Below are 274,301 nucleotides of genomic sequence, written 5' to 3'. Positions count from 1 at the left end.
CCAAACATAGTTTTACAAGAAGAACTAGGAACCAGAAGTAAGCGCCGCCGACTCTCTGACTCATTCGACACTGTATAAGACGACTGTGACGTCTCGACAGCAGCACGCGCGTGCGTGTACGGACAACCTCGCATGCACTCATTCATCAAAGTGGCGTTTCTATACCGCGCATCTCTTACAAATTTGCGATGTCGCGCCCACTGTGACGCGCTCGCGTACGCTAAACACCACCTCGAGTTTCCTGTTAGGCAGCTCCAAAAAGTAATGAAGTCCGCATATAATGGTATCAGAAATGAGTGGCTACGTCATGGGAAGGCGATAATGTTGCCGAAAGAGACAATCCGAGAATACGTCCCCGTGCCGTAACCACATGCAAATGCCAGGCCACGATCACACGTACGCTTCTCTCGGGCCGAAATTGCTATTTGAGACGTCTGGCACGTGCTAGTTTCTCACAATTTTGACCACCTGAGGCAGTCCCATCGACTCCGCACGTCGTATCATATGGTGGCACTGTCGGACAGCACCGCGATCTTACTTTTTCGTAGAGCTTGCATCGCGAAATTAGTGCAGGCGACCTTTCTGCCCACACTTCCATCTTTGCTACGCAAACTTCGAGTTGCCACGCGCGCTTATAGAACCGTCCTTACCGCCATTGGGACATAGGAAAGCCATCAGTTTCGTACCGTGCGCAACCTCTTTCCGAAGCAATATAACCATCGCTGTGATTCGAACCAGGAATGTCTGCAGAAACTTTGTTCCAGGACGTTGACCGAACGTTCAGTCTTTCGGTTCCTCCACATACAAAACGAAGAAGCCGAATAGTTGTTCTGGCATCGCCCTTGAAGGAGTAAACGACCTTTACAGTTAAGGACGGATTGCTCCGATATCTTTGTAAACAGGTTCGCTATAGGGAGATTCAGGACGGATACTGTCGCAACTGCGATTGCGCGAAGCGGCGCCTCGTCGCACTTGCTATAGTGCAGCGACCGACGGTGCTTTCAACAGCCTCCGGTTAAACCTGAAACACCTAAGGATCGTGGTCTTCTGTTTTTCGGTCGAGTAGCACCTAAGGATTCTCGGCGCTGTATGAAGAAAATACCGCGGCGCCCTTTGGCACGAAGCGAGTGAAGGTCAACACTCGTCGCACAACATCTGAAACAAAGTGAGACATTTGCACTTAAGTTAGAGGTTCGTTCCACTATTGAGAAGAAAACTAAACCGAGCGAAACCTCGCGAGAGAAGACGAACAGCGCGAAAAGAACAGCGAAAAGAATGTTATTTTTTTTTTCGGCCCGCGAAGCCGTATCGGTGTACGACGCCCCAACAAGGCTGTGTTCGCTCAGACGGCGATATGGCTGCGCAAAAGCTTTCAAGAGTGCTCTGCGAACGCAGTAAAACAATTTCGCAATACGTCCGCCCATATCTTGTTAAAGTTCTTTCTAAGTAATGCTATTCTTTTTATTTCTGAGAACAACGCGACAGGACAAAACCGCACGATTAGGCGGTGATGGTGGTGGGTTCCAGGAGGTATCAGAGGTATCAGATATCAGAAAAGAATTCTCATGTTCTCGTTACATCGCCTCTTTTGCATTTCTCTGTTGGGGCGACGTTTTCATCTGTGGTCTGCCATATATGCACAGAAAGCTACTGAGCGAAGTCTTCAACTCTCGCAAAAACACTTTTTTTTTTTGTCATTCGTGAAACTCTCGACAACCGCTATAGTGGTGGTGCTGGTGGTGAATTTTAACAACAGGCGGGTTTAGCCTGGCGATCAAGGCCGGCAACTGCTCCACCCGAGCGTCTCTTATGCTATCACTGTGGTGTTTCACCACATGTCCATCAGGCCAATCTCTCTTAAGAATGCAATAAGGATACGCGATTTTCTTTTTCGAGTTATAACTGATCCTTCGGGGAACGCAAGCTGTAACAGGCACGCATGTGGAAGGTCCTTTTCTTGATGAATTTGAGGAAAGGGTCCCTTACATCTCGGAATTTCGGGCATTACCAATCGATTGCTGATTGATGATATTTACGTGCACTAAGGGGCGCTGTAGTTGAAGGTTCCGGATTATTTTGGACCATACGGCATTCTGCAACAAGTACGTGATCATTCCGCCTCTGTGCACTAAGTGGCCCCAGTGCACGAAGAATCGAACCGGTCCTTTTGTGCTTATCAACAGTATATTTACAATGCCATGGCAATTAAACCACTGCGTGACATGCGGCTGAGATCACTGACAGCCAAAGCAGTGTTGCTAAAGGCCATAAGAATATATTGGTAGATTCTCTATTTCGAAAATTAGCAGGGATCAGTGTATTTTTCTTTTTTATGCTGGTGAAAAGGTATTTTACACCATTTTTTTTTATGCCAGCACGGATCCAGTTGTTATTGTTAATCCTACGATGCGCCATTGGCAAAGCAGTAACGCAATGCAATAACCTCCGAAATTCTTGCCCCAGGTCTGTCGTTTGAAAAACCGCACGGCGCACAACTACAGTCTTGAATACCAATGACGCCTTCTTCCAGAGTTCAAACCAGCTTTTGAAAGGCCTCAGACGACACCTGGTATCTGAAGTCCTAAGTGTTTAGTGTGTTTTTGACTATGCTTAAGCTGGAAAATAAACATAAAAGGCACATATCACTCGTTGCTGTTGCGCAGTAAAGGTTAATCGCACTACTGGAACTGCCTTTCCAGTAGTCATCTACTAAAAATGTAGTAGTAGAAAGTAACAGGAAAAAATACAAAATTTTCAAAAAGTTGATTTCACAATAATTGTTTTTCTTGAAGGCACCGAAAATCAGTATAATCCGAGGCGTTATTACTGAATCACTGAGCATTTCTGAAAATCAGCAGATATACTGACGAAGCAGTAGCTGTGGCAGCACTGAACCAAAGTCCCGAGGAATAACCGCGAAATTCGGTGATCTCGCACCATTCCCGCGTGAGTATCGAGAGTGGCACTCACAACTGACACATTCACGCAAGAGCAGCTCGTGGACAAGGCTGTCACAAACTTCGCATTGTACTTTCTGAGGGGCAATAGTAACGATTCCGGCGCGCAGCTTCGACAACACTGACTACGAAATTGCGGTCTCTTATCCACAAACCCAAACCGCTACACTTGTGGATGTAGTCGTCTCACAAGCGGCAGATCAGAACACTACGCACTGCCACAGCAGTATGCGATAACAGCGTGGGAACGGCTATTGCCCTGGGTAGTGCCGGAAACGCGAGACAAAAGGACATCGAAAGCGTGTGAAAGTATTCAGATGTGTCCATCTAATGCAAAAGTGTGCATAAATATCTCCGTTTAACTTTCCTCAATGTCTCACTCCTTTGACTCATGCAGCAGTCACTCTTCGAGTCGGTGGCTATAACCGCCTGCCTGACAGCGAGATCAGCAAAGCAGGCGGAAGAGCCCCAGCTTGAAAATTTTGCCTTGCAGCCTGATGCTTGCGTTGTACGGGCTTTTTGATAGGCCTCGTCTTATGTGTAGGATGCAGATTCCATTCTCATCCAAAGAAGCAAAAATAAAACTAAGAACGAATTATTTTGGCTATAACCAGGCCTCGTAGACGAACTTCAGTACGACGCACCTCTCCTCGTGAGTCTTGGTCGACAAAAAAAAAAAATTAATGTTTTGAAGTGGTTTCACATGAAAGGACATGACATGACCATCGATCAGCTGACGAGTTCACGTTATGTCACGTCGCAAGGCGTTTCCCGGAACACCTGAACAGCCAGCAGGCAGGCGTTGTAACCATTCTGGTGCCCCCTTCTTGGCGCAACGGTTTGGTTCCACGTGACTCGAAATGCAGCCGCTTGGTTCCACTTCTCAAACCTGGCAAATCACCGTTAAACTTGTCATCGTACCGCCCCATCGCTCTGGCCAGCTGCATAGGGAAAATAATGGAACGAATGATTTTGACTCGCCTGGAATGGTACCTGGAAAGTTACAACGTGTACCCAGATGCTATGGCTGGCTTCCGGCGTGGGCGCTCATCCATAGATAATGTCATCGATTTGGTTACATTCGTTCAGCATCAAAAACGCCGGAAACGACTCACTGCTGCATTATTCCTAGACATAAAAGGCGCCTATGATAATATAGCACATTATGCCATTATAAATGCTCTTACTGAAGCCGGAATCGGTGGCCGCACTTTTCAGTGGCTGTGCAGTTATCTGACCGACAGGCATTTCTTCGTGATGACCGAGGATGGCGCCACGACTCAACACCAAACGTGCCGTGGAGTACCACAAGGCGGAGTGTTAAGCCCGACGCTTTTCAACCTAGTGCTCGTTGGCCTAGTCCGATCCTTGCCCAACACAGTGCAGGTATCAATATATGCCGACGATATCTGCATTTGGGCGTCTGCCGTAACACGGCTGCAGGTACGAGCACGGCTGCAAAAGGCAGCTACGATAACATCTCTGTATTTGCGAAAACAGAACTTAGAGCTGTCTTCAGAGAAATGCTGCCTTGTTACATTCACTCGGAAGGAAATGAAGCGTTACAGTGTAAAGGTCAATGGGCAAGCAGTAGCAAATGCACGAAAACACCGCTTTTTAGGGGTAATTATTGACCGAGACCTATCATGGAGCCCGCATGTTTCATACCTGAAGAAGAGATTCTTGACAATAATACATCTCCTCAAATTTCTCGGCGGAAAGTCATGGGGCACTTCGGTGCGGTCAATGCTGCAGCTGTATAACGCCTTGTTCCTCGGCTTCGCAAGATACAGCCTCCCTGTGATTGGCAACACCTGCAAAACAAACCTGCGTGTACTCCAGGGACTACAAGCTCAGGCCCTAAGGACGTGTCTCGGTCTTCCGAGGTGTGCGTCTACAGCGGCAACGATCGTCATCGCTCGAGATCACCCAATATCAACGTACTTGGCAACCGACGCTCTCAGGGCGCATATTCGGCACGTTGCCCGATTACCTTCTCACCATCTTGCCGCTCTACCCACAGAAAGGACACACACAACTTTCAGTCGTTTAATTGATGCCAATCGCCCCGCATTGCCATCGAACTACATGCCTGCAGCAAGACCATCCTTACCTTTATGGTGCCTGCACAGACCTGACATACGCCTCACCATCCCAGGAATCATGAAGAAAGCCAACATGTCCTCGTTTGCCCTTAAGCAGGCCACGTTAGAACATTTACATGAGGTGCACAGTGGCCGCGTACACGTTTACATCGACGGTTCAGTTACATCTGCAAGCGCAGCTGCCGCTGTGCTGATACCAAGAAGATCCGTCAAGATACAGCTAAAGACGTCACATGTATCATCAACGACAGCTGCTGAACTCGTAGCCCTGCGTGCGGCTCTTCATTTTATTAAGGAGGAACCATCCCAGGCATGGTCAATCTTCTGTGATTCCAAGGCAGCCCTACAGAGTGTACTCTCAGCACTGCGCCATGGACCACATGAGCAGCTCGCCGCAGAGATCAGAGAAGTCCACCATCGACTAGTTGACGAAGGACACGATATAATATATCAGTGGTTGCCTAGTCACTGTGGCATACATGGCAATGATCGAGCAGACGCAGCTGCCCGATCTGCCCATGACGGCGTCAACTGCGTTGCCATTCCTCTTTCGAGAGCCGACGCAGCGAAAAAACTTGCCACACTTGCGCGTGAACTGACATTAGCCCAGTGGAATTCATCCGATTTCACAAGTGCACGCCTCCATACTCTGGACCCTAATTTACGGCTCCATATTCCGTCCGAGCTTCCACGACGTGGCTGCACCCTTCTTATCCGTCTATGGCTTGGAGTAGCATTTTCAAATGCCTACTCTTTCCTTATCGGAATGGCCAACAGCCCACTGTGTGACTTCTGCGGGTGCAACGAAACGATCGAGCATCTTCTTTGTCAGTGCTCTCGTTTTAACCTACGAAGAACTGTCCTCTCAGCCACCTTAGACAAACTGGACAAGCGCCCAATGACAGAAGACAAGATCCTTGGAACCTGGCCTACGCGAACATCAGCGCGATCCGCTATGAAGGCGCTGCTGCGATACTTGAAAGACACGGGACTTTCTGACAAATTGTGACAGTACACTGTGTGGCGCAGGACTGTACGGTGACACTGCGTAAGACTAGGAATGCCTTTGCGGGTTGCGTGACAGTGCCCACAGAAATAGTTCGTGTGTACGTGCGTGTGTGTGCTTAGGTTTTTTTTTCCCCTTTTTTTATCCTTCTTTCTTTCTTTCTCACCTATTGCATCCCCTTTCCCTTCCCCCAGAACAGGGTAGCCAACCGGAGATAATCTCTGGTTAACCTCCCTGTCTTTCCTTTGCCTTTCTCTCTCTCTCTCTGGTGCCCCCTTTCCCCTCTGTGTCTGTTTCGCGTTCTATACAATGATAACGATGATACTGATGATGATGATAATAATGTAGAGGTGAAATGCAGTCACTGGACTGTTTTGTTTTTCCCCTGTTTGTTCCAGTATAGAAAGTTTCGCAGCCACAAACTCAGCTACACTATGGATTAATCTCTTTTGGAGCAGGGGGAACGCAACGATTTCTCATGTGCTGACAATCGGCTCTCGTTTTTTTTTTTTTTTTTGAATAGCTCTTTTTTCACTTATAGCTCTTATCATGATAGCTTTCTGATATTTCTAAGTTAATGAAACTGACGTGATAGGTTTTTATGAACATAATAAGAATAGATGTTGGCATTGAAATACGGCACCAGCTAATTTCCTTTTCTTCTGAAGAGGTGGTACAGTAACGCACGTAGTTTTGTGCACCGAAATGCACATAGTATGCATAGAAGAAGGAGTAGAGGGATGGTTAGTGCACACACATCGTCATTAAAACACTATATGTACACAATCAAAACAAAGCGGCATCGTTACAAAGAAATGCTTCAAGCAACAATGCGAAATTTTATCTTTACCCGATTTTGTGATTTCGACTTCGTCCTCAATATGCCACCCGATCAGACGAAGTTTTGTTAAACCCTAACGTACTGCCATGAATTAGCGCGTAGCTATACCTCTGCGGTGCGATCTCTATCGCAACAGCAGTGAGCAATGCAGGAAGCCAGCGAGCAGGCTTTGTCTGCTCGAGTGTCTGCAGGGTCGTCGGCACGAGAGTCGCATAATGCTTCTCAGCGGTGGAGAGGCGTGACTCAACCGGCACGTTTGCTCCATAGCGCTGACCTGGCTCCATTGCAGACAATGGTACTGACCTGTTTAGGCCATGCGAAAGTTTTGAAACTGTTCACGTTGCGTCTGGTGTTTCCCGTGCGCTCCTTGTGAAGTGAGAGGACGCCGATCTCGTCGTGCATCTTTGACGGCTGTTTCTTTTTCTGCGGGACTCGGTCGATAGCTATCGGAAAAAAAGATCGAGAGCCGGTTGTCCACACATGAGAAACCATTGCGTTCTCCGTGCTCCGAAAGGGGTTAATCCATAGTGTGGCTGAGTTTGTGGCCGCGCAACTTTCTGTATTGGTAAAGACACGCGGAAATAAAGCAGTCTAGTGACTTCATTTCACATTTATTATCATTATCCGCATAACTGTTACCATTATGCAGAACGGGAAACAGAAACAGATTGGAAAAGGGACACCGGAAGGGTCACAACGCCTGCCTGCTTTCTGTTCGGGTATTCGGGGAAACTCCCTGTGGCGTGACGTAAGGTGAACTCGTCAGCTGATTAGTCGACATGTTATGTCATGTTAAACCACTTCAGAGCATTAATTTTCCTCGTCGACAAAGACTCACGAGTAGATATGCATCGTATTTGCTGTTGAAGTTCGTCTACGAGTACGGATCATACTCAAAATACCACTTTCTTTGTTTTCTTGTTCTTATTTTGGATGATAATTGGAAAGGCAACCTATGCACATCAGACTAAATCTACGAAAAAGTTCCGGGCAATTTCAGCATCACACTGCAAGACTAAAGTTTGAAGATGGGGGTCTTCCGCCTGCTTTGGTCCTCTCGCGGTCAGGTAAGCGGTTATAGTCACCGACTCTTAAGAGCGACTGCTGCAGGAGTTGTAGGGTGAGGCATTGAGGAAAGTTAAAAGGAGAGATTTACGCACACTTTTGCATTATATGAATAGATTTGAATGCTTCCACACGTTATCGATAGCTTTTTGTCTCATGATTTCGGCACCGCCCAGGGCAAGAATAGTTCCCGCGCTGGTGTCGCAAAATGCTTCGGCAATTCCTTTCGGCTTCGTCCGTAAGTCTAGCGGTTTGAGTGGGTTGGTACAGCATGACGTATACGTAGTGCACGATAGACAAGGAGAAAAGAAAAAAGGAGAGGTACCGGGACACATGTAGTACTACATACAGTGCTACGTGGGTCAGCTTTTCCCCCTCTCTCTTTCTTGTTCATGATATATTACGTTATACTAAGAAGTCAGGCTAGACCCGGCAACCGGAGGCCATCGCCCATGATACTGCAATACCGCAGTGCAGTCTTGTTGGTATGCACGCAGGGTATATTTTATACATCCTCTAACAGAGGAACTTATTTTAGAATGCCGAAATCACAAACCATCGCAGCGGAGGGCGGCGTGGGCACTGTTGCACTTTTTAAGGGCAACAGAATTGGACAAGCGAATGCAGCCTGAACAGAGGTTTATAGTGCTGCAAGTGCTACTGTGCTATGTGGTGACGGTATACGGTGACAGTATCTGACTGTGATTGTATGTGTATGCTCCTTTCTTTATTTATCTCTACTTTGCTATCACTCTACCTCCCGCTCCCCTCTCTCCCCAGCGTGGGTAACAAACCGGATCTACCCGTCTGGTTAACCTCCCTGCCTTTCCCCTTTCTTTTGTCTCTCGTTCTAGTATACATGGTAAGTTGGTATGTTTGTACAGGACACACAGGGTGACATGTTTGTTTGAGGCATTGTTGTGCGCCATTCTTCATAATCTCTTGGAGGGTTGAGCAATTTCATTGCCTCACATGGCACATCGCATCGTAGAAGAAGTGTTAAACTTTATTTAAAGTATGGGGCTGTACCTGCCAAAAGCCACGGTCGGAATATGAGGCGCGCCTTATAGCGGCAGACTCCGGGATAATTTTGACACACTGGTGTTTTGGAAGGTGCACCTAAATCTAAGTTCACTAGCGTTTTTGTATTTCACTCCCATCGAAATGCGGCTGCCACTGTCGGGATTGAACCCATGACCTCCAGCAATGCCATAGGCGTCAAGCTACCGCGGCGGACATAGAAGTGTTGATTTGACGTGTGACCGCTTCCGTAGTGTCGCCAGACCCTACGGTGTTTTAGTGCGGATTTGAGTAAGCACGCCTTGCGTCAGTTGTCCGTCAGTTGTCTGCTTCATAAATTTGCATGGTGTTTATTTTTCAGAAAGAGCAGAGCCCTATCGTACCTTCAGTTGGCCCGCAACCGCTGTTTCCTTGCCTTCTCACGTCACCTTTTCCCTCTCCCACCCTGTTCCCCAGTATGGGAACTGAGAGAGTGACAAGGCTGTTATTTCCTCGTTTCGCGACTGCGTCGGTTTTATACTATTCTCTGCCTCCTCTCCTCCTTCTCTCTACAGTTCTATCCACGTCCCCTGTGGACGTGCATGTATGTAGATAGGTAAGCGCTGCAGTTTCTGCAATGCTTTTGAGGTGGGTCACGGATAATTACAACTGCAAAGAGGCGAATGCGGCGACGCCCAGGGAGCTCGACAGGGCATTGTGCCCATGCGATGAAATAGAAAGGTCCAAACAAGTTTCTCGCGTCGACTCTCCTCTCTGCCACGCTACTCCCATGTATATATATATACACACCATCTGAACCCCCTTCCCGACGCGGCGTGCGGGGAAGGCAAAAGCAGCAGCGCAAAAGTCGGAGGAAGAAGGAAGGAAAGCTTTGCTTTAAAATGTGACAAGCGAATGACCAGTTACCAAACAAGTAAACAATGTAACCACCAAGGTTAGCGACGCCGCAGCCAAGGGCACCGAGTCACGACACGACAGACACAAGTCCACTCTGAAGGTCGCCGGTTAAAAACAGCCGAGCGCTCCGGGAAATGGCTCGCCATGCGCAATTATTTAACCTAGAGAGGCAGGAAACGAATTGTGTCCTCATTGTTCTTTCTCGGCACATCGCAACGTTGGGCACCTCTTATGGTAAACAGTCGAAAGGAAAAGAATGCAACTGCATATCACTGGCCCTGTAAACAGAGAAAAAAGCGATACGCATCAGTCGCCGCATCAGGCGCAGGCTGCGTAGCGGTCCTTTGTTTCCAAATGCAGCTCATGAGTACACAAAACTACCTTAGCCGGCGTCAGCGAAGAGGTTGCCGACTAATCTTTTTCTACAACTTCGCGAAGTACCTTCCTGTTATTGTTGTGGTCCAGCTCGGGCACTGTAAAAACTAGTTACAGCTTGATTTACTTAAACAAAACATTCGAAGGGTGGCAGGGAACTCCGGCACGTTTAACTGACTGATCCAGCTTTTGGACGGCTCAGACGACTACCGGCGGTTAGCAAGTTTGGCGCTGCGTTTATACATATATTGTGTCCAATCAAAGCGCAGATGATAAACAAGGTTTTGTGCCTTTCTTTTATTTTTTTGCTCTGCGATAAAGCTTCTTTTTTTCGTCGTCGTCCCTAATAAGTCGGGCGAAACCCGCACCCGAGATATTCTGAGGTGTCTGGGCGAGTGCAAAAGCAACCCTCTGCGCAAACTTGTTGACCACTGCGTTCGGGCAAGTACCCATGTTGAAAGAGTAGCTTGGCATGTCACGAGAGAACGTGTCAAAAATTTTAAAAAATAAGAAGAGAAAATGAATGCTTTGGAAGAAAGAATCAATTCTTAGCGCTTGCGCCTATATAAACACTAAGAAGAGTCCGCGTACAAGTAAGCAGACCAGAGCGTAGGATATACGAGCGCTCTACCGCGAAATGTGCGCGCAAACGCTCAACCACAAGGCATGCACACGAAGGTGTCTTCGCAAGAATGCGTGAAGGAAAGCTTTGGAGAGTATGGCGCAACCTCCAATAGATACGATGCTCTCGGGCGGTGCTTCCCTCGCTACAATATTCGAGACATTGTGCGCCTGCAAACACTATGCTATTGCCGTATGTAGTACTAGTAGCTACAGCGTCGACAAAGGACGTGGAGTAATTTGACCGCGTCGGTCGTTGGCTAAAACACTCTAAACCTGATAAATAAGTCCCGTGTCTGGTCCTTCCGTCCTTTTCTTCTCTTTTTATTATTATTATTATTATTATTATTATTATTATTATTATTATTATTATTATTATTATTATTATTATTATTATTATTATTATTATTATTATTATTATTATTATTATTTGTGAGTCGTTTATCGCTCCATTAGGGCGTTTCAGTAGGCACAACTTCCAACTTTTAGGGAAAGGCCATTCCCGCCCACCCACTAATTTCACGCCCAAAATGTGCGATTGCTGACGTATTCAGAACAGTGAAGACGCCTACAATTACCGACGGCCCACAACTATACACAGCAAGATGTCCGGCTTCTATAGTATACGCACGAAGTTTGGCAGCTCCCGTCTGTACAGCTACGTTTACGTGAAACCGACATACTCGGGTCGCGCTGGTTTGTCGGGTTGAAAGGCTGTCGTCGGATTCATGTGAACGCAAGCGAGTCAGGCCGAGCGATCGTGCAGGCGAGTTTGGTTAATTCGCCCGCAACGTATGGGCTGACTCGCCCAACGCGCTTAACAGGATGCACGAGCTTATGACGGTCCGTACGTGAGAAAAATCCGCTCCACACTACTACTACTACTACTACTACTACTACTACTACTACTACTACTACTACTACTACTACTAGTACTACTACTACTACTACTACTACTACTACCACAATGCTACCTCACCTATACATATACCGTGGCGAGGAAAGCATACGTCGCCTTGAAGAAGACAAATCCACATGTCGAAACGTTGGCTCCTGCTTTCACCTTGTTTTCGTTTTGCTCATCTACTACCACCACTGCCATTTAAGTTACCACCAATCCGTCCTCCTACTCTTCCACCGCTTTTCCAACCGACGGAAGCGGAAGTTCCGCCATGATGTTTCTGCCGGTCTTTCCGCCGCCGCATTTTCCGTGACCGTACCGACGGTTGCACGCGCATAAGATGAAGAGCGGTTGTGATTTTGCTTCAATGAAGCTTTGTCGTGCTCTGATGGCGCTAAAGGTGCGTTGTGTCAGGTAGGGAGAGAGATAGAGGGAGAGAGAGAGAGAGAGCAAGGAAAGGCAGGAGGTCAACCAGACGAGCACCGTGTTTGCTACCCTACACTGGGGGTGGGGGAAATAGAAATAGAAAGAAGAAATGAGAGAGAGAGAGAGAGAGAGCACTGGGTTGTGTGGTGTAAATTTACGCTACGTGCAGGGGATGAATGGACACAGCGGGAAAAGTGAAGATGGTTAGCAGTACGTGCGCGGCATGCAGAAGCATCGAGCGAATAATTTATTTGCTCCATTTGGGGGGGGGGGGGGGCGGCTCAACGACAGCCTACGAATGTACTCACGCTCGGGAAACACTGATGCGCACGGATTGCTCGAGCATGCGTGTTCTCGGCGTGTTGCTGGCGAACACGAAAACCACATGGAAGGCCACGATCGATCGGAGAAACCAGCGCAGAAACTTCCTGCCGGTAATGGCGGAACCGATAATAAGAGATTACGGAACCAGAGCTAAGTGGCGTCGGCGGCTCCTCAAGGATTGGCGACACCTAAAAAAGGAGCTTATGCTGATGAAGGGGCTTTACGCAGAGCTTTAGGGCAGCCGGTGTCTCTTTCTTTGGAGAATGCGTGCTTTCAAATGCTGGTTCCACTGAAGGGCCTAGCCGGAGCCATATCATTGTAAAATTGCGCTTCGGATTTCTGGTGCAGTAGTAGTAGCAGTAATTGGTTGCTTATTTATGTATATATAAGACAGTTAAACACTAACCACTTTAAGAGACTACCGACTCCGTTCCTTAGAACACCATTTTGTGGCGCATAGGGATGTGTTCACCAGGCGCTGATTAGTTGATAGGGCACGGTCCGAGATTTGGACGACAGGGTGGCTCTCGTAACCACTACGTGCACTTTCACTAAACAGCGTGTTGAAAGGGTTCCTTCAACTTCCGCAACCAGCCCAAGCCCGCATGAAAAATAGATCCCTTTAGGTGTCTGTGCCGCCGTAGGTGGCTTTCGCCCGCTCATACCATTAAACGGGCCACGTTGTTAGAGCTCGGAGGTGCCCTCCACTTTTCGCGAACCTGGTGTGCCATCGAACTCTTCCCCTCGCATTCCTGGGTAAATAAATACGTGAGTGCGGAGTCCTACGACGGTTACGGACCAGCCACCTGATTGGCCGTTCGTGATATCACACAGATCCCTAGTCTAGGGGCGCAGAGAAAGTCAGTGGTTTAGATAGAGTAAATCTCGTGTGTTCCTAGTGTTCTCCCTCTTTTTTAATTGTTATTGGTATTTAGGAGATGTTGTATCCTTTAATTGGCGCCAGCTACTCCTTTTCACGTAGGGATTTAAGAAAAGAATAAGTCATAATAAAGGTAAAGAAATCATAACAACATAAATTCCAGTCACACAAGTGCACTAATGTCGCACAATAATTCAAAGTCAACTCCAAATTATAAAAACACGAACTCCAGTTACATAAGTACACTAAGGCTACACTAAAACTGAAAGTCAACTCAGATATACAGCAACATAATGCCCAGTCACAATCTCGTTCTCTTACATGCCAAATGTCAGATCCCAGTTTTATGAGCAAGGACGCCAGGAATTTAATTTTCTTGAAAACGTTCCGACTACTGAAACGGTAGTTGCCCTTCACGGCCAAACATCGCTGCCTTTCGTCACTTGAATTGTTCATAACAGGACTGCAGTTCACCTTTGAGCAAACGACAACTATCCGTCTGGGCCAGAGCTTGGGTTAAGTCCTGGCCACCGTGGCGACAAGATATCATCTTGTCTGCCTCACCGACGTAAGTAAGGCATAATCTCTCGCGAGCTTTAAACAATGGACTGCATTTTTCATCTTTCTTAAAGTCGTGGATTTCCGTGATATGACGCCTAGTGCGCACTTTAAACCGGCTGTCAGAATGTCCCATTTGAGCACGCTTTATCGCGTCAGAAGCATGTGCCGCGAAATAACTCGACTCCTTAGCGCAATTCACATCTTAGGCAAAAAAAAATGGCGAAAGAAATGAACCAGGAACGGCGGGTATTGTTTTTCTGTAGCTCAGTTCTTAACAGGAGACATTGTACAGCCTTGAGATGCTCGGCAGGTCACCTTAGACTAGATAACGAGGAATCATCATCAAATTATGTGTGCAAGGATGGATACAATGGGCAGCGTTCATTCAGAAAGTCTTTAGTTTTTGCTCTTCAAGTTAGATCTGTCGCAGCTGCAGACTGCCTTCTTTATAAGCAAGGGGACTACCAGCATGCAATACCGCTGTCATTCTGACAGAGTTTTCCTGCTCCTACCAGCTACCTCGGATTTCTTCCGTCCCCCTTTCGCCGGGCAAGACAGCCAAACCAGAGTTGACTTGTATGCTGTATCTCCCTTTCTCTCCTTACCCCTCTGGCTTCCTCTCTTTAAAGTGAACAGATATAAATAAATGGTGTTTGCGGGACTGTGAAGTGACGAGATTGCCTTTTTTTGTCTCTTACTCTGGCGCTGGAAATTGTGCTCTTCTCTGCGGTGTGGTACCCCACACTAGCCATTGTTTTCTCTCAAGGCGCATGTACATGTAGTGAAACTGTGTCAACCTTGCTCGCGGGGTTACCCCGAACGCGAGACTTAACTAGGAATGCTACTGACTATAGCGACGGATGTTTGGTTAATTGGCATACTCATTATACGGATTGTATGAATAAATGAATTCTACTTGCTGTCCTTGTACGAGAGAGGAGATTTCTTGCTCTATTTATTTATTTATTTATTTATAGTGATGCGAAAGCATCAACTAGTCCATTGAGTGAAAAGGCCGGTGTCTGTATACCAGTGAAACCACACCTAAATTCCCCATGGCTGCGACGCCACGAACGCGCCTCGACGGAGCAGAGTGGGCGAGAGGGTGTTGCGTGAGGGGAGAGAGAGAGCATCGCCGCGACGCCACGTCACCAGCGCGCCTCCTCGGAGCAGATTCGGCGACTGGACGCCGCGCTGCGGGCCGGGTTGTCGTCGGCGAGGCAGCCGCATGACGCGCACGTGCGGGTGCCGCTGAGTTGCTCTCGGAAGCCGGTGCGCTGATCCTAACCCCCTCTCTCTTCCCCCACTTGGCCTGGCTGCTGCGCGCGCCTGCCGCTGCTCCTTCCTCGGTCTCACGCTGTGCAGGACGTCGGTGGCATGCGGCGTCGGCACCGCAGACTGCTGCTGCTTGCTGGCCCGGGCAGCACTTACCGCTATGGTACGTTACCCGCAGCTCAAAACTCGAAGTAACGCTCAGCGGCGCTCAATTTAACGTTAATGCTTTCGCATTCACGACTCACAAAACGTGCTTAGGTGTCCTCGGATTTTTTTTTTATTTCGACTGCTTTACTATTTTACTATTTATTCCACTCCTTCGTTAAGGTTCTGTTTAATGTTCAACAACAGCGGACGCAGTTCTCAACCAAGCAGATTACTAGCTTAGCCTCAACGCTCGCGTGCAGACTACACAAAATCGTTCTTGCGTATGCCTGAAGATGTTTAGCCTGTGGGTGACAAATCACAGCCAGGTTGCGGTTGTGCTGTTAATTCGCTTTCTTTATTACGTTTGATCGTGTGCTTGTTGTGCGTGTGAGAGAGGCAGCTATCCTAAGTGACGTGATAAACATTACATATACACTCTACAATATAGTATCAATTCCGCGACTGCCAAAGAAGCTATGGTGCGACCTGCGGCTTCCTCGGAAAGGTATTCACAGCCGATAAAGCAAATGATGCTCTCTCTGTGAGATGCGGGCGGGTGACCTTGAAGGCGCACACGCCGCTATAGTGATGAAGTAATGAAGATAGCCCATTGATGCGCACTGCATGAGAAGTGGGGTGGAATGTCGGAAGACGATAAAACCGCTCGGTGGCATGCGTATACAGTTCATGTGGCATTGAAATAAAGAGTCCCGTTTATAATGCATACCTAGCGTTTGCTTACGTTCGAGGCTACGTGTCACCAATTATTGCGTAATGCGGCACTATAGCGGATAAAAAAACATTTCGACGCCCATTCCCCAGTACCGCCCCACAGATTCTCTAAAAGGAAGAGAGAAGGTGCGCCTAAATGCCCCGTCCACGTAGCCACCTTTTTTGGAAACCGTCCCTCTCAGAATATGGCGGCCATGCTACGAATGTACACGGGTACCTTCTTCTCAACAGCGGGACTTGGTGTCCTGTCGGCAGCACCAAGGCGGGTAAATTAGCGGCGACCAATACGAACGCACCAAATCAATATAGAAGCATCGATATCCACGGAATCACAAGTTCAAATATCACTTGTTGATACTTACAACGAGTTGAAGAATCTGACAGCACGCTTTCACCATGTAGGCGTGGAACTAAAGAAATGTTTTATAGTCTTTTTTTTTATCTCGGTGTTGCATCCAACTTATAATGAGCCGATAAGGGGTAATAAATAAATAAATAAATAAATAAATAAATAAATAAATAAATAAATAAATAAATATGGAGTAGCATATTGAATGCAGATCGAGTGTTATCTTTCACATAGCACCCCAACACCGGTACATGCCAGGGAAACAGACCGCTAGCAAGGTTTCATAAACGAACACGGGCAATAAATATTCCGATAATATCGAAAATTGAGATTAAATAGCGGTAACTGCTTTGGGGGCTACGGATCAATTGTGAGCGCATGACATTTTTTTTTAAGCGCGTACCTAAACATGCGTATCACGAAGCGTTTTGCGGATACCCGTGCCCATAGGAATTAATCCACAGCTGCCAGGAATCAAGGAGCCCGTGACCTTCTGATCAGCTGTGCAAGGTCTTAAACACACATCAACCACGGCGGGTGACTAAAACAAGGACGAGCACATCGCAGCCTTCGCATTATAGTACACCCAGATAGCAGTCGGTGATTGGGAAGTTGTCAATCGCACGCATTCTTCTACAAACCTTCAACTCCGGCCTTGCTTGGATCAAGGGCACCCAGCACGGCCGAAGGCAAGAGATGCGTGCTCGCTCATTTTATTTTATTTGTCTACCAGCCTAGTCCCCTCCCCCGTTACGGTTGCACGAATGCGCGGAGGTGGCCGCATTAATCTTGCATATCTGCAATGTTGCTCCACCGCAATGTTTAGTTCACTGTACGGTATCGGTGAACAGCTGTGTAATCGCGTCTCGTCTGGGCGAGCAGAGCAACCTACCTCTGATCCGAGGTCAACTCGGAAGGCGTTCGAAGGACCTCGACTTTGGGCAAGGGACGTGCCCGAAGATTTGATAATCGCTCGAGGCCAAGTCGGTTTCTTAACGGGAGCTATTGGCAAGCAGCGCTTTGGAGCTTTACTCTGCAAAAGCTTTTCGAACCAGTGCATGGCGAATGGGTGGTCCTTTAGGCGTTTTTACCCCGGCTTCCTGTCTTTGACGAGATTCTTAAACTTTAGAGAAACCTTGAGCAACTGATTATTCCTTTAATCTAGGTAAGTTTAGTCACTAAATCGTTTTAATTTAATTTATACAAGAGAGCATGGAGATCCCGAGGTTCAAACTTGAAATTGCTGTTCGCTCTTACTCTGGGAATTAGCTTTCATCTTCAATGGGCGTGTTCTAAAACAGTATTGCAATAATTGTGTCCATAGCGGCATCGACCAGTCATGGGAAGCTTTCTTTAGAAAGAAATGTTTCAACAAACATTGATACGAAATTTGCTGCGAGGCACCATGACGACAAAAGTATTCCATCAATACTATACCATACCAACAATGCACACATGTATGCATGGCTGGCGCTACTGTCCACAACTGATACGGATAAGTCTGTTTAACGCATGAAGACAGCGAAGCCGTATAACGGAGTTCTCACACCTTCCGGGAGCTCTAAGCGTGTGTTGCGACAGCCAGAAATATAACCAAGGCTTTGTAAACACCCCGCTATATTAGGTGCAATTTATTCGCTATACCAGAGTCTACTCGTTGGGTGGCATGTTGAATGCTAATCGAGTGTTGTCTTTCACACAGCACCCCAACATCGGTACATGCCATGGGGAAAGAGACCGCTAGCAAGGTTTCGTAAACGAACACAGATAATAAATATATCGACAATATTGCAAATTCAGAATACATAGCGAGAACTGCGTTTGAGGCTATGGAACAATGTCTGTCTCCAAATGTCTATCCTTTTTTCTTCATGCTTAATCTGAGTTTCACTAAAGCAAGACAAGTACGCAATCACTGAAGCACAAGTGCTAATGACTGCCTGTATTCAAGAGCGCAACTTAAGTTGAAGTACATACTTGACCTAATTAAATGACGCCTGTCGTGAACGCGCCGAAGGAAACGCAATGAGCGTCATTGGCACTTTCACGTCAGGTGGTGGCGGTGGCAAACATTTATTAATTGAGCCTTTTTACAACATTACTTGTGAGGGGGCTCAGGACCACGTAGGGTGTCCAGGAGTTTGTGGCCTTCGGCGACCCTCAGAGCCCATTCCACCAGCCGTGTTTGGTCGGCTGGCTTGGAGCTAGACACCGCGGTCTCCCATCCCTCGACGTCGGTGAGTTGCCAGTCAGAGGGTAGCTGGAGCTCAGTGCATAAGAACATTATGTGATTCTACAAATCGATCTCTGGCGTTATCCAGGTCATTGGACGGCGTGGCTCGGTTGACGGCTACTCGAGCGATAGAATGGGCCACCTCATTGCCTGCATGGCCTGCGTGCGCGGGCACCCAGATGAGCTTAATTGGTCTGAGGGGGGTCTGATGACTGAGAATTTTGCATGCCGGTTCATGAAATCGGCCTTTGGAGTAGTTGCGGATTGCAGTTTTGGAGTCGCTAAGGATAACCTCGGCAGCGGTGCTTGAGATGGCCAGGGCTATGGCAGCCTCCTCCGCCTCTATGGGCGTGGGCGCCTGTATTGTGGCAGCCGTTGTGTAACCAGGTTGATGTGACACTACACTTACGGCATAGGCCGGTTTCTGTGGGTAGCTAGCGGCGTCGACCCACACAGTGAGGTGGTCGTGCTGGTGTTCTTTGTACAGGGCTTTTTCCATGGTCGGCCGGGCGTCACTCAGATCAAGTCAAGTATGGGTTTCAACTTAAGTTGCGTTCTTGAACAAATAGGTGCAGGAACTCGGTTCATAGAGAAAGAAAAAAGTTAAGAGCGGCCACTCCCATACACCCCCAGCGGCCCAATCGAACCTAGCGCGCCTGGCGGTTGATGAGAGCAACTGACCTGCACTTCCTGTTTCGGTTCCGCTGGCGCGAAATTTGGATTACCCCTCGTAACCGACGTTGGGCTGTCGCGGAAGCTTGTCATTTCAGACCACTTTTCGTCACCCAAACGGCAACGCTTTCATTTGTCGCTTTGATTTAGCGATTCACTCTTTTGTCTAGTTCAATATTTGGTGTGAATTGAGGTAGTGACGCCATTTTTATTTCGATTAAGTTGTAACAGATGGAGATAGAGGTAATCATAATTCACTACGGCTTTATCCATCGCGCTTGTCTTCTGTGTTTTGGTACAAGCGCTCATATGTATCAAAGAGACAGAGTTTCCGCAATGTTTTTATTCCAAGTCAAGATAGGCTTCTTCTGGGTTCTGCCATTGTCAAAGCACCACGACACACAGCAGTAGCTGCCGTAGCTTGGACCGCCGGACGGCATGGCATCAGCACGGTCTGAAAATATCAATAAGTGCACGCTTCATTAATTACCAAAAACATATGTACAGGTCATAACTGTACCAGGAAACCGCTTTGAAAGAATAGCGAACCGATGACCAATATAAAACCGCCGACACGTCCTGACCTCTGACCCGTATAACCCGGACTTATAAGGATAAATGTTAATATCCCGTACAGGGGTGTTCAAAAGTTTCCAGGCCGCCATCCTATTTAATCCCATGGAGGGCATCGCGGCCTGTGAAGTTTTAGACACCCCTGTACGTACTCAGTTTAAGGAGTATATTGGTAGGCAAAATAGCAGTTCACATAAGCGTGATGAAGATACATTCGAAACGTCCAAATACGAGGCCTTTGTTCAAATGCGCGCCGCGCCACGCCACGCCTACGCGACAATACGTTGTGCAACGATTTCCGCCAAGAAAAAATGGTAAGGAACCGAAAGTTACTAGAAGGCGCAGTACTTCCCAACACGGCCGCCGCAATAAGTACATGCAGTAGTCATTGGTGACTTTTCCCCACCGTTACTTTTCTGTATAAACAATCCGCGCGGACGCATACACCAGCGTCCGTCCGTGCGCCGTAGATACACACCTCGCTAAAGTACCAAACGCAATAAGCTATGCTCGCTGTTTATGTCACATGCCATTGTTTGCAAGCAATATCGTTAAAATATTCAGGAGCCCTTACTCTCTAAGGGAAACGAGCAAGCAAAACTTGGCTACAGCGTGCCTAACGTCCTGCGTTCTTTATTTAGGTAGCGCCCATCCCCGGAACGCCGTTTTTCGGTCTGAATCAGCGTGGAGTCTTTTATGTTCTTTCCAGCGTTCGTCAGCCTCTAGAACGGGTCAACGAAAAGACCGTCAACCATGACGCGATCATTCAAACGCGGTTTAGGAATTCAATTTTCTCGAAACCGGAATTTTCCTGAAATGTGCAATTCATGATATTGACCTTAAGCGTTGTCCAGCAGATCATTTTTAATCCGCCAACACGAACTATTTCAATGGAACGCCGACACCGCGGTTATCGCAAACAGCGCTGGGCAAGAACGGTTTACCCTCGCAAACCGAGACGCAGCGTCTCGATGGCGTCTGACAAGCTGCGAGTCGCAGTGCAGTGCACAGCCGTGAACCGGTGCAAGTTGATGACAGCTTCGCGTCGTTTGATTATTTTCACGGAACGCAACCAACAAAGATTATGCCGTTCTCGGTGGGGATAGCAAGGAAGTACAGCTAGTACAGCCCTCTTGCTACGCGTTTCTTGAGGGGGCATGCTTTTCGCATTGTTCGCGTCTAGCCGCCTCATATAGAGCCGCAAACTGCTTTTTTTAGCGAACCTAGCTCGTCGCGCTCACAAGTCAATTACTCCAAGCTTCGCTTAAAAATGTGACTCACCTTTCTCACACACAAGAACACCGCCGCAGCCGACGTTCACGAGACGTTCCCGCTGGCACGCCGCTGATGTCGTTGATTTCTTCTCGATGGACGAATGGTGATTGGTGTTGATGGCAGTACGAGTGATGAACAAAAAGCACGGAAGGTGTCTTCGATAAATTCTGTTTTTATGTATCAGAAACACGCCAAATTTGGGTGTATAATTATTATTTTGTAAAGCGATTGAGCAGAATTCATTACAACATTTTCTTTTTTTGCGCCTGCGTCCCCTGGCGTTTGATGAGAGCATTAGTTCGTTACGTAGCCGTGACGTAGTTCCTGAGGCCAGATTTCTCGGAGTGTCCGCTCTTAGTCTTTTTCTTTCTCTATGCTCGGTTTCCCTTGACACTTGGACAGTTAATATATGCGCAGTTCTAACAATGCATCAATTATTATTTATAATCGGACGCCACACGTCGCTGGTGTTACTATAACAAAACTTGACCATAGGATTGTCACCTATGTCTTTATCAGCCGACGATGCCATAAAGTGACTAATAAGAGAAGCCGCCGAATGCTTGCAATGCAGGGGCCTAAGATTTCTCGCTGCGCCGATGACCTTTACATTAACTCCTATTTCTAATAGTCAATCACAGCACACTCGTTTTCCTTTGTGCTCAACACGAAGTTCTTCTGAGAAATGTATTACTCAAAGTCGGTTGCAAGAATGCCAACTTTGAATTGGCTCCACGTTCGCATCCGCACACAGTGTTTACCACGCTACAACACACCAAGGACTTTCTCAACGTATAGTGCCTCGAATATTCCCGACGTGTTGGTCAAACATCTTTGCTGCCAACAACAACAATGTGTCGACTGGTTTGACAGATTTCGGCAACAAAAGAAGCACTCGAACACGTACGGCGCCTACGTCAACACTGCGCTATGCTCTTTTATCTTTCTCATTTCTTTTTACTGAGCAGCTCGCGCCTCGCTTCGGCAGTGAATGATTGGGCAAAAGTGGCACGCTACATTTTTATGCAAAAAAGCGTTTGCAATCAGGAACGATACAGCAGGCGCACGGCGGCATCCTCCTTCGCCATATGGCCTCCGGGAAAAAAAATTCTGGGGTTTTTACGTGCCAGAACCACTTTGTGATTATGAGGCACGCCGTAGGGGAAGACTCCAGAAATTTCGACCACATGGGATTACTTAACGTGCACCTAAATCTAAGTACAGGGGTGTTTGCGCATTTCGCCCCCATCGGAATGCGGCCGCCGTGACCGGGATTCGATCCCGCCACCTCGTGCTCAGCAGCGGCCTCCGGGAACGAACCGCGTGCGGAAGGAGCCGCGGGCTGAAGAACTTGATGTTTTGAGCTGTTATCATGCGGTACGAACCACCACGAGCGCTGCGTCTGATTTTCATCAACGAAACCGCCTCTGCACCACGCTTTATTTACACGTTATCGTTTGTAATAAGCATCGATAATTTGTCTGTCACGCATCCCCGCCGGCGTGCCCCCCTGACGTGCGCAACAGAGCTCAACAGCTTTGTAGGACTCATCGCAGAACATCCTGCGGCGAGTCCCAACGTCCCATCACAGAAATTTTGCGCTGGAGACGAATCAAGGTCAAATAAAGCATACCTGTGGTGCCATTTATGCTTAGCAACAGTTAATTTCCTTTCCCTTTGTCCTCTCGTAGCTTCAACTGTAGTCAAGGAGGGAAGTTGTTGAAGGTCCGAAGTCGGCGCCCCTCGATGATTCGAGTGCACGGTGGCAGCGCGAAGGAAGAGCCGTTGTCCGACGAAGTGACGTTTTATTCAAACGCCGAAGCGTCTGTCCGGGTCCAAGCCCGAAGCTCCGCTCTCTCCCGCACAACCAAACATGACTTTTTAAGCCCTCAGTTGTACAAAGGATTCGCAAACCAGCCAATCACACATGCGAGTTCACATCTTTGTAACCAATAGCACAACCACCTTCGTGCCGCACACAGCCTTGGTGGAAACATTGGCACTCTTTATACTGTGATAACTGTCGCAACTTAGAGACAATTGAGCACATATTACTAGAATGCCCCGCGTACCGCGACGAGAGACAATTTTTTGAGCACCAAATGAACATGATTCGCCACGAACCGTTAACGTTACCAAGCATCTTAGGTCCAATGCCCGGCCCTTCAAAACAGCGACGGGTTTTGGATTTATTGTTCAAATACCTGACAGAAATTGGTCAAATAGAAAAACTTTAAAAATTGCATCCTTCCTACACAAAAGCCTAAATTTACCCGCCATGTCACGTGTGAAAATTAATATCAGGTCCACTCGGACATTTCATATTTATTTTTATCCTTTTTTTTTCTCCCACTCTTTTCTGGAATCTTTTAATCCCATTCCCCATCCCTAGACAGAGTAGCATGCCAGCGGTTATATAGGCGCCGGCAAAATTCTCTGTTCTTCTAATAAAGAGCCCTCTCTCTCTTTAGAACACGCCAGGGGATAGGATTTCTCAAACACACGTGCCACCTCCCTCTCCCCTACGTTGGGCTGCGAGTATCGGCCCCTGATGTCTTCCCTCTTTTCACCTGCAAACGGCCGCCACGCAAGCTGCCGAGAATGTTCCGTGAAATCGCGGATTATTAACTACATATCCGCCGGATAGCGGGCTACCCTGCCAGTAGTGAGAAATCTGTCTCCCGTGCAGTTGTGTGCCGGTTCGCTCGAAATACAAACACCATAATTGGGACCCGATGGCAATAGCACATAAAAGCATTCCTCGGCCGTAGCCGACTAAGTGATAAAGCTACCGCCATTTTCACGGGAATCCTTAGCAGGGGCACGCGGATGCCAAACATCAAACCGGCTGGGCAGCGTCGCGTCGCCCAAATTCCGGGACCGAGATGGTCGACGGGACATTTGGGGAGCGCATGGACATTAGTGGTGGCGGTGACCTCAAGCACCCCCCTTCTTTCATCTTCCCGCTCGTCTCCCCGAACGTCCCCTTCAGCTCGGGCCTTCTACCCTTTTGTTCCGAGCGGGTGTGCAGTGCTAGTGCCTTTTCTACGGTCCAGCCACTAATCCGCTTTCTCTTCACGCGTGAGTGTTGCCCGCGTCCCCTCTTCGCGGAACACATATGCGTGCCTCATTTCCGGTTACTGGCCGATACAGCAGGTGTGGGCTCGTCCTACGCTTTGCTGCAGTCGCCTAAACTGGGCCACAAAATAACAGCGAGATCAAGTCCCGAATCTCAAACTGACTGCAACCATAAGGCGACTTGGAGAAGACAGTAAAGCTACAGAAAAGCGAGTGGTTTCCGGCTATCGTGGCAACTGCATTACGTAAAGCAATCGCTGCCTCTGTTTCCTCTTCACGAATACATGTTAAGAGCAGTGCACAAAGTCCTTGACACAAACCGGAGCTTCCAACCAGCGACGTGAGCACGTTTTTTTTTCTGCTCAGAAGACGGTGGTGTTTGAACGATGATTCTTCCTGCACCAAATTGATGGGGTGCAAATAGAAATTCGACGACTGCGCTAAACAGCTTAGACCAGCAAGAGAAGCGACGGCTGATCCAGCGGGAGCGGCGCGAGCCGATAGGGCCCTGAACTAAGGGCTCCACCCTACCCGAGGAAGTCACCCCACCTCATTAACAATAAGTGTTCTCTCTCTCGTATGATAACCGGAGCTTGCTCCAAAACGATTGCGCGGACGGATATATAAGCGGGCACACCGCGTCATCCTTCTACAGGGTGCCTCTCCCATGCATTGGACCACGTGTTTATAATGCACGTTTGTTGCCCCTCTTTATCCTCCATCATTTTCCCAACCTCGTCTTCCCAGTTCTCGACACGTTGTCCGACATATCTATCTATATATACAGTGAAAATGATTTTCGCAACTTTGCGGTAATCGTTGCTTTGTTGCCCAGCAGTTGCTGTCCCTCATTTGTTGTGTGGCTCGTTGAACAAGCGTACCTAATTGTAACTAATACTTGTCTATACTACTACGTAGCACCATACAGTCTAGGAAAAGGGCGCGTGCGCTTGAATGTCACGTAACTTCAAACTTCCGCTAGCAGAGCTCAAAACATCGTTGATGTGAATGTGCGTCGTATTCCATTTTACTAACAAATAGCGCCACCCAAATTTCGATAGGCCAAGAAATGAACGTTTTCGATCAAACAAGCAGAAAGCAGCTGTGTAAACATCGATTTCAATCTGGGCAAGAAATCGTCAAGCCGTTGAACTTTATTTGTAGTCGTGCCCTGCGATCGCTCTGCATGCGGACACAATATCACACAGACGGAATTCGCGCGCGGACGTAAGAGCAAACATCAGAAACAAACATTTACGAGGTGAAAAAGAAAGATAGGAAGAGAAAGGACACTATGGCATAGTGATGGTCCGGGATACGAGGCAAATAAAGTACGAATCGTGAAGCTTACCCCCCATATAGAGCATCGCACTGAACACGTGCACTGGGTACACACCAATATCTCTTTTCGAATTTCCAGTTTGAAAATGGGCGCGAACCAAATTACATCTTCGGGCCCAATTCTATCGTAAAAAGTTTGAGGAATTCGGAATCCACTTTGTTTTTCCAAACGTCTGTTTTCTTTTTTTGTTTTACTAAAGGGAGGTTGGAGTTTGAAGAAGAAAGGCGTCCTGCTTGTGAGCCAGTGGCAAACTACATAATCCCGCCGGCAACATCTGACGCTCCAAGCGGCCTCAAACAAACAAACAAACAAAGAGGTAGTAATACGCTGCGCGTTGTGTCCCACATGATAAACATGGTAGTCTAATTGCTCTCGCATAAGTTGCATGCATGTGACGCACACATATATTATGTGTACTCACGATGTAGATCGCAGTGCTGTACATCGTCAACCTGCATTTGCATACGATACACTCGCCTCACAGAATGTGTGTACAGTTGGAATAAAATGAAACGCGAACATAACAAAAAGAACATAAGAAAAGAGCGCCCGTTACGTGCGCAGATTTCCAAGTGAGATGTTCAGGCACATCTCAAGCGCTCTTTTTAAAAAAGTGAACATGCTGTCGTACCAAAGCTGTGCGCTGAATTCTTAATCACCCCCAAGTCACAATCGCTTGAAAATGGGCAAAAGGGAAATAGGCATTACTGTGAACTTGTCATTTTAATTTGTGCTGATGATAAATGCCGGCGAGGCTTGCTATATAGGGGCCGCGAAGAGTGAGCAAGCTTATATCAGATTCTAATCCCTTCAGTCAATTTTGCGCGGTACCACCAAAATCTCCTGGTATGCCGTCAACTTCGCCTGCGTGAACTAAGCCACAATTCACGCAACGCTACAGAGCTCCGCGTTACAATATGGTTTGCAATTATTGATAAGCCAAGCGCATTATTGATGCTTCTGAACTCCCATAGGCCGCTAGTTCACAATGAACCAGCTTGTCTTTCTTTTCGTTCTCTTTTTTTTTAAAGCTGAAGCCTGAAACAATTCTCAACTACGTCGATGAGCTCGATTTCGCATCTTTGACCAACATGCCACCTTACAATCGAAATCGTCGAATCGCTGAACACACTTCATCACGTCACTCACCCATCCGCTTCTTTTGGAGACTCGCATCCTGATGGGAGGGCAGCAGTCGTCAAGTCTTTACGCACACCAGCGACAAGAAACGGAAAGCAATTGACGTTCCTCACACGAGATGACCGCGTGCTCCGGCGCACACCAGGCAAAACGCAGACCCGTAGGTATAAATCACGTTCTTTCAGGTCCCGCGTGTGTTGAAGCGCGGGGCGGGCAGGCGATTTGTGTAGAGCGTACGCTCGCGCGCGCGTTTTCCTTTCTCCCTTTTTCGCGCTCTTTTTCACCCGAGACTCGCGGTCACGAACGACGCAGAGGTTCACGAGCTGGCCGGTGGGTCGGTCCTTCCGGGCACTCCGCACACCTAGCCGACTATCCCTTGACGGGCGTTGAGCGCGCGCTTCTTGTGCAGTTTTTTGCCCTAATCGCGATTCCTTTCACCCCCCTTCGTCCTTCTCTCCCTCTTTTCGACCGGCCTTTGAGACACTTGTTACTCTCACGTCCTCGCCTACTCCCCCCCCCCCCCTCGGGTGCCCACTCTCTTTCTCTCTCGTGGCCCCTTCCCTCTCTCTCCGCTGCTCTCACCCTTTCCAGTGAGCCCCGTTCGAGTGGACGGCCTTGACTGCCAGAGTCATTGGAAGCGCATGTCCTCTCCGCACGGTCGCCTACCTTCGGCGACGTCGGAAGGAGCGAACTTGGATTCATTGAGATAGCCGGTGATGCGTATCAGGAAAAGAGGGAGATTGGTATTTTATTTTCGGACTTACGGGCGCGTTTACGCTGCCGCCGACTTGCCTCGACCACCGCGGAGCGAGCGGGGTGCCCGATATCTCAATGGCATCGGGGCTACGCAGTGCCAATTGATATTATTTTTGCGACGCGCCGAGAAGATAAAAGGAGGTATCACCTTGGGTGCTGAGGGTGCTTACGCGTTCGCGCACGCCCGTGTCCTTGTTGTGAGAGACCAAGAGAGTGGTACCGCCTTCTTCCTGCAACGTGTCACACAGTGGGGAAATGAGCTCGCGCTCTCGCGTTTTTTTGCGTGGCGAACCGTTAGGCAATCGGTTACGCAGTTGTCACCGAGCCTGCGCGTTCTGCGCGTAATTTCATTCGGTCGGCCGCGTTCCGGTGGCTTCGACCGTCGCTGAACCACCAGGCCTGGCGTAATAGCGTCTAGACGAGCATTCAGTGTAAGCAAAGCATGTGTTACTAGTGCGTGAAGTTGTGAGCGCCATGCACGGTTTGACGTCGAGAGGAGAAACGTCAGAAAACATGGGACAGCGAAAAAAAGAAAAAAGTGAATCCGTAAGCTATGGTATTAGAGCCAGAGTCTCTCTAACTAGCTTTTAGAGCCACGTGTGAGTAGGTAGTTATGGAAAAGAAAAAAAAAAAGACCACACTATCACACGCAAGACGATGCGGTGATCCTTGTAGACAATAATAATGCCCACGCCATTCGGCAACTTCAGTTCTCGCCGAGTTCCTGTACTTTCTGCACTTCTTCCTGCCTTTCTTAATGAAAATTATAACGCAACATAAGCCACGTACTCAATACATTTACCGAAAGTCACGTACGAAACATATTTGTCCATGCTATGGAAATAGCAAGAGGTTGTTAAAGTGCGGCGACCTATGTAAACGCGCGCAGAGAAAGGAAATCAATAAAACGCCTCATTCAGACAACGCGCCCACAGCTAGACCCACCCAAGGCTAAGGACTTGTAGGCCAATGTCTCGAAGGAATGTTAAAGACGCCTTCGTAACGTGGCAAGCTCGGGCGCCGCCACCCAATTCTTTATTGGAGACACGCGCTTCGAAAACGACATGTCATCCGGTATGGCAAGCGACAGCAGCACCAGAGCACACAGCCAAGTGAGCAGTGGAAGCGAAATGGGAGTCGTGCGATGTACAGAGTGGTCCATGGTTAAAAAGAACGCTTGCGTACACAGCAGATTTTCCTCTCTCGCCGTAGTATAACCGGCTAGGTTTGCAGCATATTACTTGTGGTTCGTAGCTCTGACTCCTTTGAACACACCTGTGAAGTGCAAAGACAGAGCGCACGCTACATTGGTCTCGTCGTGACGCTTTTTATCACTATAGTCACTATTTAAGAGTATCCGAGGTCTCAGGATGTCGAAGTGCGTACTCTGCGCTTGTTTGCGATAGAGATCGCAGGCTGAACATTTCTGAGGCTTTCAGTTCGACGAAGCTCTGTGCGTAACAGCCTTATAGGTCGTTGTCGTTTGAAATGGCCTTTCATTTTCTTTGTGTCTTTAGCGGCCGCTGTCGGCGATGATGGGATGATAAACTAAATAATCGTATAGCGCCTTCTGGCCGGTGCAAGGTTCCTGTGCATTGGACCCGCAAGATATACCGCATAATCTAGATGTCAAAGACATCGAAGCGAGGACGTCTCTGAAATACTAAACTCTACCTTCCCTTCGGTGTTCACTGAGGAGCCCGTAGGCGATCTCCCAGATTGTCCCCACACTGATCACCATGAGGTGCCTGGCATAACACTTGAAGCACGTTCTCCAGCGATCCCTCATGATTGGCATTGTACCTCATGACTGGAAGGTTGGCAAAATAATTCTTATGTACAAAAACGGTCCCAAACCATCGCGACAAAACTATTTCCCCATATCGATTACAAGTGTACCTTCAAAGATAATAGAGCACATAATTTATTCACACATTATGAAATTTCTAATATCTGTAAATTCTCTTCATCCCTGCCAACATGGATTTCTAAAAGATCGCTCGCGCTCTACCCAACTAGCTCTGTTCATCAACAATATCAGCTCCAGCCTAGACGTTAACGTCTAGCCCAGCGAGTTCCAGCCTAGACGTCGACGCACTCTGTTTAGATTTTGAGTAAGCATTTGACAAAGTTGCTCACCAACGCCATCTACTTAAACTCGCACACTTAAACCTTAACTCCCTTGTCGTAAACTGGGTGCGTGACGTCCTTACTTATCGTCAACAGCTTGTGTGGGCAAACAACCGTGCGTCTCGTAACGCACCAGTTGTCTCGATCTGGCGTGCCCCAGGTCACGGTTCTGTATCCCTTGCTTTTCTTAATTTATGCAACCTACCAAGCTCCAAAGTGATGTGCATCACGCCGATAAATGGTGTGACATATGCGGTTGATGTCCCTCAACACAAAGAAAACTGCACTCGTTCCCTTCCGCCGTCGGTCGTCGTATTCCACATGTTACACAATTTAGGGTTCCCAAATATCTTCCCTAAACTCGTATAAATGTCTTGGCATCTGCCTATCTTGTGATCGTACATGGTCGTCTCACATGATTAACATCACAAATGATGCTAACCGCACCCTCGTTTATTTACGTCAGAAATTGCATCGCATCCCGTCCTCTGTGACAATACTTGCTTACCAAACGCTGGTACGACCTAAACTCTAGTACGCCAGCGCAGTCTGGGACCCCCATAAGATTAACCTTTCGAACATTTTGGAATCGGTCCAAAATCACGCTGCAAGGTTAATCTATTCAGACTACTCTTATCTAACTAGCGTCACAGCGCTAAAATCCCGGGCCAACCTTCTCAGCCTTGAATGCTGCCGCAAAATTTCGAGGGTTTCCACTTCTCACACATTTTGTCACTCGTCAATTAACCCCGCCATCATCACTCTTGCTCATCAACTATCGCTTCGCATAAGTCACCAAAAAAACCGTTCATTCCTCACATGGTCATACTATTGAGTATGAGTTCAGTTTTCGCCCAAACGGCAAAAGATTGGAACAAGTTACCCGTAGATGCTGCAAACAACACCAACTCTGATAAATTTAAAGCGGTTCTGGCTGACATTATTAGATAGTTTTAAGCATTGCTTGCTCTCTCCAGGTTTTAAGACGCTGCATTGAAATCTTTATAAGTATACATGAAAGGAATTAACATTTTTTTAATGCGCTAGATATTACACATGTCTACTTTTATTTATTTTACTGCTAGATGTTTTGTATTCACTACTTGTCTGTGTTTGTTATGCATAGTTATTTTTTCACTCGTGTATTTAGTGTTTCTTTCCTGTTATTGAATTGTTTCTATGTACAATTACCCATTCCTCATGTAAAACCCCGCAATAGGGGTATCTTGAGGTAAATAAATACATAAGTAAATAAATAAATAAATAAATAAATAAATAAGCATGTGGATTATGCAGTATATGAGATACCTTGACATGGTATCTTTATTGTATGAGAAAAAACATCGACTCTCCTTCTCTTCATCAAGTCGGCTCTCTCTCTCCTTCCTACTGCCGTCGTCCCAGTGTTAAGCTGAAAACGTATAGGCGTGATCGTTCCTTTGGCCGCACTCGCTTGTGGCGCGATATTTTCATTCCATACTTCTCACAGACCTCGGGTGCCATACATGGGTATGAGTGAGATCTACAAGGGAAGCCCCATATATCATGGTTCGTTGAAAAATAACTGCGGATCAAAGCTTTCCTCTGTTGTGAGGTTAAGGTAGGGAGTTCTCGTCAATATGAGCATCTTCGAGGTTCGGACGCAACTATAATTTAGTGTCGTTTTTATCAGTGGCCTTCTTTATGACAAAGGCATTTAAACAGCCATATCTAAGATATGCTGGAAATTTTTTTACTAATAACTTTCTGCTGGTGCCACATGGTTGGGTTGTAAGTGAGGTTCGCATCGATTTTGTGGACACCACCCATTGTGTTGTTGCAGTCCCCAACCACCTGTGAATGCTACAAGAACTTGCCACTCTCAAAACTAGGTGTACTTGTCAATATACATGTATTTTTGTGACGTCACCTGTCGCGCAAAAACGCATGCGGTGAAGCCATACATGTGTTGGCAAGTTTTAATGTGGACGAGCCCGGCTTGACCTCGGTCGGAGCGGTACAAATTTTGGCGAAAAGCCTGGGTCGTCCTTGGTAGGGAAAGGGCTAGTGGTGACGAAACTATTTATTAACTGAACTTCACAAACCGGTACAGCGCGGCCTAACAAACAAGTCCAACACTACTCAACGAACTTATCTGCGCTTCATGCAAACTTCACTAAGCACCGGTTGATCAACCTTCGCCCCAGCACGCACGTACACTTGGCGCGATGGCCCTATGCAATCTGTCGCTGACTTTTTAAGATTTGGCCAAAATTGCTTCCAGATGCACAGATTATCACGTGACTCTTCAGCTACCGCCATCGATGCAACACAGTCATGCGGCGTCGGTTACCGACCCATTCTAACAATCGGCAATCGACGGTATCTCAACGATCCCGACAGGTTCTAGTGTTACAGGCGACATCTCTTATCTAACGTTCCAAGACTGTCCTAAACAGAATACAAGCATGACCTTACTTTTCCGTCTTCGCTCATTTGATTGTTAGAAGTGTCAGGTTAACCGAGCAATCTACATATATTAATTTTAACAATTTTCAGTTTCTTGGTCTTTTTGGTTAAATATAAGCACGTAACGAATAATTGTTTTACTTCTACAGATAGGGTTGCTTTTGTAGTACGCCCTCTTCGTACATGATGACGGTCGGTACTGGGCGGAACACATGCGTTTGTTGTACTGAGTTCTAGTGTTCCTACACGTTGAAAAAAAAAAAACACGGTTTGAGTCAGTAGGCGAAACAAGCGGGGTAGTTTTTATTTGTAGGATGTGTGTGCTAGGGTCGCGATTAGTCCCCCAAGAGCAGGAGAAGGATTAGGTAGCTAAGCGGGTTGGAAAGCTAGAAAAGGAACTCGAGAGCAAACAGAAGCAGAGGAAAGGCGTGGAGGTAAGCCAGCCAACGTAGAAACGAAGCTGAGGGCCGTCATTCCGCAAAGCAGTAGCGAACGCTCCTATGTGAGCACGGCAACAGGGCAGGGTAACCGAAGCATGAGCAGCCGAAGCCACCACGCCAGAAAACAGTGGCGGACTCGTCAGGGATGGTCACAAAGGGGTTACCATTGTAGTGCCGGCCACGGAAGAGAACAAAGCGAAAGGTGAGGACGATACGGGAGTTGGGGTGGGGGGGAGGGCATCGCGGCCCCAGGTGCAGCTTTCGGCGGCGAGGAGAAGAAAAAGCGCGGGGTTGTCCTTGTTGGGGATTCAAAGAAGCGACAAGTAGAGCTGGTGACAATAGCGAGGGTAGGTGCCAACGAACGAGTCCAGCTTAGCGGGCTTCCGGGGAAACGGATAAAAGTGCCCCTCACCAGGTCTCGCCCTTTTGAGCTGACAAGTGCAGGGCGTACAATGCGCGATAACGATCGTGTGTGCAAAATATAAAATCGCCACGCGCCGCGGAAAGATCTGAAATTTCAAACCGAACCCCGTTTTCCCTTCTCCTCAAGGCCGCCGCACTCCAAGCCGGAGGAGGACGTGCACAGACTGGTGCGCCTACGTACACGTGTTTGCGCTGTGACGTCGCTCGTGGCGACGCGTGACTTCGAGAATTATTCAAGGCAACACCTGTTATTTGTGTAATGCGTCGCTTGAATAGGTGAATTAAAGCTTAGAGTAATAATAAAACACGCAAACTGAATGCCTGCATGTTTTCGGGTTACTTTGCACCGTAGCAAGAGAAGTGTACTTTCGTTCCGTCTGCTTGTTCTCACGTCGTGCAGTCGCGCACGCAGACACCAAAACTATCTCATTTTCTAGCGTGTTCCAGCGCGCGATCGTGCTCTATTATCCGCTTGCGTCTGCCTCAGTGTTCGCGTAGCACCGATTTAAACCTCTAGTCAGGTATCCTCGTGCACAGCCAACACCTTCTACATAGCACAATGCCTGTTCCCTCCGATCCATGACGTCGTGCTACCTGGCCCGACTGCCATAGAATCTAATGGGGATGATGCCGTGTAAGCCACGGGGATTTTGACGTCACCGCTTTCGTCACGCCAGCCTTGGCAATGGAAATTTCGGGCCAGGTAGCCTGACGTCATGGATCGGAGTGAACAGGTCTTGCGCTATCTAGGTGGTGTTGGCTCAGCCCGCGATATCGTGCGCTGCTCGAAATAGGACAATCACAGCAGCTCGCGCACGACGCCGTCAGCGAAAGTGCGCCACGCCGCAAGAAAGCGAGGAAAAAAAACATGAGGGCGGGGCCCGTGACGTATGTGTCACGCGACCCTTGAGCTCAGGTATGAAAGAACGCAGGGAAGTAATTTCGCTTGCGGAGGCCAGACGGGGCTAGTGGAGAGAGCGTCTTTGTTTGTGGTCAAGCTCACCTCCTGAAATCATAGCTCCGGGGGACTGAAATATTTCTATCTCGGCTATTAATGAGCCGATGTGAAAAAAAAGAAGAAAATTTCGACAGAACGCTCCCTAGAAGGCACGTAAAAACTTACAGCTTATAACCAAAGTTTGCTGTGTGGCCTGGTGAGGGGCCTTTCAGGAAAGCGACAACGAAAGCCAAGCAACGCATGTGTGACACAATGGAGGAGAGGCAACCAGTGGTGATAATGGGCGGAGTGATTGACGTACTGCAAGGATGGGCGACAGGGATCGCGAAACAAATAACCAATGGGGTTACTGACCTGCGGTATGTTTCAAAGTGCAAATCGCAGTGTCCATGGTGCCAGAGGTTAAAAGGCAGGGTATACAACTGAAAGGGCAGTGCTTACGGCAAATGGAAATTTGAACGCTAGCTAAGGCAATGAATTGTACGGTCATTGACATCAACCGAGATGTGCACCGAGCAGACCGCGAAGGCGCTTTTGTACGTGACGGGATGCATTTTAGCGATAGTGTAGCAATACCGGTTGGATGTTGATACGAGGCCCGGGCAGTAGCTTTTTTAGGTGGGCCAGAAATACAAACGTAGCTGAATGACGAAGCTATTAGCGTGTGCACCTTGACCGAAACGCATCTACGAGATTTGGAGCAGCCGCCTGTTATTGACAATTTCGTATTGGAGAGGTGCAACAGAACCACAGGGTCAATGAAAGGTGGAGGCGTAGGCATGCTAATTAGTCAAGCTATGAAGTGGCAGAAGGTAAAATAGACATGTAAGAAACATTTATGGATTAGCAGCAGAGGGGAAGGCAGAAAGACGTGCCTTGGAGCAGCTTACCTCTGGACAGGTAGTGATAGCAGAGATCAAAGTAAAGAATTAATGGATTAGATTAGGAGCGATATTAATGAGCTCAAGGAATAGGGCCGGGTGATATTACTGGGAGGCATGAATGCACACATGGAGGATTCAGACGGGTATACTGATTACAACGGTTCTCTAGTGGTGGATTTGTGCGATGAACAGAACCCTAACAGGGAGAATAAGTGTCAAGGACCGGCAACGTGTCAATGCGTAAATAGGCAGTCGCGTATTGATTACGCCTTAGCTTCAGAAACGATCTACAAACGACACGACCAATAATTATAGATGACCATGGAAAAGGAAACCTGAGTAGCGGTCATAAGCGTTTAACTTTAAAATCTGGGGGAGGTACTAACGGAAACCACGAACTATTAGCATTAGAATTTCTAAAATGAATGAAAAGCAAGTAGCTGATATCGCAAAAAAACAGCGAAGATAAGAAAATGGAGATGTTTCGTACAACAGTCTGAAAATATAAGAAACTGCGGTAGACGTTATGCAGCAGGATATAAGACAGAAACAGCAAGAAAATTGTTGGTTTGGAAAGAAGGAACCACGCAAGTGGTGGAACAAGACATAAAGCAAGCTGCAGAAAAGCGTAAGCAGGCGTCTAGGCATCATCGAGAAGCCAAAAAGTTGGGATTATATGATGGAGAGGTGCTCCTTAGATGGTAAAATGCGGAGAAAAGAAAAGGGTAGTGAGTGAGCTTTTGCAAAGAAAATTAAATGCACAAGTGAACCTTCGCAAAACGTTCGCAAACGACTATAAGAGATGAAGACGGTAACGTCTTCGGAGGAGACAATGCGATGCGATACGCCAGAGAAGTTTTTAGAGGCAATGTCGGCACAAAAGAAAGCGCAGTTCAGATCCAAAAACATGCAGCAACAACATAGAAGCCTGCGGGATCAAAATTTAACTTAGAAAACTTTAATGGAAGAAAGCAGAAGGAAATGTCCGTAATCCCGCAGGACTCGACGAAATCACAGCTACTCGAAAACCTCTGTCCAAAGAGCAAGACACTAATGACTAATGCCATTGAGCAAGTGATTGAAACAAAGAAAATTCCGATTGGTCTGCCGCGCGACTGGCGGTTCGAGGCACATTGCGTGTATTCGCGGGCTTCTTTCAAGCTCGAAAAAAAAGAAAGAAACACGTCTATGTAGCCCGTATTGGGAAACAGAAACTGTGTCCGGAGTTTTATATGCGGCTCTGCAACTTTCTCATTGACACTTTATTTTCATCTAATTATAATGTTTGAGAAGTTCAATATTTAATTAACAGTAATTACGTAATTAGACATAATGCAAAAGAAGATGCCTGAGTATCGTCAAACGACGACAAGCGACATTACCTTGGTTCTGTCCAGCTGAATGAGATCTGCATATTATTAAATCTTGGTGCATAATAGTTGGGACACCCTGTATATTGGGCACGGTGTAATATTCATACAAGACAAGCGCTACATATCCAGTGGCACGCAACCAAGCACGCAACCAGTGAACCAAGTTTACGTCAAAGAGGTTCGATAATACTGATGAGTGGCCCATAACCAGTGCAACATATGCAGTAACCCAAGTTTGCGTCAGAAAGGTTCATCGATGAGCATACTCATCGTGTACTATACTATAGTATACTATACTATCATGGTATACTATACTATCATGTCATGAGTACTATAGCATCATTCTGCTATAGTACATGCCTAGGGCCACATAACCAGTAAACCAAGTTGGTCAGACGGTTGGCCTTGAACCCAGTTTTCTCAGCAGAGCATGCATGCACTACCCATTATATCAGACCATGGACTATCCAGTGAGTAGTCCGTGGTCTAATCCAATGCGGTCGGAAGGAAAACGATTGGAGGCACGGCCCGCCTTGGCTTGAGAAGTCGAGCCTCCGGACCTCATGACAATAAAAGTTTTCACACACACACACACACAGGCAGACACCTGAAAGCGCGTGTATCGTATAAGAATACTCATCGCAATAGCATCCTTCTTCATTCGAGGCCATGTAAATCTAATTTCGTAGCAGTAGTTTCGCCAAAAGCCATCGTGCCAGCAGCATGCAGTCTTGCATCACAACGCACTTGTACGTACGGGATCGGTTGTGGTGGGAGGCTGCTACTTGCAGACTTATAAGTTCCTGGAAAACCTGGTTATTTTGCTGCTGCTTCCTGCTGCTGCTGACGGAGCACTTCTGGAAGGTACCAGTTCTTCGAAGAGTCCTTCTTCGGTGAAGCCCTTGCCGACATATACACAAGCGGCATCATGGCGTGTTGTTGAAACTCAGAGCGCTTCATCTTGAAGTCTAAGCTCCGTGACATCTGTGACAGTGAAGCGTGAAGTCGCAGCCTTACTGTCGCTGAAGCTTGACGGTCAAGCTCATCCATCATTCTTTTTTTTTTCCGGCGTTCTGAGCGATGAATTAGCGAAGTTGAAAAATCGTGATGCTTTGAGGCAACTTCATATACTCGATGTCACATTCAACCTCACGTCCTGAAAAATGTAGCCGATTGCGCAAATTTCGGATATAGTCGGCGTTATCGAGATGGTAGCACTCCCTTTCCTATAAGTCGTGTCAATGTAATATTTCAAGACTGACCTTGTTCTTGTTCTCGTTTTTGTTCCCTAGTAAAATGGCGCAACTCACTCTGGGGGACTGGCCATGAATCGGACGGTGAAGAAACAGAATGCAAGCACCATCCTGTTTTTTCTTCTACGTCTCGCTTCATTCCCACTAAATTATTTCTTTTCTTTGGCTCACTACACCTTGTAACGCAGAGAATATAAAGTGAGTTGAAAGAAAACTATTGATTTGTATAATAACTTCTGTGAAAGAACTAGGACTTGAGAGCCTATTCACAAAATAACTACTATAGAGTGGCACTTTTTATTGCACCAATACCAATTACCAGCACTTGAAATCCTTTGTTGCGGCCAAGGGGCAGCTGGGACGGCTTTCTTTTATTTCTTCATTTTCTTTTCCCAATTCTGCTTACGCGTTTCTGAAAACTGTTTAAATCACTGTTTACACTCCAAGGCACTAATTGGAGGAAGAAACGCTTGTTGCATTGGATTTATAAAATTAATCGAAGCAAAATAGAAGCATGCGCATATCCAGTGCAGAGTGCGCGAATTTCTAGCAGGCGGCATGGGCGTACATAATACCCGTGACTCAATAATATTAAAAGTCATGTCTGCATTTTTTTTCAACTACCAAATTATAAGGCTGCATGAACATAATACAACCGCGTATAGTGCTCCGTGCAGGGAAATATGCTTTCGCATAGGGTCTACGTTACTCAAAAGCGTTCGCTTTGTATGTGGAATGCTCCGAAAAAGGAAACCCCGCTTCTTAATTGACACGGTGAGTATCGGTTCCATTCGTTTATTTATTTGCCCACACATAGTAACGCTTGGTGTTTTCGACTCCAAAGAAATCGGGAGACTACGTGTGCATAAAGCTTCTGAAGCACTACAGCAGCACCTTCATTTCTGAACGAAACATGCATTCCGGCACGCGGGTTGTTTCTCCGATTGTTCAAAACCCGTTTTTGTATGACCTGTTTGCAAATCGAACACTATACGCCGGCAATCGCTTGAGTCCTACACCTCTCGACATTTCACCCCTGGGATATGCGCAGCTGTGAATGTCGCTGATTCACAGACTTAGCCTGGATTCTGTTTCCCGCAAGCTCACACAAATTGTAATCGGCAAATGCGCTGATACTCAAACTTCAGGGCGCAGGTTTAGAGACATGCGTTAGGTAACATGCGTGAGACATTTAGTGACATGCGTTACGGCCAGAAGAGACGCAAACAGTATTCCTCGTGTACTTTTTCTCGCAACCTGTGGTGCGAAACTCGAAGAACAACTTTGCAAACTGAATTTGAGGGTCTGAACAGGCACCCTTTGTGCTGAAGCTATAAATTCGGACTGTTGGAGACAGCCAAGTGACAATAAAAAAAGACTTGTTGTGATGTCCAAAGGCTTCTCAGAGTAACATTGAGGAACGTAAAGTGTTTTAGCATATTTGGGCCGTCGTGGTTTGTCAAAAGTACAAATTTTGCTAGGTTGCGTTCTTGGTTTCTTTAGAACGTGACGTACTCCAGATTTATTGATACACAATGACTATAGCTCCGAGCGAATGCCATCCTAAGTCATGTCACCACTAGGTACTAAAGTCCGGAAACTTCGCCGTCCGGTGGTTTCTTTTTGTTTCTTTTTAGATATTTCTTATTCGTGGTGAAGTTTATAGGAGTGGAGTTGTCCAGACTGGGTGCGCTCAGTGCTTCTACCTTTTTCTGGGTAGGCGATTCCTAACGAAACAGACGCAAATATATTCACTCGTCTTTGAAATCCGTCGACTCAGAGCAGCAGCTACCGTCGGTGGAGCGCCTGTCGTGCGGGCTTGTAGGTAAGTACGCTTGTGAGTTGAATTGTGGTGGACGACAGGGAAATAAGATGCAACGAAGTTACCGTCGCATCCAATACCGGACGTTCCCGACGGTGTTGTACGAATCGGTGACTCATATTTGCGGCTGAAGAGTTCCTGTGTTTCGCCCAATTGATGTTTCCCTAAACGAAAAACGAGAAATATTTGAGCCGGGATGTCGTAAGGAAACAGCCCGGATGAGTCTCTCGAGAAGCCGCTGCACGTTTATGTATCCAGATGCTGCGATCTGGTTTTTGCGACTAGAGCGCCGTTGTCTAAATAAAGATTTTTTGTTGGCATGCAGCGTTTGCTTACTAATCACGAGAATAAAGTCTGGAGGCAAAGAGCCAGCGCCTCAGGTGGCCACGAGCTAGAATCAAGATTGGTTGCTACGGCAAAATGAGAACTTTCCCGAATATGTAATCATACAAACATACTAAGCGGTTGCACTTAATTAAGAAAATATACAGTCTTAGCCGGTGCGTCTGGCATGCCTTTAAGTAATTTAAAGAAGTAGCGCATGCGTTGCATCTTTTAAGATGACGCTGTTTTGCGCATCGAAGCACTAAAGTAACAAAAACCAATGCTTTTCGTCGGACACTTTGATAATTAATATCTCGAAACTCCAGAGAATTTGTCCCAACTGGATACGCCATGCAAACTCACCGGATATAATTCGTAGATTGAAATATGTGCTGTAAAATAGATAAATAAAATGTTAGTTAGGGTAACTATGCAAATTATTTAATGAGTCTTTCTGATTTATCGTAATGGACACCTCATCGAGTAATTTAGATCAACATTTGAAATTGTGCTACCTGCCACAGGCAACCTTTATTTTTTTAATTGGAGCTTCTAAAGAAAAAAAAAAACACCCGGTATACAAGAAACATCGATTTCATCGATCTTAAAGAACTTGCCTCGTAACTACATAAAAATTTTTGCAGTATTGCAACGGAAGCTTTTTGTTGTTTTTTGTTTTTTGTCACCATACTTAGCACCGAAGTGCGACTTACATCTCGCCCAAAGCGATGCCGCTCTGTTCGGTGGTCGAGCACTCTGTGTTACTGCAGATCGTCTTGCGATCACAAACAAGCATTCGCTTATTTGATTCCAGCAGCTGTGTCGGGTTGCTTTGCTGCCGGAACGCTGCGCAGCACTTGAGAGCCTTGTCACGCGCAGCGAAGAACGTCACTGTTAATTCTGCGTAATCATCATGTTCTCAAATGTTGTTCCCTCAGCTTAAGAGGGAACGGCAGAGCTAATCCGCCAGAAACTTACATTCCAATTCGAGCGTTAAAAAAAATTCTACGCGGCCTGAGGAACAAGGTGGTGCAACCGCGAGCGTGGACGCCTGCTCCAAGCCATTTAAAATTAAATTATGGGGTTTTACGTGCCAAAACCACTTTCTGATTATGAGGCACACCGTAGTGGAGGACTCCGGAAATTTCGACCACCTGGGGTTCTTTAACGTGCACCTAAATCTAAGTACACGGGTGTTTTCGCATTTCGCCCCCATCGAGATGCGGCCGCAGTGGCCGGGATTCGATCCCGCGACCTTGTGCTCAGCAGCCTAACACCATAGCCTCTGAGCAACCGCGGCGGGTCGCTCCAAGCCCTTTATCAGTGGCGCCAAAGCCCACGGCTTGGTATACAAAAACACTTTTTTTTTCTTGCACGTCGTTTCAACTGTTTAGCTCGGTATATCTGATTTCTTTTCTTTTTTTAATATTACAACTTCATATACAAAATACATATAATTTATGAGGTGTTTAAAAGTTGTCACTGCAAATTTTCATGTCACTGTATCGCTGGAGTGTGCAAGCGTCCACTTGACAATTTGCTTGATGCTTGCCCAGTTTTACCCGCGTATTTCTCGACGTTGCTGTGTTCCGATATGACAAAAGCGCGTGGAAACTAGACAGTGAGGCAAATGCAGCACGAACTGCTCTACTAAGTGCGCTTGCCATCGAACCACGTGCATTTTGTTATATTTCTCGCCGGCCTTGTAAGGAGAGCGTTGACAAAGCAGTGTTCGGCAGCTTCACAGGGAGCAATGAATCACGAATGAAGTAAAAAGAAAGAAAACCTCGTGAGAGACTGTAGGGATGATGACAAGAGAGCAAAACAAAAATATAATAGTGTACATTCTGCTGGACAACTTTTAATGCTTGTGGTAAACATGGAAACATAAGTGTTTTTCTGAAAATGCGATGCCTGCGTACGTTTTTAATCTTTCATGTACCTCTTCTACAAAATATCTCGCCACATCACATGAAAGTTTTATATCTCATAATAAATTATGTTGCGAACAACTTGAATTTGAAGTATTAAAATAATGTTTATGTTATACTGGGTCAAGCAAATTAGAATATTGACCTTCTCGTCTTGTAGGTAACGACAAGTGTCAACAATAATTTTTTTTATTTCCTAAATGACGCATATGTACAAACCAAATTTCATTGGGTTCCGTTTAAAGACAGTAATATGTGCAATAGAGCTGCGTATTTAAATAGTCATTCTGTCAATAATTTGGTGGAAAAATACATTAAAGAGCGAAACTTTATCTAAAGTTTGATAGATAATTACAAAATATATTAGATATTATGCGGCAAAGATTTGCTGAACTTTTAGTTAAAAGACTTCCCCCATTAGGCTCCTAAAATTTCATATTAACAAGTGCAGCAGTGTCTACAATGGAACATTAAGAGTTACTGTTAAAAGTTACGATAATGGAACTTTACCCTACCATCACCTCCTAAAAATAGCGATAGTGGGAGAGAAGGAACCAGGGCAGGCTTACATGACCAGAACCTTTGTAATTGTGTATATCTTTGTATATACGATCATTAATGGCCGCCACTCCAGCCAACCGGACGCCTGACTTCCTAACTACAGGTGAAAGATAGGTGAAAGAACTCATCTCAGTGCGTTTAGCCGAGGGGACGTTACAGATAGACGTGGTAATGTAATGGTAAGTAAGCTGGATTTGCACCTGCGGTGTATAGCGTGCGTGAGATTGATTAAGCCAATCATCCTGCTTTTTTTCAGACGCGGTATCAAGTGGCAATGATTCAACGCATTCGGTTCAGAACTTTTATCGTTCTTTTCGCTAGGGGTGCTGTGTTTATTTAGGCACGTGGTCAAAAACTAAGCTCCTTTGCGCTAGGCATTCCGCACGAATAAAATTTTAAAAGCCTAATTACACCTTCTTTACCCGCATTCGTGCGTTTCGCCTGTAGCTACTCAATCTTGGGCAATCGCTTTCCTTATTTTTAATTTTTGTAGCCTGTTTACATTTCGTATAGAGAGGAAGAATTCTCAGTGTATTCCCTACCCGCCGTGGTTGCTCAGTGGCTACGGTGTTGGGCTGCTGAGCACGAGGTCGCGGGATCGAATCCCGGCCCGGCCGCATTTCGGTGGAGGCGAAAACACCCGTGTACTTGGATTTAGGTGCACGTTAAAGAACCCCAGGTGGTCGAAATTTCCGGAGTCCTCCGCTGCGGCGTGCCTCTTAATCAGAAAGATGTTTTGGCACGTAAAACCCCGCAATTATTTTTTTCGCTGTATGCCCTCTATTTTTGAACGGCCTTGCCTATGCGCTAGTCTCGTGCCCATGGATTTCAGCTCGCCAATTTTGCGATCAACTACATTCGATAACAGAGACTAAAGGCGAGGGCTTTCTGTAAATTTCTGATAGTGCTTCCAGTTTGGTCCAGTCGCATCACTGCCTTAAGCTATCCACAGGTCACTGACTTCTCGACGTATCTTTGTTTTGTTGCTGCTGTTACGCCTTTTTCCTGGCACATTTCCTGCGACAATCTCGAATCCTTGTCATCGAAGTTGTTCAGTGAAAGGTACAGGACTGGTTAAAGTCACAAAATGACCAATCTAAAAAACGAACGGGACCTTTGTTTACGGGATTCGTTATCCAGTGTTGCAACGGTGCAAGGACAAGAAACATACACGTGTGCTTATTTGCAGCGCACCTCTAGCCTGTGAATGTTATTTCGCTTTGATGGAACTAAGGCGCTTTCCTCTCTTTGTTCTCCAAATATATTCTGGCGAATGGCTGAACACACACACACACACACACACAAACACACACACACACAAACACACACACACACGCACGCACACGCACGCACGCACGCACGCACACACACACACACACAAACACACACACAGAGAGAGAGAGAGAGAACAAAAAAGCATGATGAAACGCCTGTTGGCCCCATGCCAGCAAACACGGTATTCTTTGCGATCCACTTGTGGGCTACGGTTACCACAACCGGAACTATATTTCTTTAATAAAAGGATAGATAAATGAGGATATGGTGGTGACAGCCGCTCATTTTACAAGAAGCAGAGAGACTTCATTTCGGTTTATAGCGTACAAACCGAGGAAGAGAGGCACAAGGCGGTACGACGCCTGATTTTCAGTTATGAATGAATGAATGAATGAATGAATGAATGAATGAATGAATGAATGAATGAATGAATGAATGAATGGATGAATGTGTGGCGACTAGTGACCACGTAGACCGGTAAAGTCTCGGGCTCTCGCAGGAGAGGAAAAACCGACACTCCTTCTCTTAGCCTAGCACTCTTTTTAGAGCGCAGCTCTTTGGCGTCCGTTCCTGGGTTTCGCGTCGTCGTCGGCGTTGTCGTCGGCCTCGTAACCAGCTCCGCCCCCCTTTCATCCCCCCAGCGCTAGCAGCGACCGACTGATACCGCTGGATGCCGCTGACGCCGCTAGAGAGTCAAGATAACGTGACTGCATAGAACACCGTCGCCGCCATGCAGAAAGAGGAGGAAAGGGTCCCCCCCCCCCCCCCTGTTCTTGTGTGGCGGATAGGGTGCTCTTCAGTTGCCGACGCGCCGGTTATTTCACGTAGGCCCCGGCACGTCGACGAATACGTGACCACCTTCCCACGGCTAGACCTGGTTCTTAGCGCTGCGGAAGCGAGGGTATCATATTGTTTGTGTCGGCATCGGCGGCGTTGTCCCTGAAACCAACTCCGCAGCTGGGGTTGACTCACTATCGGCGTCAGCGGCATCAGTCAGTCGCTGCTATCTCTTCCCTCCTCCCTTTATCGTGTTGTCCGCTTGCTGCGCGCGCTTCTGCCCCCATTGTTTGCCGCTGGGTGTACACGCCGCCCCCCTCTTCCTGCGAGTCTCCGGTTGTCAAAGCGCCGGCTCGAACTTAATTCCTTTCTTCGCTCCTCCTCCAATGCAACCCCTGTGCGGTGGCAATCAGAGAGCCAGATTGGTGGCGGCGGGTCTGTATATGTGCACCGCCCGAGCCGAAATTGCCGCTGCCGTTCGCCCTGTGCGGTGGCAATCAGAGAGCCAGATCGGTGGCGGCGGATCTGTATATGTGCACCGCCCGAGCCGAAATTGCCGCTGCCGTTCGCCACTGCGAAATTATCTGCCAGTTCTTTCTGAGCCATGAGCGAGACGACCGATGGAAGTCCTCCGTCTGCTGCTGCTGCTGCTGCTGCTGCTGCTAAACGAGCTGCCAGAGCAGAGGCCCAGCGCCGTCGCCGTCAGAATCCAGAGGTGCGTGCCGCCGAAGCAGAAGCTTACCGTCGCCGCCGTCGAGATGATCCAGGAGTACGCGTCGCCGAAGCAGAGGCTAAGCGCCGCCGCCGAGAAGACCCTGCAGTTCGCGCCGCCGAAGCGGAGGCTCATCGCCGCCGTCGAGAGCAACCAGCAGAAGCGCGGCTGAAGCAGAAGCTCATCGCCGCCGCCGAGAAGACCCTGCCGTTCGCACCGCCGAAGCGGAGGCTCATCGCCGCCGTCGAGAGCAACCAGCAGTAAGCGACGCTGAAGCAGAAGCTCATCGCCGTCGCAGAGAAGACTCTACCGTTCGCGCGGCCGAGGCCGAGGCCAAACGCAAACAAAGGCTCGCATTTGCTGCGCTCAAATTTCGCATTAGGAAGTAACGTAATCGTCGGTAAATTTTTATCTCCTTTTCGGAACACTAGCCCGCGCCGGAGTGTGCCAGCCGCTCGTGCCTCGTGTGGACGCGAGCGTCTACGTAATTGTAATGCGACGCCGCTGCTGCTGCCGCTGCAAATGAATGAATGAATGAATTTTCACTTAGGAATGTTACAAAAGTGATTATTACGATAGCAAGGAAGCATATAAGGCTCTGTGAATGATGCGCCACGTTCCATAAGCTCAGAGGCGTTACCAGAGTTCCAGCCTGCCGCGGTCAGAAATGAGGAGGTCGAAACAACTAAGGAAGGGGGCCCCAACATGTGCGCACAAGGATTCAGACACGATGAAGCTGCTGAATATTATCAGTATTTCACGCGGCAATAAAACTTTCTAAAAAACATTTACTGCAGAAATTCTCCAGGGGGACTTGTCAGATAGCGCGTAAGAATTTTTTTCCAGTCGCTTATCCTGCACACGCACGTCTCTGACGTATCCGAGCGCGTCTGGTAATAGGATGGCGATGGTTGCTCGGTTTCCTTTTGTTTTTAATTATTCTTAATTTAGTAAATAAGGTAATCAATAGTAATTATACTGAAGTCACCTTAACTACCCCAAATAATCCTGATTGGGATCGATTAACTTAATGGTAATCAACTGAAATTGGGTTTATTAATCTTAATCACCTGTAATTTATTTTGATTAGTCTTAAATATTGATCTGTCTAATTAGGCTAAATAAAGCTTGCGCACAAGTTAAGGACCGCGCAAAGAGCGATGGAACGAAGAATGCTAGGCATAACATTAAGAGACAGAAAGAGAGCGCTTTGAATCAGAGAGCAAACGGGTATAGCCGATATTCTAATCGACATTAGAAGAAAAAAATGGAGCTGGGCAGGTCATGTAATGCGCAGGTTAGATAACCGTTGGAGCATTAAGGTTACATAACGGGTACCAAGAGAAGGGAAGCGCAATCGAGGGCGGCAAAAGACTAGGTGAGGTGATGAAATTAGGAAATTCGCGGGCGCTAGTTGGAATCGGTTGGTGCAGGACAGGGGTAACTGGAGATCGCAGGGAGAGGCCTTCGTCCTGCAGTGGACATAAAATAGGCTGATGATGATTCTTCTGCTGCTGCTGATGATGATAAATTACTTGTTGCACCAACCGTAGTGTTATGCTTTCTTTCTGCGCCGACTTTATGGTATACCTATTAGTCGTGGCAACTGTACTTTCTGCTTTCTTTTTGCGCTGACTGTTGCAGGTTTTGCGCAACTGTACTGTATGCTTTCCTAAGTAAAACCAAATAAAATATTTTATTATGCTGTCTTACATAGGCGTTTTTCTTTCGGAGACACGTACGGTAGAGCTGTAAGGGTCGACTTTCTTTAAATGCCTAGTCTAACTGTAGACTGTGGTATAAACTTTTTTAAACAGGGTTGAAGTACCTCAGACAGGCTGGCCAACGTTTCGATAGGTGGACCTATCTAGGTGTTCTATAGTAATGGATATCATTAGTCATATATATCCACAAAGCATTGTCGTATATACTCACAGGATCACATCTATACCGATGGAGGGCGTCGTGTCATGCGTCACAGACGCACAGATTTCGAACGGAGTAGGCCTAGCATGCGTTCGCATTATAAAGAAGACGCGAAAATTCTCGGCACTGCCATGCAAGCTTTTCTTGTCAACACAGCCCTTACTGCATAGTTGGTGGGATAAAATGACTTCAGCTATTCTCTTTACCAATAAGACGAAGCTGATTTCCCTCAACCTTACTCGACCCTGACCACCAATTCGGCCATCGTACCGTCATTCGCCATTGCACGGCTGCTCATCATTCACCAACCGCAGCGTCACTACAGTGCTCACCAGTGACTAATTAGTGCTACTGCAGCCGAACACGAAGTCTTGGGTAAAAGAAATTAATTCAGCATGACATTCCAGACTTGCTGCCCGGGTCATCAAGTTTAGTATGTCCAGTATGTTCCATCTTGAGCAGACGCTCACGAGTTACTGAAATTCAATCGAATTGACTTACTGTCGACAAAATAAAAAAAGCTGTCCCACGAATGCGATACTTCCTAATGCAAATTTGAGCGCTGCTTTATGCGTCTTTTTATTTCGCGATACGTTGAGGCAGAGAATTTCAGACAGACCAAAATCACCGCACCAACTGGCAGTGGCTCAGTGTCGTGACCGCCTTCGCAGAGGGAGGGGCAGTATGGGAACGCTGGCATGATGCCGCTCATGAGCGGCATCGGGGCCAGCTGTCGAAGAAGAGGACGACAAACGCGTGAGCAGTGACTATACGCTGACGCCGACTCCGACGCTCAACCCTGGAACGGGCGCCTAAGAGCTGCGCTCTAAAAAGGATTACGGCCGAAATAACCTCAGTGTGACTGTAGACGGTACTACGAATATAGCATGCGAACAACGAAGCGGCAGAGCGTATTACTAAGCGATGTTTATGTCACACGTGTAGTGGTTATTCTGAGGCTTTCATTGCTTCGACTATATGCCACGTACTCTGATATCATCCCACTTGGAAATGGCACTCGCTTGCCACGGCCACCCATGAGCATGGAGGCATGACTCCGACTGTATGGCGCCGACGCGGGAATGATATGATGGGGCGACAAATACTGTGCAACGACGATGGTACGACGATAATGAGATGTTTACTCTGAAATTATGAGAATAGAGTAAGGACACAACATGACGACGGCATCATGAGGACAATGAGATAACGACTATGGCATAACTATGATGGTACGACGACAACCGGATGAAGAAGACGAAGACGCAATGGCGGCGATGGCATGACCACGGCGGCATAATCACAACTGAACGACGACAGCATGATTACGATATGCTGACGAACAGATGCTGCTTTCGGAGACTGGCTTCCAATCTTTTGGTCTGCCTCCCTTCTCTTTTACGCAAGGCAGAAGCTCCGACTTGGTGAGGCCGCATCGAAGTCTAATGGGGCGGAGATACTCCTCGATCACGTCGATCGCCTCCTGCATGACTTCTTCGACTGTGCCCTCGCAGCCGCGGGAGCACTAGATGGTGATGTCGTCGGCGCAGATGATGTGCTTGACGTCCTCGACGCGTGCCTACCTCTCGGAAATACCAATCATGCATATGCTAAACAGGGTGCGGGAGATGACGGCGTCCTGAGAAGTGCCCCGTCCTCCGAGGGGCACATCTTCGGAGCGGAAGTCCCAAAGGCTAAAGTTGGTAAAAGATGCTATTCGCAAAAACAGAAAAAAAATGATTGCAGGTGTAATGATGATGGCGAGTAATAGTAGTCGTAGTAGTTGTAGGTGGTTGTGGAAGTAGTAGTAGTCGTAGTAGTAGTCGTCGTCGTAGTAGTAGTAGTAGCAGTAGTACAAGGAGGAGGAGGATGAGGAAGAGGAGAAGTTTTGTATGTTGCAGGTAATGCAAAAGTTGCTGGCAATAGCCGCCTTCTCGCAGGAACATTTCGATAATGTGTACAAGAATGGGCAGCACGTTCGCGTTCATTCTGGCACTCACATTTTCACTCAAGTATGTGGACTATAACACCCGAATACGACTTATGCGGCAGAGTCGGAAGCCGGTCACATGACATCTGGTAACGCAAGGAAGCACTATAGATGAGTCAGTGGATTTGAACCGAAGCAAAACAGGCGGCGCGCAATCCATGCGACGTCGACCCACACGGCTCACCATTCCCAACTATAGTTCTGTATCACGAAAGAACTTTAGGAGGAGCCGATGCACCTCTCTCCTAAATATCTAGTGTTCTCGCGGGAACAAATGTCACTTGCGATTGAATGTGGCGTCATCTTGCACTTCAGTCCACCTATTACCGCTTTGCGTTCTGCATCAGATTCAGCATACTCTAACGAATAATGGTCGATTTCAGCAAAACTGAACAGCGCAAACACGACGATGGCGCGTTATGTGCTCTCTTGCACCATCACGCTGGTCTTTGCACTGACCCTGTGTGGATTCGATAGACAAGAGCAGCTTCAGTTCTGTGTAGCCAGAGACGGTTGGTGCGGTGGAGACCACAACGAAGGGAAGTGGCTTAAGAAATCTTGCTTCATCCCTCTGAATCACGAGCACCTTTCATTTTGCGGGCCTTATCATCCCGTGATGTTGGTAGGGAAGAGGCAGGCAAATTATTAAATTCAAGAAAATGTGATAGTTATCGCGCGGAGCGGCTTCGATGTTTAGTTTCTTTTGTAGCACGTGAAAATGGCGTCACCCGAAGTAGGAGGTCTTAAGTAGTTTCCGACGCGTGGATGCACAAATATGTAAAAGCTGCACATCTTCAATCAACGCTATCGCGACGGGATCACATGCGGTGTTCTGCACGGAAACGACTCTTGTATCGAAGCCTTCTTGAGGGAGTATTTCTAACGTATATACATGAACGGGAAGCGCGTTCGCATCCATGCTGACCCTGACATGTCACTCAATACTGTAGACTACAACGCGCATGCCACAAAAAATGTGATTTTATGTAGTTAAGGTTAGTCTGCAAGACGTTTATTCAAAAGAGAGAGAGAGAAGAAGAAGAAGAAGAAGGGTTTAGCAGGAAGGATAAAATAGTTTATAGTGCGAGCAGAAAGCAAGCACACTATGCAAAGCGCATAATCCTGTTGTCTACGTCGCTCCTTATGGTAAGAAACTGGGTCACGAGAATCTCCCAAATCCTTAGATATCACCCACGCAGCTCCATCACGATGACGGTTTGCCTTCGTGCGTTGGAATGGGGGCTTCGGAAAGAGTAAATAAAACGTATATGTCGGGCCCTGGTCTTCTGCTGTGACAAAAAAAAAACAAACAAAGCAAACAAAGCATATAAGGGTTATCGCTTTTTCTGCACAGTGACCACTTACGTATACTTCACCAACCACATCAGAAGGAAATACGGGAGAGGGCTTATACCCAATCACGCCGCGCGCATTTACCCTGCGGAGAAAAATAAGACAGCTTGACGCCAAAGCACATTTCTCGGACGTCTAAGCTAGCCGAATTTCCGCGCCTACGTTGCTATACGAGAAAGCCGGAAACATACCACTATAACAGTATATGGCTATTTTGAAGGTCCGAAATGTTAAGCGGAACGTGAAGGTCGTCACAAACATGGGATTCTCCGCTTACTCTGGATCTCTGTTTCAAGGGAAATTTTTTTCCCTGCTTCTTCCTTGCATAAACTTAAGATGGTGCAGCATCAACCTTCTTAGTTTCGCTTTCCATACCCACGGCTCCGCTAGATGTAATGGCACAATCAATCAATCAATCAATCAATCAATCAATCAATCAATCAATCAATCAATCAATCAATCTGAATCAAGTTTATTAACGTAAAAGCATGTTATAATAATATACAGGCGGAAGTTCCAGCGTTAATGACTGTAGTGTGATCTCCTGAGAATGTGCACGTAAGCATCGGAAGATAACTTGTGACATAAAATGTGAAAAAAAGTAAATTATAAGCAGAAGTACTATCAGTTGAGGACCATATTAATGTAAGCAATATGAGCTTAAGATAAATGTCATATCAATGACATCGATCAATTATTAATATGTACAAAAGGGGAGAAAACGTAATACCATACGTTAAAGGAAAAGAAATGATTACGTTCAACTCATTACCATAAATTAAAGTTACAGCATATGCATATTTAAACGTCGAATGAATTATGAAGCACAATAACAAAGTTTACCACAGCAACACAACCAACAAAGCACAACTCAACGGGATAACTTCGAATTCTCTCCTTATATAAGCCACCATCTGGATCTTATACCATTACATCACTGCGTTTATGCTTACAAACGCACTGAACCCATCTATCTTGTTCTCTGCAAGCAATGCGGTGCAGCGCGATGCATTGCCAAAGAAGTGCGATCCGAGTGTGGGAGAAGAGCTAAAGCCTTGGACGGTACACTTCGCGAATGCGGTGATCGTTCCTTTTAATTTTGACTATAACTGCACCAGACCAGTTTGGAGTGGTGTAGCCGCACGCGCAGTAGCATCGCAGGAACGATGCGTACTCGCCGGCGTGTTCGCTGGAATACTTAAGGGCTTTTTTTTTCCAGGAGGTGTGGGTCGATGCATTTCACGGAGTGAAAAGTACAAGAAAGAAAACGACATTTAAAGTGAAACTAACGTGATAGTTGAGTCGAGCTGTATTACTAAACTATCCTTCTACAATAGCAAAAGAAAAGCCTCTCTTTTTCTCAGGAGACACGTGGCAAGACACAAAAGAAGAAAAAAAGAAAGACGGAGGGTGGCGCGTCACCTTGAATTTCCATAAGTGCTCGCCGTGACGTCACAGGCTTTAAGAACGTGTACGTGGGACTAAAGGAATTCACCAGCGTTTTACCATCAGAGCTGCTCGATGTATACTGCTCTCATTGCCACACATGCATGCACAGAACGAGGAAAAAAAGAAAACCTGCCGCATTCCTTGCTGCACGTCTTGCCACGCGCTAGCTATCGCGCTTTGAGACGGTTGGCGCGTGTGTTGTATTGCGCATCAACTGCCTATTGACGCGTGTATTCTCTGCAAACGACAGCGACGATGGGGGCACTAACGGACTCCGTCTAGTGGGTCAGTGAGATTGGAGAGGACGAAAAGACGTGTCTCTGTTCTGTTTGTTTTTGAACAGGTTGTTCTGTTGCTCTTGAAGAACATCTCCCTGTTTTCTGTTCGCGTTGTACCGCGACAATGTGATTTGATCGTGCCGTAGCATGTGCCACTTTCACCCATCCTTCGCTTGTTGAATCCAGCGTTTTGAGACATTGTGTGCTATTGCACACAATGTTGTCTGCTATGTTAGCAGACAACATTCTTGACATCAGGAGTCAGGATTCAAATAACTTTTATGCGAAGCATATTACGAGGGCTCAACCCAGCTCCTCAGGCGCGGCGGTGTCGCCTTCAATACCACGTGACACCGTGACGTCACGACAGAGAAACGGGGCTCCAACTCGCGCCGTCGCTCGCGGCGTGGCGGCTGCGCTTGCCTCTGCTAGCGTAGCTAGCCTCTGCTAGACACTCACGAGGTGAGATGCCTCTTGGAGACAGAGCTGCTCGTTGGAATGAGAAGCGAAGGTTGCGGCGTGCTAGAGAGACTGATTTTCTAGGTGGCTTTGGCTCAACTCTTGCAAGATGGGCTGGGTGGGAATCGAACCAGGGTCTCCGGAGTGTGAGACGGAGACGCTACCACTGAGCCACGAGTACGATGCTTCAAAGCGGTACAAAAGCGCGTCTAGTGAATGCTGTGTTGCCTTAGAAACGAGCTGTTTCTAAGGCGTGCGTCGCTTGCTCAGGCGCACATTTCATTGCCGCGCCGAACGCTGCGTTGCTCGACGCTCACCGCGTCCAATGCGGGGCGCGTAGTCGCTGCGCCGTAGCTCATTGTCTTACACCCCTTGGTGGGTCGACGGGAACGCTGTCGCGTTCCACTCTTGAAGGCGAAGCAGAGTAACGCATGAGTTGTTTCTTCGTCTAGCCGAACCAAATATAGCCAAGCAACAGCAGTTCACCAGGCTAAACAGTGCTTCAACAACTAAAATAAAGGCTAGTATGCTTCGCATCCTGGGCTTAACCTTAGCTAAGCCACAGCCATTTTTTCTTTCTTGAATAAGCATGCCTTATTTAGCTTATTCAACTATTTAACGTGCAGAAAATGGTTGATTTTATTTTCTGGCAGGTAATTTTTCTCATAAATTGTGGTAGAAGTGCTAGTCCCGCCAGCAGGGACCAGTAACTAATGAATTGCTGAATTGAGCAAAGCTTTGGAATTTATATAGGTACCTGTGAAATTAACTAAAATAGATGCGGTGGGTTATATATGAAGAAAGTAATGTTCCAAAAACAAAGCGAAGTGAGAAATGTTGCCAACTTCGACCAAATTTATTTGCAAAATAAGTGCAGAAATATTCCATAAATTTCTTCTGTCCTAGCTCGCTGCACACATCTCTATGTAAGGAATGAGTGCGCAAAATTGAACATCAATATATTAATAAAAAAGCTATCAAAGTTTGTGTGTAACATGAGGTGGAGCAAAAGCTTGTTTTGAGAAAAAATGTAAACAAATCTTCAAACCACGTGAAATATGTCAAAACTACACAGAGGCCTGAAATGCAGTAACATCTCAGATGGAGCCCCCATGATATGCACTAGATGCCTTAGAGTCTGCCTTTGTTCTTGTGGCTGCTCGGCGACAACATGAAATGCAAAAAAAATGTATTTTGAATAATATTTATACGAAAAATGATGCTGATGTTCGGCTTGGCATACGAGGGTATGGGTTGGAAAACTCACTGTAACTCCCAAATTAATGGTGATAGGAGGATCATTTTGTTTGCAACATGTTGCTGAATGTTTGAGCATACTCAAAATGTAAAACACGATAAATCAACATTGCGAAGAAGAATGGACTTTTCAATGTGGCCTACCACCTTAACGCTCGTAATTTTTACGTACGCTATGCAGTAACGTTTTGAAACATTACGACACCCGCGGCTCCCACTGAAGTGCGAATTGTCCCGATGGCTGCGCTCTCGCTATCATTGATTATCAATAAATAGTTAACTTTCATTTTGATTTCGTTTATTTATGTCACCTAAAAATAGAGGAGGTTAAAAAGGAATGCCGCAGAAACTGCTTGAACGTTCCTAACCCCCTTAAGTACAAATAGGCTCTCGATGCCTCTGAACCAACCTGAAAAACTAGTTAATAGCGCCTACCACGTCAAGATCTTGAAATCAGGGGGCGATTCGGGTTTCTGTAGGCCTGACAAGACGCATCGGCATATATAAACGACAGGAAGATTGGTCATGGAGTGTCCTGGAACGAATGAATCCTGGGTTTTTTTTTTTTGCGTGCCAAAACCACGATTTGATAATGAGGCACGGCGTAGTGGAGGAATCCGGATTGATTTTCACCATCAGGTGATCGTCAAACACTTAGACTGGTGACATCCACTTTCATTTCTGTCCAAGTCGCTCGTTGGCTTAAAACCCGTGCAACGAACGCGCGCATCAAGCTGTCAGCAGCTCGATGGCCACGAGCGAACGCGCGGAGCGTTCCGACGCGTTTGCGCCGTCACTCGCACTTTGGAAAGCGAGGCGTAAGGGTAATGTCGTAAACTCTGTCCGCTTTCTCTGCTGTCTTCTGAACGTATATAAGCTATGAAGGGATCCGATTTTCCTGAAGTACTAAAGCGCCAAATAGACGACACAAGAAGAGACACGGACGAGCGCTCTTCTTGCGTCGTCTGTTTGGCGCTTTAGTACTTCAGTAACAAGCACCAACTAGCCCAACAACAAGTTCTGCTGGAGATCCGATTTACTTCGTATGTTACGTGACTGATTCTTCCGCGACCAGCCACGTCGCATAAGACTCATTCGTGCCGGACGGCGCGGCCTCCTGGTACCCGTATACTGTACACACAGAGAGAAATGAATGACGTAGCAGTCTTCGCCCGATTCGGCGCCCGAGTCTCCTGACCACGCGGAGCTTGATGTACCTCAATGTGTGCGTTAGTTTTGAGCCCAACTTAACTCCTGGACCACGAGAACGACGTGACCATCACGCGCAGGTACGTGAATACGAATAAGTCTAGGAGTTCCGCCTGTTGCGCTCTAGGCCATCTTGCGCAACCGTGTCTGTCACTCAAGCATGTGTACTTCGCGTTCTGCGAGTTCCCCCGAGTAATTCATCAAATATCTCTTCGGAAGTTCCCAAAAACGCACTTTGATTTGGCATTTGCGCATGATTACTGCGTTAGCGTAGGCTCTTTGAGCTATTTTATGAATGCACAATGCCTTGAGCTCAAAATATGTAATCTTGTCCTTATTTTTCTTTGTTCAAGGGGATAAATTATTATGCGCTGTAACTCTTCCTTACTTTTCACTTGCGCACGTAGTGCGTGAAAGAGCCTTTTCAGTCGTGTGAAAAATCGTCTCGAGACCTCGTGTTTGGCGTCGTCCGCGGCTTCATCAGGCTATTCGCGTGCGAGTCAACGAGTGTGGCGCGCTGTGGTTTGGATGGCGAAGAAACAATGGCCCAGCCAGTGAGCTGTCTAGTCTGGTGCTTCAGTGGGGATTGCGGCACGGGAAGGCAACGCTCCTAAAGCGTGTAGCAACAGCAAATAAAATAAAATAAAATAAAATAAAAACAAACTAAGCTCGCAGCAATCGCACAGTGGTACGTTTTCGCAGTGAGAACGAGCGTCGTGGAGCGGCAAAGTCTTCGACGAGACGCCCTCGTACTTTACGCACTCTTTTCTTTTTTTTTATGTGCTAGAAAAAAAAGGTCCGGCATTGTCGCAATTTGGCGCGCCTGGGGCTTCTTCTAGACACAATGGTCTCCTTCCGCGCTCGCGGGCGTCCACAGAGGGTGAAGTCATTGCGGCGAAGCCGAAGAAAAGATTTCATTCATTTCCTGGAGCTTGAGAAATCCGGCCGCGAAGCGCTAAATTCGCTCGCGACGACTGGAGACGTACGGTGATGCTCCGCTACTCACGTTCGTTACCCTGCTGTGTTGTTGCCACATATTTTAGAGTTATTTCTCTTTATTCTTGCGCGATTTTTTTCCCCAATACAACTGTTCATTTCCCGCAGGAGCAACTTTTTTTTTCTTTTTTTCTTGAAATGTTCAGTCTGCGTTGCGTGATTCAGTACTCGACGCTCACGATACGGGTTGTGATATGGCTGCTTCGTTTTCACTCGCTAATTGACTCCTTAAGTTTACGCGGAGAAGCCTTGATCGTCTCGTGCCACGTGACGAGATGATCAAAACGCACAACGTGCGTTTTGATCTACTGGCGGTGTAACGAAGCCCACTCCGCATCTTTTTTTTGTTTGTTTGTTTGCTTACTTTTTCTTGCCCATGGACTTTTGGTCTTCTTACGTTTTTTTTTTTTTCGCGCATTGTGATGGAGACCTCGAGTTATGAGCTTGATGTCGTAGCATTCCGAGCCGTCGCCCGTCCCCTAGATATCTCCCAGCTACCTTTTAGTGAAGTAATGTCAATCTCTTCAAGTACACCAAAATACTGTCCCTCTATTTTCCGGTTATTTACCTTATTTAATTTCTCTTTCTCTCTCTTTCTTTCCTCTCTTTCTTTTTCTTTAAGTGCCAGATTCCTATAAAGTGCACGGAGAAATCTCTACCCCCTCCCTTTTTTCTCTGCAACATATCAGTTTGCTGAAGTACACAGAGATATCGGGAACACGCTTTTCTCTGCAAGAACTAATTCTGCTAAAGTCCGCAAATATTGCACAGCATTTTTATCTCTGCAAGATATTATTGTACTAAAGTACGCAGGGATTTCGGCCCCCGCCCACCATTTCTTGTGCAGAATAACCTCATAAAGTACAGTGGCTGGCCACCAAGATTTTTCTTTTTTCTGTAAGACGAAAATCTCCGAATGGTCATAAGCTGAAACCCCTTTCTACGTGTTAATTTTTTGTTTACCTATTTCAATTTGTCTGCTAAATATCGGTCTTGTAAAGTACGCCTGAAGACAGTGATTACCTACGCCCCCCTTTTTTTTCTGCAAGATATTGTTCTTGCAAAACACAGCGGTAAATTGCCCGCTCTCATTTTACTGCATGAAATAAATCACGCAAGGCACATCGATGGCTAAACCACTCCCCCCCCCCTCCCCCCCGCCATTTCCTTTAGAAAATATTATTCTCATAAAGTACACTGCAATGTTGCGTACTCGCCTTTTTCTGTTCATCACCAATCTGAGTACACGGGGCAGCTTACTAGCTCCCGCATCATTCCTAAAGAAAAAAAACCAATAGCACGCTGCCCGCCCCTTCAAGAAAGATGAAACACGCATTTCTGCCCGCTGGAGGAGGAGGAGGAGGAGGAGGAGGAGGAGGAGGAGGAGGAGGAGGAGGAGGAGAGGGAAGTAAACTTTATTGCTCTAGAAAGAGTAATTCAGTGGTCGGGCCGGATGTCTTCCTCTTCTATTGGTTGATGACGATCTCCGGCCCGCATGGTTGGCGCCCCTATTCCAGGGCACCACTGAGCGTGGCTGCTCGTCGGACATGATCCACCAGCCTCCGTTGAAGGCTAGGGTCGCCGCTGGAGAGCACGCTCTCCCACTGCTCCGCACTCGGATTTTCTATTACTTTCAGCGCTGAAAACATTCTCTCCTTTGGGACATCTGCATTGGGTTTTAGCCACAGGAACGTATGCATGGCCGTCTGCGAGTTCCTTTTTGACACAAGGAGAATAACAGGTTAACTGACCGATTTATTGTTTTTGATTATTATGAAATTCGGTATAGGTTGATTAAAATCTTGTTACTTCTAGTTTTATATTCTTTAGGTAGCACGCGCTTTCCTCAAAGGGAAAAAGAAATCTGTCTCTAACATTAGTTTGTCTACTTTATTTTATTGTACAATTTCAACTGTTACCTCACATTCACTTGTTTCGTCAAACTCTATCATCCAGCAAAGAAACACAAGCAAGCAAGAGTGCAAGCAAGCAAGCAAGCAAAGCAAAGCAAAGCAAAGCAAAGCTATGCAAATCAAAGCAAATCAAAGCAAGCAAAGCAAAGGAAGCAAATCAAAGGAAGCAAAACAAAGCAAGCTAAGTAAGCAAACAAGAAAGCATTAAAAGGCAGAGATGTGCCTCATGAAGCAAGAAATTCGGCGTCTGTCCGGCATTAACACCCAATGTTACTGAAACCCACGTGACCAAGTGATGACGTCGAGTTCTCGGCGTTGAACCTGCTGCGACTAGCACTGCGAAACCCCACGGTGAACAGCGACGGCTTTGGACGGACGCCGCGTGGCCCACATTCAAAAATTGACTTGGCCCAATTCGAAAATTCTGTAGACACACGTTCACAACCGACTTGGCCCACTCCTCCAAAAAGTCACTTGGCCCATCCCCAAAATTTGGGTGGTCCACCCTCAAAATTGACGCTGCCCAATCCGAGCACATGACGAAGTGAGAAGCATCGCGCGAAGGAGTCACACTGATTTCGCATTCAGTGCACATAAGAAGACTTAAGCATCTCTGTAGCTTTGACAATGATGATCATGAGGTAACATTTACTGGGCCCGAAATAAATCGGTGGTGCACGCAGGCACCAGAAGGGGTGGTTCCCTAGTTGCGGGACCCATATCAGTCTACGAGTTGGTCGTGCACATGTGTTAGTGCTGTCTACTTGCGCGCTCAAGACGCCGTGTGCGACGTCGTCTTTACTGGCGGGAAGACCCACCACCACCTTGGCCAGAGGGGGTTGGAAGACTGGCTTCTTCGAGAAGGGCGTACGGGATTTCCGGTGAATTTACTACATTTGTTTTCGCGGGCACACACCGACGAAATATTTTGCAAGCACGATGGATAGGCATGCTGCACAGTTCAGGCGTATTTGTTAGCAATGGGCAAACCTGGGGAGAGGATTAAAACGTGCTGTGCAAGATGCACAAGAAGGAAAAAAAAAAAGAGGGAAGGACAGAGCGCAGCAAGTATGCATAACTCAGCATAATTTAAGTATGAACCAACTAGTCGGTATATATATATATATATATATATATATATATATATATATATATATATATATATAGACGGGGTGAGAGAGGCAGGGAGGTTAACCCGAAATGATTATTGTGTGCTGCCCTGCAATGGGGGACACGTAATGGGAAATGAAAAATGGAAAGTTAATAGTGGAGAGAACAAGCAAAGGCAAGACGAAAGAAAATATAGAGGAGGTTGGGAACGTTTATGAGAACTATAGTCTGTCTAATAAGCCGTTCAAACGCAAGAAACTATTATTACTGAGAGGATCTCTAAAAGTTGAGCACGCAAGCGGCTCTAACTTGCAGTCTCTTATTTGCGGGACTATTACCATCTTTCTTCTACCTGCCCTTTACGTTTTATGACCTACATTCCTTCCAATGGGAAGCAACGCCCACGACAACAGCAAATCGAGCGAACAAAGCTATAGATGTACAGAAAGAATGGCGGAGCCGGCTCAATCATATTGGAGCGCGGTGCGTCAGATTGGTCCATTGTTTGTCAGTGATGCGAGCAAGAACGAAACGGAAAAATTGAAACGCCCCTACGCAGTTCGGGCTCAGTTTAACCAGTGGATCCAGCTACACGCACGCGTCACGAACAGCGGTGCGTTGGCGCTGAGCTACGTGTACGTAAGCGCCTGTTCTTTTTTCGCGCGTTTCCGAAGCGCCTTTCAGTGCCTTTCGCAGGGGAGCATCAATCCTACAAACAGGGTGGAAACGCCCAGCGAGTGCCGTTGACGGCTGACACATTGCATGACGGAGCAGCGCCCCGTTTATCAACGCTGTTTCTTGTTCCTCACTTTTTCTAACAGCGCCGTTCGCCCACGCAGTCTCTTCTACGGCTCCATCTTGCCCCTGTCCGCGTGCGCTGAGTCTATTTCTGGCAGCCTCACCCTAGCGATTCGCAGCAAAGAAAAAAAAAATGTTAGCCAAAAGCAAATAACCGAGTCTCAGGCACAATATAGAGCGATTGACAATGCGCCGCCCTTTTCGCGGGCATAAAGGAAACAAAACGAAGGGAGAAGCTTACGGGAGACAATGGTTCCGCTCACTTTTATATAGGCACCACCACGGCCACGCTCGAACGCTATGGGGATAGAGATCCAGCGTGGCCGTGGCAAACGCCGCGAACTTGGAGTTCGCAAGTGCAGCACAGCGGCTTTTCGCGCTGTCCTTGCTGCGCCGCGCCTTTTCCCTTCCGACTGCTGGCCTGCATTTGGCGTTTAGGCACTTGTGACTTGGACCTGCAGATGGCAGGGCAGCGTAGGGACACGTTATTCTAGGCCAACGAACTTTCCGGAATGCATCGGCTTTTGCATGAGTTAACATCCGTATCGGTGGGTGGATGGATGGATGGATGGATGGATGGATGGATGGATGGATGGATGGATGGATGGATGGATGGATGGATGGATGGATGGATGGATGGATGGATGGATGGATGGATGGATGGATGGATGGATGGATGGATGGATGGATGGATGGATGGATGGATGGATGGATGGATGGATGGATGGATGGATGGATGGATGGATGGATGGATGGATGGATGGATGGATGGATGGATGGATGGATGGATGGATGGATGGATGGATGGATGGATGGATGGATGGATGGATGGATGGATGGATGGATGGATGGATGGATGGATGGATGGATGGATGGATGGATGGATGGATGGATGGATGGATGGATGGATGGATGGATGGATGGATGGATGGATGGATGGATGGATGGATGGATGGATGGATGGATGGATGGATGGATGGATGGATGGATGGATGGATGGATGGATGGATGGATGGATGGATGGATGGATGGATGGATGGATGGATGGATGGATGGATGGATGGATGGATGGATGGATGGATGGATGGATGGATGGATGGATGGATGGATGGATGGATGGATGGATGGATGGATGGATGGATGGATGGATGGATGGATGGATGGATGGATGGATGGATGGATGGATGGATGGATGGATGGATGGATGGATGGATGGATGGATGGATGGATGGATGGATGGATGGATGGATGGATGGATGGATGTTATGAGCATTCCCTTTGGAACGGGGCGTTGGGTTGCGCCATCAAGCTCTTGCTATTGTACTGCCTGATGTCGTACCTAGGTTAAAGAAGAAAAGAAAAAAAAAACACGACGTTGAATTCCCATAACCGAATTTTATAACCCCATATTATGAACGTTATTTTTGTACGTCTCCGTTTTTTGTCGTTTAACCCTACTTTTCTTCCACCGTCACCGTCGTCCCCGGAGCGGAGGGCGCCCTCTCCATTGGCTTACCTATTGTGAATGCACACTGAGTGTGGCGTCCCCGAATGTGATCCCTACTAGGAATACAAACCCAGTTTTGCGCTTCCTTCAGACAGCTGGCCATTTGAGCAATAGCAAAACAAATTTACAGGAACGAACGCTGTATCACGTGACCCTGCGTGGCCAATAGCATGTCCATATATTTACGACTGCGAGCGCGAGAAGGGATATGTTTCGCGAACGGCCGGCATTCCACGCGCCACCGTCTCATTAACGGCGCATTCCATTGGTTGGACGAAGATGTATAAGGTGACCAGATAGCTCGCCTTTACGCGGTGATTATGACGTTGACTTCGCCCTGACCATAGGCTTCGCACTGACGATAAGCGACGAAAACAGAACCAAAATAAAGGGATATCACGTGTTTACGTCAGGTGACTTCTTTCTCACTCCGCTATTCGCGCGGGAGCAACTCGACTGCTGTTGGCGTCGACTTACAGCTCCTGTTCTGCTACTGGGTGACACGTTCACACTACTGCTCGCCCATTGAAACGCAGCTACGCATGAGAGAGCACGTTGGGGATGCTTCTGTGCGCTCCTTTTCGCCCACTGGAACGTTACCATGAAGCGTCATGTCCTCGCTCTGAACAGCTTCAGCGAGCAGTCAGAACTTAATTCGGCAGATGTTGCGAAATGATCAAGTGGACAACTGGGAACTATGTACGGGGGCAGCGCTGTGCAGCGAGCTATACATTTGAAGAGTGCGAGCGTGCTCTTCAAAGGCGATGAGAGGCGCTTGCGATACATGCACTTTCCATCTGATTTTTCCGTATCTGCGAGCGAAATTCGGTGTATTCGCTCTGAATGTGGAGCTCTCGCGAGACCACTGTTTCTCCACCGGGAAGATGTTTTATAAAGGTAGCCTGCGAAGAGCAGACCAGCCAAATTTCAATGACGTAAAGGTTCGCCTTATATTCTTCGCAAGATCATGTCAGTTCGAAACTATGGAGGCATCAAAGGAAATCATGCAGTACATCATTGAACAGGAAAGCATCGAAGCTGGGTATATATAGTCGACGTGCTCAGAAACATATATGGCTCGAAACACACCCGGGTCGATCACTATATATATATATATATATATATATATATATATATATATATATATATATATATATATATATATATATATATATATATATATATATATATATATATATATATATCCATTCCACCATGAAGGCTAGAAGTCTGCGTTCGCAGTTGGAAGCTTAAGCGGGTGCAAAACATTTGCCCGCTTTCTTGCGTCTCCCAAATTGATAACTAATACATGCAATGGACAGATGCATAGGCGGCGATTGATAGAGAGCCGCCTCACAGATGTTCCAGGAGCGAAACGCCGCGAACATGTCTCTGAGTCTACACCAATAGACTTTAAAAAAAATGAAGAAGCAGAGGAGGAGGAGGGGGAAGAAGTAGAGGAGGAGGAGGAGGAAGACAAAAACAAAGTTAAAGCCATTGGTCGGGCTTCACGCCCGTCGTATCCGGCGCACGGGCGTTGCTGTCCGCGCAGGCTGGTCGTGAAATCTGCATCGTATAGCGCGGCTGCTCTCTGCCAAATATGATTTTGATTTTTTTTCGCTTCCGCCAGCTTTCCCTTGCGGCCTTTATTTCCTTCATCCAATCTCGCCATCGCCGGTTCCTTCATCACCATGGCCTTTTGGTCCCCGCCCGGCTCAGCTCTTGCACCCGGACGAGCAATGTTCGGCACGTGCTTGGACTTTAGACTGTGCTACGTTGGAAATGTCGTCGCTTCCTGTTCTCTAGCTTATTACAGGTAATCAGTGCGTTATTTTATTATTATTATTATTATTATTATTATTATTATTGTTGTTGTTGTTGTTGTTGTTGTTGTTGTTGTTGTTGTTGTTGTTGTTGTTGTTGTTGTTGTTGTTGTTGTTGTTGTTGTTGTTGTTGTTGTTGTTGTTGTTGTTGTTGTTGTTGTTGTTGTTGTTGTTGTTGTTGTTGTTGTTGTTGTTGTTGTTGTTGTTGTTGTTGTTGGGATATACGTAGTATTAAGGGCTGTCGAGCTATGCAGTCCGACTTATCCCCCTTAAATAATGGTAATTAAACGAGTCCTGCTTAAATTAATCTAAAGCCAGAATTCTGCCATATTCGCGTAATACTGATATTATTGTGTTCCCTTATTCTGTTGAACATGCAGTGTTGGCGAGGCCTGGTGAAATAAGCGATCGCGACGTGTATTTCGAAAGTAGATTAAGCTTGCTCGCTCCCACTAACCGTAAGCAACGCGATGCGCTTACGCGCTGTCGGTTCCATCCGCAGGCTTACAAGAGATTTCTGTATCCCACTTACCTTCCCGTAAATTGTTCATATCCATATGCCTCGCATTGCTTGAATACGCTTCAGTGGTGTGGAATGGCACAAGCAATTCAAAGAGCATATCTATAAAGCGTGTGCAGAAAAAAAAGTGTATGAGTAAATTAGCATTCAGAACGAAACCATTTTAGAATGGAATCGACTGCCTGCTGCCGTAGTTGGTATACTTAATAATGAATACTTTGCAACTGCTCTTTAAACTTCGTTCTTTATTTCCCAGTATATAGTTAATGTAAAGTTCGCTATCGTTACATAGTGCTTTGTTACTTGGTTGTATGATGCCGTTTCTTGCCTAACAAAAATGGGTTGTTGTTCATGCTGTACATTGATATCCTGATGTACCACTCTTTTTCCCTCACGTTTTTTTTATTGTATTGTATAGTACACTGGTGTTTATTGTATGCCAAAAACTGTTTACGTTGCTGTATCTAACTCCCCCCCCCCCCCCCCCACACACACACACACACACTGTAATGCCTATATGGCGCTGTGGGTGTGAGAGTAAATAAATAGACATTGTTTTGTGACCTCAAGCGTCAACACATTATTAAGAATCAATAATCGCCCTACACCTCCGTCACTTAAATGCAGAGGTAGTCGTGAAGAGGAAGGCAGTGCACGATGCCTGTCCAGGGAAGAATTGTGACGAGAGGTGGGTGTACAGAGAAGTACAGCCCATATCAAAATGCATTCACGGTCTCTGCACCGTTTGTGTCAGACTCGCACATACCCGTTTTGGAGGAATGACTTGCCTACGTCGTGGCTTTCCGTCCTTTGTCTGCCAGCTGTTTCGCTGTGTGCATTGCAAATATAAGGCCCACGAAGAGCGTTGCCAATGCAGTTAAGGTGGAAGTCCTCTATGTTACACTGCAGCAACTATGAAGCAGTCGTCAAAGCGGCGCAATAAATGAAAAGTGATAAATTGTACGCTGTTGCAATAAAATAATCATATCGATAACGATAATATAGTGCAGTAGTATAAAGTGGTAACAGTTATTGCGTATCAAGACATATCTATAGTAATTTTTTTCTTTAGCGAGAGCAATGTTTTTTGTTTTCTGAAAGAAAAGGTTAATTTTTCGTACAAGAAATACTGAAAAAAAAGACCAATTATGACTACTATTTTTTTTATTCTCTTTGCTACAGTAATTAAATGCCAGCTTTTTTTTAACTTGTCATTAGAGCTTTCCACATAATGCCTTGGATCTATTTAGAGCACTGAAGCGTGCCTGAATCCCTGACCTATAGGAACAGACCAGTTCCTCGTCTTCAAGCCAGAGCCCAGTCCGGGGCCTAGGGCATCCGGTCCGGGCCCGGCCAGAGTCCACCGAAAATCGCGTTATGCGGTCGCCTGCACGGCCCGCGGCTATCGGGTATACACGCCGGCGCGTGCACTGCTATATTCCGAGACGCGCAGTGCGTTTGGCTGCAATAAACGGGGGAAGCCAAGTGGACGCATACTCCGCTCAATTGACTCTGCAGCGTTCGGCCTCCCACTGCTGGCTCAAACGCCGTGCGTACAAACACCTTAAAGTAGTCCGAGCGTGACGGACAGCGAACTTCCACCTACAAACGCTAGCGATTCCCGTAACGCCGGTGGCGACCCTCCTTGTCACGCCAGCGTTCTGAAGCGCCTGGTAGCTGCCAAGACACTGTTTCTGCAACAGAACATGAATTGTCTCGCGTGCTATGCCACCGCCAACCTGTCGACCACCGCGTATTCTTCGAACGCTATCCGAGGAGCCTTCGGTCCAACGCTGAACCTTATAACTATGCGTTATCAATGTACCGCGTTGCGGGCCAAACGTGGCTAACGTTTCTCTCCTTGTTCCACTAGTATATATATATATATATATATATACATATATATATATATATATATATATATATATATATATATATATATATATATATATATATATATATATATATATATATATATATATATATATATATATATATATATATATATGCGAGGAGAATTAGCCACTGGCATGAGCGAACCAGGTGAAATTCGCGTCACCCCCAAAGTGACACCAAATAGCAAAACTTTCCCGCACACTACAATTCATGTCCCACGCTCCGTGCTGCTATCTGCTGAACTTAGTTGTATGCGAACATGGAAGCTTTTTTTTATACTTTATATAGCAAAAACGCGTGTGCCATCGCGACGTCCGTAATGTGGGTGTTCTCGAGTAGAGTGATTCTAGACTTTTTATCCGTGCCTCTCGATGATCCACTTGTGAAAATGTGCATGAGTGCCCGCAGACGGGAACGTTCTTACTATTACGCGCTAGTTATGCTACTTTCATTTGCAAAAATCCTTCCACAGGTGTATGCCAGCCTGAGCAACTCATAAATGAAAGACTGCGAAGCTGCACGAGCGACTTCTCACACACCTCACAAGTACTAAGCGTATGTTTGGTGGAAGTTGTTGGTATACGACGATAACGCCCTATAGCAGGTGCCTTCACGGTGGCGGCGTTGCCATACAACGCCATCAGCCTTGCAGCGCCGCCAGCCATGCAAACTTCAAGCTGACCTCCAAATCACGCGGAGATGGTTAAACGCGTGCGGGAAGCAACGATTACGAATTACTGGCTCAGAACATTACATGTAGCCTTTCTCTCTGTTTCAGCAGTCCTTTCATTTTCTATTTTTGCTTCAGCTTTTAGTTTCAAGTTGCTTATCCTTTGCTACCCGCCGCAAGTCCATCGAAAGTGCGCACGTGGAAACACACAAATGTCCGGGAATGAACCCTTGGGTACCACTACGCGCTTGAATTCTAACGGTTCCCGTAGAACCGGCGCTTTCGTGTCAGTCCTTGCATTTTCCTCATCAGCAAGACGTATTGCAAGAGAAGCACACAGTCGGTCTTTGACGGACCCGGCAAGTCTCTCCGAAGAGCCCCTGACACCGTTAAACGAACAAGAGAGGCCACACAAGAGCTACAGAAGCCTCCCTAATGAGTGTAAGACGCACTACATAAGAAAAAAGACCATATGCGAGACTCAAGACCAAATCTGAAGTTTGTGTGAAACACAAGATTTTTATTTCTTTTTTTTTCTTTTTTGTCATAAGAGCTTCGTACGAAGTCGAAGCTCCACAACGAGACATGCCTACTTTTCGGTCGATGCGAGAACTAAACCAGAATGAGTATGCTAGAAGTCGCGTATACCCAAGTGTTATGCAGGATGTCCCAACTATCATGCCCCAAGATTTAAAAATATGCAAATTCCACGTAGCTGGACAGAACCAAGGTAATGTTGCTTGCCATCACTTGGAGATACACAGATAACTTTCTTTTGTATTCTGCCTAATTACTCAAATAGTCTTGCTAAATTAACCAACTTCTCAAATATTGTAATTAGGTGAAAGGTATCAATGATAAAATTGTAGAGCAACATGAAAAACTCCCGATACAGCTTTCTGTTGCTCACTACGTGCTACATAAAACTGTTTTTCCGAGCCTGAAAGAAGCCCCCGAATACACGCATGCAGAGTGCCTCAAGCGGCCAGTCGCGCAGCAATTCTGCGTGTATTCGTGGGCTTCTTTCAGGCTCGGGAAAACGCTTTTATGTAGCACGTATTAAGCAACAGAAAGCTGTATCGCTAGTTTTTCATGCTGCTCTACAATTTTCTCATTGATACCTCAAATCTAATCATAACATTTGAGAAGTTGGTTAATTATTTACAACTAATTATGTAACAAGGCAGAATGCAAAAAGTAATGTAAGCATCTCCAAGCGACGGCAAACAACATTATCTTTCTTCTGTCTAGCTACGTGGCATTTGCATATTGTTAAAGCTTGGTGCAGGATGGTTGAGACACCTTGTATACATTTTGAAAGCTGAATACATGGGGCGCTAACAAAAGAAGGTAAAATAAAAAGAAATCGATATTTTAACCAAATAGTCTCAGCCCCCATTGACAGTTTCACTGTAAACTAATTGCTGAGGTTATGGTAATAAGATACTTCAGTCATCCAAAAAAGCGTATTTACTAACGTTTCGGCCGTGCCATGGTCAAAACGTTACTAAAGATGCTTTTTTGTGCGTGTGCCAATTCTTTCCTTCTGGCGCACTGAAACCGGATCCGGAGTAGTTTATATAGTTATCCGTCGATGTCGTGGGTTTTCTTTATCGAGGTCACGCACTCCTCATGGAACGTCGTTCGTTGCCTAATTGGTTCTTCGCTGTCTGGGCAGTGGTGGCTCACAGTTGGTCACGTAGGTACGTATATTGCGTTGCGCTCGTCTGAACTTGAACCGGTTGCCACAAAGCACGTCGTGGTCGTCTGCACCGTGTTTCGCCAATTTTAAACATGAGAAGAGCCGCTGAAAAAAAAATTAATGAAAAATGTTCATAGTCGTAAACATCAAAGAAGATCGAGGAATGTCAGAACAAGCGACCATGGTTGTACAGAGGGATTAGGGAACCTGTATATTGCAACAGCGTTAGTGATATCATTAAGTTTGCCTAGGTGATGTGTGTAGAAAAAAGCGGCTGCTGAACATTTTGAAACGGCATGACATACCGCGCAGTCTGAAAACAGAAACAAAAAACAAGTCATTGCACATCCGTACTGAAGAAATGTGCATGCCTGTTGTCACGTATGCATGAGGCCGCGCTACGCAATTTTCTGTGGTGTGTCACAAGCTTTATAACACCGTGGTGGTGGCTCAGTGGCTATAGTGTTCTGATGAACATGAGGTAGAGGGTTCGAATATCTGTCACGGCAGCCGCATTCCAATGGGGGCTGAATGCAGAAAGATTACAGCATATCCAACGTTTAAACGTTGAGAAATCCACGCTTAGCGAAACTTAGAGAGTTGCTCGGCTCCTCCTGAAGTTCCTCTGTGACACAGGATTGGAAAATGAATGGCGAGCTGTGTGGATCGTCATGATTTCGAAGACAAGCAACGTATTGGGCTCCGTGTCAACTTGTTTTTGAATTGTCAGCTGGACTGCGAAGTGTTTCAGAACGTATCGCGTTTGATAGATGGCGTTCAGGCGGAACTCAATCCTCTTTGACAAAGCGACCAGAGGCTTGCTAACGCACGTGTCACCTAATCTGGCCGTTTTCAAGGCTTCGAGTATTTCTCGGTTAAGCTCGTCCCAGTGACGTTTACTAACCTCACGTCATTGCAACTATACGGTACGCAGCTGTATCCATGGTAACGAATGCCAAGGTAACCACATGTCGTTTTGCGCTGCTTTATTCGCGATTATGTCGTACCAACTCGCTCAAACTTCCACTTCAGCATCCTTTACATCGAGGTTTTCTAATGTTTAGCACTTGTTCTACAAAAAGCAATTGCCAAAGACTTTTCACTGCCTGCTTGCTTTGACATGCCTGCTTGCTTTGACATTTCACCGGTGACATTGACATGTCACCGGTGAAAATGTTACATAGCGACAGTTATGTAGCTGTGGTTAACGAGACAACGACAACATTATTGGTACCTTCACTGTTCTCATTAAAGCGAACGCGGTAATAACAGCTCTGAAACTTCGATGCATTCTTCCGTGCAACAAGGTGATTGCGCAAAAAAAAAGAAACTGAAGAACTTGCGTTTAGTGCAAGCTTTATTATATGAGTGAAAAAAGATGACGTCAGTATACTAAAAAAAATAAAAAGAAGCTGCAATATCTCGTTTATTTTATTTGAGACTGGCTTGTCAAGTCTAAGTGAAATTCGAACACAAAGAAACTAACTAGAGGGTACACTTGCCTATCTGTAGATCATTAAATTCTTAATGTATCTTCGGTGATCAAAATAGTCTTCTTCCGAGGGTTCTTGTATTGTTTGGGAAGCTAACAATTTTATTTGCAGCCATAAAATTTAGTAACGACTTACGTTTCACGTAAGGGCTGCTACATGTCTAACACTTTGTCTGCATGTTGAACACTTTCTGAACCTACATCTTTCGTAATTCACACACACACAAAAATGAGTTTTATTCTGTTCATATTCCACGTACCTGTTTTTGTTGATTCATGGCGTGCTTTCTTTGGTGTTTTTTGCTGTTCAATCATACGTTATTTGTTCGTGGTTATTTCATTAATATTGTACACTTATTTCACTACATAAAACACGTTGTTTATCTTCTACAGTAATTATTATTTTATAGTTATTATAACAAGATTTGCCAATTTCAGGGAATCTTATCACTTACTTTTTTACGGTGTAGGAAATCTTAGCAACAAATCCAGCATATCGCCGCCTTCTCCCGTACGTTATATTGCTGTACGAATGAAGGCTGGTGATCGGTGAAGTAAATCCTTCCAAGTGAGCTTACCAGTTCGCTATCGTACGCGCGCGCCATTCATTTGCAAATTCAACGGGAAAAAAGACACCAAAACTCCAAAGTGAAGCACTCCCCCTCTGGGACCTCTCACTGTGTGCCTTGCCTAACCATGCACTCTATCACACTTGAACTTTAAAATTAATTGCAAAGAAGCGAAACTGACAACTGAAACAAGCGTCAATGTGTGTGTCACACTGATCACACCATCACTCGCGAACAAACAACTGCCAGCACTCGGAAAAATAAACGGCTCAGTCGGATGGCGTATCGCAGAAGAGTCCTCGACGGCGTCTGTCGCTCGGCGGCAGTAAAACGAGATTCCGCTATCCCTGCTGCTGCCGCCTTGAAATAACGCCGCGTTCATTTTTTTAATCAAATGGCGCCGAAGCTCTCAGAAAGTTTCTCATTTGTCCGAGCTCGCTGAAGAGGGCCTTTCTTTCCTTTTCCCCCGCGAACGTTCGTTTGTCTTGGCTACAGAAACAGATGTGCCCGAACTTCTGTCTCGCTGATTTCATTTTTTTTAAAACCTAGCCTGATACTCTATTTAAACATCTTTCATCCACAAGGCTTCGCCGGCGACGGATTTGCCGGCACTGAACTCGAGCTTAGAAAGTAAATGGTGACACCATAGTTTCAGGCTACGTCTCCTCCTGCATGAACTCTGGGAGTTTTGCTGAAATATTTATTTTTTCAGCTCTTAGAGGACCTCCTCTTTGTCTCTGCGTATACGTGTGCTTCGAAATTCAACGTATACGCGTATATTTTATTGTGTTATTAGGTTAGACGTAATTGAACGTACTGCACATTTTCTTAGGAACTTCGGGCTTGGATGGCTGTGCGGACAAAAGGAGCGAAAGCCAGCATAGGAGGCGGCATTGAGCTGTTCGGCAGTCACGTTTTTTACATTATTTGCAAACGGCGCGTAACATCCACGTACTGCTGCAGATTGAGAGTGCAGGATTATTGGGCTGAAGACAAACGTCTGTGGGGTAGCTGACGGTTAGGTTAGCAGACTTATTGTCAGCATACTGATAAGTTAACTGGCTAGTTGCGAGAAGCGAATTCCTGGCGGACAAAGAAGGTCGTTGGGCTCAGTAGGTCGCTCTCTGATTATGCTACATGGTGAGAGCTGCGTGCCGGAAAATACGTCTGGAAATGTAATAAGCAATAAACTACGTGGTTCTGTAACGTCCCGAAACTCTACCGTGGGCTATGAGAGACGGTGTATTGGAGGGGCACGGCCCCAATTTGATTGTGCAGGATACTTTAATGTCCACTCAAAGCACATACACGTGCGCTAACTTTGTTTGCGTGCCCCTACCACAGCACCGACTCAATGCCACCACCACCACCTCTGCCGCCATAATTGCCACTAAAAGTACTACCAGCGCCACCGTTACCCCCGCAACAGGAACAGTACGCAGCAGTACCTTTCGCGAGATGTCTGGAAAAATCACCTGCAGATAAAGGATCGAAATGTAGAAATGTGCAGAAACATACAGACTGAAAAAGACAGCGAGAAAAAGGCGAAAGAAAGAAGAAAAAGTGGGAGCGAAAAATCAGTTTGTTATCCTACACTGGAGAAGTTACATAAAAAGTCGTGCGCCATTCTACTCTGTGAAGGTGGATGACCAACGAAGCTGTTTAGCACACGACGCAGAGGTGACACAGGATTTCGAACAAAGGAACGAACATATTTATTGTCCTGATCAGTGCTCACCGTGACGATAGGTATACACACACATTCTCGTATCACCTCTGTGATTAAGTGCGTTCTTCACGTGAGACAATGAGTGGCTCATATTCTCTTAAGCAATGGTTGATACCACCGTAAATAATAAAAAAAAATAGCGCGGCATCCCCATTACGACGACAGAAGAGAAATTAAACTCTAAGCTGGAATCATGAGCGGCAACGGAGCCAGCTCTGGAAGAAGACGACCACGACGAACGCGCGAGCATAGGCACCAGCGCATTCGAGCGCTGGACAGTCAATGGACCCGGATACCACTATGACGGTGCAACCAACATACGCGGAAATACTAAACCATCACCGAGGCAAAAGGATAATATACCCACCACCCCACTCATCTTTTACACAACACGAAGGAGTCGGATGGCGAAGGCTGCAGACAGGAACATTCTCCAATCTACACATCCTACATAAAATGTTTCCCAATTAATACAGGGACACATGCCCATGGTGTGGGGTCATCCCAACACTATATCACATCACATGGGAGTGCAGAAATAACTTCTCTTTCCACAAAGAAAAAAAACCCAGTGCGGAACAGTGGGAGGGCCTGCTCACCAGCGGCGTGCTCACAGTCCAAAAAGGATTGGTGCAACATTCTCTCACAGTGGCCAGGCTCATCGGTGCTTTGGAATAGGGGCGCCGACCACTCAAGACGACGGAGACTTAGGTAAAACATGAGGACCTTTGTTAGCCGCGGAAAGCTGTAAATAGAGAGTTAAAGTTTTTCCTTCCTTCCTTCCTTCGAGCGGTTGCGCCGAGGCATAGCGCCTAGGGGCGCAAGCGAACCAGCTGTGGAACAAGACGACGATGATCGAGCCATTGCTGATGATGATAGTTTTCTCTCGCCAATGAATGGATCATACCTCTTATGCAATGAGCGGCAACGGAGCTAGCTGTGGAAGGAGACGACGACGAACGCGTAAACAGTGGTACGAGTTGCACCGAAGTGCGTCAACGAGCTATAGTTCGCGGGTTGTTCGGGGACGACGGAAATGCCCTAGCCATATGCAGCTTCGCTGTAAAATTCAAGGCCATTACGGTCTGCGAAGGGGGATGACCAGTGGAGCTGTAAACATCGTGGTAAAGACTTTATTGGCATCACGCAATGTCGCTTAGTAAAGACTGTTACAATAGCTTTGTGGCCGTTATCATATACACTAATCGGCGTACTCGCAACTGCAATAGTTGTAGTAGTAGTAGTAGTAGTAGTAGTAGTAGTAGTAGTAGTAGTAGTAGTAGTAGTAGTAGTAGTAGTAGTAGTAGTAGAAAACTTTCTTTGTTTTTTCGTAATGAAGTTGCTCTAGGGTGGAGCACTCAGTCCAGGTCCCCATTTGCTGCTGCTATTAGGCTGGCTCGGTCAATTAGGTCTCGCTGGTCGTCCAAGGCTGTGCTGGAAAGAGCGGCTTCACACTGGGATCGGGAGGCGTTGGGCATTCTAGGAAGGCCGGGTGGTTTGGAGCACTCCCACCCAGAAGGGTTTGGGTGTCCTCCACTGAAAGTATATTTGTCGGGGTACTGGGTAGGGTAAATGTGTGGCGAAGAGCAAAGCTGGGGAGCGTATTAGTTTGGAGCTGGTGCCAAGCGGCTGCATCTGCACGGTTTAGTTTCACGTGGGGTAAAGGGAACGTCCCACGGTATAGTCTGTAGGGATGCCGTATATGCGTGTATGTAAGTGGTACGTTTCCCACTTTGTCTGGGTTGGACGAGCCTCCCAACGGCGCCCGGAGGACGAGGCTCATTGAACGCGCTCATTGTCAGGAACAGGCGCGTGTCTAGGTGTCCAAACTAGATGAACTAGTGGGATGTGTTGGCTCTTGTGATCGCCAGGCGGGTGTAGCCTGGCGATCAAGGCCGGCAATGGCTCCGCCCATAAATTATCTTATCAAGGGGTTGAGCACTGATGGCAAGGGCTATAGCGCATTCTTCAGCTTCCGTGCCGTTGTCGGTGCGTATTGTGGCTGATAATACTGCTTCGACCCCCACCCCCAGTCGGCCACCGCTACCACTTCAGCTGTAATGTCGGGGTAGCACGCGGCGTCTGTTCAGAAGGTGTCGAGGTCGTTGCCGTATGCTCGGTGCACTGCCGTTGCACGTACTATGAGCCATTGCATTTTTGCTTGCTTACGGGGGTATCAGCCATTGATGATAACAGTTTCCGACGTGCTGTTCTGTAAGTTGTATGCGTGAGTAGAAATAATGTAAGCACCATTCGCTCCAGTTTGCTGAGTGCTTGAAGCCTCAGTCTTACGGGGCTATGAGCAATTGCATTTTTTGCTTGCTTACGGGGTAGGAGTGCTTACAGGGGCATGAACCATTGAGGATGATAGCTTTTGTGTGCGGACATAAAAATTATATGGTACCCTTGCCATATACAGCTCCGCTGTAAAAAGGAAACATAGAGAGACTGAGTACATGCACAATGATCACAGCCGTTCACAACACACGATGACGAACAAAAAAAAGTGCAGCGAAACAACAAGAATTCCAGGCTTCGCCTTATTCTTGGGCAAAGCACGGTTAAAGTCGCAACCTGCGCTGACGACATCTCCGCGTTTATGAGAAATGAATTAAGCTTTCGTTTACTTTGTTGAAATAGTTAGTGAATGCAAGTCGATGAATGACGCCCAATCGGATTTAAATGAAATCAATGCTTTAATTTTTGGCCCTACATGGAAGACCTTCCACCAAAAATTTAAACAGTTCGAAAGGCGAAAATACTAGGCGTTCTTTCCGATCAAGGAATAGTGTCACCGCAAATGTGGGAAGTAGCCTTAAAAATAATGGAGAAAACACTCGAAAACGTAGCAACATCGGATCAATCAATAAACAAAATAGAAATTATCCAAACAAGAGTAAATGCATACGGGCATTCCTTGTAGCAATATTCCCCGGAAAGAGTTAAACCGAATCACAACGTTGGTAAATGCACATTTATGCGAAACCAAACATCTACCTGTAAAAAACGAATTACTTCGTATAAAATAGGGGCAGAGGATGACAAAGCTTGCAAAACCTCGAAATATTCTGGCGTATACTAGCTACTATAAAAACCACATCAAGTATACTCCAAGACAACCATATTCAAGGACGTGACATTGTGGCATACTGGCTAAGCACGCTCCCGAAGTACTTGGACATCAAACAACACAAAGCTTCAGAGATAGAACAACCATCGACCTTCCGCCAAATATAAAAACCATGAAGATCATAATAAAGGGAGAATTCCCTCATATAGACAGACAGCTAAGAAACTCTAGTAACGCAGATAAATTAGACCTTCGCATGGAACAGGAACACGCACGAAGAGAATAAAAAAAATACCCAAGAAATGAAATGGTCAGTCTGGTTTAGAACACAGACGCCGCAAGAACTCAGAGACTTCGAATGAAAAATACGATGGCAAGTTACTCGTTCCAAATAGAAAGAAAGGGAGAGAGAGCCCATATAAGTTCCGCATAACACGAAATGAAAAATGCCCGAACTGCTCCCGAAAAGAAATAGCCAGATACTCATTCTTCGAGTGCAGGTCAGCCCGCCCAGTATGAAGGATGGTGCAATGAACACTTGAAATAAACTGCGACAATACATTACCGACACGAATGAATAATTTTTTTTTCCATTAGTTACGCCTCTCACAATGTTTGTCATTTGAAAAAGAGGAATGTACCAGCAGAAGGTAAAAATCCCAAAAGAGCAGCTTTCCCCGCCATGAAAAAAAAAAAATTGCGCTTTTAGGATTGCCCTTTCTGTCAAACGAACTATAGAAAGACAGGGAAGCGTCCTTTCTGCGACCATGTGCACAAGATCTTTCAAAACAAGGGAAGGTAAACTTGAATCGCCAGTCAGACCATATTGAGCAACATTGAAAGCACACACACACACACACACACACACACACACACACACACATACAACAAAATGCGTAAAGAATAAAAGAAAATGTGATTTGCAAAAAGTTTATTACAAATGTTGTATAACTGTATAATGTTTTATATGATTGCATATGATACAATTGTGTTGACAAAAAGAAATAATTCATTGCATACATATATACAATTACGCACTTATGTAATTGTATGACCCTGTGCACGATTGTGCTTCTTGCATAACATTGATGAACCTTCGGAAATAATAAAGAACAAGCAATTTGTAAACATAATAGAAGATTCGTTAAACTTCTCCTCTGAGCACTGACGTACACTAACACTATAAGGAGAATCGATTTTACTCTGACATGAAGCTGTATATAAGATGATCTTGTAAATTACCACGGCATATCAATGCTTTGACAATTGTCTTCTACAAAGATATTTCTGGCGAAAGTATGCCTTCTCACGCCGTGAGGTAGTTTCTTTTATTTTTTTTCCGTCCACGTAGAACTGCGTATCACAGAAAACTGTCAGGTTGTTCTTCAGGCATTCGAACAAGTACTGTTTGCGATGGAGTTTCAACACGGCTTTCTCGGTGTCTCGAATCGACGCCACGGAGACGCCCTGCCACTCGACATTTCTTTCACGCGTCGCAGCCCCGTCGGCAGCTATAGGAAACGTGAAACCGTGCCCAATTTTCCAGTCGCCTCTTCCATTACTATCGTGTTTGCGGGCGAGTGAGACGTAAAAAATACGTTTCCCTCCCGGCAGCGCTAAAATGTCGCAGGTATAAGATAGAAATGGAGAGATATATAGCGAGCAGCGATTACACGATTATGGCGGAGTGCGATCGCTTTTCGCGCTACTGCGCACAGACACCGGATGCAGCGACACCTAGGCAGTTCCGAAGAAAGCTCCCGAAGGAAGAGATTCGACCGTGGGCAGGCAGTGAATGATAGCGATCGTCCTCAAACGACTGGAACTTCCGACGACATTGACCCGCATTAGATTATCATTTCCCATCTAGCGCCAAGGGATCACCCTTTTTTGTTGTTGTTTTTTTTTCTTGCTGAGATGAAGATGGATGTAGAAATCTGTCAGCTAGTGCCGGCGAATGCTGCTCTTTCTCGCTTGTTATTCGATTAAAGTGAAAAACACGAAACGGTGCGGGTTACTTTTCACCGCCGAATGTATAAAACTTGTCACGAGAAAGTCGAAGCGCAAACAAAGAAGTCCCGTGACAGTCTCGAGCTAACAAGAGAGGGGAAATAATGGAAACGCGCGCGCACAACGTAGTCCTGTATACACAGCGCAGCAACAGCACGGCTGCGCGACTATAGCACAACACTCTCACATGAAAAAGTCAAGATGAAAATTGGACGCTACGAGTTGGTGACGGCTATACTTCTATTTTGTTAGGGATCACGTACAAACAAATCTTTCCTAAGAAGATTACCCGCGGAATTGCGCTCAGCAGGGCACCCGTGGAATTACGCTCAGCAGCGCAACGTGAGGGCGTTATGAGCAAACGCAAAAGAAAGAGGAAAGAGATTCTGTTTACAACCCCTTCCACGCCTGGATCGTATAACGTTGCGCAAACAACGTGCGGCGTCGTTTTGTGACCTTGAACCTCGGCAGTACAGTGCACAACAACAGCGAACCAAACTGCGAAGAGGCCGCAGCTGGTTGCCTCGGCAGCCACGGATGGATGGATGTTATGAGCGTCCCCTTTGGAACGGGGTGGTGGCTTGCGCCACCAAGCTCTTGCTACTATGCTGCCTAATATCCTACCTAGGTTAACCAATGAGAAAAAAAAAACACACTATGAACTACCACGTCCAAATTTTATGATACCTTATTGCGAACTGTGCTTTTGTACGCCACAAAAGCGCGGAAAAGCGCCCCCGCGAACAATTCAAACAGACGCAGTCAACAATGCTTCGTGCGCCGCAAAGTTCAGCGACGCGGCGAAGCCCTTGAGCGCAATCTCTCGAAGGCGTCGTCGTCTCTTCATCGCGCGGCCGTCGCAAGAAGCCCGGCTCGTTCCTCGGGGAACGTATTGGCCTTTCATCGGTCCACCTCGACACATTTATCTCGGCGGGCGTCCAGCAACGCCGTTGTGTTTGGGACCAGCGGGCATCGTCTTTCCCGGAAAGCGAACGACACCCGCCCCGGAGTCATCCACCCAAACGCATGACGCGACGACCCGCAGCTCAGCGATATATATATATATATATATATATATATATATATATATATATATATATATATATATATATATATATATATATATATATATATATATATATATATATATACTGACAGAGGAGACGAACGTGTAGGGTGGGCGCTTTTCAGCGTCGCAGCCGTGCAGCGAAGCTCGGTGGCCTCCTTATGCGGCGAGCACCTCCAAAGTAGGCCCCTGCCACCTTCTCTCCCTCTTCTCCTCTCTGCCCATTTCCTCTCCCGTTCGCCGCACGCTCCGCGTCCGAACATCCGCGACAAAGCGCTATATAGTGCGTTATGCAGAGGGGCCATGTCGCAGAAGAGGACGACATTGTCTCCCGTTTAGGGATCGAAGCGCGAGAGGATGTCAGGTTCTAATTTTGGGGAGAATCGGTCCCCTTCATTACCGCGGGAAAACGCGATGAATATTTTAGGCCTGCGCACTTAGTACATAAGCCCTGCCACCCGCTCTGAACGGCGATGTCACGTTCTCGAATGCGCCTGGAACGTCATACGAGCAGCGCTGAAGATAGGACAATGCTAATGAATGACAAATATATTGAGCAAACCGACTGGCGTGTATTCGAAGATACTGCAGTACAGAGCAAGTATACTACAAGCTACAGATAACAGATGGCCAACTAAAACAACTTAGGGGCTATTTGCGACGTCGTATTCGGGGAGTCTCCGTATTAAATTTGAACCCGTTGGGCTTCTTCACCTCCCACCAGATGCTCGGCTTGATTGGCTGATTGATTTATTGGGTTCTACGTCCCAAATCATCGTGGACTTCTTGAGATATGCTGCAGTGGAGGACTCCGCAATAATGTTTTACCACCTGTGGTTATTTAAGGTGCAACTTCCACTCCCGTCGAAATGCAGCCACCGCTGCCGGTTAATCATACCCGCGAACTAGCGTTCAGCAGCAGAACGCCATGGCCACTGATCCATCACAACAGATGACAGCTACGACGGCTCTATTAGGCACAGGGCCAGCAGCTCCTAGCATATAGTTTCAATATGTTTCAGACGCTTGGCATCGACGCCGGTGCATAGTTGCACACCTGTGTGTTGTCTGCTGCGCTTTGCCCGGTCTTCTGCACTGTTTGTGTAGAATGTTACAAAAAAATCAGTGGCCTCCACTGCGCACGCACTCTGGTCCCTAGGAAACGATATTAAAAGAAAACGTTGATAGACGTCGGTACATCGCACTTCTGGGAGAACAAAACCTGACATTTGTCTAGAGTTGAAGACATGAACGCCGGAAAATAAGCGGAACGTGGCCAACGATCACCACGTTGAAAGGCTCCGGAAGTTTTTCCGAGAGACCGTGCATTGGGACAGAATCTGTAACAAAGAAGATCTAATCGTTTATTTACTTAAAAAAGCGGAATCACATGACCTTTAAAAAACAAGGGAGAACATCTTTAGAAGAAGTTTAAGCCCCTCACGGCATAAAAAAGTTGACAGTCACTTAAGTATCCTTACGCGATTTGAATGCGAAGGCCGTATGACTTAACAATTCTACTTTAACCCACCTTGCTCAAATTTGCACCAACCTTAATCCACCTTGCTCTAATTTGTACCAATCTTAATCCACCATTTTTCACCTTTATCCACTTTAACCCACCTTGCTCTAATTTGTACCAACCTTAGTATACCTTCGTGACCTGCTTTCTTTCTGCAAGGACTGTATGGTATGGCCGACTGTATGGTACTTTTGTTGCGAAAACTGCAGTGGTCTACTTTATTTTTGCACGGACTGCATGGTATAGCCGACTGTATGGTATATTTGTTGCGGCAACTGTGGTTGCCTACTTTCTTTCTGCACGAACTGTATCGCTGACTGCTTCGCCTTAATTCACTGTACTCGACCTATCTTCTGTATTACTACTGACTTGATACAAGACGTAGATGACGTCAGTCTTATGATGATAATTTTCTTACCACTCGTTGCGGACAATGCCGGCTTTTCTGGCTCATGAAGTACAATGCCTGCGCATTAAAGGAAACGCAGTTTCGCATGGAAGGCGAAGCATCGATTCCGATAGCAGATTAGTAGACAGCTGCACAAGGTAAGGATAGTAGTTTTATCGACCATATGAACTTGTAACAAGCAGGATGTCAGCCGTGCACAAGCCAACATAAACACATCTCACTCAATGTCCGTGGAAAATCGCTGCCAAAACGCTGGAGGGAGGAGGGTCGGTAGCAACAGCGACTGAATTTACTTTCGTGCTGCCTCTACCTTCAACGCGAACTAAGCGGCGAAAAGACAGCGCACACGAAGCTATCAGCACTTAGCCCCTATCGCAGATCACTTTCAAAATAAAACCCGCGCCATACGCAGCAGCGTATGGCGCTGTAAAACGCACCCTCCCCCCCCATCCCTCCCCTATCGCCGGTGCCTTACGCGCGACGGAAGATGGCGTGCTTCCTCCCCGCCTTCCTCCATTGCTCGCGCGAGACTGATCCGCCACCGTGGGCTCACCCTCTCACGCTTTCCCTCACACATGCAGCGTGCGGCGCGGGGACGTTGTTATCGCCCTTGGACTTTATGCGAAACATCACGGCGACGGCAACGGAGACATAGACGGCAGAAATGCGCCTGTAGTGTCCGTTTCATTGCTATCGCAATAAAAGACAGAGAAGGAAACCGATTTCGAACAAGCGAACTTACCGCTCCGTTCCTGACGTTACACTGACGTCAACACCATAGTTTCAACGTAGAACAAGATAAATGACGTCCGCAATTGAAGTCTGGCGCTCACTTTTTCTCCTAAGAAAGTATAAATTATCCGCAGAACAAATTGAGAGTGAGTTTTGACGAGTTCAGTAATGTATAAAGTTGGGCAAGTTGGTTACTAACCATCATACCATGTGGGTAAGCAGCGCACTGACCAGTACAAGGCGGAGAGACAGAATACACGACACTGTGTCCCTCTATACACAATGTGTGTCTCCGCTTTGTCCTTGTCGGTTCGTTGCTTCCCCCACATGGTATAATCAGTTTCGAAAAGTTGATCACCCAGTCTAGACTGATGCTCTGTTCTGCCTTCAATTTCACTTTTTTGTTTGCCATGCTTTGTCAGCACAATGTGTCGCACCCTACTCTATATGTTGACTCGATGTTGGCAATTGATGCTTAAACAGTGTAACATCTCCGTTAGTCCTTTCTCTGTAACTCTTATATCTTGCTTTACGTACATCGAGGTTGACGACGGTGATGATGCTCGCATATTTTATGATAATGGTGATGATAATGATGCGTATTTTATTTAGCAGCGTTTGTGCCATCTGTGGTGAAAAGGTTACGCGAGTCAATTGTGGAAATGTCTTACCATGACAACTCGCATTTTTTTTCTCCTGCGCATGACGTCACATCCACCGCCCTCACGGCCGGCGCTTGCTGCCACACTTGCGAAGAGGTGACCGCGTCTTTCGAGAAAAGAAAATCATGCCTAAGCCCTGCCGGCACTCCCTGCTTTTTCCTTCGAAGCCGTTCTGAAGACATTCAGCGTCTCACGTCTCAGCCCTTTACGAGACGTATTCCCTGTAATGAATACCCGCCGTGGTTGCTCAGTGGCTATGGTGTTAGGCTGCTGAGCACGAGGTCGCGGGATCGAATCCCGGCCACGGCGGCCGCATTTCGATGGGGGCGAAATGCGAAAACACCCGTGTACTTAGATTTAGGTGCACGTTAAAGAACCCCAGGTGGTCGAAATTTCCGGAGTCCTCCACTACGGCGTGCCTCATAATCAGAAAAGTGGTTTTGGCACGTAAAACCCCATAATTCAATTCCCTGTAATGAACTCATTAGCGCCCATGCGCACATCTTTCGAAGCCGAAGCAAACGGTGGCTGACCTCGGTTACGTAAACTCGTTCGTGCTGGCCTCACGTCCTTGCGCAAGCGCTCTCGACATTTGCTGAACCACTATGCCCTCCGCAACTGTCCTTGGCGAAATCAACGACGAGCGAAGCAATCAGTGCGTTCCGTACAATACTCGGCATGAGAGCAAGATGTAGCTGCGCCGTGAGGATCCCTTTTGTGCCTCTTGGCTAATCTTTCCTCGTCTTACAAAGCCAGGCGACCCTCAAGTATTAAAGAATAAATATAATGAGTGACTGTTCTGTGATTACTTGATTGTCTGTTTCGAAATTACGACGACCCCGCACACATCTAGGAGATCAGGCCGAAACCGAGAATTTCGTATTCTAAGTACTTCTAACGGAAAAAGTTTTGTATGCAGGATTACTATAGAATCTTCGTATACGCAGATTCTTATGGTCGCTCTGGTTTTGGTCGTTAATGCAAATTTGAAAAGGCGCTGAAGAAATTCCGAATAAGTGAGAACCCTGTCCGTTACGCCAAAGCCGACTTTAAGGTTGCATGATATCTGGCAGAGTCAGTTACGTCGACGTATGGCTTATAGGGGTCAAAAGGACGGACGGCTTGATAAGTTCGCCTTTGACGTGTGCGCGACTTTGTTTCTTGTCGCGTCATTTAAAACAACTTAGTATGTAGCTGCCAACAAAAATCTACGATATTATTCTGAATTGGTCTTGAACTACAACGATGTGCGTGTAAAGCCGTGGCGACTGTTGATGACACTTTACGCATTTCCAAGCGACGGCCGCTCACGTTATACCGGGGCTCGAGGTCGCCAGCTTGCGCTGTGGCGGCAGCCTCTGCCCATTGCGCTTGCGCGAAACTGGGCATTGCGAGCGTCACCGACTGATGCAGCACAACAGAGGACGTTTAGAATGCAAGTCGTCACGTCAAGATCGTGCGCGATGACTTTTATATACGAACAGCACATCGAAAGCTTACGAACCCTGCTGAACTAGGAAAATTTTAATTCTGGGATTTCACGCGCCAGAACCACAATCTAAATATGAGGCGTGCCGTACGTACTAGATGGACTCTGGATTAAATTTGATCGCCTGGGGACTGTGCAATGTGTGCTTAATTCTAGGTACGCAAGCGTCTTTTTTTTTTCCGTTTCGCGTTCACCAAAATGCAGTCGCCTAAGCCGGCATCGAACTCGCGACATCGAGCAAAGCAGCGCAATGCCATTCCCACGAGGCCACCGCTGCGGTTAATTCAGAAAATAAATAAAAACATAGTATACAAGGCTGATCAGGTAATGTTCTAGGAGGTGCTCCACGTAAATGTAGCTTAATACGTTGCGTTCTGCATTCGCTTCCTCAGCGAAACCGGTATCGGAATCGGTCCTAACCGCTTGCACTTAAGCTTCAAACATCGCTTCTTGAAGTTAACGACGTGGTGCCTACGAGAGGTTCCCATGACTAATGCTTCCACACTTGACGCGTTTTTTTTTCTTTTTTCTTTTCGACAACACACCCGTCGTGACGGTAAGAATGGCCTCGGCTCTCATCCTTTGGACCTGATACCGACGCTGTGTGCATCGTGTAGAGAAACTCCTCTGTGCAAATTGCATTCGTTCTCAGAGCAGTATTGATTATTCCAATGATTCACGCATTCCTGCATGGCCGCCCCGTGTCCGGTTCAGTAGCAGATATGACCAGTGGAGGCACTAAAAGAGACCAGCTTTCCTCACCATGTATACAATAGATATTTTCCATCATCATCATCCATCCCAGTACTTTCACTCCCCTTCCCTCTTCCCCAGTGCAGAGTAGCAGACTAGAGCGCACTAGCTCAGGTCGACCTCTCTGTCTTTCCTATCAATAAATCCAATTCAATCAAATTCCATGAAAGCACTTCGTGCGTCGCCCTCATCGACCGCCCTGCACTGCTGAGAGTGCGCGTTTGCAGACTTGCGTGGCGGCACTTGGACAGTGGCGGCAAGTGGTTTGTCTTCTAGCCGTAATGCATACACGACACCTTTAGGTTAGCCAAAACGCCCCTCCTTAATGAAAAGTATAGGCAGGCGCCGTAATTCGAGGTAGCAGTCTTGCTTGCTTGTCACTTGCTCGCGCTCGCTCGCTCGCTCCTCACTTGTGGAGGTTAATCACTACGGGGGATTGGCCTAGAAGCCCGTGGTTAAAGCTTAAAGGGAAAGGGGAGAGAAAAACCTAAACAGACAATTAAATCTGGATTGAGCATAACGTTCATATTAATTAAGATATAGATTTACGTGGGAGATATAGAAATTTTTTTTAAAAATTATACATAAACAGCAAGTTTTAAATTTTTTGGGGTGGTATTAAAATAATTTCGAAGACACAATCAGCGATTTAAGGATCTATCCAGTCGTCAGCCTGCTCCCTGCTTTCTCTTTCTCTCTTTCAATTGTATATTTGTCTTTCAACCAAATAATGAAGAATTACGGCAGAACCATTCTAGGTTGACGTCTTCGTGAGCGATAGCTTGCGTATTAGTTGTATTTTAATCAGCATTAAAACGTGTTCAGTCACAAGACACGGCTTGTCTGACTTTGTAGAAACGCGCCAAATCGCAAAAATACGATGAGAATTGCGTAGCAAATCTCTTGTTGTTGCCAAAGACTGGCTCATCACCACTATAAATTGGCCCAGCAGCTGGATGTCTTACAAAGGGTAGCAAAACCGGACGCTCATTTGGTTGACGTCCTTGCCTTTCGTCTCCTGGCTTTCTCGACTCGTCTTCTCTGTACAAGTGAGTGTGCTTATCAACATTGTAACTGAAATAAAACTTAGCATATCAGAGCACAATATCGGAGACGAACGGGTCCCTTAATTATTCTTCATCACCACTTAAAGATGCGCGCGTTCGCTTTTTATTGCGACAGCAATTATGGACACTTCATGCGCATTTCTGCCATCGCCGTGAGGTTCCGTATAAAGTCCAAGCACGATAACAACGCCGCAGCGCGCCCTACGCTGTCATCATCATCATCATCATCATCAGCCTGGTTACGCCCACTGCAGGGCAAAGGCCTCTCCAATACTTCTCCAACAACCCCGGTCATGTACTAATTGTGGCCATGCCGTCCCTGCAAACTTCTTAATCTCATCCGCCCACCTAACTTTCTGCCGCCCCCTGCTGCGCTTCCCTTCCCTTGGAATCCAGTCCGTAACCCTTAATGACCATCGGTTATCTTCCCTCCTCATTACATGTCCTGCCCATGCCCATTTCTTCTTCTTGATTTCAAATAAGATGTCATTAACTCGCGTTTGTTCCCTCACCCAATCTACGCTGTATGTGCGCTGTGCGCTGTACCCTACGCTGTATGTGCGGGTGAAAGCGTGCTAGAGGAGACGACGATCGCGGCTCAATCTCGCCCGCACGAAAGACAAGAAAGTGGAGAGGAAGCGCGCCGTCTACCGTCGTGCGTGAGTCACCCAACGTTACGAGGTACCGGTGGGAGGGGAGAGAGTGAGGGGGCGGCGTTCTACTCCGGCTGCAATTGGGCACGTGGCGACTGGGCGTGGTCGCGCGGCCGTGTCTTGATAGCGATCTGCGTTGAGGCGGAGTCTAGGTGCGTCGGTGGCTCGTAACTTTGTGCGTGCCGTGCGTTCTCGGCGCTCACTTTGCGTTGAAGCGATAGACAGCACGAATGTCCCTTCGCTCGCTGCTGCTGCCGCATTTCCTCACGTCAACGTATTGACAGCGAGCTTCCGCGGTCATCGAGTGAGATGTGTTCATGTTTGCTTGTACGCGCGTGACACCATGCTTGTTAATTTACTTAGTGTGCCTCCTATGTTTACAAGTTCATACGGCCGATAAACCTACTATCGTATAGTATAGCTATTTTCGTATAGCTATTTTGCTATCGCAATCAATGCTTCGCCTATCGGGCGAAACTGCGACTTTTTATGAGCAAATTGTTGCTATATGGCGCGCCTTGCGCTACAAGTGTCCCAAGCGCTTGCTTTTACTAGTTCATTATGGCTTTTCAGGCGTGCGTTCGCTTGCCTCATGGTTAGACCACCGATCTTCAGTGCGGGGGGGGGGGGGGGGGTAGAGGTGTGAAACCGACCATGGATATATTTATTTATTTATTTATTTATTATTGAGTATATTTTTAGTGACAACTAGAGGCCCCAGTTGTCCGTAAACTGGCAAACCGCACAGCAGTGCGAAGTGCCAAAGAAATACATAGCTTTAATAATAATAATATTAATGATAATAATAATTCGCTGGAAAGGTGCACAGTCTCGGTCAATCATAAAATGCGCGTGTTATCTGCGCCGTGCATAAGGGCAGACGTTCGTGCGTTGCAAGCGTTTCGCGTGTTCTGACTGTGTGCAAAGCATATGGTGCCGGTTGAATAGCGAGCCGCTCGGTGGCTTAATTTCTCAGGTTTAGATTGTTTATTGTTTTATTTGTTCGGCGTCTTTTGTGATTAGGGACGGTTTCAGGAGAACTGATGAGGCAAATTGCAGTCTAGATATTATTTCCCTTGCTTTATTCGCACGTATGACTTTTCTTTTTTCCGAAGCTGTGTATGCTACGCGCACTTTCAACGTCATTCATATTCCTAACACGTTATCTTTATTTTGTTTGCGCTGCAAATCTATGCGCCTACTTTTGAGATGCCGCTATTTCAAGCTACTTACATGTTACTCCTATCATCTGTTTCCTTATGCACCGGTTGCCGTGGGGGAGTTAAAGTAGAGAGCACCTCCACTACGCTATTTCTGAATGCTATGCAGCGTAAAATAAAGTAAATAATTTATACTTCATTTGTGCGTATTCTTTTTATAAATGTCTGGTGAAATACGTCATGCTCATTGGGTCCAGATACATATTACAGCCAGATAACTACTTATATACAGAATATTTATAGTAAGAGATTCAGATTCAAATAGACAGCAAAAGACCACATGCTGGTCCCTCTGCTTTTGTAACAGGTAACGAAGTGTTAGGCGAATTATTATAAGTTGATTTGCTCTAGCGGCGGGAAACTGGTTGGCGGGAAGAGCTGAGATTTTGGTTCTATGTTGCGACTGCAACGAAAAATTGCTAGAAGGAGACTTTAGGAGAAAAAAAAAGAAACCGGCACGCTTCTGGATCTTATGCAAAACAGCACGTGAGCACACACGCGCAATTTGCGCTGCGTCTACCGCGGAACGAAAGTGCCTGATGCGAAAAGCGTGTTGCGCATTGCAGCCTGGCCTGTGCCGCGAGATGAACGAAACCAACATGCCACGACGGTTACTGCGCACGCGTGGAATGAAAGCTTGCTCGCTTCGCAGTTTCATTTGCATTTCTAGCTTTTGTTGTCACTGTTTACTTACGAGGGCCTTTCTCTTTTCCTGTTTCGCTCTGCCGGTGCCTGTTAAGTTTTGTATTTGTTATTGTTGTTGTTTTGATGGTGGTGGTGGTGGTGGTGGTCGTCGTCGTCGTCGTCGTCGTCGTTGTTGTTGTTGCAATGCCTGATACCATGTACTTGCTCTTGCTTTGATAAGGCATCTTTCTTTTCTTTCGTTCTTTTTTTCTTGTCAGGTAATTAAGTTATAAAATTATTATTATTATTATTATTATTATTATTATTATTATTATTATTATTATTATTATTATTATTATTATTATTATTATTATTATTGTTGTTGTTGTTGTTGTTGTTGTTGTTGTTGTTGTTGTTGTTTCTGTTGTTATTGTTATTGTTGTTGTTGTTGTGTGGTGGACCTTGGCCGCGATTATATAAATGATGATGATGACCTGACGGCTCATGGAACCCCATACTACACTTCCTACTTGAGCAATCAACGCTGAGAAAGCTACGCAAGCAGTCCGGTCCCTGAACTCTCACTCCGTGCGCCTCGCAATGCAGTTGTTTTTGATGTGCGGCGCTTTCTGCCGAGTAACTACGTGATACACGTTGCGACTGCAACTTTTGGAAGGTTAGCTCAAAACACGTATTGTTTGTGCGCCACTGTTCTTCCAGCGCATGCGACGTGCTTTGTTTTGGTAGCGAGCGAGCAGACGACCGGTGCCGCTGTGACCGCTGGTCGCAGACACGCACGTCCCTCCGCTCGCTCGGTGGTGTATAAGTTTACGATGCTTTCTACCTAACGGTGGTGTATGGTGTACGACGCTTTCTACCTAACACAGGCGTCGCATTTTGTGACATAACAGTACGAGACGCGATGTTACATCAAACTTACATTATGCATACGTGTAAGATTCTTCAATATGTCACCCGCTATGGTTGCTCAGTGGCTATGGTGTTGGGCTGCTGAGCACGAGGTCGCGGGATTAAATCCCGGCCACGGCGGCCGCATTTCGATGGGGGCGAAATGCGAAAACACCCGTGTACTTAGATTTAGGTGCACGTTAAAGAACCGCAGGTGGTCAAAATTTCCGGAGCCCTCCACTACGGCGTGCCTCATAATCAGAAAGTGGTTTTGGCACGTAAAACCACATAATCTAATCTAATCTCTCTTCAATATGTTATAACACAACTATTTGTGCTATCAAACATGATGCGTGGAGTGAGATAAGTCTCTCTAGCCTTCGTATATAGCATTGCCTACTGTGTGCGAAACAAGATACAGTGCATTTCTTCACTGCAAAACAATTTACATCTTTAAAAGTGAATGCAGGTGTAAAGCGGTATATAACTCACACCCTTACACACTGTGTAAGAGGGTAACGGTGTGAGTTGCATACCGATGATTGCCCCACCTCTTCGTCTCAAGCCAATAAACACTGACGCCAACATAGCTTGTGCTTAATAAATAAAATAAAGAAACGATAAGTCAATGGAAATGAGAGTGGATAAAAAAAAATCTTGCCGCAAGTGGGGAACGATCCCACAACCTTCGCATTTCGCGTGCGATGCTCAACCAATTCCGTCACCGCGGCGCCGTTTTCCCATCCCCTTTCTTGGATATTTATGTTTCCTAGTAGAACCCTGGGAGTGTTAGCCAGCGCCACCACTCACAGACCTTGGCGGCGGACGTGGAACATCCTTTCTGCCGCAGCCGTCGCGACAACGTGATCGTTCCCCACCTGCGGAAAGTTTTTTTTTTTCATCCACTTTCATTCCCATTTATTTATTTATTTATTTATTTATTTATTTATTTATTTATTTATTTATTTATTTATTTATTTATTTATTTATTTATTTATTTGTTTATTTATGGGATGGTCCGGCAAAAAGGCTGGTCGCATATGTACCACGTTGTACATATGCTAAAGTGAACGGTGCGGCGTTCTTCCCTTCTTGAGGGTTTCCTCCGTGTCACATGTGTAACAACCGGCACTGTCGGGCAGAGCGATGCGGCGCCCGTGACAATACGTGAACACAGCGGCGCAGACGTCGATGTTGACGAGCACGAATCGAACCAAGCAGCGGGCCGAATTCCGTGGTCGACGCGGGTGACAGCTTGCTTCGACGTGGTGCTTCCCCGAAGCGCTTCCTTCAACTCGTGTATACAGCAGCGTTGGCCGCGGAGCGTCTCCGTCAGCACCTCGCACATCCGTGCGGCGGGCGCGAACCACTCTGGGGTGACAAGGGAAGCGGCAGCGGGGGCCCCAATTTAATACTTTAAGAGCGCGCACCACGGACTCTGTGGCTTCCTCAGTTGCGGTCAGCGCGGAAGAAAGGGGCTCGCGAAAATTGCTCCGTCATGGTGGTGCTGGTGGTGGTGGTGATGTTGAAGCAGGCGGGGTTAGCCTGGCATACATAGCCGGCAATTGTTCCGCCTGATCCTCCTTCGAGTTGAGATCAGTGGTGTGTCACCAGGTGTCGATGAGCCCCGTGTCTCGCAGGAAGGCTATCAGCAGTCGTTGCGCTCTCTTCCTGAATGCCGCGGGCCCTCCGGGGAAAACAACGTCCTCAAAGGTCCTGTGCGTGAGACCGCTTTTTTGTAGGTTGTCGACCATCGCTTTTCTTTCTGTGTCAAACTGCGGGCATAGCCAAATGAAATTTTCGATGTCGCCAATGTCACCACAGAAAACACAGAGTGGGGAAGCGCGAAGCCCAGTCTTGAATAATCAAGCTGGGGTGAACGAGGAGTCGGTCCTGATGCGGTATAAAAGCGTCGCTTGTTCGCGTGTAAATCCATGAGTCACACAGGGTTCGTGTGGATTCTTGCGCATCTCTCTAAAGTGAAGGCGGATTGCACCCTCAGGGTCTTGAAAAGCTTTTGGAGCTTTCACTTTTGGGACACATGTCAGCGCTAAATTGCTCCGTCATTGCTCCATCAGCGCTAATGATTGCTCCGTCATTACAATAAGGAATGAACAGGCGTTGGTACAAAAGCATAATCTGTTCGTGGGTGACACTGTAAGCTATCCTCACGTCGAGTAAGAGTTGTTGTTTCATGCATCTATGTCGAGCGGCCGACTTCGTCGGCATTTTCAGGGTCGACGATATAGATTTGCCGATGGAGAGAGCACACTTGTTGTGCTCCGGTAATTTGAAGCGCAACGCTGTTTTGTGCACTGCGCAGAAGGCCGAGACATAAGCTGTCGCCTTCCCGAAGCACGAGGCTCTTGAAGATTAATGACAAGAATATAAAGCATGCTGCTAGCCTCAGAACCAAAAGGACGCGCGTTATAGTTCACCTTGAATTGGTCGCGTTTCATCTTATAGTGACAGCGTACTGCGGGCACGGGCATCGGATAAAGCCAACTGCGAGCATCGAGATTTTGGATTTTGTTTCTTTCCACGAATCCCAGCGCACAATTTCGATACGCTGACTTTGATACCTCGATATGTTGATTGCTGCGAAGAAAACCAAAACCTACAGTGGCGTTTCTGATATGCTGGAGTGAAGTTACAACCAATACGAATTAGCCTAATTGATTACTATACAAATTACTTCTAACTCAAATACCGCTTCATCGTTTTTTTTTTTCGTACTAATGCAATCTGAGCGGTCAGAAATAAAGGTGATGAAGTTGTTCCAGTTTTCCTTGACGTGGAATGTGTTTGACTTGGTGCGTGCAACCTTCTTAGCGTTCTTAGCGGTTAATCTTTATAGTGAAACCAACGCTGCATATATATCGGCTTGGGATAGCCGACTCTAGCCAGTTAGTTCTCAGAACACTAGCCATTTCTCACAACTGCTCTGAGATAATAGAAAGCAAGGACCTAAAAAAAAACGTTAACGTGACTTAATTCCATGCCTTCTGGCAAAGGAGCCCGACAGGCACGTCGAAAGTCGCATTGAATGGTGGCCCGTCTCTCTTCGTCCGCTACTTTGCCGCAATTTCCGAGCGCTTTCTCCCTCGTTCTCGTTGGCCGCTGTGTAGCAGCAGGCAGCGCGCCGCGTGCCGACGCAACCCAACGGCACCTTGGCCCGGTATCGATCCCGAGCACACCGCGCAGGCGGCCGCGTCGTCGTCCCGTGTTTTGCGGCACTGACCGCCCGTCTACTTGTTGCCACACTCAAGAGGGGGCGCTGCGAGCCATTCCGCTGCCACCTTCGCTGCTCCGCTTTCCCTCCATTTTCGCTCCAGGGGAAGAGAGCTGCCGAATCCCGGCGATTCTCCCACGCTCGTCCCTTAGCCGGGAAACGCGTCGCAGCGGCGCACTCCTTTCACCGCGGGCGGGTCCCACTTCGAGCACCGATATTTGGGCGCTCGGGAAACTACGCGCCATCTGTCGGTGGGTGCGTGATCTCTAAGGAAGACCTCGCGCCACCTTCGCCGAGAAAGCTCTCGTCTCGAAATCGCGCCGATAGGTGTCACCTGATTGGCAGGAGCGTCTTCCCGAAGAAACCTAGGTTGAGAACGGGTTTGCCGAGCGCTTCTCATCGGAGTCGGCGTCACTGGCGGACTCGAGCTTCGACTGTTCCCCTTTCGCGCCGCCTCCGTTCGCTCCGCCGTCGGGGCCCGGGGTGCCCCGCCGAGGAGAGATAGATTCGAACGCCGCGCTCCCAGGTGTGCGTCGACGAACGCGGGTGGGTGGGCTGCTGCACCTCCGTGTTTTGGCGCGGTGGATGACGACGACTCGGACCCTTCCCGAACCCGCGTCGGACCTCCTCGGCTAAAGTCCGGATGTTCTCGTCGGTGTCGCGGTCTTGCAACAAAGGTACGCTGCATCCTGACGTTGCTCTTTTTCTCTTTTTTTCTTGTTTCGCGCGTTTTCTTTGGTCGCCAAATGCGAGTGTCATCAACGTCATCTTGTCGAATCAGAAAGCAGAGGGGCTGAAACTCAGCTCGGAGTTGGTGATTTGCATACCACTGCAGCGTCGCTTGTACCAAGACTTCCAGATAAGAACTGCAGTAAAAAAGGACGTTTTCGCGCCTTTGATGGAAGTGGGTGTTAGCGTCTTTGCAAGTATGCCTGATTCAGTTAACAGCCAGCTGGCCTCAGGTAAGTAAGGGCATGGTTGAAGTATGTAATATGTGAAAGAAAGAAATTGCTGCTGGCCGCAGTGTAACTGTCTAGCTCAAGCGGCTGACACCTGAGTGTTGGCGAGCAAAAGAGGCAGAATTATGAAATTACATGACAGGTAAGAGAGGACAGATAAAATTATAGAAAAGGCGATAAGAAAAGGAAATTTACATTATGTTTGTGACTAGTCTGCCTCAAAAAGAACACGCAATTTTTTGTGTTCTCTGGTGAACCGTGCATCTATCGTAAAACAATGCCTGAATATTTAAAAAAATAAACTTGCACAGTTCAGGTGTCTTTTCTACTGAGTCTCATATATGAAACTGACGTTTTCAACTGAGCGCATGGTACAATTAAGAGAAAGCATCTTTTTACCAACAAAAAATTTGGACGTTACAAGATTTAAATTTAGGAGAGCACAACTTGGTGTCTCAAGAATCTAGCTTTAGAGGTCAGCTATTTTAGGGCTGCTTTTTCTGTGTCTCACGCCATTCGGCGCAGGAAAAAAAGATTGTGAAATCCGAAAGAGATAGAATGTTCGCACTGAAGATTTTAGCGCACTACCGTATTCAATAGAATCGGGTGAACTGTTAATTCTTTACTTCGTCCGCTAAAGAATTAAACTTAGAGACGCGATCAGAACCACCCCCCTCCCGAGAAATATGCACCCGGAACACAATGTTAGCAGGAGAAAAGCGAGAGCGAAAGCTTTGTTGAAAGAAATTGAACAGCTAGGACAACAGGCGGCCCTTGTAGACGCAGCCTGGGTCAAAGGCAAAGAGGCCTACACCGCCGTGGTGGTCGACAGCCGGGGCGAGGTACGGGACGCCATCACCATCTTCACTAAGGATTCCACGGTGGCGGAGCAAGCCGCGATTGCTCTAGCCATCAGGAACCGTAAATGGTCTTTCATCTATAGCGATTCCAAAGCAGCAATTAAGAGCTTTGACAAAGGCTATGTAGCTGGGACTGCGGCTAAAATTATCGACAAGGTCGAAACTATCAAAACTGAAATCCGATGGTTTCCTGCACATATGGGACAAGTGGACGAGACTCGGCCCAACCTCAACGAGGTGACGAACGACCTGGCACGAGGACTTGCTTGCCGTGCCGGTCAGAACCGAACCGACGCCCACTACCATTCCGGGGAACATAAAGATCACTTACTAACTTACAACGACATAACTAAATATTACTACTTGGGGCGTAGGCAATTCCCTCTGCCACACGTAAAATTGAACAGGGCTCAGGCAGTGACGCTACGTTTACTGCAAACCGGGACGTACCCCACTCCGTATTTCATAAATAAAATTCACCCAGAAAGAGAAATTAGGACAGAATGTAACGTGTGCGATGGCATCATTGACATCAGACACATGCTGGCGGGCTGTCCCGCGACTCTCACCGACCCCGAAGAAAAATGGCTTTACTGGCACAAGTTCATAACAAGCTCTTCATATCAAGATCAGCTACGGGCTGTCCAGAGGGTCCACGATGACGCCATAAGGCTCGGCCTGGCGGTGCCGACGTGGACGCGGCCCGCCTCGGTCTGAAAAGACCGGGCTTCAGGACGCTAATAAAGTTTTGTGAATGAATGAATGAACTGTTAATTCTGTTCATTCATTCATCTATTCTTTATTCTTCCGCCAATTCAGTCTTAACAGCTCATAAAAATTTGCTCTAAACACCACTCAATCATATTAAATTGAGAGCGTGAATTGGTGTTATGATAAACGTAAAATGTTTATCGCAGACTGGTGGGAGAGCGTTTTTATCTTCTGTGACTACTTTTGATCCGGTCGTGGCAAAAATGCTGCAAAAGCGCCGTGTTATTTCTGTGATTTGAGTTCCTGCTCTCCGACCTGGTCAACTTAAACGAGAGCGTTTTCGCCATCGGGCCATTAGCATGTAGGTGATTTCAACAAGGAAATGTCCATTGTAGTCCGGTGCAGTCTTATAAACAATGACCGAAGTGATTCAGCCATTGCTGGAGGCCAGCTCTTTCGTTATCAGTTTCTCCTGGCGAAAGAGTGCGTACAATCCAAATTTTACTCCCAATATACTTCTCTCTCTTTCTTAGTTTCTTTCTGAAACATCCAATTTGTCTGTCTTTCTCTCTCTCTGGGAGCAAAAAAGAAAGAAATGTGCGTACGAGGAAACTTTTTCAAGTTTGGTCATCGGAAGCAGAACAGTAAGAAAAACTTTTTAAAAATACCAAAGACATTAAGCATCATCAAGTGCATTGGTCAAATATTAGTAGCCGCAAACTTACTACTTTTGAGTATATAGTCCTGTAAACCTTTGATAAAAGAATAAAGGCGTTGTGCGAACATTGATGTAATCTTAAGTTGTGTTGACAATCAATTGTGAAAATTTCAGGGTTAACACCACCTTTCGTCACACATGCAAAGGCCATCAGAGCCTGGAAATATTTACGCGTAAAATTCATGGCTGGAAGAACTGCCAGTTCTGTAACATAGATTGCTCTACCCGCCCTATGTTCCCTTAGTGGCTATGGTGTTCCGCTTTTATAAGCACGAGGTCGCGAGATCAATCCCGCCGGCGGCCGCATTTCGATGGGGGCGAAATGCAAAAACACCCCTGTACTTAGATTTAGGTGCACATTAAAGAAGCACAGGTGATCAAAATTGATTCGGAGTCCTTCACTGCGGCGTGCCTCATAATCAGATTGCGGTTATGGCACGTAAAAACCCATAATTTATACTCATACGATAATTTTGTAGATGCGGGCCCCTTAATTTCACATTTGTCAGTGTTCTGCGATGTCGACAACACATGTTAGGAGCTACAATAATCTAACTTACGATATAATGGAAGTCGCAGGTGCGAAATACGTGATAATTACTTCGAATGTGACGTCACCTAATTTCGAAGATATCGCTGCGCGAAGTCACAATATAGCTTTGTTGGCTCAAAAAATAATAATAACTGACGTGCCAGCCTCACGGTAAAAAAAGTTAAAAAAGCTCGTAACTGCAAGCAAAACCTTAGTAACAGCAGTATTTACTACCTCTTATAGACAGTTACCAGCTGGTTACTATAACTTGTTGACAGCTACTGACTAACACTGGAGCCTTGCTAGTGCAGTCGAGGTAAGTTAGTAACGGCTACTACCTAATCTTGCTTGTGATGTATTGGGATGGCAAAACTGCCATTTTGCCGCAAGACTTAAATTATTGTAGTTCTTTTTGTTAATTTAGAATAAAATTTATGTGCTATCTCGTCTTACACATACATCTAACCATTAGGTTATACAAATTTATGACCACAACTTCATTTACTTACGAATATGTAGAAGTGATCATCAGAACGTGTTGTCGCCAAGACTGCGGTAATGTATAAGTCTGCGGTAAGTCAATTCTTTTTTTTTTTCTTGTAGCAGCCCGTTTGTTATGTTGGGCTATGCGTTGCTCCCTTATCGGGTGTTTATTGCCGTGTAGCGTACGTCATTAACCCACAGCTTAATGTTTCCTGTATGACTGTGTGCAAATAAATGTGTAACGATAAAAGAAAATGAACGCGTGAATGCGATCCCGCTTTTTCATTTTACCTGGATATGCTTAGTAGGAGAAACGCAATTGAGTCCCGAAAGTACAGATTACATACTCAAGACAGACACCAGTGAACTTTTGATGATGAAAATCCAGATGCCTTCGTGACAGTTACTAGGTTTTGGAATCAGCGCAGGAGCACCACTACTATATATAGCTGTTACGGCCTTTTCTATAGTTAGTAACTGTTACTGACGCTACCGTTACTAATTGCAGTTATTAACACATTATTAAGATAGGTGACAATGAGTTAATAACCGCGACAACTTCTTTTTCTAAGATTACAATATATTTGGTTCTACGCGAAACATGTCGGAAAATGTTAGCGCTATACGACGTCGAACAGAAAGAAGGAATGCGTACAGTCGACGTTCAATACCAGCTGAAGCTCCACACTGCAATAACTGCTAAAATGCATGGACACTACAAGGACTGCCGAACCACAGCTTGCAGTGTCTCGGAATTTGTTTCTTTCGCAAACGATTACGGATAGCAGCAAAATAACCTGACTCTTTTCTACTGCACCAGCGGTCAAGGAGGGAAGCGTAGATGTCAATACATTGTGATTCGAAGTGATTTCACACAGGCTGACCAGTGTTTCGGCAGGGGAACCTACCTTTCTCGAACGTAATCCTCATCATCCTCTGGCGTCTTTTTCTACCCAGTTGGTGGCTTGGCATCATGCGGTGTCGCTGGTGCCAGGGGCCATCTGCTAAAATAAAATGAAAAGCGAACGAGCGTCGACGCATTGGTATTTGCAAGGAGTATACAGAATACATCAGTATTTATTCCCTTTTTAGGTATAAGATTTGGTGTATCGTCATTGCCAACAGCCTCACCACGTGACGGCATTCCCTTACGTGGGCACTATTCTGGACATGGAAACTATGAAACTCCGCCATGCTAGCGTTTTGAGCCAATGGGGAAGGCAGTAGCAGCCCCGCGAGCCAATCGCCACTGACGAGGCACCGAGCGCGACAATATGACAGACCTTTCCAGTGTCCAGAGGGCGCATGCCGTGTCAGTTTTAAGGGCGTAACTTACTTTTACACTGCAGCGGCGTTTACACGAATGTGACAAGCGTCGCGCGTCCCGTCGCCATTTCTAGCGCATCACGTTCATGTGAACGGCGGCAATGCGCTTGGAACGCGAATCACAGTAGAGGGTATAGCTAGAAACGGGCGAAGTCGTCTCGCGCGTTGCATGTAAGCGCTGGAGTACTTGGGAGCGTACGTATCGAGGGAGTGAGACGGCTCAGCGGCAGAGCTCAGCGAAAGCGAAATGTATATAATATATACACACAAAGAGAGAGAGAGAGAGAGAGAATATTGATGAGGAAGTAACTGAAGCAGCCTGAAAAATCAAAAAGCCAAGAGTAAGAAGAAGCTGCGGTGATGACTTCCGGCGTGGCTGGACTTACTGCTTTGTTACACAAACTTCGTTCGCTTAATCGAGTTGCGCTCAACACGGCACAGCTGCCCCGCGCGAAGAATTCTCTTCACGTTCTGGCTTCCAGTCAGGAGATTGGGCATTACGCTCTCCTTGGGGCGACGCCTGATAGTAGCAGGCCGTGGTCGTTCGTTTTCCTGTCGCTGTCCGCTGTAACAAAGAAATGCAGGAACCAGCGCGCGCGACCAGGGGCTGCGCCGCAAGCGAGAAATCGAAGCAAGACGTTTACGCTACTCGCCCTGCGATGAAAATCAGAGCGAGGTTTTCATGAACATGAGTCCGGTTCCAGGGAAAACAAAACAGTAAAAAAAGACAGCGTGAAAACTGTCGCGGTGTGCGCGTTTGTGTACGCAACATTTTTTTTTTCTTTACCCCGTCCTGCCCAACGGTACGCGGCTAAGAAAGATTTCAGACATTAAAAGGACACTAAAAAGAAACAATAAATCAGTTTATACTGATAACGTATTCTTTCAAAACACCATGTTGTCCTTAATGTTGAGGTGAGTGAGTGAGTGAAACAACTCATCAAAGACAGTCATGTTTGACTTCCACAGAATGAAGCGCTTGGTGAATGAGCACGGCGTATTTTTCTGGCCTTGCGCAAAACGCACTTGTCGTTCCTCCTGAATGCTCACAGTCGTGCGTAATTTGCGGGATGTATTCTTCATTATCGTTAAAAGTACGGTGTGCTAAATTTTACAAACACGGTCTGTCAGAGTTCCGTCGGGTTCTGAACGGGCGTGCTATCAGATAGTTAGACAGTCAGTGCGGTGAAGCCAGCGATCGTGCCTCGAGAAGCCGATGGTGTCGGGTTTTATTGGTCACGTGTTTACGGCTACTAAAATGCTCGAACGGCATGACCCGTACCCGACGGCCGTAAATTACGTGTACGTGCGCTGCCACCATTGTCGAGCCCGGTTCTTATTTCTTTTTCATTCCGCGTTATCCTTTCTTTTTTCGCTAATGTATCACATCCCGTCTCTTTAATTGCCTCATTCGAATCGTTTTTTTTTTCTGTATTTATGTAACGTACGCTTATGAGTTATCTTTTGCGGCATGATAAAAATCAGATGTTGGTGCACAGATGCGGCACCGTCTGCTTCCGGCTTTGTGAAGAAGTAGTGTTTTGCTTTTCTAATCAATAATAATAATAATAATAACCTCTCTCTCTCTCTCTCTCTCTCTCTGTGTGTGTGTGCGTGTGCGTGCGTGTGTGTGTGCGTGCGTGCGCGCGTGCGCGTGTCTGTGTGTGTGTGTGTGTGTTTGTGTGTGTGTGTGTTTGTGTGTGTGTGTGTTTGAACAGATTGAGCCATGCGTTACTCGCATATCCATGCAGCAGCGGCACAACGTGCTCTATATATACATAGAGCACGTCACCTGCTCTATATATACATACGGGTATACATACTGTATACTGTATATATACATACAAAAAATTGAGGTCCAAAAGCGACTAATTATTAAAACTTCACAAATTAAGTTTTAAATAAATTACATTATGGCCCATATTGCAATTTACAAATTCTAGCTTTGGAGTTCGCAAGGCGGATCCACTTGGAACGAATTTTCAAGATCACAACAGTTTCGCGATATAAATTCCCAGACTTTGAGGAGAAATGCATTGGCGTTCCAGTTAATTTGTTAACAAAACGTCATTTCATGCACTGAAGCACACAATTAACTGTAACGTCCATGCATTTCTCCGCAAAGTTCGGGAATCTATGTCTCGAAACTGGTGTCGTCCTGAGAATTCGTTCGAAGTGGATCCGCCTTGCGAAGTCTACTGCTAGAATTTGTAAATTGCAATATCGGTCATAAGATAATTAGCTAAAAAGTTAATTAGTGAATTCCTGTCAATTAATCCATTTTGGATTTCAATTTTTTGTGCAAGTAGTGTCCGCCGCTTGGAGTAGACCGGCTCATAAACTAGAATTGAGCGATATCTGCCACAAGCAACCTTTAAAAAACTTTGAAAGTGTTCGCCGAAACACCCTCTATATAGTCGCTAGGGAACGTCTTACGGGGACGTCGTTTCATCCCCATATGAAATCGGCGAAGCAATATCGCGCACCTACCTGGCGCCCGGCGCCAGCTGAGAAGACAGATCGCGCGATAACCGGTCGCAATGTCGGCAGCAGCTGCTATTCGCTGCAGATGGCGCCCTAATTTCCAACCCTATAGACTCGCGGGACAATGAAGCCATCAGCTAGCCCCGGGACAACGCAATGTTTTTTCTTGCGCAGGCAGTGCAGACGCACCAAAAGCGAAGAGAAATCAATGTAGTTTACCGTTGTGGTACAAACACTTGGCACCGCGAGAAAGCCTGAGAAGTGGCGGGGCGATGGAGAAATGGTTCTTCGTTGAAGGAGGCTGCGTGTAAGCGCTGGTGGAACGACGACAAATATAAAGTAAATAAACGGGTGATAACAGCACGGAGAAAGCTTAGCGTGCTCGGTGATCGCAATGGACGCCTTTCTCGCACCAGCTCTTCCACTTTTCTACCGCTTTCTTCTCCGTCGACAAGGCGACCGCCGCCGCTTTCGAGCATGCCATTTCGCCGCACGCGTCACATTCGTTGAGGCCAAGCTTATATCCTCGACGAGCCGCTTACATCGCTTTGTCTACCATTGCCACTGCGATGGAGTGTAAAATAACAATAAAAAGTGGGCCATATATGTACAGATATATATAAAAGGCAGGAAATAAGAGAATAAGATGTCCGCACTATAATAGAAACAGACAGGAACTGCCTGCCAGCGGTAATTTACGATTACCAATCAAGAAAGTGTGAAATACGTTACATCTCAGGAAGACCCCTGTCATTCGGTTCTTTCAAGTGCTTCTGTGTACTGAAAAACTTTGTTAAAAGCGCGCAGTATCCTGCAAGCTTCCTCGGCTGACTTAATAAGCTTACCTCGCATTTAAGCAGCACGTAAGCTTAGCCGGCGTACAGTACTTTCTATACGAGGTCCTAAAGTAAAGACGGGCGTGAAAGGGTAATGGTGGTTACGATGATGATGAGGAGGCGGAGGGGGAGGAAGACTTTGCAACTCGGACGGTTCTTGTAAACGTGTCCTAAAAATTGATACGCAGAAGGTCACACGCGCATTACTTCTTAGTCCTTTCTGTTGCATTTCTCTCCTTTTGCATTCCTCTTCTTTTTTTTTGGCAATACAGTGTAATGCCCTGCGATAGCGCCGACGAACATCACCGAGCATAAGCCGCATATTGGGTCGACTCCCACCGTTAGAAAACTGGGCTAATGCGCTAGATTACTCCTGCGAGTTCCGCGACCCAATTGAGCTGAATATATAAGGCCATTTAATTCGCATGCTGAACGCGTGGGACTCATATGATCAGCCCCCGTGCTCTGTAGAGAGGCTTAGCGACTGCGCAACCGGGGATATTTTTGCAACAGCAGTCGGTGAACGACGGCTCCATGCTGTCCAATGCGCGTTGTTATTCACAAAGTTCGAGGATTTAGAAGCCTCTATGCAGGACGCTCAGCACACTGCCTGTGTTCGGCGAAGCATCCGCTTATCCGGCGCCTACAGCTTAACGCCACCCACGCTTTTAGCGGCCCCGAGAAAAAACGTCTATATTGAGCGGGATACGCCTTGCCCTGTTTCGTATGAGCTATATGGACTCGAGTACAACAAAACTTATTGTTTCCAACACAAGCCTCTAGATTAGCATGGGCCAACGTCACCCACCGCAGAAAACAGCGGGCCCATGATGCAGCGGAAAGCAAAGCTGCACATTTCGATGTCTGGGAGGTCAGCATCAACACTTCTCATCACACTATCCTACAGGAATTTGGGAGAGGACCCCTCTGTCAGACGATAAACACAAACACATTACTGACACCCCACTCCACGAATTATATTAGCAGGTACGGACTCCCTAACTTGTAAGTACTGCGGAGTTCATCCATCAAATAAGCACAACCTGTGGAAGCGCAAATGCGGTAGCTCGTTCCAGTTTGCACCTGCAAATTTCCTAATTTCATCGCCCCACCTAATCTTCTGCTGTCCTCGATGACTGCACTTCCCTTCCCTTGGCAACCAATCTGTAACTCTAATGGTACATCATTTATCTGCCCTATGCATTACATGGCTTGACCCTTATAATTTTTTTTCCTAATTCCAACTAGAATATCGGCTACCCCCGTTTTCTTTATTATCCACACCACTCTCTTCCTGTCTCCCAACGTTACGCCCAATATGTTTTGTTCTATCGCTCTTTGCGCGGTCCTTAACTTATTCTCAAGCTTCTTTGTTAACTTCCGAGCTTTTGCCTTGTATAGAATGCAATGATTGCACACTTTCTTTTCAACAACAGCGGTAAGCATCGGGTCATGATTTGGTAATGCCCGCCGTAAACGCTCCAACCAATATTAAGTTTATTGTGCTGTAAATTTCCTTCTCATGATCAGGGTCGCCAGTGCCCGTGAGGAGGGAGTGTCCCGCCGCATCTAACTTAAGAAAGACCGCACTTTAAAAATTACCACCCAACAATTGCCGCGGCAGCTGGGAGGAGTTAACCGCTCCCCCGCGAACGTTAGCAAAAATATTGTGGGTGCTTCAGGGGCAGCGCATGAAGAACGTGCTGGGTTAGCCGAAATAATCTGCCAGGAAGCCCGAAGAGAGAGAGAGAGAGAAACAAGCGGTGAAAGGCAGAGAGGTTCACCAGACGACGTGTCCGGTTGACTACTCTGCACGGAGGTATGGGTGAGGGCAGAAAATGTAAGAAAAGAAGAGAATATTTTGAACTAGAGCCTTAGTGCCTATGGGACTAATGTGATTTATCCCTCTCGCCGGCGTCCTGTTTTATACTATATGCTACAATCATGATGGGTGTCGGTGTCGGGACAGTGAAGGGGCGACGTGGATGACTGCTGCGCGCATCAGGGTTTGGTTTAATGGAACAGAATGGAAGGTGAAGGACAATACGCAAGAACGTCGCGCCGAGCAGCACGTCTGCATTCGCGGTTTATGCCACAACAAAGACAACAGGTGACAGGCGTCCTCGTGCAGCGCACTTCGTTTACCTTTCTATAGGCGCGTGTTTTAACGCATATGTCAAAGTTGTATTATATGAAATATAGGTCATCTAACAAAAAAAAAATGTGGGGTTTCAGGTGCCAGAACCCCGACCAAATAATGAGGCACGCCGTAGTGGGGGACTCCGGAATAATTTAGACCACCTGGGGTTCTCTAACGTGCACCTAAATCTAAGCACACTGGGTGTTTTCGCATTTCGCCCCCATCGAAATGCGGCCGTCGTCGCCAGGATTCGATCCCGCGACCTCGTGCTTCGCAGCCTAACGCCGTAGCCACTGAGCAACAACGGCGGGTGACATTGGTCATCTAACGGCCACATTAGGGAGGGTGACGTCAAAATTCTGGCAGGCATATATATCGCTCTAGCGCCTAAGCGAGCACTCAGAGCGGAAATGATGGCGTCGCGTTAACATCGCCGGTGCTGATAGCAAGCGTCGTCGCATCGCTACAAAAAGCGAAGAGGAGCATCGGCGAGGCTTACAAGCAAGACGAGAACGGGTGCGTGTTCTCGGCGCTTAGAGGATTAAGGAGGGCCTCAATGAGACTCACGAAAAGTGTAAATATATATATATATATATATATATATATATATATATATATATATATATATATATATATATCTTTCTCTCTCTCTCTCTCTCTCTCTCTATATATATATATATATATATATATATATATATATATATATATGTGCGTGTGTGTATGTGTGTGTGTGTGTGTGCGTGCGTGCGTGCGTGTGTGTGTGTGCGCGCGCGCGCGCGCGCGTGTGTGTGTGTGTGTGTGTGTGTGTGTGTGTGTATGTGTGTGTGTGTGTGTGTGTGTGTGTGTGTGTGTGTGTGTGTGTGTGTGTGTGTGTGTGTGTGTGTGTGTGTGTGTCGGAAACGTGGCGAGAAGCCCCTCCTGCCATGACACCAAGCGTACAACGAAAAATACGTACCGGCGTTACTATTTACAAGAACTACACCAATTACACCGTGAGTCCTTCGACACTTGCTTTCTCACTTGATGACGAATGATATCGAAGAGCATCGTTGCTTATCTGATGGAATTGATGACGTTCGTGGTTCAAATTAAATGCACCGGAGTAGACACCGTACTCGCTTAAATATACATTAATCCTGGTGCCATGATAGAATATACGGATAAATTGATATTGCGCAGCTCGGTGAATTACACTCTGACTGTGTTGCTGCATACTATGGCAATTTCAGATATAAGAATATGCTTATGATCTTACCAGCCAAAGGATAATTAGAGCACCAGCCAACATTCACAAATTTTTTTCTCGACATTCTGTGCAAGAAGCTTAATTTCATCTCTCTGGTCATGTTTATTGGTTATTCAGTGAGAGCCACTGAACCTGCGGTCGTAATCCTTTGTCGACTTACTTCTACAGTCTTCAACAAACAAACCACTCGAAAGTGCATAGACCAAACCAAGCGAATCAGACGTGTTAGTCGCATTTGAATGCTGAAAGAATATACAGGCCTTATGTCGCCTAGAAGACGTCTATAAACAAGGTGAGTCGACTACAAGAGGTCTGTTATGGACATCTGGTAGACCCTTATACAGACTGCCTTAATCCATCTACAGGCTGCAGCACAAACTTATATTTACTAGGAAATAACAAGCAGAGAGTTAGGAGCACATGCGCAACAAGCAGATACGTTACGAGAGCCGGAAACTTGCATCGGGATTCTGAATGGCGCTTACCTTGAGCACGTGAGCCGGATGCGGTCACGACGCGCCGTCGTCTATGCAGGAAGTGCTTCAAGCAAAGTTCGTACAAGGTCTGCGTTAAGCCACGGCGTACGTTAAGCTTTGCTCGTGTTTGCGACGGTGATGTGGTTACACGGAGTGCATACAGCGCACGGGCAAGGTTACGGCGTCTGCAGGCCCGAGTGTTGTGGATAGTATAGGTACGGAAAGCTTCTGCGCGAGTAGTGCAAGGCGATATCACGCGATCTCGAGATGTAGAGATTCGCGCCGGAAAGATTGTACACGCACTGGGATCGCATCTATTTTTTTACTTATTCGTTTAGAAACCCGCCACATAATTTGCGCGCACTTTTCGCATCTCACTAAATCTTTTCGAGTAGCATAAACGAATGAGAGCGCAGGACACAAAGCAGGACAACTGAAATATGTCACAGCGCTTTCGCTGTGTTCATTGCCACGTTAAAACAATATTTAAATAAAAAAATAAGTCTATCTAGTCTGCGAAGTGCATGTAGCTGTATCTTATAAACTAAGTTTCCTGTACTGTCTCCTCTCTCTGTTTTGCTTTAGGTTAATATATGGATATCCTGAAACGTCTCACGAAATGTTATGCTGATAGACAATATAGCGACTTCTGGTCATCTACATTAAATAGTCTACCAGAATGCACAGACATATGCGAAGGATTCTGGCTAGTAGACGTGGCGCAGCCTCCCTTCACAAGCCAACTCTCAGTGAAGCATTCACTTTTTTTCTCTTCTCTGTCTCCAAAAGTAGGCGCAAAACGTGACTTGACAGTCGGCCTTGCTCGGTGCAGTGTATTTGGTTCCCGGTCGGCTTTAATCGGTGCAAACTTGTTCAGGTGCTTTGCTTGACCACTCTGTGCACATTATTTTTCGATATGCTCGACAACCGCGCGTTCATGTTACCCTTCTGGTCGTTTACGAAGGTAACGCACTTAGATAGAAGAAAGAGGTGATGGGAGACGGAAAACTTGCCGCAACTTTATGACGTGTTGGGCCGACATTATTTTGTTTTGGCTTCCGCGTAGTATCGGGTAACGCTCCTTTCTAGTTTTTCCTTCCTCCGTGTTTAAGAGTCTTTCATAAATTGCGAGATAGCCCTTGCATTACTAGAGAATAATATGCTATCCTTCGTATAGCAATCGCATAGTGAATGCGAATTGAAAATTACGGTGTACCACCCAGTCTGGCTCCTATGAATCGACGCATGTTATTGTTGTTTCAATTATATTCATCTGTTTTTGTGTTTTGTTTTCTAACCGTTTCATGCAATATCTTTTTATCGTTCCGGGCACAATTATCGTGTCACATAAGAGGTTTAGCCGGCGTCACCCTACAGGTATACCAAGATTTTCTTAAATACAAGCAGTAAAGAATAGACGAACATCAAAGAAAAATATATATCTATACTTCTTTTGCGTATGTCGCTTGGAAATGAGCTATCCGCAACAGGATAGCGCAAGTATTGAACAAAAGCAACGACACATTTGTTTTTGCAGTTCATGCGACCGCGTCCAGAAGTGAGACAGGCATGTGCTGAAGTTACCTATATTTATAACCAGTAGAAACGAAGGCAGGATATAAATTCTCGCATCATGATGATTACGAGGAAAGTGTTCAATAACGCGTTGTTGTTCGATTTAAAATATATATGCAATTGTATTTAATGGCAGTACCTATGATGTTCAGCAACACAGTGTACCACTTATCTGTATACAAAAAGACATAAAATGCAACCGCATGTTAAATGCCGGGGCATCTGTTTAATCCCGCTATGCCACAAGTTGTCAGAAGAGGTGAAGGTGCTCACGCTTGCGACTTAGTGACGATTATTAATTGCAAAATTAGGCCACTTTCTCTACAGATTGAACGAGCTGGCTTATACGTGTCGTCTCTCATCGCCCTATGAGCGCACTATCAATCGAAGAACACACGTAAGGGTATTTCCAGGTGCTTTTAACATCTTACAGAAAGGACGTTTTGTGAGGTGTAAGAGCGCTACCAAAAACCTAAGTGTGGATATCGCGTCCCCGCAATAGCAGACTCACCAGGGTGATATGAGGTCTAAACTTGTTTCGCGTATATTGACATCCCCTTTTATGCACAAAAAGAGACGTCGGATCCGCCGCAGCTTTGGTAAAACGCTTCAATCAAACGTTATGCCAAGAGACACACACGAAGCTTGCCATTTCATTTTCAACTACGCGCAAGGGTCTGTTCACGTTCTTTCATCGCGCAAGTTCTGTGTCATTTGGTTCCGTGTTAACGCGCGTTTAACTGATCGTGTTCTACACCGCGTCTTACGCGAATGCTCGTTGCCTGCCCAGCAAGGCGCATTTCCTCGGCTTTGAGAATGCGCTTCTTTCTGTCCTACAACACGCAGGTGCAAAAGCAACACACTCTCAAAATATGGGTACTTACGCGCAACCAGTTACCACCTGACCCACGTGGTCGCATGTGTCACGTGGGTCCCCGGGACGGGTCCTAGTTTCCTCAGTGAGGAAACTGAGGCTGGTGAGAAAATTAGGACTGAAAGCTGTGTTTTACTAAAATAAGTATGCCCCTGGAGGCGCGTGCACTTGTTGCAGCGGGATATTTAGGTATCGTACGTTTGTTATTTTGTTACGTAGTTTCGTAGAGGACAGCGCCGGTCTGTGGTACATCTGTGCGGGTAGCATACAGGGCATCCCAGCTAACGTTAGCTAAGTTCTTAAATATAGAATGTAAAATGTGCGATGACGCAACCAATGGCATCATGTCTGCAGTGACGTACCGCACCAGGAAGATTTTAATCACGATTGAACTATCGATAACTAGATTAGATTAATTAACGAGCTTCCTCAATTACAAAATTGAGGGCGCGAATTTTGATAGAAAAGCAATAATTGTGTTGTGGATTGAATGGGATGAGGAGCGATGATAAAGTTGTTATCACCAAGGAACTGAGGCAGGAGTGCCGTTTATCCCCGCTGCATTTATTATATACATGGTGACGATGGAGATGACGCTAGAAGGAAGTAATATCGGCTTTAATCTCTCATACAAACAGGTGGGCACAGTCGTAGAGCTTCCAGGTTTATTTCATGCGGATGATAATGTGTTGCTAGCTAACAAGCAAAGTGTTTTGCAACGTCTGGCTAATATCTGTGGACAGGAAGGCAACAATTTAGGTTTGAAATTTAGTGTTAGAAAATAAGGTGTTATGGTATTCAATGAGAACAGTGAACAGACAGTGGCAATACAGGGCCAGGAAATACCCCAGGTAACAGAATATAAATGCTTTGGTATATGGATAAACAAAGGCAATAGGTATATGGAAGCACAGGAAAAAACAATAACAGTGAAGGGGAAGAGAAATGCGGCCATAATGAAACACAAAGCCCTATGACTATATTATAGATACGAGAGGCTGCGGGGTATGTGGAAAGGTGTAAGGGTTCTAGGACTTACATTTGGAAATGCGGTTGTTCGCTAGAAGTCAGGAGTGCACTCGGGACTCGATGGCAACCCAAGGTATGTGGGACGCCTCGCATTGGGCGCTCACGGGTAGACTATAAATGAAGCTGTACAGGTTGACATGGGCTGAACAAGTTTTGAAGTAAGGGAAGCTCAGAGTAAGATTGATTTCGAAGAGCAACTGAGGAATAGAGGAATATGAAAGAAAGTAAATGGGTTGCGAGAGTACTCGGGTATTTTCACAGGAAAAACATTGACTCGCAGTGGAGGTAAAGAACATAGAAGCTTACCAGCAAGTATGCGACTGGTATGGTTAGGAACATGGCAGCAAAAAAACGTCAAACGCAAAACCAGAAGCTGACCCAATCTCATGGGTGGCGGCAACGGAAAAGAAACCTGCTATGAGTAACTACCTAAGAGGAAAAAAACGAAATCAGGAAATAAATAATTTATGATAACTCACAGGGAAGCTCCTTAGTTTTCTAAGCGCGATCAGGATGCCTTACAACGCGTAGTTATAAAGCGAGACACACCAAGGAAGCGGACGCATGCGTTTGCAGCGGTAAAGCTAGGGAAACAATGGAACATGTTTTATTAGAATGTGAAGATAGCTACCCAGTTCTCGGTTTGGGCTCCTCTGGTTTCCTTGAAGCCCTTAGGTTCAGGGCCAACAGGGGAAAAGTAAACATGTCCGCAATAGAGATTAGTAAGAAGTGATCATAGATTTGGTGGCAGAAGAGTAGGGAGATCACAGACAATGTTGGCCAGTTCCCAGTAGTGATTCAAAAGTTTGATGTTGGGAATTCCTTGTGTGCATTTTGTTTTTCAGAACGCAGCTTTTAGGCGAGCGTCTGTAACCGAGCGAACGAGCCCAGCGAAGAATGAAAGAGCTAACGCGGAGCACAGCGGGGATGAAAGAGGCGAGGAGGAAAGCGAATGAGGAGGGTTTCGCGAAAGCGTGAGAAGAAAAGCGTCGTGCGGCGACGATGACTACGAGATGGCGCCAGAGCTCGCGCGTAGTTAAGGTCCCTCTATAATTTCCAAGGTAGCGCCATCTGCCGCGCGCGCCACCTAGGAAGTTCCTGTAGCAGACAGCGCCCACGCTAAACAGCGGCGCCGCGGCATTCGTGAAATGAAAAAATATCTGCATACGCGCGGAAATAAAACCTTCTGGTGCCTGACTGTGGCGAAAAACGAAAGAAGGACCCGAACTGCTACATTTAGTCCTTTAATTTCAAATAAGTGCTCCAAGAAAATAGCTCAAGAGAGCGTAATGAGGGCTTGATCGCCTCGATTCCGCGTGTTTACATTTCGTTCGTTTGCGCTCAATCGCCGCGCGAGCCTTGGTAATTGATTACGCTTAATCCCGTATGCTCTGTGAAATCTTTTGCATGTAAGTGTGCTGCGTACACATAGCGGTTGCATTGAACGAAGGAGTCGTGTAAAAATGAAGGCTGACAGTCGCTTGAACCGGAAAACTTTCGACATAACGTCGCTCAAACGTACGATTCTCAACGCGCGCGACCCTCACGGCAAGTAAACAACATCCTGTGTGTTTGTGGAAACGAGTGCGCAGTCTTCTTGTCGCTGAGTGTGTCTGTCGTGTAGCGATTACACGACGACTGCTGTGTCTTGTGGTTCAATGCTACGAGCCAGTGCAACTGTCGTGACATGATGAAGAGGCGGTATGGATCTTGTCAGCGAGTCTCCTCGATCGTGTTCGGGCTGCCAGCGCGATCTGATCTCGCGGCACACCAACATCGAGCGTAGTGTGTGCGCGTGTGTGAATGTGGTTGACTGTTCTCGTGAACCGTGCGACGTCGCCGCGTAAACTCGAATCATGACGCGCATTGTTGTGTTTATCCCTTTTCGCCTCCGTGCACCGCTAAATCCCCGTAAGAATTAGAGGGCCCTTATACGAAACGCACGCGGATTGACCCAGCTATTACTGCACTGTGTTTTGCTGGCAATCCGCGTATCGCTTGTGGCGTTTTTCTTATGTTCATTTGCAGTTGTGTGTTTTTCATCAGTAAAATGACATTGCCGATTACTGAAACATCTTCAAGTGTAAGGGAAACTTGGAAGGAACGAGCTCGCAGCTGTATGTAATGTACTTTGATTTACTGTATTACGCTTTATTATTTGACGGCCAGTAGCTGTGGCTATGCAGTATTCGTTTTTTAAAACAGACTAATGCAGGCACTTAGCAATATATTTATTCACATATGCAGTGCACAAAATACGATTAGGATATTGGAAATTACACTTTGGACATGTTGTAAAGCGCAGTTAACAACGCGCGCACAAACACAGGAAAGTGTAAAAGTAGAATCCGCTGCTGAATTTTATTTTTTATCGCACGTAACGAAATGCGGATATTTGTCAGCTAGTTAATGCGTTTCTGCCCCACTATTTACTTGCATGCTATAGGTCATACTGCACTTGCTAAGTCGACGGGCTCGTAATGCACTAAAATCAGTAGTCTCCACAAACTTCGGCCGTCAAAATTCATGCCCGCGAATGAAATAATACTGCAGCTCTGCACACACAGGTGTATGCTTTCTCTCGCACCTTCGTATCGCTCTACGTTACTTTCCTCGCATAGTCGTGCAGTTACCGACGGTTCAGTCTTTCCGTCCATTTCTATGCAACCAGAATTACCTTCTGGTTAGGTTTTGTTTGCTGCGCGGGATGCAAAATAACTTCTTGTCGTCCTCCGTCTGATCTCGGCACCCATCCGCACAGCAACAAGGCATTTCGGTCCTTCGCATCCTAGGTCATGCAGATCTATTCAGCGGGCTCACAGCGAACTAAAATAAATAATCTCCACAAACTTCGGCCCTCAACATTCATGCACGCGAGTGAAATGCTATCACCGCTCGACACACGCACGTGTATTCTTTCTATGGCACCTTTGTATCGTTGTATGTTACTTGCCTCGCATAGTCGTGCTGTTACCGACGGTTCAAAGTCCGTCAGTGCAATTCTGTGTAACCATACTTTTCGTCTAGTTAGGTTCTGGTTGCCGCGCGCGATGCAAAATAACTTCTTGCCATCCTTCGTCCGGTTTCGGCATCCAACCGCACAGCAATAAGGCATTTCGGACCTCCCGGAACGAAATTATCGCAGCGATGTGCAACGCACAACAGGCGAAACGCACGCTCTTCGCCCGGCGCGCAGGCACTTTCATGGCGGCAAAGGGGCGGAGCAAGGTCACATGTCACCGATCAGCCTATCGCAGGCGTTGTCGGCTGGATCAAAGCCTGGCGGTACTTTTAAATGATTGAGGGACTTTACGCGTAGTCTGGGAGGTTGGTCTGCGGCGGCTGCTGTGAATCGCGCCTACGCGTCACCCACGCGCTGCCTCTCGCGTTCTCCAGATTAGTGAGGCAGTCGTGCCACATTTCGCTCCGCTTGCAACATGCCACACGAGACAAATTGTCCGCGCCAACCAGTATATCGCGGAATGAAAACACGTATAGAGCTGCGCTCAAATTTCTCATTAGGGATTACCATAATCATCAGTGATTATTTTCTTTTTCCAAGAAGATAGGTAGGACATTAGGCAAAATTAGAACAAGAGCATGGTAGCGCAGCCCACCACCCCGCCTCAAAGAGAACGCTCATAGAATTCATTCACCCATCCATCCACGCGGCTATTATATTTCGCGCGTTTTATTTATAACTCAGGAAAAGATAATTACGCGAGACAAAGCAACTGGAAACAACTGAATGGAGTGTTTTAAAACAAAATTATTACTTTTCTATCAATTCGCCCTCAATTCAGTAATACAAATATCGTTAATTAAACGAATGTAATTATGTATAGCTCAATTATGAAAGGAAAATCCTCCTGGTGCGGTACGTCACTGCTGACAGAATACCGTTGGTTGCGTCCTCGTAGATCCTGTTTCATCTTTAAGAGCTTGGTTAGCGTTAGCTGGGACACCGTGCAGATGGGGCTACATAAGCCGATTCGTCTGCCTCTCGACCTACCCCGCGGTAAGCAGACAATCCAAACCCCGAAGGCAAAGAAAGTTTCGAATTAAAATTAATAATATGTTCATCTAAGAAAAAACTTGTTTCATTTCTGTCGGCCACATACCTCACCTTCTTGATTAACCTACGTCAGGTTAGTAGCAGTCACCAGTTTGAAAACTACTCGCCTTGACCAGGACGACTGCAACCAAAGGAACCGACTAGTCGGCCGGCCAAGCAGACTTGGATATGTACATAAATTTTATATATATTTGCTCTGTTTCACATATTCAGCACACAGCCTTAGATATTGATTAGGCGTTTCAGTTCCTTCTGTCCGTCTCTCTTTTTCTCTGAAGGAAGAAAATGAATGCACGAGGAGAGAGAGAGAAACAAAAGGAGCGGGGGAGTCCTAGAATAAAGCAGAAGAAAGGCTCCGCGAAAATTCATTTCTTCGGAGCGATTTGCACCGACGATTCTGATTCGACTCATCCGGTTTCCCAAGGGCCACATTTTGGTACTGCAGTGTTGCTCCTCTGTTTTCCATTAGCAACGAGAGAATCGTAATGTGAAACGGAAGGCGATTCTACTTTACCGGAACGTAATTATGAAAAACAATCTTGCGGTTTGCTCATCCTGGGTGATGGCTTAGCCCTAGAGTAGAGCAAGTGCTTCTATCTACAAAACGCATTGCAAAGATGAACCAAGTACACACAAAAACAGACCCACCGCGAACGCGTTTCGATACGACCGTTTAGCGAAATTGAAGTTCTGGCCTCGGAGACTGTGTCGAATCTCTCTAAGTTTTCCTAAATGTAGGACAAAATTTTTTTGCAAACCACTGGAAAGTAATTGCCCCTCTTTTCAACACTTCGAGCAAAAGGGATTTTCAAGGTCTGATTTAAAAATTTAACTGTGCGCAATTCAGTCGCGAGTTTGCGCCCGTCCATGTCCTTACTCGTCCGTGTCTTTTTTAGCGCAATTCCCTTCTTTAAGTAACTGTGCGCTTTTACTTGCCAATAACACCATACGATATGATGAAGCACATCGTAGTGGGGGACTCCGGATTGACTTCGACCGCCCGGGGTTCTTTAACGTGCGCCAAATGCACAGTACACAGGCGTTTCTGCAGAAAGCGTGTGACAAAACAGGACGTTCGTTTTCAGAACATTCCAAGCTCTGGTTTCAAGTTTCCAAGTTGCTGGTTCTAAGTGCGCCGCTTCCCTCTTATTTAAGGCCGAACAACCAACAAAATCACAAGAAGAAAATGCTTATAGTCCAACAGTTACAGGGCTCTCAAAAACGAAAGCTTTCGTGCGAGAATTTTCGAAATATACACAAAGGATCGTGGAATCACTGCACTTTGTAGCGATCACGTGTACAGTGCGCTGGGATTAGACGGGACTCCGCGTTACTCTCTTCCTTATTTTCTTTTTTGGTTCTCCCCTTAGGCGCTCACGTAGAAAGAATACAACGCGGTTCGCATCCTCCATTAAAGACTCAGCCATGCGTTCCAGCGGTGCATTCGATATTCTAGCAGCGCCGTCGGTTGGGTGCCGCTTGCAGGATGTAAAGAGCCTAGGCTCGAACACGGCCTAGGTTCTTCTTGCTGGCGACAGTGCCAGAGACAAAGGCTAATAGAAGCAGACGACGCGAGCGCTTGTGTCGCCTGATTCTTCGTACTCGTCTGTCGTACTGTTGAATTTATCAGTCGCGGTCAACTGCTTCATGTCGGAATTTTTTACTGAGCTGTCCTTCTCTTTTACCTACGACGACAAGTCTTAGACGCTGCAGCTATGATTATTGTTATACAGAAGGATTTTCGATTAAGGGATGACTAGCGGGGAAGGCGGGATGAAAAGGGGGGTGGGGGGGGGGGGGTGGGGGGGTTGTTGCCGTGCGCGTCGCGTAGTGCGCTTAAGGAGAAAAACGTAAGCCGAGGAGCCGGAGATGTTGCAGGCAATAGTTGCTAGCACGAACGTTACCGATGTCTTGCCCTTACCAAACACCTACCTACCTGGCCGCTCTCAACGGCAAAAATACGTCAGCATTTGCAAGTAGTAGATGCTAACATGTAAAAGCGAAAGGAAGTGCGCCAGGATTATTAATTGTTCCAGCTATCGCGCTGGATGCACTACTGACTGAACAGGACTGATTGGCTGTATAATGTTTTTTTTTTTGTAATGATGAGAATGCTTTCCCTTGATTACAAAGACTCTTATCCTATCTGGGCTTTTTTTAAGCTTACGGAGTACCGGGACAACTGGTGGCAGCAGCATTCGTAGCGGCATATCGAGTTGCTTAGGTAGCTTCCGCTTCAGCCACCGCAGACCAATGAATAATGACGCGTTGTTACTGCAAACTTACTTTATTGCAAGATATCCGTTTAAAGTGATGCAAAACTTCGTGCTTTTGTCTGGACCGTCACTGACGACCTTGCCACTGGCGGTAGCGACGCTGAAAAAACAAATCGTCAGTATGCAAACCTTGTGTTACTTGCGCCTCAGTGACACCTGACAACCGCTGACGACAAAAGACCGCCTCTTAGCCCTTACGGACTCTGCATCGGCCGTTACGATCCACTTCGTACGGAAGCTTAAGCGGCGCTCAAACGAAGCAAAACGCGTCGCCATCCATTAGTAGCTCGATGAAGGCATATTTTGGGAAGCGAAAGTTCGCAGCAAGGAGTCCTCAGATTTCCTTCCGGGAGCTTTTGGGTCGGTCGGACGGGAAAAAAAAGAAGCTCTCGTCATTGTTCAACCATAGTTCAACCAAAACTTGTTAGGAACACTTTTGTCTTGCGAGGGCGTCCTCACCGAACGAAGAAAACGAAGAAGTAGTCGCCGTATACTTCGATGCTACTCGCTGGCCACGCTTCTGTAGCAGTAGCGACATATAAAATAGGTATAAGCTAGACTTGACGGAGGAAGCGTACGTCTGGGGCCTATACTCCGGTTCCACCTATTTAAATACACGCAAAGCGCAGAAATGGTTTTGCAAAACAACGACAGGACCGGTCTGAATAAAATCGTTGCATCTGACGGAGAACGTTACTCTAGCAAGCAGAAGGTTGATTTTGGACATCAACTTTTCTACGAAAATAGCCAGAAATCGGCAAGCTTGAAAAAAAATCGAAGCATACATAAAATCGAAGCATTAAATAGCGGTTCCTAGGCACCAGAAACCTATACCGCCTTTTCTGTAAACTTCATCCGCTATAGATAATCTAAGGTTGACAAATCTGGCATATGAATTTACAGCTTACGTCAATTTGTTACAATGTTTCCGAAGGTTTTGAAAAACTATTTCTGACAAATTACTGGTATATTTAAAAGCGCTGTATAACACATTTTTTGCCCGCATTAAGTGTATTGTTAGGTGCAGTTTAAAAAATTGTGATACAGATTCTTTTTTTTTTATTGCTGAGTTACAGAGTTGGAAACTTGACACTTGGCTTTCCTTAATTTTTCTTCCTTTATTAGTGTTTTTTTTTTTATTTTCAACAGTGTCATTTTTTTTTTTTGGCAGATACTGACGGCATGAAATTACGCTGGCTACTATCATTAAATTCCAACTTCCGTTTTCCTTAAATGCAACGAACAAATCCGTAAAGCGGCTGGCGAGGAAAATCGATTCCCTTTTCTCATGCATTTAGATAGGAGCTGCCGCGCTAAGGCTTCCTCTTAACATTCTTCGTAAATCGCCCACGTCCCGGTGTGCGCACACATTGATCTGTTTTTGCATGCCCGTCGGCCCGCATGCAATCGGCGACGCCTGCAAAGCTACATGCCTCGAACGTTTCAAGTTTAAAGTTTGCCAACATACTAGAGCTTGTTACACGTTTCTTTTCCAAGGTGGATATTAACCTGCTCCTCGCGGAGTCCCCTGTTCGGAACAATTGGCATCGGCGGAGCAGCCGCTCTCCGCATGCGACGAATTCGCTGGAATTGCTTCGAGAAATACGCAATTCGTAGCTTCTTGTTTATTATTACCATTTTAAAATTACCTTCCGAGGTCTCACAGGCCAGAACCGGGGTCTGACGATTTTTCCTTCAATCTTTCGATCTGGCGCGAAAACATTTTTTTTTTTTTCGCAAAGCCCTTGTTTCAGGCGCCACGCGCGGCTCCGTGTTTGCTGATATAATCCTTCGCCTCGCCGTTCTCGAAAGGCTTAATTTCGTCCGAGCAGCGGCGGAACCAAGCAAAACACCGTGGCCCACTTCGTCCTCCCCCCTCCCCCCCCCCCCCCCCCCCGCAAGCACGCCGAACGCTTTCCGCCTCACTGACGTGAACTTTAATGAAGCTCCTCCGCTGTATTTCACGCGTTTCTCGCTTAATTAGCCCGCGCTGGCTCGCAGACTGCCGGCAGTCCAGAACTTTCTTTCGCGCATTACTTGCTGGCTGCCGTGGCACAAATCCAGAGCGCAATTCAAAGCAAGCCGTAAGTATGCGTTTCTTCTGTTGAGAACTTTTGGAACGTCTTCAGCACGACTCCTTTTTTTTCTCTTTGTTCTTGTTTTTTCTTCTTCTAGCCCAATTCCGCAGCAGTCTGAAAGTTGGACATGGCGCGGCTAACGAGGGGCGAAATTTGCGGGGCTCCTCGCTAAAGCCGATATCCCAATCAATTTCTTATCGCTGGCGACCTGACCTCAACTACGCATGCGTGCAAAATAAAGCCGTAATTCGACAGCACCCTCTTCCTTGGTTGTATGGTAGTTTTGACTGGTCCATCCTAGGCGACAGTTTCGTATTGGTACACCGAGCCACGTATACGAGCACTCTGCGAAGCAACTTGAAACAAATATTTTTGATGCAACCGAGCACTTTCTTCATAGCAGTGGCGAGTGGATACTGTGCTGCCCTATTGCTGGAATCACGCATTTTCTACAGTGGCTATCACTACTCGAGAAATTTTCGTCGGCAGGTGGGGTACATTGACGAAAAAACTCTCGAGTAGTGATAGCCACTGTAGAAAATGCGTGATTCCAGCAATAGGGCAGCACAGTATCCACTCGCCACTGCTATGAAGAAAGTGCTCGACTATGCCCTCAGTTTGACACAGAAAGAAAAGTGATGGTGGACAGCCTACAAAAAAGCGGTCTCACGCACAGAACCTTTGAAAACGTTGTTTTCCCCGGAGGGCCCGCGGCATTCAGGAAGAGAGCGCAACGACTGCTGATAGCCTTCCTGCGAGACACGGGGCTCATCGACACCTGGTGACACACCACTGATCTCAACTCGAAGGAGGATCAGGCGGAACAATTGCCGGCTAAGTATGCCAGGCTAACCCCGCCTGCTTCAACATCACCGCCACCACCACCACCACCACCTCGAGAGTTTTTTTTTCTTAACTGTCTGCACCAAGAAAAGTGCAGCTTACCGCGACAGCTTATGGTGCTTCTGAACCTATATTTATTGCGCGATGTGGTCCAAGAAAACTTAAGGTAGCTTATGTGCTCCGTAAGTTCAAACTATAAACCACTTTGTTCTCGTGGATGAACAATTTCCTGATATGTGTGTGTGTGTGTGTGTGTGTGTGTGTGTGTGTGTGTGAGTGTGTGTGTGTGTGTGTGTGTGTGTGTGTGTGTGTGTGTGTGTGTGTGTGTGTGTGTGTGTGTGTGTGTGTGTGTGTGTGTGTGTGTGTGTGTGTGTGTGTGTGTGTGTGTGTGTGTGTGTCCTTTATGTCAGCCCGCGTGCTTTCCATTATCAAAAAGTTGTCCTAAAATAATAGGACGGTCGTTAATTAAAGGGTAATCGCTATCGCAGAACACGGAAAACCAACGCTCGCACGATCACCGAACGCGAGATCCACTTTCGAGTCCCTCGCAAATTCTATAGGGGGCGAACAAATGTGCACATACCACCAAAAATGGTACTTCGTAACGTAAGACCTCCGCGTCGGATCTCCTATTTTTCAGACTTTTCTGTTTGTTTGTATTTTTGCACTCATTAAGACAGGCCAGACAAATGTACACTCTCGCTTTTACTATGACAATGTTTTTGTCTAGGTTTCCCGCCTCCCTCTTACGTGTATGGCTATTCTAACGGCTTCGCCCAGCACCCGTCGTGGCACATCTCGGTTTTATTTTATTTTTCTCTCCCTCTTTTTGAGAGCGTGAGTGACTGGAAAAGAGAGAGAGGGGGGAGAGAGAGAGTCAAACAAGAAGAATAAAAAGAAGACGTGGGGCTCTCCAATTTGGCTAAAACGTTCCCGTTTCGATGGCGCGAACGAAGGCACGCGTAGCAGTCTTGTCACTACACGAAAATCCTTGCGCAGAATTTTTTCTTCTTTTTTTTTCTTCAATTCCCTCTCTGTTTTCTTAGTTCCGGTCCACGTGCCCACTGACGCACGTGACAAAGCGTCCGCCGATGGTGGACCTAAGGCATACATTTTTAAAATGGGGAGAAGAAGACTCCGCGCGGAGGCGTTTATGTTTTGCCAGAGACACACACCGCGCAGAAAAGTGCCTGCGCCGCCAAGTCGCAGGAATGGAATAGCGACCCGGTTTTCTTTCTTTTTTTTTCTCTATCTTTCTTTGGAGGAGGGGGGCGGGGGACACTAGAGTATTAATAATGATAATATAGGCGGTTTCACAAACGAGACCACTGTCTGACCGCCTTGCGATAACTTCTTTGTTTGTTTTTTTCTCTCCTCTTTGTTTCTTTGCCACTGTGTTCGTGTTATCGCTTGAATAAAACAGAAATGTGTAATTGGAGAAACAAATCGGGAATGTGTTCGTTTTCGTGGTGGTGTTCGCTACTATAGACACGTGATCGACATGTTGCAGGATGATTTCAAGGCGGATTAGCCAAGTTTTCGCAGAAGCAGTTCTTCTGTGCAGCACTGCACTGCTGGCAATAGCAGCATTACGGAAGCAAATATCTGAAAAAAAATTGAGCGCCCCTCCGCTACCTGGGAGCGCGAATCCGCCTCGGATTCGCGCTCCCTCACGACGAGCTCGGCACGTCGACGACGAGCCCTTTCGCGAGCGAGTTCCCTGCGGCGTTCATCAAACGCCGCCTGTTCTTCTGCCGAACGCGCGACGCGCGTCCGGCTCCCGCTTCCGTTCCTTCAACGCAGCCTGCTCGTCGGCAGAACGAACCAAACGCGGCCTTGCCGTCTGACTGCCGGACCTGAACTGGCGATGATGATAGTGATCAAAGGAAAGGAAGGACGCTTGATTCTGCAACCCGTGAGGGAGCACGGCGAAGCGTCATCAGGGGGGAGGGAGTGGGAAGTGAAAGATGATAGAGAAAGAGGGAGGATGTGGCCTAATAGACTCCACTATGCGCGACAGGTGAACTGGCGGGAAACGGCGGGCGCGAGGCGAGCGAACACGCGAACACACGCTTTCCTTTCTCCGGAGGGAGGGAACGCCTTTGATTGGTTCGTGCCTTCCGCTGCGTCTACTTCTTCATGCATATAAAACCCAGCTTTAAAGGGCGCGTGTGATTATGGGGCACTATGCCATCACATTACGCTGGCATTCAATGGAAAGAGGATCTGCGTTATTTAGGTGTGCCTCTCTCACAGTATAGAAATAGCAACGCTCACTGGACGGGAGAAGTTGGCAAAATTAAACCTAAAGTGAATTCATGGCGAGGGCGGAATTTGTCAATGTTCATTCGTGCTGAAGTGTGCAACGTGTTCTTGGCTTCGCGTCATATGTATGTGCTGCAAGTACTGCACTGCTCACGACTTCGCCTTCAGGCACTGCATCGCGTATTTGCCACATTTATTTGGAGTTCGAGCTGTGAATCGATGCGGTGCGACTATCTGTTCCTTCCCCTTGAATGTGGTGATCTAGGATTAGTACACCTCTTTGTCAGGCAAATTGTTTCTCGCCTGCTTTTCTTTCGAGACAGTGACCATCCGTTTTGCGTGAAATGTTGCAACTCCGTTTAGTTCATTATGTTCCTAATATAGTAGTGTCATCAAATGCCAAAGATTTCCCACAGGCTCCTTGGGGCTTTCTCAAGGAGGTTGTTGACACATTTCTTTTCTTGAAAGTTAGATTCAGCCTGGAGTACGTGTTGACTGCCAGGCGAAAAGCAATTTCTGCGAGCACTGGTGGACTCTATTTTCCCAGATCCTTTGTATCGTGCACCTTATTTAAGCCGACCTCATCAGAATGTACTTAAGTGTGTCCGAAAAAGGTGTGTACCTCCTGGAGTAACAACATTTTTCTTTAAATTACATTCAGAAACACTCCCTGTTAAAACTTGGTTAAATTCGAGGGGTTGCTTTGTGCCGTGATCAACAAACTGTCGGCTCTGTCCACTTGCCGAAACCATAGATCACTGCTTCATAGACTGTAGGGACGCTGTATTTTTTTTGGGGGGACATTCTCCAGCGGACGCTTAAAAAGGAGATTGACATGACTCCATATTCAATTAGGTTTATGCCGTTTAAGGCTACGGGTGGTCCTCCCTGTGACATGTTCATAGTAAACAAAAATCAAGAGCGTAAGCATTTCACCACAATACCTTGAGGCTGAAACAGCTTTAAAATAATCCTGTGTGTTTAGAAAAAGGTTGTTCAGCAACTACGTTCAAACAAAACAGCCAACGCCTGACGCTCATTTGACCCCAATGCATATTTTCAGTGCTAGCTGAATGCTCCTACTAAACCTCGGAAGTTTCCCTGGTCGTCATGTAGCGTTAACGCAAGTATGCCCCTACACGTAAACACTAACTGTAGCCAGAACCAAAGCACCTATGGTGCACCCTTTCGAAGCACGTATTTTTTAAACTAATATATCCAATTCAAACAACTGAAAGATATAAGATAAGGTTTCAAGATCGCCATTTTCGCATGTTGCACGTTGAAGGGGCGGCTCTAAATTGTCGCAGGTGAATTAGGCTACCGACACACGATGTGATGGCGTTCGGCAATGCCTGGGTACTTTAATTGGCCTTACGTTCGAATAACATAGCTTCCAATGAATGTGATCGCCTTTGTTGTGATCGTTTCACAGTTGGTATTTTGCTCCTACTGACGGCATAAAGGCAGCAGAGGAGGCTCTGAATTTCTCAGTGGTAGTGGCGAAAATTGACGGTCACTTAGGTATTCTTATGCGATTTGAATGCGAAAGCATTAGGACTTGTCTAAGCCGCCACCATAATTAAAACTCCACCTTAATCCACCTTGCTCTAATTCGTACAAACCTTAATCTACTTTGCCCTGATTTGTAGCAACCTTAATTCATTTTAATCTATCTTAATTCAATTTTGGGAGTGGGCTACGGCGTCCGCTCGACGTCGTGGCTGTACACCGCGGGCTTTCGCAGTGCGAGCCACAGCAGGTCCAGCGCCGGCAACGTCACGTCATCACTTGGTCACGCGAGTGTTCCTGCCATCATCGTCAACGCTGGACGCTCGCTGGACTTTCCGCTTTTTGGAGTATATAAGGCTTTCGCCTTAAACGCTAGTTATACGATCACGCGTATTTCAATAAACCCTTAACGTTTTTCCAAACGTTCTTAAAAGATTGCCAACTAAGCCCTATGGAACAATTACAATAACCTATAGGTATATAGAACTCGTTGGCCACGGCGGCCGCATTTCGATGGGGGCGAAATGCGAAAACACCCGTGTACTTTGATTTAGGTGCACGTTAAAGAACCCCAGGTGGTCGAAACTTCCGGAGCCCTCCACTACGGCGTGCCTGATAATCAGAAAGTGGTTTTGGCCCGTAAAACCCCATAATTGTTTATATAGAACTCGTCAGCTGGTGCCGATTTCGCTGTGGAGTTAGAATGTCTGAAAATCGAATTTTACTGTTAAGTACAACAAGGAATCTGCATATAGGAGCTCGACGCATGGAGCATGTTCCCTATTTCAGAACACGTCAAAACCATGTGCCTAAAGTTTACTATAGGACAAAATACTTATTTTTGCTTGACTAACTTGACTGTAAAATATGCGTGACTGGAAACTTTCCGGGGCCGTGAACTCACTGCTGTCACAGCGCAGACAAAAAAGGACCGCATACAACGACTTGAGAAGAAACGATCGTTAAATAATGTTCGCAGATAAATGGACGAAGCGCAAAGCAGCCTTCAATCGCACGCGTGCGAGTAAGCATTCTGTCGAGAACAGGCTAACAAACGCAGGCATTTTTTTTTCACCGTCGCTGTACAGCGATAAAAAAATAAAATGAGGCCAAGGAACGCTCAGTGGTGTCCTGACTACTTAACTAGCATTTGTAGGGTCGCGCGGGGACGGATAAAAATAAGCACGCTCCAGATTTTTGCCGTCTCTTACACGGTGCAGTCCCGTGCCAGATCTCGATTTGGACGAACGGGCAGCCACATCGCGAGGCAATATTCGCCAGGCTCGAACTGCACATGCAACCGCCGAGTTGGCCAGGAGTACGTGCCAAGATGTCCTTGGCAAGCAGCGAACGTATAGGGTGTATGCAGATGACGTCATCCACAGGAGCGCTAGCGGTGTTCGCCATAACTACCAGTACGCGTGAACCGCCCAACATCCTTTTCAAATTGTTTTTCTGGCTTGGCTATCGAGCGGTACATCGTATACGTCAACAAGGCGCTTGAGCGTGTGCGTGCGTGGGTTGAGTGAACCATAAGAATCCCGCTATGAAAACAAAATGCGCTTGTGGCATTGTATCGACCCGCTTGAACTCAAAGATGATAAGCTTCGGCGCGATCTCGGACTACTGCCTCGGTTGGACCTCGCAAGACATCAAGGATTACCTGGTGAATGCAACGAGCTTTGTGACCCGCGAGCAATTGATAGCCTACAGGTCGATGGAAGGTCGCAATTATCTGACGAGAGGTTGGGTGCAGCGACCGTGCGTAAGAGTGCTGGCGTAACATGATCGCCTTCATTACGAAATTTACTGCGTGTGGTTCACTTGCGTCGTTAAAGGAAGCGTCACCGTTTGCGTCACTGAAATAAAAAAAAAAGAAAGAAGAGAAGAAGAAAACGAGAACTAAACATCGATTCCATGCACAGCCTTCGTAATATTTATTTGCGTCAATTCTACTAGTCGTCTTGCCCAAACAATTTCTTTTTACCCTCCCAGATTTGTCAATCCCAATAATTCTGTGAAAACGCACTCACACCACGGCTTCTCGCAAAAGACGGCGAGGTGTTGGCTGCACGCTGCAAGGCAGGCCTTGCAGAGGCATGCTCACACATAGCTGCTGGGCCCTTTTACACTGAGACTGTAGTGGCTAAGAGAGACAGCCAGGTGTCGAAAAGAACCCAATCTGGGCAACATTCCTATCACCGGGCTTCTTTCTTGCGTGGTTGCTGCAGCCAAACACAGCACAGTACACACACAGCACACACAGCACCGGATACGCACGCGCTGTACTTAGACCTGTTCAATAAACAAATACCGACAGTACTGCACACGAAACGCTGAAACGTCCGTGCCTATATTTCAACGGCTGGTTAAGTCCATAAGGCGAAAAGCGGGTCCAAAGCTAGGGACGAGATATTCGCGCGACCGTAAACATGGCGCGGTTGCCTCGGTGACCCTGTCGCCGCCTCGCAGATAGAGCTCAGTGCGCACCCCTCATAGACTAAAATTTGTAACGGTTTCTTTCGCTTCGTGGTATCGTCGATAGCAGCTGCGTATCGGTTTCGGTCATTGCCTTCGTTGACTATCAGGGTGCCCAGACTACCATGCACCCAATTTTAAAATATGCATCTGTCACGTAGCTGGACCAAACCTGGGTAATGCTGTTTGCCGTCGCCTGGAGATACTCAGATTACTTTTTTGCATTCCGCCTAATTACGCAACTAGTCCTAATCAATTAATCATATTCTCAAATATTATAACTAGATGAAACGTGTCAATGAGAAAATTGTAGAGCAGCATGGAATACTCCTGATACAGCTTTCTGATGCTCAATACGGGCTACATAAAAGTGTTTTTCCGAGCATGAAAGAAGTCCGCGAATGCACGCTAAGTGCCTGGAGCGGCCAGTCGTGCGGCAATTTCGCGTTTATTCGCAGGCTTCTTCCACGCTCGGAAAAACACTTTTATGTAGCACATATTGAGCAAAAAAAGTTGTGTCGGGAATTTGTCATGTTGCTCTACAAGTTTCCTTTTTACACTTTTCATCTAACTATAATATTTGAGAAGTTGATCAATTGATTAAGATGATTATCTCATTAGGCATAATGTAAAATATAATCCGCGTATCTCCAAGCAACGGCAAACGAGGATACTTTGATTCTGTCCAGCTACGTGGAACTAGCATATTTTTATATCTTGGTGCCTGGTATAGTTGGGACACCCTGTGTACACTGCCTATGGGTTTGAGCGTCTAGTGCGTTAATCGTTTTTGCCCAGTAGCCTCGCTGAGCGTAATGCCTTCATCTATAGAAGTGCGTCTTGAACTGGATCACACAGAAAAAAGAAAAAGAGAAAGGGAACTGATTCCTCTCACACATTTGTCACTTCTTATTCTAATTCTTCTTTTCTGAGCCTCTCTCTCACTCACTCTCTCTCTCTCTCTCTCTCTCTCTCTGTCCTTACTTCTGTTTGTTTTTTCCCCTGTTTGAGCAGACCTGCTCGGAGCCGATAATCACGCTCAACAGCTGGATGACGTCCCGAGGAGTATGTTTATAGCGAGTTATCGTTGGCGACTCCTCCGGACATAAGGAAAAATATGATCCGAAGATAGGAGTGCGAAACGCTGCCGACTGCGCAAGTGATAGCCTCCCTCTCTTTCTTTTCGCGAGGCGGATCGTCGCGTCGCCGCGGCAATGCTCGTTGCAAGGTTACGGCGGCAGTGCGGTGGCAGTGATCCAGAGTGACTCGCTCCTCAGTGGAGGCCGTACACGTGTGACGTATATAACAGGTCAAGGGCGCAACGCTTGTCCCCGCTTGCTTCACGCAAAGGCCGCTGTTCGGCATATATGTAGGCAAACGAGTGGCAATGGAGAGCTTTGGCGTGTCCGTAAACCGTATTAACCGTTACGGAATGCCGAGTTACCGAAGACGTAAACTACATGCGACAACGTTGGTAGCGACACCTTCTAAGTTTTCGCCCATTTACAATACTTTTGAAACGTTTTCACGTAGTGTGAGTGTTGGCGTGTTGCACGTTGACGATAATGTCGCCTTCGGCGTTTTGCACCATAACTTCAGTAAAATATGGTTTAGGTAAGGGCAGCATTCATTCATTCATTCATTCATTCATTCATTCATTCATTCATTCATTCATTCATTCATTCATTCATTCAAGTAAAGTTATACCAGTGAGCTAAGATGGGTGTAGGTAATTAAGTGGAGGAAAGGATGTCTACCTCCTCAGACTTTGTGTTCTTTCTAACTCTGCATCAGAAAATGTCGGCGTTGTTACTGCCACAGACCTCTCCGGTAACTCTGTATTCCGCAAACTGTAACACGTTTACGGACACTCTTAAACTCTCTAATGCGCAACAGCTCCCTATATGTAACATACGTCATTCTTTTGGGACGAAACTGAAATGCAGCTGGCGAACTACTCACAGGATTGATGTCATGATGGACGCCACGATTGACGCCACAAGAATGACGTCACGCTGGAAGGCCAATATCTCTCTCGATAACGTTTTCCAAAGATTGCCAGAGAACTCTCGCACTGTGATCGTTCGGAAACCACTGGAATGATGGGTGGTTCTACATGAATTTGTCTAACCTTCGTGCTTGAGGCTTCAGACGTTCTTGTGACGTCATTCATTTATTGCATGTTATCTTTCTCAATTTCCTATCAATTATACTTTTTTATACACGTTTGAAAGTCGCTTTCAGCGCACATGCCTAATTATTGCGAATTGTTGCATTTGTAATGCAATATTCTGTAGAATATCATCCGTTTATAAGGTCACAAATCCGTATTTAGCTCGTAAGGACGAACTTTATACAAATCCATGTACTGCTCATCCGTCCCGTGATGACTAAGCCGCCATACTTGGAGCTCCAGTTGACACTAGTGCCAGATTTCCCTCTAGTGATTGGTGTAGAAAACTAAATGACCCCTACAGCCTATTGAAGAATTGAGGTATAATTTAATGTTGTTGTTTTTTCGTCAGTACTATGGCGTTCTTCATGTGAGCATCAGAGTGGGCCAGTTGAGGATGTCAGTTAAGTATAGAGACAACCCATAGAGCACTAGCATTCATATATATGATGCATCAGTCATAGCACGCGCATCTTCCGAGATATATATATATGTGCTGGGTGGGCGTAAATCAATGCCTTCTAGATGGAACAAGACCTGAAGATTTGGAGCGACGACGTCATTGCTGCCACTACAACACTTACGGTGCGGGTCAAGAAACAAGACGGTCCTTCAATGCTTCGAAATTTAGGAGTCCTGAAGACATGCGAGCCTTGCACAACGGGCACACAATACTACAGTGGCCACGATGAAATTGGGATGTTCGCCTCTCAAAACGGTCTCGAGTTGAATCGACTTAACGCTGTCCTCAGAGCATAGCGCTGGACGTCGTAATCAGGACAAAGACAGAAAAGTGTTCGATGGGCTCTTCGTGCCTGTAAGAGTAGCGCGTATACTGTGCTGCCCATTTCAATGAGCAACACACCCTGCATGGCGTCGTTTATTCTGTACATAGGCGCCTCAACACCGGACGTCTCAACACTGGCACGATGAGAAGTGCCGCAAGCGGGGTCGCAGGTGGTGCACGAGACATCGTGCACCACCTGCGATCGCACATCGGTGGTGCACGAGACGAGGTCGAAGGAAAACCGGCAGTGCTTGTGGCTTGAACTCGACCTGCTTCTTCGGCCCAGACCGCTGCATGCGTGTACACAACTGCACAGGAGGGACGCCTGTTTTCTGTGTGCGCACAACGCCAGCAGAGGCAGATGCCCTTGGTCTCTCTGCAGGGCCGACTGGGCGGAGCGCGAGGATGCGTATACACTTGGCTACGTCGCTTTTTGCAGCCAAATTCAGTGCCCGTCTGTCGCGTCTCGGGAGACCTTAATCCTCCGCCCCTCGAGCCACGGCCGGTCTGCGACTCCGCGTGGTTTCCCGTGCTCGAGCGGCCGTATAATTGCCATCGCAATAAAAGACGTCCAGTGGTTGCGTGGGCGGGAGAGAAAGTAATAGGATCAGCGGGGCGAGGAGAAGGCTGAAACAGTTCATCCACCAAACGCCGGGCTTTCTGAGCACAATTTCGCGACCGACGATGCATTAATTAGATGATGCAGCGGTTAGCGCTTTTGCCACTTCAGGACACTGTACGTTTACTAAACTACTCCTACCAAAGAGGATTTCATCGGTCAGCCTGAGACTAAAGGGGCCATGACATTCAGGATAGCGGTCGGCATCTTAAAGAGACGATCGTTGCTGCGACGGTCAACGCGGACAGGACTAGCTTAAGAAGCTTAAGAAAACGTTTAGGACAAGGGCACAGATAGGGGCGCGAGTTGACAGCTTTTGAGGGCGTTAATTACTCCTTCGGGGGGGGAACGCTGCGTTCGCCGAAGAGTGCGGACGTGCCTCACATGCGCTCCGTGATTTTGGGGTCCTTTGACCCGGTTAATCCCATCGGACTACCGAAATTCTGGTCGGAATCGACGTCGGAAGTGAAGAGGACCACGAGGATACCAATTTCAAGCCGGTGGGTCTTTTTTTCGGATTTTATCGGCATTTGAAGTTCCCACGTGGTCGGCAGGGCGTTACGTACGGGGCTCCGCGGCCTTCCCGGCTTCGGCCCGCGGTGAAGACGCATCGGAGCGATGTCCCGAACGAGCAATCCGAGCTACGACCAACCCGTGACCTTAAGACCGACAAGATCTTCGGCTGAATCCCAGGAAAACATGGAAGAAGACTTCCACGACACCATCGAAGTGGCCCACATGCAGCAAGACCGAGACGGCCTCGCTGCAGCAGGGATCCAAGCCCCGGGAAGCAGCACCTCAACGATCCAACGCTCACAAGTAAGCGGAATCGACAGAGAAAAAGAAGACGACTGGATAGTCGCCATGTCGAAGAAACAACGGAAACGCCAAGACGGCGGCGGCAAGCAGCAAGTCTTGGCGGGAAACGGCCTAGATTGCGCGCCTTTTTCAGGGGCGACGAAGAACGCCGCTGGCGCGCCAGCCGCGGCGGAGAAGAAGGAGAGGGAGGGAGCGCCGAGGCGACGCCTGCCTCCGCTCCCCAGAGACGACTTTAAAATCGTCCTCCGGCCGAGAGGACTCGCAGTCAGAGACTTGCACCAACACCACGTGGCGCGGGCGGTAGTCGCGGCTACCGAGCGGGGATGTAAGGAAGAAGACCTGATCATCCGGCTGCGCATTGGATCGAACATCATAATTGTGAGCACCAGCAACGAAGAAGCGGCCAAGAAGATTATGCGCATCAAGCAGCTGAGCTTCGGAGGCAAGAACTACGCCGTAAACGCACACGTGGCGGCGCCGGACGGCACGCTACGCGGGGTGATCCACGGAGTGGATCCGGAGACTTCGCCCGAGGAACTCAAGGCAAGCCTCAGAGTTCGCACGCAAGGCGTGAAGATCCTAACAGCCAGAATGCTCGGGAGATCCAGCACGGCCATCATCACCTTCGACGGCCCCACCCTCCCGAAGCAAGTTCTCTACCACAGCGGAGAATTTTGGTGCTACCCGTACCGGCCCACGAGGCAGGTATGCTACACCTGCGGCCAACAGGGGCACCGAATGGACGTCTGCCCGAATCCGGAGACTAGGGCCTGCAGACAGTGCGGTCTCCAGAACCCGGCGGCAGACCACCCATGCACACCCAAATGCCTGCTGTGTGGCGGCGACCACGTGGCGGGCACGAGAGACTGCAAACAGCGACTCAAGTCGGCGAGCGAGCTGCGGTGGGGCCCCCTGCAGCAGCAACGCCGTAGCCGGGGCCGCAGCCGGGGAAGAACACCAAGATGGTTCCGTGACGAGAGTCAGGAGTCGGGCCGGAGCAGCCGCGGGGGCAGCCGGAACCGGAGCCAGAGCCGGGGATCCGAAAAGGACGAGTCCTTCCCACCCCTGGGCGGCAACGACAAGCAACAGCAGAAGCAGACGCAAGGGCAGAGACAGCAAAAGAAGAAGAGCGGCGGCGTTAAGGTGAGCTGGGGAGACGGCCCTCCCAAATCACTCTTTGCTCCGCACTCGAACACAAACAACACACAAACCGCACGCGAGAAACAGCTAGCGGAGGAAAATACGGCACTTAAACGTGAACTTGAGCAGCTTAGGAAGCAGCTAAGCGAGGTTATCAGAGAACTACGTGAATCGAGGACAGGCTATGCCCCGCCTAGGACTCTGACCCCACCGCCTAGGGCGATGGAGACGGGGCAACAACACCACGAGGGAGGGACCTCCAACGATGACCTTAAAACCTTCATGATGAACATGCAGAGGCAGATGCAAGAGCAGATGCAGCAGTTAAAAAGCGAAATGCAGCAGGGACAACAAAAGTTTGCCCTGTTAGAACAGAATGTCAGGACGCACATCAAGAGCCAAAACACACAGAGAATAACCAATGATGCTAGAGACAGATTACTTAACGAACGCAGGTTCGGCACAGAAACCCCCAACGCAAATAATGGTAACCCATCATGGCAGAACGCCTCCAACAATTAGAGATGTGGCAGTGGAACTGCAGGGGGTACAGGCAAAAACAAGGCCTCCTGCAGCAATTCATCTATGCCAGAGGAACCCCACCAGACGTAATTATGCTACAGGAAACAAACTGCACCCCTACGCTTAGGGGCTACACTTGTCAGGAAAATGGCCGTACGGCAACTCTCATTAGCAAACAAGTAGTAGCCATAGCACATAACGAAATAAAGGACACCCGGATCGAACACGTGATCACGGAGATAATCCCCAAAAAGAAAGCACGATCTAAAAGCACTTATATTATAAACCTATACAGCCCGCCCAGACAGAAAGATGGGGACTTTATTAGGCTCTTTACGGAGGCGAAAAAGTTCGCGGGGAACAACACCCTAGTAATAGCAGGTGATTTCAACGCCAAGAGCCCGAGGTGGGGCTACAATAAAGACGACAAGAAGGGACGTGGCATTTGCGCTGCAGCAGAACAGGCAGAGTGCGAATTGCTAACCGACGAACACCACCCAACTAGACAGGGGAACAGCGTCAGTTCAGACACGTGCCCTGACTTAACCTTCGTAAGGGGCGCCAGACAAGCAGAATGGGAGAACCTGCTCGAGAACCTTGGAAGCGACCACCACATAATAAGGATCAGCACAACCGCAAACAATATCAAGCGGAAAATAGGCAAGGTCCGCCTAACGGACTGGGACGCCTTCAGAGCACACTGCAAGCAGATCAAGGGCGACATTGTATCTGCGGAGGAGTGGAGCCAGCAACTCAGACAGATCCAAGAACTCTATACTAAAGAGGTGGATAGAACCGAACAAACTCCGGAGGTGGACAAGCGGCTCCTCAAGCTATGGGAGGCGAGACGCGGCCTCACCAAGCATTGGAAAAGACAGAAGTTCAATAGGAAGCTAAAGATTAAAATAGCCGAAATAACTAAACAAGCGGAGGAGTATGCAACGCAGCTGGCTAGGCAAGGATGGCAGCAATTCAGCAACGCGCTGAACGGCACCCTCAGCACGGCCAGGACGTGGCAGATCCTCAAGTCCCTCATGGACCCGAGCAAGAACAAATCAGAAAGCGGCAAATCGATTCAGAGGCTGGTGCACCAGTACACGGGCACGGACGAACAGCTACTCGAGGAAGTCCGGGTCAAATGCTACGGCAGAGACCAGGTCGAAAGCTACCAAGAAGAGTACCAGGGCGAAGAGAATCCCACCATGGATCGGCCCATAACGAGAGAGGAAGTCGTCGAGGCGATCAGGTCGGCAACAAAAAACACAGCAGCGGGGGCGGACAGAATCAAGAACTCGCTCATAAGAAACCTCAGCGATGGCGCCATAGATCAGCTCACAGCCTACTTCAACAAGCTCTGGCACGAAGGAAAAGTGCCGGCCGAGTGGAAACACGCGGTAGTGGTAATGATCCCGAAGCCAGGCAAGAAACTCCAGGTCGAGAACCTCAGGCCGATCTCCCTCACGTCGTGCCTGGGCAAGATGTACGAGAAAGTAATCACAAAAAGGATCCAGTCGCACCTAGAGAGGAACCAACTGTACCCAGACAGCATGTACGGGTTCAGAGCCCACCTGTCTACGCAGGACGTACTACTCCAACTCAAGGAGGAAGTACTCGAGAAAATGCCGAGAAGTGGCGAAAACGTTGTCATGGCCCTCGACATAAAGGGAGCCTTCGACAACGTGAGCCACGCCGCCATCATGGAAGGCATCAACAACACCAACTGCGGGGGAAGAACCCACGACTACATCAGGGCCTTCCTGAGCGACAGAACAGCGACCGTGGGACTAGGCGAGCTGAGAAGCGACGTCTTCACCACGCCTTGCAAAGGAACACCCCAAGGCTCCGTGATATCGCCCGTCCTGTTCAATATGGCGATGATCGGGCTAGCAAGACGCCTCAAGGAAATCCCGGGCATCCAACACGCGATGTACGCCGACGACATCACGGTGTGGGTCACCCAAGGATCGTTAGGGGAGAAGCAGGACAGACTACAAGAAGCTGCGACCTGCGTAGAGACCTACGTCAGGGAGAGAGGCCTCAGATGTTCGACGGAGAAGTCGGAAATCATCAGGATCGGAAGAAATCCTACCAAAGCCTCGCTGGAAGTAGTTCTAGAGGGGCAATTGATCCCAGAGCAGAACATGGTACGAATCCTAGGCATGTGGCTGCAGAGCAGCCGAAAATGCAGCCATACCATCAGCCTGCTGAGAAGAGCCGCGGAGCAGGTTGGCAGAATGATCAGTAGAGTCTCTCAGAGAAGGTACGGGATGAAAGAAGAAGATACCCTCAAACTCGTCAACAGCCTAATCGTTAGCAGAGTTATGTACTCCTTGCCCTACCACGCAACAACAAAGGCGGAGCGAGAGCAAGCCGACTGTATTCTCAGGAAGGCATACAAGATTGCTCTACACCTGCCCAGAAACGCATCAAACGAGAAGCTACTCCAACTCGGAATCAGCAATACCTTCGATGAGCTTGCCGAGGCTCAATTGGGGGCACAACTCATCAGACTCAGAGGCTCCTCTACGGGAAGGGCGCTCCTGAGAAGGCTGGGTCGGAACACGTGCGGACTGGTAGACAGATACGCGGACGTACCGGACGACCTTAGAAAGACCTTTAATGTAGGACCCCTGCCTAAAAACATGGATCCTAACCTACACGAGGACAGACGAACAGCAAGGGCCGAGCAGCTAGAAAGGAGGCTAGGCCGGTCAGAGAACACAGTCTATACGGACGCCTCCATGTACGTACATGCAGGGAAGCGCTTAGCCGCTACGGTGGTAGCTAATAGCACAGGAGACATGGCCACATGCGCCTCAGTGGAGGTCGTGGGCATAACGGAGGCCGAGGAAATTGCCGTCGCGCTGGCGGTAGCAGAAGGCTATAGGAAAGGCCGATCCCTAAACATCTTAACAGACTCGAAAGACACGTGTAAAAACTATACGAAGGGCAGAATTAGCGGCATGGCCCTCAGGATAATCAGTGGGGCAGCAGCCTCTGCTGAGCAGACACCCATACAACACATAATCTGGGTCCCAGGCCACGCAGGCGTAGCGGGGAACGAAAGAGCAGACAGCCTAGCTCGAGGGCTTACATACCGAGCAGGCATGTCAGATGTTCTGGAGCTTCAGCTACTAGCATGCGAGGGGGGATACACAGAGACATTACAACTATACAGGGGGACTAGATTCAAGTACCCACCACCACACAAAGCCCTCACGAGGGAGGAAGCAGTCGGCTGGCGTAGGCTACAAACAAACTCCTTCCCCAACTTGTACATCTATAACAAGATGTCACCAACACAATACAGAGCAAACTGCCCCTGGTGCGGCGACACACCCACACTATACCACATCACATGGGAGTGCGAACGAAATAAAGCATTCCACCAACACGAATTCCCGAGTGCGGAGCAATGGGAGAGCCGGCTCACCAGCAGCGAGCTCGCGGCCCAAAGGGCCTTAGTGCGGCACGCTGCTGATGCAGCGCGACTCAGTGGAGCCCTGGACTAGGGGCCCAACCTTGCTGAAGAGAAGCCTCAAGTCGCCGGCGCCAAGAAAGACGACGGAGGCTTCGAATCCGCGAATCTCTTAAACGATCTCATTAAAAGTTTTCTACTACTACTACTCCTTCGGGCACCAAAGCGTCCAGCCGTCATTTACGATCCTATTTTTAAGCCGAAAGCCTTAGGCGTTTCATACCCCCCGTTGGCCTGGAAGACGCGGCGCGTGGTACACAAAGTCGCGTGAGCTCTCCTCGCGCAGACACGCGCTCGTGCCACTGCTCACTCGTTCGTCTTACTCCACAGCTGGCTCCGACGCCGCTCATCCTGCAAAACGAAGAAGGCAAAGTTAATTAAGATAAAGTTAATTCAGGCACTCGAATCCACGGCCTTCGGTGGGAGTCGAACCCTCGAGCTCATGTAGAAGTCGAACCCAAGACCTTTGGTGTTAAGGCGAAGTTAACTAAGGCACAGATAATTAATGTGAAGTTAATTAAGGTACTCTAACACGCTACCATTGGTGTTAATTAGGGCGGATTTAATTAAGGCACGGTTAGTTAAGGTAGCGTCAATTAAGGCACTCGAACCCACGACCTGTGGTTGAAAAAAACAAGGAATAAAAACTAACAACGCAGTCGAATTAAAATCTCACGTAATTTAATAAACATCTCTTGAGCGCGCTGGCTGTTGCTTTCACCCTCTTTGGCGTAAGCTAAAGTGACTGCCAATTTTCCCCTTTGTGTGTGACGCACTGGTACATACACGCATTTCTTAGATCTCAAAGAGGCACTGCGACCAAACACTGCGAGTTTCAATGTTTGGCGGATGTGTCACTGTTTTAAGGTTCGCGATGCATATCGGCCAGCAAACTTAGTCATGGCGTTACTTGCCTGTTCCCTCAGGTCTTGACGCCGAAATAAAATTCCTTGAGAGGCTACTGTCAGATGTTCTTTCTAGCAGCCTTGCGAATTTCATAAAACTCTTTCCTTATTCCACTATACTCTTTTGTCCCTTTCGCCCAAAAAACTTTGTTCCAAGAGTGGATCGAAAGCTTTCTATTTTTTTTTTTACTAGAATTCTTTTCACTAGAATTTCGCTATAAACTTTTCGTTTCCATCGCTATATTCACGACCACAGGGCCTTGAAGGTGACTGACGCTATATGTGGAATTGGAATGCTTATGGTGTACGATATAGTATATTGGCATGGGTTTGCTGCGGCGGGAAAAAAAGTCGCACCAACAATATGCTGAACGTATCCGCAATCGCCGACGTTTTCGGGGCACGGGATATACGTCGAAACATAGCCTCCACCTTGCCAAGCTGATTAACAAAGTTGGCATTTTTGCCTTTTAACTAAAATTTACCTTCGCAAACCCCGTGCTCCAAAAACTTGTTCGGCTGCTGCATGCTTAACCTACGCTAAACGCTGACGCCACTTTTACAGCATCCGTGTTCTTGCACTCCCTGAGGCCACCGCAAAGCTGCACGGTTTGCTGGGTGAGACTGGTCACACTTGTTTAGCACAAAAAGTCAGAAAGTTTTAATAGCGATGAACTATATCGCTGCAGTTACACTTATATGTGAGCATTACCTTGCCACGTATTTTTTTCCATACCTCGGCGAGCGAGGCATTCGTGTTATAATGTTTCTTCTCACAAGGTAGGAAACCGGACACGCATCTGGTTGACCTCCCTCCCTCTCGTTTCTCGCCCATCTCATTTTCTGGCTCTTGCGCTTTCTAGCCTTCGCTGTTTCAGACACAAAGACCCATCGGAACGCGGGTCGGCGCGGTTCTGCTGTCAAAACAAGAGTGGCATTCAATTTATTTCTCAAGTGGCGAAACAGACTTAGGAATCAATTTTCTCTCCCGCTACACAAGAGCAATGTTGCAGGAAAAAGAAAACGAAACCCTCGAATTGAACAAGCGCAGGCACACGGTAGGGTTCAGAACTCAGAACCATCCAAGGAACTTTCCAAACGCGTCGTAAATCTTAACGCTGCGCATGGACATGACCGTGACAAAGGCAGATCAATCAGCCAATCTCTACTTCATTCGCTGAGCACGCTACCGTTTTCCGACTCACTGCGTTTTGTGACACACTGGCGGTGGCAGCGATGGCAAGATTTGTCGCTCGAAAAAAAAAAACGCTGTTTTTGTGGAGCATGTCGCTTGATTAGCCATACCTTACCACCGCAGCTTTGTCACTGCGATGTCTTTTCTTTTTCTTATTTAGAGCCGCCCCTTCTGCAAACAAACCTGCTCTACACACCGCGGGGGGATCAGGCTTCATGCCGTTGCACTCTTGTTACCAAAGGAAGTTACTTGTTATACTAGTAGCAACACAGGTAACCGTAACTTATACAATCGTCCACACTAATAAGCAAAACAAACAATTCTTCACTTCGTCCGCACTTGGCGCTACTTTTTCCTCCTCCTACACCCCTCCCCGCTCGCCCTCTCGCCCCCTCCCCCTCCCCTTGTGCGCGTGAGAAGGCGCCGCCTCACCAAGACAACATCGTCCTCGGCTCACGCTCGCATCTTTTCCCTCGTACTTACAGCATAGATTGCGCGGCCGCCATGTTATCGCATTTGGACTTCTATACGGAATCTCACGGCGACGCCAACGACGACGGCGACGGTATGTCGCCTTAAGTATCCCCATGCTTGCTATCGCAATAAAGGAAACATTCTTAGGTCATGGATGCGATTCCCAGCGGTTGCGGCCGCATTCCAACGGCGGGCCTGAATGCGAGAAAGCTCGTGTACGACTATTTTGGTGCACCTTAAACCACTCCGAAAGGTAAAAGTTATACCGAAGCTCTCCGCTACGCTACCGCTGCGCTCATAACCCGCAGTGTAGTTTCGGTGCGTTAAACCCCGTAATTACTTACTTCATCAAAGGCTCACTCGTTCTTTCATGTATCACTCATACAGCGAGCAGCTCACTCTTTACCGATCTCGGTGATAACTCGCTGCACTTTCTGCTTTTTTTTTTCAACGCTCCGAAACCACTCGTGCCTCGTTGAAAGAAGACGACTTCCTTGCCGAACGTTACAGACTTACCAACTCACGAATATGTTCACATATGCACGGTCCTGATATTGTTACTCCGAAGCTTAGCTTGCTTATATGCGACGGACGGACGCATCGTACGCAAGTTCCATAGCAAACTCGGGACACGCACTGCAAACTAGGGGCGTTGGGATGGCCTCCTTGATTTGTCTGCACACACTGAACTAGTTGCAGTGCCAATTCAGAAAATTCAAGAGCAGTGCAGACACCAGCTTGTTTATTTCCAAATGAATAAAAAGTGAGATCATTCTCTTCTGATCGGCTCGTTTAGCATGTTTGGTTCATCATTGCAATTTTTATGGTCGCAATTTCTTCTCGCTTCGCCACAGCGCTCTCCTAAAGTTTTCTGCTTTGATTCTACTCCTCATGTATTGATAATTGTCTTGCCTTAGGTGTGATGTGTAAACACACACACGCACGCATACAAACAGAGGTCCGCCGTCTTCTTGAATGCGGTCATGTCGTCTTACTTGTCTGCCGCTATAGTTACAGCTTCTCGAAAAGAAACCTACAGCACTAACCATCTGCAGTGGCGCTAATGAGGAAAGCGGAGCAAACCCTTTTCACAAAAGAAGTTCCTTTAGGAAATGAGCGCTGACAGCATGGGCAACGACGAGAAGCAGAACGAGAGACGGAAGCTCGTCAGATGCACGTTACGACGCCTAAATAATTTTCCCTACCTGCCGCTTTGTGAACCAGAAGTTCTCTTGTCTTACAAACAAGCCATTGGCGTTTCGGACAGCAACAACATTTCGCTAAACGCCGATAACACAAAGCTGCAAACTGGCGTCAGTCCATCGTCTGCTCAACGCCCCGTTGCTGCCACTGCCATATTGCTGCACTTTAACTGCACCTCCTATAGGCAAGAAGTGCAAACTGGTCGCGAACTTGCCGAGAATTCGATGTGCACACTCACAAAATAAATAGCACAGTGCAGAGGGCGCTTGCTGCACCTGAAACACAAATGCGAAGGTGATGCACTTTCTCAACTAGTGCACATTGTGCAGAATGTGCAGGGACGGCTCACGTGACGTCACATACGCCATTTTGTATACGAAAATCTGGCGGTCTCGATGGCATCAGTTGATTTCCTTTTCCATTTTTCATTAACAGGTCTTGGCCCTTCGTCATCGACTCGCACGATGACTTGCCCTATTATGACACGGATCTACCATACGGTGGGAAGAATGACGAGAAATTAATATAATTTAATAAAAAGAATTCCCGAAAAAATAAGGTGCCCTCGGGTATAATTTTCCATTGCTTGATTTTGCATCGTAAATTCGTTATCATCTTTCGCGGTTGATAAGTGTTCGTAATCTCACACATTTGATAATTTGCACTCTCGCGAAGCAACTGCGGGTAGTATTTGCAAGGAATCATAAATTTTAGGCAAACAATAAAATAAGAGGAGAACAGCCGCTATACAACACATGGCACCAGGTGCAGTATTTTGCAGCGACCTCTTTCTCTTTCCATTCATAATTTCTTATGATCCACGCCATCAATATCTTTGTGACCGTACTTCGCTATATTCGCGATATTGCTGCGCCTATAATGTGGTAAAGAAAATGACAATAAGATGATATGTCATCATACTTAAACAAAACATTAACGAAGAGGGAGTGTCTAGCGCACAATATTGAAGAGAGTCCTGGTTACAGTTACATCTGATCGGTGCTTTGGCCCCTGGGTTTCTGAAATCGCGACAATGTCAAGCCAACTATATACAGCCAGTAGGCAACTATGCCAGATGAACGTAATTCCATAGTCACTATTTCTAAATGCGTCTGCACGTGTAGTTGGTAGAGAGAACAATGACGGATTAAAGCAGCAGCGTTTATTCTAGTCCGGTTGCTCTAATCCAGTCAGTACGTACCTTTCAAAACACAACAGAGACAACGACGGCGTCAGAGTAAGTGACGAAGGGTGGAAGCAATAGAAAATCAAGTGGTTCATTACCAAATACTGCCCCAACACGTATACATATTAGACCGATTTGTAAAAAACAATCGCGACGCCGAACTTAATATCGGCAGAGTCGGCAGACCAGCATCACCAAACGCCTAACCTAACCTTACCTAACCTCACCTCGCCTAAGCATAACCAAACGGTTGCGTTAATTCAGAGCACGTCGACGCCAAATGGTCGGAGGAAACGCAGGTCGTATATGTTAGAGTGAACCCGACCTTGTACTATATTCTAACGTTACTCGATTCCACAATAACCCGAACTGAGGCACCCGCGCACTCGCAAAGCGCGCACCTACGCACAGAGCTTTCACTGTTGCTTAAGATTGCGGAAAGACACCGAACGTGCGGCTCCTTCCGTTCAACTGCACACGGCGCTCGATCCCCAGCCCCACCAGGATTACAAAAGACCAAACGCGTAATCTATAAGGACATACAAGATTTTCGCGCGGCTATTTTCGCTTCCGAGGACTTCTCAACCGTAGGAGTTATATTTCGCGTAAAGCTTTCGAACGAGCTTTGCCGTTGTGCAATGGAAGCCAAGCATTCGCCTCATTTCGCACGAAATCGCACATGCAGTGCAGTTATTGTGCTGGTGTCATGTGAAGCAGTCTCCTGAAATAGCGACAGCACGGATAGACCACGCACGTGCGACGCTCGGCATCGGCTATTCAGGAGGCAGGTGTTTCGGCTCTTTCTCAATTTCCTGCGTGATTCAGATATGGAGTAAGTTTATGGTGAGCCGGTGTGTGGGTGTACCAACGGAGTGACGTGGGAGGAATGGCGCGAAGCCCCTATTGCGTCCTGTTTAACCCCGTCCTTCTAACTTCGTCTTCACCGCAGTACGCGTTGTGACGGAGCTTCAATGACGTCATCGCAGCGACGTCAGAGATTAGCAAAACCCCTCTTTTTCTTCTCAAGGCTTTGACACTTTCTGTTCAGTCATCTGGAAATAAAGAGGGCTACTTAAGCCACACTGAAATGGTCACGTACGGCGGCTTCGTTGCGCAAATATGTGTAGGTTAGTTGGAATAGAAACTCTTGAGAAACATTAAAGCAGGCACGAAGAGATTGAAATTCGCACGTGTTCTCAGGGTGGCATAAAAGGTGTGCACGTTCAATTACACAAACACGGGCAACAACACAAATTAACAAGAAAACGTTCACGTGCATCTATATATTTGAGTATAATCACACTGCCGAAGCTTGACGGAATGTTGCGAAATTAAATAATGAAGGAAACGGGATAAAAAACGAAAAGGCCAGAACAGCGCTGCATAGATGTGCATGTAGTATGAGGACGCAGCGCACAATTGTAAAATACAGTGTATGCCACAGTAGTGCCATAAGTATAAGCCCAGGAACTGTTCAGGGGGAAGTTCCTCGCTTGCAGTATCGATTTCAATGCTGCGTTGAGGTTGCCTTACTTCTACAGCTTTATTACTATCACTATATTTTTTTAGTCACCGGGCACAACACATCGTAATATAGCCCTAAGTTGACTAATTTCTTCGTTTAACGCTCCACAGCAGCGCTTTCGATACAACATAGGCTGAGCAACAATTTCAGCACTCAAATCTCAGTTTCCAAGCCTCCATTTAAAAAAAAAAAGAAAGTCCGGGTTTTTAGGTACCGGAACCATTCTAGTTGAGTTTTACTGAATAATTTTGACCCCCTAAAATTATTTATTGTGCCCCTAAATCTAAATGCGTACACGACCGCATTTTTTTTCGACCCCACGGAAAGGTGGTCGCCGCGTCCGCGAATCGAACCCGCCATACTTAGTGCCCAGGAATAAAACGCCACAGTCACAGTGGAAGGTGAGATCTTGCTGTTGGGTGCTAGTGGAACGAACATTATTGCGGTGTATCGGTGTTCTTTGCTGGGCTAGTTGGTGAAAAGATGTGATGGGAGCAGTGCAGAAGTTTGGAAGAAAAAAAGGTAGGTGACAGGACAGAGCGCTCTTATTGATTGATTGATTGATTGATTGATTGATTGATTGATTGATTGATTGATTGATTGATTGATTGATTGATTGATTGATTGATTGATTGATTGATTGATTGATTGATTGATTGATTGATTGATTGATTGATTGTGTCGGCAACTACTAAAGTATGCCACTTCTTTTTTATTAGCTGTGAGACATGGGAAGCTTGGACCCAGAAACGATAGGCGTTCCCGAACTTTTAGCTAAAACAGACACTAAAAAAAGCTAATGAAGCCACAAGTCATAAGTCTATAAGGAAACATTAGCGAGGCAAGTTCCCCATAAAGTTAGATTGTTAAATGAAAGAAGCATCATGATTGGTGAAGCGAAACGTTTCAGTTATTTATCAGGTCGCATCCAAGTGCGAGGCAATCAAAACCTACTCCACTATATATATATATATATATATATATATATATATATATATATATATATATATATATATATATATATATATATATATATATATATATATATATATATATATATATATCTGTCATTTATTATAATCTGACGTTCTTGGGAATAAATACGGCAGAAAACTTCTTACTGTTATGTCCCGTGGCCTCGTTTATTTTTTTTTTATTCCAAAAATTTTGGACATGCTTCCTTTATGAATACTACACTGACAAATTCAAAGAATTGAAGTTGCGGAACCGGAGTCTAGAGTGCGTATCCCGCTTCTGAGGTTAGTCAGGCGTCTCCTTGAGTGGATCGCGTGGCCCGAGTCGCTGTCCCCATTGTGCGCCGGGTAAAAAGCGTCCTTTCTTTGTTCGTTTGTCATTTCCTCCCCCCCCCCCTTTCTTGTATTCCACGCTTTTGGTCTAGAGTCGACTGACGACGACAATGACGACAAATACAGAAATAGCCTTAGTCGCTACACGGCTTTGCCCAAATTCACATCCCGGATTTGCATCCGATAGACATTTCGCGGATTGGAAAAACGGCGCCCGAAACGGGCGGAGGCGCTGACGCAGCAGTGTGCTAGGACGAGTCGAAGAAGAAAGAGGAACCCGGGCGCAAGCGAACGCTAAGACGGAAGAACTTGAAAACATGAAATATAAATGAATAAAGACAGTAAGAAAGAAAGATAGAAGCGAAGTAAGCACGATACTCCAGCCCCAAGACGTACGTGCCGGCTTTGTAGTTAAAATACGGCTCGAATTTTTTTATTTTTTTATTATTGAGATGAATATTAGGAGAGGTTGGCGCCTTTATGGTGGCACCGGCTACTCCTTGTCACTTGGCAAAGGAAAACAAGTTTGCGTAAAAAGGGAGAATAGCGACACGAAAGATGGCACTCAGTAGAACTCTGGATGAATAAAAAATATACAGTCCAACAGTATATGAGTCGCAAAGTTCTGTGCATAAGTCCAGTCCACGTACGCATATATAAACTCAGATATTTAGAACAGTCATAACACTCAACACATGTAATGCACTGCAAGTACAGAACAGAATTATACATATTGCATAAAAGTTGCGATCGCCTCAAACCAATTATGAATCACGAACAACGTTTATGTTACTCATTTAGCGCATTCGGATCATCTGATGCCTAATATTTTCCCAAAATGTTGGTCTCCTCTAAAAACTTTTTCAGAGCAAGAAGCGCTCTTTTTTGAAGGCCCGCAGTTGGCCATGGGCCAAGTATTTTTTTAAGAGTGAAAGGTCTTCTGTCTAATATCAACAAATTTGCTTGCAGTACCCTTCTTTGTGGATTGTATTTAGTGCACTCGAGGAGAAGATGATGCACATCTTCGTCTGTATGGCCACAAGAACACTGTGGACTAGAGACACGTTTTATCCTGTACAGGAAGTGTTTAGTGAATGCAGTACCAAGACGCAGGCGGTGTACCAATGTTTCAAATTTTCTGTTGTCTCTTAGATTTCCCGGCATTGTTAAGTTTATACATGGGTCTATAAAGTATAACTCAGAGTTTTTAGTTTGCTGATCAAACCAGGTAGTTTTGCTGAGGCGACAAGAAATCTGTCTCAGGAGCAGACGGACTTCACTACGCAATAGAGGAAGATTGGTTGTCTCCACGTTATTGTGCGCCCGGTTCGCAACTGCGTCCGCTGCAGTATTTCCAGGAATATTGCAGTGCCCAGGTATCCACTGGAATGCAATTACGTGGTTCAGTGCGCTTCCTTTTGTAAGTTCTTTGAGTGTCTCATACAATAGCAAAGTGTTCAAAGAATTTTTCTTATTGCTCTGTAGTAATGTGAGAGCGGTTTGCGAATCGCTAAAGATAACCCATTTTTGCGAATGTTCTTTTGATGCTATGAACCGCAAAGCACACAGGATTGCAAACAGTTCTGCCACGGTGGAAGATGTCTCTCGGGATAATTTAAATGTTTGCTCTAGCGCTAAATGTGGAATGACGAATGCTGAAGTCGAGGAATTTTTATGACACGAACCATCTGTATAAACGTGTATGTACTGGGGATATAAGGAGTAAATTTGGAAGAGTGCCAGTTGTTGGGCGGCTACTATGAACATGTCTCTCTTAGATATAATCCCGTCAACCGATAATTCTATTTTAGGACATGTTAACATCCAGGGAGGGTAACAAACATCCACTTTGCATATTTCAAACCTTGGTAATAATGCTTTATGTTCTCGAACAACATCGTGAATTTTGCTTTTGTTTCTTTCGGTAAGCGCGAGGTTTAATGGATGATTCTCGTGTTGGGTTAAGATGCGATAAATATGTCGGCATGTTTCAACCGTTCGTATGACTGGAAATGGTGGGTGACGAGCTTCAGCAATTACTAAAGAACTCGAGGTAGCCTGCGGCACCCCAAGACACACTCGCAGCCCTCTTGCCAGTAAACGTTGAAGGCGTTCCTCAGAAGATTGCGATAAACCATGGAGAATAGGAGCCGAGTAAGCAATTTTTTGTTTTATGAGTGCGTTATGAACTTGTAGTAGCGAAGAGACTGATCCCCCCCACGTTGTACCTGCTAGTCGCCGAAGTACGTTTATTACTGCATTGGTCTGCTTTTCAATTGCGCGGATGTGTGAAGCCCATGTTAGCTGGCGGTCAAGAATAATTCCAAGAAATTTATGCTCTTTCACGCACATCAAAGTTTGTCCATTAAGCGTAAGTTGGAAATTATTCAGCTGTCGTCTAGTAAAAGGAAGTACGGCTGTCTTTGCGTATGAAAGACTCATGCCTCTTTCTTTTAAAAAGGTGTCGATAATGTCAAGTCCCTCTTGCAGCGTTGTTTGAATGTCTTGTATATGAGATCCAGAGGCCCATATGCAGATGTCATCTGCGTACAGCGAATACTGTAGACCAGACGGGAGCTTTAGTGGCAAGGCTGCCATGACGCAGTTGAATAAAAACGGACTGAGGACACTGCCCTGCGGAACGCCCTGTGTGATGCTGTGATAATTACTCGCGCCTTCGATTGTTTCCATAAATATTTTTCTGTCTTTCAAGAGATTTGATACCCATCGTAGTGCTCGACCGTGTAGGCCAAGCTCTAACATACCAGCAAGGATGTGTATGTGACTTACAGTGTCGAATGCTCTTTGAATGTCTAAAAATACTGCTACTGTCACATTTCCGCAACTTCGTTCATGTTCGACGCATGTGGCAATGTCTAATACTGAATCCATTGTACACCGATTTTGTCGAAAACCGGTCATGTAATTGGAAAACATATTTGTGTGTTCACACCACCACTGCAGTCGACAGTCTATCATCTTCTCCATTAGTTTGGAAAAACAGCTTGTGAGGCTGACGGGTCGGTAGGAGTCAAGACTAAGGGGAGTCTTTCCTGGTTTTAGTACTGGAATTACCCGGGCTAATTTCCATGAATCTGGCAGAGTCTCTCTTATCCAGATGTCATTAAATATCTCCAAAAGAGCCATTCTTCCTACAGGACCTAGGTTCTTTAACATCGTATACGTGACACCATCTGGGCCTGCGGTTGTCTTTGTACGGCATGACGAAAGAGCACATGTCAATTCATTTAGACTAAACTCACAGTCAAGTTGAGGATGTTGTGACATAAAGCACGCACGAACTTTCTGTTCTGCTAGTGTTATCGAACTTGTAAATTGTAGGCAAGTGAACGGAATTCCTGGTCTGGATATAAGTTGGCAGAATTCGTCAGCAACAGATGTTTCCGGAGTGCTTCGAGCTACGGCAAGGGCTCGGAAGGGATGGCTCTGGGTAACTGGCCCAGTAAAAGATCGGACAACTGACCATATTCTGGGAACTGGAGTAAAGGGAGACAACGACGCGCAGTATTCTCGCCACCTTCTCGTACCTAATTTTTGTAAGCGTCTGCGTGAAGTTGACCGAACTTTCTGTGCCATCTCGAAATCTGTGCTCGAAATCATTTAGCAGCGTGAAATTGCGGGCTTCGGAAGTTCGATCGCGAAACCGTGGAGGAGGGTGCATAGGCCGTGAGAGCGCATTATACCTGAAAGGTATAATGCGCTCTCAGCGTGCGAGCGTTCTGGAATTACAGCTTTGCTGTAATGTGTTCGCCGAGTAGGAGATTGAAATGGAATCGTGGAACTATAAGGCCGCTTGCAGTTTCGGCTATACGGCTGTGCCATGGCATTCTGCTCTGTATACACGCTGCTACGTTCACGCCGCCTACATTCTGCTTTCTATATATGTTGCTAGACGTAAACCCTCAAACTACGTGTGTTAGGTATCATGGGCTTGCGAAAATGCTACGAAACATATAGTTTATTCCCCGGTAGAGTGAAAATATAGCAGTGAAGAATAAACCACATTCGCCGTAATCGGCGTCCTCGCCTTCGTTGAAAACATCACAAGCATGAACAAACAATGGGCCGCTTTGATTTTCTTGCAACTGGCGACAAACTTTTGCAAGCTTAGGTCCGCCTGCAGCAAGCAACATCCGTGCTCCTCCACCCACCCCTTTACCTACAGGCGTCCAATAAGTAATGGGATGAACTGCCTTCTCACCTAATGTCAACAACGCCGTTTTGTATTTTCACAAACAATAAACGCTCGCTGTAATATATTTCTAACTCTACCAACGAACCTTTACCCGTTGATCGCGTAACTTGTGTTCTTGTTCTGAAATTTAAACGGGAAAAGTGTAAGTGGTTTGCATCCGTGAACAATATCGGCCTCTCTCTGGAATAATGTTGGGGAGACGCAGAGGCCCCATGCAGTATGGCTTTTGTAGGCGAAGCTTGTTCGGAATTCTTGTATTGTCATCGGGCGCAGCACTCCGGTACTCCGCATTCCGTTAACGATTCCGTATAACGTATTCCGTTATATCGAGATTACGAAACTGTCTTGTCGCCGGAGTATGCAGTAGTTCGCGAGCATACTATTTTATCGGCGACGTGACGGGCCTTTTAAATCGCGGCGTGTCCCTTCCCAGTTGCTGTACCTTGCCTTCCTTTTTTGTAGTTTTTATTTTTATTTTGTTTTACCTCCCGGGGAGTGGACTGCAACGATGCGGCTGCTGGAGCCACCACACAGCCTTTCACCCTTTGTGTCCCTGGCTTCTCTTTCGTAGATGGCCATTTTCTCCCAGAAAACCGGGTAAAAGGCTTTTGCAGAATTTTGCTACTAGCTCGGCACGCATCGGCGATACGAAATGACTTCGCGGTGCTTTCAATGTGAAAAACAAGCCATCACCTTCCACTGCTTGGACACGTGGGCTTTAACTCTCTTCATCTTCTTATTTTGCTTCCCTTTCTTTCCCTTTTTTTTTTGAGTTCGTTCTTTCACCGCTGTCTCGTACGCTACTGTGTTATTCGACGTTAAATTATTACGAGCAAAATGAATGAATAAGTAAATAAACGGGAGGGAAGGTGGCTTACATTTGTGGATTCAGTAATAGGGTAGCGCCATCAGTTGTAGGGCTCGTAAAATTTTAAAACCCGACCGCGTCGTCGTTTGCAAGCGTGCATGGTTGAGCATTTCATTACTATATATATATATATTGCAATCTTCGTTGCCATTTCGCTTGAACGGAAGGATAGAATTTTTTAGTTTCATGAAGTGCGAATACCCCGACAAAATCACTATGCTGAAAAGTTAATGCCGCAGCTATAGCCGCACCGTTACGCCCGCGCGGGTAACAGAACCACGAGGACGGCTTCGACATGTAATAATTCATGTGGAGACATTTGTTGCAGCTAACTTCTTTGCTGTCTTTGGGCTTCACACCAGCGAGAAGAACAGGCATGAATACGAAAGTAGTGATGGAACTGGCTTCAGAACCGTGGAGGTATGCCCATATGCCTTGCGACAAATCCTCCCGACAAAAAAAAAAGAAAAAGAAAAGGAAAAAGTATGAACTAAGCTAAGTTTCAAAAGTAATTTTCCTTTACGTTACTTGGGTCAGAAAGCCTGACTGAAAAAGCAAACAAAACTATAAGAATAAAGGGCAAAAGCTTTTCTTTGAAAGACACACGACCTCTAGCCAACTTCGAACAGTTTTCTGTATGTTTGCAATATTTGCAGAGAATGAAGGAACAGCGCAGGATATATGCATGTAGTTAGCGAGTGATGTGCGTACCGCAGTTCTGTACACTGTGTCTAATATGTTCGAGCTCTGTGTTTTGATTTTAGTGCACGTGTTTTATGGTTTCTAAGTCAAACCTTGCAAAACTTTTCTGCTGCTGCTGCTGCTGCTGCGCTGCCGAATAGCTCATGCACTGCACAGCACTCGTATAAACGAATCGGCTTATACGTAGTGTCATCTGTATACAACCCTTACAGATGTGCCGGAGGCCGGCTCTGTTCTCAACAAATTTACGCAGTGAAAGTACGAACGATACTTGAATATCCTAACTGCAACTAATATGCAACTCGAAGCACGTAATTCCTTTATTAAACCTAAACGTTCTAGGCCTTATTTCCCAGGGTTTTCCGCGACTGCTCGGTTGGCTTGTTGTCGAGTAAACCAGGCCGATCCTTGAGTATAGTGCGACAGTAAACTGCATGGGCCGATTCCGGAGGTTGGCGTGATGAAAGAGTGGGCAGATTCCGGAGACTCTGTATATGTATACAATCTGGGGTAACGTAAACCACGTGGTACTGATTTCCACGTCTTGCTCCTTTGCCGGGCAGGCACGTAATGGCTACATTTAGGACAGCAGTGTTTAGGACGTTTAATTATGCCAACTCTGCGAAAACTTCGCTTCACTTGAGATGAAACACTGTCTATCTATCAGTAGGCGATCGAGCTAGTGTATGTCGAAACTATAGCTCGCCCACTGAGCCCTGTCGACTGGCAGGAACTGATTGAGGGCGCGAGAGAAGGCACTCACCGGCAAGCACACGATCAGACACGCGAACACCCAAGACAAACACCCACACGGCAGGTCAGTGCTCACTACCAACTATTATTTCGCCACAATGGTAACCCAAATATGTAAACGATCACCGCGCATGCTCGCTAGATACGTTATTAAGTAAGACTCCATATACTTCAGTGCGATATGTTATAGCGCACTGATTACAATCGGAACTCTAACAAGCTGACCTCGGAAGGAAGAAGGGAAAGAAAAGGCTCACTGACGGATCGGTTCTTATCCATACTTAAGAGAACCCTCCTAAAACCAAGCGTGCTGTTGCGCTTATGCTTCTGTTGAGAATACGAGTTTCACCTAATCGTGTCTCACCCTCCCTCCCCTCCCCTTCCACACTAAAAACACCTGCAACGAGATGCGCAAATTTGTCTTCTCCTTTTTTTTTTACTTCACTAGTAGTAGTTTACGAAGATTGATTACCAACTGGCCCAGCTACAAGTTCTGGACTGACAGGAACTGCAGCAATGCACGCTTGTTTCTCCGCATCTGCAGGACCCCGGTATTTTTGTCACCGTGGATTACCTTGAATCTATAGGTCCCCTACCGAGGTGTCGAGCAAAAGGCGCTGGTGGTCACTAAAAATATTTATTTCTGGGCTTTTACGTGCCAAAGCCACGATCTAATCTTGAGGGACGCCGTACAGTCGGGGGGAGTCCGGATTAATCTTGATCTTCAATAAAACTTCGGTTGGGGCTAGTTGATTCATAGTATATTTAGGGTGAAAAAGAAATTAAGCGCAGACATCCAGGACAACCCACAAACAAGAGATGAGACAAGCATTAGCGCTGTGCATTTTTTTTTTTTTGAACGTGCACTCAATGCACGGTACACGAGCGATCTTGCATTCCACCGTCAAGGAATGCGGTCGCCGCGGCCGGGATACGAAGCCGCGGCCACTCAGCTCAGCAGTTCAACGCGACAGCCACTGGGCTACCACGACGGGTCTGGTCGGCATTGCGGAGACAGATGCAGAGGAGATGTTCGATATAGACTCCTCGCGCGTGCAACAGGAAGGTGTTGCTTGATTCGCGCAATCACGAATGAACAACGCTTTTTTGTGAACGCCACACCCAACCACAAGCGAAAGGATAATGTAACATCGCAGCATGGCGTGGACGTACTTTTTACGAAAAAATAAGGAAGACAAGTCGCCAATGTCATATCAGTGTGCGCCAGGTCCCACGCACATGTAAGAACACAGCGGGGACGTAGACGAAAGAGAATCGGTTCACCCGCGCAGCTTGACTAGGATTGTTCCGCCTGTTAATAGGGTCACTCGCATGGACTATAAGTATTCATATACGTGGTACTCGTTTATGGCTGGCAGTGGCTGTGGCTGTGGCTCCGGCAAGAAGGCGACAGCAGCCGCATTCTTCGCGACAACGAGGAGACTTGAATGCGCGCGCTCTCTCCTGTGTCACTTCCGAGAACGGTCGTCGTTTGGCCCGGAAGAGATTAGCCGCGTCTGGACTGCGGAAACAGCGCGTAACGAAGAGCTCCGCAACGCTTCCTTCGCTCCGGTTGCAGGAGTCAGCCGAGCGCGCACTATACGATAAGAGGGGCGAACCGGAAACGAGAGTTCGTAGGTCGGAAGCGCTGCGACGATGGAGTGCGCTGCCCAAGTTTAACTGTGTTAGGCTTAAACTACAGCGACTAAGTGGCATAATTAGTGAACGGCTCTGTCCTTTCTTAATTTGCGTACGTAAGAGAATGCTTTCTCTCGCTCTTTCCTGCGCTTTGTGTGTTTTGTGCTTTGGCTGTGCAAGTGTTTGTGCATGCGGGTGTGTGCGTGCGTGCGCGCGTGCGTGCGTGCGTGTGTGTGTGTGTAGGGGGGGGGGGGGGGGAGGGGGCAAGATATTTAACTTGTTTAGAATAACTTCCTGCACTGATTCTGATAAAGTTTGCGTGTGAATGTGTGCATACTACATCCGGTCAAAATACATCAGATGGTTCGTGAAAAATGGTGCGAGATGATTCGAGACAACCTACTGACAATGTAGGAATTAAGCGACGTGCGAATGGTAAGCTCGGTTTCGACCATCCGATAAAGATGGGCTTCTGCAATTCGACAACTGCAATCTAAAGGACGAACGCGTCTTCATGGGAGGAAGCAGCCTAGCATCGATTTCCTCAGACGCGTGTGAATACGAGCACGAATAGGCAAAATTACGAATTTAGTGAATTAAATCGGCGCTTTCTTTCTTTCGTTCCCGTTCGCTGCCTCTCTGCCACAGTATTATAATGCGAACGTGGACATGTCTTTTTTTTTTATTATTTCAAGCCTTTCTTTTGTCCCCGCTCTTAATCTTTCCGTCTTTACTTCCCCTTTTCCCTTCCACTAGTGCAGGGTAGCAAACCGAAGGCTTTAACTCCGTTTAACCACCCTGCCTTTCTCTCACTTGCACCTCTCTCTCTCTCTCTCTCTCTCTCTCTCTCTCTCTCTCTCTCTGTGGACATGGTTCTATCCAGGGCGCTCTGATACATGGTGCTCTTACGTAAAGGGCGCCCGCACGAAACGAAGATGCTTATTCAAGCACATCTCTCTCTCTCTCTCTCTCTCTCTCTCTCTCTCTACCAGTTCAAATTATAGTCAGCAGTGTTTCGCAAGATCTGCTCGCTATAACGGCTCCCATAAAGCAACACATAACCAGTTCCCGAAATGCAGTGCTTTCAGGCGCGACCGTAACTTCACCACATTCGCGGCCGCTCCCCTCACAGGGGCACGTGTTGTTTAACAAAACCATCTTGCTTATGTAATCAACAATTTAGGTATATTTCGAAGACCAGGAAAAAGAGGAAAGGGGTTAACGCTGCCCGCTGTCTGCACGATGATTACCTTTATACCGTACAGTTACGAGCGCACAGTGGTTACCTTGAACCTTTATGGTCTACGGCTTTTGTGCTCAGTCAGAGGAATACCTAATCGTATTCTCGTGGTTAATTACAGCAGCTAACACAACAAATGAGCTGAAATGTGTGCCCGAGAACAAGTGCGCTAGACCGTAACTAAGATTTATGTTAACGTGGTTATAGCCTGGTTTTGATCATCCAACGCAGTGGCTGGCAAATTAGTTCCACAGCCACATTAAGACACATTAAGGTACGCCCCCTTGATGTAGCATGCACTATGTTCACTTTCCTATGCTTCGTCGTGGAAGATCTGTATTTGTGCGTGTGCTGTGGGTGGAAGAAGACGTTCAAGATAATTTGTTGCTCCAGACTCCCACTTTACTCCCGGCAGAAGCAGAAACAACGCTACGAAGTGGGGACGCTGGTCGACGACGAATTGTTACATCGCATTATACGCTTCGACCGCGGCCTGTTATAAGCAACGAAATGAGACCTTGCCATTGTGAAACACTTAATACGGATATGTTTTCGAAGTACTTCAGAGAAAAATATTAAGTCGAGCTAGACTGAAAGGTTAATTAGGCTTCCGTAATAATGAATTCGTCGTTCAAAGCGAGGACATGCAGAGCTTTTGTAATCCAGAAAATGACGAAAATAGAAAATTGGAGTAGCGCAACACTGGTATAGAGGCAGTTCACGTAGAGACTACGTCAAGCCGTACGCTTCGGCGCTGGCGGTTCAAATTTAGGAGCAATAGCAGGACAGTCGGCGACAATTTTCTATGAGCTATAAAGTTATACCGGGCGTTTCTACGAAGACTTTCAGTAATATTCAAGAATAGCCGCTTTGATATAAAAGGATGGTTCCGTCAGAGGCATGACATCAACGGGGGCGGCCATGGGGTGACGGGTGGTACGCGATAATTATTCGCTTATTAACAAAAATATATTATTTGCATTTTAGGCATTAAATTTTAACGGGCTCATCACAATTTGGAAATTGAAGCGAGCTTTCCGTACAAGTCATATCCAAAAGTTGATATGGCTTGCACGGCTGGCTCTCTTCAAGTTCCCAGTTACGGTGAGCCCGCTAATGTTAGATGTTCAAAACGTAATTAATGTACTTTTTGTTAATTGACGACCAATTACCGCTTATCACCTGTCACCCGATGGTCGGCGCGGCTGACGGCATGTCTTCGAAAGAACTCTCCTCTTTTTTTTTCGTTTTTATATGTTATTTAGAAGATGTCGCCTTTAATTGGCGCCGGCCACTCATTTTCACATAGGGATATAAAAAAAGAATAAATCATAATAAAAATTACGAAATTGTAGTAACGCGAATTCCAGTCACATATGTACACTAATGTCACATTATAACTGAAAGCCAATTCAGAAACACAGCAACACAAAGTCACAACACATGTGCACTAAAGTACACAGAATGTCCCGTCTCATAACTATAGACTAAAATCCAAAATCCAGCCTTTCTGAGGCACCTTATCACTGTTTATCACCTTTATACCACAGAGACTAAAATCAGGACACCTAAGAAAGCACGGATTAGATTCATGTGAAGCTACATAAAACCAGGCGTTGAACTGGCCAAAGCCGGTAAAAAAAAAGAAAAAAAAACATTTCCTTTCTTCGCAGAAACCCTCGGTGTAGTGGCACACAGAAAACTATGCTAAACTTGTAGATGAATAATCTATCGATCTAGCTCGACTTATGAATTTTTTACTATCCCTTTAATATTCTTACAGCAACAGTTACACGTGCTTGACGCTCTCCTATCATTTACCTTTCTGTTTTCCCACTTGCAAATACAAACTACATTCCTGTAGTTGCAAGTGTCATGTCCCGTTTCTTGCTCTGTCTTCGTTCCAGTAGCGCAACACAGTCATACAATGTACATTGTAGCGTTTGCGACTGCTTATATATGCTTCTTGTTGGTCTTTTTCACGCAGACCTTTTTCTTTGACCGAAGCGGAGCGGTGGGGAGCGAGCTGTTTTCATTTCATCCTCTTCCTTTGATCTCCGGTTACCCGCTTTGTTGGCCCAGCGCCTGCATGATCCTTCTGCTCAGCTCGATTCGTGGTCTCGACGATAATTTCCGTCACGCCTGAGGGGGAAAGAAGGGAGGGGAGACCGTGGAAGAACTTAGTTGTAAGTGCATGTTAAAGAACCCCAAACTGGCAAAATTAGCACGTGGCTCTCTATCACGGCGTCGCAATTTCGGGCCTATAGGCATTATTGTTTCAGGACCGCTGAACTCCATCAACTATCACACGAAGGCGGCCGCGGTAACTTGAAGCGCATTCAGCACAGCGTTACACCTTCCCCCACCACGTAAGCTTTGCACGCTAGTTCTTCTGCGAGACTCAAAAGTAGCTAGCCGGACGATTATTCTGGTTAACCTCACTGCCCTTCGCCATTTTTTTTTATCTCTTTCTCTGTCCAGTACGGGCCTCCGCTATTGAAAGCACAGATACACCATTTCCCGGTTTGTTGATCGTTCTAGCATATCGGACGGAAATAGTGCACAAAACAAGTTATTCTGCTGAGTTTCGAATAGCAAGCCAACGTGCGATATGCGGTATACATAGCACAAGGTAAAAGGGCACGTGGAGCGAGAGCACAAAACGCTCGAGTGGGCAGGGGGAGGGGGGAGAGAGAGAAAAAGAAAACCGTATAACAACGAAAATAGCTTCTCAGCTGATTAGCTGGAATCCAATGTTCCTGCGTTAAATATTGCTAAACAGACAGCCTTTGTTCATGTACTACTAGCACGAACCTTGTAGCATCAAGAAAACCAGTTCGTAATAAAAAGAAAATGACAGAAAGAAAAAAAAAGGCAACGAAACACTCTCCGAAAAAGATAGGCGTTTAGAACCTCCCATTATAGTTTCTCTGATGCGCACGTATAGGATACGGGTGCCTCCTCGAGCGTTTAAGGAAACCAAGCATGCTGCATGAAACCGAACCCGAGTCTTAAACAATCCCCTCGAGTCAAGACCCCCTAGTTACTCCGAACTATAGTTCCACAGCCTACGCCCCTCAACTTTTTTTCCCCGATAACACGTATCAGTGCAGACTCTGAAAGCATCTTGCCACAACAGGGAATAAACTTCCGCGGAAGAATTCCGGAAGAATGCGCACCCGAGTACTTTCCCGGAAGCGTTGCTCTCCTTTTCCGCACCACAGACGAGCCACGCCCGGCACAGAGAGAACGCAGCTGTGCACTCCGCTATAGCTGAGCGCCTCTCCCTATGCGAGTTTGGTTGAGTTCTTTGACGTTGTAACTGTCAAGTTAATGCGGCCTGCAGGTTGCAATCGGAACAACGAAAAGATCGCTGCTCATCGAGCTTGACCCGAAAACGCGCCTCTTCCGGCAACGTGTGGGAACCGATCACTCAAGAAACTTTGCTGCCCATCTTCTGTCTGCTACCGTTTTGCTCAGCGAAGCTGATAACTGCTAGTCTGTGTAGCTCGAAAGTTTAAGCTGAATACCCCGACGTCGCTCGAAAACTCCGTGCTACCGACGACGACGGCGACAACGACGACAACATGGCCATCGTCGGCCTACTCTCTGCAGCTACACCTTGACCTTGCCTATCGTATGTATCTGTTTTGCTGCTGTATAAGCAGCAAGACGCAGTCTATGGAAACGAACGCATCGGACTCGCATTCAACGAGTAAGGAGAGACACAGAGGACCTTTCTGGAGACAACTGCTAGCCTGCTTCTCTTCCCGTGTGTGTACGTGCGGTATCCACATATATGTTTACATGATAATAATAAGAATAATCACGGTGCAATGTTGTCCAGGAAATATCCTCTTCTGGCATTGTATAGGTCAAACAAAATAATAAGTTCTCACGCCTCCACATGTTTTCTTCCCTTTTTAAAAAAAAGATCTTGTTTAAATCAATTTTTCTGGAGAACTGTAATGCTGATTGCAACTCCTTTTAGTCGGCGATGTCGCCACCCCTCTTAACCAGTGTTGGTAACTTAGTAAGCTTAACGACAACTTTGTCTTCTTGGAGCTTTAGTGGCTTTTTTCAGGGCCCCTTTAGACGCTGTTTCTCAGTGAAGTAAATTGCCGGTATATTGCCCTGGTAAAATTCGTTGAGGGTCTTTGGTTCAGTCCAACGTCTGGCCCTAATATTATCGCAAAGGGGTATACATGTGCGCCTACAATAGCGGCTACTTTTAAGACATGCCGATGAGTTTATTATTGAGCCAACTGAGTCAAAGCTGTTTTTCTAGGCAACACAACATTGTGCGATTTGACATCGTCTTAGAAAACAGGGGGTTGTTTCCGTTTTCCCTTTCCAACCATCAATTAGGCATCATAGGAGGCAATTTAAAGCTATAGTTTAGTAACAAGTAATGAGGCAGACGTATAACGACTAAAACATTAAACATTTCAATTCCTTTGCAGCACTTAGCTACGTTTGGGTGGATGTGTCATTTTCCCTTTATAAATTACTTCTTTCTCTCCATCTCGTAGATTGCGCAGAACTATTACGTCAAACTCTTGCCTTTGCTTCCAGTTGTCGATAAGTTCGACTTCGCCCTGCTATCTTCTAGCCGCGTGGTTAGCTCAGATGGTAGAGTGGCTGCCCCGGAAAGGCGGTGGTCCCGGGTTCGAGTCCCGGACCAGGACGAATTTTTCTCCAACTGCGAGGCTTTTCTTTCGAGGAACCCGTACCGGTTTCCTTTGTAGCACTTAGCTACGTTTAGGTGGGTGTGTCATTTTCCCTTTATAAGTTACTGAAATCGTCACCATCACTTACCAACTTTTCGCTAAGAACGGACTGTTTTAGACGCGGCTTGCAGGCAAGTTTTGAGCTTGCTTGCTCAAAAATATAGTTACAAACATTTATCTGAACATCTCACATAGCTATGTGCCAGACTATATCTTTTGCTCAATCCCATCAAACTATAGCATACTCTCCGCAAATTTCGGTTTCATTCAGCGCACAATAGCTCGCAAGGCTTGAACGCGCCCCTGGCAATCTCCGCATCCCGCCTCCTTTCACGTCCACGTCATGTGGAAGCAGCAGCAGAGACATCAGTTCGGCTAACTGTGCTTATACACGAATTCAATGGGAAAACAGAGTTTCGTTTGTTCGAATACTCCGTATCGCGCCGAGGCAGCGGGTGCTCTCGCGACTGCCATTGTTTGGATTTCGTTGACCTCCCCGCTCGTCTACCTGCGCCCTCGCTTTTGCAGTGGGTCGGCGTCGTTGCATAGCGACCGCGGTTTATAACCACTTTACAATTGTCGTATTCGCATTGTGCTTCCTTTTCTCTCTCTCCCTCCCTCCCTTCCTCCCATCTCTCTCTCTCTCTCTCTCTCTCTCTCTCTCTGTCTGTGCGCGCGCATGCATGCGTGCGTGTGTTTGCAGACGCTTAAGAAGGGATAATTTCCATAAGTATAGAAGTATATTGAGTGACAATACAAGCACAGAACATACATTTTAATCTATCGCAGCCAACTCCATTTACTTCGACTAATTCAAACCGCGTTAGTTGCGCTTCTCCAACGCATGTTTCGAGTTAGCATTTCCCAGTGTTGTGTGGTCAGCAGCATGACCTAGCAACCCACCGAGTTCCCAACTTCGTGGTATATTAACGGCTGCCTATACCACGAACACACAATAAATTTTCAACTACGTTGTGTTTATAGCTATAGCTGTTCTTTTTGTGTCAGTTTGTGTCAATATATTCAATATATGGGCATAAAAGGAAAGCTCGCTGAATTTTTTTGCGTAAAGCGATTTCTATTGTTCTAAGATCTTCGAACGAAATTCGACGAAAGATCAAACGTCGTTTTTCCAAAGCGTTCCTAAAGCGATCGATAAACGAGCTGATGGGAGAGCAATCGATCCATCTCCATTGACTCACCCTCGCTGAACTGGCCAATTTACCGCAGATAAGCACTTCACTGCACATTTTTTTTTTTTTCTGGGGCATAGAAGGCCAATTTTCAAAGCATCCACGGCAAGAAGTTACCAAAAGTTGACTGGCTGAGTTTGCGTGAAAGGTTTAATTTGCGAGTGGTTGAGTCAATATATATATATATATATATATATATATATATATATATATATATATATATATATATATATATATATATATATATATATATATATATATATATATATATATATATATATATATATATATATATATATATATATATATATATTGTAAAGAAGCAGGTTACAATTATTTGTTTCATACTTTATACACTTCAGTTTGCAATATATGATTCGTAGTGATGGAACTCCTAACGCAATAGTTGTGTAGTCCGTCCGCTTTCCACAAACGCCCAAAGACTGTCTGCCGTGATGAAACCGTCGGTAGACTCTTTCAGTTTAAGCAGGCAGAGGGGATTAGGAAAGCAACATTCAGCGCTACAGAAGGAAATCCTGTTGTCAGAAGCAGCATCAAGGTATAGGACACTGACAAGAATTTTCAGCAGGTGCACCTAACGTTCGGTCCATCGGACGAAGAGGTCGGGAACTGCGAGCTGGTCGTAGAGCTCACAAATTCTAGGTGTTACGCAGGCGAAGACTCTATGACTGGCATCGGAAATTGACGCTTTGAAACACCACTTTCGCGAAGCTTACACTTGCTGTCATGTCGAAATGTTCACCCCAGCGACGTTCCTTGTTCAACTACTCTACTACGTCAAGAATTTTAAGTCTTCTATGCTCGTTTACTTTGTCTTTTTTTTTCGCTCTCTTTTTTGCTAGCGTTCTCTCATATTTTTTCTCCCATTCACGTACTATTCGGCCGCGTACGTATCTACGTGGCGTTTCCTGGGCAACATTTCAGGTTCGCATCAAATATACACAATGTCAATTCGAATTCTCACTTAGAAAGTGCCCACTCCTTCAAGTTCTTCGTGGACATACATTTTCCTTTCTTCATCGAACATCGTTTCGTCGTTCTTTATTATTATTTTTTTGTGGTTATCTGTAAATTTTAGTCGTGCGCTGCTGGATATTTAAGCTATACATTTAGGTGACGACTCGAGTGGTAGTGCAGACCCCGCTGCCAAAGGTTTTACGCATTTAGGGAGATTTTGCACTCGCGTTGAGAAAGAATCATTGTAATACGAAAAACATGACCGCTAATTCGAAATCGATAGGCAGGACCATTAGGCCAAGGAAGGCAGAAGAAAACGTAAACCTTTACTCGATTTTGATTTCTCCTCTGTGCTCTTTCACTTTCATCTCGGGATAATTTCGAGATCTTCGTGGGACTACAAAGGGCAGGTTTTCTTATCGCAGAAGCTGTTTTGTTTTTCTTTATTTTAGAGAGGGAGGGGGGAGCTCAGAGAACACTGAAATAAAGCACAGTCGTTCCTACACAGACAAGTCGTAGAACGTTAAGTCACGAAAATTTAGCGACGCTGCCGCCACGTTGCATTCAGGCAAGAACAAAAAAAATTGAATTTGATGACGTCTAGAATGATTATGATGAGTATGAAGATGGTAATGATTATGACTATAATGATGGCGGTGATGACTATAATTGATTGTGAATAGGAAGAAAGGGGGTGACGACTATTATGATGATGGTGGTGGTGCCGTTGATAATGACTACGATGGTGATGATAATTACAATAACGATGATGATGACTAAGATGGTTATAGTAATGACTACTATCATGAGGACAATGAATGTGATGATGGTGACGATGACGATAATAAAATTTGGCAAACTCCACTGGCGGCACATTTCTCGGAGGCTTGATGACGTTTTAAAATATTGCTTGGCCACGTCTGTTGTTCTAAGAATGAGGAATATGAGCTGATGGTGATGACGAAGGGCATGAGAATTCACGTAGTCACGTGGCATTTGCTGGGCAACATTTTAGGCTCACAACAAATATACACAATGTTAATTCGAGTTCTCACTTAGAAAGTGCCCACTCCTTCAAGTTCTTCGGGCACATACATTTTCCTTTCGTCATCGAGTCCCGTCGTTCGTTGTCGTTTTTTGCTATTACGATGACGACAAAGTTTTGACAAACTCCGCTGGCGTGAGTTTCTCGGCAAGTCAAGACTGGCCAAGTATTCAAAAATTGTTTGGCAAGGACCGATGTTCAATGTGGCGAACAGCGAAGGTAAAGAGAGAAGCGATCATGCAATCGTCTGCACTGTCTGCCTGCACAATTTTCGTTAAAGGTTTACAGAAACGAACCATGTTTAAAATTTTAAAAATCAACCTCTCTTTAAATGTCAGTAAAGGTGAAATAAATGTTTGCACAGTGAAGCGAGTAACGATTACCGTGAATGCCTGACTCTTGCAGGCACCCTTTCTTATTCCGATATTGCGCAGTAAAAAAAAAATCGAATATAATCCAACCGGCGCTAGCGGAATGCGGCTTCTCACTGTGTGCCAGCTTCACTGATTCCAGCGTTAGGAAAAACAACGCCACAAAAATGAACGCACATAGCGAACGTGACATTCGTATACAGTAACTGAAAGAAAGGATAAACCACGGCGGCTGTTCTTGACTGCCTTTGCACCCTGCGGGTTCCAGACATCGAGACTTCTTAAAGAGAGAGAGTGAGAAAAGAGCGTCGCAACTGCTTGTATTCTGATGGCGGCTTTGTCTTTGCGTTCCCCGGAGAGCAGTGAAAGTAATGCGCTCCCGAACTTTTCGGGAAACGCGTTTTCTTGCTAAGAAGCGCATCATTGCCAAAACTTTTGTTCTTATTTGGCTACAAAAGAGAAATATAAATAGAAAGAACTGAAGAGAAAGGGAGAAAAAAAAAGCAATCTCTCCTCGAGATTCTCACTTGAGTGAAAAGCTCTTGCCGTTTTTGTCAGCGTGTTCTCAAGCTATAAAATCCAAAAATGACTTTTTTTTTCTTCTTCTGGCTGCCCTCATATCGACGGATGCAGCGGAGTTGCTTCATAGACTCCTCACGCCCGTAAATGGGGGCGTAAACGTGGCACCCATTCCAATGAGTAGCGAAGAAGTCTTTTCGAGCGCCAAACCCAGCCTCGAGCGACTCACTAACGCTGCATCGCAGCTGGAAAAGTGTTGTGTATGAGCTGCAGATTCAGGGAACGGATCGAGTTTGATGTTGTGCTGGCGACTGCTCGGGATCCAGTTAACTTAATTCATCTTTGGTGTCCGCCATTGGCATGGGCGCCATAGCTGTATCGGCATAGGGTCATGAGTGGAGTGGATGCTGGCTCCCTCGCACAGTAAGCGTTGTGCCCTTGCTGGTAAATAGTTACCATAGGCCAGCTATTTCCTGTATTTCTTTTCTTTTTTTGTTGCTGTGATTGCTTTAAAGTGTGCAAGCTAGAGAAAGTAAAGGATACAATAAAAAACACAAGCTGTAGTTAGATAAATTGAGAGAGAGAGAGAGAGAGAAAATGGTGGAGTACAGACGTATTGCCGTGACGTCACAGACGTTTTCTTTTGATTGTTTTTGTTGTGTTTAGTGCTAGGTTGGCACCTATGCGGGGCACCAGGCACTATTCCTCTTTGACGTAATAGTTGTGCTCGGAATGGTCCAAAGAGAGACAACGTATCAAAAAAAGAAAACGCACAACGACATCATATCTAAAGTTCGTCGCAGACGTCACGTTGTTGTACCGTTCACAGCTTTGGCGGTGCCTCCGGACACTATAGCCGAATCGAGATAACACACAAAATTTCATCGCGCTGGCCACGCAGCAAAATGGTTACCCCGACGACATCAGCTCACACTCCTTGCGGTCGACGCCCGTTATACCCGCAGAAATGCGGCACGAACAGCGCCTAGAAAGCTGGCCCCTATCCGGGCGAACGCGACGACGTCTGGCGCCGACCATACCGACACCCCACGGCCTTCGAGAGCAGGCAGGAGGCGCCGCCGCAAACGCGCCCAATTAGTGCCCACATTGACGAGCGAAGCGTCACGAGCGCGTTCCACGGCTTCGGGGATGCATACCCGTCGTCGATTAATCAGGCAACGAGGCTCGCCTTTACAGCGGGGCCCGGACGGGCGACGTTTCGTCGCGCGCTTTTCGACCGCTGGCGTTCGCAGCACTGCCGGGCTATAGCTGGGCTACACGCGCCGGCTCCTTATTCTTGGACGCATGAGAGGAAGCAGCTGCGAGTCTGCGTGGCGATGTCCGAGGACTGCGACACGTGCGACACTTCGGGAACAAGGAAAACTACTTACTCGACGAAAGCCGGGAAAGCGGAAAGATTCGCAGGGCGACTTTCGCGCGGCGAGAGCGGGCGTTATAAGAACGGCTGTATAGGCGCCTCCCAATCCGGATAATGGACGCGACGACATGGCGAGACACTTCGCTGCACTCACTCTCGGAAGCGCTCGCGTTTGTTCGTGCTCATACTCGTGCCGCGAGCATGAATGAGGGCCCGTGAATGAGATTGGATGTGGGGCAGGTTGGAATGCGAGTGAGTGGGGACGAGTCGACGGTATATAGTATACGCGCGCGTGTGGTGGATGGGGTTGAGCGCGACCGAATACCCGTGGGAGCAATCGACGAACTGTACCGGGTATTCTGGGGGAGCGGTATTGGGGTTTGAGGCCAGTTCCATGGCGGCCGTTTCCCACGTGGCATACAAATTACGCGCGTGTCTGGTAGGGACTGCCCTCGGGTTAGGGGAGCCGTGTCGTTCCCAAGTGATGAGCTACCATACTGGCATATATAACATCACGCCTGGGGGCGTGTTTGTGCCCACTTTATACCGGTAGGGTCCTGCGGCTGCTCCTGTTCCTGCTGTTACTCTAGTCTGTCTGGCGCAGACACGGTGGATGCTCGACTACATGCAAGGTCGTGCGTGACTGGAGAACGGGTGGAGCCCCCTTTCAGACGAGTAGATATAGATAGATAGATAGATAGATAGATAGATAGATAGATAGATAGATAGATAGATAGATAGATAGATAGATAGATAGATAGATAGATAGATAGATAGATAGATAGATAGATAGATAGATAGATAGATAGATAGATAGATAGATAGATAGATAGATAGATAGATAGATAGATAGATAGATAGATAGATAGATAGATAGATAGATAGATAGATAGATAGATAGATAGATAGATAGATAGATAGATAGATAGATAGATAGATAGATAGATAGATAGATAGATAGATAGATAGATAGATAGATAGATAGATAGATAGATAGATAGATAGATAGATAGATAGATAGATAGATAGATAGATATAGATAGATAGAGCCCCCGTGCAGACGAGTATGATATATGCTGCGGGCCATCTCTCACAATCAGAAAAAAAAAATGGTGGGCGCCCGGAGGCCCGAGAATTTGAGCTCAGTACTCACCGCGCACAAGGAAGATGCCCTACTACTGAATACAAGCTACAAAGCATGACGTCACGAAGTTGCGGCCACGCGCTGCCACAGCATGCCGCGTGAGCAAAAAAATAAAATAAATTAACTACAAGCTTTATTGGCGCTAACTTCCTCGGCAGGCACTATTATTAAAATTAAATTATCGGGTTTTACGTGCCAAAACCACTTTCTGGGGTTCTTTAACGTGCACACCCAAATCTAAGTACACGGGTGCTTTCGCATTTCGCCCCCATCGAAAGGCGGCCGCCGTGGCCGGGACTCGATCCCGCGACCTCATGCTCAGCAGCCCAACACCATAGCCACTCAGCAACCAGGGTGGGTAGGCATTATTATTAGACGTGGCCAAGTTTTCAAAAACCTCACTTTGCTATGATTTTTGCTTGAAGTGCTGAACAGCGTAGTCTCGAATTAGTAATCTGCTTAGTAATGTCTATGTCATGCCTGTTTGCTTACAGACCTCCAGCTTGTGCATAGACTATCGCTGCGGCGTTATTTAAGTTACAAAATGGGCCCGCCAATTGATGAATGCATTTATTTATTTATTTATTTATTTATTTATTTATTTATTTATTTATTTATTTATTTATTTATTTATTCCGTCACTGACGTGAGTGAGTGGGCGCCGGGCTCCCGAAAACGCCATAACAAGCTGGCACTGAACAAAAGAAAGGCAACGAAAAAGCCAAACAGTCAGGTGACTTAACTGTACTAGAACAGTTTACAGCGTAAATTGCATAAAACACATTGGCATAAAGTAATCTCACATAAAAGTAGAGAAGACGACTCACAGAAACAGATCACAAAAGAAAGACACCAGAACGTGAAGCCAGCTCACATAGGTACACTAAATACAGAAAACACAAAGTCAGTCCACAAGATTCACATGAATTAGGCGCATAAAAGATCAACCTTCCTGTGTAACAGGCATAGGAGCCTCGCGAAGTAGAATTAATGAGACCTCTCCGTTGACGCGATTAGCGGAATTAGATAATCGGTAGAGGCAGCGACGGCATTTAGTGTCGTTTGGATTAGCGCTAACACGACCTGTCGCATGTGCGTGTGTGCATGTGTGTGTGTAAAACTTTATTGAGGAAGAGAAAAAAAATAACGGAAACGAAAAGGCTGCCTAAGGGTGGGTCCCTCGGTCCAGGGCTCCACTGGCGCGGGCTGCTCGCTGGGCCTGATCTAGAGGAGCTGTTCGCGCCTCCAGATCGCAGTCCGCTTGTCGCGTCTCCCATGGCAACGAGAAGTTTGACGTTAGCGCGAGTGGCAAGTCCAACGCGCGAGGGCGCCTCCCGCACTACCACGTGACGTGTCTCAGTGTGCGCTTTTTTTGCCCGCACCAGGGGCAAGTGCGCTCTGGCGCCGCCAATGCGATTTCGCTCTGTCGGAGAAGGTTTGGATAAGTGTTGGTTTGAATCAATTCAGCGCCCGCCTCTTCCCTGGCCCGTTGTAATCAACGCAAAAGCTCACACACGCCACGGGGCTGTCTTTGTCAGTTTGCTCGATCGAACGGGGCGCGAAGTCGACGAGACGAATTCTGCAACTTTACAAGACGATCGCTTGATGAGAGAGAGAGAGAGAAGTGGTTCTTGTGGGGAAGGAGGAAAGGCTAGCACTATCTTCTGCAACCCATATGGGAGCACGGTTCAGCGTCAGCAGGGTGGGGGAGATGGGATTGACTGGTGCAGTTAGCTATGAAGCAGTATCTTTTTTTTTTATGTATTGCAATCACTCAGTTCAGCCCTTGAGCGCGGCCGGGCAGCCACCATTGAGGGTATGAGCCATTGTTCATTGCTGCGCCTCTCATATGTGGGTCTATTCTCTTTTAAGTTTGCTATGTTTCTTATTAAGTTGCTTCTATTTTTATGCGTTGCATATTGCAATCACTCAGTTCCGCCCTTGGGCGCGGCCGGGCAGCCACCATTGACCTTTAGCGCAACCACGTGACGTGACGTCACGACAGCAGGAGGAAAAGCTGGGCCCCAACTCGAGCAATATGCAACGCATTCTTGGCTTAACCAAGCTAAGCCTGGTCATTTTTTTTTAATTCGGACGCAATGCGCTCTGCCGATGAACGTAGTTCTCTAATCATCCCATAATATGCCCCTCGCCGTACTTTGGTTACAGATCAGAGAAGTTATTTTTGGTTAGCTCGCAGGGGATGTCCGTTCAGTCAAGCACCGTCAGAAACATCGTGCTTATGCTTCACACACACACATGCACAAACACACGGCAAAAAAAAAATGAAAGAAAGCTTACTTCAGCGACTCCGTCCCCTCGACCCTAAACTCATCTTCGGCTACAGCAGCAGACTCTCGCAGCGTATGCCGCCGAGCTGTTGATGATGATGATTCCTTGAACAATAGAACAAACCCAGTGTGCAAGATAAGCCACATACCGGGAAGTAGGACTCTGATAAAAAGTGCACAGCGACATATGGAAGAGGCCAATCATAAATAAACTAAAGTATGTGTGTAACGTAGTTACAAGCATTTCTATTTATGAAAATAAATAAATAAATAATAATAATAATAATAATAATAATAATAATAATAGCAAAGGCTGAGACTATGGATAACTGTTCTCAAGCACAACTTTGTCTTCGTGATGCACACGTCTTCGTCGTCCGCTACAGTGCTGCCTGTTGTAGCCTCCAATTTCTAACGCCCACACGCCACCACACCCACATTCTGTGTGGTACTCGAAACCTTGCACAGATCAGCACTCGTAAGAGCTGTGCTATATAGCAGAGTGGTTGGCGCGCCGGACTTTCAACTACACATTGCCGCAGGGCCGTGGGCGAGTATCCTGGTGGCGGCGATGAACATTTTTTTTGCTTTTTTTTTCTTTGCCGTATGTATACGACTAGGCTGAAGCCGAGGATGAAGAGTTGACCTCACACAACGACGACAGGATAACGACAACGACGAACTGACACAACGAACCCTCTCGCGGGTCGGTGCCTTATTTAGAAGGAGACAACAACAGGAAACAACGGTTTCGAGCTTTTAATGGCTGTCACGGTAAAAAAGCAGCGGTTTAGCGCGACCTCGCCGAATGGCAACCCAGATTCCAGCAAAGCAGAGTCCGGCGCGGTGCCCGAGCGGCTCGGTCCTCATTATGCAGCCCCGAAACGCTTTTCTTTCTTTCTTTTTTTTCTGTAAAGACGCACTTCCGGTTCGTGGGGTACTTCCTCGAGGCAACGTGAAAGGGAACGCCCAATAGCTTTCGAGTGGGCCGCGTGTAGCGGGTAGACGCACGTGCCTCGCATGAGATTGTTCAGTGAGTGCAAATGTCCGTCTTCTTGCATGCACGTCCGGTTTGAACTCGCTCACCGCGCCGTAATCGTCGTAAAAAAATAAAGAAAGAAAAAGCAAACGAATTCGGCGTTCCTTTTCGCAATGTTCACGACTGTATCATTTCGCAGCCCTCGTGCTCCGTCCTCCCCCTCGCAACGACCCACAGCTGTTGCGCCGACGACGTTGAGCGCGCGCGCCGCTTACAATTAACGCTCTGAAAATAACGCTTAAATTTATGCTCCTTGTAGGTAGAGTACGCTAGTCGACTGGGACGCACGTCGTCACCAACAATAGCGGAATTAGTGGAAATTCTCCAAGCCACCCATTTTATCAAAAGATATGAGACACCAACAAAGTGTGTAATGTGTACGGACTCTTTATCGGCTTTAGCATGTCTTGAAGATATTGATGACAGCCAACCACACGCACGAATAACGTACGCAGTACTGAACACTTTAACTCAGGCTAATGAAAGAAGACATGAAGTGACATTGCAGCGGGTCCCGGGACATACTGGTATAGCAGGCAACGAACTAGCGGACGCGTTGGGGAAATCGGCCCATAAAGATGCAGAAATTCAACTCATCCCTTTATCACCAATGGACACGAAACGCATATTGAGAGTACTAAAGAAGGACTTGTGCATGTCTACTTGGTTTAATGAAAATACTAAGAAATCAATTCTCTACGAAGTGGACCATCAACTGAAATACCAGCTGCATGTACAACTTTCGAAAAGTACCCGAGACACTAATTCATCGACTGCGCCTTGGGACAGCATACACCAAACGTTTTGTATATCGCATAAAACGGGCTTCTTCCCCGGCTTGCTCCTTTGGCAACGACGATGAGGATGTTCACCATCTGCTCCTCGAATGCCCCATGTACGAGATACAAAGACGGCAGCTAGATCAAGAGCTACACTCCATTGATGATCACCGGTCTTTCCCAATCGCAAGATTGCTCGGCCAATGGCCACCGAAAATAGCAGAGTGAAAAGCACTGAACGCACTTTAACATTTTTACTAAGAGGCAGGCATCCTTAACAAGTACCAGATATCGCATTGAATTCTCACAGGATGCTACTATAACTTGCTTCTATTATATGTAATTATTAGCGCTTACATATTACGTGTTATACTTTCCTTTTCTAATATGTGCTTGCATTATTTTACTTCTGTGTAATTCCTCATCTGTTTATATGCTCATCGCAGTGTACATCATGGGCGCTTGTGCGTGTTTTGGACTTTGTTTACAAACTCATTGTGATGCAGCTTGCATTTGACATTTATATACTGATATGTTCATGGGTGTACAGGACTGTGTGGTTTGAATTTCTGACCCGTGGTTTCTTTTCATTTTCTTACATATATTTTTATATTGTTGTTTCCGCTATGCAAAATTCACTAATTGTGACTATACGTAGTCACCATTAGAACATGACTACGCGTGTCTTTCTTTTATTTCTATTCCAATAAAAATAAAGTTGTGCTTTCAGTAGTTGTTTCTAAACGCAGTGGGTGCACCGCATATGCGTCTAGAGCTTAAACGGAAAGGTTGAGCTGCAAGCTTCAAGCGACAAATCTTAAAATTTAATTTATTGATCGAACGGGCGCTAAAAGTTCCCAACGGCGCTTTGTAATTTCGCTGTGGGGCCCCCAAATATCGCAACGTGCTATTTTGTACTTTGCGATACAGAAATATTCGTATTTCGGCTTTCGTCACGAATATACTTTGCGGCACGTTGTTATCGGGAGCGCTCGCATGTGCTATGCGCGCTGTGTTCTTTCATTTCGCAGTTTCAGTTCTCTTTGAAAAGCGCTAAGAAACTATTTACGCATATCCATCACCAAGGAAACAAGGCTACTACTGCTTTCATGTTTGATAATGTTGCTCAGCATTTGTGCTAGTACCTAATTTCAGAGGCACGCGATGCAGCTCGTTAGTAAATTCATTACTAAACAGGCAGGCTGCCTGCCTGGAGGTCGTGCTGTTGAAAAAGCACGAGAAGATAATGATGTACCTTTGGCGAGCTGGTTTCCGCACAATAACAAGGCGGAGAAGGAGTCATTATTACTCACTGCTATGAGTTCTCATTTTGCTGACGTGCCTTGTTCATAACTATACACCAGCGTAGTTAGGCAGCAACTAGTTGGTTGTTGCTTGCTTTCAAAGGACATGTTTTGAAAGTTTCAGCGGAGAGTCGGCGCTCATTTATGCAGACCTGTTACGGACGTCTCAGGAAAAACAACGTAATAGTGAGATGAAAGAAAGACTGAGTTCCTAAAGATGGGTTATATTCGTTTCGTTTATTTGTTTTGAATTAGGCTACAACAAAAAACAGGTGAGAACCCTTCTGACAGTGCGCCTGGTCCTCGGAAGGACCATCTATTGTGCTAGAGAGAGAGAGAGAGAGAGATCAAGGGAGATACAGAGAGACAGAGAAGAAAATGAAGACAGGTAGGTTGACCAGAAAAAAGTTCGGTTTGCTACCTTGCGCGGGGCAAGAGAAAGTTGAAGTAATATAAAGACAGAAATATTAGTCGTGACGGTGCAATCGGCGCACAAAATTTTCAAGGGGTACACGTCACTATTACAGTTTATCATGCAGTCTCATAGTCCACAGGAACAAAACAAGCATTCCGGCTGCATTCAGTGCATTCGCGCATTGCAACCAGTACCTTAGTACCTTTTTATAGACAGGGGCCGTTTGTCCGGTGTCTCTAACGTAATATACATACGGCATTTACCCCTCCGTACTCCAACTTGAGTAGATGTACAGACTGTGTGCAATTGTTTTATCACAGCTGGAAGTGTCGCAAGATCGCATGTTCTACTAGATGTGCCACAAGAGGAATAAGATGGGAGCGTAACTAGACATATTTAATTTGGATATCAAATTGAAGCAGCCCCAACTACTATAGCCCATGACAAAAATGACCAGCAGACTGAAACCACTGAATAACCGAGAAGTGCGCAAATTTGTTACGGAAGAAAACAGGGCTGCATGCGTTTATTTGGCGCTTCTTTGTAATCCTATATTTTACATATGCCTTGCAGCAAGTCCACCGAATACAAAAAAAAAGACACGCAGACTCAGTGAAATACGATATACAGGATCTCCCAGCTAGCTTTAGCCAGATTTTAAAAATATGTGAATGCCACGTAGCTGGACAGAACCAAGGTAGTGTTGTTTGCCGTCGCTTGGAAATACCCAATAATTGTTTTTCACTCCACGTAATTAGGTAATAAAGCTTTAATGAACCAACTTCTCCAATATTATAAGTAGATGAAAAGTGTCAATTTGAAAATTGTAGAGCGACATCAAAAACTCTCAATACAGCTTTCTGTTGCACGATACGTGCTACATAAAAGTGTTTTTCCGAGCGTGAAAGAAGCCCGCGAATACACGCAAAGTGCCTCGAGCTGCCAGTCGAGCGGCAATTTTTCGCGCACTGCGGGCTTCTTTGACGCTCGGAATGAAAAAAAAATTATTTGAGTATCTCCAAGCGACGGCAAACAACATTACCTTGGTTTTGTCTAGCTACGTGGCATTCGCATAGTTTTAAACTTTGGCTAAAGTCAGCAGGGACACCAATGTATGTATGAATAATGCACTTGCGAAAAGGATTAATGAGGAGCTGTAGAAACTGGCAAAAATAAAGGTACCTTCAGAAAAGAATAAACATCATATGTGATTGAAATGCCGAGTATGGAACGCATACATTACGCTTCGCAGATGGATGGGTATATTACACTTAAAACACACGCGACATTCATTCGTACCGAAGTCGAAGTTTTTCTCGCGTTGTGGAAATGAACGTTAGAATTCGTTTTGCTTTCTTTATGACACTTCTACTATTTCTGTAATATTAGTGTTGCCGTATGTTTGCAACTGCAATGCGAAGTATAAGCAAGCTGGAACGGAGCTTACATTTAACTCTTCCTGACATATAGGCAACAAGAATGCCGTCCAGCTCGGCAGCATACTTCCGCCGGGCAGAAACCTTTGCTACTGCAATTTAACAAATTTAAACGCTGGCGAAGAACTTCAGGGTGAAGAAATCTTGCGGATCCTTTGAAGATAAACATCGCGGAAAAAGGATAAACCCCCGCTTTCCGTACCCGTCCAGTCCCATGCTGATGTCGCCCTACAGTCCCGAGCTGAAGCCATAACTATAGTGCCTAGAATATACTGGCTAGTGTGCCGTCCGCGGCCTCCCGGGTGGCAACAAATGCAATGAATGCCGGCGGCTGCCGCTAGGGGCGCTGCAGTGCAGGTGGGTGCCGCGGCACAATCCGGTCTTCGTAGCCCGCCGTGTTTCCGCAGCATCGGCAAGCGGGCTGCTGCGCTTTTTGTTTTTATTAAGCTGTAGCAGCAGCACAGTTCAAATGTGGGCAGCTGATTTATAAATCAGGGTTTGTTTTGATTACAACAGGCTTCTCTAGCGCTTGTCGCTTGCATGAAAAGCGTGTGCTCAGCTGGGCTTCGAGGTGGGAACCTGATGTGTTTCTATGCCGGAAAACGTAATTTTTAAGGCAAATGCATTGATATCCATTTTCCAAGGCCATGTTGCGAGGTACAGAACATATCACACGATCCAAGGAAGGCCAGAAACGAACCAAAGCACGTCCAGCCGTATATAAGAGATGCTAAATGATTCGCAAATTTAATTATTGATAATTGTGATGGGATTAAGAGGGATTAGGCTGAATTAGAGGGATCAAGCTGTATTAATTAAGGAGGATTAGGGTGGATGAAGGAGGATTAGGGTGAGAGTAGGCTTTACAAAGCGATCGCCTTCGTACGTGTCTCTTCGGCGATAGCTAAGGACACTTGTTTTTTTATTCTAGCGATGATGGCAGCGTAATTTTTAAGGGTAAGTTTTAGGTAACATTTTTCATTCTAATAAAGTAAAGGAATTCTAAGGTTACGTTACTGTTCTATTGATGTTATAATAATGCATAACCATTCAAAACCGCTGTAACCGATCATCTTTTGAAATGACTTGAATTTGTCTGTTCTTTCTTTTTATTTTATTTGCTGCTATTTCTGCCTATTATTGTTGTTCTCATAGGTTTGAATGTTTTTTGATTGTTTGTAAACCATGTACCCATCTCCTCATAATTCCCATTGGACCCTGAGGATAGGATAACAAGCAAAAAAAAAATGCCTGTAAAATGGACTGCACGTGGTGTTCTGTGTACTATACATCTTTTAATACCTGGTAAATACGTGCAGATTTATTTTTATGTTTGATATACGTGAACAAAAATGGGAAACAGATATTTCATTTAAGCGTAACAAAGATTTTAGTCATGCGTAAGAACAGTCAAACGGAGGCATATAAGACAGCCCTAGATGAAATAATGTACACATACATGAAGATAATAGATCGCGCAGTGACGTAGTTTAAGGAGCTTCTGCCGTTGCCTTTGCGCTTCCCTCTCTTTGTTGATGCCTTTTACAAAAAAAAAACCCCAAACCTCAAGAAAATAAAGAACTTTGCAAGCGCTTTCAAAGCTGGTTTTTCACGTTCTGGTCACCCTAGTTGGGAAAATGCCAGCTGTCTGCAGCTGACCTGAAAAATCAGCTAGACTCGCTACTGGTACCTTGTTTCTGCTGAAGAACACAGTAAAAGCATCTTCCACGGCATTCACAGCGGTTGACAACGTCTGGCTAAGATAGACAAGCAAGGCCTCCATTGTCAAAATGGGAAGTACAATAATGAAGCAGCGTCGTTTCTAGCTTCAGCTTTACTTACGTAAAAGAAGCCTGCATGATGTGGTCAAGAATTTTGGGCAGTGATCTTTCGTGCAACATAACCTGCAGTATAGTAGATCAAAGCACTACTGCTCATTTTTTCTTGTTTTTTCCCCTGGTACTCAGGAAAAGTAAGCTGAATGCTTAGCATAATGCTTAGCATACGATGGAAGAATACTTCCACCGTGGGCGTGTGTTATCGCGGGGAATCTCGTGGACAACATCATTCACGGTGATAGAGAACGCGCGCTCGGCTATGCTGTTTTCGAAATGTTTTTCACAAACCGCAGCAGTTGGTGCCGGCCTTCTGTCCGTTCTTCTGATCATTCTTGCCCATTCTGCTGCCGCTTCGTATCAGATGGTAGAGTGAACAAGGATACACGCCCTTTGTTCGAGCGGTAACTGCTTCTACACAACGGCACAAAGCAGGTCCTCTCCTCGCACTGTTTCTATAGCTTCGGCATTTTTTCACCACCGCCGCATAGATCTCGCAATGACAGGCACACGAACATAACAGCCACGCACTCACTCTTTGACAACACCAACGACAAACACGCAACGCTGCTATAACACTGAAAACGCAAACACGGAAACCGACGCAACAGCTGCGAAACTGATATGCGAAGCAGACGACACACGCAGTCTGCACCCACCCGTGTGGCAGCGACCTCTGCCGGCCATCGTGGGCATTCATTGCAGGCGGCGCCACGCTCGGCCATTGAAAAGAGCTGGTGGACGGCACACTAGCCAGTATATTCTATAACGAAGAGTGCCGAGAGCCACCTACCGGAAGTTACGCGCGCGGACCGGAAGTCGTCGCATCAGCCGAAGCGTCAGGCTACCGGAAAAGCTCAAGTATGACGAAGGGACGACATCAAGGAAAATGATTCCGGGCGCGCTTCTGGGTTCCAGTCAGTCCGGGCTTTATGCGAACGAGGAATAGGCAGACGTCCCAATGCCATCCCTCAACGACACGTCTCGGATATCGAACATCAAAACATCCCTGGAAGAGTCGAGAATTCTGGAGCACCGCACTAGAGCGACGTTCTGTGCTCTGTATGAACTACGCACATTCTAAGTGCATTTCACTGCACCGCAGGTTAAGGTTTCCTCGAAGTGCATCTCGCTTTTCTTGAACTTGTTATACCTTGCGGTGTAGCTCGTAGGTGTTGTGTTGTAGGCTTTGCTTACTTCTGCTGGATCTCTATAGACTGCCAGTGACTCCGCTTTACTTTTATATTAGTACATGTCTTGAATTCATTTGCGAAGTGTGATCGCTTTGCAAATCACAGGTGTGACGTACATTGTGGGCATTGTGCATTGTGCACAGTGTGAACTTTCCCGCTAATCGTGAGCGCGTTCCGAGTTTTATTTACATTTCGTGTTAATATTCGTGTGAGTCTCTTTGGTTTATTCGTTGTTTGTTTGAGAAGCCATATTTTATATGATTACTTTGGTTAAACGAGAAAAGGTAACGCACATAATTCGCGATACCATCCTCTCCTACGCAAATATCTTTATTTAATAAAGCAGGGCAATATAATTGTGTTACTCTGTGATGCCAATGTTGCGCTTTTCCACATAAAGCAACGACATCGAGTCATTGAAATTTATTGTTTATGTGTCTGTCATAGATTCTTTTTTCTGCGTAAGCACAAGATGTTTCTGATGAGGAATTGGTCCATTTCAAATTTTAGTTCGGTGTATATAGCCCCGCTTAATACCAGACTGCATAGGTAGGCTAGGACGTTTGTTTTAAATATTTTTTGCAGCTCATTTGTGGAACTTGCAAAACGTTTGCGGCAGGATTTACTGAGGAGTAATTTAGATTTCAACCAGATATTTCATACAGAACAGGCGTCATCTTTGCCAATGACTTCGCCCCATTGTCAAACTTAACGCTGCACGCAATAACCTCGTCACATCAGGGAGGAGCTTTGCGCCGATCCTCACTCTCTTGCATGCGTAATCATGCGAAGGACAATTAAAATTTGGAGTCGGATATCAGACACGCTAGAAGAATTATTCCAATTGATACTGTGTAGAAACACGACTGCCTCTAACTTTTCAATACAAATATATCCACTTACTACAGTCAACAAAAAGTGAATTATTCTATTGAACTTGATTGGGCTGCTGACATCGATAATTACCATCTCGCTTTGTGTCCCCTAGGCCACATGACTTATTTGCACAGGTGATCTTTTTTCTGCAACTCCTCCATCTGTATTGTAAGATGGGAAATTAAAATTGAAATTGAAATATTCGCGTGCCTCCCAGTGCCAAATTCTAAGAAAACCGTAAAGCTTAATTTTGAACACCCTGTATTTATATTCGTTTTGTTTTACCATTCAGGCTTTCATACTGCTTTCTATAACTACTTTTTCTTATAATACTTGTATTATTACTTTTTATTATGGTATTATGTAATCTGTATTATCAGTACATTTACTCTAATACTAATATATGAACTGTATTCGCAAAGTTTTCCATTTTTGCGCTTTTCATTCTACCTTTATGCTTCTTACCACCTATTTTGATGTTGATACCAGTTCTATTACAATATCCTATAGTTAGCACTCTTATGTAACGCCCAAATTCTGAACCCTTATGGCAAATAAAATTAATAAAATGAAGCATACATTCCGAACGACAAAAGACTTACGGACTAGTATATTTGCTTCGGCCTATTCTAGCCTTATTCGGCCTATTCTAGCCCTATTCCAAGCGCGTTGATTACTAAAAGCTTATAGATGTTAGCCCTAAAAGTATGTCTGGCGGTAAGTCAATAGCAATTATAGATACTCTATAGAGTACATAAAATATATGTACACTTTCAATAGATTGCCTATTAAACTTCTGCGACGATGATGCACGAGAGGTAGTTGTGGCGTACGTGCATATGCTGTACCTCGTCGACAGAGAAAAAAATAAAGAAAGCCGCAGCGAAGTGTGGCGTTCCGCTTGTATTCCCAAACCTGAATTTTGATGTTTTACTTTTTTTCTCTTACAGTAATATATTTGCGAACATTTACTTTTGTTCCTTATTTAGGGTACCTTACAGGTTATTCAATGAAACGTAGTGTAAGATGGGTATCGTAGCTAACACGAGTGTACGTGGTGACAAATGCATTGAAATAAAGAAAATATAATAATGCACATACAGGAAAAAAGCATTGTAACAAAAAAAACGTTTTCTGACACAATGATCAACGGCATCACGTAACCAATCACTGAAAAATACACAGTGTAAAGCGCTGCAAAACAGCACGTGTGATATTCAGCAACTGATCGAGCTGCGGCAGAGTTAACTTGCCAGCTCAAGCCCGAATAGTCGAATATGGCTGACAGATAGGGCGAGAACGGCGGGTAGAAACAACGGAGTCCTGGACTGGGGACTCCGCCCACCAGACAGCTTTCGGTGATTTTCTTTTTTTCATTTAGCAAAGTTTTTCTTCCTTCTCCTCTAGTACAACTTGACTGCTGTAATGCATCCCTTCCACTACGATTATGAGTTCGCCAACCAAACCAAATGGTGGGGGGCTGAATTTATTCGAAGGAACAATTTATTCGCGTATCTAAATTCACGTGGTTCCCTACATTTTCGAGAATACATGTCTGTTATCGTTGGTAGAAGCAATTTAGTTGAGTTTAGGTCAACGAGGTTATGACAGACAAAAACACCGAAAAGAAAATAAAAAGCATGTCCGGAGCGATGTCTCAAGTAACAGCAAGGAAATAAACTAGGTTCACTGGCTTTCTGTATGAAGCCGCTGATTTCATTTCTCTCATGCACAGGTACGCACAGGACCAGGGTGTATTTTGGTCGAAACTCTCACGCCGTACATTTTTTTTTCATTTGCTTACTCTAGTTTTTCGATAGTGGCACAAGTTATCCCGGAGAAAAGCCACCGCACCGAATGTGTCTAGGATACTGATAAAACAGCGAACAACCAGGAAACGAGACCAAGTCCGCTCCAGGGGTTTCAATGAGTACTGGCCGGAAATTCCTTCGAGATGTACTCAGGACGGCAGCTGTAAGGGAGAGATATATTACCCAGCAGACGCAAACTATTCGTTATTTATATCATATTTGCAAGGCACGCTATTAGGTTTGTCAGTAGAAACTTACAGGGGTAACCTTGTAGAACATCGTAACCAATCGTAAACAGACAGAACGAGGAAAAGGCAGGCATGTTAGTTTACCAGACCGCCGTCCAGTTTGCTACCCTCCACAATGGAGAAAGGATCAGGGACTGAAAGAAAGAAGGAGAAGTCAAAATGATAGAGAGTTGGCGTGCACAGTAGTAGACACAGTGTGTCTATAAGCGCCTTCTCAGGTCCGTTTATTTTAGAAGTCATAAGAGCACGCGTGCCTTTCTGTTTTGCTGATAGGTGAGGCCATGCACCCAGTATTTTCTTTTTTTTTTTATAGAACAAAGAGGTGTAGTCACCCTATACGTAATAACCTTATAATGGTGACGGCTACTCCTTTGTGCATAGCATAAACAGCAATGTCAAAAATATATTTGTAGTCAGAAAAGGAAAAAAATACAATGTCCTAGGGCCAAAAATCCACAGCTCTCAGTATATTTGCCACTGTATATCCCTTACAAGAATGACTATCGATTCGTTATTGAGATAACTTTGAGGACTTCTCGACTCAAGGACTTGACAGTCATGTTTCAACGGTCATTACACTTACTTACTTCGTCCTTATTTACTTACTTACTTACTTACTGAGAATCCTCCTCTATGTATACATTCGCAATACAATGCTACAGATGTTGAACACTGCACAACAGAATTGTAAATGTCAACATTGCATTGAAATAATGTTGAGTAATTATCCAGCTTGCCATATATATAGTCCAAGTTGCGTGGGACACCATACATACATATATATATATATATATATATATATATATATATATATATATATATATATATATATATATATATATATATATATATATATGTATGTATATGTATATATATATAGTTTTACTTTTTCTACCTGAGCACTAGTTCTCGTATACATGGGTGTGCGAATATTCGAAACTTTTTGAAGACGAGTCAAATATTGTCCCATTCGTTTCGGTCTTCGAGTACAACAGTTGCTATTAGTAAATGCAAATATTTTTCTAAAAGTTTTCTACTTATGCGAATCGACAACTACGCTTGATAGAACATAAAACTGAAGCGTAGGTGCGCATAATTCTATCCCGGAGGTCGTATGGTGAACGTAAAAGATGAGAACTTACGGGTAGTAGTGCATGCTGCTCGTCGCTCAGAAAGCCATATCGTTCCAGCTTTCTTAGTTTGCGAAGAAGCTGCTTATTTGTTCCCAAGGCTTTATACCTGCCTTTATTAAAACAAAAAAAGCTCTTTAAAATGTGCAATGTAGTACCAGAAGCTTGCTAACATTGATAATGTACTATGTTGTCGACGTCATTTTACGTTATAGATGAAAACGGCTCCTTATTACTCGAAAGGGATTCTAATAGTATTCGATAATAGATTCGATCCGCGTTTGGCGCTACTTGATTCGTATTTCAATTCGGTCTCAATATTTATCTTTCACACAAACACACACACACACACACACACACACACACACACACGCACACACGCACACACACACACACACACAAACACACACACACACCTGCCTCATAGTACCATGCCGGGGTAAGTTATTTTATTTATTTATTTATTTATTTCGAAGATGAGCGCAGAGCTCGGCTGTTTATTCAGAGGTTACAATACGCTCACAAGGGCGTGTTTTTCTTTTCGGCGCAAGTGGCAAATACGTGGCAAAATTGAACCTGTTTTTCCGGAATTGATTATTTACTGTGTTGTAGCCGCGACACCATGTAGCGGGCACATGGGGCTTTGCTTGCTTGCCTCACTGGAACCGAAAGTGGGAATGCGATTTCCATTTCATCGCCAGCTTCGGTCGTTTATATTACGAATACAAAGCTGGCGTGGAACTCTCCGTCTCGCCTTTGTTTCTTTTCTTTTCTAACAAATATACTCGTCCACGATGACTCAAGAGTTCGGCGAATTCGCGGGAAGATGAAAATACCCCCCCCCCCCTTCACCCTCGCGGGGCTATGCACAAGGAGATGAAGAAGAAACGAATTGTGAGCCGGGCCCGTGTGCAAATGATTCAATTTCAGGTTTCGGGCGAAAGACGCTCTAGGAAAAGCGAACCACTCCTCGTGTTCCCGAAATCCCACGTTCGCTTCTCGTGGCATATTTTTCAAGCTATGAACTGAGCCTTTGACAAGTCAATAAACAAGCTTGCTGGCTTCTCTTTCTCTCTACTTCTACCTCTGTCTTTATCGCTCTTTGCGCAGGAAGCCGGGCTCGTCTTGTTCTGCGTTCATACTAGGGAGGGCTGGCAAGTATTGAGTCTTACCCAGAAAAAAAAGAGCTAGGAAGCTGTAAACTGCAGAACGTGTTGGAAAGTTAGTTTTTATTTAAGGGTGCAAAATCAGCTGCCTATGTCCTAGGTCAATTTTTATTTTTCAAGTTTAAAGTGACCTGGGCAGTAACTTCAGAACATTTCAATGTCGAAGGTCATAGGACCTAAATCAAGTTTCTATCACTCTAAAGGAAACGGGCAAGGCAGATCCATGATGAAATTTCCCAAACTGAGTGGCAGTGGCCCTTCATATGCTACCGTTAAACGTTGAGTTGTCAATCTTAAAACTGGCCGTCTTGGTATTGAAAATAAGAAATTAGAAATAAGAAACAGTTACTGCCTGTGTAAACGCGAGAGAGTTTACGCGACCGGCACTTCCGTATTCCCTAGCAATTACTACTACAAAACTAACGTGAATACACCCGCAACGCTTATTCGCTTCACATGTCAAGAAAGCTTGATAGTCAGAGTTTAACCGGGACCCCCCCACCCCCCTACAGTGTTTCGCACAACAAAGTTATTGCCTGTGGCGTCTATTTTTTTTTTTTTTTGCATGATAAACCCTATCAATCAAAGAAAATAACTGCAGCGACGAGGAAGGCACGCGGACTCACGGGGGCGTTACAGAAAGAGTGAGTTTCCGCGTGGGCTTGTAGTTGCAGTTACGTGTAACCGTGCACTCAATTTTACTTCCTGCATATGATAAACACCATCAATCGAACAAAGAAAACAACTGCAGTGACGGGAAAGCAGTCGGGCTCACTGGGTCGTTGCAGAAAGTAAACCTGAGTTTTCGCGTGGACCTGCAGTTCCACTACGCGTAATTGTGCACTCAACTTCACTTCCTGCAACGCCCCGGCTGCTTCTTTGCACGACGCTATACATCCTTTACTGCAACTGCAGACACGTGCCATACATAGGGTTTGCGTTGTCCGTCCGTCCAGTCTGTTTATGCTCACGAGCGTTGCCGTCATTGATGTTGCTGTGCCACAGTGGGGCCGCCTCGTCATCACGCTATATGACGATGAAAATTCAATGGGAAACGAGTGTTTCTCCACTATCGCCACCATATTGCTTCCGTTGGACAAGTATCCAAGTCCCTGCAAACCGGTTTTGTATGATAACGCCACATAATGGTGCGAGTGAACGCATACCCGTTATGAATAGGCAAACGATAAATTCTTACATGACACACAGTCGCCCCCAAGTGGGCGACTATGTGTCATGTAATAATTTATTGTTGACATGGGGCCCTATAACGTAAAACTATTCCAATATGTTTCTATTCCAATTTCCTGACGTCAAATTTGCGTAACCACCGACGCAAGCACCGGGCGGTCACCCATAGGGTTGTCTGAACAGACCAATCAAACGCTCTCCTCGTTCATAGGAGGTCCCTTTTGTTTGCTTGAAAAACGAATAACATTGCCTACACTGAGCGGCTTGTGGTATCTAATTGGCTGACAAGAGGTGAGGAGAACGCTCAAGTGGAGAGAGATTCACTAGGGCAGAGCCAGTGCACTGAAAACCGATAACCGGATGAAGAGGGTGGTGCCGGCGTCTGCGATTGGTCGGTTTTCCCTTACTTAGCTTGTGGTGGCTGGTCGAAAATCGCGGCGGCATGCAACGGAAGCTTAAGAATGACGCTAAAATTGACCCTCAGCAAAGAAGAGTTGGCAAAATGAGGTAGTAAACGTGTCGAAAGTGCTTAAAAACGTTACATGGTCACGCAAGAAGTTATATCATACGCAAATACACCCATACTCTCCAACAGGTGCGAGTAGCCAGCGTCTCAGCGATTGGCGGCAGCTATCTTTTATTCCTTTCGGAACGGGGCAGCCTGTGGCTATTCCGAAAAAAAATCAGTTTTGTTCGGCATATTAATGCATCTTTATCGCGTACACGTCACTTTGACGCGGTGAGCTCGTGCGGTTTTGTGACGTCGCGTGACAGGCAGGTAAAGTGGGTGCAGCCCGAAAACTTTTTACCAATAGCCGAGGGCTAATGGCGAAATGGGGTCGAATCAGAAATAACTATTTTTCTTTTTTCTGTCAAATCATGGATAATCAGTGTGCACGCATCATATCAGATGGGGAGGTATTGCGGTTTTTGTAACGTCGCGTGACAGACAGGTGAAATGGGGGGTGGTGGAAAAAAGTTTTTGACCAATCGCGGAGGGCTGATAGCAGAATTGGAATAGAAAAGTTTGGAATAGTTTTACGTTATAGCGCCCATGCTTGCTTGAAATAAAAGCGGATGATATTGAACGGTTTCTTAATATAGGTGCGACACCTTGTATGTTGCAACACATATTCTGTCTGGAAATATGTATGTGCAAGGTTTTGCGCTTCACACGGTCTCTGGGAATTAAGGTTTTTCATGTATCCATGAAGGTGTCCATGTATTTCAAAGGCCACAAAAGGCAATACTACAGTGCAGCGGACAAAGATGCCGTTGTGTGCATCGCATATAATTTGTTCTTTAGGAAGAGGCGGTGTTGTTATTGTTCTTCCTCTGTACGAATGGCACATGCCCTGTAATGCTGTAATCTGCTTGAGCCACATGTGACGTGGTTTGTCCGGCTCCTGTTTTTGCCAACTTTTCGAATGTTTTTCGAGTGTGTACCCCTGAACTTTTTACATTTTTGGATCCGTGAGGTCAAGAGGAGCCCACCGATGCCCGACTTTTATGGGTGGGTGGACTTTTGCAACTATCGACGACGCCGTGACTGTGTGTTGAGCCTAACCGCGTTGGGGTTAGCGCGGCGAGTCATCGCTCACCCGCCTCTGCTCGTCGGAGGCTTTTTTTTTTTCCCCGCGGACTTTGTGATGGAGTGTGATGTGGAAGGGGAGCTTTTTTAGCCCCGAGGCCTTCATTAATGACTCCGGGTAGCAGCTCGTTGCCGCCAGACGTTCTTCGGTGAGAATGAGAAACGTGGACGCCTACCAGATTGGCGCGAATGCGATCGACGTTCAGCACAACGCCTGTTCTAACGCTCGGGGCCTCGCCGACCGTGCTGTAATTAAAAGCAAGAGCATTCGAGGGGGCAAGATGCCTCCGCTGCCCAAGGAGGAGACAAAGATCGTCGTGTGCGGCCCAGGGGAGACCTGTGTATCTACAAGGTGGGACCTCTACTACCGTCACCGACGCCATATGGCAGGCTGCCGGGCTCGATATGGCGACGCTGTACGTACCAACTTTCAACACAATATAATGATGATCAGCACACCCAACAGGGATAACGTTGCATGCTATAAGTATACGTCATCATTGGAAGCATCTCCATCGCCGGTCAACGCTTTGGGGTGAGCGTTTACGAGGCGGCACCAAACGCCACGTACAAGGCGTCATTCGAGGCGTCTCCCTCGGCGACGGGCCCGCGGCGATCGACAAAAAAACTCGTCAACCCGGGAAACCCCACAGTGCACGGTGCCAGAAGAATCAAGAAGACCAGCACCGTGGTGGTCCTGTTTGAGGGATACAGGGTGCCCAATTTCGTCTCGTACGGCGGCGCTATCGTCAGGTGCACTTTATTTCGCAAGCAAATGCACGTGTGTTACAGCTGCAGCGGGCTGAGGCGCGCGACGTCACCGACCGCGCTTCCTCTGGGCGAATATATATATATATATATATATATATATATATATATATATATATATATATATATATATATATATATATATATATATATATATATATATATATATAGATGCAATTTGTTAACTATGTTTAATGCGTGCACGCGTGAGTAAGGCTGCTTTGTTGTTAGTGGATGGATTTACAACAGTGGCATTCTCACATGTATCTTTGTACTAAACTCTGATTGTCTTGCGGTCCAACGGAAAAGCATCGAAAAGAGATATATCACTCGTCAATGACGTTCTGCTAGAACTCTGCTTTACGGTATCAACCATCCTCTCAGGTTTTCCTCGTCCTTGTCTCTTTGCGTCACAACGTCGTCGAACGCTGAACCATCGCTGCTGCAGTGGAACAATTTGCCGACATTTCTTTTTTATCAAGGACAAGGTTTCCGGAAAAATATGTTGGCCCGGGTCGACGCACCCTGGTCACACGGCCGCAGCATGAAAGACACAAGAGCTCTTCTTCCCGAGCGGCATCCGATGATGATGATGATGATGATGATGATGATGATGATGATGATGATGACGACGATGATGTCGTCTTTGGCAGAAACCCACTCACGGGGATTGTCCAGGAGGAGTCGGGCAGATGTTACATGCGTGCTACAGGGACAAATTTAGAAATCTATAATTTTGGTCAATAAATCAAAGCGGGTAAAGTCCAGGACGATTCAGTAGACACTCATTCAATATATATAAAAATACATATATAGTTATGATTGAGGCAATAAGGGAATGATGAAATGAATAATAGGGTCAACAATGAAATCGGTTTTATTCGATGATAAATTTTTCTGTGGCGACGCATACATTCCTGTGTGACTGCCCAAACACAGACGCTACGAAATGCAGCATGTACCGGAGTGTTCAATGGTAAGCCGAGCTGTCGCACTGTAGTTTGCAATGTCCTTTTGCTCAGGAAGGAGAAACGCCGGCAGTCCAGTAAATAATGTTCAATTGTTTCTAATGCGTTGCAGAAATAGCACAAAGGGTAAATTGCCAGACCAGATCGGTGCACGTATAAATTTAGGTGTGGGACTCGACATTGCAATATCGTTAAATGTCACTCCTGTTTGTCTGGTTTAGGTGTTTTAGGTGGCGCTGCACCATTTCGCTCGAGACGTCCGTTGTAAAAGGTGTTATGGCCTCCGAGGTAGCTAATTTCCCAGCCGTGGCCTTCAAAACGACTCACCGAAGCGGAAAAGCCATGAATTTAAATCAGCAATTTGTGAAATGATGTGAACTTACCCTGCAGGTCAGTCATATGCTTAATTTCACTTGATACGATAGCCTTCAACCACAACCCTCCTCCCCTAACCAAAATCCCTATATAACTCCTGAATTTAGGTCATTAAACCATTGTGGGCAAGCATAATTATTTGGGGAACACGCAACGAAACAATATGGTGGTCTCCACGGCGAAAGAATTGCTGTCGCAGTAAATGCGTCTACTGCTAAAGTAATCACTCAAGACTGCTTTCTTTTTAAATTTATTACGTCACTTAAAGTAGGCGCCGCTTGCTCTGCAGTTATACGTCACGCAAAGTGAAGTTAGTGAAAAAAACACACTCATCTATGTAGAAGGCCAGACACAATTAGCGCCGCAGAAGCAGCATGAAGCTTACAGGTACACATTTCGATAAGGGATTACCGTCTCAGAGGAAGGCGCTCCGTGGACACTACGTTATAGTGTAAAAATCGCATGTATATATACCAATCTGACAGGAGCAAGACACGTACATGACGGCTGGAATTGACAGTTAACTAATTTGGCTATTACAAAAACACCTTAGAAGCCTAAAACAGCGTCGAGAATGTTTTGGCTATCATTTGGCATAAGGCATAATGTGGTTGCGTGCGCGCGCGTGCGTGTTAAACCACCGTAACTGCTCGAATGTTCCGGCGACACTCCCTGTGCATTCGGCGAAAGTTCGCCGTTGTCCGCCTTGCTTAAAGCGAGCGCTAGGTCACGTCGGAGTTTCTGCCAACGCGTAAGCACCGCGCTTCGTTGCTAGTATATAGCTGGCGTCAGCGGTCGCTTGTTCCGTCTTCCCTGTATAGGACCGACAATTTCCGGCCGGACGCGATTTTTTCTGTCGAAGCCCGTTCCCTGTCGCGTACACTCCTCGGCATGGCAGGTTCGTTTCCCGCACTGCCTCGCACAATTATCTCGCGATCGCAAGGCTTACATTCACGGACAGCTTGACTGGCATCGGCCTCTGCGATGATGAGAACAAGGCTGCAGCTTAGTTGAAGCATCGTGGCAGCTCAGTGTGGTGGATGCAAAATCGCCCGCTCGTAAGCCTTCACCGTCAATAACAACACTTCAGGCTTCCTAGAAAGATCACGTCATGTAGTTGATGATCATTCGCATCAACAAAATTATACAGAATTGTTCTTGCTAAAAAGGAAATATTATATTCTTAATGCAATCTACCCTCGTTTCATATTACTAAACATTTGTTCTTGCTTTTTTCTTGCTAGGCGCATGGCCACAGAGTTGGCAGACGACAGAGACAATGCGTGCACTTTCACGTTTCCTAGGTGACACGGGCCTGGATTCACGCCTGTGATACCAGCTGTGTTGTGTGTCCTTCACCTCGTTTCTCCCATTATCATCCCCCATTGTGACCCTTTTTCTTCCCCTCTTCCCCTTCCCTTACGTAGAGTAGCAGGCCAGATGCTCCGTTATCCGGCCGACCTCTACCTTTTCCAATCATTAAAATACTTCTTCTTCTTCTTCTTCTTTTGTTTTGATATGTTTTTCAAAAATAGCTCGCGGACTTGAGCAACAACGCTGGTTTTCCAGATAAAAGATATGAGACTGCTTCGTTGCTGCTGATTGAAATATTGCTGATTATGATACTTTACTGGTAGTCGTCTGTTACGCTGTTGTGTGTCACAAGACTGTTTTCAAGCTGTGTAAGCGTACAGCAAATTTTCTTTGCGCTGCGTTCGTGTTCTCAGGTGGTCCAAGTAGCGGTACGAATTGGAGTGCCACCCTCCCTCGAGGGACGTCACGGAGGAACCGCCACTCGGTCTGGCCCGCGCGGCGGCCATGTGACCCTCGCTTCCGGTTTAGAGTCTCCGACAAATAATAACTGGAGGAAACTCCGGCGCTACTGTCTGTGAGCGAAATAACGAGTAGTACACCTACTTCCCTAAACGCCGTCCTTCTAACTTCAAGCGACATTGCGACGTTGCAAGTGAATTTTCTAACAAACTATGCCATTATATATGTAAGAATCTATGGTGATTACGCATGTGCGCAGGGACCGCTTGAATTGCTGTGTCTAGAAAACTATGAGTGCATTGTAGTTTAGAGGGACAGGGCGTTATAAGCTATATCACATGAGTGCATTGGAGTTTAGAGGGACAGGGCGTTATAAGCTATATCACAAAAACGCAAACACATAAGATTAGACAAACGCTTTGAGCAACCATCATTGCCCTTGGCAGTTGAATGAAACCAGCGTCCCACCTTTCATCTAGTTATTCTTGAAGGATACTTCGTAAATAAACGCGTGCCATGATGGGCATGTGGCAATTCACCCAAGCAATTTCATCGTTACTTTGGCACAGTGATGACGTCGTTCATAACTGACACGGAACTATAAAATAGTTAGGGTAACAAGAGGCACAGCTTCGCAAACGCGAATAAGGTTTCACTGGAAAGACCGCCGAAGTCGCTGTTGAACGTTGTGTCAGTTACTGAGGCGAAATAGCGAGAGAGACGCACCTCAAATTCCAGGAGTGCAACTGTCGTTTAAGCATGCAAACTAAATATGTAAGAATAATTCGTACTTCTACTCCTAGCCGGCGCACACGTTAGGACTGCTTTCTTCGTACTTGCTTTTTCGTGGCTGATTATTCTGAGTTCATATATGGGCTTCTTCGAAGCCACCGTGGAAATTATTCCATCTGCGGTGCCTCCCAGGGGTCCCGCGTTAAAATTGGTTGCAGCCGCCAGGCCTCTGAATTACATCTTTTTTTTTAGTTTCTTATGGGCCATTGCTGCATGGATACATGTGCCGTCTTCCACCCTCCGACCCTTCTGCTGCCTTTTTTATGCCTCCCATCGCAAGGCGAGAAAAATCGATCGGGCGCTCCAATCTGGCCTAACTCAAACCAACCGCATGCACACGTTTTGAAATTCCCTAGAATCCTCGGCAATAAATATGAGACTACCGTAGCCCACGTATAAAACAAAATTCTGCGATCCGGGTATGCAATTATGGTTAAGGTAAGGAAAAAAGCATCCTTACTCAGCGGAGCGGGGTAAAAGGGTAGAAAGTTAAAAATTGCAAGAAACAGAAAAAAAGTAGGGGGAGGGGGCACCATCATTCATTCATTCATTCATTCATTCATTCATTCATTCATTCATTCATTCATTCATTCATTCATTCATACTGTGAGCCCTTGTCGGGTTGTTACAGGGTTATGAATTGTGGTTTGACGACAGATAAAAGGGTACTTACAACGTCAAGTGGGGCGCAGAACAAACTAACGTCGCTTTTGAACCGTTACAAATGAGAATGAAGCCCAAATAACACCAAGACAATGGGAAACGGTAGCAAAGTAGAAAATTAGAAAAAGAAAAGAACCATGAAGCATGTTTGCTAACAAATTCCGCTATAATTCACTGATGCGGTTGCCACAAGCCGGAAGTACAAGGAGGATTTGTCGAGGGTGCTCACAACCTAGGCGTTTCAGCACATCTGTCGCTTACGCAAGGCTCGGTTAATATTCACGCGATGATCTCAGGAACGACAATCATGTATGGTTGCCATAAAGTTTGGTGGACGTTTTTACGGGCCGTTTTAACTGAAGGCTATTTTGCTTTGACGGCTGGGAGACGCAAAGAACGAATAACAGGCCCAGAAATAACAGCTTTGGATGCTTGCGAACACAGATAAGAGGATCCATCAAGTCATGTAGCAGCTACTATGCGTAGTTCGATACTTTCTGTAGTATTTTCGATGGGCTGCTTGATCATGAAAAGGCTTCAGAGTGGGCTTGCAACTAGATCTGGAGACATGTCTTGTTTTTCTTTTTTTCTTTTCTTTTTGTACTGAGACATCTACGAAAGGTGCCCAAGCCAAACCCGACTCTCTTATATTTCAGGATGAGGAAGCATGTTCAGACGCTTGGAAGTGGTCTCATATCTAGTGGCAATCCCTCTTGAAACAATAAACGCAGCAGGGCTCTTAGAAAGAGTATACGGTTCCAAGGTCTCTACCCCTGTTAAAGGTCTATCATCTAGCCGACATCAAACCGATGACGTCTACAAACAACGTGTAACGGACGTCTAGCAGGCGTTTAACCGTGGACGTCTATTCGATGACGTCTAACCAACTCCAGACTTCAACTTTGGAGCATTTGGTGCATCCACTAGGTGGCAATGAGCTGACTTTGCGTTTCACCGCCACTCTAAGGTTTCCAGAAAAGTGCCGTTATCTGACCAATACATGTAGCGTCGTGCTACCATCCCGACATTTGGGACGTCTTGCCGGAGTTTGCACACACCAGACAACAGCACAGCCTGACTCACAACAGGGCGCGAAAACCGCGACACTCGACCTCTGCTCGACACTCGAAACTCGACACTCGATCTCTGCTCCTCCGTGGCGCAATGAAAAGCAGGTTTCGTAAAATACTTGCTTGGATTAAAGTCCGTCGACTGCGCAGATCACCAGTTTTCTTTCTTTTTCTTTTTTAGCAGTTCTTTTGGTCAAACATGGCTACATCGAAAATCCTTTGGATCACCTTTATACGCAGATGGAATTCATTTATGTACAACCGTGAAGTCCGTTTACTCATTTGTCACTCGCTCTCTTTTTAAAGCGAAGCTTTATATGCCTCACTGATTCGTCCATGAGCGCCGAAAACGCAGCGCAGAAAAGACAACTTACACATCTGCGTAGTGTTACATTCGCAGTACCACGCCCGCGTCGGCTGGCCGGCCGGTAAGTACCTGATAACGGCGCGAAGCGTCGAGCTCAGCAAGAATAGCGCATGCACAAAAAGTTCACTGGAAGCGCAAGTTGGGTCTGCTAGGCGTGACGCTGCCCCTGCAGCAGTTAACTGAGCTTCCCTGCTTATCCGAGACAGCAAGTGCGCGTGAACACAGGCTCGTCATAGGATCCGGAAAATACGATCCTAAAAAAACAATCAAATCACATGCATATATCATCGAGTCGCTCAGAATTTCTTGGGTTCGTTGCGTGGTCGCTGGCTTTGGGCTTTGATTCAGTTTGCATCGGGGGAAAGCTTCGCGTTCAACCATATTTATTTAAGAAAGAGGCTTTGACTTTTCTACCACTAGTCTCATTGGCCCTGACATTGCAGCACAAAAATACAAAAGCACAAAAACAGGGCGCATCTTATTTGTAACTTTTTTCTTAGCGCCTCTGTGTCGTTTGCGCAGCGCTGATGTTGAAGTGTGAGTATTCGGCTTCCTACTCCACTGTGCCTTCGACGATGGCCAATTTTCTGGGTAAAGCAAGCTCCTTTGATCTGTTCCGTTTCTGTCGCGTTCAATGCATTCGTGACAAGCTTCCTGGTTACGATTTCCGAGAAAAGTGCCTAACACGGGAAATGAGGCTTAAATGTACTGACTCCTTGGCCTTTTGCAATGCGCATACAAAGACAAAACTATGTCCACGTGTTCGCTTAGAAGTCTCGTTTCCTTCCTCTTTCTTTTTTTTTCTAGAATTAATTAATTAATTAATTCCGCATGCGAAACAAATAGCATCTTTTGAGTAGTATCCGCGTCTAAAACGTTACATTCTTAATATTGCGAGCAGTCGTCTGCGGCCAAAGACGAGACGAGAATTGTCGTTAGCCAATTTCCGTTGAAAGAAAGCACTGCAAGGCCGCCTTTCATGCTTTTATGCTTTTACACTTTTAAGCTTCTAGAGGGCGACTGGCCTTCGCGAACGTCTTCAACTGCTTGGCGCCATCCGCGCACTTGCAAATAATCACCGCGTCTTCACCTCTTTCTCCCCATACTTCCCTGCCTTTCCGTGCATCCTCTCTCTAATTCCCTCTCCCTTCCATTCCCCTGTTTTGCTACCCCTGTGAAAGGTCACCAACCAGATGCCTTTCCGGTCAGCATCCTTGCCTTCTCCCTTATTTTTCTTTTTTCTCCTCCTCACATACTCCACGTATGTAATAACGAGCACATAATGACAGTCGGCCTCGTTTGCTTTCGCCGTCTCTGGGGCCTAGTATAGTTCCAATCTCTGCCCTCCTTATCGCGGAGTTCTCGGGCGCTGGATCAGCTTAGGTGTTACAAAAAAACACGAACGCGCGCTCTTCCCCGGGGCCCACGTTCGATCGCATCGCCTCCAGCGGCTAGTCGTATCGGCCCCGCCGCTTCCGCTCTGCAGTTTACCTTCTTCTCGCATCACCTTGCCCGCCTCTTCCGCCCGGCTCTGGATCAATATTCCCATTCTTCGATGCCGTTATTCCCGTCGCGTCCACAGCTCCCCTGCGCCGGCTCCCCTTTGCCAGCCATTTGTTACGTCGATAGCTCTTAAGAATACTTCGGCGGTCATTCGTGGCGGCTGTCATAATCGTGCTTGTCAGCAGGTTGTTTCCACGGCGGAAGCTGTTGTCATACAGCTCGATGTAAACCCGCGATTAGTTAACCCACGCTAGTTACTAGGCCGCAGTTTCACGCGCTGGTGTATGCCATATTTTGCTAATATATATATTTTTTATTCTTTTCTTCTGCTCAATGTTTTCCTGCCGCAGCATTTACACTTCATTTTGCTTGTTTATTATTATTTCTTCTTGAATTTTTAGCGATATACCCTGTAGCCTACACTCCCCTCTTTTAATACTTTGAAAAGCCCTGAGGTCGTGAAAAGTGAATTCTTCGCCACCTGGGATCCCATTCAGGGACCGCGACGTGCCGTCATCGTTCCTGTTGAGTCATCATCGTCGTGGTCTTCGTTGTCTTCGTGATATTCGCAAGTCATCACTGCGGTAGTCCTGACATCACCGTAGTCCGTGTAGCCGGTTCCACCATCTACAGCGCGCGCTCACCCTCTGTTTTCAGCTCCCTGCTCGCGGCAATGAGGGTTTCTCGAGAGAAAGTCCCAAGAGCTGCCAACATACGGCTTCACGAAAACTTGTGTTGTCTCATAGCTAATAAGTTCTATAATCAGCTCGTTCAATTTTTACGTCGTGAGGAGGACCCGCGTGCTTCAATTCAGTAACCCTATATGCAGCCAATCAAGCTGTTAATTTCTGGGGCTTTATTTTTCGTCTTTCTTTTTTCTTTAACCACAGCAGCGCTTGTAAGCTCGAAACTGGGTTTTCTGTGCCCGTCCTTTCCCTTGCACCATCATCGTCGTCATCATCAAGCAGTAGACGTCAGGCCACCTTGTCACCCTCAACGTAAACAACTCCATACAGCAATGAAAAACGAAACTTTTTCTCACTGCTAGCTGGTGAGTGAGCCCGTGCACCTGCGTTTATGTGCACCTGACAGCCGGACGCGCTAACCACAGCGCACTATCGCGCAGCAAACTTTTAAGCTGGCTTATCACTTCACACTTCTCACAAAACCAAGAAGCTCAGTTTTCTTTTTTGTTTTGTCTCATCATTTACCTACTGCATACATATATCCTCATGAAGTTTGGATATTGTAGACATTATTAGGCCTAGTTTAAGCATGTAGCACTATTGTGCCGGATTTATATGAGGAAACTTGATTTCTTAAAGTGAATCGAAATATTGTAATTGACCTCGCGTGACCTTGCTGAGAGTTGTATAACACTTCGTATTAAGAAATTATCTTAAAATGAAATGATAAATAAGCATGGAGGCCCGTTTCGTGCAGATACTGCAACAGCGGCTTGTGAACTGCACTATCCGCGAACCATCGCATACATAGTCGTTAAGTAGGCGTGTTCTTAACATTCGCGTCCGATCTTTTGTTTTTTTTTTTCGCTGACGGTGTTTCGCCTATAGGGAATGCCCAAAGTATAGATCACGGACGTCCGCTGCGGACATAGCAGCGGAGCACTTCCTACACTGGACATAAGGTCTTTTGATGGCAGACTCCCGGTCCAAGCGACGGGGAGTTGTATCGGTTCAAAGTCTCCGGAGGGAGAGAGAGAGAGACAATGTGCGGGGTTTGTGCCCCCCGCATGACCCTATTGAGCAGGCTCTAAGAGCTGCGGCATCCGTGCATGTGTCTCGGAGGCCACGCCAGGCACTATACTGTGGCGGACAAAGAAAACCGGCGTTGTGCGCGTCTCAAAGAAAAAGGGTTTTCTTGAGAAAACGGCACCGTCGTCGCGGATAGCCTATTGTCGAAGGGAATGAGTCCAGAGCCGCTGGAATCGTTCTCGACTGGGGACCTCCAAAAAATTTTCTGTTTTTCTTCTTCGTCCCCTTCCCTGGTCTGAATATGGCGTCGTTCGTTAGGCTGACATCCACCTCGGCCAAAGAAAGCGGCACTGTTTTCATTCATCGGCCACCGCGGAAATCAATACGGCCGCACTTCCGGCGCCCGGATCGCAATGGTGGAATGGTGCTCCTCCGATTCTCGGCTATCGGTTTCTCGGCGTAGAATACAGGAAACCGGCACGCGATCTGGCGGCGAGGCTTGCGCTCCATCGACGCGCCCATTGTTTCGCGGGGGAGAAAAAGAAAGTTTCTTGCTAGAATGTAAGACTCGCGAGGTGAGCGGGGAGGAACTTCGGGTCACGGGCACTTCTCGGTCTGCGCCCCGCTTTCCGGAGTCCTGATCGTGAAAGAAGTAGGTAAGCTGCACGCAAAAAAAAAAAATAGAAACTTCAAAACTGGTGGGCAGATAAAGCTTTCCGCCTGGGTCTTTCCGTCATGGTTTTCACGTCTTCCCCGGCCTCGCTACTTGCAACTCACTTTTTTTCAGAGGCATTTCGTCCGTCTCTTCCCTCACCGACTGCACGATAGCTGTTGATTTTGTCAGTGACTGAAACCCTTTGCTTTTCTAACATTGTGCTCTTGAAACGCACTCATTGTCCTCTACAGTCTGCACAATGGCAAATTACTAAGCCGCGACGGGACCTATTGGCTTAGCTGCGCAGCGCATGTTTTGAAAACAGTGAGAAGAGCTGTTTTAATGAACAAGAAGACTTCTGGGCGGTTCATTCGTTTACGTTTTCATTCACGTTCATTGACGCGTTCGCGCTCGCAACCGTTCTTACCTGGAAGCCCTTACATGGAAACCGACAAGTAGAACGCTGGAAAATATCAAGTAATGAGGGCTCCAAGTTCCTGCGTTGGCTTTTTAATTCTCGCGTGCGCTGGAGTAATCTGTACGGCGGAAGTCTTCGTACTGCTGTTCAGCTATAGTAAGGTGCTGAAATAAATTTAGCGCGTGCATAACGCTTCTCCACATTAGTTTCTTGGATATCGAGGTTTCACGAGCGTAAACGTCTGAATATCGTAACGCGAAATCGCACGTTCCCAAAACTGGAGCATTGTTGTCTTCTGTGAATGATTTAAACGGCGCGAAAAACTTGCGAATAAGTCAGCGCGTGAATGTTCTCGCAGGAGCGGCTCATCTTCTTCTTCTTCTTTCCTTCTCTCTCCCTTTCTTTCTTTTTCGCCGGACGCGGTGTTATTGTGTAGCGGCCAGACGTTTAACTTGGGACGCCTTAGGCTCAGCTTTTATCAGAGAGCTCTGTTCGAGAGTCACAAAATCGGTAAGCACAGGTTTAATTAGGAGGAGAAAAACGAGAGGGAAAGACAGAGAGCTTAGTTGGTGTAAGTGTTGGCTGGTCACCGAGGGCAGAAGGATAGCGTAAAGGGAGTGAAAGATGATGAAAGGAGAGAAGAGTTAAAAAATATAAATAGAGAAGGAAAAAAGTGCACGCAACAACGCGCTACATATAGTCGGTCACACAGTCTGAACGTTCTCAAGTAGCGCCAGGGTTAATAGGATTAGGAAATTTTCAGGAGCACCGGTGCCAAATAAAAAGCCAGGAGAGCTTAAGTGTCGGCGCTTAACTCGAGGACTGGCCTTGAGAAAATGCAGGCCTTCATCTTGAAATACACGACAAAAGATAGTCCTGGTTACTGAAAAAAATATGACATCGAGGAAAAACAAATGTAAGTATATGTTGTCCCAGCTAATGTTAAACAAGCTTGAATCTCTATATATCTGTAAAGATAATCTGGCTACAAATGCAGTGCTGCGTTTTTTTAAATGCACCCGCCTGTATGACCGCGCGTGACTATAGCTCAGCAATTAACGCTTGTCTGTGTAACTGTACAAAGTGTGAACGCCTCTCTTCCCCCTTCTCTTTCAATCTCCTCCTCCAGTGCAGAATAGCCTACGGGCCGTGGGCTCTGTCTTGTGAACCTCCCTGCTGCCTTTCCTTTAGGACTCTCTCTCTCTCTCTCTCTGGCTATGAGATCTATACGATGTTCCGTCATCTTCCGCCACGAAGATAATTTTTGCCTACTGATTACTTCGCTAATTATAAAAAAGGAATATTTAAACAAATCAAACAAACAGCCTGGATAACTTCAGCTGGGACACCCAGCATTAGTGTGCTCTTTTTCTAGAGCCAGCGGCGGTATTTCTATTGTTGCGCTTGATTAGGTTGTTATTTTGCTTACTAATATTTTCTTTCTTTTTTTTCTTTTTTTTTTACCAGCCATATCGCAGAAGTCTAGTATCTGGTTTTGTGTGCAGCTTGAGAAAGACAGACATTCTTTGTAGGATCTTGGAAATGTTCGTCTGGCCATGCGCGTGTTATTGGTGATCCGTGAAATGACCAACTCATACATATCAAACGCACTCGAAAACAAGCTACACAAGTGGTAACAGGCAGCAAAAGTGTCCGCTGCTGTGCTCGAGGTAGCCTGTTCAATCTCCGCCGCATTTCGATGGGGTTGAATTAAAAAGACGCTCGGGTACTCCGATTTAGGCCCATGCTAAATAATTCCAGGTGGTCAAAATAATCCCAAGTGCCCCGTTACGGCATGGTTCATCAGCCTGCCGTCGTTTTGGCACGTAGAACCCAGGGATTTATTGATCTAAACAAAAAATATTTGGTGACGCTTAAGCTTCGCTTTTAATAGTGGAATGCAATAGCATTCAAATACATCCCTGACTGCTTCTCACGCTTCCCGGCAACTGCAGCTTATGTAAGTGTAATGTATCCCGGGAAACTTTGGCGGTGAACGTTATGCATGAAGGGCGAGCTTTCTGGTAGAAACGCGACCTGTTGCGTGGGCCGATCCCAGCCCCGCCAAGAAAATTGCGTCAGTTTCAGGTTTCTGTTACAGTTTCACAGTTTGAACATTGAAGTCTTGGAAGATTTAACATAGAAGGCACGCGCTCTCAGTGCTTTGTTTCATCACATTCGTTTGTGGGCTGTAGTTCTCGAAATCCCGAGGAATAACTTTGTCAAGAATGTAAGACAAGGTATGAGCAGCTTCAGTGATAGAATGGTGTGCCAATATAACCCGCATATGCCGCATGTCATATATAGCAAGGCGCAACATATGCATATGCCTAAATACATACGGCAGTTTTCGTTCACGGACAACTCCCCCGACGCCAGACTTTCTGCAACACCAAACCGTTAACACTGTCGCGGTAAAATGTTTGGTCGAGACCAGACCAACGGAAGATGACTAGCAGTGCCTTCTATACGTTCAAAGCACTAGCAGTGCTGCTCCAAGGTCCAAGAACTTAGTGTCGCTCAAGAAGCTGGCGTGCAAATTTAAAGCAGAGTTGAGAATAGCTGCTGAGGTGTTGAGAGAAAGTAAATTATACAAAGACAATCATTCATCGAAATTCATATAATCGACGAGGCTACTTGCATAGCCCTAGAGGACAGGCAAATCCCAGTCACGAGTTCATCACCCACTTGAGGTGTCACACTTCATAGTTCATGTCGATAGATTCCCGTCACTCAAAGCATTTATCTCAGCACATTCGTTTTTCCTTTCTTTTCTCGCTTTCAGCCCTTTACTATTCCGGCCATTCGTGGAACTGGCTCATTTCCAGTATTGATGTGTAACTTCCTCGTCCACTTGGCTGGAACCTTATTTCGACTCCTGAAATTTGTTCATTAGGAGTGCGAAGTTGGGACACTTGGTCGAGCAACATTCCAAAGCAAAAAAATAAAATGAAGTAGCGCTTGTGTCGTTTCTTCTATTTGTGATCCTGTGGCTAGTGCTGCTTTTGCAGATTGTTTCCAGTTCTTTCATCCTGTTTTGATAGCAGTAACGCAGCCGCAATTTATTTTTTCTTGCAGGCAGGAAGGGGGAATGTGGGTTGGCTCTTCATAATTTTGGCAGGTGTTTTAGGCCTGACTTATTAGGAGATCTTTATACAAGGTATTTCGTTTTCTTTTTTTTCCTTCTTAGATAATACAGATCTTTTATAAAGGAGCTATGACTGTAAGAAACACCTGTAATGTTCGCATACGAGCTCTAACGCGAGACGGAAATGCCTTGCAGCTGCTGAAGTTACTCTAAGATGAATAATTTTTTTTAAATTAACAACAAAATTTGGTAGAAGGCGCAGTGCTCTGACACCGAAACATCCCCCACCCCTGTCCCAACGACTCTGCCGTGCAGTGCCAGACACCTATCGTTATATGGAATGTTCCTTTGAAAAATTAACCTCCCGCAACGCGGCATTCGCAGAGCGGCCGGCGGCAAACGAGCAGCAGCCCGGCGGCGGCATGTGACGATGTGGGCGGCCGAGAACTACGCGCCGGGCCTGATCGCCATCAGCGAGAGCGCCGGCGAGAACCCGCTGCAGAGCCAGCGGCCGAAATGGCGCCGCCTGTGCCGCTACCTGGGCGTGCTCGCGTTCCTCTCGGTGCTGGGCATCGGGCTGTGCTTCGCCATCGCGCTCACGGTGTCCCAGCCGCCCGGCCGCGCCTCGTGGGAGTACCTGCTCATCTCGAGCCCCATCGTGATCCCGGGCCTGTTGGCGCTCTACCTGTGCACGCGCCGCTGCTGCGGGCTCATCCTCAACCTGGTGTTCGCCTTCCTGGCGCTGCTGTGCGGCGCCGTGCTGGTGGCCACCGAGACGCTCGCCTCCATCGGCATCATGCTCACCATCGTGGGCGGACTGATCCTGGTCGTGATCCTGGTGACGCTCGTCTACGACCGCGTCACGGGCCGCTCGTACGATGACGACGACGAGGAGGGAGAGCTGGGCAGCGGCATCGGCGTCGGCGGCGCCGCGGGCAGCGTGCGCAACCGCAGCCTGCGGCGCCGCGCGGGCGACCTGCTCTTCGGGGACGACGTGTCCCAGAGGGCGTACCCCAACTGCGCGCCGCTGCGGCGCAGCTTCCGGCTCGCCTCGCAGAAGAAGAAGCCCCACCCGCACACGCAGGTGCGAAGCGCGGCGGCGGCACACAACAGCTAGGAATGCTTTCTTAAAGTGTGTGTGCGCGTGTGTCTACGTGTGTGCGTGCGTGCGTGCGTGCGCGTGCGTGTGCGTGTGTGTGTGTGTGTGTGTGCGTGCGTGCGTGCGTGTGCGTGTGTGTGTGTGTGTTTGTGCGTGTGTGTGTGTCTGTGTGTGTGTGTGTGTGTGAAGGGGGGATTGTCGGATTTGGCACGAAGCACAAAGCATTTATCTATGTAGATTTCGGAAGTTTTTAAGCACAATTTGTCAGTCTCCTTTCTCCGTACTTTCACGACACCCGTGTGGATAGGCTTAGACAGACCAAGAGCCGCGCAGCTACAGCTGAAAATGAGTCGATACCCCGTTCAGCCGAGCCTGGAATAAATATTTACGACCACTGTTCATGCCACGCGTAGCAATCTCCCTCCCGATTCACTTTACTTGCATATTTGCCCTAAGATTCATAAATCAAAGAGCACATGGCAAGCGCGAGGAAAACTTAAATAACGTATAACTCACAAGGAGTCCTAAATCTAACCAATGCCAGAAAAATGTGTATACTTGCTAGCTCTGCTACAGCTCCTCTTGCCAGCAGCGCATGAATCACGACAAGGCACACACCGCGCATGACTCTCAACGGCACACAGATACTTCGCCCGATCATTTTACCTCCGAATATAGACTAACCTCACGTCTGCGCTCTTGCCTATCGCCGCAGGTGCAGTTCATTGTGCCCGAGCTGCCCCCGCCTTCATCGGGGTTGCACTCGCGCAACAGCCCCGAACACGGCGTGCACACCCAGGGTTCCTCGACCGCCGCGGGAGTCGAGCGACCCGCGACGCCTGATGGCATGCCGCGCGGCCATCATGAAGCCAGCGTCGCCAGTACCAGCGGGAGGCCCGGCGGAGCCTGCGAAGCCGCACACGTCTGCACGCACGCCCCGTCGCCGCAGCCCCAACTCGTTGCCGCAGCCTCCAACGAGCAGACGTCCTGAAAAGAGCCTTGTGAACGATGCGCGGACAGACGCTTGCTGCGGTGAAACACAGCGTTCAGATTCTCACCTGTTACAACTCCCAGCCTTCGCAGAGGACTCGAGTTTTCTCTCTCTCTCGCTGTGAAGAATTTCAGGGTCTTCGCTCGTTAACCTGTCGTGCTCTTTCACCGCGTTTGCGGTAGACAGAATGTTCGTGATGTAGTCGTTGTTCCTGTTACGAGTGTTTGTCTTCGATCCTTTTTTTCTTTTCGAAGAAAGCTTGGGTTGACTGATAGATTGATTGTTACAGGGCTTATGGTACCGGTACCGAACTGTACCAAAAGGAGCGGAAGGCACATTCGCCAAAAGCCGACTGCTAAGCTCGTTGAACGCACATGTTCAGAGCGCAATGAAGAATCCCAGTATCATGCCGCCGGTGCCCAGGTGTACTGCAGTTGTCTCCGTCTTCAGCGTACACGCAGCATTTTTATCTGTCTTCTTCACGCGGCGGCGAGCAGCAAAGCCAAGTTTCCGTTTCACAAACGGCTGCTTGCTGCAGCTGACGGAGTGCCATGAGCAGCGCCGCGTTTCTTAGAGTTGGTCACCGCTATAGCTTGCTGCGACGAAGCACAATCCACAGCCTGCGAATCAGCAATGGTTATTGATTGCCACTCTTTCGCTCTCCTGCAGTCCGTCTTTGACCCAGAGCACGTGCTCACGCTGTTTTCACGTGATTTCAATAGTCGGATGCTGTTTCGGTAGTACCACGCGACAAGCTCGCACGGCTTAAAGAGAGGCCTAATCTCTGTGGTTCGTTACGTTCGGTTTGCTACAGCGTACGCGGGTAAACGACATCTTAGTTGAAATCAAGAAAAAGAAATGGGCATGGGCCGGACATGTAATGAGAAGGGAAGATAACCGATGGTCACTAAGGCTTACCGACTGGATTCCAAGGGAAGGGAAGCGTAGCAGGGGGCGACAGAAAGTTAGGTCGGCGGATGACATTAAGACGTTTGCAGGGACAACATGGTCACAATGAGTACATGACCGGGGTTATGTATGAGTATGTACGGGGTTAAGTATGGGAGAGGCCTTTGCCCTGCAGTGGGCGTAACTATGATGATGATGATGATGATGATGATGCCGGAAAATGCAAAGTCACTGCACAAGTGAAGTTAACTGTCGCCGCACCCTCGCCAACGGGGCTCTATAGCACAACAGGGCAATCTAGCTTGATCCCTCAACGTTCGTATGAGGAGAATCGCTTGTTGGGGGAATTGGCAGTTAGTACGGCTGTGATTGATACAGAGAGAAAGTATAAGACCTTAAGAAGATGCACCCACGCTGACATACGCCGGGGTGGGGGCCGCGAACGTTCGAGAGGGTCAATACATGTAGCACATTTGGAAGTGGAGTGTGACCGGTGGCGAAGGGGTGTACAGAACACTACGATGTCAGAATGGTTGCCCGTACAAGCTTTGCCCCCACATTGCAGCACCAGAAATGTAACCGTTTGTCACCTTGTGTAGGCGTCCCCGCTGTCACTTCTGTCACCGAGCATTTCCCACGGTTCCGGGGAAATTTCTCCACGCAAACCACATGACGGAGTGTTTGAGACGGATGCCAACACCTGCACCTGCAGCTTAGGCTAGATGGACTGCAATAGGATGAGCATCTTCAAGAGGGTAACGCCAGGTCTGATCCCGCAGTAATGAAAGACATCCTTGAACCTTGACCGCTAAACCTGATAGGGACCACTGGTTACTTGTTTGAGACCCCCAGTTTATATTGCGTTGGAGCTGATGAAGCTATACATGCTTTCTGGTAATCTGTGGCTTGACAATAGCTGCAGTCACGCGTGCATGACTACGCGGGGTCAAGTGAAGAGCGTTCGTAAGCTTAAGAAAAATACCAAGTTCGGTCTGAACCGGCTCGTGCCGTAGGTCGTAAATCAAACGCTTGGTTTTTCTGAACGAACGTAAAAGGCAATGTCTTTCATTTACTAATAACGGTGCATCTTAATTTACCTGACTGTAACTGTTTCGCGTCACCTGACCCATTGCACATGTCGATAGACACAGTGGGCCTTTCCAACAGTGTTATGTCTTGAGAGCGCCGAGCATTTCAAGCTTGTCCCTGGCCGAGAAAGTAGTGTTGTGCATATATCAACCGAGTAGCCGCGAGTTATCGCAACTCGCTTAAGACCTCCTGTTTCACGCGAAGCACTGAGCTATAATGCACATACGATACATTCCTGTCCTACGCGCACTATATACACGCAGTATGAGCTGTAACGTCCCCGCGCATACTACAACCGTCCGCCGCGAACTTTCAAAGTGTGTCCAGTGTCCATTGTGCGCACGCGGTAAATGAAAGAACGAATTCACAAACTGACTATCCTACCGAATTCAGCGACAGTCCTCCAATATCTTTAGTCTTGCTTTAATACAGGATGAACGCCGCGAAGCTTGCTCGACCTGTAATGATCAAGTTCACGGATTGCCGGCGATTACCACGGGGCTTAGCTTGGGGATAAGGTGTGGAGGTTAGAAGCCTTTCCTTCCGGCCTACTCCCATTTTCTTCTACGTATATGTGCTAAGTTGGAGTTTCCGTACACTGCACCCAGTGTGTTTCATTCGTGTCTTTCCACTTTTCATAAATATTCCTTCCTGCATCTAATTTGACATGCTCCCTGTCCTAAAGGAAGTGGAAAGGCACGCACAGTCTCTGTGAAAGGCATAACGCAAACTGTTTGAAGCCTTGCCGGCACAGTTACATTCGTGGCGCGTTTGGGTCTTCTTAGGCCTAGCTCTGACCTCCTAAGTTGCACCGGCACTCGGAGGTCACGTCTTGGCTGTCAGGAAAACAATATTACTTCTTTACTAGAGCTCTCTAGATTCTCAGAGTGCCAGCATTGCCTAAGGAGCATCACCGCATGGCCTGCAGTGGCGACTGCTAAGGTCAAGGCGCCGAAGCGGTCTATGTTTTTCCTTTTTTTTTTTTGCAAATCCTCTTCATGGTGTGAACGGCGCGTTTCTCCCTTGAATCGGCGTCACTTTACTGACCACTTGTGAAAGCTTTCTTTTTGTGTGTGAAATATGTGTTAATTCGAACATCGCGCATTCTTCCTTAGCGTGTGAAGGCGTATTTCTCGATACGGGTGCTAATCGAGGGATTTATGCTAAATGGATGTAATTTATTCACTGATCGGCTTCGATCGTGAAATCGGGACATGTGCCCTGAAGTGAATCCATAAAGATATTTAGTGAAACGCTGTTAATTAGCTAACATCACTCTACCACTTGTCGTCCAACTAATGTCCGCCTTTTCAATCGGTTCAGATGATGCGACAGTATCGCACTTTCTGTGGCAGATGTTTTGACAACTATGTTCTACTGAGAAAAAGATCACCCGGTATTTGTGGCACGTTTTATCGAGTACGAGTTGACTAAGTTGATCGAGTTTCAATCCGGCTCGACAGTATACTGGCCACTCGCTTTCTCGGTCACGACGCTAGCGGAGCGACCGCTGCCCATGTGCAGGGGTGTTAGGCGAGCAACTCTATAGGCCTTCGTCTTTTTTTTTTTTTGGTAGAAAGACAGGAAACGTCGTTCTCCCCTTGTGAGTGCGGTTTCGCGTTCATGTGCAGGACGATGACCCCACGATAACCGTTTTCTCTCACCGAGCTGCTTCGCGTATCTGGATGCCACACCTGGAGGCGTTTTACGACATGCAAAGCCGTCTTGCCGTGTCGTCGACTGGAACGACACCACGGGAGCATCTTCAGAGTACACACTTTCAAAACCCCTGTAGTGTCGGTGTGCCGAAGCGCGCCTCTACGCACGTAGAACCAAAGCAACACCGTCAGTAAATATAGTCCGGACCATCTCCGTATGCCTCGCCGACTCCTTACTGCTTCGTTTTGCTTACCGGTGTACTTTTCAACGCTTCTCGCGAGGTTGTGCCGACTGTAGCTGTTATTCACGCATTTATTCTATCAAGCGAATCGCGCGCAGCGCTTTGTACGCGTATACTCGTCGAAATGGTGCGAATTATGTGTATCTGTGTACGTGTAAAGTATACAACTAATATAAACCACACTTGTACATAAATGCAGTATTTATGCTCTTAGATGACGTTCATGAGCGCTGGCACGTTGCTTGCGTAGGTCGTGTTTGTTGCGCCGTCTGCACTGAAGATAAACACGAAAAGGCTATTTCATGCAGTGTGTGTGGTCATGTTCCCAGAGCTGAAAATGTGCGGATTGTAGCATAACTTGGTCGCGTAATCAAGAGTCTGACGGAACGCCGGTAGAAAGCATGTCAGGATCTGCAGGGATCGCGCAATGTCAATTTTCTTTCTTCTGACATTGGTCAGTGGAATGTTGTCCTAATAACAATTTGTCCGTGCCTGCATGCTAAGCACTTCTGAAATTCGAGAAAGCGACACGATATGGATTTCTTTTCTCTTTTTTTTTCTTATAAAACCAAAACGCAAGCACTTCTGATGATCTGCAGTGCAAATCAGGTCCTCCTCTTTCGTACTGGTCTCCCTTGTATATACACTGCCTGCTTCGTTCGCGCGGCGTTCCTTCATAGGAAGGAACGCCGAGCGAAGAACCACAAGGCCTTTAGCCAAGCTACCACAGCTTGTCACGATAGAGGGTATTGATTTTGAGCTCAGCGTTGGCAAGTACGATTTTACGGCGCGTATGTTCCATTTACCTATGGAGAGACGCCATTAAGCGTGCACCACAGGCAGCTTACCATACTAAGAGATCCCATTCACGTTCCCACCAAGCATGACCAAATGTACGTGTGCATTTCAACATAAATAAATCGTATAACTAAACAATGTAACCGAGATAATTGCATGCAGTATTACAACAGGATGTGGCACCGAACTACCGCGCGGACACTTTCTGTTTGCAGGACCGTGTTTGTTCGTCGTGAACTTTCATCTTTCTTGAAAGAAAGAAAACGTTCATTCGTCTGGTTAAGATGGACACATATAGAGTGAATAAGCGAGCGAGTGCGTGTGTGGTTGAGTCTGCAAGAGAGATTACTTGGCGGAGATATTAATCACGTCGCCTTAATTAGCTCCCGCAGCGAAAATCAGCTTGTTGTGCAGGCATGACTGGCCATTCGCCAAGAACCTGCAGTGTGTTCCGGGGCAGACTTAGTCCCGATCCGTTTTTCAGCTATATTGTTGTCGTCTCCTTGAGACTGTATAGCGCTTGGTAACTGTCTCTCCTTGACTCGCTAGGGGCCAAAGCAGCGTGCACTAAGCCGCGCGAATCACGAGGTCTACAGGTTGCGTGGATTACAACACTCCGCCCGAGATGTATTATGTGTGTATGATCTGTACATAGGACACGTGTGTGTGTAGGTGAATGAATGCCCCGCGCAGACCCCCTAGCACCACGGGTGCCAAAAAAAAAGAGTGTGAGCAGAAACAGAAAGAAAAAGAAGAAAAAAAGAGTAAGCGTACCGCCTCTAAAATTGTTTGGCCCACATTGGCCCTTTTAGTTTTGCGATTCCTCCCTATCTCCATCTCATCTTTCGATTCCACCTTTTCTGTCCCACAGTGTAGGGTGGCAAACCAGACGCATCTCTCGTTAACATCCCTGCCTTCTTCCTTCACTGCCTCCTTCTCCACAATCACAGGCAATTCCTGACTATGACAAACGTTATGAACAAGAAACATTGTAAAAAAGAAATGTCGTGAGTAACTTAGCAAATTAGTTTGTGATCTCCACATTGCTACGACACGCTTACGAGGCCAGGAAAAATGCAGTTTACCTATACATGAGCAATATGAGAGAGAATGCACCGAGTTTATTTTCAGGAAACGCTTACTCGTGACGTGTAGGTTGAATCTGACGCTCGAATCGATATCAAGTAGCTCTCCCCACTTCACCTCGCCCCTTAAGCGTTGAGCCGGTACTTCCTGCTACAAGTTGTTGGACTCGTGACAGCGAGGAATTATCTACTATACATTATCTACTCTTGTCCAGCGGAAAATGTGTTCAAATGCCGAATACGCGAAGGCCATGTCTGTAAATATGTGGCGCGAAGGGCGTTGTGTATGGGCTTCTCGTGATCTCTCAATAAAGTTCCCCAGCATGTAATCGCAAACTACTTGTAAACAACACAAGGCATACGAAGTGGTTTGTCGTTTGAAGCGGTCTGTCGGGTTGAAGCGGTTTGTCGTTTGAAGTGTTCGAATCTGCCTCATCCCTTTACATCAATCGCCTTTGAAACACTTACTGTTTCAAGGTACTCGTAAACCTCATTTACATAGCACAGCAACAAAAGATAAATAAGATGAATGTATTTTTGTTACTTCGTGTTCTGCACAAAAATATCTGGAAACCAAGAACTGTCGGGCACTTCTCACACATTGCAGCCATTTACGCGAGCGCGTAGGATTAGACTGATTTTTGCTGATGTGCAGTATAGAATGGAATGCCGGGAATTTTCGTGTAAATATCAGAATTTTGACTCAGCATTCTGCAGAGCTAATTTCGCGATACCATGACGCATAAAAATAGGGTAGGCTGAAAAATTATTGCACTGTGTACTAACTGACACCACGCATACAGCATTAAGTGGCACACAGTAAAAAAGACATAATAACAGACCATAATTCAACATGACCACCTCAAGCCAGCCACCATAGTGTTTATTCCCACTCCCTGAGTGTCATTTTCTTCTAGGCAAGTTTAACGTTCATTCACTTCGCAGCGACAACGTGAATCTTTAGTGTGTCGCTAATCACACGAAAAGCATATACGTTACTGCTTATTTTTTTGCTCCTAAGCCGGCGTATCAATAAGGAATGGGCTTTTACAGAAGGTTTTTACTTGGTAACACTTGCTCTATTTGTGGTAATAGCGGTATAACAATACGCATGAGAATAAACCGTGCGAGACAAAGCAAAATGCAGAAGTGAAGGAAAAAGCGTGCAACACATCCTTCTTTTTTTTCGTTTACTTGCATGTTTGATCTCGTTTGCGTCACTCCCAATAAGTAACATCACCAGCGATCGACGATCCTCTTTTTCACCAAAATGAACAATCACATATTTATTTTCTTTTTTTTAAGTAGTTGACCAAGAAGGTTGTTCAACCAAATTAGTTCTCGTTCTGCTTTGACATGAGAATAATTGCGTGACAGTACTGTCCACCAAGGACAGGCCGAACGTTCGTGTACTCTCAGTTGTCAAGTCTTTAATAGGGCATACCGGCTGTTGCGAAAAATAAGTATCTGCTTATGACTTTAGCAGAAAAAAAATAATAAGTGGACAGAACGCTCTCAGAAACGGTGGCTATGTCGTGAAAAGTGCGCGAGTGTAATGCATCCTGCCCAGCCGGTTTGGAGTAAGGCATTGCAGCCCGTGTAACTTTTGTCGCATGCTTCTCTTACGTCAGTGTGTTAAATAAAGCCATACAAGTGTTCTCTTATGTGCTTCTTCTTTACATGACCCTGTAATCAAACACTGCTTCCGCGTTAAAGGTATACGTGCCATGTTATATATTGCTGCAAAAATTACCATGTTCCTTGTTAACGCTTTCTCGATTGTGAAGAAATAAAATTTGTTTGCCAAATGTTTCAGAAGTCCTGTTTGCATTCAAGAAACCTGCTTGATGCACTCAAGATTTTTGTCAATTAATCGGTAGGACTCTCTAAAAATGCTAGATCTGACTTTAGTGCTACAATGTCTTACCTCGAGCGTCCACTGGTTTACTGACCGGTGGAAGGGAACACGTTCCTACTTACGTTGCTAACGAAGGTCTAAGCAGTATTTCCGCACCCATAGTTTCTCTAACAATTCACTGGTCCGCATTTACTATATAGTCTCGCGTACAAACAACTAGTTCTATAAATCAGACTGCTGCCTCACCACCTCGTCGAGCAAGGACGCGGCATCACGTTGCAGTGGATTCCAAGCCACTGTGACATAATGGGCAATGAACTTGCCGACGCAGCAGCATGATCTGCACATTAGGAGGGCTTGCAAGACTCCATTCCATTCTCAAGAACAGGCGCTGCAACGAAAATTCGTCTGCTTGCAAATGAAGCCATCAAAACTTTATGGAACACACCAAGCTTAAATCATACACGTCTACACCAACTGGACCCATCCCTTCGACTTCGACCCCCATCTGGACTCTCTCGACTAGAAACAGCAGTACTTTGCCGACTGTGGCTTGGTGTCGCCTACACAAGATCCTTCGCCTTCCGCGTCGGTATGGACGACAGCGCGGCTTGCAGACACTGCGGCGGCGAGGAGACCATCGAACACGTGCTCTGCCACTGTCAGCCATACAGCGCGCACCGGCTGTCACTAGCGACCGCGTTGGCACCCCTTGACGACAGGCCACTTTCAGAACAGTCAGTTTTGGAATGCCGACGTGAACTGTCGTCGCAGCAAAAGTCGGTCAAGGCTTTGTTGACTTTTCTACGTGACAGTGGCCTATTAGAAAGACTATAATGACCCCATTACATCCCTTTTCATATTTTTTTCTCATGCTTTTATTTTTGTCACGCTCTTCTTTCCGTCTTTACTTCCCCTTTCCCTTCCTCTAGCGCAGGGTAGCAAACCGGAGGTTTTAGGTCTGGTTAACCTCCCTGCCTTTCTCTAATTTGCATCTCTCTCTCTCTACTTTATATTTTACAGCAAGGGGGGGGGGGGGGGGCGGTTCCCGCAACGACTGCCGTTCTATATAGTAACATTTTTAACGAAAACGCTGTCTTATGCAACTGAAGCGCAAAAGTTTTGTGAGATGACGTGCGATTTCCGCAAACGTTCTGGATAAAACCACAGTAGTAGAAACAATCATTCGAAGCTTCGCTCATCGCCTGAAAAACGAGGGAACAGTCGACACCAGTAGCGTCGACAAGGTGCGCGGCCCTGCGGAGAAGAGCAAGTACAGCTGAAAAGAGCTGAAGATCTATATGGCAGGTGGTAAAGAAAACAATCCCGTCGTATAGACATGACAAAGGGACCATTTAAAGTCTCACAGAAGGGAGCCCATTCCATGGTGGCAAGGACGTTGCAAAGGTCAAAGGGCATCAGGTTGAACAGGTATTGTTCGTAGGAAGTAGAAAAGGCCGTTTTCTCACGGTGCCGTTCTTCCACAGAAATTTGCCACTACCCAGAACCGAGTGCGCCAGAAGAAAACAAGCACGCAGCATGTAACCAGTCCAGTGCGTAGTTTATACGAGACAGGGGACGTACGTCCTTCTTCATACCCGGTTTAGACTTGCGGACACGAGCGAAAGATAAGGAGGGCCAGGTTGGTGCAATTGTTGACGACTAGGGTCGACGGTGATGGGCAGGAAAGTATGATACATCTGAGGAAGCGAGTAATCCGGCATGCGGCTAATCCCTCATCCGCTAGGGACTGAAGAGGCGGCAAAAATAGGCAAGCGGCAGGTGAACGAAGTCGACAAAACAGAGGAAGAACAGCCGGGCAGGTGAATCTTCAGAGTTCGGAGCAATTTCAAGGCGCAAACTTGTCGCTGACCTGCCGAAAAGGGTCGCGTAGGCATTGGGAATGTAGGTTCCCAGAATCAGGTCGTATAAGGACATCGTTCAAGAACGGTAAACAGGACGGATGTCTGGTGATCGGCAATGGTGACCAGGACAGAACGCATACCAAGGACAGTCGTAGCACAGCCGCCCGCAACGTGAATTACAGGTGGCTCAGTTGAAGTTGATTCGTTCTTGAGTCAGCAACGAACATAAGAAATAACTTATGGTGGACACTTACTTGCGTGCATGTATCTATGAGGGTTTTAACTGTTGCGCAACTACAATAAAATGCAGAAGAAGAAAAAAACTAAGGCAGCAAAAGAAAAGAAAAATTCTGGTAGCCAAGGTACTGAATCCGTACCACCATACCAGAGCACGTAAATGAACAAATACCAATCCGAAGGCTGTAGTTTTCGTCATTCTTAATAGTACCATGGCATCTGACCAATTATAAATATACAGCGACGGATTTCACTCCACTTCCCACGAAATTCTATGTAATGAGCAGTATACTTGACGTTCCTACTCCAACCCGTGCTCTAACGACTCCGGTCCACTGCGACTTGAGCCGCCGGCGAATTTAGGTAGAGAAAACAAGCGAGCCCCCTCCGGCGTCCGTGTCCAGTGTTGGCGCAGCGATGTGGTCAGCCTATCAGACGCGGACCGAACCCAGCATATCCTGCGTTCGTGACACATGAGTTTGCGCCAGCTACCCAAAATGTGCGTGGGCCGCTAGAATTCTCCCTGAGGGTTAGATCCCCATCTAGATCAATGCTGTCGGCGGCGCGGTCGATTGTTATCTACGCCTGCAGGCGGTATGTGGCTCTGCACCTACACGACAGATCTGTCGTGCCCACGCACAAGACAAGCGACGCTGCGCGCCTGAAACTCCTCCTTTTATTGGTATTTGTCGTGTGCGGTGACCCGAATGGGCGCAGAAGCCGCAAAAAAACATCGACCCGGGTGCATTCACACTTTCTGTAGCAGGTAAACCACCGCAGCACGTTGCTGTAGGGGAAAAAAATTAAATTATAGGGTTTTACGTGCCAAAACCACTTTCTGATTATGAGGCACGCCGTAGTGGAGGACTCCAGAAATTTCGACCACCTGGGGTTCCTTAACGTGCACCTAAATCTAAGTACACGGGTGTTTTCGCATTTCGCCCCCATTGAAATGCGGCCGCCGTGGCCGGCATTCGATTCCGCGACCTCGTGCTCAGCAGCCTAACACCATAGCCACTGAGCAACCGCGACGGGTGTTGCTGCAGGGAGGAACATTAGCTTTACGCGTTGTTCGAAGCATATATATATATATATATATATATATATATATATATATATATATATATATATATATATATATATATATATATATATATATATATATATATTGTGGGGTCTGATGTGGGGATATCTCACACCGTACTCTTGGGACAAAGGAACGACAACACACAGTAGTGCAAACAATCACAAGGGCATTTTTTGCACCTTTCATAGATCAATGCCTGCTAGCCGAGTTGCTATCCATAAAACATGCCGATGCGCGCGCGACAAATCTAGAAGTCCAACTTACCGCGACCGGAAGCGAGCGAATGTGTTCGCCCCATGCTGTATCCCAACGCCTGGTCGTTCGCGTGTATAGTCACGCGAATCGTGGCGCGTTCGAAGGCGGCCACGCGAGGCGGTCTCGCATAAGCCTGGGTCGCCGCGCGCTCGCGGGAGACGTCCCCGCGGCGCGCCGACCCGCCGGGAAAGAGGGTTGCTGCACGTGCGGCACGCTTGCTGTCTCGAACCAAAGAGAGCAAGCGCCTTCCTTTCGGCGCCCAAGTAACCTCGCGGCGCGCAACACTAGCGCCATCTCTCGCACTGCGCCTGTACCACTCGGACCGCCGCGTGTGCGGCGAAGCCGCACTACAGGAGACGCGCTATGCGGGAAAAACATCAGGGGAGGCGCGAGGGTCGCGCATCCCCACAATATATAGTATTACGATATTATCGGGAGATACTCCTGAGACGAGCCGCCGCGAGTACGTCGATGAAGTTGGTCTGTGCCTTGGCGCGGGCGAGTGTCGGCCTGGCTGTCTGGCTCCAGTGTAAATAGCCTGTAAATAGCCTCTTTTGTCTGTGTCTTTCTACACGTAACATTCTGGTGTTTTTACGCGTAACACACACACACACACACACACACACACACACACACACACACACACACACACACACACACACACACACACACACACATATATATATCAGCAGCAGCCTGATTACGCTCATTGCAAGCCAAAGGCCTCTCCCATACTTCTCCAACTACCCCGGTCATGTCATAATTGTGGCCATGTCGTCTGTGCAAACTTCTTAATCTCATCCGCCCACCTAACTTTCTGCCGCCCTCTGCTACGCTTCCCTTCCCTTGGAATCCAGTCTGTAATCCTTAATGACCATCGGTTATCTTCCCTCCTCATTACATGTCCTACCCATGCCCATTTCTTTTTCTTGTTTTAACTAAGATATCAGTAACTCGCGTTTGTTCCCTCACTCAATCTGCTCTTTTCTTATCCCTTAACGTTACACCTATCATTCTTCTTTCCATAGATCGTTGCGTCGTCCTCAATTTAAGTAGAACCCTTTTCGTAAGCCTCCACAAATATATATATATATATATATATATATATATATATATATATATATATATATATATATATATATATATATATATATATATATATATATATTGAAGAGATAACTTTATGCTTCATTTCTTTTTCGAAGCTTCTTAACCTCCAAATATATTACTTTCTTAACATTTGTCCTATTTTGTGGCCCATCACGGCAACAGCAGGGGCGCGGCTTCGCGCCAGTCGGTTACAAACGATAAAACAAATGGAACAGTACGGTCGCTGATGTAATTTTACACCGCAGTAGCACAGCTGACGCTACGATGGAAGATGTGGCTGAAGTCACCTATTTCAGCTCTTGACCGCGCAACAATATTTCAGCGCCCCCCCCCCTTTCTTTCTTTACATACCAGCTCCCTAAAAACTGGCTGCTGCGCCGAAACTTTGACGTCTGATTCTTTGCTAACCAAAAGAATGTCACAGCCGTTTAGCCCCAGTGAATAGGGTTCTTTCGTGATTGATTGATTGATTGATTGATTGATTGATTGATTGATTGATTGATTGATTGATTGATTGATTGATTGATTGATTGATTGATTGATTGATTGATTGATTGATTGATTGATTGATTGATTGAAGCAATAGCTATCACAAGCAACGTAGTGAATGAGTTCGTTCATGTAAACCACATGGCTCCATTTATTATGCAGTTTAATGCAAGTACAGAACAGCTTCTGCATTTCTGCCTTTTCGCCAGGATTCAAGTTAATCTTCAGTGAAAATGGTCCTTGGACCGTGCACACATGCGTCCCAAGGCCAGAAAGCGACATATCTATTGGTGCCATTTCTGAAATCTACAGGCCACGGGGACAGGCGCTCTCTACGTGCACCTGCGGATGAAGCGAAATCTTCAGTGCTTTCTCTCCTTCCTTTATTGTTATGGCTTAACAGCGTTCCCACTGCGCAGGCCGGCAAAGAGGACGTAAGTGTCCACCTAGCGTACTGTCCATTTCAGCCGCTACTGAGTGGCTCGAACTGTACGAGCGACAGGGAGAGAGGATGGAAGCGCCTTACTCCTTCCTCAATGAGCACTTCAAGAGTAGGCGAAATGGACCAGTCCACTATGTGGACACTTCAACTATACCTCTGCTCACCAGGGAGCGAACGTACGTCTTTGCTGGTTAGTTAAGTAGGTTGTCTGAAGCCTTTTGTGTGTCATGTTCGCCTCCGAGAAGGATAATCACGCAAAATTCTACTCGCAATAACAAATGTTAATCTATGCGGGGGATCATGTTATTTGAAGTATATTGTGTGTCATGTCTAATCGCGCTAAAAAAATATCAACAGTGGCCAAAAAACACGATATTGCGCCTAAGGAGCTTAAGCCTACAGCTATCATTCACCAAATTCGTGCTAGATGGCGCCACAATAATGCACCGCAGCAAACACAGAGGTTTCATCAAGGCGTGTAGTATCCGCGCCTTCTTAGCGCAAGTTCGTCCATGTGAACCAGAATGGGCGATTGTTGAGCCACCCCACCTACGTCGCTGACGGCGCATGTAAGAAAGACCGCGGGTGCTTTCTAGTCAACTGTTGAATTCCGCCATAATGTCGCATTTACGGTCTGTTAATTTCCCATTGGCCCAGAGGTCCGCTACGGCCTCAATGATTGGCTCAAAATGCCACCACCATCAAATTCGACGTGACGGATGTCCAGAATAGCACCTCGGAACTTGCCATCGCGAGTCCTCCGGTGGCACGTTTATACGAAGAGACTTCATTCATTTCTTTTTTTCTTTCTGCGTAAACCGATTCGAAAGAGCTCTACGCTACGGTTTGCCACGGTAATTTGAGTAAGTTCTTCTTTATTTGCGTGTTCTCTGGAAGCAGACGTATACGTCGCCGCGGCACGCTTCAGGCGGATGGCGCTGTCGCTACCTGCTCGCCAGAGCACGAGAAGGGAAATAACCGCCCGTGCGAGCGACCACGCCTCGCCACGTGTGGGCTTCCAGACAAGGGGTACGGCCATAAATAGCGTAGTTTAAGTGTATTTTCGCTCGGTCGAGTCTATCAGTATGCATGTGGCTGTGTTCATCAAACATTACGCTACGGCTGCGTAACTATATTCCGCCGAGATTAGTGAGAGGTGGCCCGTGAAAATTAGCCCGGCTTCCAACGTAGTGTCTTATAAAAGAGTAACAAATAAACTGGATACGTGTAACCAAAGCAAATGAAACCAGTCATGAGCGTAGACTGTTGGGACAGTTCTCATGTGCGCGCGCGCGCGTTTGTGTGTGTGTGTGTGTGTGTGTGTGTGTGTGTGTGTGTGTGTGTGTGTGTGTGTGTGTGTGTGTGTGTGTGTGTGTGTGTGTGTGTGACATATTGTTCGATATGCCAGCAGTCAGGAGGGGCTTTGTGTTCAGTCACATAATGTTGTCCAGCATCTTTCAAGACAACTTTCATTTTGACATGGTTTCTTTCTTTAATGGCATAAACGTGCTCACAACCTTCTTTTGAAAGACCTCAGACAACAAGAACGGCCACTTCCGTATTCGACTTTCCAAAATATTTATTACTTCTTATCTTTATAAATAAAGGCAAAAATACTAAGTACACAAAAATAATATAGAATAACTTCTTTTTGTACTGCACACAAGGCGATAAATTATCTTTGAAATATTTCTAAAGAGGAGCCGCTAAATCAATCTTATTAAACATCTTTTATGAGGTCCAGTTTTCAACATGCTTTTCACTAATTTGAGCTGCAAGTTCTTTCCGCGTTCCATTTACGTGCTGCTTTATGACTGCATTTTAAGGGAAAAAGCATTTGCATTTTATTCTAATGCAGTATTTTATTTAAATGGCATGGGAAACGTTAAAAGACATACAGAGTATTTGAAGATTCTTTCAATGTCGCCCCTTAGTGGAACCCTATATATATCACATGTTCGACCTAGCTTCCGTTAGACCTGTTCATTAGGAACGCACAATCCCGTAACAGCATCAGTGTCGACTGGAGCGTGTGGACAAATTTCGATACGTTTTCATGAAAAAAATCGCAGACACAGAAAACAAAAATAATCTTTAAACTCCATTATCTGAGAACAATCTTAAAAAGCAAACATAGGAACAGGTAGTTTTCGTTTTCCTAAGCTCCGACGAATGTACATGCACGCGCCTTCAGAAGTTAGTTCGCTTAACGATAACTCCTTCGCTTAATCAGCTTACCTTAAATATCCCTGTGTAGCTAGGACCTCCTCCTCCTTTCTAATAATAACCATCATAATGCCCATCGTCATACCCCGGAAGTAAACGCAGTAAGTCTTCGTACTGCAAACTCAGGCTCTCTTACGTGAGTACAAATTCCAGTACGGTCGTTCTCACTGAGTAAGCTAGAGGTTGTGCGTGCGAGTCTCGAGCTACGCTGCGCGCAAATATGGTCGTGCCGCTGGGGAAGCGTAAGCAGGAAGCGCCTAATTGAACAAGAGAAACCTAACGAGCAAGTCTGCGCGCGTCCTAAACTCGGCAAGCTCTCTCTCTCTCTCTCTCTCTCTCTCTCTCTCTCTCTGTTGCTAACGCTAAGGGATCCGCATATTTCTATTCTTCGCTTCTACGGCCCGATGAGAGCGTACGCTATTAGATTAGCAGACGCTGGTTCCTCTCGACACGAAGAAACCTCTCGCAAGAAACGAGGTTGCGCTGGAAAAGAAATTATTCCTTACCAGAGTCCGGTTATTCTTTCCTTTCGCCTTGCGCAAGGCTCAATACGCGCCGTTCGTGTCTCGCATGCTACATTACCGAGGGCATCCCAGCCCGACATTAAAGCAAGAGCGTGCTACGAGGGGTAACCGCGGAGGAAAGAAACAAAAATGAACACTACCGGCGAATGCCGTGGCTGCGCCGGCGAGTGATAAGCCCCTGGGGAAAACGAAACGCGGGAGCTGCAGAATCTGGTGGCCCCTATACGGCGCGTGTGTCCGCGTATTCCGTTCCCCAGCCCATTTCAGCTATTTCTTGCTTCGTGCCATCGAGTACAATGCACGCCACACGGAACCAACCAGAGCAACTTGCTGCCGTTACTGTATGAGGGATCAATCCTTCCTAGAATCTCACGAGCGGGATTATGTGCCTGATCATAACATGCGATTCGCACAGCGTATACTTTATTATTCGTTAATCTTTCCTTACTTACAGTGACACAATTTCAACACCCGTTTAAACTGTGGCACAATTTATCCTTTCTTTTTTTTCTTGGGTCTCTATAGTTTCCTTTGTAATGTTCAGGAAAACTTCATGGTAGTGTTGGTAGCCTACCAGGCGCATTTCTGTTTCACGTCCCTGCCTTCCCTCTTTATTTCCTCCTCCTCCTCCTCCTCCTCCTCCTCCATGGCAGTGTTTCTGCTCATTGTTTACAATGCATTTTTCCTGGCACATTTTTTTTCAATCTAGGATTATCATGTGCTAGCATTACGTGACTCGCACGTTATTTTCTACTCGTGATTCCGTACAGTCGTGTCTCGCTATCACGCGTGTTGCTTATTGTGAGCTGTTTTCTCTTCTGCACCATCCTCGCTCCCTTGTATAATGCTGCGCCGATTGAAGCTATGTTATATGAATGTCCTAAGGACCTAATCAATGAACAAAATATATATCCGTAGCTACAACAATATCCTTCGTCTTTACGGGAAAAAAGACAGCAGGCATTTCGAATTTGTTGTATAGATCTTCAAGTGCCCCCAAGTATGGCGATTCTCATTAGCTTGAGTGCCCAATTTGTGAAGGATAAAAAACGAATCTTCATATTGTTTTCTTTGTTTCATATTTATTTTTACAAGCTAATCTTCGTGTCAAACTCTCAAAGCGCATGCGATAGAAATGAGAAGACACGAGATTTCATGCAGGTTCAAATTCATGCTGATTACAGTGTTAATTTCCCATCCTATAGTGAGGTTTAACAAAACTCTGATTTCGCAGTGCGCACACATATATTTCTCCATTAGCCCCGTCAAGTCGCTTTCTTTGCGCTTAGTATAGTGCCCGGTAAGTCTAGACTGCGAGTCTGAAAGCAAGAACGTTTTTCCGAGAATAGCACACTAAAGCGATCAATCAGGCTTTCGTAGGAAAGGAATTCACATATCCTCAGGTCGCGCTTTCTTAGGGCTTTATGGAACAGTGAAGCCTTCAAGTTATATATACGAATACAATTCTTCGAAAATAACTCGTTTCGAATGTCGAATGGAACATAAAATGTAAGCATAGACTTCATTGATTCTTCCGGCTTCGAGATCGATCATTTACTGCGACAGCAGCGGGTTCTCAAAAAGTACACCGCCACATTGAGGAGAAACGCCTTCTGGAAGGTCCCTTTGGCCCACTTTGGATGGGCCATACGCTTGCCACGCTACCTTACCCAGTGGCGTCGACACTAAAGGTTTATATGCCCTATTTAATTTTATGGGGAATACAAAGAGGTTGCCATGGCAATTTTATTAGAATATTTTCTCGTCGTTAATAAGTAACAACATTATTGGCACGTCTTGTCTAACATTTATTTCTCAATATGAATAATAACATAGTCCATAGAATTAAGCTCATTTCTTGTGATTATTTATTTATGTACTATTATCACACTGTAATACATTCTCTGAAATATCCCGAAATAGCTTTTCGTTTCGTTTTACCACCCTCCGATACATGGCCTGTCCCATGAACTGGGTACTGTCATTTCGCGTGGGATAAACCAACCAACCAAACAACTTTGGAAAACCAAATCGAATTAAATCAGGTAAATGTGCGTCTTTTCCTTCTGTCGCAGGCTTTGGGAGCTTCCGATTTCCTTTCTCACATTCTTTTGCACACAAGGGCAAGCACTGCAAGGCTTCCGAATAAAAGTAAACTCCTTAAGGCAAATCCTCAAGGCGTCAAATAGCATGGCCGAAACGCAATAACCTGAGGCCAAAGTGTTCTGGGTCTATACGCCCGCACTCTATACAGCGCGCATTCCTCATACACTGCGACGTCAATCGGTGCACGTGATTCGGCCTCTCGGAAACCGGTGAACGGGACACTGAGCGAGAATGTGCTTCCGACAAGCATCGCGCCTTTGTGAGCCGTATAAACGAGAGGGTTTGCCAACAACACGCGACAGCGCTTAACCGCCGCCGCCACACGTGTGACCCCGCTTTTTGTACTCGTTCTCTTAGCTAGAAACCGCGCCGATAAACCAAGCATATACGGCAGGTCATCCGACCGTACAAGTCAGATCGGCATCGGGTGCTGGATCGCTCGCGTAACCCGGATGGCGCCAGGCGGTCGCCCCCAACGCGTCAAGGCATAGTAGAGGACACGCGCACGCAAGACTATAGTTAAGCGTCGTGTAGGTTTGTGGGGCACTAAAGGTTAGTCTTCCCTCTTTTTCAAAATAGTAGAGCATTTGAAGTTAGAGTTGACACTGGAACTTTAGCCAATCAGGAGTGCCATCGTGTGAATGCACGTGTCCTTTTTTGTTATTATTAACTGATGTATTCGAGGAGATGATGATGCATGTAGCCTGTAGGTGGTGCGGATATCAGGTGCTCCTCCGCGTCGTATGCTCGCTTTCGCGCGCCATATACACATACAGAACTTGCACCCCAGTGCATAGCTGCGCTTTGATTGATTGATTGATTGATTGATTGATTGATTGATTGATTGATTGATTGATTGATTGATTGATTGATTGATTGATTGATTGATTGATTGATTGATTGATTGATTGATTGAAGAGCGAGATAAAGGAAGCAAGAACATGAGGTTAAGCAGACAATGTTCTCGCTTGGCCACACTGCACTGTGGAAAAAGAAAGGTGCAGAAAAATGAGTTATACGCTAAAGAAAAAAGAAATAAGAAGAGGCAGTTTCAGGGTCGTAATTTCAGACAAGTTAAAGCGCTGTCACATGCAATCTGTCAAATCATGAGAAGCCAACAAACAAAGACATCAAGGAAAACATAAGGTACATTACTTGTGCTTACTAATTGAATTAAAGAAATGGTAAATTAATGGCAATGAAAGTGAATGAAAAAACAACTCGCCGCTGTTGGGGAACGGTCCCACGTCTTCGCATTACAAGTAATTTCCCCTATGTTTTCCTTTGTGTCCTTGTTGGTGGGCTTCTCAAGATATGATTAATGAAGATCGGGCCCCTCAGTTAAACCCCTTTCTTCCCGTTCTTACAATCTGTCAAAGTGTCACACACAATGTGATAGCGTCGCAGTCTGCTGCGCAATGTGACCTCTTATATATGTCACACAGCAATGGCTTTCCAGCCGCTCTCCAATAAATGAGTCTAACGCTAAAAAGTAACACGAGGCTCCGAAAGACGCCGCAGCGTTGAGTTTGCGATTATTTTGACACATTTTGCCTTCGTTAGCGCGCACCCAATCGCGGGCACAGGAGCGTTCTTACATACCTCCTGAGCCGCGCGGCCCGGAGTCGAACGGGTGACTTCGCTTTTAGCAACATAAATAGATGACTTCGCCTCTCTCTCTCTCTCTCTCTCTCTCTCTCTCTCTCTCTCTCTCTATCTATCTATCTATCTATCTATCTATCTCTCTCTCTCTCTCTCTCTCTCTTTCTTTCTTTCTTTCTTTCTTTCTCTCTCTCTCTCTTTCGCTCTCTCTCTCTCTTATTTCGACGAAGAGGGCATTTTTCTTCGCTCACAGGCAAGCTTGCAGGACGGCGCTGAAAACGCGCTTGCTGAATTGCGGGGCCGTGTTTCGCTTTTATAGCCGCCGAGAAAGCGGTGCGAAAAACCACAGGAGGAGGGGAGAGGAGGAGTATAAAAAACCAGCAGGCTACAAAACAGCGGAACCGACTCTATGAATAACCGTCGACGACTCGAGACACTGGAGCTATGAATACGAGCTCTGGCGGTACGTGTGAGAGTGCGAGCAATAGCCTTCCGCGTGCCGTCGGGTGCATCGTACGCTGCAGATATGCAAATATGAGGCGTGAGGCTGCGCATAACCAGGACATGGCAGTCGTCCAGAGCGATTGGCATCAACGGCGCCGCGCTTGTGAGCCTTTTCCGGGTAATAATGGGCCAGAAAATCGGCGCCTGTTTCTTGGCGTCCGCTGCGGCCTATAGCAAACGAATGCCGACGTTACAGAGAATATAAAGAAAAGGCATGGAAGTTTAGCCAAATGTTACAAGCCCATATTGTACTCTGAAGCGCGAATGGAGAGTGGGAAGGTTTGAGGAGACTACAGTGATATAAAGATAAACAGAAATCAAGAGCACAATGCACCCTCGAGATGAAATGTGTCCACAAAGAGACGCGACTCTTCAGTCAGAAGTCGCTGAAACTGAAATAGCACGGTAGCACTTTGACGGAATCATCAGACCGTTATAGGTGACGTTGGTGGCGTAGACTTTTATGTGACTACACAGGCTGGTCTGTGAAACGGTCGCATAGAGATAACGACTTTTTCTTCGCACAGAATTGCAGGCAATGACATGAGGTATGGTCGACGGCTTCCTTGTGAACTAAGTAGTCGTAGGCATCGCTGTTGACAATCCGTATGGGAGAAACGTAGGCATTCGTAAATGTCACCCCCAACCAGTGTTGGGCAGTATCGAAGCGCGCCAGCAGAGCAACCGCGGCAGAAGTGACCTTGGTGCTGTCATACAGCGTAGGGCGCGCGGTGACGGGGTTATCGCCCTTGGACTTTATGCGGGACATCATAGCGACGGCGACGCCGGAGTTTCCATGGGACTGCTATCACAATAAAACAAGCGTGCGAACATCTGTGGGCAGCCGACATTTTGCCTTCTTGAATTTGTGTTTCCAATTGCCATAGCACTTGCTCGTAGCCACTGTACTCTGCTGCGTATACGCCAGCGTGTGCGGCATCTTTCGAACAAGCTCTGACGCCGCTATGGAGTCATTATCAAAGTTTATCTTGCCTTGTGGCTTGCGTCAAAGGCTTTAGAACATCAGCGATTCCAGCAATCTCGTGGATGTAAGTTGGACTGTTATGAATCAAAGCGTGGATGGCGCTGCTTCCGGGAGACTTGCCCATTAGGCAGCTATTTTGTGTACGTGATTGTTGCTGCACCAGAAGCAATCTTTTGGACTACCAGAGAACAGACTTGTGGTCTAGTTCGTATTGCATAACTTGAGGTAAAGCTCGAGAGAGCACGCAGGGCTGTAGTTTTCGTTCCCTTCTGTTGTCCTACGTGCTCTCTCGCGCTTTATACTACAAGTTTTGGACTGTACACGTTGCATGTGTAAACGGTAATGCGTTTACTGACAGCGTAAACACGTCCACAGCGCTATTTACGCTGTTGTGCAGAGGCTTCTTGTTGACGTACTTGTAATTAGATGAAGATTCGCTAGCTGGCCGGCAAGCGGAGCAGCGACTCCCATCAATTACAAAAGCGACAAGCAAGAACCACTGGAAGTGTAGCATATAAAGAGGTTTCATTTTAAGCAGCTAAAGTAACACCAATAAATTATTTCGGTATGGAAATATTATACGTTTAGCAATAAAGACAAAGCGTTTGAGCTACTAACATTTCATTAAAATGAAACAAGGTTGGGCGGGGTTAAGAAATTCCCAAGCAGATTTTAGTGCATACGCTTTTCCTGCTACATTATATATATATATATATATATATATATATATATATATATATATACGTGTGCTTATCTTTATCGGGCGACCACGTTTCGCCGCCTAACAAATGTTACCGCACAGCGCGGGACGCGCCTGCATGTATCCGAAGTTTCTGTGAAGTTATCGATGCTTCTATCCGCTGTCTGTTGTCGCCGAACCTTGTGCTATCTGATTTCATCGCCTGACGCGAATGGTGTAGAACTTTGTGGAAGGCACGCGGTTCCCAACGATTAGTCTGGAACATTCGACGACTGCTGTATAAAAGCCGACGCGCTTGACCCGCTGATCAGATTTTCGACGATCGCCAATCGTGTTCGCCGCTATCGTTGTGCTCTAAGTGTAGCCTGTTTTGTGGGCACAGCATAGAGAAAGAAATTTTGGGCACAGGTTTGCCCAATAAAAGTTAGTTTTGTCGTTCACAGTATTACCACTGTGTTCTTCAACGTCACCACCACATGACAATATCTATAATAACAAATTTGTAAATGTATCGAAGTATCTTAACGTACAGATGGAAAGTATCGTATCGGATACAATATTTGCGATAGTATCTTGTATCGTATCATGATACAATTGCAAGGTATATTTGCCCAGCCTTGTCCCCAACCATAGTCGGCCGAGATGGACCTTGCTCTTTTCGTAATGCAGCTGACGGGAGGCGAAGGTTCAGAAAGCTACGAGAACGTCTCAGCTGAGATCCGTTTGATCTCTATAATCGTGCATGGGGAGCAGGACCGCAAGGTTTCCTTAGCAGTGCCCGTCCTTTAAAAGGAAATTCCCAAACATTGACCTCCAAGGGCTGATCGAGTTTTATCATCAGTACGTGCTTTGCCTGTGATCCCCTCTCCGACAAACGAAACATTTCAGCAGCTTCAACTACGCTTGTATTGCGCAGAAAGAGGCAAGTAGTTCTAATAACTTTAAATGTTGACGCAGCAACTCGGCTGCTGCAAACCTTTTTGCCCCTGCTAGAACAGAAAGGGAAAATGAAAAAAGGGGGAACGAGGAGGAACAGAAAACAGAGAACAAAAATATATGAGAAAAAAACAAACACCACAATACAAAAGAACCGTTCGCTGCGCTCAGAAATATTTTTAGTTGTTATGTCCTTACACAAGGCAGGGCATCACTCCACCTAAATAATAGCAAAGCTCAGTTACGTTGCCGCAAGTGATACAACAGTGTGTGCCCACGGAATCAATCTCCCGTGGGCGCGGGTAGGGCACGCAGTGAAATAGACGAAACTGTTTCGTAGTCGTGACGCAACGAGGACAATACCGCGGGAATGCCAGGTCTAAGCCTTTATAATGGTGCCGTAAATCTTTCCTATATGGAGCTTCATCCAACCGTGAGGGAGGGATATCAATAAGCTTTGCCCACTCGCGTGGGGCGATCTTTCAGCCCATTTTGGACAGTGAGGTCACAAGTTCAATCGATCACCACAGCGGCTACATTTGTACGAAAAATGGCAGACCGTGAGGCAAAGCAGACATGAGAGTACCGGTGGGCTTGTTGATAGCGTACTCCTTTTTAAGGCTGAAGCTTTTTTTTTTTAATGCCACGACGTATTGAGCCTAATTTATCTCCAGTGCAAGACGAGGGCCTGTATCAGCGATCTCCACTTACCCCTTTCTTTTGCCGACTGACCCCATCTTATAGCCTCCAAGTTTCCTAATCTCATCACAGCAACTGATTATATGCCGCCCTCGGCTGCGCTTCCTTTGCCTAATTGGCACCCATTCTATCACTGCATTACGGATCACAAGTTATCTACCCTACGCGTTACATGTCGTTCTCAACTCCATTTCTTCCTACTATAATCGCAACTAGATTACCGGCTATACGCCCGCTTGCTCCCTAATCCACACAGCGTCCTGTCTCCTATATAACTCTAGGCTTACCGCTGCCCTTTCATAATGTGGGCCTACCAGAACGCGGTGTCCAAAGCAAATACTTTCCACCGCTGTCGTGCAAACGAAGGCTATTAAAACTATTCACGGAGCCCAAGACGCAAAAACGACGATGCAGATGTAACAAGAATAACTGGGTTGAGCCCGCTTTCATTAAACTGTACTGTGGAAGGGTGATCTTGGGATACAGCCGGTCCTTTGCGAGGCCAAGACTCCCATATTTCACATTTAATAGAGATAAAAGGTTAATAGAGGACGAAACGTATGAGCAGAAAGAAAGTTAGAAGTACACAAGCGCACAAGTGCCCGAGGGTTCGCCATTTAGTCACAAGGAGGTTAACTGGGAATGGAGGAGTCCACAAAGCGAAAGAAAAAAAAAAGGAAACGCGGCAGTTCAATCTTGGCTTTCCCCGCCGTAGGCGCCGGAGTGCCCATGTTCAAGATAATTTTCTCAGTGGAGTTTATGTCGTCCAACCGACTCAGAGCCGCGCAAAGGGTGCTATTGGTGGTTGAAAGGAGGACAGCCACCTAACAAACGCTTCAAGATACTCGGACCGTGGCCACATACGTCCCACCATGGTACAAAAAGCGATTCGTGCACTAGCACAGTACTTGAAGTGCGACGGTTAGAGAGACTACTTATAGAGCTCCTGTGCGTACTCCCACGTGCACTCAGTCCTCACTATCTTCCTCTTTCTATTCCCCCCTTTCCCTTACCGCCAGAGTTGGATAGCAAACCGAACGCTCGTCTGGTTGAACTCCTCGCCTTTTCGCTCCTTGTCCTTTGTCTCTCTCTCTCTCTCTCTCTCTCTCTCTCTGTCTCTCAAGGTGCCTTCGCACCCTATAGCGTTGCAGAGAGCGCAATGCCCGCTGGCCATATTAGGAACGAGTAAGCTTTGCTGAAAGCACCGCCAACTCGACACAGTAAGATTGAAGCACTGTGGTTATATTCATTTACTAAGACTCTTCTGATCTCACCCGCACCTCTTAAATGGAGGGCTAATAAAATACTTTGGCTTTACGGCGTAAGGCTTCCAGCCTCTGTCTATGCCACAAGTTTTATCACGCGTCTCTCGCCATTTCAAGTATCCTTACCACTAATGCGCCTTTCTCAACTCATCAGCCACCACAAGGTCGTCTATCCCCCGCCAGCTCACACCTCCGCCGAATTTGTCCAATGAACCAAAAGCTATATTCAGTGAGCGTTTTCCAAGCTGGAAGTACTGGAGCATTCTGCCTACCAGCGCTTTGCGGACTACTGACCCCAGCAAATTCATGGAGACTGACAACTATCTCATCAAGTAACTTTCTCCACCCGCCCATGTAATACCCCTCAGTTGATATCTTAAGATAAATATAAATGAAATAATAAAATAAGAAGGGGAGATGCAGATGTAACACACATGTGAAGTGAAGCTAGCCTGAAGCGGTTAAATAAATGCCGTATACAACTAATTCCATTTTACACAACATGTAATTTTATGCAACGTCTATCCACCGAACAAGGTACAACTTTAATGCCTTGGAATATTTATGTTTATGCACTACACAATCCACAAGCTATGCCGAAATGCAACCACCAGCTCAGATGGATGCAGAGTGTGAGACGTTGGCCACGTCTGATCCTTGTCGAAGCACCCGCTGTGGTTGTTTAAAGGCGATGTTGTTGGGCTGCTAAGCACGAAGTCGTCGGTTCGAATCCCGACCACGGCGGCCGCATTTCGATGAGGGCGACATGCGAAAACACCCGTGTACTTAGATTTAGGTGCACGTTAAAGAACCCCAGGTGGTCGAAATTTCCGGAGTCCTCCACTACAGCGTGCCTCATAATCAGAAAAGTGGTTTTGACTTGTAAAAGCCCATAATTTGTTTTTATCCTTGTCGGAGGAAGTGCGGTGTGGAAAGGTGTTTGCAAAGAGAGGAACGACACTTACGTAATAGAGCCCTCATGTCATAATGCAGATATTCAAGTACATTTAAGGCTTCTGTACTTTCCGTGCAGGTGCTGCTGGAACACCGCCCCCATCGCTCGTCGGGTCATAAAGCGGTGAAGGCACTTTTGTGTATCTTGAGGACGACCGGCCTGTGAGGATGTCTGTGGCTATTAGTGCAAATAATATTAGACCACACGCGTCAGTGGACTCACCGCTAATTTCCTTCTTTCCTTCCCTCCTCTCTTTCCCTGTCATCTTTCTTTTCCCCTTTCCAATTCCCGGTGTAAAGTAGCCAACCGGACGTTTTTCTGGTTAACCTCCCTGCCTTCTGCTTTTCTCCTTCCTTCCTAAGGCAATACCCATTCTGGGGAATCGGCCGGAAACGGACAAATGCGCAGTGGCACATGCGCAATGGCCCCCGAGAAAGGGGGTAGGCAAACAAAAGAAATTTCAAGAAAATCATGGCGCCGGTGGTGGGGCACTCCGCAATAGCATTCCACGGGCTTCCGTGTTCCCGTTAGCAGTGGCCGTGCCTGTACACGTATTATGTCGCTATTTATTGTTTCACTACGCCCAACAGAGGCGCTCGCACTGGCAGTACATTGGAAATTAACATGCAGTGGTTATATGGCCAGTGCATATAGCCGGTGTGTGCGTGCGTGCGTGCGTGCGTGCGTGTGTGTGCGTGCGTGCGTGCGTGCGTGTGTGTGTGTGTGTGCGTGCGTGTGTGTGTGTCCGTGTGTGTGTGTGTGTGTGTGTGTGTGTGCGCGCGTGTGTGTGTGTGTCTTGGGGAGGGCTAGACAAAAAAAAGGTTGCTTTAAACGCTGTTATTCTGTTTATGCCCTATTTTAACATGAAATGGCATCGAAGATATTGCTACACACTCCCGAGGGCAAATGTTTTGAGGTCATACCCATTCTCGCAGTCATGACGTAACACTGCGGTATCCGTAAGATGTTCGGAACAGGCGGCTAGGTGAGGCAAAAACAAATACCTCATTGAAGTTTTTCCCGCACTGCTGCAGCTGCCACATTCATACGTTGCACAAGAGATACGTAAACCAGGCCCGCGCTTATTGCCGTGCAATGACGCTACACGGTACTACAGACGTACCATGACAGGTTTCAACATAGCCGTGTTCGCAAAATATATCTGCCGTGCCAACTAAAGAACTGCTTTTACACATTGTAACAGTGAACCTGTCATCAGCATCGTCCGTTACGCAACAGTGACAACTTCTCTCGTCGCTACTGCAAGCAGCCCGCTGGCTGCTTGCGAAACGACACGGGCAACGACAGCATGCCAGAAACATTGGAACGAGTCTTTCGCCAAACTTTTCAAAAACGTTCCTGCCCTCGACGACCTGCAGTTTCTGTTTCACAAACAGCAATTATGGACCACACCGCGCAAGAATCCCAACGGGGGGAGAGGGGGGGGGGGGGGGAGGGGCTCAGTTGCGCCATTTATTTCAACTAGCGTGTCTGTCTTCGGAGTGACTATAGCCCTCCAAGCCACACTGATTCTCAATTGCCGAAACGTGGTGCGCCAGATAATAAAAGTCCGCGTATCTATACCGGCCATGCGACGCACTCTTCAGTACTGACAGCCGATATTAATAATGTGTCGGCTGTATCACCACCAATAGGGCGGTCCTGTCAGTATGTGAATTGTTTATTCGCGTTTGAAGGGCGTATTTGCAATTTGTTTACGTAATCTCTTTGTTTTTCTTTCTTTCATTTCTTTTTTTAACTGAGCCAGCAGTTGAGCACTAGAAATTGCATATGACGTGCCCGTCCACCCGTCCAATCTGTTACGCTCACGACGACCGTTGTTGTCGTCGGCAACACACAACGATGATTTTTGTCTTCACAGGCCCCCTTGTCACAACCAGCTTCGCTATAGCCACAGTGTAAAAAGAAAGAAAAATTCTCCACCGATAACTTCCACTGAGATTTGAGTCCGCACCAGTGAACACACAAGCACACACCGGTTATATGCACTGGCCATATAACCACTGCATGTTAACTTCCAATGTACTGCCGGTGCGACCGTCTCTGTTTGGCGTAGTGATACAATAAATACTGACATAATACATGTACATGCACGGCCACTGCTAACAGGAACATGGAAGCCCGTGAAATCCCATTGCGGAGTGTCCCACCACCGGCGCGCCGATTTTCTTGAAATTTTTCATGTCTGCCTACCCCGGTCCTCGGGGGCCATTGCGTATCTCCACATTTCGGCCGCCCCCATGGCCCCCATCTAAACGTGGCCGCCGTGGTCGGGATTCCATCCCACGACTTCGTGCCAACACCATAGCCACTAAACAACCACAAACAGGATCAAACATGGCCAACGTCTCACACTGTGCACACGCCTGAACTGCTGGTTGCATTTCGGCATAGCTTGTGAACTGTGAAGTGCATAAACATAAATATTCCAAGACACTGAAGTTGTACCCGGTTCGGTGAATAAACGTTGCATAAAGTTACTCGTTCCGTAAAATGAGATTGGTTGTATACGGCATTTATTTACCCGCTTCACGCTAGCTTCACTTCACATATGTGCACTTGCACGTCACATGTGCATTACACCTGCATCTCCCCTTATTATTTTATTATTTCATTTATTGTCGCCTTAAAATATCAGATGAAGCGTATTACATGGGTGGGCGGAGAAAGTTACTTGATGAGATGGTTGTTATTGTCCATGGATTTGCTGGGGTCAGTAGTCCGCAAAGCGCTGGTAAGCAGTATGTTCCAGTCCTTCGCAGCTTGGAAGACGCTCACTGAATAAAGTTGCTGACTCACTCGACAAAATTGGCGGAGGTGTGAGCTGGCGGGGCATAGACAACCTCGTCGTGGCTGACGAGTTGAGAAAGGCGGATTGGTGGTAGCGATATTTGCAATGGCGAGAGACGCGGGATAAAACTTGGGGCATAGACAGATGAAGCAGGCACCAAAGCAACAATGGACCACGAAGGAATTCACAAGTCAACATTTCACATCTACAAGTCAAAGTTCACATCTACATTTAAACATCGATTCTGTCAAAATGCCTTCCATCTCCATAGAGCTAAGACAGACACCCACGTTCCTCACCTGAAGACACAATAAATTGGATGTCATTTTTTCTTCACAAATTAATACATGGAAAAATCTGCTGCTGGCACTTGCTTTCTAATGTGCGCTTTCACATTCCACAGAAAGGCACAAGGAAGCAGCGTGCCTCTCAGCCTTCAGATTTTTGTGACCCTCTGTCTAGAGTGCAGGTGACATGTAACACCCATTCAGAGTGCCTGGATATCTTCGTGCCTAATTTTAATGTTTTTCTGAAAGTAGCCGCAGAGGTATTTCAATAACTGAACAAAAACTCTCATATCTGTTGCGTGTTCCGTCATGCTGTAATCCTTTTCTGTTCTATCCACTTTCGCTTTGTACTCCCTTCGTGTACAAATTTTATGCATGCTCTGTTAAAACCTGTATTCGCAAAATTATTTACTTTGAACTAACTATTACAAGCAAATGAAACTCGGCGTAATGATAGAGTCGTCTTAGCAGCCAATTTTAGTGTAATTTCTTTCGGAGATACTTACATTGGAATGAGAGCTACAGAGCATGCGCGATAAACTGGAGATGAAAATTGTTCGTCTCGGCGCGACGCGTAGACGGACGCATATCGAGCATCGCCGAAGGGTAGCAATACAAGGTGTCGCATGCAACTTGAACCAAACATTAAACATGTGCAAATACCACGTAGCTGGACAGAAACAAGGTAATGGTATTTACCATAGCTTGGACATACTCGGATTACATTTAGTGGCACAAGCATCGAATGACACTCTTGTTTCTTGTGCAGCACTTCCGGTTTACCTCCTGAGACAATCGGGGAGGAAATTCAAAATAAATTAGAAAAAAAATAGAAAATGTAGTAGAGTACAAACCTCATGGGTCTCATTACAGATGTGATTTCAGAGCAAAAGTATAGTAACAAGTTGAGTTACTGAAATCTCTGGAATAATTAGAATTAATCACAAATCATTGATTACCGCACACCAAAGCATAGAATCGTAGACTTTAGATAACTGCCACATAAGCACGACCTTGGCAAAATTCCTGGAAACCAGGAAATAGAAAGCGGATGTAATGACGTCACTAATGACTTCCCACACAAGAAGGTGGCATGATATTTAATCAGCTAATTAATGCAAAACAGTTGCCCTTGAGTTCGGTTTGTGCGTTGTGTTCGCCTAAAGTTAACCTGAAGAACCCCAACGCCAAGGTGCGAGTGCCATTAAGGGACACTTAAGTCAAAGACTAGCGTCACCTACCATTCTTCTTTCATTCCGCCAAATTAGATCATTAGTCTCAATTAATTATTCAACGTCTCAAATACTATAATTAGAGTCGGCTTTCCTTTTTTTTTGCCTTTCATCTAGCGTTTTTTGTGCATTCTCACCAGAACGTTTCCGAAGCTAAGTTTTCATGCAACGCAAGGATGCTAAATCTTAATATAATCTTAATTCACACTCCGTTGTCTACCATGCGATGGCTCTTGAGAAAACTTCAGTAAGCAGAAATTGTTTCATTTATAAAAAGAATGCTGCGGAAATTCTGAGAATTGTCTACATAGCGCGTAAGCACTCTTTGGCACGACTGCAACTTCGCTTTTGCTTACTTACTTAGCTATAGTTCATGCATGTCTTGCCATAGCTACAGATCATCTACTGTTATACTACTATAACGATTACATGTGCTAACTTGAGCGATTATGCATTTATAGTGCAGATATATCGCATCAATTGAGCCGAAAAGCCGTGACAACTGCTTTTTCTTTTCTTTCCATGCCACAGCCTTTTTTCTTTATTTTACTTTTTTATTTCCTTTTTATGTTAAGACTTTGACTGTGTGACTTAACCACTATATATATATATGTGTATTTCTAACCCTACCGAGTTAACGCGCAAGCAATGCACAAGTGTTTCTTGCGTGGCACCTTCATTATAATGCGACCGCCACGGGCCCGGTTCCCACCCGCGACCTCGTATTCAGCAGCACAACGTCACATTGTCTCAAATCCACCATATGTATTAGCCTGACAAATTCGTGGCCGAAACAAGCCGGTGCTAGCTTCGACTACAGCGTTACATAAGCGGTCGCGAGTTTCCATGCCCACGTGATTAAACAAATAAACAGAGACAGGCCGCTCGGAAACAGGGCACGTGGCGGCTGTCGGAATAATTAAGCAACCGGCCCTTCCCCCCCCCCCCCCCCTTCCTCTCAACGCGCTGTGCTCCCCCAGCGCCGTCCCATCGCGTCAACACTCGACGAAGAACTGCTCGCGGATCGTTCGGCCAGCCTCGTGGAAGGGCCCGGTCTTCGAGGCAGCGACGTCTGAGCGTTGCGTAAGGCAGAGGAGACAACTCGAGATCCTGGCGCTTCCGCCATAAATATCGCACCGATTTACTTCCAGGAAGGAACTCGAGAAAGCGGGGCATCGTGTTTCGCGCCGCAAAGCGATGGGGTCCGGGCGTCACCTTTAGGTGTTGGAAGGAAACGGAAGAAAAAAAGAAAGAAAAAAAAACGAAAGAAGGAACCTCTACTGCTGAGAACTGCTAAGCCGAGGAGGGTTTCGGGTGACGTGGTTAGTGCTGACTTTCTTTTTCATTTCTCGTTGTTGGAGATAGGGGGCAGCGGGCGAACGATAATCCAGCTGTTTGGAATTTGCAACGAGTTTTTTTTTTTTTCAGGGTCTTGCATAAAGACGGCAACGACATTTAGCTCACCCCGAGGGTCTCTATATTTTTCCACTTAAACTTGTCCGTAATTGTTTTTCTTTCTACTTTCGGCGCCCGGTTGCACAAGAAAGTTGAATCCTAGTTGTACTTTGGGGCAATGTGATTGAATTTCCCTGTTTAAGTGATGGTACAAAAATAAAAATGAGTCCAGCCGTCAAGTGTCCTTGTTATAAACTAGTCAAGACACGCATTAGTGTGTTCTGATGAAACCATCTTCGACGCCTGCATGAAGATTTAGTCCTTAAAGAACTGGGTTGGCCGAATAAGTAGGGTAAGTAGGGTAATAAGTAGTGTAAGTAGGATCGTATAAGTAGGGTAATACACACACACACATATATATATATATATATATATATATATATATATATATATATATATATATATATATATATATATATATATATATATATATATATATATTACCCTACTTTCCACATCAATGCACTGTTTCCTTTTATTGCCTAAATAATTTTACCAAACGGCCCAGGTAATGGTCTAACTGCAAAATAATTTTGGACCACGTAAAAAGAAAACCACTAAGAAAATTCAGCTATAGCGACAAATGCCCGGCGGAATCGGAAAGGTCGCTTCCAGTGGTATATACCACGTACCTATATCTAATTTAGCAAAAGTTAAATTTTGTTGCAGTTGGACTTTGAGTATTCCGAAGACGAAGAGTGACTCGACCGGTGCCTAATCTTTTGGCAGTAAGGTCAGTGGTAGAGAAAAGACCGTTAACAACGAGGGCCAGAGAACGCGATAGAACGCACAACCTACCAAGATAATAAATAACGTAGGAAAGGAGCTAGAAAACGCATGCAGCTAAGCATTAAAAGCCTCCAGGGAGCACTTTTGAGCAGAAAAGGGCCTTAGTGAGGGCGTCGAAGCCCCATTATTCCTTTTAAGGTCTCCTTATTCTCGAAAGATTTGGAGGACGTTTAAGCTTAGCCTTTAAGGGTGGAACGCGATAACCTTCAAAGATTCCTGACTGCTTTTCACGCTCCCCGGAAGCTGCAGCTTACGTAACCATAACGTTTACTGGGAAATGCTGGCTGCGAACGCTATGCACGAAGGCGAGCTTTCCGGGAGAAACGGGGCCTCTTGAGTGGGCCGATCTCCCGTTATAGTTTCGCTTCAGTCTGAGAAGATCTAACATAAAAGGTATGCGCTGTCGGTGTTTTATTTTTTTCTATAACATTTAGTAGTGGGCTGTCATTCTCAAAATTCCGAGGAATAAATTTGTCGCGACAGAAAGACAAGGTATGAACAACTCTTCGTGATACAAGCAGTCGTTGGGTATGCGTGGTTCGGAATGATTTTTCGCGAATATTCTGTTGATTCTGGACGCGGGACGCCAGATTTCTTGCGGCACGGAGCCCTTGACGCTATCGCGTTAATACAGCTTGAACGCAGTCTTACGCGCACTATGTTTGAAACTACCAGTCAATGCAAGATGCAAGACCAACATGCTGCGCGAAAGCTCGCAACTGTCGGAACGCAGCTGCAAACCGCGTCCCATACTTTGCGCTAATCTTTCACGTTCCAGATATGCACTTGCCAGCCGACATCCGCGCACTTTTACAAAACAAACTCGCTACATTTACGCTAGTACCCCTCAGTGAAATAGCACCTTCACAACTTCTGTGAGTGCAAATAAAGTTTATTCTCTCTCTCGCGCGCCCAGTACGTATCCTGCAGTGCTCTGTCAGCCTCAGCTTCTGCTATGTAGAACAGTTACAGATGGTGCTATGTAGAACAATTACGACACGCGTGCGCGGAGCGACAATACATTGAATCATTACTCTACAGCAATTTTTTTTCTTTTTTGCTGCTGTCATCTGTCATGGTCAGCTTTGGGAAACGTCGACCCAGCGCAATAATTCTTCTCTGCCCGATTTGTCAGCAGCAATGTCATCAATTTCTAAGCCGGAGCAAAACGAGAAAAGTGCGACGCATTAGGTACACAGCACCAGCGGTGCGTTAGACGGCAGCCCCGTACTCAGCCTGTGCAGCACGAGCACTTTTGACGTTGGCCGATTTCCTCGCCGGCAAACAAACGGCATCGCGAAATTATCGACGCCTCTCGCATCCATCCTCTCGGGTCCTAAACAGACTTTCAGGGGGCCAAAAAGAGTACCTTGCTGAAATTTGTACAATTATCCATCGTTTCTATCATTTCATTTCTTTACGTTAAATTATTTTATGAAAATTCTTAACAATATCTTCATTGCAAGTCTAAATTACAGTTCTATCGTCCCACGCTCCACTATTCAAATCTAGTTTCTCTATACTTCTAACCTTACGGAAAACCGCCTCCTTCTTCGCCAATCCCCTATAGTGGGTACGCGCCACTGTCTGGGACACAAGACAAGACAAGACAAGAGGGCCTGGTTGGCGCATATTTGATGTGATTAAAGAGCACGCACATACACACTCACAAAAAGGGAGACGCGACACGATTGAAGAGGGTAGACACGGGACAAGCGCTACGGAGTTAACACAGGGTCTACCCTATTCTCTCGTGCCGTGTCCTCCTTTTTTTTTCGTTTTTGTGGGCTCTTTAAGTATGTTAAACCTCCTCCCGTGCTTTGCACTTGGATGTCAAAATAAAAAGTATAAAAGCGAGTGAGCTTAAGATTTCGCGTAACGACTTGTTTGAAGCTCGTCCGCGCTCGTATCGTCGAAATAAATTTTGAAGTTCTCGTTCCTCTTGGAACCGGTACGCTAACTACTTAGCTTACACGCGTCTAGTGCGTGCTACTACGCGTAATATTTTATTCAACGCTTTCGGCAGCACACCCTACCTTTCGTCTGCCATGCGAGTGGACGCTAGTGCATAATAAAGCACGCGAAGGACGCCACTGTTTACGCTTTTAAAGCGCACGTGCGCCGTAGGCTTCCTGGTTCTTCGAGAAAAAAACAACAAGAGAATTCGTAGCTCAGGTCACCGCTTTCGCTTGAAGTGTCGCGTTCCTTACGCTAGCCTCTCTCCACTAAAACATTGCAACTTGCTCCTAAAGCCGAGGCAGAAAGCACAAATTGCGTGCATTCGTTCGTACACAGCGTCGAGCTTGTCGTCGGTACAAGGATAAAGCATTTATGGCCTGTCGTTTTTTGCGGGAACAATGGCCTGGAATAAAATATGTCCCCTAGCGACTCGAGCATCTAAGACAGACTGCTTGTTGGGAGTTTACGGTCGATAAAGAACGTCATGGTAAACGTCGCCATCGAGAATGTTGTTGGTTGGCACGCTCTTCTTTTATTGTTGTGCTAAAGACTACCCGCAAAGAGGCGTTGCCGTGTCTGCAACGCTTCGTAATACCGGACGCCGTCGGGCTACATTTAAGAGGCGCTTGAAAACGACTCTGACATTCCGAGGCTCTTTTCTTATTTTTTAATTGCTGCGTGCATGCGCTTTCTTTCTCTGCTTTTCTTTTCCCCTTACTGTCTCCCCCTTGGCACTGAGTGTTTTATTTGCATGAAAATAGAAATGCGGACAGCTGTTGTGTCACCGGCTTCACCGCAAGCAATAAATCATTCAACTATCAGAAAATTACAACGTGAGATGATATGAAAAACAGCGCAACAATGAAGCACGTTTTGCAAACGTGCCTCAACAGTTCCTGGAAGGGCCCCGGAGTAATAAAAAAAAATCGGAATCATTGCACTCTGTGAAGGTGGATGACCAGCGGGGCTGTATATATGGTGATAAATATGTTGCTGATAAATATGCTGATTGAACATGAAAGACACATACCACAATGCATTTTGTCATTTTTCACGATTTTTGGTTCTTTTATTAAATCGCATACGCAATGCTATTTTTATTTTCAAAGTTCTTTTGTTTCCTTTGTTTTTCTTCGTCACCAAGGTGGCTGTCGCTTTATGATCGCTATGATATACGGCCAGTGGCTCTTTGGCGACAGTGAGAAGGTCCTTGGCCAATGTGAGGTTTATACACCACCGACGACGCATCGTAGGCACACTGATGTCTCTGTAACATTGAATGCCGAACCTTTCCAAGAGAAACGCCACGAATGACATTCCGCCAGGCGGAGACATGTCTATGTTGAAATCACCCACAATTACAACAGGAGTTGAGTCGGCAGGGGCAATGCAAACAAAGGTGCGTACGCTTGGAGTTTGCGGCACGATCTTCGTCCTCATTACGTGCCGCCCACCATCGTGGCGCACATTCCCGCTTCTGTTCCCGACGGTGTTCTTCGTAGGCACGCTGTTCTTCCGCAGTCCTCGCCCGCTGTGGTTCCTCAGTGGCTATGGTGTTGGGCTGCTGAGCACGAGGTCGCGGGATCGAATCCCGGCCATGGCGGCCGCATTTCGATGGGGGCGAAATGCGAAAACGCCCGTTTACTTAGATTTAGGTGCACGTTAAAGAACCGCAGGTGGTCCGGAACCGTCAGCTACGGCGTGCCTCCTAATCATAAAGTGGTTTTGGCACGCAAAACACTATAATTTCTTTTCCGCAGTCCTCACCGAGCGCAGCCTACCCATTGTACGGGTGGAAGGGAACTGACGTAAAATTACGCAGTTTGCCTATATTGCCCGTGACGTCAAACCGCAATCCATGCAAAACGGTGTCTATTCCGGTTTTATTTATTTTATTACGACTTTTTTTTTATCACAATTCGTTTTGACACTTCTCGCGATTAAGCGCAGCTGGGGCATACACGGCGATAAGCTTTTGCTTTATGATCTTGGATTTTAGCGCGAAACGACACAGACACAGACTGTGTCCGTATCTTCCAATCTTCCATTTCTGTGTTACTGTCAAAAACACAGAAATGGAAGATTGGAAGGAGGGGAGGAAAGAGGAAAGGAGGAGTAACAGGACAAATATAAAGGCTAAAGTAGAACACAGTAGGGCCGGTCACTGAAGGTCAGGCTACTACAGAATGTTGAATAGAATAATTTCGACGCTACAAACGTGAACCTAAGTTAGTTAAGTCTAGAAATGTAAGAGGGCTCGATGGGCCTGATCACGTTGAAACGCACAACCACTGGGGTATAAACATTCCTCGAGTGTCGCACACCGCAGGCCAAGGAGATGATAGTTTCTCATTAGCGACACTCGCTGCGCACTGAAAGAGGGACACTTAAATATAAGGTGCTGAAGGGTCTCGCAGCAGCCACAAGACGTACACAATGGACTTGCCACACGTCTGAAGCATTAATATATAGATGCAATGTTACTTTCGCTAAATAAAGCTGTTCAGCCTTTTAAAGCAGATCGCTTAGGACGATGCGTTACGATGCGGCTCAAGTAATTTTTTCTATACAGCGGCAAACCGTATGTTTCTCTTATGGTTAACCTGCCCGTATTTGCCGTCTAATTTATCTATCTCCGTCTCTCGCTCTGCTGTACTAGCCTTGCAGAACTGCTGCTATAATTTACTCAGCCAGCCTGAGTCGCTTTAATAGGCTAATAAGCTTTACAGCCACGCCGCTAGCCGAGACACTCCGTCCCTTCTAAATAGCGAGCATGGGTGGCTTAATCTGGAGGAGTGGGTTCGTTGTTAACGGAAGCTGTTTGTACCTCGAAACAGTCAAGAACTGACGAATGTATCGCGTCCGTGCGTGTTTGTTTACCTTGGTCTGCGCTTTTTTTTTCTTATTTGCCGCGAAGAGCTTCTGTGAAGAGCCTTACAAGAGGACGCGATTATCAGCACAGTCACAAACATGGTGATCTGATATGGTGCTTGCTACAGGACTTCAGCCGTGAACTGCCAGTATAGCCAGAAGAGCGCACATCTGAATATTATACAGAATTATTTTATTTAAAATATTTCGAAAGAGAGAATAGGGAAATTTCTTTTAAAAATGGCAGAAATGTGGTCCTGAGATTGACTCCTCTGGCAGGCTGCTCTGCGCAGGGTAGAGAAAGAGGGTGACGATGAGATGACGATGTGGACAGCAAGAATAACACAAAGGCTGTTTCTACTATAAAAGTTTCGTACTGTCCTGTACTAGCTGAAACAACCAAAACTGGTGTGTGGACGAGTAGGGATTCTGGACAGGCGCTGATTTACCTGTAGTCTGTGCCTCCTGTTGGAGTACATCGTTGCGATTTCAGTAAGCAAATTGGAAATCAACTCACAATTCGAATTCAACTCAACTTTGTAATTAGGTGCCATGATCTATTCATAAATCTAGCCATCTAGCGACTATTTAGCCATACAGCTGGGGAGTAGCAAGGAAATACTCGATTTTCCAACCGAATCGTAATAAGCGAATCGTCATCATCATCCTATTTATGCCAACTGCGGGACGAAGCCTTCTTCAAGCGACCTACGATTATCCCTGTCTTGTGCCAGCCAACCCCATCTTAGGCACGCAAATTTCATTTCGACATGCCACTTAATCATTTGCGGTCCTCCACTGGTCTCCCTTCACATTCGCATCCATTCTGTAACTTTAATGGTCCGCCGGTTATCTACCCTACGCATTGCATGGTCTGCCCGTCTTCATGTGTTCCTCTCAATGTCAACTACAGACTATGGGCTACCCCCGTTTGCTCTCTAATCAACAATGCTGTATTCCTGTCTCCTAACGTTACTCCTAACATTTTTTTCGTTCCATGGCACCTTGCGCAATCCTTGACTTCTTCTCGGGCTTCCTTGTTAAGCTCCAAGTTTCTGCCTCATATCTCAGTGCCGGCAAAATGCAATTACTGCGCACTTCTATTTTCGAGGGCAGCGGTAAGCGGCCAGTCACGACTTGGTGAAGCGTGCTGCAGGCGCTCTCGTAACGCGCCGCATCGCAATGAGCACGTATACTGGCATGGCGCGTCGGCACGTTCGCCCCCTTCGCACGACCACTCTGACACATGCCCTGTCAGAACCAAGCACGCCAATGCAAGCAGCCTGATGAGTGTTACAGATGCAGCATACAATACAAAGCGACGAATACCCTCACCGCGCGCACGTCTCTTACAACCCGGCATGATTAGCGTAAGACCGAATAAATCTAGAGCCCTTATTTATCGCAGCCGAGTAACGGAGAACTTTCTTGAATGCCATGCTTTCTTTTATTTGTCCCGCGCTCCTATACGTCGGGGAATCCAGCGCAGTCGCGTGCATTCTGGCCAAGGTGAGCTGCAGGCGAAAGAAAATGGAAATTTACGGGTAATTACCATGCGCGGGGAGTCGTCTTCTCCGGCGCTGCCGGTAACTCTTCGAGGGATCGAGAGAAAAGCTGCCTTCACTGCGTTGCACCGCTAATGCTGCGTGCAACGGTGCGCCCACTGTACTCGATGGAGCTCCTGCACTCTGGCTATGGAAACAGCCGTGTTTCAGAGAGCAGCAACATCATGCAGGATCACTAAAGAAAAGAAGGAGACAGAAACCATTGCAGCAGTCGCCTTTCTAATGAAAACGGATTCTGTCGACAGCCTTGCACGTGCTGCTAGCACTCCTGGCTCAAACTTTAGCTCGTTCAGGAAAATTAGTCTGCAAGCGATGGTTACCCGACAGTTGAGTGAATGTTAGGCATGTAGTATAGTTAGGTTACGAAGGAACCACTTCGCTGTCGTAGGCTGAGTTTTCTGCCTTTGTAGGAACACTAAGCAAAGCAGTAGTTCCGTCTCCTGCAGCTGACAAGCACTTACGTTAATTTAACATGGGTCGCTGAATCAAAGTCTGAATGGACTGGCAGCAAAATTCTGAAGTTGAAGACAAGTACACTGAAAGGATTTGTATCGCCGTTAGTGCACAAAAGGTCGCGCTTCGCTTAGTATTACAGTATAGGAAACTTCAAAGTTGGTTGGGCACGTTATAAAAAAGAAGGGGGGGGGGGGTGCCTCTGAGCTCCCACCTTACTTTAAAGAAATGCTAGTAATAGCATTTTCGCGCAGTCACGTCAAACGCAGTACTGAGAGACAAATTATTTACCTCCTGTTGATGACATGCGAGCTTTTTCTATTGCGATGGCAACGATATGGACCCTCCAGGCGCATTTCTACCGTCGCCATCGCCATGATGTTCCATATACACTCCAAGGACGATAACACCGTCGCCGCGCGCCCTACGCTGCATGTGCGAGTGAAAGCAACTAAATTAAATTAAATTAAATTCACTTTATTGCCATTCCAGAATGAGAAGCTCACACAAAAAAGCATTTTCATGGCTTGACGAGATAGATAGATAGATAGATAGATAGATAGATAGATAGATAGATAGATAGATAGATAGATAGATAGATAGATAGATAGATAGATAGATAGATAGATAGATAGATAGATAGATAGATAGATAGATAGATAGATAGATAGATAGATAGATAGATAGATAGATAGATAGATAGATAGATAGATAGATAGATCGAGCTGTAACTTCCCAAGCTGTGTGCACTTATATCCCGATCCTACACGACCATTGTTTTGATTAATTAGGGCAATATAATCGCTGAAACGCCCGATAGATTTTGTTTGTGCGAGCGCTGCAGGTGCATAAGCAAGGCCTACGCGTCAGCGTCGATGGCCCCCTGCCCAGCTGTCATCATGCACCTCTTTGAACAGCGGAAAGCGGGCGATTAGGGCTAACATGGAGCACGCCGTACTTGAGCCGCGTGCGCTTACGAGCAGTGCGACAAGCTGCAAGCTGAGCGCTTTTGCCGATTTCGCTCATTCTACGAAACCGTAAGGTGAGCGGGCGCGCTGAGATTAGGGGATCGGCAATAATTACAGGAGCGGCAATAATTATCGAAGCTGTCCGTCACCTGTGAAATAATGACATGAAGAGAGTGCGCTGTTACTCTCGCTCTCAACTAGCCACGTGCCCGGAAAGACCTGCCTACTTCGTCCCAACTGCGCTTTCCTGGAGCTAATCTCTTTGCTTTTGATTCACGCTCTTGTCACGCCAAGAAGTCTGTGCGTTGGATGCTGTAATGAGTGAAAGAGAAGCATCTCCGGTGTGTTCTGGTTAAAGTTAACTACGTACAGTGCAAACTTGCACATGGGGAATCGTGAGTGTGAGAGAGAATTTCCTAGATAGATAGATAGATAGATAGATAGATAGATAGATAGATAGATAGATAGATAGATAGATAGATAGATAGATAGATAGATAGATAGATAGATAGATAGATAGATAGATAGATAGATAGATAGATAGATAGATAGATAGATAGATAGATAGATAGATAGATAGATAGATAGATAGATAGATAGATAGATAGATAGATAGATAGATAGATAGATAGATAGATAGATAGATAGATAGATAGATAGATAGATAGATAGATAGATAGATAGACATGCGTGTGTGTAAAATGAATTCAAGTGAACCAGAATGTATATATCGTGCACATATAATTCACGTACAAATGAAACCGCGAGAAAAAAAACAGAATTAACGCTAATTACTAATGCACATTACATATATGATATATACAACTGTGTCAAACAATACATACGACAATGCACAATTCGGCATACATACTTTTCTGCGGAAACAAAGAAAAGGCAAGAATAGAAAGCACAATAATAAAAGTTATACAGTGTAGATTTAGTTTAGACAGGACGGTAATGTAAAGCGCAACATTTGGTAGGTGTAATTAGTCCTTGCCCGTGGCATCTCCCCGAGTTCGCAAATGCGCGTATTTAGCTTCCCGTCAGCGTACGAGGGGAGCCGAAGATAGCGGTTCAATCTCGTCCGCGCGAAAGGGTAGAAAGCGGGGAGCAAGCACGCCGTCTTCCGTCGCGTGCGACGCATCCAACGTTGCGAGGCACAGGCGGGAGTAGAGGCGGGCGGAGGGGGGGGGGAGGGGGGGCAGCGTTCTACTCCGGCTGCAACTGCGCATGTGGCGGATGCGCGCGATCGCCCGGCCGCATCTTGAGAGTAATCTGCGTTGGGGGCAGAGTCCATGAGCGTCGGCAGCTCGTAGGTTTGTGCGTGGCGTGTCTTCTCGGAGCTCAGTTTTCGTCGAAGCGGTAGACAGTCCGAACGTCACTTCGCTCACTGCTGCTGCCGCGTTTCCTCAAGCTAGCGTTTTGACAGCGAGTGTCCGCGGTCATCGAGTGTGATGCGTTCATGTTTGCTGTGCGCGCTGACATCACGCTTGTTAATTTAGTTGACAAACGCATGTTTACAAGTTGATATGGCCAATAAAAATACTATCCTTACTTCGTGTGGCTGTCTTATAACTTGCTATCGCAATCGATGCTTCGCCTTTCGGGAGAAACTGCGACTTTTCCATAACGCAAGCGTTCGGTGGCGTTTTTGCTAAAGCCCGCGTGCGCGCGTTTTATCGCATTTACGACACACCTAGTAATTACAGTCTGTAAAATGTCACCCGCTAATGCTTGCGATGCTTCGAATTTATGTACTGAAAAATATTCCACCTCTTGACTTAAAAGGTATCCCCATTATTTCAAAACCAACTTCAATTTTCCCGTTCAAACAGACGTCAAACGCCAGAAATTCTCTCATTAAACACTTGTTGAATGATCCCAATGATATCTGTTGCACTTAAAGGAGAATGCTAAATTCCACCTACTGTAGGAAGCAGCATATTGATTTAGCGAGGTAATTGTTTTGCAGATGCGGTCGAAAATTGATAAATTTCAAGGAAAAGTTGGAGCGGGAAGTTTGTAACCCCATAACTGTATAAGCCCAAACTAGAAATCAGAATTTCTGTAAACTGCATCCGTTAAGTCGCCTAAAGTGGCCAAATATGATGTAATTACTCTACGATTTTCAGCAACTCGGATTTTGCTGGAATAAACAGTGGTGTCCTTCTAGGGAGTTGGAAGTAACATACACCAGGCTATGCTGTCGCATCCCGCAATTGAATTTTTATTTACGTAGAGCTCGTCTGACGATGTCCCCTCTATGCCACAATTGAAAGGAAATTGAATCAATAGACCACTACTTTTTATCATTTAGACGATATTCACACCAGAGAAAGATAATACCCGAAGCTCCACTCTGCAAAATTGGATTAGGGTTAAGTATACCAGTATTATTATCATTTGGGGCCTCGACACTAGGCTATTGTCACCAAGATGTTTGTACCTTAGTATTTGATTATCTAAATGAAACAAAGCGATTGCCCTGCTAATTATTGTATCTTTATTCCAGATGTCTAATCTGCATTCAATTCACCTAAATCGGTTTCTCTAAATTATTTATCAACATTATTTCCTCCTGGACTCTAGCCTCTTTTAACATTCACCTTTCAGTTAGTCTGCCTGCTTGCTCGCAGACTAGTCTAGTTATCGCAGTATCTCATTTTTTTATTTCTTTTACTTCGCATTTATCGTCTAGGAATAAGAATTTCCTTTAATTGCCTCCTGCAGCCGCATTCTTGGCCTATTCCCCTTTAATGAGTGCGAGCGATGACAGATGCTCATCATCACCATCATCATCCATAGTTGAATATGGAAGGAAAGAAAGAAATAAGTAAAGAATGGTAGAAAGAAAGAAAGATGGAAAGGTAGAAAGCAAGAAAGCATTTAGGTAGTGCATTAGACGCTCGCACGTGTCGTATTGGAGGTCGACTTACAGTGCCATACGTTTACTTCACACTGTGGCTCGTTATGTCTTGCAAGAAGTCTGACCCCTCCGATCGTATTACTTATTGCATTACCACGTGTGCAACAGGCTTTAACCTTCACGTGTTATAGGAGTGTCACATGCTGCCGAACATTTTTGTTAGAATTATTCGACCGTGTCTTAAGCCAAGTCGGAGTAGTCTGACAAGCCTCGTGCACATACATCCTGACGTGGTGGCACAGCGTCCGTTATAGAAAACTCGCATCAATCGCGGTGTTAGAATTTTCTCTGTGCAGTAATGGAAGGAACTGTACAACCTGGTATCCTCCCAGAAGTTTTGGTATGAAAGTGCGCTACCTGACATATATATATATATATATATATATATATATATATATATATATATATATATATATATATATATATATATATATATATATATATATATATATATATATCCTGCCCTCATGTTCTGGTGCAACGTTATCTCTCAGGGCCCTAATGAGACGTAGCGTGCCAAACTTTTAGACTTCATGGCCTGTGTTGACGCTTGGAAGTGACTCTTGTTTCATTATAGCTTGCTCTCAGTATCAAATAGATCAGTGTTCCCATGATGGAACACATAATCGCTGCTATTATTCGTGGAAACCCACAAACACCGCGTACAGAAAATGAGAAGAATGAGAAGGACAGAAGCGCAACCAAGCAAGCAACATTTGCCTCCTAATTACCGGAGTTTCCTCGCGTTGTCGCATAAAAAGTGCGGCCGGTTACTGGGGCATAACGCAATTAGTACGCTGGAGCGCGCTCCACTCACGAACGCTTTCCGAGAAGTTCGTATATAATCGCGCAGAGAAGCGAGAAATCATGCGATTTTCGCGGACATCCTCCGGCTACTAAATCATTTACTATGACAGCAGCAACCTCTCCCAGAGAGGGGTATCACGATCTTCTTTGCTTGTTCAAGTAGTATGTCGCCAAATCTCGGGAAGGTTATTCTTTGCGATGTGTCTGACGTCGCTTTGGGCAACTACACCAGTGCTTGCCATGCCCTCCGAAATACGTGCACTCATCACCACCGTTCTCAGAGCGCAACGTTGCACAGTGGGGATCCGTGCTATGCGAAGTATTTACCGGCTAGCTCTCTATCTATCATTGTTTGAGGTTCTACAAACCATTATCAGGTCGACGTTTTTTTTTTTTCATGTAAAGCGTGCAATTGTGTGTGTGAGCGCACCAGTAGCACGACGAAGATGGCGATGTGACGACTGAATATTTTCTTTTATTTTTCTGGCATTTTTTTTTTACTCTCACGAAGAAAAGTTTCAGCCTGTTCATTTACGACTTGAGCCCATCCCATAAAGAATAATAATGTCTCACAGCTACTATGCAGCATAAACTGATATGAAGAAATGATTGAAGAATGTGGGCTGGTCCAGAAGGCGGGGCTGCAGTCTAACACAGCGTCTCAACGCGCAAGCTGATACGAGGAAATCATGTGGAAAAACTGGCATGCTCTTGTTTTTTATAGGCCATTTGTTCCTATGTGACTTGACGCATGCAAACGGCAGTGATAAGCTTGTGGCCGTCGAACTGAAATTAGCGCATGTGCGCTCGCTCATGGCATGCGACGTGCCAGCCGTCTCAAAAATTTAGTTGCCGTTGGCACGACAGAAGTGTGCGTGCGGTTGTGCCGTATTTTACTAGTTAACTCCGCTAGCTGTGAACGTTAAATCCGTTAGCAATCGCAGGGTACCTCACGTCTTATTTATAGGCTAGCTATCTATGTCAGCATCTAATCTTTTTCCCGCTTGCCTGGGCCACTTAGTCGTCCATGGTCGAAGCAGAGCAACGGTCCGCTGTACTGAGAGAACAGGGCTTGAAACCAACCATCAGGCCAACTTGAGTCACTGAGTATTCGGCAATGTGTACGTATGCGCTACTTTTCAAAGACCCTCTTTCGGGTCGACATGCGTTACTGTAGGTGCGGGACTGGGTAGGCACCGCTGTTCGAAGGAACTATTTTACACCGACTAGGAGCACTGGATACGTTTCGCTCGGTGTGTACTGACCTTCAATGAACGCCTTTCACGCCAACTTGGGTAGCTAGGTATGTACCACTGGAAATGAGGCGATCTGCAATGACGAAAGCGATCGTTTAAATTTCGCCGATGCTTTGCGGAATCGAGCCCACGTCACAATGGTTCCTCAAGGATAGCAACCCGACGCGTTAGCAGGCTGTTCCACAAATGTACGCCTTTCGCGCCAAAGCTTTAACAAGTTGCCGTCATGAATTCACTGAGTATGTGCCGCTCTTCAATGAACCTCTCGTCAACTTGGGTCACAGTGCATGTGCCGCAGGGTGTGCGGCAAGCGAAAGAACACTTCTCAGGGTCCGCACGCACCGGCACGCCATGATTCTCGTCCCCGAGGTCATGCGTGTTCTTCTCGGCGGTGCCAGTAGATGGCCGCAGCATGTCCAGGAAGAAACGGGATAGAGGAACCCGGCTGCCGCATAACGCGTTTCTCAGCGTTCGCATGCACTGGCGCGCCATGCATTTCGGAGGTCATGCGCAGGCTTCGTGGCGGCGACGCTAGATGGCGCCGAGTGTTCTTAGGGAAGCGCGAAAGAGTAGCCCCGCTGTAGTGCATGCCTCATACCGGGCTCTTTTCGATGGTGGCAATACGTTGTGTCGCTAAATTGATTCAGTAATAAAACCATTACTGTCGCAGACATCATGATACGTGTTCTGCCGATATTTTTTTCCTTCTTTGTGGCCTAATGGTTGGAAAATCAGTTTGTTGAGCGGGAAGGGGGGGGGGGCGACGTTCGAGTATTTTCTGTTGAAGAAGCCAGAAACAATGCAAGACAGGACCAGCCAACCAGCGCAGCCCTATCTTGCCCTGTTGTGCCCTGCCTCCCTGGTATAAACCAAAGGCTGCTTCGCAATAAAAGGCCAAGAGAAGGAGAAAAGGAAGGAAGATGATATCCAACCGACTCTGTGCACATCAGCGTTCGGCCCCCCAACATCCCATAACTGCAGGGACACGAGTTGAATCCCCAGTAGAGGTGATAGGTGAAGCTTTGTTCTTCGCCGTGGGTCAAGGGTGAGACTGAAGATGAGGAAGAGGTCGCCTGACGACAACGGCGACGACGTATTGGAATGGGCGAATGTACGGTTACTGTGCTACGGTACACTAATTAAATAGCCATGGTTGGCCCAAATTAATCCGCAGCCCTCCTCTGCGGCGTCTCTCATTTCGAGTGTTCCCTCGGACAGCGCCTCCTCTATTTTTAGAGGAGGCGCTGCGTATAAACATTAAACGTTGTTAATGAATCGAACAGGGATTAGTTAACATCACCGCTGAAACGTCTAGGAATAAAAAGCAATGCTTTAACGCTTAGCTCTGCGTGTACTTAACGAGCACTTAACCAGACGGATGACAGCTTAGGCAGGCGAACCCTGCGAGCTTATCTGCGTAAGCGATTGAACAACTACCGTATTATGAGACTCTACAAAAATAATGTGTTGAAATACTGCCGTGAAAAGGCTGGAGACCTTCGTTGCAGTCTCGTATTTTATTCAGGACATCCGGCAAACTTTAGCTGATGAACAGACCATCAGCCGAGCCACGGCAAAATGTTTAGCTCCCGCTCAGGCTTTTGACCTCGTTGGTTGCGTGCCGCATTTTGCAGTTCAGGAGCGAGAACAGTGTTATTTGCTACAGCTCATTACGCACGTCGCTCATTCCCTCTGGGATTATGTGCCTGTTCTCCAAAACAAGAAGAAAAAAGGGTTAAGGTGAGGAAGTTTCGAATGCTCAATGTTATTAATGCCTCAGTGCGTTACGTGCTGAAGCTATATAGAAAATGGTGTATATAGCGACACTTACGTATGCCTCTAAAGTCTAAAAGATTAAAGTGATGCTGGCGCAGATGCATCCACGCAGTGCACGTCTACATTCGGAGAAGTTGGGTTAGCTGATTCCCCATGCTCGTACTCAGCATTAATAAATTGCATCCTAGAATTGGCGGCTCTCTCCTCGAATAATACTGGTATTATTCGACACATATCTTGCCATAGGATCAGGATCGGCGCACGCAGGCCTTTGATTACACCGCCTCCGGGATCAACCCGCTTTGATCTGCGTCGACACGCAGCATAAAGTACGGCGAGTGTCCTGTATATTGCAATCGCATTAAAAGGAAGGAGGGAGGCGGTAAAGAGCACGAGGTGCTTCCAGCGGCAACGCGCGTTATCTGCCGCATAATGCTACGGCATTAAAACAGAAATGCGCAAGACAGCATCAACGGACTCTGGCGGCAACTCACTCTAGGGCCGTAAGCCGCCTTTGGCTGAGCTACATCCATTCTGGACAGCGGAGCACAGGTTTTCCATTATGACAAAAGCCCGTCGGGACGGCATTCAGCGGGGTAAAACAAGGAGTATAGGAAACGAGTCAGAGAACAGGCGTTTCCTAGCGTGTCTTTCGCTTTCCCTGTGGGGACGCACTTTCTGGAATCTTGGGCTTCTGCCCGGGTGATTAAATATTTTAAGACGGTCACGGAAAGCCAAGTCCGCCTCCGGGTGGAGAGGAATCGCGGGCTGCTTTGTTCCCCTTGCGTCCAAGAGCGGGGTAAATCAGAGCGCTTGCTTTCATTGAGAGGCTGGTTCACATAACTTGTGCATTATTTTGTCGCTGTCTAATAATTGAAGGTTTACGCGTTGCATCCCTTAATCCGGAGATCTGGCATTTACTCCACAAAATTCGCAGCACAGCAAAGGAATCAAAAACAAAAATGCGATATGATAAAGTGGTTTAAGGCACATTACTTACATTAGGATGGTTAGTGCAGAGGATGCAGGGAAGAGCTGGGACGCCCATGTAATGCCCAGGGCACATAGGTGGGGGTCTAATACAAGTTACAGAATGAATGCCAAGGGAAGTGAAGCGCAGTTGAGGACAGCTGAGAACGAGACTTTTGCGCGGTACAGAAAGAAAACAACCAATTACAATTGCAATTACTTCTTTCAAAAATGCAACTCATTAGATTTACCAATTACTGCCCCACAGAAGTAAGTGGATAATTACTAAACAGTAATCGATTACGTTAACTTACTTTCCTTCCTAATTTATATTAACACGACACAATATATAGAACGAGCTGTCCTCGTAATTTCGATGAATCCTCTGGAGCCCTTCCCTCGTTTCCTTTCTAAGACATCTGCAGTGACACTACAAACCCGCCCGGTGGATGCGATGGAGAAAACGTTTGTGTTGCAGCATATACAAATACTTGGCTCTTGTCTTGTCCTCTAGTAAGCGCAGCGCTTCGTTATTTCTGGAGCTAGGGAGAGACGCCTTCGATAGGGCCGGTGAAAAACTCTAAAATCGTCCGTAGGCGATTTGCTGGCATCAACGTCCGAAATGGCCAGGGTTATGGGGCGACAGAAGCGCTGTTTCAACTTGTCAGCCAGCATCTGGTGGACCTCCTACCGGCGCCCTTCACTCGTTAGCCATTGAGTCTTAAAAGACTAAACGTAACTGACACATTCACGTCTCTTGAAAAGGGGGCCGAATCTGTACGGTAACTCTATATAAAGTCGCATATTAAGTCGCCCTAAAGGTATCCTTCTGTTGCAATCGCAAGAATATGTGTATGTTAGTCACGCATAGATCAAACAGATAGAAACACATGCACTTAGCGGCCGAGAACTTCTGTCTTTATAAGAGAAGTGATAGACTGCACTAAGCGAAGAAGACTTGAGCAGCAGCTCTTACCACCTATGAAGGCCGCCTAAGAGCGCTTCCAGGAGAAAGCGATGCAAGCGAAAATCTCGGAGGTAGGGCTTCCAAGAGAGGTGTGCAAATCGGCAAGCCTGCCATGCTCAGGTGATCGAGGCGCAGTGGCAGGACGCTGATTTTGGGAAGGAGTTAATCCAGGCACACGTTTTCATCCCTCTCGAGACCGTAATTCTTACCTAATTTAAGTGCTCCAAACTAGAGCGTCACCTATTTATAGCTTGTTCCGTCACATATGGGACTGGTTACATGTCATTGGTTACTCGAAAAGGTAACTGAATTACATTGAAAGTTACCGAGTAAAAGAAAGTAGTGGTTAAATTAGAATATTACTGAAAAAATGTAAATGATTACAAGCCATCAGATACATGCAATTTGTTACGTACAAGTCTACTGAAAGTCAGCTGGCATGACGAAATCAGAAAATTCGCAGGCATGAAATGGGCTAGCTGGCGCAATACAAGAGTAAGTGGAGATCATTGGCAGGAAGCTTCCTCCGGAGTGGACGTAAATATAAGGGATGACAATGATGATGTTGATTTAGGGGGACACTGAAAGGTGAAAACTGAATCAATGCAGACATTGTGAAGTAGTCTTTCAAGAATATATGTGCCTATATATATATGACGGGGCAATATATATATATATATATATATATATATATATATATATATATATATATATATATATATATATATATATATATATATATATATATATATATATATATATATATATATATAAGCCAACAAACAACAACACTGACACCAAGGACAACATAGGGGAAATTACTTGTGCTTAATAAATGAAATAAAGAGACGATAAATTAACGGAAATTAAAGTGGATGAAAAAACAGCTTGCCGCAGGTGGGAACCGATCCCACAACCTTCACATTTCGCGTGCGATGCTCTACCAATTGAGCTATAGCGTCACCGTTTCCCCTTCCACTTTCTTGGGTATTTATGTGCCCTGGTAGAACCCTGGGAGCGTTAGCCAGCGCCACCACTCACAAACCTTGGCGGCGGATGTAGAACGTCCGCCGCCAGTGGGCGGCAGTGGGCGTAACCGTGCAGTGGGCGTACAGTGGGCGTAACCAGGCTGATGATGATGATGATGATGATGATGAAGATGAAACCAGGTGCTCTGGTCTAATTGGCCTTCCTGCCTTTGTTTTTTTCCTTCATGATACTATCTATCTATCTATCTATCTATCTATCTATCTATCTATCTATCTATCTATCTATCTATCTATCTATCTATCTATCTATCTATCTATCTATCTATCTATCTATCTATCTATCTATCTATCTAGGAAGTGCTCTCTCACACTCACGATTCCCCATGTGCAAGTTTGCCCTGTACGTAGTTAACTTTAACCAGAACACACCGGAAATGCTTCTCTTTCACTCATCACAGCACCCAACGCACAGACTTCTTGGCGTGACAAGAGCGTGAATCAAAAGCAAAGAGATTAGCTCCAGGAAAGCGCAGTTGGGACGAAGTAGGCAGGTCTTTCCGGGCACGTGGCTAGTTGAGAGCGAGAGTAACAGCGCACTCCCTTCGTGTCATTATTTCACAGGCGACGGACAGCTTCGATAATTATTGCCGCTCCTGTAATTATTGCCGCTCCCCTAATCTCAGCGCGCCCGCTCGCCTTACGGTTTCGTAGAATGAGCGAAATCGGCAAAAGCGCTCAGCTTGCAGCTTGTCGCACTGCTCGTAAGCGCACGCGGCTCAAGTACGGCGTGCTCCATGTTAGCCCTAATCGCCCGCTTTCCGCTGTTCAAAGAGGTGCATGATGACAGCTGGGCAGGGGGCCATCGACGCTGACGCGTAGGCCTTGCTTATGCACCTGCAGCGCTCGCACAAACAAAATCTATCGGGCGTTTCAGCGATTATATTGCCCTAATTAATCAAAACAATGGTCGTGTAGGAGCGGGATATAAGTGCACACAGCTTGGGAAGTTACAGCTCGATTGGGAGCAAGATAAAATACAAAAGATGCAGACAGAGACAAGCGCTTCGTCGGCTGTTTCGTGGTGTTTTGTTCATGTGCACAAATTAAGGTGCAACAATTAGGATTACAAAATTGGGGATGTGATCAACATTGTTCGTTGAAATTCACATTAGATATCTATCTCTCAAGTTGTACAATAATTGCATGGACATTTTTTTCTACCCGTTGTAAATTATTTAAATAATGATTACATATTCACGAACATACAAACCCTCCCACGGGTTTGTATGTTCACATACAAGTGCCTTGTCCTATCGTCTTTCTTGTGTGGTTGTTTTGCACTAAACAAAGTATTCATGGAAAGCCTCCCCCCTCCCCAAAAGGAGGGAAAAGATACCAGTTCTTCATTTCTATTGTCATTACCATTTAATGTACGCTTATAATAAATCAAGCAATGTTTTAATAGTATCCCTTACGCCAATGACACAACTATGTTTCATTTATATTTCAAAGATAATAACATTATCTGAAATATAACTTTTCAAAAATGGGAAGCCCTGTAGAAATTTTAAACGCTCATGTGTCAGATATTGTGTCGTGGTACAATAATAATTGCTGGAAGTGTAGAGCCTGTTAAAACAAGCTTTATAAGGCTTCATTCTTCCCAAAGAAACACCTGTACAATAACCCCTAAACTTTATTCAGATAAGTAAGCCATTCTCCTACCAAATTCTGCTACTTTCCTGGCGTTTCACTGTGTCCTCAACTCACGTGATATTAGTTACTATAGTCGGATACAACTTTAGAAAAAAGGGGGCGTTTACTCCTCCCAGGCGAATGCACAGGAGCATTCACCAATGGGCGCGCATTCTGGACCGACGTCATGCGCCGGACGGCCGGTGACTTCGCCGCTTCGGTCATCTGGGCGGCGCCTCCCCATTTTTCTAAAGTTCTATCCGACTATAGTAATGTTGCTCAGGCTCCCGTATGGCCCTGGCGCTAGCCGACAATCAGGCGAAGCTTCTAACCTCCATCTCAACCATCACCAATTCCACCATATAGGCAGAAGAGGTAGCCATCGCGCTTGCTCTCCTCTATATATCTGCCACCGCAATTATCGCTCACTTCAAATCCGTCATTCTCAACTTTGCCAATGGCTACATATCCCGCACCGCTGGGCGCTTACTACGCTTCTGACAGCCTCGGCGCCCCATAACCCTAATTTTAACGCCAGCACATGCCGGCCTCCCTGGCAACGAGGAGGCTCACTACGTGACCCGAGGTCTCACACTCCGGGCAGGAGTGGAGCCCTCTCTAAGGGTCGGGGAGTGCCTGCTTTCCTTCCGAGATATTTTCTCGTACTACCGAGACAAACGAAGGGAATACACTGGCGACGACTACAAACTCGGACTGCTCCATATCCCATACTACTACATGCCCGATACCCAGACCAGTTCCCCTCAACATGCAAGCTTTAAGGCAAACCAGGAGACCTCCTACACACCGTCCTCACATGCCCTACTTTCCTTCATCCCCCTTAACCTGCCGTGGCATAGTCTTACTGGGAGGCTCAAGACCAGCACCGCATCATCTCCAGTGCTATGAGAAGGATAGCACTCCATAGCACTCCATAGCATAGCACTCCATAGCATAGCACTCCATAGCATAGGGTGCCTCCTCACAGTAAGAGTGCACCCAACTGTCATGCAGGGGGCTTCGCCCCCACCATTCGTATCATTGGCAATAAATGTTTCTACCACCACGGTTTCAGTTGCTTCAATCGGTTGAACCAGCCGGCGGAGCTGTGTCGTCTTGTTATTGGTTAGTGTTGCATATTTCCACGGTGTGAAATCGTCCACGTTCGTAGACATGACACAATCTCCGTATAAACAGGAATGGAGCGCCGTGGCTGTCGGTATGGGGCATCTTCTAAGCTTTCTTGCATGCTCTCGCTGCTCAACGAGCTCAGAAATGGTGTTAAGCTGTGCGTGCTCTCGTAGCGTTGGTATAGGTGTCAGACGAGGGAGGGCCGCAATTGTGCTCACGGCACCTTCTTGTGCTCCTTGGCATCCCTTGTGCTTGAGGTCAACCATACGAAGACATTGCCCAGTGTGCGAAATGCTTCACTCCTGCGGCTGCAGCGGATGCCCACCATATATACTTTGGACGTGCCCTAGGACAAAAACCATTCGCGAAAGTACGCTCAAAAGTGTAAAATTGAACAGTGATCAAGCTGAAGAATATGAACAATGGATTATGGACAACACACACATTTTATGAGTCATTGTTGCAGTATCTCAATGAAATGGGCCTGCATGCTTATATTTAGCTCCATTATGACATATGCTGCGTGGCGAACCAATCGCAAAAAAAAGTACAAATGAATCTTCTGCAGACATCACTGGTGATTTGTTAGACTTGCAAGCATTTGAAGTCCCTTCGGCGCGCTCATGAAATTGACTGGCCTCAGTGACTGATTGTAGGCGTGAAGTGATGGACAACCACTCGTGTTCATACTGCGAGTACCTTCTTCCCTCCCGCTCCTTTCTTTCTGTTCATCCCTTAAACCACTTCCCCCGTGTAGGGTAGCAAACCGGATGTTTGCCTGGTTGACCTCCCTACCTTTCCTTCACTCTTTTCCTCCTCCACTTCATCCTCCCAGTGCCAGCACACGAACACTTTGCTCGAGCCAGTGAAGCATGGCTTTTCGCGCAGTTTTATACTAAACGACGCTGCTAAGCGTGTTTGTTCATATCACATCAATAGCCTCTATGAAGCGCGCGATAGATGCATCTATTTGTATATTTAACATCTTTTTGCAAGATAGCCTAGAAGGCAGTGTGGCTTTGAGTTAGTGAGGTTTTGAGGATAAAAAAAGCAAAAAAAGAAAGGTCTGCACTCTCACCGTAGTTACAGACATCGCTCAAAGACAAATTTAATAAACTTTTTATGTGCCGCTTTTTAAATTCATCACTGCAACATCCCCGTCGGTTCCCCCAGGAAAACCAAGGATGAGCTGCATGCTTACAATTTTGGCAGCAGCACGTCGCCCGTTTTAGTTTTGATCAGCTTTGGCGAATCTGTGACGGTGTGTTTTACAGGATTCCCTTCTTCCTGTAAAAGTCAGTTGATTGCTTATTCGACTTTAAAAGTTGAATCAGCAATCAAAACTGCTTGTATTAAATTGCGACTCACCTCGCCAACCATTTCGAGTGCGTTTCTCTGCGCAGCATCATTTCGCTGAGCACCTCATTACTGTCGCGTTACGCGACCGACTGCAGAGTCTCAATTTGCGGTCGTGTACCGCAATATCGAGACATTCCCAAACTCTTACTGGGAGATTTAAAAAGGAACATCAGCAAATAATGAGAAATCAAAAGGACCTTTTTTATTTATTTTATCTCAATAAGGGCTACGCAACGAACAACCTACAGGAGATGATAAAAATAATAATTACATTAACTTCGCGCCGGGATCATCAACGAGAAGACATCATGACCTAAACTTGATACCCTACTACGCACGCACTAACATGTTCAAATTCAGCTTTTTTTCCCACTCAATCGAAGACTGGAATTCATTACCTGGGTCCATTCGCTCATGCTCATCCCAAATTTTTGCAACCGCCATCCCAGATGCATAGTCGTGCTCACCAATGTCTGGCAGCATTTGTATAACTTCTTGTGTATTTTTCTTTTATTTATTTTTTCTTTCATCAGTGCTCTTTTTGTAAAAGTGTTCACTTGTGTTTATGTGTGTATTTTCCTTTCATCAGTGCTCTTTAAAAGTGTTCACTTGTGTCTATCGCTGTATATTCCAATGTATTTTCTGTACCTTTTCTTAACCCACTCCTGCTATAGCGCAAATTGCGCTGCAGTATGTATAAATAAATAAATAAATAAAATAATACAACATCGATGCCCTTGAAAAGACCACTCTTTGTCTCTGTGCAAAATTCCGCGGGCCTACTGATAAACGTCTAATCTATACATTATTCTTACATCCGATATATTGTCTCTCCACTAACGAGCTTTGTCCTGTTTCCGGTTGCTTATCGCGTTGCCTCGGCCGCCGTCATCGTTCCAGCAGCGTATAAAGCAACGATTCATTTTTTTTTTTTTTTGTCAGGAACAGCTTAGATATTTTCTTCTCGCTGATCGACATTGGCTTGGACGAAACAACGCGGTGCTGGGCCACTGCCTGTGTGTGCGCTGTAGCGACGACGGCGACAAAGAACGCGTTCGATAGTTTCCTCCGCTGCCGCAGTCATCACAAGCAGCGCTGTCGGCTATTCCGATGCGGAAAGCAAATAATTTTGTAAAACCTGTGCGCCAAGCCAGATTTAGCAAACTGTTGTCGTCTCATTTCGGGATGTAGGTATAGTATAAATGAAGGCTGGAGTTAGAGAGAGGGGTCATGCCACATATCGAGCATTCTACCATATACCTATGAGGTCAAAACATTATTCAACTGTGAAGAAGACAGATTGTTGTTGTTGTTGTTGTTGTTGTTGTTGTTGTTGTTGTTGTTGTTGTTGTTGTTGTTGTTGTTGTTGTTGTTGTTGTTGTTGTTGTTGTTGTTGTTGTTGTTGTTGTTGTTGTGAGCGCGGTAATGGGACAAATATTAGTAAGATACCTTACAGGGCCCCTACATGAAGCATTGAGCAAGTGGGAATAGAACAAAGTACACTTATAAATTTGCCAAACTCGTGACAATGTCAAAATCAAAAATACGATACCAGCCAAATGCACGGCCTAAAAATTGCAGACGCATAGTAATGACATGCAGCCGTGTATCAGAAGAACAAAAATAACTCAGTAAGTTAGTGCACAAATGTGCTGCATTGCAAGGCAAGAAAAACTAATAGAAAATCAAACAATGAGTACGACAGCAGTTAACAAGGGGATAAGTGAGTTTAACGAGTGCCGGAATTTTTCATGGTCAGTTTCCGCAACTATGTCATCGGGGAGGCTGTTCCAGAGACGAATGACACGTGGAAGTGCAGACGAGTTGAATGCTTCAGGGTGACGGTAGATGCACGTGAAGTTAAGATAATTGTGTGATCGATACATACTGAGCGTTTGCGGCTGAAGTACATTACATTTTGGTGAGTTTAGAGCCATTAGTTAGGTGTAACACAAATTAGTCATTTGGTTAGGATCGCTTTGGAAGACTTGGTGATCATCACGGCTGTTAATGGGACGATAGATAATGCAGTCGTCAGCGAATATGCGCATGCATCATGTTAAGTTATTGGGTAGGTCATATTATAGATTAAAAGGAGTAAGGGACCAAGAACGCTTCCTTGTGGTACACCGAAAGAAACATCGGGAAAAGGTGAAAAGAAGCTGGCAGCAAACGTAACTGCTGCCTGTCTGAAAAAAATTTCGACGCCAAGATAAGGTTAGTGAATCAATTTTTAATCATGATAATTTCAAAAACCGGCGGCAATGGGCTACGCAGTCACATGCTTTGCAAAACTCCAGAAAGGCGCAATCAGTTTCGAGGTATGAGCCCATGATAAAATGTAAATGTGTCGTAAATTCTAGCAGTTGGGTTTCGCACAACAAACCTCTCCTCAAACTATGCTTATTATGAAAAAAAGTAGTTCAATTCTATGTGATGGTAAACATGAGATGCAATAATATTTTTCGTCATTTTTCAGCGCGCACGTCAGCGATATCGGTCGGTAGTTTTCAGCAATTTTCGTCATTGAAGGTGGGTATGAATATGGCGGTTTTTCACTCTTGGGGAATCTGACCTCTCATTAGAGATTGACGAAAAATATTGCCGCGCCAGCACTCCGATGAAGAAGAGGACAAGAAGGCAAAGGACAGAAAGGGGCGCTAAGCAGAGGTTATCTCAGGTTGGCTACCCTGTACCGAGGTAGGGGAAAGGGGATGCGATAGGTGAGAAAAACAATACAAAAAGAAGGGGGAAAAAAGCACGCACGCACGCACACGCACAACACAATACTCTTCCTGTGGGCGTTGTCACACAGTCTGTGAAGGCGTTACATAGTGTTACGTAGAATGTATTAGTGGGACATCTTTCTTGAGACGTCCCACTCGACGCCATTCCATCACTCCAGATAAGTTTTGCTGTCCTCGACTGCACTGCCATTCCCTTGACACCCACTCTGTCTGTAGATTATACGCGTAAACGATGACACTATATACATCTCGAGTCACACAGCTTCGATCAGTACCTCGTTGGGCTTTATTGCAATACTGCGTAATTAAACAGCACAAGAAGACGCAATGCAAAATATATATATATATATATATTTAATAATCGACGGCGGCGGCTGAAAACAGACAAAACACACACGCACTGTTGTAGGTGTTTTGTGTCTTTGAGATTTTTCTCTCCTCCAGCTGGTATAATTATGCTTTGATTCCATGGGAATGTTGCAGTGAGCAATCGTTTTTTTTTTTCAGAAAACAATGCGCTGCCTTCTCAGCATCTTGACCCGTTACCGCGGAAGTTTGCCGCCAAATTGGCGATGCGTGCACCCGTAACATGCGCACGTCATTTCGTCCCACGCACGACCACCACCATCGAGCGTTTCCACTTACAGGCAGTCGCTCTCGAGGAGAGTGTTGAATTATTCAAATCGGGCGGGGAGTGTTTCGAGAAGCTCGATCGCCACCCAAGTGGCGTAAACGGACGAACACGAAGCCACCCTTTTATAGCAATATCGATGCAGAGGGGATTGCGGCATATTTGCGTGCGTCGTCCCAGCGTTACCGCGTAAAGCTTCTGGATGAAGTTTACGCCAACACGATGAATATTTCCAGATCTTCTAAGGCACCGCAGCAAAGCCAAGTAGTCCACGTAGATTTATGGAACACTGATACTCGAAGCCAAACCTGCGTATACTGCGGCAATGTAAAAAGGGCTAGCACAAGTGCCAGGTGATCTGAGTGGCGAAAGTGGACTACGTGGCGCTTCAGCTGACAGATGCTCATAGCGAGGGTATACCGGGCCATTCCCACTACTCGCACTCCAAGCGTACAGCTCAGTGAACGATCGTGAATTGGTAAAAGGATCGGCTGGCCAGCATACGAACACAAAATTTAAAAATCTTGCCGTGATTTATATTTACGGTTATAAATGTCTGCCGACCGCCCCCGGCATTGGAAGCGATGGAAAAGACAAGCATCCACGCTCGCTGCCTGTTTTTTCACAGCAGTGCAAGCATCACGCAACTTAATACACTTTCATTTCTCCGGTCACCGGTCGCTTGTGCTAAATTTTTGCTAAAGCGAAACCTTCTTGGCGAACACTCCCGGACTTTTTTCAGATTGTGGCTGCTGGGTGCTGTTGTTGCCTTGCTGAATAACTAATGCTTTTATAAAATTGAAGCACACATCCGATGGCGGGATTGAACCTCGGTCTTCCAGCACAGTAACCGGATGCTCTGACCATTAGACCACAGTCGTTTCTTGTTTCTTTATTTCCTACTTCCACTTGTCGCCACATACAGGAATACAACGCTTGACTAATGCTAAGGCATCCTCCTCCCCTTCACATACCTGAACTCATTTTCTGGCGCCAGTCCGCGATTGTTAGCAGCACACGCAGTTTTGTAGACCTAGCTTGTGCGATTACTTCATGCCAGCCACAGTTTAACAAATACCCTAAACAACCAAGTCGGCACGACGTGCATTTTTTTTTATCACGCAACGTGGCGAGCCCATAAAGTTCAAGCGATAGTATTGTGCTCTACAGAGAGAGTTTTACTCGGGGGCATCCTGGAGTCACTCAACTGCAAGTTGCGCTTTCGCACAGGTTCACCCACCATTAGCACACGTGCTGCTAATTGGTGAATGTAACCCACTAAAAAAAGTTTGAGACAATTCTTCATAAAATGCCCTTAATGTGTAACGTACCTTCTATAAAGTTATCCCTAGTAGCGAGCATATTTATTTCAGCATGTCGGACAGCCATCCGTGTACGCCATAAGTGTTGCAAGCTTAACAACTTAAACCCACCTAGTGGCAATACTTTCGAGTTTTCTGCGAAAAGGAACCGAATGTCATGTAGTCCTATCGGTAAGTGTACGTATACTTCCATCGTTCCAACGCCCTCTAGTTCTTTGAGATGATCGATGCGAAGGGACTGCGTTAGAACAACTTTCAACGGGGATGATGTGGTTTGGGCGAGGGCCTTCGGTATGGCTTTGCACTGAGATTGCAATAACACCAAAACTAAAACAGCGTTCAGCGCTCTGTGCATTTCAACAAAGCTTCACTGTATGCAGATTCCAACAAGATGCATTGGACCCACCGTGGTGGCGTAGTGGCGATAGCGTTGTGCCGCTAAGCCTGAGCTCACGGGATCAAATGCAGGCTACGGTGGCCGCATTTCGATGGGGGCGAAATGCAAAGAAGCCCGTGTACCGTGCATGGGGTTCACGTTATGCAACCCCAGCTGGTCAAAATACACGCGGAGTCCGCCACTACGGCATACCACATAATCATATCGTGGTTTGCCACGATATGATTATGTAACAGCATTGTTAACACGTAACAGCATTGTTACTGGCGATGAAATGTGGATACTGCATTTCACGCCGGAATTGAAGCAGCAGTGCATGGCATGGAAAAATCCGGGTTCACCTGTGACAAAAAATTCCATTCACTGGCTTCTGGGATCGGTCTTCAGGAATCGCCGATGACTGCTCCTGCTGGATTTCATGCCACAAGGTGCAACCATCAATGCCGACAGTTATTGTTCCACACCGTGCCGTCTGCTGGTTGCCATCAGGCGAAAACGCGGAGAAACACACGCTGAGTTTCTTCAGTTTTCGTGGGGAATATTATCCAACACATTACTATTCGCTACATCTGCGGTACACTTGAAAGTAGAGAGGTCACTATTACGTTTTAATAAATCTCGCATCAAGGTGCAACTAAACTTCTTTTTTTTACTACGACAGTAGCTTTAAGCTCGAAAAAGTACTTTGCTCTGTCTGTTCGTTGGTCCTTTCCGTTACGTTGTCTTCGTAAGACTACCTCCTCGTGCTCATCTTCACCCTCGCCATATCCATATAAAAATAATATCTCATACGATGCATATGCCACGTATCCAATAATCCCGAAATAGAACAAGGACAAGGAAGCCAGAAGAACTATCATTCGGCTGTGTGTTCCTTTGAAAACTTTTAATTTTCATGCTAGAGTTCACTTCGAATGAACACGGACCGTATAACACGATAGTTTGATTTGCTATCTCATTTACTTTCGTGTGTCCTCATGCCACTCACTAGAGTTAAGCGCAGGAAGATTTTAATTTGACCTTTAACTACATTTAAGCCATCTTCTCCATTGAATTAACGCAAAAACTTTTTGGAAAACGTTAATTCACCTCTCAGGTAAATCTTTGTTGCTCTTTCTTTTTCTTGGTTGTAAACGTCATTTGTCTCCGAGGAGAGAAATGTAGCGTAACTCTGAAACAATGTCACGAATGGCTATGCGTCAGAGAGCTTTTGTTGACTTCACCTCAGTAATGGTATGCTTGCGGAGGTGCACGCTTTACAGGCAACCATTTATTTTTATTATGTTTGAGAACACAGGGACAGCAGATGCCGAAGAACGACAGAACGCGCTGTATCTCCATCGCGCAAGACCAGAACCGAAATTGGCGTCTTACTATCACGCGTACAACATAACTGGTTTTGCTTTTCTGGTCAAGTAAAGTAAGGTAACGTACGGTAAGTAAGGTAACCGTAACGAACCAATATCTAAATGCGGCGTATTTTTTACTTCAAGTAGTTCCTCCCCCCACACCTCTATTCCATTGCCCCCTTCCCTTTAAAGAGGGATAAATAAAGTTTTTCATCATCATCATTTTTTATCGCATTGTCTTGTAAACATATCGGAGGACACTTAAGCTTCGCCTGTAAGAGTGGAACGCGATATCATTCAGAGATCCCTCACTGCTTCTCACGCTTCCCGTCAACTGCAGCTTATGTAACCGTAATGTTTAAAGGAAAACGCTGCCGACGAACGTTATGCACAAAGGCAAGCTTTCTGGTAGAAACGCGGCCTCTTACGTGAGCCGCGATTGCACAGAGGCGAGCGCCATCTTGACTCTGTGGCAAGGAGCCGGGCGCGCCGCTCTAAGAATGGTATAAACGATGTAAAAGGGATCGATTTGTATCTGAGTTGCCGCGTAACAAAATTACGTTTTCTACTATATTCAAATTACAAACCGACGCAATCATGTTTGTAGACTGTGTGTAAGTTGTACTTTGCGATTTTTCTGACGCCTTTTACTTTGAGAAATGCAGTTAGTTCAGTAACGCCTTTGCGCTACACGGAGGGCCTGTGTCCTTGGGTATGCGTGGTTCAGAATGATTCTTCGCTGACAAGACCATAGAGAAAAGAAATTTATGACAAGACGGTCGTCGCAATACGCCGGACTCCGACGCCGGATATTCTGCGACACGGGGCTCTTAACGCTATCCGGTTAATACAGAAGTCTTAAGCGAGAACTCACAAAGGAAAATTAGTATTCTTGTCACAGGAAGCATAGTGTGTAGCCAAGCCGCGGGGAAGGCGAAGTTCACAACAACTTCTTCATGAGCAAATGAAGCTCAGCTGACTGCTCGTGTTTCAAATATGGCACCCCTTCAATTTATGAGCAGAAGGTCTACTGCTTACGCAGCTGTCGCTCACCTGTTAATAACTAACGAAGCACTGAAGTCTCAACCTCGGCATTATCACAAGGCGCAATAGCAGCATACAGCGCTTTTCTATCTTCTCGTGGATTTTCCTGGAGAGAGCGAGCTAAGGGCTATGGAATTAGCCGTTTTCTCTTTTTTTTTCTTTTTGTCACTCATTAAATTACACCCTGCTTTCCTTCTTTAATTTACTTGTTGCTTTTTCACGCGTGCCACTGCTTCCGTGAAACACTTCTCTCGACGGGTCAATTCCGTTTCTTCGTGTTTAGTCTTCAGGAGCACTTAGTCGGACCACTTGAGTACTTCCCGCGAAGCATTCGCTTAGTGTTTTCCCCGAGTTCCTTTCTCTTCTTATTTGTCTTCTTCCTCGGATAAGCTTACGTGTCCCGCTGTTTATTGATCACTCAATCTTCCGGGTTAGACAGCTGCGAGATTAGCGCACCCTCCCACGGGATTGAGCTGACGAAATCACGAAGCATTTTCACCACTACGCAATTTGTGCTGAAAGGAAAGAAAGATAGTGGAAGGGATAGAGAAATAAGGCTGCGTGAGGTTGCGCCATTCTCCAATTTGTCCTGCCAACTCAGTAGCGGTAGCAACACCTGTCACACTGTTCTGTCTACCATCAACCGGCTGGGAAAATATCCGTCTTACAGCAAACTAATCGCAAGAGCATCCCAAGCGAAATGCGAAGGTTCTGGGATTGTTCGCCATCCGCGGCAAGTTGCTTTTTCATCCACTTTGATTTCCATTAATTTAGCATTTCTTTATTTTATTTATTAAGCACAAGTAATTTCCCCTATGTTGTCCTTGGTGTCAGTATTTGTTGATTTCTTGTGATACGACTAACAAAAATCGGACCCCTCGGTTAAACCACTTTCTTCTCGTTTATTACATAACGAGGGTCTAGAATTCGGCAACATTGACGCTTTCAGGCAGCATGTGCGGGTTTATTGACCGGTTTACTTCACCCAAAAAAGATCACGTTCTAGGGATGCCTGCGGCGGAAAGAATGTTCCACATCGCCTCCAAGGTCTGTGAGCGGTGGCGCTGCCTAACACTCCCAGGGTCATCCCGAACAATCATCCCGAACCATGCATCCCGATTGACGCAGGCCGTCCGCGTGGCGCATCGGCTTGACTGAACTAATGAGTCATTGCATTTCTGCTTGATTAAGGAGGGTATGAGCCATTGCTCATGGTGATAATTTTTGTTCACGGACGGACACGAAAAATGCTGACTACCGAGAGGCTAACAGCTTCGCTGTAAGATGACCTCTTATAAACCATAGGATGTCAGGATTGGGGGCTCAATCCCATCGTCCGTGGTCCTTTGCCAAGATTGGAGTACGGCATGAATTCGGAGGTAGCTGGCCCATGCCGTCGTCCAACTTATTTACGCTGAGATCGTTGATGAAGTGAAGAACTGCTTCTCAATGAGAACGAGGAAAAGGGTTTATTTACAGAAATTAAATCAGTCTAACATGACTGCTTGAGAAAAAGAGTAACAGTCCAACATGACTGCATGAGAGAAGTTACTCAGTCTAACATGACTGCTCAAGAGAAGTGTCCTCAGCATTCGCACAACCACAGTTTTTATACACTCGATCCGCCGGTCATACGACGCGGCGACTGTTCGTTTACTCATCACCAACTCGCCGCTGCTCTGCAGATCAGTTTACAGACACAAAGGCACACACATTCCGAAGCCCAAACGACGGCGTTGGCGGGGTGCCGTTCCGGGAATTATCGGTGCCGATCGAGGGTCGCTCGTTGTTCTGCGCCACACCGAAGCGTGAGAAGCACAAAAATACGTCGTTCCCGCGGCAGCTTGTCCATGCGTGTCAAATCAGCTCCGCGTTGGGGAACTCCGGAAACATTGTTCAAACACCGAACTCGTTCCGTCACAATGTCGATGGGGCGGGTGGAAGGCGGCGGATTCCAGCACAAAGGCCGCTTCTTCGAACGCCTCCCCGCTGCAGCGACGGAGAGGGGGAGGTGCGCGTCGTGTCGCCCTGTCGTAACTGTGTGGCAATCTTGTTTCGCAGCTCGCCATTCTTAACAAGGAGCGTTTGATTGGACTGATCAATTAACGCTGAGGGTCACCACCCGATGCTTGCGTCAGTGGTTACGTAAATTTGACGTCGGAAAATCGGAATAAAATAAGAAGGGAATAATTTTACGTCATACGGCCCCATAGCTTTCTCTGAAGTGTTGTGATCCCACGTGAACATCTGTTCGAAAGCACTACGACGAACAGTAGCAGCGGGTTCGCTTTATTTCTACGCTTCTTAAAACGTGAAAGTATGACAAGAGTTTCGTGCTCTATACATTTATGTTCCAACCCCCTCTCTCTTCTTAGATGCAGCTAATAAGAACTTCAACGTGACCATGGACCAGCCGGTCAGAATTGTCATCTCGCTGTTATACGTAAGCTCAATAATCCAGAGAGGGATGTTTTCGTGGCGCCCAGATGCAAAGGTCTATGTGTAGAACGTAAAACTCATTAATCAGCTATATGAGCTCCTTATTAACCATGCCAATCTTATCTGGCTAAAACCGCGATACGGATCCTGGAGCAAGCTTTAAACGTTCTAGAGGCAAGTACACAAGGCTGTTCGCGAACAGAAATTTATCGTTATTGACCAAGAGCCAGCTATGATGGGATTAGACAGCGCGAATCGTTCTTGTATAATTTCTTATCAGTGTAACTTTTATTAAATCACATTTGCATATTTTTGTGAGGCGCCAGGTTAGAAGTTACTCGGCACACTTTCAGTAGAAAGGGAAGATCGAGTATGTCAGTTATTACGGCAATAAAATTGATTGATTGATTGATTGATTGATTGATTGATTGATTGATTGATTGATTGATTGATTGATTGATTGATTTATTTATTTATTTATTTATTTATTTATTTATTTATTTATTTATTTATTTTAGCTTCCAAAAGAAAGCTTTGCCATGCAAGAACGCCACAGTGGAAGACTCCATACTACACCACCGAGTATTGTTTCACGTTTAACTACGAGTAAATACACGAGCGCTTTTTGCATTTTGATGCCCTCGAAATGTGGTCGCTGCGGTCAAAAAATAAGCCCGCGAAATTGTGCAGCACAACGTTACAGCTACTAAGCCCCTGTAGCAGGTGCTACTGTCATTGTACCCTGTAGTGAATCCTGACATTTTCACACTTTTTTGCTCCTAATGATTGGATGCTGCACCCGACACACTTCTGTCAATATAACCGTCATAATCAATCAAAGAATACCAGAACATTAAAGCCAGTTCAATGCCCCTTTCGCTTACAAGTTACGCCGCAAAAATGTGAAAAGTGCGCCCCCTTCGCGAATCCGCGGTCCCTGGCTCGCTTAAGCTGGCTCTGCAGCCAGCGCGGCGCTGCATAATTTAATGTGACAGAGTGTGCGGGAAGTTTGCGGATGACGAGAAGCGAGCTCGGAAGCAAGCTGTCGTCAGAATATGCGAGGGCAGTGAATTTAAATCTCACGCATCTGTCTTCGAGAAATGGCGTCCTTGTTATCCGTGTCCTTCGCGCCAAAAATGGATGGTGCCTTGCGGGCGAATGCTCAAGCTTCCTACGCAAGGCGGGCTGCTCGGAAAGGTTAGGTGTCAAGGTGGTGAGAACCAACCACAGTGAAAGAAAATAGCGATAATGGCTCCAAATGCTGCCACCAAGAAGAATAGCCTGGTCGAGAACAACATTTTTTCCCGAGCTCTCATAACCTTCATACATGAGTTCAGGTGCTCCACGAATGCGTTAATCGCCATGAAATATAGCGGAGGTCCCGCACCACTACAGAAGCAAGAAATTTTCCCAGCAAAGAAAACTCACGGGAACAGCAAAGAAGGAGAAACTCGGACTATCTGCATGACAAGCGCGAAGGGCGCTGCATCGGTCGTTTTCTGGTATATTATATATCGAAGCGAATACCAAGAGGTCAGTTGCTATACTAGTGGTGTTTCACGTGTCTTCTTTCTTGCTGTCCATGTCAGTAAAACACCTCATCAACTTGTCCAAGAAGAAGCTATTTTGTCCATGTCAGCATTTTCTGCTGGAAACCTTCCTTGCAATGTGCATCAAAACGAGATCAACAGGAGCATTGGTGACAAATATTCTTGTGATCTTGTGAGGTCAGAGGCTTTCATATTTTTGTTTTTCACTGCTTATCATCTGTAGTTTTTATGGAAGGAGAGACGTACACTGCATAAAATTGTATCCGCCTTTCGCAGTTCTGTGTTTCGTGTTACACGGTGAATTCAACAAGATTCTTACACGTGCTTCACAAGAGTTTCACTGCAGTACAGTTCTTTAATGTGGTGAGGCATACACTAGGCACATATGGTGAAATCGTGAGTATGACGAAACCTCGTCTACAAAAAAAACTTTAAAGGAAAACAGAAGAGGCATTTTCTTTTAAAGAGACGTTTTCTTTGAAAGTTTTATTACGTGGTCGGTGTCCGATTCTCTTTACCATTACGATAAAGGGAAGCAGAGAACATGCCATTATTTCGTATACTTTGGTGGCGCCTCCAGAAAATCAAAGAGGCAACAGTAACGCCAGAGATGGGTACCGGACTGGTCGTGGGTTGGGGAATCATCGGAAAGTGTGTAAAATCGGCTGTACATTATACGAACCCCCTCCTGGCATGTTCCGCTCTCGGTGGCTATAACCCACGGACCACTCTGCTTCCTGCTTTGATACTTCCGCCGCCCATCGGTGACCTGCACATTCTGCACCACCACTTTACCATTAAATCAGGTGCTCTCCTTACGCCTCCATTTAACGCTATTGTAATTTTTCGCATGCTAAATAATTTCACCGCAATACACATTTGTATTGCGGTGCAGCTTACTCAAGCACATTCGTCATAAGAGTTTTAGATTAGGGGGACGCAAGCGTTGGGCCCCGCTTGCTCTTGGAACCATGGTACTGTGCATGCGCAGTACCGTGGTTGCAGTCCGTTGCAGCCACGTAATTCTTGTATTGTAGGGGCACTGATAGTGGACACTACCTGTACTGTAAAGGTTTTTAGAATGCATGCAACTCCAAAGAAGCACCTTTTTCGGGAGTTCGGGACTGTGCAGTTCAAAATACTATTTTAAGCATTCTTTTTAAATGTGAATCGCCATTGGGTATGATCGTTGAACTTCTTCGTATGGTGAGACGGATATGGTAAGACGCACGTATGCTTACCGAGTTGGTCTAACCGACCGACTGGGTAGTGCAAGTCAGCACAACTCTGTCAAGCGTAATAAAGCCATATATCAATTCGTAAAAGCTGGAAATATAATGTCGGTTGATATCTCTCAGAGAGGCAGTCATCGTAATGTAACAGCTCATGATGCTGAACGCCTTTGTTTTATTTTCTTAAACTTCTCATATTTGGCCTACCCTATTCCTGAGCCACTGAGTATGTGGCCGTTTTTGGCCAATCCTCGTGAATTGGCTAGTGTCACTGCGACACAGGCAGTTTCGTTTCGGTTGAGAAGGACAGAAACTTGAGCTAGTTGGTAGGCATTCACGTTAGAAAAGATTATGCGTGCAGATGCGGAAAAAAGAGAAAGAGGGAAACAGAAACGGCGTTTTTGTTGGCCATTTCCCTCGTTTTGTGTTGGAGTCTGTACGTCCAACATTTTTCTTACACGAATCCATTTTGGTGTAGATTGTGGATGGTGTACTGCATAAACGTAAACATTGCACGAGATTAAAGTTGTGTCTTGTGCGGAACAAACCCATAACGTGTCTTCGCCGGAGTACAACACACCAGTCGTCATTTCATCGTCATAATGTCGTCATTACCATCGTCGTCGCCTTGCTCCTGTCGTCACACGGACCCTCACCTCACACGCACAATTGCTCGACTTGCGCGTAAATATGTTCCTCGGTGTGGCAGCACTTTTCATACGTCCAAAACAACCTTTGATTACCAACCACCTGCAAAATGTTTTTCATAACATCAGTTCTCACAGTTCGTGAAACCTGCAATGTTTTTTCCTGTCTATATCTTTTCTTGGAAAGGAGGGGGTACATGTGCATATTTCTGTGCAAATAACAAAAGCCACATTTGGATAGCGTCAATCTATACATATTGAGAGATTTCATGACTCATTGTGAAATAAATATAAGCTAGCTCAATGCATTCACTCGTTTCCTACAAGAGAAGAAATAAGGTGAGCGAAGGCAGAAGGGTGCATTTCAAACCGGCTTCCCAGTGCGAGCTGGAAGTGGGGAGTTTAACACATAAGTAAAGGCCAGGAATACACACACGGACCCTCACCTCACACGCACAATTGCTCGACTTGCGCGTAAATATGTTCCTCGGTGTGGCAGCACTTTTCATACGTCCAAAACAACCTTTGATTACCAACCACCTGCAAAATGTTTTTCATAACATCAATTCTCACAGTTCGTGAAACCTGCAATGTTTTGTCCTGTCTATATCTTTTCTTGGAAAGGAGGGGGTACATGTGCATATTTCTGTGCAAATAACAAAAGCCACATTTGGATAGCGTCAATCTATACATATTGAGAGATTTCATGACTCATTGTGAAATAAATATAAGCTAGCTCAATGCATTCACTCGTTTCCTACAAGAGAAGAAATAAGGCGAGCGAAGGCAGATGGGTGCAATTCAAACCGGTTTCCCAGTGCGAGCTGGAAGTGGGGAGTTCAACTCATAAGGAAAGGCCAGGAATACGGAGGAACAGGTGCGCATTTGGTGAAAAGGTGCGAAATACGCGTACACTCAGTGATTTATCCCACAGTCTTGCAGCCTTCTGAAATTCGGCGGAGCATGCCTTTATTGTGTGCCTGCGTATTTCGGCTGAGACAAGCGTCAGAGGACTCCCTTTTCCGAAAGCGCAGGTTTGTAGACTTAGCTCAAACGACGACTCAGGTCGACATCTCGTCCTTCCTTTCCGATACAACTGGGAAAGCTGAACCGCTCCACAGCAAGAGCTAAGGCCAACATCATGGTCACTGTTCACGGCTCACGTAAAACTTGTTAGCGGGTCCGGACAGCTGGATTCAGCAGATTATTTTGTCATAGAGTAACAGTCCAATCGTTAACGTTAACCGGACTCTCGGTATTTTCCGATGACGTCCGGTAAGTTTCTTGAGACCATGTGTACGACTCTCGGTAGGCTAGGCTAGGCAACGCGGAGAGGAGATTCGGTGCACCTCACATCAGGACGAGGCAAGTCACGGACAATATCAATGCTATAGGGAGCCTTCGCACCAACGACTACGCCCTGTTTAAAACAGCGCTTGAGCGTGTGCGTGAGAAATCTCCCTACAATGAAGATCACGATTCATCGGCATCCTCCTTGAAACGAGACGGTAACGTACGGCCACCTAGCCTGCTTGAGCTAGTCAGGTGGTTTGTACATGCCTATGAGTCTACCATTTTGCCTACCTCTCATTACTCTTTTCTCTCGTCCTTAAAACTTCGATATCTACCTTGTATGGCTACCTCCATGCACAGTTACGTACGCCTGAAATGGATTCGGTCCAATCAATCTCTTCCCTGCTTTTTTCTACCAATATTCTAAATGTCTCTTCCTTAACACCGCTAAATGCTGTCGCGCTCCCATCTGGCAGGTAGAAATGAAAACGCTTCCGCGGCTCGGTGGCGTACTTTCTTGCGCCTAATGCTATGTTCACACTACGGTCGTAACGCGCGTAACAGCTCTTTTGGCGTATCGAACGTAACAGCTGTAAAAAACGTTGCGGCAGTTAAGCCGGCACCTTTGTTCACATTTACTGCTGCTTAAATTACGGCTTTTACAACAGGCCAATCAAATTTGGAGCTGCAGAATCAACGTCACCAGCGGTCCAATATGGCTCCTGCCAACATGCAAGCGCTGGCCGAGATCGAAGAAATTCACGCTCAAAACAAACTTATAGTCATGTATTCAATCGCCCAAAGACGACGAAGGCGACGCAGAAGGATTTGGGTGCTCCGAGTTGGTGACGCTGCGATGTTTCATAACATCATGCGCATGTCGCCCCAGCAGTTCCGCTTCCTTGAAAACCTAATGAGACCACTCATCGAAGTTCGGAGCACGCATCTGCGGCCATCGATTTCCTCGGCGGATAAACCAGATGAACTGAAAACAGTCTCGCAAGGCGCACTGCAAAAATTTTCACGAACACAGCCAATCGTGCGCACGGAATGGCGGAATGGCACTTCCCGCGCCCGGAGCTGTCTGCAGACGGGAGGACGGAAGTGTCGTCACCGGTTGTTGAAAGCCGAAAGCTTATCGGTCATTGGCTATGTCGCAACGGTCGTAACATAACAGTCGTAAATGCTGCCGACCCTTTAACACTCTCACCCACGATTTTTGCGAGAATTGCGCACGTTGGTACCTTTACGTTCGCAGTCTGAACTAGACGCATACGCTTGTTGCGCTTCCGCTTACGTATGTTACGAAAAATCGGCGCCTTACGAACGTAGTCTGAACATAGCATAACACAGTCAACACAAACAGCTGATCTAAATAATAATGACAAATCATTCCTAATAGTTTGTCATCAGTGCCGTATTGGGCCCACTGTAGAACTGTGCATACGCACATCGGCACGGCACGTGCATCCATGAGCTCACTGACTCAAGGAGACGACGACCAGATGTGTCTGGAAAATAACCCTGTTTTTACTTGTAATCCTGGCGTGAGTCGGGACCTGGACGACACTTCAGTCAGCATGAGCGTGCGTTTCGGATCGAAACGGGCAGCCTGGGCGCTGCTACGTAATTACGCAATTCCGGTAACTGGCGAGAACCATACTGGTAAACTTGCCGGACGGCGGCAAACACCGAGAGCCCTGCAAACTTCGCGCATGTGCAGTCGCGGCAGCGAGTTTCGGCAACGGTAACGGTAGTGCGGTGGCTCTATGCTAGAGCACTCTAGCCCCAAAACTCAGCTGGGCTCTGACAGCGGGCTTGGACTAATAATAATTTAGAAATAAATCTTATCTCACTTTCTATCTCTCTCGCTTTCTCGTTCTCTCTTCACTTCGTAGTTTTTCACTTTATCACTTGCATAGCTAGCTTATTTTGCAGTTGATACCAGCGTTAGAAGCCTTGATCGGGTATCCCGTTGTCTTGGGACGCGCGGCGTCTCAATGGCTGCGCACCCTACAACGAACCCGGCGCCTCTGCACAAAGAGTGCCGTGCGGAAACTGCAAAGACACACCACACCCCTCCGCCAGGGAGTAAGCCCATCAACGAAGCGCCTGTGTGTGCTGGCATGTCTCTCTCTAGCCGTACTGTTGCTCTCTAGAACATTTGTACTAAATTATTGGAGAGAAATGGTCCTCCTTTTTAGCTCCAGATGACCAGACACTATTGATAAAAGGTACAAGCGGAAAACAAAAAGGAAAAGAAAAGGACGAGGACGATCAAGCCGAAAAATAAGTTTCCCGTTTGTTTAGCTTGAGCTGAAAGAGAGCCGAGCAATTGAGACAGTCAAGACAGTGTGCTATACTGAAAGCGAGGGGTAGGAGAGGCAAAAAGAGAGACGACGTGTAGGAACCGCGTGAAGAAACACCCACACACGTAAAAACGAACGCAGCAGCCGTAGGGAGCACCGATGTTGTTCCCACATCGGAAGGTTCAGAAGATCTGGGCAGCGAAACAAAAAAGGATACACAGAACGCCGAGCAAGCTATACAGGCTGACGCCGTCCCTCCGCGGAAGGTGATAGGATTGAGTGCGCGCTCGTAAGGGTAGACGGTAAGAGCTCTGACTGGAGCTGTCTGCAGCGTGGTTGCGGGTCGATATCACTCAGAGAGCACAAAAGAGGCTGCTGTTGTTGTTGTGGATTCTGGGCATTTGAGAGGCGACGGGAAAGTTCGTAGAAATTCGCAGCTCTCCACATGGAGTCCGCGCGTTGCTTGTGGTGTGCCCACGAGAAGCCGGTAAACTGAAAACTCTGGAGTTAGGTGTTACAGACCGTTCTTTTTTCTTTTCTGCTCTCTATTCATTCTTTGAAACAGCATACCTTTGGAAATTAGGAAAGCAAGAAAACTTAGGCATAGTGCCAAAACGTTTTATCTACCAATAACCAAGTTGTGTAATCAACATTTATGTTCACGAACATCACGCGTTTCTTCTTACGTGTGACATCAGTACACTGTAAAAGTATTTACACCCTTAGGGGTATTTTCCTGTTGTATTGGTAACACCCCTACCGTTAAGGCCTTACAAAAATTTAGAGAACGACAACGGAGCCCTAACTGTCGCAAGCCGAGTTAGAGCTCCGTTGTGATCCCCCGTAAATGTTTGTAACGCCCTAACGGCAGGGGTGTCACCGGTGCGACAAGATAACATCCTTAAGGGTTTAAATATTTTACTGTGTAGTTCACACAACAACCTTTACTTTCACAAGTTACACTCCAGGGTAAACCGCAGCCAAAATGCTGCAGTTACGCGTGAAGCACCATCTTATGACAGGGCGCGAGCGTCAGCGGGTGGTGCATATCATTATACCAACGGAGTAAAGAAACGTAGTGCAGGAGCATTGATGAATTAAAAGGCAAGATTCTGGTCAGTCAAAGGTTCAATCAAGGTAAGGGAAATCCATTCCAAAGATAGCATCAATCCTGCCACGTGTAAGTAGCAATGCGCAACGGCCAGCTTTTAAGTGACCGAGATACGGTTTAGCTTTAGTAAAGCAAACTTACGCGGCTCTGACGAGTGTAGGGTTAGCACTCGTATAGAACATACTGTAAGTCACACAAAACACTGTCAAGTCGAACGGAACATGTAAATTAGTAAGGTCTGGGGCTCCACAGTACACAAAGCGAAATTTCAACAAGAAATCGCGTTTCATGTCAGCTCGGCAGCGCAATTGTTCCGATGTATGGATACTAATTACCAACCCGTGCAAGCCGCGCACGAGTGCGTTGCCTAGGGAACAGTCAGAGCATAAAACAAATGTTACAGTGGACAGCACTTTTTAATGCTTTGAGAATGCTTTCAGTGGTTTTTCAGTACTTCAAGAATACTGCGACCTTCTACGGCAAAGAAAGTTTCACAAACCATACAGGCTCCTTATACAATTGGGTTTTCACCAAATCTACTCTTTCTTCACTATTCCATAGCGCCCCCTTTAATTGTTTTTGTTTTTCTGCTCGTTTACGACAATGAAATCGGAACGTGGGTTAATGCCAACACACTTTCAAATTTCAAGGCGGGCGAATTCATCCGGCAATCGCTGGCACTTTTGTTTAATCGCGGAATGTTATGGGTGGGTAAAGAATAAGAAATGAAAAATGCTCGCTTGTATTAACTATCATATATTATGTGTTTTCTCTGCAGTTGCCGTGTGCGCTCCCATGAGCTAAACGATTAGCTTTTTTTATTGTTATTCCTATTTGTAATGACCACCGCTAACAGCCCAACCAGAGTACGGGCTTATAAGGGGTAGCGCAACATGGCAGAATCATTAATCGAACTATCTAATGGTCGGGCCGTTTCCATGATTCATATAAATGAAGAATGCTTTCGTCCTGAGTCCTTTGTTAAAAGGGATTGAAAACTCCTCTTACTCCTTTTTCTTTAGTTAACCTAGCTTAGACAAACGCTGTGTGCTTGGTCTTTGGCTCTAACTACGTTACGAAATTCAACTTACTGCAGTCTTTCCTTTCCCATTGCATTAGTGTTTTTCTGTTAGCTTAGAGTGATATCCACTCTTTAAGGAAATTCCTAAGTAGTTACTGACATAAAGTCAGTAACTCCATCGCACGTGCCTTGTTACGAGGTTCTTAGTAGCGTGCAGATAGTATAATATATTTAGGATTACTTAAGGGCACTGACAACGGGCACAAGCAAGTGGATAGACACGAGCGCAAATTTCAACAATTGCTTTACTATAAACAGGTGCACAAATTTATACGCATGCTTATTACACTCGCGCGGAAGCAAAGGTGCAATGCGCATACTGCATCTTATTAAAAAAAAACATAGTTCTTTTCTTGACAAAGGAAGGGAAGTCATGCACACGCACTTGTAATTTAAGCTTGCTATTTTTTGCTGTTTTACTAATCAGCCCGGTGAGTTTGTCTGAGCGTCTCGACAAGACAAAGCATTTTTGGAACAACGGCTCACGGCCACACGTGCTTTAAAATGCACAGCCAGGAAGCCATCACGCTCTTTCTTTACATTGCTCTTTCATGATTTAATTTTTCCTCCCACATACACTGAGTGATCACTCCCTTCCCATTTGCCTCTTTCTATTCCCCATTTCCCTTACCCCCAGTGTAGGGTAGCAAACCGGACACTCGCCTAGTTGACCTCCCTGTCTTTCCTTCCTCTCCTTGCTTTCTATCCCTGTCTCTCTTTCTCTCTCCCTTTAATGAAACTTTATTTATTTCTTACTACTCAAGTAAGAAAGGGGATAGTTAAACGAAAATCTATAGTGTTGAAGCTTGAGCGTGCCAGTGAGTCGCCCGTACATAAACTTGACGTCCCGGCTTGCGATCAAGCACGATTTCGCAGTTTTAATACAAGACGAAAGGACATAAACACACCTGTGATGCATGCTGTGTTTTCTTAATCTGCCATTTGGACAACGCCCTGTCAGGCCTGCGCAGAACTTTCCACATAAAAGAAGGATTTGTTACACGAAACAGTCTCTGCAGTTAACAAAGCGCGTTCTGTGACGCTTGCTGCAGCCATGGACCTCCTCTGTCAGCGACAGGATTACTGATTCGACAAAGTTTGCCTAACTTGCACGGGGTGGAAAATGCAACCTTGAAGTTAGCGCGTTAACATGACATGACAAGTTGTGTATAATGTTATGCGCACAAGGTACAAGTACCTTAGACAAATACCTTCGGTATATATGTGAAAGGCATACGGAGGAGCTTTTCGGTGAGCCATATGGTCGACATATCGTTCATCAGTAGTCGTGACATGTGATAGTACCTCACACTGTGCATCCTTCTGATTTAGTGTTTGCGTTTCGGCATAGCTTGTGAGCATCGCAGCGCAGCGCCCATAAACATTGAGTAAGATTACACGTTGTGCAAGATGAGAGGTAAAGACAATTGTTCGCATGGCTGTTTGATGTGTACCACTTAATAAACCGCTTCAGACAGATTCGAACACGTGCGTTGGATCTGCATAAATGGTTTTTAACGCGATTATAACATTCTTTGCTACTTCAGGCGTTTTGAGCCTGTCTACAGATATCTATGCCTATCTATATATACCGTAATGGACGTTTGGTCGTCGTCATTTCAGCTTTGTGATTTGACTCTCGTAATGTCGCCGACGTCACGCCTTACCTAGTGACCCAATTTGTCTAATAGCTTGGGCCCCAAGGTATGTTCTCGTGCTCATGATGCCGTCGCGATCGTGGCATTGTCGTCATTCCAGTTGTGTCATCCAATTCTAGCCATCTCCTTGTCGTCCCCGCCATCCTCGCAATACAGCCGTCAACGATTTTTTTTATTGATATGATATAAGGAGATGTTGGCGCACAATTACGCTGCATTATAAGGACAACGTCTCTCAAATTGTCTAGAAACACTTGGTTTGACCAGAATTCTAAGAGCTCGGACTTATACCATATTGATCCATTTATTGAATTCAAATTTTCATTGTCATCAGATAGAACTATGGAAACCCTTATTCATCGATTAAGGCTAGGCACTGCTTACACAAAGCATTTCTTACACAGAATTGGCTGTGCGAAAACCCCCGAATGTGATTGTGGATTTATAGAGGAAAATATATATCACCTCCTTCTAGACTGCCCACATCACGACACACCAAGAAGCCGACTTAAATCAGCGCTAATTAAATTAGACCGCAGACCTTTCAGTTTAAGGAAACTTTTGGGCCCTTGGCCAACAACGGCCTTGCAGCCGTCAACGATTCGTTGTCACAACACCATCGTGATCCCGTCTCGGTCCGATTCCATCGCCGTCACTCCAGCTTCGTCATCCGACGCTCGTCATGCTGTCGTCGTCACGACATCATCGTCATGCACGCTTCGTGACACATTGGTCGTCATGCCACTGCCGTCAAAGTCTCGTCGTCATCCCACTGTACTCACACTTTTGTCATGCCATCGTGGTCATTATGTCGTCTTCATATAGACGTTGTCGTTCATACCTTGTCCTTCCGCCGGCGTGACACCTTCGCCATCCTTCCGTTGTCGGCATTCTATGTTACCCGACTGTCGTCGTGTCATCGTCCTCACGATGTCGCTTTACCGTCGTCACCACTCAAGTAACTTCATCCCATTGACGTCATGCCGCGCCCTCATGCCACCTTCGTCGATCGATCGACGTCGTTCCATGTCCGCCATTCCATCACAATCACGGTGCCGTCATTCAATCGGGGTTACGCTGCCGCTGTCATCACTTCTTTGTGGTTGCTTCGTCGTCAGAAAGTTGCTATCGTGCATCTGTTGTCATAGCATCTCCGTCATGCATCGTCGTAGTGCCATTGTTGTAATTCCAGCCTCATCATCTGGGTGTCGGCAAGCCGTCGTCCTCACTCACTCGCCGTCGTCTCATTGTGCTGATGTCATCATCCTTATGCGTCGTCACCGTCGTCATCATCTAAGAATCGACACCGCATTGCCGTAACGCCATCTTCGTTATAAGGCCTTCTTCCACCAGCGTCATTTCTCCTTAGTCATTCCACCGTCGACAGTGCGTCGGCGTCGTATACCCGCCGTCATGCCGCATTGCTCATGGCGACCATGGCAAGCGAGTGCCATAGCAAACATGGGTGATACCGGAGCATGTCGCATACAGCTGAAGCAACGGAAGTCTCAGAATGGCCACTACAAATGTGAAATGAACACGACTTCAGGAATACCGTACTCTCTTAAAAAAAAATGTCACCCTTTGGGCCTTGTCTTGTCCCCCAACGTTAATCGCCATCTGCCTTGCCCGCGTTTCCCTTCTTTAACGCTGCGAGCCCGGTACTTCCACGTCACGAGCGGCTTTCGCGTTATCAGGGTTACACAGCATTCTCGACAGGAAAGTAGCAAGCAATGAGTTTTCAAGAAAGGAAACGAAAGCAAGGTAGATGATTATTATTGTGGGAAAAATATACACCCCAAAGGGTGCAACCGTTTTAAGAGTGTGTCGCTACATTGCTCGAAAGCTAATCACATTGGCATCGACAGACATCGTGAGGTGAGTTAGTATTTTCTTATTCTCTTTTTATTCTTTTTTTTTAGAAGAAAAGGGTCAATTTGGCTGACGAGCAGAAATGGGACGCGACATTTTCAACGTGTGGAGTGCTGGAGAAAATTGTAAATGACTCAGCAACAATAAGCTCGAGGCGTTGACCCCGCAATCAGTCAATCAATCAATCAATTAACCAATCGCTCTAGCCAGCTTGACTGGGTCCCTGAAAACCGCCTTTATATTGGCAGAATGCTACGTTCATTCTATAATTATACGGCCGAAAGAATGAAAGCAAACATTTCGCAATTACAATGGACGTTGGTACTTACTAAGATAACATATTTACAATATTAAGCACATCAAATGTTAACATAGTATAAATAAATTGATCAGCTTGATATACGCACTCTAAATGCTCAAAAAGTCTCTGTAGCTGAAATTAAGCACGTAAAATTAACTATGAAGAATGCAAGAACAGGAATTCAAGAGACATATCGCGAAATAGTTTATAGGACATACTAATACCTACTAAAGCAAACAAGGTAACAACAGTATGTAAATAAGAAATAAATGTGTCATTCAAATAATTGCAAATGAGTGCTATTGCTCATGACTTGGATGCAAACTGTCAGTACAACTGTCGGTGTGTAGCAGTCATTATTCCTGGAAATTCATTCAAATTGGATTGCAAGTTGAAATGAAGTGCTTGTAAATTGTAGTTAGTTCGGAAATGAAGCACGAATCATGAGGCAGTTTGTCGCGTACGTGTGTTAGTATTATTAGCTTTTAGGCATGCCATCATCGTAAGGAATTCTTTATTAGTGTCTGAAAAGTAAAAGGATCGTAAAACCCACAATTTCTACAAGTGCTGAATTCGCATGATATTGCAATCTTGAAGGACCGTTTTAGTTGAAGCCAAGTAAGTAATGTTTGCTATTTGTCGAAGAATCTTCTTTTGCAAAAGCAAAATTTTATTTAGGTTCGGTTTAATTGTAGTAGTCCGTACTAGGCTGCAGTAATTAAGATGCGATGCAAATAGTGCGTAGTACACTTGGAGTTCTATCTTCACCTGAAGCTCCCTGTAAAGGAGCAAATAAAAATTACATGTTTTTCAAATGATTAATTACGTCCTTCTGATTGTATATCCAACAAGTTCACAAGTTGAAACTCGCGATGAAAACTTACGCGTTCTGTCCAGAAATACGGTGCTCAAAATTTTGTTTTCACTGTGCTCACATCTGATCATCTGTTTCCTATTGTATAAAAAACTGCATATATTATCTGGGTTGTTAAAAGCCCCATGCGCTTCTTCTGCGTACCATTTCTACCTGTTTTCCTTTAATTTTATTTTTTTCCCGGGAAAAGGTTCGTGACTGTCAAGCTGCTGCAACGCAGCTTTTTTCCCACCATGCCCGACACTTTCGTACATTTGCTCATGTACCTTGGTAACGTGAAAGACTGCGCTAGTTAGTACCGCACGAGTTCAATCATGCTGCATACCTTCGTAGTTAACTAAACAAAACTAAACCAAATTTGTGGCCTCAGTATATACTTTAAGAGCGCCATAACTTCGCAGTCGTATCGGGAGTCAAAGTGGACGCGCCGATGCCGGATGACACCATCCAAAAAACGCACAAGAAATCACGTGTGTGTGTGTGTGTGTGTGTGTGTGTGTGTGTGTGTGTGTGTGTGTGTGTTTGTGTGTGACTGACGCTATAGGCTTGGACGGGATACCGAATGTAGATAGATAGATAGATAGATAGATAGATAGATAGATAGATAGATAGATAGATAGATAGATAGATAGATAGATAGATAGATAGATAGATAGACAGACAGACAGACAGACAGACAGACAGACAGACAGACAGACAGACAGATAGATAGATAGATAGATAGATAGATAGATAGATAGATAGATAGATAGATAGATAGATAGATAGATAGATAGATAGATAGATAGATAGATAGATAGATAGATAGATAGATAGATAGATAGATAGATAGATAGATAGATAGATAGATAGATAGATAGATAGATAGATAGATAGATAGATAGATAGATAGATAGATAGATAGATAGATAGATAGATAGATAGATAGATAGATAGATAGATAGATAGATAGATAGATAGATAGATAGATAGATAGATAGATAGATAGATAGATAGATAGATAGATTTATCGCAATGGAAAAGATTTGAAGGAGGGGTGGTCGGAGCTAGCTCTCAGTCCAGGGCCCCACTGGCCTCTGCCTGACCTGGCTAATTAAGGACTTTTGTCCTGCCAGGTCGGAGCGGGCGAGCTGTGCCTCCCACTGCTCCATTGTGTTACTGGTATTTGGCCTGTGAGGGTCTATGAACGTCT

General features: G+C 46.3%; 2 protein-coding genes and 1 long non-coding RNA gene across 3 annotated transcripts in view; 1 reads left to right on the top strand and 2 right to left on the bottom strand.

Moving 5' to 3' along the window:
• The window catches only part of LOC135902433 (short-chain dehydrogenase/reductase family 9C member 7-like), a 65,755-nt gene extending 38,571 nt beyond the window's left edge, over nt 1-27,184 (bottom strand). Inside the window, exon 1 of the mRNA XM_065432501.2 lies at nt 26,805-27,184. Within this exon, the coding sequence (XP_065288573.2) occupies nt 26,805-26,831 (27 nt within the window). The 5' untranslated portion in view covers nt 26,832-27,184. The remainder of the gene's footprint in view (nt 1-26,804) is intronic.
• A 39,813-nt stretch (nt 27,185-66,997) lies between these two features.
• LOC139057352 (uncharacterized) lies at nt 66,998-97,120 on the bottom strand. Its single transcript, XR_011512702.1, has 3 exons — nt 96,902-97,120; nt 96,098-96,190; nt 66,998-67,823 (listed from the first exon to the last, which is right to left on the bottom strand). It is a non-coding gene; the product is annotated as an uncharacterized lncRNA (long non-coding RNA).
• LOC135902441 (uncharacterized) lies at nt 91,393-195,429 on the top strand. The gene is made up of 3 exons (XM_065432525.2): nt 91,393-91,603; nt 193,655-194,354; nt 195,085-195,429. The coding sequence occupies exons 2-3, from the start codon at nt 193,701-193,703 to the stop codon at nt 195,358-195,360; spliced, it is 930 nt and encodes a 309-aa protein (XP_065288597.2). The 5' UTR covers nt 91,393-91,603; nt 193,655-193,700; the 3' UTR covers nt 195,361-195,429.
• Nucleotides 195,430-274,301: the final 78,872 nt, after the last annotated feature.

This window comes from Dermacentor albipictus, chromosome 3, assembly GCF_038994185.2.
Source record: "Dermacentor albipictus isolate Rhodes 1998 colony chromosome 3, USDA_Dalb.pri_finalv2, whole genome shotgun sequence".
Taxonomy (NCBI): domain Eukaryota; kingdom Metazoa; phylum Arthropoda; class Arachnida; order Ixodida; family Ixodidae; genus Dermacentor; species Dermacentor albipictus.
Note: the sequence above shows the minus strand (reverse complement) of the source record. Positions and strands in the feature narration are given on the sequence as shown.

Coding starts and splice junctions, on each gene's coding strand:
- LOC135902441 (XM_065432525.2), top strand. CDS start 193,701: ATGTGGGCGGCCGAGAACTACGCGCCGGGCCTGATCGCCATCAGCGAG. Junction 194,355..195,084: donor AGCCCCACCCGCACACGCAG/GTGCGAAGCGCG, acceptor CTATCGCCGCAG/GTGCAGTTCATTGTGCCCGA.